Source organism: Rhinopithecus roxellana, chromosome 2, assembly GCF_007565055.1.
Source record: "Rhinopithecus roxellana isolate Shanxi Qingling chromosome 2, ASM756505v1, whole genome shotgun sequence".
Classification (NCBI taxonomy): Eukaryota; Metazoa; Chordata; class Mammalia; order Primates; family Cercopithecidae; genus Rhinopithecus; species Rhinopithecus roxellana.
This window is the reverse complement of record NC_044550.1, coordinates 194,085,102-194,373,459: the sequence shown is the minus strand read 5'-3', so window position 1 is coordinate 194,373,459 and position 288,358 is coordinate 194,085,102. Positions and strand designations below refer to the sequence as shown.

Here is a 288,358-nt window from a genome sequence, read left to right as displayed (position 1 = left end):
GATCCTTTTAAGACACCTGGAGAATGCTAAAGCAATAAATTCCAAGTGAAATAGAAGCACATCCTGATTGACAGAAACTGAATTTACCCCATAGCATATTCCTTCACTAACACTTTCCATAAACCTTGCTCAGCCAAATTCTGTCTCTTAGGATGTAATAAATAGAGTCAGAAGTTGTATAAACAATTTCAACTTCAAGTAGCCTTCCAACACTAAGATTTTGCCTTGTTTGTTCTTTTCTTATTCATCATCATCATGGTCATCAGGAACATTTCAGTATCACTCTAAATTCAGGAAATCAGAACTGAACTTGCACAAGCAGCATCAGGTTTCATGTTTTTCTGTTCCTGATATCTCTTGGAGGGTGGGAATTTAGGACTGTGGTAGAAGAATGGAAGCTGCCAGGTCTGACTTCCCAGTCCATTTGGGATTCTAGAGAAATTCTATAGATGGCTAGAAAGAGCAGATAAATGCGAAAGAAGCAGACAGAGCAGTATCTAAGAAACACTGGAACAAAAATTCCCAGTGTTACTATTTCTGGTAGCATAGGCATAGTGTTTGACCCAATCTTTTTCTGGCTTGTGTTTCCAGTAGGCATATCCTGCTCCTTATGGACCTGGGTATCCCACCTTTTTTTCCCTGGGTTATTTCTTGGTCCCTATACCTGTTACCTGATTTCCAGGATATCATCCTCCACCTGCTCATCTTGAGCACAATGCACACCTGGTCTATGCAACACAGCCTTCTCCTTCCAAGTGCCAACATCCATAAAACATTTTGCTTCCTCTCTACTCTTACTTCCTTTCTTTGTCTGATTTTTCTCAATTTTTCTTAGATTTCCAGAATCCACAAAAGCCTACTTGTTCCAAAACCACTAGGTACAGAGCCTATATTTTTTCAAAAATTATTGCTCATATATACATACACGTATAAAATACACACACACACACACACACACACACACACACACACACACACGGGAAAAACAGAAAATATGTCTATTACAATACATGAATGATCCTGACATTCTCCCAGTCTTCAGTGACCCTCGGATTGGGCCCCAGACTCAGTCTCTCTAAATACCTCATTGCTATTAGATCATCTCTCTATCAGATCTAGTTAGAAGCAACTAATATCTCTTTTACACTACTTACCATGCTACACGTTTTCCTATGTAATAATAAACTCAACTATATAAAACTGAATGTAATTAACAGGCATTTTAAGAAGGAACTCTCTAGTATGAATTACTTCCTGTTTTTATTGTTTTAAAAAAGAATAAATAGAAACCATACAATTAGGTGAGTGAACAAATTATTTTTCACAAAATACACATTAAGGTATTCACACTTTAATTTGATTATTAATCTATTATTTATGTAAAAATAAATGAAATATTGTAAGTTTGTTTTAAAATAATTATAATATTTAGAAAAATAGAAGAGATTTTATACCCATTCAATTTTCATTATTTCTACTCTATCCCTTTTTTATTATCTTTTTTTCAAAATCTGTTGCATTGTAAAAGCACTGACTGAAATAACTGAGCAAGTACATTTTATTTACTGAAAAAATGAAAACTGAAAATGTGGGACGCAAAAAAAAATACATGTAGAGATCGTTTGTATATATTTATAGAAGGGGGAAAAGAGGGAGAGAGAGGAGAAGAATAGGACACTTATTAAGCCACAAATGGAATAACTGAGTAGTCATCACAAAAAATAATTTGTAGGAAGCAGATCCAGTACAGGAAAAGTAATTTCTACATACATATAAGCACTAGAAATGCCATTTTTTTTTTTTATTTAACAGGCAAATAAATACATAAATATACCAATTTTCTTTTTAAAATACACTATTTTTAGAGCAATTTTCTTAGGTTCACAACAAAATTGAGTAGAAAGTTCAGAGATTTCTCAAATACCCCTAGCCCTTAAACATGGAGAACATTTCTCATGCACTAGATGGTATATTTGTTACAGTCACTGGATCTATAATCATTATTACCCCAAGTCCATAGTTTACATTAGGGTTCACTCAATATTGTACATTCTATGGTATTTATTTATTTATTTATTTATTTATTTATTTAGACAGAGTCTTTCTCTGTTGCCCAGGCTGGGGTGCAGTGGTGCGATCTTGACTCACTGCAACCTCCGCCCACTGGTTCAAGAGATTCTCCTGCCTTAGCGTCCCAAGTAGCTGGGATTACAGGCTGGCACCATCATGCCTGGCTAATTTTTGTATTTTTAGTCGAGACGGGATTTTGCCATGTTGGCCAGCCTGGTCTCGAACTCCTGACCTCATGTGATCTGCCTGCCTTGGCCTCCCAAAGTGCTGGGATTACAGGCGTGAGCCACTGCTCCCACCCATTCTATGTTTTTTAACAAACGTATGATGATCATGTGTCCAACATCATAGTATCATACCGAATATGTTCATTGTCCTACAAATCCTCTGCACACTACCTATTCATCCTTCCCTCCCTCCAAACCCTGGGAACCACTGATCATTTTACTGTTTCCATAGTTGTGCCTTTTCCATTATGTCGTATAGTTGGAATCATACAGTATGTAACCATTTTATAGACTTAGTGCCATTGAGTTTCCATCATGTCTTTTCATGGCTTGATAGCTCATTTCTCTTTAGCACTGAATACTATTTCATTGTCTGCATCAACTACAGTTTACTTATCCATTTACCTACTGAAGGAAATCTTGGTGCTTCAAAATACGGGAAATTATGAATAAAACTGCTATAAGCACTATGTGCAGGTTTTTGTATAGACATCTGTCTTCAACTCATTTAAGTAAATACCAAGAAGTATAATTGCTGGAATGTAAGGCAACACGTTTAGTTTTAAAATAAACTGCCAAACGATCTTTTAAAGTGGCTATTCCATTCTACATTTCCACCAAAAATGAATGAACTCCCATTGCTCCACATCCTCACCAGCATTTGATGTTATCAGTGTTTTGGATTTTGACCATTTTAATAGTTGTATAGTAGTATCTCTTTTATAACAAAATTATTTTAATTTAAAATTTCCTGATGGCATATTGTATTAGTCTTGTACTAGGTCTGCCATAACAAGGTTACATAGACTGGGTGGCTTAAACAACAGACATTTATTTTCTTACAGTCTGAAGGCTGAAAGTCCATGATTAAGATGCCAGTAGAGATGAGTTTTGGTAATCCTCCTGTTTTCTCACTTGCAGACAGCTGCCTTCTCATTGCGTCCCCACATGAGCTTTTCTCTGTGTACATTGGTTTTCTTATTAGAAAACCAGTTTTATCAGATTAGAGCCTCATTCTTATGATCTCATTTAACTTAATTATCTCCTAAAGGCACTGGTCCTAAAGATCCTTTCTCCAAATGCAGTAACATCAGAAGTTAGGATTTCGACATATGAATTTTCGGGGGAAACCATTCGGTCCATAGCACATATGATGTGGATCATCTTTTCATATGCTTATTTGCCATCTTTGTATCTTCTTTGATGAGTGTACTGTTTAGCTCTTTTGCCCATTTTTAAATGAAGTTGCTTATTTTCTTATTGTTAAGTTTTAAAAAGTTCTTCATACATTTTGTATGACAGTCCTGTATTATATATGGCTTTTGCAAATATTTTCTGCCAGGCTGAGGTTTGTCTTACAATTATCTTCAATCATGATTTTTAGAGTTCAGTTTATCCTCGTTTTCCCTTTTATTTTCTAAGTTTTTCCCCTCATTTTATTCCTGCTCCACCTGGTAACCATCAGGGGCAACCTATTATATATTGATATCATTCCATATTCTACTTTAATCTTTTATAATCACACACATCTGTATAGACTATTTTGTCATTATTTTTACATAAATAAAAACATATTATACACATTTACTGCACCTTGTTTTACTCACTCAATATAAATCATGAAAATCACCAAGTTGTCAGATTAAATGTTCTTCTTTTTTGTTGCTTGTGTAAAATGTCATGATGTGAATTAGCCGTAATTTATCCAAGCCTCACAATATTGATGAATTTTTTTACGTAGTTTTATAGAGCAACTCTGAAGAATACTTCAAGAAACAATACTGTACATGTTTCCCTGTCTTCATATAATTATTTTTATACAAAAATTAATTTATGTGTGTGTATATGGTGTGTGCATGTGCCTGTGTGTATGTGAAAAGATGCAAGTTGGATTCTGCAGAAAAAAATATTAAATATCCTTAATAATATGGGCTAAATATAAATGGTAAGTTTTACTTGAAAAATTGTTGAGTGATTCCTCTTGAGACTGAATTTGTATACTAAATTGTAGGCAAATCAATTTTGAGTTATTTATTAAGTAAAATAAAGTACCTTGAGCAAAATATTGGATTTTAAATTTAGTTTATATATATATATATAAATTTGTCTCAAAATTATCATGTTTTAAAGTTTCAAAAATACACCAAAATCATAATAAATGCCTTTTCCATGTCTCTACTCTTTCTTTTGAATCTATTTAAAGGCTGTGAGTTTTAGTAGTGGCTAAAGAATTCCACCGATTGGAAAACCTTAGTAAATTTAAGTGATAATTGATATGTATGTAAGTGATGATCAAATAGAAATAGACACATGTACATGTCATGGATCATGATCATTAAAATCTATTCCTTTTTTATATATATCTCAGCTGTCTGATAAGTCTAATATATATACAACTTCACAAACCATAGGGCAGTGTGCCATAGAATATTTTGCCAAGGTTTACATTAATAGAAACAAAATGCTGCGCCTGAGCTCAAGGAATATGAGAATCTTGGAGATAATACAAAGTAAGGAAAGTAATGAACATCAGAAGACCTAGACAGTGATAGAAAAAAATGTGAATTCTAAGAGAACAAGAGAAAGAAACCATAATGAAACTCTAAGTCAAATGACCTGTGAAAATGATGCATACTTTGCATATACTTAACAAATATTATTTGCTTATAATCCTTTTTGTAGAATTGCCTTGAAACATAGCTATACTCAACTTGAGTTTATATTTTAGAGAGTAGAACATCCCATTCATGCTGAGTATGGTTTTTCGTGGGAAACAAAAGAGCTCCTCCACTTCCATTTCAAGCAGTAGCTTTGTCAGTTTACCATATGTGCACTATAGATACTATCATTATTTTCTAGGCAGACAATGAAGAGAACATGATTGAGAAGCAGTAGGGAGAGTCACTGATGGTGACACCATGTGTTACATTACAAAAGTCTTTTTTAGGTCACTTTATTGTAAATGTAAAATCAAAGTGGTTCTCTCAAGTATATATTCTTCTTTTAATAACTGCATTTTCCAAGTATAATGTTATTTAGAAGTTAAAACAACACTTTTTTATTTTATTTTATTTTATTTTTGAGACGGAATTTTGCTCTTGTTGTCTAGGCTGGAGTGCAATGACATGATCTTGGCTCACTGCAACCTCCGCCTCCCGGGTTCAAGCGATTCTCCTGCCTCAGCCTCCTCAGTAGCTGGGATTACAGGCATGAGCCACTGCACCTGGCTAAAATAATACTTTCTAATAAGCTATATGAAGCATCATTGTGCCCTTATAAGTCCCAGAGGCATACATCATATTATCATCAATACATCTCAGATTTTATTATAAAATAAAAGAGCACAGCTCTTTATAAGGCTGGAGATTTTATTTCCCAGTTCTATCACTTGGTGTTAAGATTTCTACTGATTAAAGCTCAAAGTATTAATGTTTCTAAGAATAAAGGAATTTTCCATGAATTTCACAGTTACTACTACGACATGTTAAGCATGGTTTAATTAATCTAGAATAGAATGTCTCCAAAGCAATTAAACTAGATATGTCATACTCAATTAATTTCTCTCATTTATTCATAAGAATAATAAATTAGTTTCACAAAGATATGTAGTAATTTAAGTCAATGCAGAAGCATATTAAAAGAATCTGGTTCTCTTAAATGAAATTGAAAACTTGTTAAAGATGCAAGGCCTTTGATAAGTCATGTGAGATTACTTATACTGTCCGTTTGAAAACAGAATATGGACTGTATTTACTTCATTAAGAAAAAAATGCTATGAACTAATTCACCAATACTGTAAATGTTTGGCATCTGTGCTCAGTATAATCTAATAGAATGTAGTAAATCCGGAAGCTGAGATGGTAACAAAGAACGAAAAAATGCTGTATTGATTTATAGGGAAAAGTGTGTTCTTTTACAATGAAATAAAAGCACCTGTTACCAGAAGAGAATATAAATGCCAAAGGCAATAGTTCTGTTCATAAAGTTTTCTGCTTAGAACTGTAGAAGTCAGCTCAATAAATCAAAACTGTATACAATGAAAGAAAAGCCAAAGCTAGTTTTACTGTGAAAAGTGTTTTAAAGGCTCACTAGACCATCAATTCTGTCACAATGTTAAAAAACAAAACAAAAACGAAAACTAAAATATGGTTTATGGCCTGATTGGCCTCTTCTTCCAGAACAAATTTTAAATTGGATTCAAACACCATCTACATATAATATCTTACTGATGTTGGCATTTGGCGTAAAAATTTTCTGATTGCTACTCAAATGTTCACTACATGCCTCTTTTCTTTATGTGTTAATTTTTTTCTTCTTCTCTACACTGTTTCTTTTATTTATTTACTTACTTTTTAATTTTGATAGGTACATAATGGTATATATATTTGTGAGGTACATGAGATATTTTGATACAGGCATACAATATGTAATAATCCCATCAGGGTAATGACATATCCATTACCTCAAGCATTTATCCCTGTGTTACAAACAATTCAATTTTAAAAAAAACTTTTAGTTATTTTTAAATGTACAATTAAATTATTATTGACTATAGTCATATGCTTTCAAATACTATTAAATAGATCTTATTCATTCATTCTAACCACCTTTTGTACCCATTAACCCCCCTCGCTGCCCTTCCCAGCCTCTAGTAATCCTCCTACCCTCTCTCTCTATGAGTTCAATTGTTCTAAATTTTAAACTCACACAAATAAGTGAGAAATATGAACTTAGTCTTTCTGGACTTATTTCTGCTGACTTAATGACCTCCACTTCCATCCATGTTGTTGCGGATGACAGGATCTCATTCTTTTTATGGCTGAATAATATTCCACTGTATATATACACCACATTTCTTCATCCATTCATCTGTTGATAGACACTTAGGTTGCTTCTAAATCTTGGCTATTGTGAATAGTGCAGCAATAGACATGGGAGTGCAGGTATCTCTTTGATATCCTGATTTCCTTTCTTTTGGGTATATACGAAGCAGTGGGATTACTGGATCATATGGTACCACTATTTTTAGTTTTTGAGAAACATCCAAAGCATTCTCCATAGTGGTTGTACTAATTTACATTCCCATCAACATGCACTGTTACTTTCTACTAAATGTTTATTGAGTGTCAACTATGAGTGTGATACTATGATGATAGGTCTTGGAGGAAAGCAAACATGGTTGTTTCTCAAGAAGTTCAGGCTGGTTATAAGAATTTATTATTAATGATTTAATTGAAATGAAAATATTACAACTGGCCGGGCGCGGTGGCTCAAGCCTGTAATCCCAGCACTTTGGGAGGCCGAGACGGGCGGATCACGAGGTCAGGAGATCGAGACCATCCTGGCTAACACGGTGAAACCCCGTCTCTACTAAAAATACAAAAACTAGCCGGGCGAGGTGGCGGGCGCCTGTAGTCCCAGCTACTCGGGAGGCTGAGGCAGGAGAATGGCGTGAACCCGGGAGGCGGAGCTTGCAGTGAGCTGAGATCCGGCCACTGCACTCCAGCCCCGGCGACAGAGTGAGACTCTGCCTCAAAAAAAAAAAAAAAAAAAAAAAAGAAAATATTACAACTGGACTGTTATGATCATAGATAATACCAATATTATTATGAATAATTATGTTATATATTTCTTAATTATTTAGAGGTTGCATTTATACTTTAATTACAGTTTTTTATTTTAAAAAACAGTAAATTCTTAGTTTTTGTTTTGAATAAACTTTCAGAAATTTTGTGAAATAAATACATATTTCCATGTATCTATAAAGGTGATCAGTTGGGATGGAACAAGATAGGGGAACAGAAGACTCCACAGATCATCCCTCCATAAAGGACATCAATTTAACAACTATCTTTACAAATGCACCTCATAAAACCCAAAATTCGTAGTACCTGGTTTTAACTTTTTACCACAAAAGAGGCACTGAAGAGGTCAGAGGATCAATCTTGAATCAACAACAGTCTTGAATTCCCCATTCCCCAGCAACAGTGGCATGGAGAGAAGAGTGTTTTTTGTTTTTGTTTTTGTTTTTTTGTTCTAGGGAGAGGGAGACTACAATTGTCAGCCATTGAACTCTGCCAACCTCTTATAGCGAAAAACAAAACGGGACCAAACTCAGCTAACATCCAACCACAGAGGGAACATCTAAACCAACCCTAGCCAGAAGGGAATTGCCAATCCCAAAGGTATGAACTTGAGTTCCCACAAGCCTTGCCATTGTTGGCTAAAGTGCTCTGGACCCAAACTAAACTTGAAAAGCAGTCTAGGCTACAAAAACTGCAACTCCTAGGTGAGCCCCAGTGCTGAATTGGGCCAAGAGCCAGTGGACTAGGGGAGCCTATAACCTACTGAGACACCAGCCAGGGCAGCTAAGAGAGTGCCGGCACCATCCCCCACCCAACCCCAGACTGCACAGCTCACTTCTCTGAAAGAGATCCCTTACCTATGCTTGAGGAGAGAAGAAGGGAGAATGGGGAGGACTTTGTCTTACATCTTGGATACAAGCTCAGCCACAGCAGGATAGGGCACCAGAAGAGTTTGAGGCCCTCTTTCCGGGCCCTAGCTCCTAGATGACATTTCTAGACACATCCTGAGCTAGAAAGGAACCCGCTGCCTTGAAGGGAAGAAGTCAACCCTATTAGGATTTATTACCTCCTAACTGAATAGCCTTTGCACCCTGAATAAGCAGCAGTAATGCCCAGGTACTACCTCAAGGGTCCTGGGTGTGACTCTGAAACTTGCTGGCTTCAGGTAAGACTCACTACATTCTCAGCTGTCTTGGCTATGGGATAACATATCTTCTGCTTAAGAACAGTGGAGGGAAAGTAAGGGGGACTTTGTCTTGCACCTTAGGTACCAGTTCAGACCATTCCAGGACTTGGATCTTGGACAGCATTTCTACACCTTCCCTGAACCAGAGGGGAGCTTACTTCTCTGAAGGGTGAGTCCAAGGCCAGGCAGAATTTACTACATGCTGACTGAAGAGCCCTTGGGACTTAAGAGAACATCAGTGGTAGTCTGGCAGTACTCCTCATGAGACTATGGAGGCAGTGGACACAGAAGGAGGCTCCTCTGCACTAGAGATCCAGGCTATGCCTCCTTCTCCTTCATATCCTTTGCAATACAGTCCTTTGTGACCACCTACAAACAACCTCCCCACTGACCTTTTCTACAGCTGCTTGTGCAAGACTTTCAGTAGAACTCATAAACAGTTCCAGGATGCTGTTAAGACATCTGCCCAGCTTGCCTAGCTAAGCTTGCCTAGCCGAGCAGGCAAAACATTTCCAGGAAACGGTTGAAACACCTGCAACCCTACTCAGTTTCCCCCACCCCAATCTAGCCCTTTGCCCTATAAAACCCCACAGCAGCCTATAAGCGGGTTGCCTCCTCTGTTTACAGTGGAGCAGCCCGGCAGTTTAATACAAACTTTCTTGCCTGACTTTGGGGTCTACTCGTTCCTTCTCTCCGCTAACCTTACACTCTGCCTTTGGAAAGGAGAGGAAAAAGGGGGAAGGACTACATCTGGTCATTTCAGTATCAGCTCAACTGCAGTACCATAGAACACCAGGTAGACTTCTAAGGTTTTTAACTCCAGTCCCTGGCTCCTGGATGGCAATCTGGGTCTGCCTGGGGCATGGGGAATTCACTGCCTTAAAAGGAAGGACACAGGCCTGGTTGGCTTGCCACCTGCAGACTGTAGAGCCATGGGGCCTTGAGCAAACATAGGTAATAGCCAGGAAGTGGTTATATCAGGCCTTGGGTGACACCCAGTGTTGTGCTGGCTTCAGGTCTGACCCAGCACAGTCCTAGTAATGGTGGCCATGAGGATGCTTGTGTCACTCTACTCCCAACTCCATCCAATGGATGTATGATACACATTCTTTCCCTCAGCAAGTAAATCATTCTCAAAGACAGACCATATTTTGGGTCTGAAAGCAAGCCTTAAAACATTCCAAGTAACTAAAATAATATCAAGCATATTCTCTGACCACAATGGAAGAAAACTAGAAATTAATAACAAGAGGAATTCGTAAAATTATACACATACATGTAAATCAAACAATATGCTCCTGAATGACCAGTGAGTCAATAAAGAGGAAATCGAAAAATTTATTAAAATAAATGATAATGGAAAGAACATATCAAACCTTATGGGATACAGCAAAAACAGTCCGAAGAGGGGAGTTTATAGCTATAAGCATTTACATCAAAAAAAGAAGAGAAACTTCAAATAAACAACAATGCATTTTTTTTAAATTATACTTTAAGTTCTAGGGCCTAACATTAAGTGTCTAATCCATCTTGAATTAATTTTCGTATAAGGTGTAAGGAAGGGACCCAGTTTCAGCTTTGTACATATGGCTAGTCAGTTTTCCCAGCACCATTAATTAAATAAGGAATCCTTTCCCCATTTCTTGTTTTTGTCAGGTTTGTCAAAGATCAGATGGTTGTAGATGTGCAGTATTGATGCAAAAATCCTCAATAAAATACTGGCAAACCAAATTCAGCAGTATATCAAAAAGCTTATCCACCATAATCAAGTTGGCTTAATCCCTGGGATGCAAGGCTGCTTCAACATATGCAAATCAATGAACGTAATCCACCATAAACAGAAACAAAGACAAAAACCACATGATTATCTCAATAGATGCAGAAAAGGCCTTTGCCAAAATTCAACAGCCTTCGTGCTAAAAACTCTCAATAAACTAGATATTGATGGGACATATCTCAAAATAATAGGAGCTATTTATGACAAACTTACAGCCAATATCATACTGAATGGGCAAAAACTGGAAGCATTCCCCTTAAAAACTGGCACAAGACAGGGATGCCCTCTCTCACCACTCCTATTCAACATAGTGTTGGAAGTTCTGGCCAGGGCAATCAGGCAGGAGAAAGAAATAAATGGTATTCAATTAGGAAAAGAGGAAGTCAAATTGTCCCTGTTTGCAGATGATTTGTCCCAGGATACAAAATCAACATGCAAAAATCACAAGCATTCCTACACACCAATAATAGACCAACAGAGAGCCAAATCATGAGTGAACTCCCATTCACAATTGCTTCAAAGAGAGTAAAATACCTAGGAATCCAACTTATAAGGGATGTGAAGGACCTTTTCAAGGAGAACTAAAAACCACTGCTCAACAAAATAAAACAGGACACAAATGGAAGAACATTCCATGCTCATGGATAGGAAGAATCAATATCGTGAAAATGGCCATACTGTCCAAGACAATTTATAGATTCAATGCCATCCCCATCAAGCTACAAATGACTTTCTTCATAGAATTGGAAAAAAAACTACTTTAAAATTCATATGGAACCAAATAAAGCACGCATTGCTAAGACAATCCTAAGCCAAAAGAACAAAGCTGGAGGCATCACGCTACCTGACTTCAAGCTATACTACAAGGCTACAATAACAAAAACAGCATGGTACTGGTACCAAAACAGAGATATAGACCAATGGAACAATGCATCTTAAAAAACTAGAATGGCAAGAGAAACCAAACACATTTTTTTTTTTTTTTTTTTTTTTTTTTTTTTTTGAGATAGAGGCTCACTCTGTTGCCCAAGCTGGAATGCAGTGGTCCAATTATGGCTCAGTGCAGCCTTGATATCCTAGTCTCAAGTGGGCCTCAGCCTCCCAAGTAGCTGGGACAACAGGTGTGTTCAAACATGTCTAGCTTGCTTTTTGTTTGTTTGTTTGTTTTTGCTTTTTTTTTTTTTTTGTTAGAAACAGGGTCTTCCTCTGTTGGCCAGGCTGGTCTCAAATTCCTCAGCTCAAATGATACTCCAGTATTGGCCTTCCAAAGTGCTGTGGTTACAGGTGTGAGATACTGCACCCAGCCCAAATCAAAATTTAGTAGAAGCAAAGAAATAATAAAGATCAGAGCAGAAATAAATGAAATTGAAAAGAAGAAAATAATATAAAAGATAAATCAGACCAAAGTTGTTTTCTTTTTTTTTAAGTTAAACAAAATTGAAAAATCTTTACCCAAACTATGGAAAAAAAGAGAAGATCCAAATAAATAAAATCAAAGATGAAAAAGGAGACATTACAATCGATACTGCAGAAATTCAAAGGATCATTAGTGGCTACTATGAGCAACTGTATGCCAAAAATTGAAAGATATATAATAAATGAACAAATTTTGAGACACAGAAAAGCTTACAATATTGAAACAGGAAGAAATCCAAAACCTGAACAGAACAATAACAAATAACCATATCAAAGTCATAATAAATAAAATGTTTCCCAGTAAAGAAAAGCAGGGGCCACATGGCTTTGCTGTTGAATTCTACCAAATTTTCAACAAAGAACTAATACCAACGAATCATAGTTAAGTTATTCTGAGAAACAGAACAAGAGGGAATGCTTCAAAATTCATTTTACAAGGCCAGTATTAACCTGATACCAAAACCAGACAAATACACGAAAAAAAATAAAAATAAAAAATAAAAAAAAAGTACATGCCAATACCTTGGATGAATATTGATGTAAAAATCTTAAACAAAATACTAGCAAACTGAATTCAGCAAGACATTGAAAAGGTCATTAATCATGACCAAGTAGGATTCATCCCAGGAATGCAAGGATGGTTCACTATATGCAAATCAATCAATGTGATACATCATATCAACAGAATGAAGGACAAAAACCATATGATCGTTTCAATTGATGCTGAAAAAGTACTTGACAAAATTCAACATCTCTTCATGAAAAAAAAAAAAACTCAAAAAATTTGGTATAAAAGAAACATATCTCAACATAATAAAAGCCATATGTGAGAGACCTATAGCTAGTATCATACTGAATAAGGAAAAACTGCAAGCCTTTCCTCTAAGATCTGGAACACAACAAGGATGCCCAGTTTCACCACTGTTATTCAACACAGTACTGGAAATCCTTGCTAGAGCAATCAGAAAAGAGAAAGAAATAGAAGGCATCCAAATTGAAAAGGAAGAAATCAAATTATCCTTGTTTGCAGATGATATGTCTTTACATTTGGAAAAACCTAATGACTCTATACAAAAACTGTTAGAACTGATAAATTCAGTAAAGTCACAGACTACAAAATCAACATCCAAAAATCAGTAGTATTTCTGTATGCTAACAATGAATTATCTGAAAAAGAAATAAAAATGTAATCCCATTTACAATAGCAACAAATAAAATTAAATATCTAGGAATTAACTTTACCAAAGAAGTGAAAGAACTCTGTGATGAAAACAATGAAACACTGATGAAATAAATTGAAGAGAACATCGAAAATTTGAAAAAGATTCCATGTTCATGTATTGGAAGAATCAATATTGTTAAAATGTCTATACTACCCAAAGCAACTTGCAGATTCAATGCGATCCCTGTCAGAATACCAATGACATTTTTCACAGAAATAGAAAAAACAATTCTTAAGTTTATATGGAATCACACACACACACACACACACACGCACACACACACACACACAAACTCACTCCAGCATAACCAAAGCTATCTTAATCAAAAATAGTAAAACTGGAAGAATCACATTATCTGACTTCAAATTATACTACAGAGTGATTGTAACCAAATCAATATGACACTGGCATAAAAACAGACTTATTGGCCAGGTGCAGTGGGCTCACACCTGTAATCTCAGCACTTTGGGAGGCTGAGGCGAGTGGATCACAAGGTCAGGAGTTCGAGACCAGCCTGGCCAACATGGTAAAACACTGTCTCTACTAAAAACACAAAAATTAGCTGGGCCTGGTGGCACGCGCCTGTAATCCCAGCTATGCAGGAGGCTGAGGCAAGAGAATCACTTGAACCCGGGAGGCAGAGGTTGCAGTGAGCCAAGATCATGCCACTGCCCTCCAGCCTGGGCAACAGAGAGAGACTCCGTCTCAAGAACAGCAGACATATTCACCAATGGAACAGAATACAGAACCCAGAAACAAATCCACACACCTGCAACGAACTCATTTTCAACAAAGGTGCCAAGACCATACCCTGGGGAAAAATGTCTTCAATAAATGGTGCTGGGAGAGCTGGATATCCATATGCAGAATGATAAAACTAGACCCCTGTCTTTCTATATAAACAAAAATCAAGAACAAAGACTTAAAACTGACACTTTAAACTATGAAACTACTAACATAAAACACTGTGGAAACACTTCAGGGCATTGGTTTAGGCAAAAATTTCTTGGAGTAATACCCCATAAGCACAGGGAACCAAAGCAAACATATACAAATTGGATTACATCAAGTTGAAAAGTTTCTGCAAAGGATACAATTAACAAACTGAAGAGACAACCTACAGCAAGGAATGGTTGGTTTCACTAATGAGGACAACAATTTATTTTTTAAACCAGGTTTCCAGCTTACCTCGGATGGTGTGGTCTTTGAGTGAATATACATATTTGGCTCTCGAAGATTATTTCATTCTACAGCTGCGTCTGTTAGGGTAGCACCAGCTTGTGTATTACTAGATATCCATTCCTACTCCCACACCTGCCTCAGAGTGCATTGTATCTCCCATCTTCTTTCACCTCCAGATAAATCTTCTCAGAACTAGAGTAACAGTAATCAACTTTCCTTTTGGCTAAAACACCTTCTTTCTGGTAGCGGAGGACTCAACCACGAATTCTAAAATTACCATTCGAATTCCTCTTGGGTGACCTGTAGTTTTCATGTAGATAGGACCCTTATCGCCAGTATTTCAAGAAATCTTTTTTTGTTCTGCAGACACTCGATTTTCTTTAGAAAAATAAATGAATAGAAAGAGAAAAGAAAGAAGGAAAGAAAAAGGAGGAAAAAGGGAAGGAAAGAAGACAGGAAGGGAGAAAGGAAACGAGTGAGGGAGGAAGAGAGGAACGAACGAAGGAAAGAAGGGAGGGAGGAAGGAAGTTTAATTGCCCAACATATTCTCCCTCTCAGCTGTCTAGACAGAGCTGATTTATTAAGAAGGGAATTGCAGGCCGGACGCGGTGGCTCACGCCTATAATCCCAGCACTTTGGGAGGCCGAGATGGGGGAATCACGAGGTCAGAATATCGAGACCATTCTGGCTAACACGGTGAAACCCCATCTCTACTAAAACTACAAAAACAAAACTAGCCAGGCGAGGTGGCAGGCGCCTGTAGTCCCAGCTACTCAGGAGGCTGAGGCAGGAGAATGGCGTGAACTCAGGAGGCGGAGCTTGCAGTGAGCTGAGATCTCGCCACTGCACTCCAGCTTGGGTGACAGAGCAAGACTCCTTCTCAAAAAAAAAAAAAAAAAAAAAGAAAGAAAAGAAAAAAGGAATTGCAATAGAAAAAGAGTTTAATTCACACACAGCCAGCTGTATGGAGGTCAGAGTTTTATTATTACTCCACTCAGTCTCCACCAAAATTTGGGAATTGTGTTTTTTCAGAATAATGTGGTGGGTAGTGGGTCAGGAAGTGGGGAGTGCTGATTAGTCAGGTTGGAGATGAAATTATAGGGGTTCAGAGTGGGTTTTCCTTGCTGTATTCTGTTCCTGGTGGGATCACAGAATTGGTTGAGCCAGATTGCCCTTCAGGTAGTGTCAGCTGATGCTCCCAAACACAGGATCTGCAAGATATCTCGAACACTGGTCTCAGGTTTTACAGCAGTGATGTTATCCCCAGGAGCAGTTGGGGGGAGGTTCAGAATCCTGCAGCCTCCAACTGCCTGACTTCAAACCATAATTTCTAATCTTGCAGCTAATTTGTTAGTCTTAAAAAGGCAAACTAGTCTCCAGCCAAGAAGGGGATTTGTTTCGGGAAAGGGCTGTTATCAATTTTGTTTGTTGAACTGTAAACTAAGTTCCTCCCAAAACTAATTTGGCCTATGCCCAGAAATGAACAAGAACAGTTTGTAGATTAAAAGCAAGATGGAGTTGGTTAGGTCAGATTTCTTTCACTGTCATACTTTTGTTTCAATTTTTTGCAAAGGTAGTTTAAAGAAGGAGGAGGGAAGGAGGGAAAGAAGGAAAGAAGGAAGGAAGGAAGGAAGGAAGGAAGGAAGGAAGGAAGGAAGGAAGGAAGGAAGGAAGGAAGGAAGGAGGGAGGGAGGGAGGGAGGGAGGGAGGGAGGGAGGGATGGAGGGAGGGAAGGAGGGAAGAAAAGAGGGAAGAAAAGAAGGAAGGAAAGGGGGGGAAGGAGGGAGGGAAGGAGGGAAGGAAGGAAGGAAGGAATGGAGGAAGGAAGGAAGGGATGGAAGGAGGGAGGGAGGGGAAAAGAAAGAAAAAAACTTTAAAGCTTTCAGAACAAAAAATTAGACTAGTACAGGTGCTTTTGCTGTGTACACCAAGCCATATATTGAGTAAATTAATAAATAATATACATATTCTACATAGATCAATTGTTTCTATATTAAAAATAATTATGAATAGTAACAATTACTTTTAAAAAAATAGTCTAAACTCTCTGTCTCTTAAAATTTGCAGTAACCTACAGTTCTAAGCTCCTGGAGAACATTTAAATTAGTGTTGTGTGCAGTAATTACCTGGCACCCAGTACATGCTTAATACATAATTTTTATGGTATTTTAAAACTAAAGGAATCATTCCATTGTGGCTGCCACAAAATTTGAGAAAATTAAGTGGTTTGATATCATTATACCAAAGAAAATTAATCTAGCAGCAAAATCACAGAAAGAACTTGATTTCAAGAAATAAACTTTTTAGACAGTAAAAGTATTCTAATCTCAGAAACATTAGAGTCATGTTAATTAGCAACTATTAATTCAATTTAACTCTTTTCTACAATATTGCTATTATTGGTTTCCATCTGGCCTAATTAATAAAAATTCTTCTTTCACTGGTTCTGATCATCAGCCAAATTTCATTTTCCCCAATCTGGCTTGGTTAAGAAATGATCTTAGTCCATCTGCAATAGCCTTGCTTTTATAATAAGCCAGAAACACAATGACTGCTGATTATATAAAGCTATATTCCAACACATCTATTGAATCTCTATTTTACCATTCAGAAGGTGTGAAAGAGGCTGAAACTTTTCAAGATGTTTTTTCTAGTAAAAATATTTCTACACAAAACAAATATAATTTTAGAGTTTTAAAATACAAAGCGTGCTCTTTGGAAGTTGCCAATAATTTTGGAACAGAAATTGTTAATTAAACATAGAAGCTATAAATAATCGACGTCCAAGTACAATCAAATAAGTAAATTGTGTCTGTAAGATTGTAAAGGCAAGGTCATTTTTATACGAGGACATATAACTCTCATTTTATATGTATGCTATGATTTAAATGTCTCCTCTAAAATTCATGTTAAAATTTAATTGCCATTCTAATAGTATTAAGAGGTAAATCTTCAAGAGGTGATTAGGTAATGAGGGCTCTACCCTCATGAATGAATTAATGCTGTTATTGCAGGTATGTGCTCCTCATTGCAGGAGTGGGTTAAGTATAAAAAGAAGAGTTTGCCCTCCCCTTCTGTCTCTCTGTCATCCTCTCTTTGCTCTTCCATCATCGTCATGGGATGACACAACAAGCAGGCCCTCACCAGATGCTAGCCCTTTGAGCTTGGACTTCCCAGCCTTCAGAACCATGAGACAACACATTTATGTTCATTATAAATGACCTGGTCAATGGTATTCTGTTACAGCTGCACAAAATGAACAAATACAGAAAATTGTCACAAAGGAAGTGGGAAAGTACTGTAACAAATACCTGAAAATGTGGAAGTGGCTATGAAACTTGGTAATGAGTGGAAGCTAAAAGAATTTGGAGGAGCAGGCTAGAAAAAGCCTACATTGCTATTAATGGAGTGTTAAGGATGATTCTGATGAGGGCTCAGAAGAAAACTGTAGGAAAAGTCTGAAACTTCTTAGGGATCACTTAAGTTGCTATCATCAAAATATTGGTAGAAATATAAATGTTAGACTGGGCACAGTGTTTCACCCCTGTAATCTCAGCAGTTTAGGAGGCTGAGGCAGGAGGTGTCTTTGAGGCCAGGAGTTCAAGTCCAATCTGGGCAACACAGTGAGTTTCTGTCTCTACAAATTTAAAAGGAAAAGATTAGCTCAGTATTGTGGCACATACCTGTAGTCCTACTATTCAGGAGGCTGAGGCAGGAGGATCACTTGAGTCCAGGAGTTTGAGGTTAGAGTGAGCTATGATTGCACCACTGCACTCCATCCTGAGTGACACAGTGAGACCCTGTCTCTAAAAAATTATATATATATATAAATAAAATTTGGTAATATGATATATAATTTTATATAATATAGTATATAAATATATATTTATTTATTTTATTTATTCATCTACATATATACATATATAGAGATGATAAAAACAATTCTGATGAAATCTTAGAAGGAAATGAGTAACAAGGTATTGGAAAATCTAGTAAAAGTCATCCTTTTTTTATAAAGTGGCAAAGAATTTAACCGAACTGTGTTCATGCCTGAGGGCTTTATAGAAGACAGAATTTAAGAATGATAAACTAGAGTTTCTGGCAGAAGACATATCTAAGTAGCAAAGCAGTCAGTGTGCTGTATGACTTATTTTAACTGTATATAGTAACAGGCAAGAAGAAAGAAGAAATTTCAAAACAGAATTTACAATTAATGGGGAAGCAAAATGTAAAAATTTGGAACTTCCCCAGCCTGGCCATCTGATATGGTTTGGCTGTATCCTCATCCAAATCTCATCTCGAATTATAGTTCCCATGATCCCCATGTGTCATGAGAGGGACGCGGTGGGAGGTAATTGAATCACGGGAGTGTTTACCTTCATGCTATTTGTGTGATCGTGAGTGAGTTCTCATGAGATCTGAGGATTTTATAAGGAGCATTTCCCCATTTTGCTTGGCACTTCTCCTTCTTGCTACCAGGTGAAGAAGGACATGTTTGCTCCCCCTTCTGCCATGATTGTAAGTTTCCTGCGGCCTCCCTAGTCATGCTGAACTGTGTGTCAATTAAATCTCTTTCCTTTATAAATTACCCAGTCTCAGGTATATCGTTATTAGTAGCGTGAGAATGGACTAATACACCATCTAAGAAATAAAAATCCCTGTTTGGGAGAAAATACCAAGGGTGTGATCAAGCAACCCTTTCATAAGGGAATTAGTATAGATAGAATAAAGCCAGATGCTAGTCATCAAAACTATGCGATAATTACCCTGAACACATTTTAGAGATTTTTAAAGTTCCCCTCTCATCACAAGCCCAGAGCTGTAGGAAACAGAATAGTTTCAGGGGAAGGCAGAACAGTTTTCAGGGATTCCCAGAGCCACCTCACAACTCTGCTGTCTGCATTCTGGTGCAGTGTACCTCAACGTCCCAGACAAAGCTCAAACCAACACAGATGCAGATCAATCTGTTGCTCCAGAGGGTGCAAAGGATAAGCTTTGGTGACGTGCACATAGTGCTAATTATGCAGGTGCACAGAAGGCAAGAACTATGTGGCATGGCTTCCTCCACCTAGATTTCAAAGGATGCTCCAAAACCTTAGTGGTCCAGGCAGAGACTTTTTGCAAGGGCAGAGTGACCACAGAAAGCCCCAACTAGGGTAATACCCAAAGGAACTACAGGGTTGGGGCCACTACAGAGAGCCCTGATTATGACAATGTCCAAGAACTCTGAGATTGCAGCTGCAACAGAGACCTTACAACTTTAGAGCTACTCATGTGCAACATCAGCATGGAAAAGCTACAGGAACATGACTCCAACTCTAGAACTGCTGCATGGGCTGACAATAGCAAAGCCATAGGCATGGGGCTATCCAAGGTCATGGGATCCCAACCCCGGCCCCAGTGTGTCCAGGACGCAGGAAATGGAGTCAAGAAAAGTTACTCTGGAGACTTAAGGTTTGATATTGTTTACCCTCTTGTGTTTTAGACCTATTTGTGGCCTATTTCCTCCTTTTCCTTGTCTATTACTCCCTTTTGGAATAGGAATACCTGTCCTATGCCTGTCCCATCATTGTATTTTGCAAGTAGATAACTTGTTTTAGTTTCACAGACTCACAGCAGGAGAGGGATTTGCTTCAGGATGAATTGTGCCTTGAGTCTCATCCATATCTGCTTTAGACGAAACTTTGGACTTGACTAGTCTTTTTGAGTTGATGCTAGAACTAGTTAATATTTTGGGGGGCTATTGGAATGGGATAACTGAATTTGTATGAAAAGGACTTTCATTTTTAGGATCTACGGACAGAATGCTGTGGTTTGAATGTCACCTCCCAAGCTTATGTTGAAGTTTAATTTCCACCATGACAGCATTAAGAGATGGGCGTTTATATGTGTATTCATTCATGGTCTGGCCATGAGGGCTTTGCTGTTATGAATGGATTAACGCAGTTATCACAGAAGTGGATTCCTTAGGCCAAGCACTGTGGCTGATGCCTGTAATCCTAGCACTTTGGTAGCCTGATGCAGGTAGATCACCTGAGGTCAGGATTTCAAGACCAGATTGGCCAAGATGGCGAAACCACCATCTTTACTAAAATTATGAAAATTGGCCAGGCACAGTGGTGGGCACCTATAATCCCAGCTACTTGGGAGACTGAGGCAGGAGAATCACTTGCACCCAGAGCGAGGAGGTTGCAGTGAGCCAAGGTCGCACCACCTCACTCCAGCCTGGGCAACAGAGAGAAATTTTGTCTCAAAAAACAAACAAAGAAGTGGATTCCTAATAAAAGGATGAGTTTGACCTGCTTTTGCCTCTCTCACCTTCTCTTTTCCCTTTGCCTTTGTCGTGGAATGACACAGCAAGAAGGCTCTCACCATATGCCCATCACTTGATCTTGGACTTCCCAGCCTCCAGACCATGAGCTAATACATTTCTGTTCATTATCAATTTCCCAGTCTGTGGTATTGTGTTACAGTAGTACAAAGTGGACTAAGATAACATTTCACAGCAATTTATATTATTTATAGAGTTTTTAATAATATGGTTTTATTCAGACTGTGACAGGTTCCCATTATAGTGACTTAATACCTGATAGAAAATATATGTTGATTCAGTTACAAATCTCTTTGAAAATAATTGCTCATATCTGAATACTCCTATACTCTTATAGCTAGGCTGACTACACTGAGGAATGCCCTCTTACAAAGAGGTTAACTATGCTGAGAATTGTTACCTGTTGTCCTAGTGTAAAAATAACGCCTTATTTGACTATCAAGTCTTAGTTATGATAATGATTTATATAATCCCTTTACTTTTAGTAATTATTGTCATTGTCATTGTATTTCCCCAATATAGTCTAGAACAACGAAATCCTAAATAAAGATTATAATTATAAATAGAGTGACTCATGCCTATAATCCCAGCATTTTGGGAGGCCAAGACAGGAGAATAACTTGAGTTCCATCGCAACCTGGGCAACATAGCAAGACCTGATCTCCATAAAATTAGCTGGGTACGGTGGCATGTGCCTGCATGCCAACCCAGATGATAGACTGAGACCTTATTGCTAAACATAAATAAATAATGATTAAACAAATAAATATATATTTATAAATACAACCTAATTTTTATGAATTCAATAATTTTCACTGTTAACTAAATTAATGAACAGAATCCAAAGCTATTTCTTTTTTTTCTTTTCTTTTTTTTTTTTTTTGAGACAGAGTCTGGCTCTGCCGCCCAGGCTGGAGTGCAGTGGCCGGATCTCAGCTCACTGCAAGCCCCGCCTCCTGGGTTTACACCATTCTCCTGCCTCAGCCTCCCAAGTAGCTGGGACTACAGGCGCCCGCCTCGTCACCCGGCTAGTTTTTTGTAGTTTTTAGTAGAGACGGGGTTTCACCGTATTAGCCAAGATGGTCTCGATCTCCTGACCTCGTGATCCGCCTGTCTCAGCCTCCCAAAGTGCTGGGATTACAGGCTTGAGCCACCGCGCCCGGCCAAAGCTATTTCAAAAAATTTAAAAAAAACCTTTATTAATTTAACATCTATTTGTTTATAATTCAAACAATTGGCATTTGTCTTATTCATGAACAAGTTTTAGAAAAGATTTTCCTTCATGACTAAAGACAGAAAGAAACTCATTTCTGAAAAATCACTAATAATATAGTTTTATATAAAATAGAATCATGGAGAAGGTAAATTTGTATGCTCTTTGAATGACAGTAATGGATGAAAAATTTATTTAATCACTTTTTTATATCTACATATCATCTATCTGTCTGTCTCTATCATCTGTTTATTTATTTGTAATAGGATTAAAGTCGTAGGCTATGGATTTCTCTTCTTATTTCTGACATCTTTTCACACATGCCACTACCTCAGAAAAGCCATTCTAACCATCTTATCTAAAAGAATTTCTTCTCTGCCCTACAATTCCTCTATCTCCCTTACTAAATTATATTTTCATAATAATCATCTCTGATATAATTCTTTATTTACCTCCTTAGTATTTACCTTAGTATTTACTGGCAAAATAATTCAGTGCTAAGAAAGCAGGAAATTGCTCTAGTTTATTTATCATAATATTTGAGTATCTGTACTGTAAATGATTCATTCTCAATAAACATTCTTGCATGTATGGAAGATGAAAATAATTTATTCTAAGAAACTTACCATCTTGCTTTATTTTTCTTTTCTTTCACTCTTCCTTTTCCTCTTTTCGTCCTTCTCAATCTTGTCAGTATTATCACTGTATGCTCATGAACTAGCAGCAAGAAAAATGTTCTTATATTGAGTAGCAGATTTTACTAGTATTTTATAATTTCTAGCTAGTCAAAGTAAAAATACTGGCTTTCCCATTTGGCTTAATTTACTGACTAACAGAAAGCAGATACAATAACATAATAACATTTTGCTAATATGAAAAATGTGAGTTTTCCCTACTATCTATTGGTGTGGAAGTACAAAAGAAAGATGAGATCTGTTATAGAATATACATAAACTAAATTTTATTTTGCAGAACATAATGTAACATGTGACTTCCAAAAGTTTCTACAAATGCATTAAAGGTAAATGCAGTCTACTCCAATATTTATTCAGACTATTAAATGGTACATGGATATATACTATGTAATGTATAATACCTTATGGATATCTACATGTCCACTGTTTTAATTTTCCACACCTCTTATGCTCCTGTCAAACAGTATCTGAATACATCGGGGAGACATATCTATTTTACTTTGTATGTTCGAGATGAATTAGGCCATCAAATCTACAATATATCTTATATATATTCTGGCTCCTTCCCACTTGATGAAAATATCCGTTGTAAAATTATTAGCTTTGCCTCTTTTTGGTGTCAAATGATGAATATGTAGCTACTTATATCAAAGGATAAATATACACTGTAAACTCTTACTTCCCCTACACCCACTCACCCTCTCTGAAACATATTTCTATCATAATCTCCCTGCTATGGTTTGAATGTGGTTCCCAAAGGTCATGTGTTGGAAACGTAATCTCCAATGTAATAGTGTTGAGAGGTGGGAGCTTTAAGAGGTAATTGAACCATGAGGGTTCTGCCCTCATGAATAGAGTAATGCCATTATTGTTAGAGAGGATTAGTTATCACAGTAATAGAATCCTGATAAAAGGATGAGTTTGCCCCACTTTCTTTCCCTTCTTTCTCTCTCTTGTCCTTCTGCTTTCTGCCATGGGATGAAACAGCAAAAAGGCTCTCATTAGATATGGGTCCTTCAATTTTGGACTTCCCAGCCTCTATAGCCTTGAAAAATAATATTTTTGTTCACTATAAATTACCCAGTCTTGGATATTCTGTTACAGCAACATAAAATGAACTAAGATACTTCCCCGGTTGCTGGTGCCAAAAACATTGGAGTAATATTGATTTCTGTTTTTTCCTTACACATCACATCCAATCTGTCATCAAATCCAGTTGGCTTTACTACTAAAATTTGTCAAAACTCTGATAGCTTCTCACTACCTCTACTCCTACCAATGTGGCCCAAGCCACTGTCATCTATTGACTAATAATTGCAATATGACCAGTCTCCTTATTTCCACTGTCACCACAGGTTGTTCTTAAAGAGTAGCTAGAGTGATTGTTTTAAAATGTATGTAAATTTACACTGCTCTTCTGGTTAAAATCCTCTAATGGCTTCCCACCTCACTCCAGCATAGAAGCTAATACCCTTACAGATGCCTACAAGAGGCTTGCACCATCTGCTCCTCTGATATATTTCTGACTTCAGTTATCACCACTTCCCCTCATGATCTCTCTAATCTCTGGGCACGTTAAGTCTCCTACTGTTCCTCCAATAGGCCAATAATTTATTATCTAAGAGATTTTGCTTTTTTCTCTGCCTAAAATGATTTGCCCCAGTTACCATGGTGACCTTCTTATCTCCTGAAAGTATATAGTCAAATGTACCATTACTGCAGATGTCTTTCTTGTTAGATTGAAAGCTCCACTCCTCAATCATCACTTTTTCTTACAAAATTTTAGTAACACATGCACACACCCATACACAATAATGTAAACTGTCTGTTTCCTACCACTGGTGTTTAAGTTCCACGGTTGAAGGAAGACTTTGATTTGTTTATTGCTGTATCCCCAGTTTTAGAACAATTCATGGTACATACCACATAACCAATAAATATTTACTGAGTATTTGGTTAGAACTCATGCCCATTAGTCAGTATTAGCTCCATCTTAATTAATAGTAATATTAGTCAATATTAGCCACATCTTAATTCTGGACAGAATAAATTCTAGTTCTGAGGTTCTATTGTGATTCTTTTGGGCTTCTGCTGTGCTTCTGTGTACCTTTTTGACATGATCATTTCAAGCTGGTAGCTCTATCTCCTAGCCCCCTTGTAAACTCACAAGCCCAGCTATTACCCCAGGGCATATGTGGCCTTTGAACTTTTCTGAGTCACTCAAGAGTGTGTGTGTATTAGGAAATAATCATATGTACTGCATCTGCCTGATTATGTAGAGCTGTCAATTTTACCCAAATTTTGATTTATCTGTTAATAAACAGAGAATCATGTAAAGCAGATACCTCGTAGATTCCCAAATGAGAAACTCTACTTTGCTTTTTGCTTTCCCTTTAAACTTTCTCAGTCCAACTCTAAAATTCCAGCCCGAGAATGAAGAACACAGAAGTTTCATTCTTCTGTTCACATAGGTATCCCCCTTTTACTCCTGTTTCCATTTTCTGTCCTTTTTTTCTTCACATTGTTCCCTGGGACTTGAAGTTGGAGATTTCCACATTATTTCATGTTCATATCAAAACCTGAGTTCTCTCTTCCACTACCATAGAGTGGAATTCTATCACAGTTTTTGCTATGTTAAAGTAACAGGCAAGCAATATTGAAAAACTATTATTTTCTCAAAGAAACTGGGAAACTCTCATTTTGATGAAAATTTTCCTTTATATGGAAATCCAAAGCTGATTATTGATTTCCATCTCCTCCTCTCCCCAGGTGAGACCTACGCAAATAAAATGCTTAGATCAGATTTGATGGTCAGCTGCCACTAAGGAATATGAAATAAGGAATATATATGTCTGTGTGTGTGTGTAATAGGATTGGCAGCCAACAACAGTAAGAGTTTATCTGAGAACAAATCTCAGATGATGACTCCAAAACTACAATCAGAATGAAAAGTTTCAATTTCAATTCTTTATAACTGAGAACAAACCTAAATTTATTGAGTGTCCCTTCCATTTCAGTAAATTTTAGACATGGCATAACATGTTTAATGTAATTTTTTCACTATCATAAAGAATAAGATCCCTCAAATTTTTATATTGTTTTCACTATTCTTGTTGCAACTTCTTGCACATACAATCATATTCTGCTTCTACTGTCTCTTAACAATTGACATACTTCTACTTTCACCTTCAGCAGATGAGAAAAAAAATTACACAATTCCCTTAATATTCTCTACCTGCCTTCTCAAACTTACTGTCTTTATTTATCCTCTTCTTGTTCTTCCTCAGCGGGGAAGAAATTGCCTTCTTTCTCAAGTCAACTTTCGCAGTGGAGCTGTGGATCTGATCTCCTTAGCTTTTCTAGTACTTAGACCATTTTCCGTCTTGAATCTTTCTTTTCTTTTTACCATATCTTCCCTGATCTTTGACTAGACTACTTTGCCATGGCATCTTTCCTCTTTCTCTAAATATTTACTGACGTCCATGTCTAAAGACCTGTCTAGATTGCTGACTGTGCTCTGTCAACCATCCAATCACTTCGTAGACTCTCATGCTAGTATTTCTGCTCCATCTTCTTATGGGGCACATGCACTCCAATGAATTCATTCTTCAAAGTTGTTGTGTAACAAAATCACTCAGAGAACTAATAAAGAACCTGGTCCCATACTCTTTAAAGTGGATAGGGCTGAGGCCTCTCTATTGGTATAAGTCACCTGGAGGGTTTTGAGACATATCAAAAGTTGGGAATTGCTGTTCTACTGGTTTCTAAGATCACTTCTTAGTTGCCAGGAGTATGTAATTTTTTGAGCATTTCACTCTCCTCAAACTCTCTTTCTCTCCTTGAGTTGTATAATGAAGTGCTCTCCTGGTTTGGACACCACTTGAGCAGTCTTAACTCTGGTAGACTCTCAGGCTATGTTTGTTGAAATAAACTGCATAACCTATGTCCTTATCAAAAAAAAAAAAAAAAAAAAATCTGGTCTTTAGCCTGCTTTTGTTCAAATTTCATTTTTTTTAAAATTGCCTAATTTTATTACTTTTTCAGAATAACAATATAGATTTTGCTTTTCAGTTCTACAAGCAAGTTATTTGAAATAAAAATCTTAATACTAATGCATTTTTTCCCTACCAGGCTGTGTTCATATTGGCATTTAGAAACTTAAATGATGACATATTTGCTTAAGAAAAAAATTGGTTTGTTACAATGTTATAATTCTTTATCACTACTTTGCTGGTAACTAGATGGAAAATGAAGAACGTGGCTCTGATTCACAAATTACATTTCTAATTTAAGGGCATATTCAATCACTGAAACACAGTTTTAGAACTAATGTTCAAATTTCTGAAGATATTGAAATATTTGATAGAAAATTGGGTTGGGGGGTGCTATGGCTCTGTACCCCCTCAAAGCATCCTAATTGAAACCAAAGTCTAATGAAGCTAATAAAAATTTGGTAGATTGACAGTCGGTTCCAAGAATATGTTTGTTGGCAACTTACCAAAATTAATCTGCTCCATATGTATAAATATCTTATAAGGGTATTCTTCTCTTAAAATCATGTTATTTTAGCTTTCATACCTACCTTTGGATCCAAGTACTCTTATAAGATCATCTTCCCTGCAATTGCTGGTGATAATCCACACATGGATTTGCATGGGTGTGCACAGCTGTGTATGCATCATGGGCCTCCTACAAATGCAAGTGCACACCTATCTATTCACACACACATACCCCCATAAAGATAACATGCATATAAACGTAAATATAACAAAGTTATATCAGGGTAGTGTTAAGCTGAGATATTTAAGCTTACTTAAATCAGGAGATTCAGAAATTGGGTCCTCACAGCAAAGTGAAACCAGCACTGGTATTATGTGCTATGACAGGGTTTTTCCATTACATAGTCAGATAACCCCGTAAATGTGACATAAATATTTGGCAGATCTTCACTTTGTAAACATACATTACTGTGTCATATTATATAAATGGCTTCTATAATGTGGGTAACACTAAAAATGAAAGTTCTTAGTTTTCTAAATTATGCATAAATATTTTACATATGAGACATAGCATTAATCTGAAAGCATAACAATATGAAAGATTGCCTTTTATAAGACAATGTTTGGTTTAACAATGTATTGGTAATGTCAACAAAAGGAACAAATGTTAAAAGAGTACTTAATAATCATAAGTGATAAATGAAGCATACATTTGGTAAATATAAAGTAAACAATAACATCTCTTTGTTCATAAAAAATGTTTTGTTTTTAGTTTATAGTCTCATGAAAAATTACATACTTAGAATACAATAGACTCAGGGAAGAGCCTGAAAAAAAATGAATGCAGAGTCTTAGACATAGACATTTAAACTTATTTTTTTGTGTATAATAATGTCTATTTAAAATAAATTTGACATTAATGATATTTTATTGTTGCTTCTTATTTTTTAATGATAAAAATATAAATACCCACCAAAAATATAAAATACACATGGAACATAACTATTTGAACATCTTGCAGATTGTCATCAAATTGTTTAAGAAAAAACTTCAGTGAAATGCCATTATTTTCATTTTTGGCTGTTTATAATCTTTAAACAAAATCAAAGTATAGAAAATTGCTCTTAAATTTTTAAGCCCTAATTTTAATTGATTAAATATAATACTAATTTTATATCAAATAATATATAATATTGAGTATGGATTCATGTGAAATGAAAGATGACTTTCTATTAAGTCATACAATCTCATACTATGAGCAATTTAGTCTCTAAACAATTCATTGACTTTGTAAATGGTCATTTTGATAGTGACAGGAGGCAGTCAAATGCCTAGGCAGATAGGAGAATGTCCCTGGCAAAATCCCACCTTCAAGCCAAAAAACAGCCTGAAGTCTGAAAAACTGAACTGCTGGTCCCAGATCAAACCAGCTACTCAGAGTGAAAACTTCTATTCCTGTCTGCCTGCCCTTTCCCAATTGATTCTTTCTGAATAATACCTTTTAAACAATTGAATGTTTCCTTTTCCAATACTACTTACAGGCTGCCCGTCCCAATTGTGAGCCCATAAAAACCCTGGAATCAGCCACATTGGGGGGAATTTCCCACCTTTAGTATGAGATCCCCCTGTGCCCCCTCTCTGAGGGAAGCTGTTTCGTCACTCAATAAAACTCCCCACCCTGTTCACTCTTTGATTGTCAGCATATTCTCATTCTTCTTGGGCACTGGACAAGAGCCCACAACTCACTGAGTGCAGGTATCCAGAATGGCAGTCACACTGGTCTTTTGCCCTCACTGGGAAAGGGGCCAGGGGCCGACTGAGCTGCAAACATGCCACAGTCCATCAGGCTGTGGAAGGCAGAATTAAAAGAGGTAATTAGCTCATTAATACCCCCCTAGGGCTCTGAGGTTGTGGGCACTCTTGCCTGGGTGCCACCGTGTTCCCCTCAAGGTGACATGCCTGGTCTGGCCATGGGCCCCACATGGAGATTGTTCCTGTTTTGGTACCTACAGTGGCTGGAAGGATCCTACACTTGCTAGCTCACATTCTCCTTCCCACAGGGGCAGAATACGTTGGCCCGAGAAGATGGCACACCCAGGCAACGCATTGGTCAAAGGGGCTGAGAGACAATTGCTGTGTCATTTTGGAGTTGCTTTTGTGCCAGGGGCTGTGCTAGTCCAGGAGATTCTACAATTACTTAAACAATATGAACACTTCTCTAAGAATTTTCTATCCAACTGTCACTCAAAACATAACTGTATGTAATTGAAGATGCACACGTTTTCTATTATTTATAATAGAATATATAATAATAGCTAATATTTATTGACAGTTTATGTAGCGAGAATCACATTAAGGATTTGATAGCCATTAATTTGCTTATTCTTCACACTGATACAGTGGGATAGATAATAGTATTCACATATTATAGAGGAGGAAGCTGAAGAATAGACCTAATGTAGCATGCTTAAGGTCACAAAAATTATCCAGTGTTAATTTTTATGCAATACATAAAAAATAAAAATCTGTGGATAGGTAAACCACAAAATAATACTAATATTAATAGTCTAATAATCAAAATATAGATTGTATACTAGTGGAAGCTTTTTGACTATTAAAGAATTCACCAAAATTGATGATAAGACAATCTTTAAACTATCATTTGATAAAGACACTCTTCTACTTTGGGCTTCTAAAATAAACTACCATAGAATGGGTGGCTCTTAACAACAGAAATTTATTTCTCACAGTTCTGGAAGCCGTGAGGTCTCACTCTTCTACCAGGTGAGGACTGTGAAAGGAAAATAAATCTTGGATCCCCCCAATTTATCTAAAACTTGGGGCCCTAAAGCTAAGCTAAAGGGAAAAGTCAATTTGAGAACTGCTTGGGCAAGTTCTCAGCATGACTTTTCCCATTCTATTCCAAGCCATCCCTCTGCTCACTGAAAAAAAATGCATATCTTCTTGCCTCATTTGGAAAGGCTAATCAGAAGCTCAAAAGAATGCAACAATTTTTCTCTTATCTACCTATGACCCAGAAGCCCCTTCCCCACTTTGAGTTGTCCCACATTTGCTTCGAGTTGTCCTGCCTTCCTGGACCAAAACAATGTTCATTTTACATATACTGACTGATATCTCCTGTCTCCCTAAAATGTATAAAATCAAGCTGTGCTCAGACCACCTTGGGCACATGTCTTCAGGACCTCCTGAGGCTGTGTCACAGATGCATGTCTATAATTTTGGGAAAATTAACTTTCTAAATTGACCGAGACCTGTCTCAGATATTTGGGGTTCACAGGATACAGTGAAAAGATGACTATCCATAAACAGGGAAGCAGACCCTCACGAGAAAACAAATCTTCTGGCACCCAATCTTTAGAATTGTGAGAAATGGATTTCTGTTGTTTGCAAACCACCCAGTTTATGGTAGTTTGTTATAGCATCCCAAACAAACTGCAACTGTGTCTTTAACAGATAATGATATTTTAAAGATCATCTTACACATCAAAATTAAAACTGGCCTCTCAGTATCATTTAACAGCTATTCTGTCTTTATTTATCTAAAATTATCCTAAAAATAACTTTGGACAGTCATATTTTTGAATTAAGATGTCAAAAAGGCCTATTTTGCCATGGTATATGTATTAGTTTGTTCTCACACTGCAATGAAGAAATACCCAAGAGTGGATAATTTATAAAGGAAAGAGGTTTAATTGTTTCATAGTTCTGCATGGCTGGGGAGGCCTGAGGAAACATATAATCATGGAGGAAGGCAAAGGAGAAGCAGGCGCCTTCTTCACAAGGCAGCAGGAGAGAGTGACTGCAAGCAGTGGAGATGCCAGATGCTTATAAAACCATCGTATCTCATGAGACTCACTCAGTATCATGAAAACAGCATGGTAGAAACCACCCGCATGATCTAGTACTTTACCTGGTTCTGCCCTTGACATGTGGGGATTATGGAGATTATAGGGATTACAATTCAAGATGAGATTTTGGGTGGGGACACAGCCAAACCATGTCAGTATATCTTCAAAATCTATTCTTATTCTTTTGTTGTTGTTGTTGTTATCAACCTCATTTGTCCTGGAAAATTTTCACATTCTGCATGTGTCTAAATGTGTTCTCATGTCATTTAATGTGTTCTTCCATCTTCTTTATTTCTGGCACACTGATAGCCCTTATATTTTGACCATAGTTGTGTCTTTTTGTTGTTGGCAAGGGTATTCGAAAGATGGTGCTGTGTACTTCCTGATTATATTTCTATCAGGCAGAAGATAACTTCTGTCTGAATCACTTCAAATCACTTTTCAAGGTCTAGTTCTTATCTTACCTCTCTAGGACACATGACTGAATTTCTCCACTACTCCTCTGAACACACATGGACCCTAATCAATATTTCTTTCTACCAATTAAAATTGTGTGTGTCTTTGTGTGTGTGCATTCTGCTGTCCTTGACTATAAATGTTTCCACCCTAGGGACCATGCTTTTACCGTATTTGTATCTTCAATGTCTGGTAATGGACATTACATACCACAAGGCCTGATACGTTTGGGATGAAAAATTGTTTTAAATATTAGGTTACATACATATAATACTTAACAGAGTTATGTAGCCCAACCAATACTTCCTGAGTACAGGTTATACCTCTGTGCTCAGGAAGCTCCAGTCACAGCAGTCTCCTGATAGATCTCTACAGCTTTAGCAGTTTTTCTATTACTCTTGTAACAAATCACCACACGCTTAGTGGATTAAAACACTATGCACTTATTATTACACATTCTCCATGCATTAGGAGCCCAGGCACGGTTTTGCTGGATCTTCTGTTCAGATCTCACAGGCTTAAGTCAGAATGTCCATCAGATGTGCAAACCTCATCTGAAGCTATTGGTCCTTTTCCAAGTTCACTGGTTGTTGGAAGAATTGGTTTGTGTGTGTGTGTGTGCGTGTGTGTGCGTGTGCAGTGGTAGGAACAGTTTTCCTCCTTATTTTCATCTTCGTCGTGGGCAAGGAGTCATTCTCAGCTTTCAGAGGCCTTTCCCTGTTTAACAACAGTTCAGAAGTTGCCTGTTTGCTTTCTTCCTCAAGGCCAGCAAAACTCATCCCTCTGACTTCTTCCACTAGCCACAGAAAACTCTGCTTTTAAAGGACTCAACAGATGATGTTAAGCCCACCCAGATGATTTCTGCATTTTAAGACGAAATGGCTTGGAACTTTCATTAAATCTGAAAAATCCCTTCCCAGCAGTACCCAGGAATAGACAGGTGACAGAAAGTCTTGGCTGTGGGCCACCTTAGATTTCTGCCTACTGCAAGCTTGTCAAACAAAACCTTTTCCTGGAGGCCCCTTTGTCAATTTGTGGCATTCCCTTGAAGCCTTATCCAAGCTCCTCTCATGCTTGATTCTCTCCCTTTCCTCAAGTCCCAGTAGAAATATCAGTTCTTCTGAAGGGTGTTCTTTACCTTATTCAAGTAGCTACCTGCAACCTTATGCCTTATTTTCCCATCACAACATGGTATTGCCTCCATAACATTAATCGTAACATCTATTTTTTCAAATAATTTGCTTGTTTATTGCTTCTCCCTCTTCAGAATATAGAATCTGTGAGACCAAGAAACTTTCATGCCTTATAATAAGTGTCAAACCCAGGTGGGTGCGTGACACCTAGGTGGTTAGGAAATATTTTTTATTGAATGAATACTAGCCTCTGTGTGTGTATATATATATATATGTGTGTGTGTGTGTGTGTATATATATATGTATATATGTATGTAATTCACATTCTAAAGATAATCAGTTGCTACTCACAACACAAAACCTCTATGTAAGTGGAATTGCAAAAGCCTTAAAACTGAATTTCTGATTATTTTATCTTGAAAGGACCAACCTTGGGTACCAACTTTTAACCATAAACTTCAAAAAATAATATGATAAAAAAGAGAAAAGTACTATGCAGTATATATCTTTTCAATACACCACCACACATGTTAATCTCTTCCAGCCAAAAACATGCTCACATACTTCTTAGACTTTCTTTTGCTTGGAAAAGATGACACATTAAGAAAGAGCACTGGTTATAGGATGAAGTGGGAAATTAGAGAAGGAAATCATATTTTTCAAAGCTGGAGACATTAACATTTTCATTTGCAGTCAGGAGCTGGGATTTTCATGCCCCCATTATCTTATTCTTTAGAAATGATTTGCATTTGCATTTAGCAGTGTGGCGTATTAAAACCAAGCACCCTTCCCAGTCCCATTTACTTTTTTTCATCTTCCAACCAAAGAAGTGGACAAATTAAGGGATTAGTTTTTGGTGGGATATTATTATGCACTGTTTTATTTGCTTTCTTCCTTAAGCCTAAGTGACTTGCTACTCTTCACAATGAATGCTAAAGCTTACTTTGCTTTATGACATTTTACATGTTTTTAACAAATTATATCTTCAACATAACTTTAACGCTGGGGAATAAAGGGAATATGTTTCTGGCACTTTTATTCTTTGCTCTTCATCATAAGATCTCTGAAGCTTGCAAGTCTTTTGTTTAGTCTTCCTTTTATCAGGATATCTGAAAGGCAGTGGTGTTAGTTAAAGCAGTTTCTTTGTATTAATCTCCAACCCACCCGCACTGTTAAGGCTTCCTGTGGGGCTCTGGCAACCCAGTTTTCCTTCTTAGACAACTTCTCCATCTCCTTCTGGCAGTGGGAGGTCCAGTAGCTTAGGAAACTGAACTGTGTGCTTTTCCTCTTTTACTGCTATGAATAAACAGCAATGTTTATAATGACTCCATCTAATGGGGTATTTTCTCTCATTTCCTTCTTTTTTTTAATTTATAAGAATGTCCTGAACTATTAAGCATTCTGAAGTTTTATTCTATGCTAGACATTTTACATAACATTTCATTTACTCCACACAACAATCCTGTGAAGTAGGTTTTGTTGCTACATTTTTTTTTTAATTTTAGAAAATAAGACTAATATAAACTTGCCCTATATTTTATAGATGATAAGTAGAAAGACCAGAATTTACATCTAAATCTGCCTAACATCTGAGCCCAGAATCTTGATTGAAACCCTCAGACGCAACTCAGTGTCTGTCCTCAGGATCTGAATTGTTCACTTGGCACTTACTATCTACTAACCTATGTATATTATTATCTTTTTGTATGGTTTCTCCAAGGGGGCTCAAAACAACTCTAAGAAAATCCTGCGTTAACTCCGTAGGGTCTCACATCTGAAAGAAGTGCTAAACAAATGTTTCTTGACAGATGGTTTAGGTGTGACCCCTCTTGGCCTAGGTGGATTTCAGTTTTTTATTATGATAAAACATATATAATATAAAATTGACCATCTTAATCGTTTTAAGTGTACAGTAGTGTTCACTATATGCAAGTTGTTGTGCAACAGATCTCTAGAACTTTTTCATCTTGTGAAACTGAAACTCTCTATTTAATAAATTCCTTTTTCCTCTCCCCTTCACCCCTAGCAGCCACTGTTCTATTATGTTCTAAGAGTTTGACTGCTTTGGATACCTCATATAAGTTGAATCATGAAGCATTTGTCTTTTTGTGAATGGTTTGTTTCAGTAAGCATAATATCCTTAAGGTGTATGCCTTCGTGTTCAACCTGTGTGTTTCCTTAATATCCAAAGTTAATCCTTTGTAGAAAACATATAGTTGTATCTTGGTTTTATGTTCATTCAGCCACTGACTCTGTGTCTTTTGATTGGGGAGTATAATTTACATTTAAAGTAATTACTGATATGGAAGGACTTACTATTGCTATGTTGTTAATTGTTTATTTTATGTCTTATAGTTTGTCCATCTTTTTTTCCTTTTGTTTCCTTTGCCTATTATTGAATTTTTGGTAGTAATATGCAGTGATTTCTTTCTCTCTCTTTTTTTTTTTTTTTTTTTTTTTTTTTTGTGAGACAGAGTCTCGATCGTCCAGGCTAGAGTGCAGTGGTGCCATCTCGGCTCACTGCAAGCTCCACCTCCCGGGTTCACGCCATTCTCCTGCCTGCCTCAGCCTCCCGTGTAGCTGGGACTACAGGCGCCTGCCACCACGTCCAGCTAATTTTTGTATTTTTAGTAGAGATGGGGTTTCATCGTGTTAGCCAGGATGGTCTTGATCTCCTGACCTCGTGATCCGCCCATCTTGGCCTCCCAAAGTGCTGGGATTACAGGCGTGAGCCACCGCGCCCGGCTCTTTCTCATTTTCTTTTGTGTATAACCTATAGGTATTTTCTTCATGTTTACAATGAAGATTACAGAAAATCTAATACTTATAACAATCTATTTTAAACAGATAATTTCTATTACATAGAAAAACTCTATTCCTTTACATCCTGTCTTCCCCATATTTTATTATCAATATTATAAATTAAATGTTTTTAGATTTGATGTCTATTAAGCTAGTTTTACAGTTAGAGTTTTTATTTATCTTTTAAATTCTGTCCCCAAATTAAAAGCTATTTATGCATCATAATTATAGCACTACAGAATTCTGTATTTGTTTATGTATTTACCTTACCAGAGAGCTTTCTGTTTTCAAATACTTTTGGGTTGCTCTGTGGCATCCTTTCACTACACTTTGGAATACTTCCTTTGGCACTTCTTCTAATATAAGTCTAGTGCCAATGAACTCTATCAGGTTTAGTTTATTTAGAAAAGTCTTCATTCCTCTTTCATGTTTGGATCTTTATTCCTCTTTCATTTTTGAAGAATAGTTATGCTAGCTATAGTACTCTTAGTTGACAGGTAATTTTTCCTTTCAGTACTTGGAAAATAACATCCGCTTACTTCTGCTCTACAATGTTTCTGCTGAGAAATTTGCTGATAATCTAATGAGAGATTCCTTGTATATGAAAAGTTGCTTTTATCTTGTGTCTTTCATCTTCTGTTTTTGAGTTCTGACAGTGCAATTATGTCTTGGTATATGCCTCTTTGGGTTCATTCTACCGGAGTCCTTTGAGCTTCTTGAGTTTGGACATTTTTTCCTTCAGATTTTGAAAGTTTTCAGCCATTACCTGTTCAAATAAGCTCTCTGACCCTTTCTTTTCTCTTCTCGTTCTGAGACTCCCATAATACATATGCTTTCCACTTGATGGAGTTCCATAAGTCCCCCAGGCTTTCTTCACTTTTCTTCATTACTTTTTGTCTTTGTTTCTCTGATTTAATAATTGCAAATTTCCTGTCTTCAAGTTCACTGATTGATTTTCCTGTTTGATCAAGTCTTCTGTTAACCCTGCTGGTGAAATTTTAACCCATAATTTCTATTTGGTTCTTTTTTATACTTTTCATATCTTTGTTGATATTCCCATTTTGTTCATGCATCATTTTCCTTGTTTCATTTGTTTTTCTGTGTTCTTTTGTAGTGCACTGAGTTTCTCTAACATAATTATTTTGAATTCTTTTTCAGAGAATTAAGAGAACTTCATTTTTAGGGTCTTATCTGGAGATATATGTTTTCTTTAATTGGACTTTTTTTTTCTATATCTTCATATGCTTTATTATTTTTTGGGGGGGATTTGTGCATTTGAAAAAGCAGCCACTTCTTCCAACCTTTAAGAACTATCTTTATACAGGGAAAGACCTACATCAATCAGTCCAGCTGCAGATTCTGAAGACCTCTCAAACATTTTCTGGGAATGCATCTTCTCTTGGTTTGTTTATGTAATTTCCCATTTATAAAGGTTTGCCAGTTTCTTCTTCTTTTTTTATTTTTCTTTCTTTCTTTCTTTCTTTACTTTTTTTTTTTTCTTTTTTTTTTTTTCTTTTTGGAGATGGAGTCTCTCACTCTTTTTGCCCAGGCTGGAGTGCAATGGTGCAACTTGGCTCACTGAAAACTCCGTCTCCTAGGCCAGCTTCTTTTTAAATAGCCCATACTTTCATGCTCTCTCTGGTGTCTGTCTACAGTGCCACAGGTTTTCTGGTGCTGCAACAACCCTCCTAGCTCTCCTTTGTTCTCAGACATTCCTAGGTATCTAAAGTACGCTGCTTCCTAGTTAGCACTTCAAGTCAGGAAAGACAGAAACCAGACTCTTTAAAGTTCCCTCAAAAGCTGAACCATTGGACATATATTTCACTCTTCTCTCTCTTTCTCCCAGGGAAAAGCTCCTAGTTAAGAGTTTTCTCCTAATTGGGCCAGCATGTGCTGGCTTGGGAAAGGAGCAACAATTCGTGAAATGAAATGGCTTTTCTTACACATTTTAATGCAACTCCTCTTGGCAGTATGGCTGTTCCTGACTTTGTCTGAAGTACTGTGACTTCTTGACAAGTTTCTGAAGTTCTCATAAAGGCTTTTTAGACTTCATATTGTTTAGTAGTAAGGGTCTCTGTGGGAAAACAAAGTCTAAAACTTTTTATTCCACCATTTTGCTGAAGTCCGTCTTCTATTCATTTATTTATATCTGTGTTATTATCAAAACCTCAAACCCAAATTTCTTTCACACCTCTTTTTAATATTACTTTTTTCTGTAATTCCTGATCTCTTCCAAAAATGAAACGTTTAAATTTACTGTTTGATTTATATAATTTTCTCTGAGTTTGTTGCTAACTTTAATTCTCTTCCTTCAATGAAACCAAGTGTTCCAAAAGAATAAATCTGATCAGTGTAAACCAGGAAATATCAAAACTTTAGGTTAAATTTTTGCAGATTTATTATTTTTATTATTTTCTTTTTATTTTTTTGAGATGGAGTTTCGCTTTTATTGCCCAGGCTGGAGTGCTATGGCGCCATCTCGGCTCACTGCAACCTCAGCCTCCTGGGTTTAAACGATTCTCCCGCCTCAGTCTCCGGAGTAGCTGTGATTACAGGCATGCGCCACCACGCCCGGCTAATTTTTTTGTATTTTTTTTAGTAGAGACGGGGTTTCTCCATGTTGGTCGCGCTGGTCTTGAACTCCCGACCTCAGATGATCAGCCCTCCTCAGCCTTCCAAAGTGCTGGGATTAGAGGCGTGAGCCACCGCACCCAGTCTGCAGATTTTTTTTTTTTTTTTTTTAACGAACTTATAGCTGTCTTTCAACATCTCTGAAGTTTCATTGTTTTCATTAAGAAGAAATATACACATTCCAGATGTAGCATGCATATTTTAAATTATGTGCTAATAGTTTTGATAAAATGATCATAATATAGCTGTTTGTTGATGTTCATTTCAAATGACATCTTCTAATGAAATGGCTATTTAAGGGGAAAATATAAGAAAAGCCACATGTTCTTTAAGTGTTTCCTAATCATTCAATCATGATGAGTTTGATTGAAGATAAAAATAAGAGCAATTATCCTCAGCGAAGTGAGTAATTTAGAATTTAATGCTCCAATACTCCCAGTTTTTGAAAAATTAACCACGAAAAACTTAAACTTGGCACTGGTTTCTTACCTCTCAACTCACAAGATGTAAAGTAACATTTTGATGAAGATCATTTTATAGCATACCTAGTGGTTAATTAATTAGCTTTCCATGTTGGCTGTAGCAATTGCTTTATTCAGCTCATATAAATAATAACACTCTTTCTATATTCTCAGGCTTGGGCTAGATCTATAAACTGGTGCATGAGCCAAAACAAATATAATTAATATAGAGATGATAAATCATTCAAGTAAAAAAATTATAAAATGGACAAACAGAATCTTCATAAAAATTAACCAACATTTATGCCTTTATTGAACTACAGTAGAATATTGCATAGATAATATTCTTATAAGACTGTAGGCACTTTATAAATGTTTTACAGTTATAGATTGATTAATCAAACAAAACAATTCCATAAAATAGATTCTGTAATTATCACTATTTCTCAAAGACTAAAACTGAGGTATAGAGAAGTTAAATAACTTGTCTAAAGTTAAAAAAAGTCATATCCTTAGAAATTAAAAATATAGAATTTGATTCCAAACACCAAAGTTAACCATGATCTTCTGTACACTGAGTACAGATTATATGCACTCCACCCCCACCTCCATGCACACCCTTACATACACAGAGGCACATACAATTATTTCTCATTATTCATGGGGGTATGCTCCAGGGTCTCCCATGAATACAAAAATAATAAATTTAAATTGACATAAAATTACATAACAATTGCATATAATTTACGCAGATTCTTCTGTATGCTTTAAATAATCTCGAGATTATTTACAATACCTAATACAATATAAATGCGATATCTGTAGGTATTATATTGTTAGGAAATGATGACAAGAAAAAAGTTTGTAGATGTGCAGTACAGATGCAATTTTTTTCTAATATTTCTGATCTATGGTTGGTTTAATCTATAGATGTGGAAGCCATGGATAGAGAGAGCTGATTGTTTAGTTATTCCTACTAATATATTTCTGGAATTATGTACATGTATTTTTATCTTCTCAATAATACTATATGTATTATATACATTTCCATTTTATAATCCTAGTGCTTTCTGATTCCAAAGCAGGGCTTTATCTTTGATGCCTTCTCTGAACTAAATTTTGTTCCTTCCAAAATTCATGTATTGGACCCCTAGTCCTTGGTGAGACTGTATTTGGAGAGAAGGCCTATAAGAAGGTGATAGAGATTAAATAAGGTCATAAGCATGGGCCTCTAATTCAATAGGACTTGTGGCCTTATGGGAAGAGGAAGATACAACAAAGCTTTCTCTCTACTAAGTGAGGACATGTGAGAAGGCAACCTTCTGCAAGTTAGAATGAGCACCTTCACCAGAAACCAAATTAGCCAGCACCTAATCTTGGACTTCTGCACCTGCAGAACTGTGGGAAATAAATTTCTGTTGTTTAAACCAATCAGTCTGTGGTATTTGTTACAGCAGCCCAAGTAGACTAATGTAGTGCCATTACTTCATTCTCGACTAAACACTAAGACTCTGTCTGTCTGTTTCTTAATAAAAACTATACAGGACTCTACCTAGTGGATTTCAAAAACTCTAATGCCAAAGTGTGATGGTTTATAGTAATTCTAATCCACTCTGTATCAGTTTGCTGTGGCTGCTGTAACAAATTACCATAAACTTTATGTTTTAAAACAACAGAAATGTATCCTCCCACAATACTGAAGCACAGAGGGCCAAACTGAAGGTGGTGGCAGGCCACATTCACTACCGAGGCTCTAGGGAAATATCCTTTTCTTGCCTTTTTCATCTTCTGGTGGCTGTCAATATTCTTTGCCTTGTGTCTCCCATCTAATCTTCAGGGCCAGAATCTTCAACTGTCTGGTGTGTGTGTGCGTTTTTTTTTTTTTTTTTTTTTTTTTTTTTTTTTTTTTTTTTTTTTTCACATCACCTATCCCTCTGTGTGTAGTAAAATCTCTCTGTCTCCTTCTTAGAAGGATGCAAGTAATTTCTTTTAAGGCCCAGCCAGATAATACAGAAGAATCTCCTCATCTCAAGATCCTTCATTTAATCACATCTGCCAAGGTTTGGCTTTGTCGTTATTATTGACATATAAGGAAACATTCACAAGTTCCAAGGATTAGAAATATGATATCCTTTGGAGGGAGACGCATATATTTCAGTCCACCACATACTATAATTCAAAATTATTAATATTTTATCCATTTTTACCACATTCTTTGGACTCCAGAAAAGGAGAAATTCTCCTTCCTTGCCAGACTAATTGCAACACCTGTAGTGGGGATCCCATTTCTTGTGCTTTTATTTCATAACCTTTTCCTATCAATTATGCCCTTACTCTTTATTTTGCATTAGTCTCTCCTTTTATATGGACTCCTTTCCTACAGACTAAAAGAATGTATAAATATACCTTCGCTACTTTTGTTTTAATGCTATCAAAAACAAAAGCAAAAACCTTTCAGTCTTCATTCAAATTTTCTTTCCATAAATATTCTGCTCCATTTCTCTTTTCTTTCATTCCCAAATTTCTTGATTACATCAACATTTATAATTCTTCAGTAAGATATCTCTGATGCCTCCCAGTTGCTCTTAGAATGAAAGTTCAGGCTGTTTATCATGACATTAAAGATTGGTTCAATTGTAATTTCTATGTGTGATTCTGGTTTCTTCTCATGATGTGCTACTGTGACCTAATTCTCCCCAAAATGCATGTGATGGATCAAATAGGAGCAGTGATTCCTTTATAATATCCTTCCATTTAATATAAGGAGGCTGGATGATTACTTTGCCAATATGATGAAGTCACCTTCTACCAGTGTCCAGGATAAGGCCTTAACAGAACAGACTGGCAGCATCCAAATCTGTCTCTGCTAACTCTCACCAGGAGCCCTTATCTACCATGTGAGGAGGCTGGGTATCCTGACTATGCTTGGATGCCATGCAGTGTTGCTACAGTTAATAGTCCAAGCTTAGTCCATCCTTCCCATCGTCTTTGACAAGGTTTTAGATATAAAAGTGAAAGTGGTACCACACATAACCTTTTAACTAGTCAAAAGTAAACAGGTTTTAAGAGATTACTTTGTTAATCTCTTTTAAAATCAAGCACTTATAAGAATCTTAAAGACATTATTTTACAGAAGACTCACACAGTTTTTTGTTTTGTTTTGTTTTGTTTTACAATAGAGAGAAGAGCTATCCAATCAAATAACCGAATAATATTAATGAAACCTGTAAAATTTTTATGGTAACTATGTCACTCACAAACAACAACTTAGAATAAAAGGACCACAGACAGCACGAAATAAAAAAGACCTTATAGCCACCTAGTCTTCTAAACAACCATAGGAGGGCCGTGTAGTTACAAACATGGGCCAAAACAATGATTCAAAGGACAAAACCCATGAACTAGAGCTAAAAGTCACAGCGTACATTTCCAGGAAGCAGGACTCAGCTTTAATCATGAAATTGGTGACATCTTCCAGACTGGGTTTCAAAGTTTCTATGAAACAGCGACTATTATGTGCCTATGCATTTCTTTTATGAATGGGAATGGCTATTGTGGTTACACTGCCTCTGTCTTATTGTTCTATATTGTTTTTTTGTTATGTTTTTTTTTTTTTCCCCTGGAGCAGGAATCAGCAGGCAACTTATCAATTTAGTTCACACATTTATAGGATGAGAGAGAGAGACCATGCTCAAAAAATGATATCTAAGGAGCATCATGACACCTACATCTAATTTGAATTATAAGATTCAGGAATCTGAGTTAATGCTGTATTGGCAGAAATCTTTAAAGATCTGAGAATAGAATTAATATATTTATCAAGGGAAGAAATGATAAAGGGGTAAATTCAGCAAGGTAATATAACAATTATAAATATATATACACTCAACACTGGAGCACCCAGATATATAAAGCAAATATTATTAGAGAAAAAGAGAAAGATACACCCCAAATGCAATAATAGCTGAAGATTTTCACACTGTACTTTCATCATTGGACAAATCTTCCAGACAGAAAGTCAACAAAGAAACATCAGACTTAATCTTTCTTCTTATAGCCTTTGTCTTGAAATCTATTTTGTCTGAAATAAGTACAGCTACTCCTGCTGTTTTTTCATTTCCATTGGCTTGGAATATTTTTTTTCACCACTTTATTTTCAGAATAGCCAAAACTATCCTAAGCAAAAAGAACAAAATTAGAGGAATCACATTACTAGACTTTAAATTATACTACAGAGCTATAGTAACCAAAATGGTATAGTACTGACATACAAACAGACACATAGATCGGGGAAACAGAATAGCAAACCCAGAGATAAACCAATACCTCTACAGTGAACTCATTTTCAACAAAGTTGCCAAGACCATACATTGAGAAAAGGGCAGTCTCTTCAATAAATGGTGCTGGGAAAACTGGATATCCATATGCAGAAGAATGAAACTAAACCTGTATCTCTGACCATATACAAAAATTAAATATCAAAATGAATTAAAGGCTTAAACTTATGACTTCAAACTATGAAACTACAAAAGGAAACTTTGGGAAAACTTCAGGACATTGGAATGGGCAAAGATATATTGAATAACACCCCATAGCACAAACAACCAAAGCAAAAATGGACAAATGGAATCACATCAAGTTAAAAAGCTTCTACACAGCAAAGGATACAATCAACAAAGTGAAGAGACAACCCACAGCATGGGAGAAAATATTTACAAACTATCCATCTGACAAGGGATTAATAACCAAAATATATAAGGAGCTCAAACAGCTCTATAGGAAAAATTTAATAACCCAATTTAAAACTGGACAAAAGATCTGAATAGACGTTTCTCCAAAGAAGACATACAAATGACAAATAGGAATATGAAAAAGTGCCCAACATCAATGATAGTCAGATAAATGCACATCAAAACTATAGTAAGTAGTCATCTCACTCCAGTTAAAATGGCTGATAACCAAAAGTCAGGCAATAACAAATGCTGGTGAGAATGTGAAGAAAAGGGAACCTTTGTATACTATTGGTGGGAATGTTAATTAGTACAACAACTATGGAGGATGGTTTGGAGGCTCCTCGAAAAACTGAAAATAGAGCTACCATACAATCCAGAAATCCCGCTCCTAAGTATATACTCAAAAGAATGAAATTCACTATGTTGAAAAGATATCTGTACTCTCATGTTTGTTGCAACACTATTCACAATAGATAATATTTGGAAGTGATCTAAGTCTCCATCAGAAGATGAATAGATAAATAAAGTGTGGTATATATACACAATGGAGTACTATTAAGCCATAAAGAAGAATAAGACCCTGTCATTTTCAACAATATGGATGAAACTGGAGGTCATTATGTTAAGTGAAATAAGCCAGGCACAGAAAGACAAACTTTGCATCTTCTCGCTTATTTGTGGGAGCTAAAAATTAAAACAATTGAACTCATGGAGACAGAGAATAGAAGGATGGTTACCAGAGGCTGGGAACGGTAGTGGGGGGGTGGGGGTAGAGGGTGGAGATGACTAATGGGGGGGTAGAGGGTGGAGATGACTAATGGTTACACAAAATAGTTAAAAAGAATGAATAAGTATTTGATAGCACAAGTGTGACCATATTAAAAATAATATAATTATATATTTTAAAATAAATGTGTATAATTGGATTGTTGGCAACACAAAGTATAAATGCTTGAGGTAGTGGATACCTCATTTTCCCTGATGTGATTATTACACATGTATGCCTGTATCAAAATGTCTCATGTAACCCATAAATACATACACCTACTATGTATCCACAACTTAAAAATTTTTTAAATATATTAATTAGCTACATTCTTTATTTAAATTCCTTAAAATATATTAAAAAGTTAAATTAAAAAAGTAAAATTCTATGCCAGGTGTTGGGGCTCATGCCTGTAGTCCTAGCACTTTGGGAGGCAGAGGTAGGTGGATGACTTGAGTCCAGGAGTTTGAGACCAGCCTGGGCAACATGAAGAAACCCTGTCTCTACAAAAAAAATACAAAAATTAGCCAGACATGGTGGTGCGTGTCTGTAGTCCCAGCTACTCAGGAGACTGAGGAGATGGAAGGAGCCCTTAAGCCTGGGAAGCAGAGGTTGCAGTGAGCCAAGGTCTTACCACCACACGCCAGTCTGGGTGACAGAGCGGGACCTTATTTCAAAAAATGAATGAATGAATGAACGAATAAATAAATAAATAAATACATAAATACAAACAAAATTTTAGATACTAGGTTGTATAACTTATTTCCCCACATAAAATAATACTTTGATGCTTCTCTATATACAGAAAGATTGAAAACAAATATGTCTTTTATTGCTGTGGGTAGATACAAGTCAAATAGATAAAAGTATCAGTTGAGAAACTTACCTTAAAATAAATTCACTTAAATTATCCAAAAATATTTCACCAATGTCCCAAAACATTTAAAATCATACCAAACAATTTATAAATTATTTTAATATAGATTTTTAAAGCCATACTACTATCAGTTTTGAGATTAAAAACCATTAAGATATTAACACTAATTCTTAGCAGAGAATTATTTCTATCTTGTCATTACTTCTGGCTGAATACATTTCACTTCTTTAGAGCTAATTACATCTCCTATTTCATATGCTTTGAGGTTGTCAGCACAATTTTATGTGGAAGACAGAGAAAGGAAATTTCAAGCATGAGGAAATATATTTATATTTAACATTAGAGTAATATTTGTCAGTTCAGTCTGTAGTTCCATTTATGTACCAACAGTTTTCATGAAAGAAACAAACTAATTTGAAATATTATTTCTCTTTTAAAGCCATTTGTAAGTAGCATATATATGGGAAAATCACAGTGCTGTTAGGATAACTTCAAAGGAGAGACCAAATTTGCTTAATCTCTTTATTACCTTAAGGTGCTCTCTTAGTTAGCTTGGGTTACTACAAAAATCCCATAAACAGTGGCTTAAACAGCAAATATTTATTTCTCATAATTGTAGAGGCTGAGAAGTCCCTGATAAAGGTATCAGCGGATTTGGTTCTTAATGGTGGCCCTCTTCTTGGTATGCGGTTTCATTAGTTTTATTCTTCTGTTTATGGATATCCGGTTTCCCAGCACTATCCTCAATGTATGTTCTTGGTGACTTCCTCAAAATGGCTTGGCTTAAATGTGTAGATTTATTTCTGAGTTTCTTGTTCTATTCCATTGGTCTATTTGTCTGTTTTTATGTCAGTATCATGTTATTTTCGTTACTATAGCTGTGCAGTCTAGTTTGAAGTACGGTGGTGTGATGCTGTCAGTTTTTTTTGTTTGTTTGTTTGTGTTTTGATTTTCTCAAGATTGACTTGACTGCCCTAGGTCTTTTGTCATTACATATGAATTCTATGATTTCTTTTTCTGTTTCTGTGAAGAAGTTCACTGACATTTTGATAGGGATTGCATTGGATCTGTACATCACTTTGGATAATATAAACATTTCAACACCATTAACATTTTTAGTCTATAAACATTAGATGTCCTTTAATTTTGTGTGCCTTCTTCAATTTCTGTCATCAGTGTTTTATAGTTTTCATTGTAGAGGTCTTTCACTTCTTTGCTTAAATTTGTTCCTAGGGATTTTTTTTTTTTTTTTTTTTTTGTTAGCTGTTGTAAATGAAATTGCTTTCTTGAGTTCTTTTACAGATTGTTTACTATTGTCATATAGAATTGATACCGATTTTTGTATGTTGATTTTGTATCCTGCAATGTTCTTGAATTTATTGATCAGTTCTAAAAGTTTCTTGGGGGGAGATTTTCTAAATATAAGACCATGTCATTTGCAAACAAGTACAATTTGACTTCTTTCTTTTCAATTTGTATGTCTTTTATTTCTGTCTTATTTCTGTCTCTTGCCTAATTGCTTTCTTTAGGTTTTCTAGTACTATAAATGAAAGTAAAAAGAGGTGAAAATGAGCATCCTTGTCTTATTTCAGATCTTAGGGAAAAGACTTTCAATTTTCCCTCATCAGTATGATATTAGCTGTGGGTTTGTCATATGTGGTGTTTGTTGATTGAGGTATGCTCTTTTTAAACCCAGTTTGTTGAGAGTTTTCATCAAAAAGGGATGTTAAGGCCGGGCGCGGTGGCTCAAGCCTGTAATCCCAGCACTTTGGGAGGCCGTGACGGGAGGATCACGATGTCAGGAGATCGAGACCATCCTGCCTAACAGGTGAAACCCCGTCTCTACTAAAAAATACAAAAAACTAGCCGGGTGAGGTGGCGGGCGCCTGTAGTCCCAGCTACTCGGGAGGCTGAGGCAGGAGAATGGCGTAAACCCGGGAGGCGGAGCTTGCAGTGAGCTGAGATCCGGTCACTGCACTCCAGCCTGGGCGACGAGCGAGACTCTGTCTCAACAACAACAACAACAACAACAACAACAACAACAACAACAACAAAAGGATGTTAAATTGTATTGAGTGCTTTTTCTGCATCTACTGAAATGGTCATAGGGTTTTCATCCTTGAATCTGCCAATATAACACCATGATTTTTGATTTGCATATGTTGAGACAGCCTTGACTCACTGGGCTGAAATTCATTTGATCATGTAAAATGATCTTTTTAATGTGTTACTGGGTTTGGTTTGCATTTATTCTGCTGAAGATTTTTGCATCTGTAGGATTCTTTACGACTTTATAAGAAGAGCAGATAATATAAGTGACAAAATGTACTTTCTGGAATAATAATTTAATTTTCCATAAATATATAAATACAATTACTATATCTCAACTCTAAAAGAATTGATACATTCCTAAGACATCTATGGGTAAAATTATTTTCTCTGTCCACATTTGTTCCTAATTCTCTCATTTTCTTGGTCATATTCTGTTAAAACTTTTAATTACAATAGCCTTGGTTCATATAGGTCAGAAAAAGTTATTTTTCATGTTACAACGTCAATACAAATTGCATTACATTGCAACTTTGCACTAAAAATGCCAAGCATGCTTTTATTATTATCTAGAAATACTATTCCTAATAATTCTTGTTGCTACCACCTCTTTGTCTTTCTCTGTATATTTCTGAGTCTATGAGAGTACAGAAATAGGTTTACTGTAAGGATTATTCTGATTGGAAGAGCGGTTTCCAAACTGTACCAGACTATAAAAGGAGACTTGTTGCTCCTTGAGTAATAGTCTCAAATCTCCTTTCTTCTGATCAAGATAATGAAGCCTATGGACAATGACTTGAATGAAATCTTAGAGGAAACTGGATAATACACATAATAAATTCAAAGATGAAATTATATATCATGTAGTGGGTGCCAAGACATAGAAAAGTAAAGGGTATTTTTATGACATTCTGTATTTTTTAAAATGTTGCTTGAATAGGAAGATGACATTTTTATATGTAGATCGTTTCTAACATCTTCTTTGGTTTTAAAAAAAGGATAATATGCATGTAGTCTCTGCTTTGAAAATATCTCAACTTTTACATATTCTTCCTAAAAATGTGTAGAACTGTGGCTCCAAGCCCAGTGTCTCAAGCAAAACAAACAAACAAAAAGAAATAAAACCTAATTTAATTATTAATAGTTATTAAATATTGATGCCATTTCAGGGTATCAGTTTGATAAATTATCTAGGATGTCTTTTCCTGAAACAAAATTCAAGATGCACAAAACAGAGTCATTGCATACAGAGAATGTTCATTTGTTTCCTAAGAAAATTGTTAGGGGTTAGGATTTAAATCATAAGTGTATAAATCTTTACCTACTTGGATGTTTCAGTTAAAAAGATTGTCAGATTTTATCAAATTTTAAAATGCAAGTGTCCTTAATTATATACTGAGAGATAATATAGTTGGAAATAGCTTATTTTCCACAGTATAATCTTGAATCAGCAAGGCCTTGATTACTTACTCAGTAGGATGCCTTTGAATTGGTTAAATCAAATAACTGTCATGTTGGACAATGCTTGGAGTACTAATGAAGTAGATGGAAGTGGGAAAAATGCCAAAATAGACTTTTGAAAAGGGAAAAAGATGACCATGAAATTGTGTATCATTCAGTTTAGGTGTAAACATCCATCTGTCCCTATTATGTTATAACAGTTTATTATTCAAATGCATGCTGTGAAAGAAGAATACCAAACTGATAAGTAGTTAGTTTAATTTTTAACTAACATCGAAGATTAAAAGATAAACATTTTAGTCTTGTACAAGTCATCTGTATTTGATTAAACTAAAAAATTAAAGTGAAGAAACTTACAAGAATAAGCTCTTGTTAAACTTTCTCACTTGTAATAAAGAATCACCAGTGTGCCAAACAAATGTTTATTTTACATTTAATTACTTGCTACCAGTAATAAATAACAATTAAAATTTCAAAATATTTTGGACATTATAAAATGTTTACATGCATATAATATTGAAAGACATGAATATTTATATTATTCAAAAGGATGATAACTTCTTGATGTCAAGAGAAGCCATTTCTAAATTGCTAGTGAATTTAGCAATTTAGTTTCTTAAAATTAAATTAATGGCTTTGATTCATCAGTCTATTCTGGATAGCATTAATCATTTTATTTTTTACTTTTTAAATTTACATTGAAATTTAACAAAATTTTCTGCAAGATCTATGAGTTTCTGTTATTGTTAGACTTATGATTATATGTCCTTAATTAAAAAGACACTGACCTTTCTAATCCCCTGTAATTAAAAATATCTCAAGATTTCAGTAACTCTGTGTTCAAAATATTAAGCATCTCTGTTCTTTGTTTTTGCATGTAATCTAATCATTCTTGATGTTTTTGTCAATTCTTTTGTAATAGTTCTCAAAAATGTTTACTTTTTAACCATTGTCATAATCACTAGTTCACGGCCATGTCACCAGACACTTGTGCAATTGCTAAAATTCTAATAGGCTCTACTTTCCTGAAGTGCCCTCTTCTTCCAATACAAATTACATAATCCTAAGAGATTAAAACCTTAAAAATTCCTAACAACTCTCTGTTATCTAGAAGGTCAAGTCCATAGCTTTTAGTTTCATATTAAAACTATTCTTCAAACTAGTCTTAGTTTCAGCTACTAAATTTATTTTAAATTTCTTTTCTGAACAAATCATCTATTCTTAGACTTTATCTGACCTGCATATCCATCCTCTACAGTTGCATAATCTTAGTGTATTTATTCAATTTGGTATATGTATTCAATTATTATTTATAGCTATCCGTATTGGTATAAATGTATGCAATTCTAATTTATATTGACTTTTTAGATTGTAATACACTTTCAACCAATTATTGATCTTGGGATAGTATGGAACTAATGTGGACTCATGTATGTGTATATTATTGCCATAGAATTAGGGCACAGAAATATATATATGCAGGTATTCAACTTCAATACACAACTGGAATTTGGAGTCATGTGACATAAAGCATAAGAAATTTAGATACATGCATTAGTGAATTAAAAAAAGATGGGGAAATAAGAACAGAGAGATAAGAAGGCATCGGTTAATAAAAAAAGTTTCGTCTTATGATAAGAAATTTGATCCTTATTCTAAAGAACATGACGAACAACTTGCATTTAATAAGCTGAACAACATAATCTCAGTTTACATCAGTTATTACATACAAATAGAAGAAATGCCATCATTATCATGAGAAGATAATTGGACTAAATAAAAAGCAAAATCCAACTATGGTAAGTGCTTTTTATGTCATACATAAAAATACAGAGAAAGGCTTAAAATTAAACAATAGAAAAAGACATAGCATGAAAATATTAAAAGGAAAGCAATCTAGTTTAGATATATTAACATGAGATCAAATAGACTGTCAGCCTATTTTATACAATTTATTCTAGAAATAAAAAAATACTTCATATTTTAAAAAAGTCAACAGGGAGATACAAAAATTCTGAATTTCTATGCACCTAAATCCATGACTTCAAAACATATAAAACAAAGTCTGAAAGACCTAAAAGGAAAAAGAGACAATTTCACATTAGCCAATTTTGAGCTCCATCAGTGATCGATTAAAAAAAGCTGAAAAATGTATTAAGAACACAGTATATTTGAACAACATGATTGCAAATTTAAATTAATGGATATAGAAAGAACTCCAATTTCCCAAATTGTGAAAAGTACATTATTTTCAAGCACACAGAACATAAACAAATAATAACCATGTCTTACACCTGAAGTTTGTTTCAATAAACTTCAAAAAATTAAAATAATATAGAAGATTTAATCTGATCATAATATAATGAAACAAGATGAATATACAAATATAACTACAGAAAATCATATGTTCTTAAATGAGACAATATATTTCTAAATAACTCAGAGATCAGAGAAGAAATCACAATCAGTATTAGAAACTATTCACAAACAAATGATTATTAGTGCTTAAATGTTACATATCAACATTTTTTGACATACTTAAAGGCAATTATGGCCTTAGTCACGTATATTGGTAATGAAGAAACACTAAAATTCAATTAGAAATTTAGAACAAAGCAAATAAACAGCAATGACAATCCAAAATAAGAGTAAAAGAAAAAAGATAATGAAAACAAGAACAGAACATGGTGAAATAGAAAACAATCATGGGATAAAAGGATCAACACAGGCAAAAATGATTTGATGAAAGGATTTTAAAGACAATAAAATATTGGTAAAATTATTAGAAGAATAAAAGAAAAAGGTATAATTAAGCAATATCAGTAACAAATAGGAGAGAATACTAAAAATCAACCAGATAATAAAATAACAATATAATAGCAAATATTATATTATTATATTATTATATCATTATATCACGGATGTATATATTATATATAATAAATAATAATATGATAATAGTATGGTTAATCTTATGCAGGTTAATTTCCAAATTTAGATGAAACTGAATGATTCTGAAATCAAAATCCATACTGACAACCAATATTGACAAATTGAAAATGAAAATATGAACAGTTCCATTGACATAAAAGCATTATTAATATATTTTCACAAAGAAAACCCTATGCTTAGGTTATTTGACCAGCAATTGCACCTGAAATATTTAAAAAGAAATAATGGATTTTCCCACAGATTTCAACAGTAAACAAAAAAAGAGAGAATGCTCTCAAGTCACTTTTTAAAGTTAGCCCTTGACACCAAAACCTGAAAGATATTATAAAAAATAATGCTTACACATCAACCTGTTCATTAATTACATGCAAACATTTAAAAATATACAATGAATCAAATACAATACACATTAAAAAATGATACTGAGACAGGAGAATTCCCTGACCCCCTCGTGAGGGGAGAGGGTGGTTCGTTTTGATCAGTTCGAACCTCTTGTTGCAGCAGGCGCACCCCACGAGTGGGCGGGTGAAGGAGTCCAGCGAATGCCTTTAGGCTCCGGCAGGAATGAACCCTGTAGCAGCCAGTGGCAGTGTCTAGCGGTTGTCCGCAACCTCTGGAGCTCCAGAGGGCATGTGTTACAAACAATGCAGTTGCGTCCGCAGATAGCTTAACTGTTAACCAGCTCAGTGGAGAGTCAGGGTGACATACACCCTGACCTTTTAGTACCTGGGTTCTTGTCTGACATCCAGGAACAATCAGGTCACAGGGACCTGAAGGATGGTGAATGCGGAGATTTTATTGAGTGTGGAAGTGGTTCTCAGTGGGATGGGATGCTGGAAAGCTGATGGAGTGGGAAGATAATCTTACCCTGGAGTTTGGAAATGACCGAACTCCTCTCCCACGGTTCAGCTGCTTCTTCGACTTTCAGATCCTTTTCTTCTCTCCTTCTCTGCCACACCACTCTGCCGCGATTCTGCTCTTGGAGCCTGGGGTTTGGGTTTCTTATGCACACAGCATAGTGAGTAGGGCAGGCCAGAGTGGTCTTGGAAAAGGAAACATTTGGGCAGAAAAACGGGAATGCCTGTTCTCATTTAGAGCCATAGCTCCAAGCTTGAGGGTGGAACCCTCACCAGGGACCCCATCATCTTCTATCTTCTGTCCATACCAGTACTTTTGTTTGTTTGTTTTTACTATTTTGTGTTTGTTCTAGAATTACAAGTTTATTTTAATATTTAAAATGTCAATTGATGAAATGTACTCCATTAACATGACAAAAAATCACACAATAGAAGATACAGAAAAAGGACTTGATAAATTCAACAAATGCTCATGCTAAAGAAAAAAACATATTACAGACAAATATTACACAGGAGCTTCCTTATGATAAAGTGTGTCCATAGCATTCTATGAGCATAGTATTTAATGGTGAAAACTTTCCCTTTGAGAGTAGGAAAAAAAAAATGGATGTCTACTACTATACCTCCCTGCTTTTTACAGATGTAACAGATGTTATTGCCAGCACAGCATAGCAAGAAAAAGAAATACAAGTTATATAATTGAAATACCTAAGTAAATGTATCATTATTGGAAGATTTTACAAGCATGTACCTTAAAAATTCAAATTCAAAGGTTTACAAATACATTACTGGAATTAAGATATTGTTTGTAAAATGTGGTCAGAGTTCAATATAAAGTGTCTGCTTTATTTATAAATATAAAATTTGAATAATTAAATGGCTATCAATCTATATATATAGCAACAATAGTTCTAAAATATTTCAAATAAGTATAACTTGATATTATGAAATATGTGGAAGACCTTTATGACCTCTATGCAAAGGAATAAAAAGTTATTAGTAGAAATGTTTAAAGCCTAAGTGAGTGGATTTTAAACATCTTCATGTTTTAAAAGACTAAACAGTGCAAAGGCGATTCTGTCCCCAATGGTTATATAACCAATGCAATCCCAATCAAAACTTGGTAGTTGATCTAAAGTTAGTATATAGCAAAGCACTTAGGATAACCAAGAAAATATTGAAAAACCAAAACAAATTGGAAAGCCTTATTCTAATTAATTTTAAAACCTATTATGAAGTTGCATTAAGCATTAAGTCATTTACTATAATATAAGAAAGGATTCCCTATTTACTAAATGGTGCTGGGAAAACTGGCTAGCCGTATGTAGAAAGCTGAAACTGCATCCCTTCCTTACACCTTATACAAAAATTAATTCAAGATGGATTAAAGACTTAAATGTAAGACCTAAAACCATAAAAACCCTAGAAGAAAACCTAGGCAATACCATTCAGGACATAGGCATGGGCAAGGACTTTATGACTAAAACACCAAAAGAAATGACAACAAAAGCCAAAATAGACAAATGGGATCTAATTAAACTAAAGAGTTTCTGCACAGCAAAAACAACTACCACCAGAGTGAACAGACACCGTACAGAATGGGAGAAAATTTTTGCAATCTATCCATCTGACAAAAGGCTAATATCCAGAATTACCAAGAACTCAAACAAATTTACAAGAACAAAACATACAAGCCCATCAAAAAGTGGGCAAAGAATATGAACAGACACTTCTCAAAAGAAGACATTTATGCAGCCAATAGAAACATGAAAAAAAATGCTCATCATCACTGGTCATCAGAGAAATGCAAATCAAAACCACAATGAGATAGCATCTCACACCAGTTAGAATGGCGATCATTAAAAAGTCAGGAAACAACAGATGCTGGAGAGGATGTGGAGAAATAGGAATGCTTTTACACTGTTGGTGGGAGTGTAAATTAGTTCAACCATTGTGGAAGACAGAGTTGATGGGTGCAGCAAACCAACATGGCACAGGTATACCTATGTATCAAACCTGCACGTTTACACATGTACCCTAGAACTTAAAGTGTGTATATATATATATATATATATATGAATATGAATCCAACAATATAGATAGAAATAGACTGCCCAGGCACAGATGCAAAAATATAAAGACAGGATGCATAATGAATTTGGCAATGAACAGCAGTGGGGAAAAGATCATCTTTTCAATAAGTGATGCTGGGACAATTGGAAATTCATGCAGAAGAAACTTGACCATAAAAATCAATTTGGGGCAAATTATGGATCTAATTGTAATATAAATAATAATACAGTTTTTGGAATATGCTATACAAGAATGTCTTCATGCTATTAGAGTAGGGGAGAATGTTCAAAACAGTTTCTATGCAATTTTTGCAATTACTTTTAATGGCAAAAACTGCAATTACTTTTACACCAACCTAACATAAAGGAACTGACTGATAGATTGCACTCAAAATTTTACATTTCTGTTCGTTAAAAGAGTATAAAGAGAATAAAAAGACAAGCTAAGGTGAAGGATAAGGCATTTGTCACATATACGACAAACAAATAGCTTATAATTTATAAAGAACTCTTATGAATAAGAAAAAGATGATCTCATAGAAAGTGAACAAGATATTTGGATAGGCACTGGGTTTATGCAATTGGCGGCATGAAGGGAAATTTTGTGTTCTATCTGTGTTGGCATGAAGGGAAATTATGTGATCTGTCAGTGTTGACTTCTTGACCTGGGTAGTTGCAATTCTGCAGATGTTTACTTTTTGAAAAAATTCATCTGTACAAAATCTTCACAATTTCGATGTGCAAATTTTTCTGTACTTTATTTCTTATAATTATTAAATGCTTTAAAAGCAAGATTATTTCACTTATAGTAATAACAGAATTGTTGAGGAGATTCTTCAATGTGGAGATAAAAACCAGCAATTGAGGGTAAATTTCAGTAATTTCCAAGAAGAAGTGAGGGCCTGAACAAAGAGAGAGCCAGTAGAAACAGGAAGAAAGGAAACCATTTCAGAGATAGTATGTAGTTATAAACATGGCTTGACGATTAAAGTGAGGAGATAAAGGTAGAGGAAAGAATTTATTTGGAATGACTCACAGATCTTGAGTGTATTGCTGGAAAATTATTCATTTGATGGAAATATTAATGAATAGGTTATATTTATGTTCTGCTAAGAATACCGAGAGAGAACTGGAGAAGCAGATACAAATTCAGTAATTCTACATTTTATTTGCAAACTGTTGAAACTGAACTTAAGGCTTATGTCATTAGACTCGAATTCTTAACCCAGAAATACCAGATAGCCTGAACTGGAGTATACTAAAGGAATGGTACCATTATTGTAGAAAGACATTAACATTTCAGCTTGCAACGTGGGTCTTATCAATAATCAAGTTTCTTTACAGTGCAAATAAAATGAGATCACAAAAAAGAGTAAAAATGATTCTTCTTGGAAGCAGTTGAATTTAATTAGCTCTTTATAAGCAGTGTAATAATTGGTGGCATTCAAATTGCTGACAGCTTCACTTCTCACTTCTTTATTTACTCCCTTCTTTTTCCCCCTCACTTCTTTTAAAGGAAGATCAAAGCCTGTATAGCTGAGTGAATGCTAATTGTGCATACATTTATTTGAAAAGTTTTAAGGCCTTGAAAATCTGCACGTAAAATTTTTTATTCTCAAATGTCTGCCTGTAAGTGTATTTGACACTATTAGCAGGAATTATCTCTGCTTTTATTCCCCCTGTCCTTTTTAAAAGGAAACAAGTCTGATTGTGGAAATGTTGATTAAAATGAGAGTTACATAACCTTTTTGATCCTCCACAAAATAGGTACTTTGAACCACAGACTTGCCATAGAGTTAATGAGTCTCTTCCTCATGCATATGTACTTTACTCCACATTGTATGCTGCATAAGGAGGGGCCTGAGCCCACCACACAAGCTTGGGAAAACGATTAAACTCTCTTGTTGGTGAATATATAACTCTGACAGGTGGGAGGTGTTGCTGTTGTAGTTTGTAAAGAAAGAATGGAATATTTTCCACTGAAAAAAATTTTCCCAGATTCTTACATGAACGAAATGCCTTTACACTCTTCTCAAAATAATAAGAATTACCCATGGCAACTTTGCAAAAGTAGTTCAGAGTTTTATCAGAAAATAGAAACTGATAACTAATTGTGCTTAGAGGAATTAATTTTCTGAAGCATTGGCAGAAACTTACAATGTTTGCTTCTTGGACTTCACTCTCTGGACATACATTATAGTGGGATATTTAGTGTTGCTGAATGTTATGCTTAAGTCAAATTTCAAGGGTTAATATATACACTTCAACACTTTGCCTGAGAAAGAGAAAGTTTTAAGTTAATAGTTGTTCTTATTATTTTTGTTGAAGGAGAGAAAGAAAAAGAGGAAGGAAGGGAAAGTAGAAGAAATACAATATCTATAGCACTCAGTGATTCAGAAAAGCTGCATTAATTTTTTTTCTGGTAACATCTCACATTACTGTCTTAGAGTAAAGAATGGCTGCATGGAATTAAATGATAATTTACTAATTAGAAAACATGCAAACAAAAGTTAGTATAGCCAAACTAAACAAGAGAACTAGAAAAAAAAAATTAAAAAACTGCCTTAAAATATCTGGCTCTTGTTTTATCTATTGTAAGAAGATATACTGCACAGTTTATAAGTCTATACAACAGAATATTAAAAAACAAAGCATTTCAACTAAGTTTCCAAAACATTAAACTCCAGCTTCTCCTTAATTTTAAAATAAAGTTCAATAAAATACTTATGCAGTGTGTGCCAAGGGTGGGGGTTAACTCCTTTCTGGCCTTGACTCTTACCCCTTTCACCTGTTTAGGTGATAAAATTGAGGAGGTAGGAATGTTGGAATTTGGAGGAATTCTTTAGAGTGGGTTTACGGTGCATACTGGAAACTCATCCACCACAAATACACACAGAAAGCCAGTAGAGACCAGGAGATTTTCCTTTAAAAGACATATAGAATGTTTACTACTTTATAGTACGAAACACATTGACATAAAAGAAGAACATTACGAATTGAGACTGTTTGGGGGATTAACATCACCAAAGAGTATTTTATTACATGAGAGCATTCAGGAAAATTTCTTGATTGCATGCCCCAACGTAAGCAAGAACTATTCTAATAGACAATGGCCATGCTGGGGCAATCATTAAAGAAGAAAATATAATTTCTAATTATACCCAATGATTCCCACTTATGCAGTATACTGGTTATAATGTATTTCAAGGACCAAAATTTGCTTTCTGATTAAACTTGCAGAAGCATATGTTCAAATCTTCAGGCCTATATTCTGGCAAAACTAAATCTAACTCAGGAATTTAAACAGGAGTGCCTTGTCCTCAATTCTATTCTTGTTGAATAACTTTTATTATTTAATATATGAATAATCACTATGGGTCACTATGGTAACAAGTAAGTGTTTTGGCAGTGATTGGAGAGGCTCAGATGACTGAAAGGATGATAAGAATTATTCTTTTTTTAAAAAAATTCCAGGCCCCCTGCCAATATTTTTAAAAAACATCTCTCTCAAACCTTATGATTTTATTTAACTGCAAAACATTGAAAAGGAAGCACTCCCCTTGGTGGGGAAGGCCACTTTGTAATGCAGATGCTTCTGGAGTATTTTATAATATGTTGGCAATGAATTAATGTTAAGAGGTTATTATTCTTTTTAAAACTTAGATTGAGGACTGATTAATAAAAAGTGTAATAACCAATTCTTATTAAGCACTTACTATGTGCCAAACTCTGAGCTCAGCTCCTCACATGGATTATCTCATTTAGCCCTTACAACTACCACATACTGTAGGCACCCTTGAAATTCTCATCCTGCTTACTTAATAGGAATACTAGAATGCAAAAAGTTATGTAAATTTCTCAAAGTTACACACATTGAAATTTTATTTAATCTGACAGCAAATCCCATGTTCTTAATAATTTTGTTGTATTACGTCCTTCACTTTTCCACATTCCAAACATCAGCTGTTTGGAACACCCAGAAATGCTAATAAAATAAACACACACTTGTTGTATGAGTTTGAGTACACATTGTGTGTTTTTGTAGGGTGCGTGTGTGTGTGTTTCCATAAATCTTAAAGCATTCTACATATCTAATATAATCTTTCCATTACGACTCTATAGGATCACATTTCTTCTTTACGAGTTTACCTAATGAAAAAGTAGCCACTTCAAACACCTGTCTCTTAAACATGGACATTGTTCCTCTTACATAAAATGATAATTATTATAAAGATACCCCATTTAGTAAGATCACATCTCAGCTTGTGCTGTGTCAGAAGACACTGGGTGCCTTCTTAAACTTCTTTTTTTTTTTTTCTTGCTGTTGCTGCATTCCTACTTCTGGCCTCCAGAGTTCAGTCAAGAATGGCTGCAGAATAGGTGTGTTGTCTATATGTAGAAGCCCAAGGCTACACTAAATTTGCTGCATCTGCTATTTGCTTGGGTTCCATCTTTCCTTCGGAGTCCAAACTACAGCAAGTCTCATTTTACTGGCCTTGGCTTTATTATGCTTTGCAGATATCGCACTTTTTACAAATTGAAAGTTTGTGGCAACCCTATGTCTAGTAAGTCTGTCAGCACTATTTTTCCAAAAGCATGTGCTCATTTTGTGTCCCTGTGTCACACTTTGGTAATTCTCACTGATGGTTCAGCCCTGTGTCTCCAACTAAATCTCATGTCTAATTGTAATCTCCACATGTCAGGAGAGGGACCTAGTGAGAGGTGATTGGATCATGGGGGCAGATTTTCCCCAGGCTGTTCTTGTGATAGTGAGTTCTCAAGGGATCTGATGGTTTAAAAGTGTGGCACTTCCCGCCTCGCTTACTCTCTCTCTTGTTGCTGTGGTAAGAAGTACTTGCTTCCTCTTTGCCTTCTCCCATGATTGTAAGTTTCCTGAGGCCTCCCAGTCATGCTTCCTGTTAAGCCTGCAAAACTGTGAGTTAATTAAACCCCTTTTCTTCATAAATTACCCAGTCTCAGGTAGTTCTTCATAGCAGTTTGAAAAAGGACTAATACACTCATAATATCTCAAATATTATTATATCTGTCATAGTGATCTGTGATCAGTGGTCTTTGATGTTAATATAGTAACTCCTTTAATTAATGTGTTAATATGGTAACTGTCACCATGAACCACACCCAAATAAGATGGCAAACTTAACTGAGGAATGTTGTGTGTGTTCTGACTACCCTGGACTGACCATTCTGCATCTCTCTCTGTCTATTCTCTGGCCTCTCTATTCCCTAAGACATAACACTATTGAAATTAGGCCAATTAATAATTTCGCAATGACCTCTAAGTGTTCAAATGAAAGGAAGAGCCGAATATCTCTCTTTAAATAAAAAGCTAGAAAAGATTAAGTTTAGTGAGGAAGGCATGTCAAAAGCCATGATAGGATGAAAACTAGACCTCTTGTGCCAAACAGTTAGCCAAGTTCTGAATATAAAGGTAGCATTCCCAAAGAAAAGTAAAAGTGCTACTCCAGTGAATATGCAAGTGATAAGAAAGCAACACAGCCTTATTGCAGACTGAGAAAGTTTTAGTGATTTGGATAAAAGACCAAATTGGGCATAACATTCTCTTAAACCAAAGCCTAACTCAGAGCAAAAAGTTTGAAGCTAGTAGAGCCTGGTTGATGAGGTTTAAGAAAAAGCCATCTTAATGACATAAAAGTGCAAGGTGAAGAAGAAAGTGCTGTTATAGAAGCTGTAGCATCTATAAGTTATTTAGAACATCTAGATAAGGTAATTGTTAAATGTGGCTACATTAAACAGCAGATTTTTAACACAGAAAAAACAGACTTGGAAGAGGAAGCCATCTAGGACTTCCATAGCTAGAAAGGAGAAATCAATGCCTGAGTTCAGTGCCTTAAAGGACAGGCTGACTCTCTTGTTAGGGACTAATGCAGCTGGTGACATGAAGTTGAAACCAACGTTCATGTATCATTTCAAAAATCTTAGAAGAAGGCCAAATTTACTGTGCCTGTGCTCTACAAATGGAACAACAAAGACTGCATGAAAGCACAATTGTTTGTAGTGTGGTTTACTGAATATTTTAAGCCCACTGTTGAGACCTACTGGCAGAAAAAAAAAGAAGATTCCTTTCAAAATATTATTATAGGCAATGTGCCTAGACACTCAAGAGCTCTGAAAAAGTTGTAAAAGAAGACAAACGTTGTTTCCATGCCTGGTAACACAACCTCCAGTCTGCAGCTCATGGATCAATGAGTAATTCTGACACTCAAGCTGTTTTATTTAAGAAGCACATTTTGTAAAGCTCTAATTCCCATAGATAGTAATACCTCTGATGGGCCGGGCGCGGTGGCTCAAGCCTGTAATCCCAGCACTTTGGGAGGCCGAGACGGGCGGATCACGAGGTCAGGAGATCAAGACCATGCTGGCTAACACCGTGAAACCCCATCTCTACTAAAAAATACAAAAAACTAGCCGGGCGAGGTGGCGGGCGCCTGTAGTCCCAGCTACTCGGGAGGCTGAGGCAGGAGAATGGCATAAACCCGGGAGGCGGAGCTTGCAGTGAGCTGAGATCTGGCCACTGCACTCCAGCCTGGGTGACAGAGCAAGACTCCGTCTCAAAAAAAAAAAAAAAAGTAATACCTCTGATGAATGTGGACAAATTAAATTAAAAACCTTCTGGAAAGGATTGATCATTCTAGATTCTATGAAAAACATACATGATTCATGAGAGGAGGGCAAAATGCCAACATTAAAAGGAGTTTGGAAGAAGTTTATTCCAACCCTGATGGATTATTTTGAGGAGTTCAAGACTTCAGGGGTGGAAGTAACTGCAGATGTGGTGGAAATAGCAAGAGAACTAGAATTACAAGTGGAACATGATGATACTGGATTGCTGTAATTTCATTATAAAACTTGAATAGATTTTTTTCTTTGCTCATCTTATGGATGAGCATCTTATGAAAGAATTTCTACTGTGCATAAAATGCTATCTATCAAACAGCATCAAATGCTACAGAGAAATCTTCCATGAAAGGAAGAGTCAATTGATGTGAGAAACTTCATTGCCTTATTTTTAAATTTTTCACAGCCACTCCAACTTCAGGAATCATCACCCTGATTAGTCAGCAGCCACCCACGTGGAGGCAAGATCCTTCACGGGCAAAAATATTATGATTCATTGAAGGCTCAGATGATTATTAGTATTTTATAGCAATAAAGTATTTTTAAACTAAGATATGCAAATTAATTTTTCTTACACATAATGTTTTTGCACAATAGGCTACACTATAGTGTACATATAACTTTTATATGCACTGGGGAGTCAAAAAGTTTCTGTTATTTTATTGTGGTGCTCTGGAACTGAGCCTACAATATCTCTGAGGTATGCCTGCATATAAGTTGGTGAAACTGCACCTTCTCTTGGCTAACCTAATAATTGAATCTACAACATGAGGCTTCCCTTTCATGCAGGTCTCTCACTATCTTCTGTGCCACCTTGGCACGAATTAGATAAAGGCCACCCTTCCTGTGGAAGAAAAATCCCTACATCAGAATATGACCTGAAGAGGGGAGCTTAGGTTAGATTTCATTATCAGGTTTGTGTCATTGTACAGTAAACATCTTGGACAAAACTTTGTAATAGTCCTTATTCCTTTTCAGAGTTCTAGAGTACAAAGCAGCTACAAAATTAAGAGTCTCAGGTCTCATATGCTTTCTATTCCTGGTTAACAACAATATTCATCCATAATAATCCATAGTTAGAAGAGCCTTAAGAAGAAAATTATGAAACCAGACTGGTTTATGGAAATAGTTGAAAAAAGAAACATCTGCATTTTACTTTTTTGTATTCCCTCTGTCCATTACTAGAAAATAAATTCCACAGAATCTTTTATTCTTTCTCTAGCGTAATGGTTCTCAACTTTGGTTGAATATTGGAATTACCTGGAGAACCTAGAAAACTCTTATTAATCATCAGGCTCTATCCCAGACCAGTGAGATCAGAAACTAAGAGGACAAAACCTAAGCATCTGTATTTTTTAAGTGCTTCAGGTAATAGCTATGAGCAAAGCTGAGAACCACTGAAGATTTGAATCATTGGGAGGTGGTGTAAGAATAAAACTGTGCGATCTTCTTCCTTTCCTGGATCACATCTCACCATAATGAGCTTGTGTGACTCAAGTTATTTATTTATAACATAACAGATCAATCTTATCGTTTCAAAAAGTTTAACTATAGAATTTAACTCAAGTTATTTAAGTCCCTCTCTTTAAGGTTTTCAAATGGCTAAATGCACAATGTTGGTAATCAATTATAAAATGTATGATAGATAGTATATTTCTTTTTCCTAGAAAGTTCTTTCTGAACAGCAGCAAGTGAACATTACCTGGGTATGAAAGAACAGGTTTCCATAACATAAATGTTACTGAATAAATCATTAGATCTCAATTAGCCTTTTTAAAACAATTAACTATAATAATTACCAAAAGGAAAAAAGAAAGTTTTACAACCTACAGTTTCCTTCAAGAAATAACTATTTAATAATTCATAAACAATCAATATGGAGAAAATATAATGGTATGGATAGCAATGTCATTACTAGGCTACAGCACTACCATAGTGTATCAGTAAACCACAGTTAACAGAACAAATATTTTTGGCTGTGGATGGGTAGGCTCTCCTAACACAAATTAATCTCCTTAATGGATTTTCCTTACCTTCATGAAAAATACATTATGGGCTCTTAAGTCACACTCAACACACTGTTAGGGTTTTTTATGATGTGGAATTGGCACAAAGATGATTTTTCTTTCACACTGTGGGTAAAAAAACAATGAGCTGGGTGGTTTGGAACCAGACAATTTAATCACTAGGTAAAGACTGATTACCCAGAGAAGCTACATATTCTTAAGCACCGTCTTTCTGTAAGAGATTCTTAAATTTTCTTGAGAGGTAGAAAAAAGAAATTGCATTGTGGGGCTTAATATTTGTGAAATTTTCAAAGTGTCAAAAAACGGTTCCAGTGGGCCTCCTTATTAATTGCTTTGATTTTCTTAAAAGCCAACCAAAGGGAAATTGTCCTGACACACTTGAAAATGCCTCTGCTCATGCCCAAACTTTTTCCTGTCTTTCAATGCAGTGAGGGTAACTTGGAATGCAAACAAAAGTTGACTGTGGCCAGAAAGGCACAGCACACTTCCAACATTATAATTGTTTTGAAGCATCATTATATCTAAGCATTATTTTTAACCATGTGCTTATTTCATCATATAGATTTTTAATGTGGATGAACATTCATCTAGGACTGAATACCCAATATAATTATGTCATATGCGTTAAGTAACTACATTAATGCTGCTTCAGGTACATCAAGATAGGTGAAGGAATTTCCATTGCTGTGCCCTTTAATGAGTTTAATTAGACACTGCAAGCCATTAGAGTCTGTTAAGAATTTTTAGAGGGCAGCTGTGTGGCATTCATGATACCATCCACAGTTTTATGGTAGAACACGCCTTGCCTTTTTTTTTTTTTCCCACTTTCCTCAGTTTCAGTTGTGTCAAATTGTTTTGAAGCCACTGAGTTTTTATTTTTTTTTAAACAGAGGTCAACAATCAGCCTTCAGATGGTTCAAATTAGTCAACATAGATCAGAGCTGAACCCCTGCCCTACAAGTGAACATAACTTCTCCTGTGAGAAATCACCTGGCACCGGGCTACAAGGTGAGAGAATCGTTACAGCTGCAAGGAGAGCATTGCTCTTTGAAACTGCAGGAATCACACTGAGTTTGCAGCACAGGATCTTTCAGTAAATATTGCTACTACCTACTGGTGCTCTTTCTTAGCAGTTGGATTTAGGACATTGATAATCATCTCAGGGATTTACTGTATCCCAGAATTTTAGGCAAAATGTTTTCTAAATAAATCACATGAAGAAAATGTATGACCTAGATGTTTAGGATTGTCAACCTGTAACTTATGTGATGATTATATTTCATCATAAAACCAAGTGCAGAAGAGTTAGATGGGCATTTCAAAATTTTATGAGAATTTAACTAAGTAAAGGAATTGAGACAATCATATTCAAATTCAAGAGGCAATTCAAATTATGGCCGAGAACCACTGCTGTGACTATTGTGTCTTAGAGTAATTTATATTAGCTATATAATGCTGGAACTATTTTTTTCAATTAACTGTAACTGTCTGCAGCAACCTATGAATTTTCAGTTTATCATGAACTCTAAACTCATGAAAAATCTAACATGTACTACTACCTTATTTTCCCAAACTTCACAGTTAGTAACTTTTTTAGTATAGAGGTTAAAAGTCAATGCTCCTTTTTACAGTACACTTAGTAAAATATTTTATCTCCCAAACACCAGTTTAATCATTGCCTATTTCACTTTCCAAACACTTTCATTCCCAAATGAATACATCAAAATCTAGAAAACAAATAAGCCTTTTTACACTTTGCTTCATTCTAATCTAATGTTAATAAAACAATAAATTATATCAAAAATTAGGTCATGTAAATCTCTTTCTTAAATTTAAACAGAACCAACAAACAAACATTTCCAGGATTCTTCATTTTATTAGTAAAAATCCAATTCTTAATGCAAGAGCCTGAACAAGCTAGAACTGATGTCTGCCTCACTCATGAAGCTCTGCCAGTGTTCACTTTTCAATCACAGATCACTGGCCATTGTAGTAGTTTGAATAATGGTCCCCAAATAAGTCCATATCCAAATCCCAGGGACCTGTGAGTATACTACCTTACATGTGAAAGGGACTTTGCAGATGTGATTAAGTTAAGCATCTTGAGATAGGAAAATATTCTGGATTATCCAATTGGACCTAATATAAAAACATTTAGCATTCTAAGAGAGATGGAGGAGTATTAGAGTCAGAGAGAAATATAAACATGGAAGCAGAGATCAGAGAGAAGGTTTGATCTCTCCTGACTTTGAAAATGGATTAAGGCGCCTTGAGCCCAGGATTACAGGTGGTTTCTAGGAGCTGGAAAAGGCAGGGAGATAGATTCTCCCCTAAAGCCTTCAGAAGGAATGCAGGCCTTCTGACACCGTGATTTTAGCTCAGTAAAACAGATTTTGGACTTATGACCTGCAGAAATGTAAAATAATAAAGTTGTGTCATTTTAAGCCCCTAAATTCATTGTAAACTGTTAAAGCAGCAATAGGAAATGTAGATAGACACATTGCTGTCTTTCATTTGCTGGCATACACAAACCTCCTCCATAACTCAGAGATTTGCTGTGTCTCCACAATGGAAGATGTGTGAAGGAGAGTCTCTAGGTCTTCTTCCCTCTGGTCTTCTGGATAAATGAAGCACCGAATAAATATTTGTTGAATAAGTGAATGATCAGATTAGAATCTGGGAAGGTGAACGTATTTACTTGGGGAAAGGTTTAGGAGTATGACTTTTGTTGTTTTACTTAGGATTGTTAATGTATAAGCAAGATACTAGGAAGTACCCACAGTATATGATTCTTGGAGGTTTTTCCAGCTTTATCTCTTTGCTCTGTTTTTACACAGAATGCCCTTTACTGAAGGAATATAGAAAGGAAGTGATGAAAGCAAAAGGATATAAATCATTCGCTTTATTAGTAAGTGCTAATTAAGTCATGGATTACTTCAAACATGACCAACCCACCCATGCTACTAACCATGTTATCATCAACTGCTGAACTCTCAGGGGATTTGAGTGATTATTATACTACCAGATATACATTTGATGAGGGAAAATATTTGATATGGTTTGGCTGTGTCCCTACCCAAATCTCATCTTGAATTATAGTTTCCATAATCTTCACATGCCATGGGAGGGACCTGGTGGGAGGTAATTGAATCATGGGGGTGGTTACCCTCATGCTGTTCTCTTGAGAGTGAATGAGTTCTCATGTGATCTGGTTGTTTTTGAAGGGCGTTCCCCCTTTGCTCAGCACTTCTGTCTCCAGCTGCCACTTGGAGAAGGACATGTTTGATTCCCCTTCTGCCGTGAATGTAAGTTTCCTGAGGCCTTCCCAGTCATGCAGAAGTGTGAGTCAGTTAAACCTCTTTTCTTTATAAATTACCCAATCTTGGGGATTTTTTCATAGCACTGTGAGAACAGACTAACACAATATTACAAGGAGGAATTGTTTAATACTTTTGGAAGTGTTACAAATTGATCTTAGTGGGGCGTTTTTTGACCAACTGAACAACTTGTGCCAAGGGTCTTCTCTTGTATTTACTTCTACAACAGTCAATTAGATTAATTATATCTGATCCAATCACTTCCTATTCTTCAATTAGTTTCAGCAAACAATATTACTGCCTGTCTTATTACTTTTTTATTCAAAATTGTTCGTAGCAACCTTGCTGGCAGGTACAAAGACGGTAATGAATTTGAGCTTGTCTTACTTTGCAGAACACGTGTTAACATATCCAAATATGAGCACCATATAAAAATGCACATGATGCTTTTCTGGGCAAAACATTAGAAAGAGCCAGGCTTTTGGATGTTGCTTTTTTTAAAAAAAAAAAATAACTTGACATCTAATTTTCATTTGTTGTTACTTTTTAAACTATGATTTTATAGATTCATTTGGTTATTTTTAAAATGTGGGCTATATTTGTTCAAATAAAATATTTCAATATTTAAGTATATTTCAGCGATGTATAAATATAGTGAAGTCACTTTTTTTGTTTAATGAGTGAAACATATGCCTGGTTTAAATGTGTAAGATATTTTTTCTTCTGCAATAATGTATGAAAAATATTTCATTTCTTGAAAGGATTGCTTTTATATTGACTTGAGTTTTTACAAAAAAATCTGTTTTTGTCTAGCTTTAAAATCTTTTGTATTTCTTAAAGTGAGACCATTTCTTATTAATAAAGTAAAAGTTAGGAATCATTTTCTCTAGATTATTTAGGAAAACTGCTATGAAATATAAAATTCCAGAATCTCTTTTTACTTGATGTAGTTTTGCAAAGAAAACAATATTACCAAAACTTCCCACCGAAAAACAAAATGCTATGTCTTTAGATATATTCTATCAAGAAATCATGGGGACTTATATTGATTTCTTGATAAGGGAAAATTAATATAAGTCAAAAATAAACAAGCAACAAGAAAATCTTAAATCCAGACTTGTCTAACCAAGCAGGGTAATGAAAAAGGAAAATGAGTAAATGTTTTCTTTGAATAGCTTAATGTGAGTCACAGGAAAACAAAGACCTATTTTACTATTAAAAGTACTCATCCACAAAAAATTGAAATGGAAAAACTTCTGCTGAGCAGGCTAGGAATGGATATCCCCTAGGACCTAATACACTTAATGGGTTTTTAGTTCTGTTCTAAATGTTTTTGTTTTCAATTCTCAATCAGTGTTGTGCAAAACGTCAGGTTTTCTTCAACTTTCTTTTCTTCCTCCTTGGAAACTCTTGCCCTTTGTCAATTGTTTAGAGGCAGAAAAGATTACAGTTCCGTACAAGAAGTCCAGGTTAGTTGAAGATACTAGAATTCAAACCCTGCAAAGATTATACCAAATGTATATGTATGCATTTTTAAACTACCTAGTTTGCTCCCAACCTGTAAAATTTCAACAGACTCAAATTGCATCTGTGTCTTGGAAATAAAATAGGTGATTAACTAGCCATTAAAGTAGGAGAAGCAAAAGATCAGCTGACATAAGGATTAAATTGCCTTTTACCCCAAGAACTACACTTTTTAAAAACCTAGTTAGAGAATGATTAATCACGAAGTGACTCTTCTGGAGAAATTTTGTTCTGAGTCTTTTAGTTTTGATAACTTAATGTCTCTGACTTTTTAAATAACACAATAAATTAGCTAACTTATATTATATTTATATAAACTTATATAAATATATATTATAGATTTATATTTATGTATAATATACTTATATTTTGTATATAAATATATATTTATAGTTATAATATATAATATATATCATATATTAATAAATATATGTTTATAAATATACATATTTATATAAATATAGCAAATTTATATTTGCTATCAGATTATCTGGTGCATTGCTGATTGCTCTGCCTTTCAGTGAGAATCACTGGGGAAATTTATATCTCACCAAAAGAAAATTCTGTAATTTTGATTCTGTTATTGATTATAAAACTGAGCAATATGAGAAACAGGAGAAAACTCAAAAGTCTACAAGGGACCGTCAGTCACTTGGTTTGTCTGAATTAATTGTTATCTTCAGACAACCAGTTTGTGTTGTTCTAGCCTGAGTTTACTTACTAAATTTAGAAGTAGTCTCAAGCATTATTACTGCATATACAACATAGACAGCTAATTACCCTCTGTTGAATATTTTAATATGTTCCTCTATAATACATTTTTTAATGATAGAGAATAAATTAAATTTGTATTACAGGAAGAATGAGAATCTACACAATGGTGCTTCTTAATTGTTGCCAGAGGAAACCTAACAAAAACTCATGGATTCAATGGGAGTATTAATAAGCCAATCAACAGATGGCTAATTGTACCACTGAAAAATGCAAATAAATTAATTCTCACTTGCTCTCATCTATTGGGAGATAAAAGTAGAATTATTACTTTCTATATCAATATATTTATATAATTTATATGCCAACATATTTTAGTTAAATAATCTGAAGTAATAAAAGAGTATAAAGGATTATTCTAAAATTGTGATACTACAAAACATCTCCATTCTGATACAGTTCTAATAACATCTTTCATTATTAAACTTGAAATTCAGAGCTAATTAAATCTTTGCTTCATTAGCTTATTTGCAACAATGAAGTTACAATAGACATGCTATAGTAACAAATCATTCCAAGATCTCAATGGCTAAACAAGGAAGGTTTCTTTGTCACTTGTGTTCATGCCCATTGCAGCTCTGCTCCACATCCTCATCATTCCAATACCCCATTGGAAGGGGGAAGCCTCTACTAAAGTTGTTCTGATGGCAAAGAGAAAGTAATGATGGAGGATCTAGAGGATGCTCTGAAAATATTTGCTCAGAAGTGTCACATATTACTTCCATACACATTTAACTGGCTAAAGAAATTCACATGGCCAAACTTGATGCCAGTGAGATAAGAAGTAACATTTCCCTACAGGAATAGTTTGTGCAAGAAAGTATAGCAAAAATTTGTATTATAATGTGGTCAATTCCATAAGCGTTTTTCTAAAACCAGTTTATAAAACGTTTCCCCCAGTCCTGAAACAAATTTCATAAGAAGCTCAGAAAAATTTTGAGTAAGCATGGCAAAAAAATTAGAAAATATTATAGTAGGTTATGAAAAAATACTGTTAAATATTTATGACCCTTAATCTGGCTTAAAGTCATAAGAAACTGACATTATCATTCTAATGCTTTCCATAAGATTGAGTGTAAGAATAGATGTTTTTGTTAAACTATTACTCTGCTAGCAGCTCTGGTCTAATACTTATATGGCTACATTTAGAAGAGTGTAATGAGCATCAGTTCACTTCCTATTCTGATTTTTTTTCCTCAGTCACATTGATAAGTACATGGATAAATTATATAAATAAGTATATTTAATTTTGTATAAATGAATGAAAAATTTTAGAAATGGGGAAATGGAATAGCTGCCCCAATATTGCACATAAATAGGTAGTAATAAGAAATGTTTATATTAAACCCATGTCTTAATTCTAGGATGGACTCCTTTAGAATCATTGGCAATATTTTAAGAGCATCTCACTGTTTACTAAATATAAATATCAAAGCAATGTTAGCACGAAAAAGACGTTGCTCCAACTATGAAGTCATCCATAGAGGCTGCAAATTTGTCACTCAACACAATGAATACTAGGAACGAAACTCCAAAATCGAGAACTGGGACTGGCAACCGGCTATTGCTAAAGTTAGGACATGGCTTCAGGAGCTCATTCCCAGTGCCTGAGGGAAATGTTTTTGAGTCTTTAAACTCAGAAGAAGGAGAGTAAAATTTATGTGTGTTTTAACTGACATGTCATATGTAACAATGTTTAATACTTGAGTAAATCTTCATCTCTGTATCATATCCTATCTCTATCTGCTTTATTTCTTGTTTGAGGATACTAGACCCTAATGATCCATAGTCCCTAGCCAAAAAGAGAGAGAAAAATACAATAATTACACTTCAAAATATATTCTTCCTTTTGTATTGTGGGACCAAAAATCCAAAATAGGAAAATAGAATGTATTACTTTGAAGCAAATTCTAATTTGATGTCTTAAATTATTGTCTTTTCAACTAAGAAATAATTTAAATAGCCTTCAGACAGATTTGGAAGACAGAATCTACACGTGCAGGAATTGAGTGCTGAAAATAAGGCACTTGTGACTTAATCTTAACTCTATTTGTATTTTGCTTTACTGGCTACATATGTGCTTTCATGTATTCTATATAACTATGTCTGTCAATCATTAGGAGGATTGAAGACACAGTAATTCAGAAAACTGAACAACTTACTGTAGTGGCAAAGAACTTTTTAAAGGAAGATGAGAATAAGACAGAAATTCAAGGTGAGGGTTACTCTAACCCTAACCAAGAGAGCACACCTTCAGCCTCCCGAGTCCACACACAGAACACACACACACACACACACAGAACACCCTCCCCTCATACACAGAACACACACCCACACAGAACACACACAGAATAGACACAGACACAGAACACACACACAGAACACACCCACACAGAACACATACACACACACCCACACAACAGAGAAGTTTCAACAGTAGAAGCGCTGACATTTTTTGTTAATGTGTTTTCGATGTTGTGTATCAAATGTCATTTGAACCAAGTGTTCTCTTTGTTCTTTCCTGTCAGTGGGCTTTTCAGGTGTAGTTATAATTATTTTGAAATGTCAGTGGACTAAACTATGCTCAGTAGGAAATAAGAATAAAAGAAATAAACACACTAATTCCACATGCAATCAAATAATGAAAGGAGAATTGTAGTATGATATTTTATTATCATTATAAGAATTAATAGACGATAAATGCTTCTTTGTATCAAAAAAATTTCAGCTTCCACTGATGTTAGTATAAGTTGATGACTTTTTAGATTATCGGATATTGGGCACAAGAAAGTTTAGGATTTTATAACAATACAGTTCTCTAAATAAGCTATGCTGTGTAATAAACTGACCCCTTTTTAAGCATTCTATTATTCACAATGAAAATAGATAAGCAATAATAATATATGCACATTATTCCCCTAAACAGGAGCAATCATTCTCCCAGAGACCATATGATGATTTATAAACCTGGCACATGATAAAGATAATAAATTGACTGCTCTAGAAACCATTGTGTTAACTGAACCACCTTGTCATTTCTGCCTGAAGTGCAACTTTTCTAGCTGCAAATGGCAAGGGAAAATAATCAATATAAGATAAATCTTAGCTTTAAAAAGGTAAAACAATGCAAATGCAATGTCTTTCTGAAAAGAATATACTTTGAAATAGAAATACTTGAAAATTTGAATTCATTACCTCAATTCCAGTGAACAATATGTCTCAGGTACTCATATTATACTCTAAATATAAATTCCTGAGCTTGTCCATTTAGAACCTTATATATGAACTGTCTTTGACACTCATATGATATCAGAAAGGGCTTTCAAATTCATTTGCCTCTTCTCTGGAGTAAAGTTCTTATACTGTTATACCAAGGGTATTAAGGGATTAGTTTGGTATCTTTCCAATTCATTTGGCTAGAGGCCAAATCAGATTCTACTAGTCTGAAAATAGAATTCCTCGCCACAGGATTAAAATCATTACAGGTGCTTACTAAATGTTTCAAGAAAAATGATCAGCTTCATCCTCCTCATTGCTAATGGAGCTGATTATGTGGAAGGCACATTATGTTTTAAGAACTTCATGTAAATCAGTCAAACTAATCTTCATACCACCGTATGAGGTAGATATTATCATCATCGTTATATCCATGAAGGAATAGCAAATAGAATGTAATGACACAAGCATATTGATTCAGAATCCACACTCTAAATAAAGAGAAGTGGAGGATAAGAGCCAGATATAGAAGACATGTTGTGGGAAGACATAGCAAAGATATAACATGGTATACACTGTAGGCAAAAGTTAAAGGACCTAGTAAACAAGAGAAAACCATGACAACTTTAAAGTTATTGATATACTTAGTAGAAAAGTTGACTGAACTCAGAGACCAGAGTTTAAATTCCAGTTCTACTCTTCATTTGTTATATAACTTTGAACAAGACCCTAAACTTCTTCATATGTAAATCATATAGTAAAATTATTACTTCTTATAATTGTGAGACTTAAACAAAACCAACTAATTGAGTTAAGTAGAATAATGTACATAAGACGCTTAGCATGGTCTGAGTATTTTCTCTGTACGCTGCTTTCTGATGTCTCATATGGTTTGGTTGTGTACTCACTCAATTCTCACCTTGAATTGTAGCTCCCATAATTCCCACGTGTTGTGGAGGGAACCCAGTGGGAGGTAATTGAATCATGAGGGTGTGTCTTTCCTGTATTATTCTCATGATAGTGAATAAGTCTCACGAGATCTGATGGTTTTATAAAGGGGAGTTCCCCTGCACATGCTCTCTCCTGCTTACCAGAATGTCCCTTTGCCCTTCCCTTGTCTTCCGCCATGATTGTGAGGCCTCCCTAGCCATGTGGAACTGTAAGTCCATTAAACCTCTTTCCTTTATAAATTACCAAGTCCCAGGTATGTCTTTATTAGCCTCATGAGAATGAACTCATACAATGTCATATTTTCTTTATAGCTTCTTTAATATTGGTTCCAAATTTTCAATAACATGCACTACTGTCAGATTAACATTCCATTATTTTGTGTATAATCATTCCTGGCTCAATATCCCTTAAATGCCTGCAGTTTAACATCAAAGATATTACCTTGGCATTCCACCTTTTTCACATTTTATTGTGATATAGCAGAAAGAACCCTGCATGTAGGGTTAGTGGGTATATTTAAAGGGAAACATTAAGAACTTCACCAGCTATTCACTGTTAATTTGTGACTTTGAGTAAGTCTCTTTTAGTTTATGTTTTCCTTTCTGTAAAATGTGTTAATTACTTTTTGTGATCAAATTCACCGATGCAATATAATGTTCAAATTAGATAACTCACTTGAAAACTCTTTGAAAGCTGAAGAAGAGATATACAAGTGTTAGGTAGTAATGGAAAAAGAATGAGCTTTGATATCTAGCACAAACCCAATTTAAATTCTGCCCTTGGCCCTTACCAGCCTTGTGGAAGTCACTGACTCTTTGATTCTCAGTATTTATAACTAGAATTGGGAAGAATAATATTTACTTTCAAAAATTAAAATCTTTCTGCTGAATATTGATCCTTTGGTTTTTGATGGAAGTTTATCTTATCTATAAATCTATAGATTGCCCCTAGGACTTGGACATTGTTTTATATTAATGTCATTTTCATATATTTCTCCATGCCTAACACCAGCCAACATACAATATTTGCAACACAAACAAGGAAAAATAGTGAAGATTAGTGATTATTATTCCTTACGCTTTTAGTCCTCACCTTCTCTGATTCAATTAGGTTTCTGAATATAAAGGTAACAAATTTATTGGAGTCTAAGAATAAAAATGAAAGGGAGATTCTCTTATAGTCCATGACGATTTCATTATGAAACTACAGAGAATGAAACTGTGTTTATCATGATACGATTTCATTGCATTCAATGTGTGTAGAGAATGGATGACAGGGAGGGTTAGGCAGCTGTCATAAGAGGGGAAGAAACAGGTTAGCTGCCAGCAGTGAGGGCAAGCATCAAACATTAGCTCAGCTTTAGACTGCAGAGAAGTATAAAGAGCTGACAAGACAGCTTCACTTGAAGCAGGAAGACATTAGTTCTCCACTTTGAACCAAAGAATGTGTAATGATGCGGAATGCAAAAGACAGGGTCACAAATAATGATAATAATGACAGTAGTACGACAGGCTCAAAGAGTAATGGCTAAGAATTACATATCAAAGAAACAGCTTAAAGTGAATTGTATGAGTTATTTGTCCAGATTTTAGCTACCATGTTGGTATGTCTATTGCAATTGTTAAGAGATAATGTATTTCAACTACGGAAACAAATTAAATTACAAATGCCAATTGACAATTAAATATAATTTCATAGGTATGTTTTAACTTCACACATCTATAAAATGTTATAATAGAAACCGAGTGTTAGATACTAATTTCTTATTTAGATGGGGAATTTGATAGTGTTGTAGATTACACAAATTAAATGCTTCATGAATATTCATTGAGTGCATCAAAGAAAGATGCTTGCAGTAAGAGTTCCTGGTGCTCATACTTCAAAACAGATATACATAAATAACCTTGATTTATGCCTGTTACATATTTTGTGAGTATAATGCCACAAGTCTCTCTTAACAAACCTTATATCTGTGTAGATTTTTGTTAAATGTGACTTGAAGCAACTAAAAATGTAGTTGAGATTCAATGGTCTGTTTTGTAAAGAACATTCATCATAGTTAAGAATAAGATCCACATGCCTCATCACGTTTGAATGCTGTGTGTGTGTTTCAAACGTTACTTCTCCTCTGTCCTCATTTTCAGCAGCTCTCTCATTTGCTCACCATGTTTCAAACACCTTGACCCCTTTTAGTTTTGGAAGATAGTGACTCTTCTCACTGTGGTGGCTTTGCTCATTCCCTTCCCTTTGTGAAAGAGCATCTTTGTGAAAGATGCTCTTTCCCAGCTCTCTACCTGGCCAATTCCTCTTCTAAATCTCAGCTTCAATACTCACTCTGCAGAGGGGACTTCTTTAACCATATTTATCAGTAACTTCCTCCTTTTTCTTCCCTTGTGCCAAATCCCAGAATCACAATGCATCCTTTTAGAACTAAGACAACACTTAATATACTAAATGCAAATTCATTTTGTCTTTGTTTTAAGAATATTAGAATATTTTTACAACTTTCAATACCATCAAATTGTCAATAATACTCAAGAAGCTTTGATTTAAAAGATAATGTCATCATATGCTTTGTTTACATGTGTATATTTGCCTATATGTGATATCAAATAGTTGCCATCATAGGATATGAATCTAAACGGTTAAATATACTGTTAACTTTATTTTCTTTTATTAACTAATCTTGTCTAAATACTGATATTCTAAAAAAAAGAATTTTAAGGGAAAGTTAAAGAGGTCATCTTAATAAAATTTGAAATTCTTTTTTTTTTTTTGGTACTGGTCTCTGAAATTGCCCCCCCAACTCTCAATTATTCCAGAAGTTGAAAACTTTACTAGGACATGTTGTGAAAGCCAAAATTTTTAGCATTTTCAAAAAGTCCTCCATGTTTGATATTACAGGCAAAATGCTTCCTTTCTTCAGGCAGCCATGGATACCCCATTCACTATTTTGTGCGTTGTCTTTGTTATATAGTATTATTAATAAAACTATTACAGTTTTTGACTTTGTTATTGGAATTTGCTACTTATTAAACAAAATTTAAGGATGGTATTACCATGAAATAAAGCTAAGTTATCTGATTAATACTATCAAAAAATGTAACAATGGATTGCTATTCTAAAATGTATTTAGCAGAATTTAATATCTAAATGTTCATTTAATTTGGTTTAGACATTAATGATGATAATAATATGTATATTATGATAACATAAGATTCTATTTCCAATTATCTCGTGATAATTATGGAGTCCATAAAGTATTTTTGCCAACTACTCAATGCAGCACCTTTCATTTGTTTGTTTGTTTGTTTTTGAGATGGAGTTTTGCTCTTGTTGCCCAGGCTAGAGTATGATGGTGCAATCTTGGCTTACTGCAACCTCCACCTCCCAGGTTCAAGCGATTCTCCTGCCTCAGTCTCCTGAGTAGCTGGGATTACAGGTGTGTGCCACCATGACTGTCCAATTTTTTGTATTTTTAGTACAAACAGGGATTCACCATGTTAGCCAGGCTGGTCTCGAACTCCTGATCTCAGGTGATCCACCTGCCTCAGCCTCCCAAAGTGCTGGGGTTACAGGCATGAGCCACCTTACCTGGCCTCAATGCAGCACCTTTTAGGAGTTGTGTAATTTGGTTAAATGAAAGTCTTAAGATGTAATATGAAATTATGTTGAATACTATAGAGGAAATTTACAACAAAACTCAGATACATAGAGATATTTTATTCAGTTTCAGAAGAATAATCAGAAAAATATATGGTTAGAAAAACAAAAATTTCAGAAAAACATGTCATTTTGTTGTGTCTTTTTTTTTCCTTCACAGTTTCGAATGTCTCCTTTCCACAAAATATAATCACAAATGAGTCCTATAAGAATTTGAATGAGGGCTAGGAAATTAAAGTGGAAAATTAAAAGCATTGGAATTGGAAGGCAAAGGAACTCTGAGGATAGCTAGACAACTGTCAGAAGTAATTATTCAGTAATTTTACCCAAACTAAGCTTCAGCTCTGTTTACTGCAAACTCAGCAGAACATGATCAATCTGGATAACCTCATACTCTTTTTACTAGAGATGACAACAATTTTGTGAAAAAGTGTATTTCCAAAACCAACTGAACCAGCTTCAAAGTAAGGAGTACATGGTCGAACAAACCTGATAGTAGTCAGTTCACGGTAATAGCTTTAAATACAAGAATTTTAATTGTCTTACATAATTATACAATGCAGGAACTGCTGAAAAATATTAGTAAAATGCCCAAAATGTTCTTTAAATCACACCAAACCTATTATTTTGTTTCTTTTGAAAATTTAGTAGATTACCAAAGCTTGGGAAGTAATTGATTGTTCAGAAGACTGCGTGTGGAGCACACATTCATATGAATACCTCAGACAAATTTAAATGATTCTTTGAAGACAGAGCTATACAAATCTTAAAGTACTTTGGAAAAGGGAAAGTCTAGTCACCAAAAACTGCAAACTTCTTGAAGGCAAGAGTCATCTCTCACTTATCTAAATCTCTATGGTGCTTGGCACAAAGCTCTGGTGTTGAGCAAATTTAAAGAGTGGATGCAATACCAAGACTTACAGGCTAACTTATAAGGTTTTTTTTTTTTTTTTTTTTTTTTTTTTTTTTTTTTTTATCATGTAATGTTCGACAAGTATCTGTTTAAAAATGACTATTAAATGTTTAATAGCCAGGAATTGTACTCTAATTAGAATAGAAAACTATGAATCATAAATAATTGTGCTTTAAAATCTATTGAGCATTTCTTTATTCTGTCCTTGATCTGAAGCTGCATAAGATAATTTCAAATAACAATATACCAACCTATTCTGTCCTATAATAATGAAAAGCAAAACTGTCTTCTTTCTTAGAACACTATCTAATGCTTGCTGTCGATAAAGCTTAAAAGAAAAACAAAATATTTTTTAGGTTCACTCCCAAGATCTATGTATCAGTCTTTGCATCATGTGCTACAGTAGGCTTTTTGCCTGGATTAGATAACATATTTTTAAGACATCGTTTTCTGTTAAATAGTATATGATTGTCAATCAAAGTTTCTTGTTGATGATTCTGCCAAAGGAAAACAGGACAATTCTCTTTTCACTTTTTTTATCCAAAGCCATTTCTCAAATTCATCAGTTTTCCATAAAGAGTCATCTGGCATTCTGCGTAGCATTACGCCAGATTCATTATATGATATCTTTCTATTTTCTCAGACTCATAGCTATAAAAGAATTTACACATTTTTGGCATAGGTTATGCTGCTCTTTGTCTCAATCATACCATTTCTCTAAAAAGGTATTTTCTTAGAATGCTTTAATTTTTTACTTAAAAATCAAGGATCAACAACTGTTTTCAGCAACATTCTGGCCCAGAACTGTGTAAATAGAGTAGGGGAAGGATGGTTTGAGTGAGAAGACTGCTCTGGCAAAACAGAATCTTATTTTGATCAGCATTTGTACCACATGAAATATGTTTTCAATTTGAAATGGGGAACTCAGTGACATTGCCAAAGAACTTTGTACATTGTAGGTAATTTTATTTGGGCTAGAATGGTACATAGATTAAAATCTCAACTTTTTGCCAGAATACCATGATGACTGTCTTTTGTATTTTGCAACCTGATTTGGGAGTTTGGCAAACTGATTCATAAACTAATAAAGTTAGAAGTATTCAAATAGACCACCTGAAAATCATCTGCCTTTAGGAAGTGTGTTTTAAAACATTCTGTGTTTCTTTCCATTTCAACAGATATGGAGAGTCTCTCACAAATATGTCTATTTTGAATATATCATCACTATATGAAGATTTGATGAATCTGTCATTAATTCAACATATTCCTTTCATAAATATGAACAGTCTTTATATTATATATAGATGTCATTACACATTTTCAGAATTGTGTGAATCATGACACAACTATGGGTTCAACATATGCACATTATACAGTGAATAAAAAGACTTCCCCAAGCCTTTTCATGGTCAATGCCAAAAATATGTATTTATATATTAATTCTATTTCAGCACACTTCACTTGGATACTTACTGAAATTCTAGCATACTTTGAAAAGTGCATCAGTGATGCAAAGATTTAGGTAACTATACTCATGATAAACAGCAACAACAAAATAACCTCATTAATAGCTATATGGGCAACCCTTAGTTGCCTTGATTATACATGGATCTTAACCGTCAGGGCAAAATGAATGCATGTCCACCTTCTTAGGATTTACTTTGTATTGGGAGAGTTACTTCAACAGTAATTCTATTTCTAGGCCAGTTTTGAAATATTCTTTACATACATTTATCTTTAAGCTTTTTGTGGGGCAGTCTTTGCTAATATGTTGACAATTATGTAGCCTAATTGATTCTCTTGCTGTTCCTCTAACATGAACTGTTCAAATCTAAGCTTCTCCGTGTCACTCTCTCTGCCTGAGAAAGTGTCACACATATGTCCAAGGCTCACTCACCTGCCTCATTCAGCTCTCTGCTCAAATGTTTCCTCCCCAGAAAGGTCTTTCTGATTATCTGATTCAAACTAGCATACACATTCTGAAGTCAACCTCTTACCCTTAGCCTGTTTTAGTTGGCTTGATAGCACTTGCCTCCACTAGATACTACGCTACATAATTACTACTATATTTATTTATCTCCTCTACTAGAATGTAAGTTCCATTAATACAAGTGTTATGCCTGTTTTTCACTACTTTATTCCATGACCTAGAGGAGTACTTGACATATAAAGGGCATGAATTATGTCTGTGATCAAATTTAATCCAAGACACTAAATTTCTTTGTATATTAATATATTTCTCGGCCGGGAGCGGTGGCTCAAGCCTGTAATCCCAGCACTTTGGGAGGCCGAGACGGGCGGATCACGAGGTCAGGAGATCGAGACCATCCTGGCTAACACGGTGAAACCCCGTCTCTACTAAAAAATATACCAAAAAAAAAAAAAAAAAAAAAAAAAAAAAAACTAGCCGGGCGAGGTGGCGGGCGCCTGTAGTCCCAGCTACTCGGGAGGCTGAGGCAGGAGAATGGCGTGAACCCGGGAGGCGGAGCTTGCAGTGAGCTGAGATCCGGCCACCGCACTCCAGCCCAGGCGACAGAGCGAGACTCCGTCTCAAAAAAATAAATAAATAAATAAATAAATAAATAAAAAATAAAAAATACATATTTCTCTGTTAAAGATTATTCTATTTCATGGCCAGGCGCGGTGGCTCACGCCTGTAATTAATCCCAGCACTTTGGGAGGCCGAGGTGGGTGCATCACGAGGTCAGGAGATCAAGACCATCCTGGCTAACAAGGTGAAAACCCGTCTCTACTAAAACTACAAAAAACATTAACTGGGCGTGGTGGCGGGCACCTGTAATCCCAGGTACTTGGAGACTGAGGCAGGGAAATGGCGTGAACCCAGGAGGCGGGCTTGCAGTGAGCCGAGATGGCGCCATTGCACTCCAACCTGGGTGACACAGCAAGACTCCGTCTCAAAAAAAAAAAAAAAAAAAAAAAAAAAAGATTATTCTACTTCACGGCCTTTAGGTCAGAATATATTTATTTGCAATGATTATCAGAGATGCATAGGTTTGCTTAGGATTCAATCCTTGATATGTATTTGTAGGTACCAAAACTGTATGCACCCAAATTTATTAGATCCTACTTTCTTTTCCCTCATTAAGAATAAATTAAAAAATATAGAATTCATGTGTAACACTGACATATAACACTTGGACTGAAAAACCCATAAAACTGCTCGCTGGCTCAGTAGTAATAGACATGTAAATTATTAATAATATGGCATTTCATTTAAAATATTTTAAGGGACATATACTAGATTAATCAAAGTCTTTAAAGTTTTACTTCACACTGAATGGCCTAATAATGTGTAAAGTGTATTTTATTTCTAGGTTTATTTTCCTAAGTGAAGGTAATTTCAATCATCTTGAAATGTTAGTCCTTTAAAATGGCATCTATGACATAGCATAGAAAAAGAATAGTTGCATTGCTGTATTATTTATCCACAATTTAAAAAATATTTTCACTTTTCACAGTTGTCTTTTACCATAATATTAAATTTTAGTAAAATAAAAATGCATTTGCTTGACAATAGTGATTTGTTCTGAGATGGAATGCCTGGAAGTAATAATCACTTGGTGATATATTCTATTTCACTTATAAATAACATATCTATACAGGACATGACTTTCAATAGTGTAAGCCAATTCTATTTCTCATCAGCCTTGGTATTGGTAAGTATTTTGTTAGCAACATGCAATGGGGAGTGGTATTCCAGGATCTTCTGATACTCCATTTTCTTTTCATTTTTTTCTTTTTTTTCCTTTTTAGAGTAAAGTGAAAGCAAGTTTATTTGATAAGAAAAAAAAAATGCTATCCACTGGCAGAGCAGCTTCCATTTTCTTGAAGTGATTTTAATTTATCTTAAGCTATCGATAATATCAACTAATTTAGAAAAATCTAGAGATGACATTGAAAGCAATAATAATGTGCTCCTTAGAACTCAGTAAGCAAAGTAGTCCTGTGTCATGCTGCCACACCTTGTTCACATGGGTGATCACATGCAGTTATGACAGCATAACTGCAAGAGTATTTGCAATATGCACCTGAAAGAAAGTAATATTTTCCCCACAACACGGATGCAGAAGAGCCTAAAAAAGTCTGTTCTGCAGTCTCTGTCTCTAATAAAAACCCTGTCTCTAATAAAAATACAGTCTATGCAACCCTACCCTCAAAATCTGAGAGGCTGAAGAAAGAAGCTGACATATCCAGTTGCTCAGAAAGAATTATTCAATGGGGACTTATGAACAGAAGCCACGCTTGTGCCTCAGGCAATGGAGAGACAAAATGGCGGATCTCTGCACCATTAACCCCCAGTCCAGGCATTATATATCATAGGAAAGAAACGTGTAGGACAATTGAAGTTGACCCCTCATGGAAATGCAAGACTGCTATGTGAATCTGCCTCAGGTCAGGATTTACAGTTAGTACAAGCTCTTACACAAGGAATTATAGATAAACTGGAAATATTAGAGGCATTCCCAGGACCGGAGTTAATCAGAAGCGGACATGGAAGATGAGCATCCAAGATGGAGTTGCTCTGGCCTCTACAGAGTAGAGCAACTGTATTCCAGGAAATCCAATACAACTTGACAGGGGATGGATTAAAATTCTCAGGTCATAATTTTATGTGTGAACATGCAAGTAACTACCAAGCATTCATTTGTGGGGATTGCTAATCTGTTAATTTGCCTATAATCCCTCCTCCCCATAGTACACCATATGTCACTTCAATATTTCGATAAATTAAATATTACTGTCCATTTTAAAGTGAGACCTTCATTTCATAGATTTCTGATTTATTTTAATATAAATATTGGCCTTGCTTCAGTAGAACAGATTTCCAAGAAGAACCAAAGACTAGAAATTGTCCTATGAGAATTCTATCAAGTTCCTAAACTGGGATTGATTAGTCAAGGGAATAGTAATTCTCTATCTCACAAAGAATTCTTAGAGAATAAGAGTAATCTTGGCACCAAGTTCCTCCCCCTTTACTCTTAGCTATAATCATGTTTATCATCTTACATTTAGCTCTGTTCTAAATTATAGAGTTTATATTCTTGAGGACATTGAGATGCTTCAGAGTTTTCTTTTTTTTTAACTGTATTCTGTTTTAAGTTACACAAAGCAATGAACATGTTTCCATTTTGGAGAATAAATTTATAAAATTCATAGAGAAATACTAAAACATGTTGGCTCATCACAGGTGACAAAAAAAGAGAAGATCAGATCATTATCTTACATTCAGTGTTTCAACCTAAAGGAATATCATGATTTAGATTAAACTCACATTATACTTCCTAATCTGAAACCAAAAAATAATAATGTCAACATTATTAAATAACAAAATAATTCTGGCATATACCTCAATCTGTGGGTGTTAATATACATATTGTTAAAATTCCTATTCAATATGGTACAGTCAGTATTAAAGGATAGTATTCTCAATGAATATTAGGTTTGGGGCAGATATTTAATTAAATATGTTCTGAGATTGTGAGGTAATTTTTAAAAGTCCTGTTATTTAAGATGTAACTATGACTCCTGAAAACAGAGGTTTGTCTTGGCTAAGACAGCATGTACAGTTTCTTTAGAATTATGTAGCAGAGTAATCAATAAATTAAAGACACATATGTAGAGTGGAGCTTTCGCTATCATTCTTTCTACCCACCCTTGGACTTACAGAATTTTGGGCTGGGTCCTTGGAGAAAATCAGACCCAGACATTTTTCCATAATTAGCTTTAATTCATTGCTGCTTCTACGGCTATAAGACTGATCTAAAGCTGGTCTTCAGTGAACACATTCTACTGGGAATTTCCAAACATTTATTGCCAGAATGCTTAAACCAGCTTTATAACAAAGTCAGTCCCCTAAGATCAACCTAGTCTAGACTCATTATACTCCAGGGAAACCTAAGAACTCTGACATGTAGGAATGCACTAAAGTGACTTTAAAATACCTGTTCTGGCAATGATCCATATTCACATTTTTTAAAAAGAAAATGATGTTGCTCATATACAGTTCAAGTAGCCATACCCTATTGACAAGTAGAGACTATTCTCAATTGGGCATACAAGGAATATAGAAAGATAAAAATTAATATTACACTATGAATACAAAATATTTTAAATAAATATTTTAATTCTATTGTTGACATTTACAAGTAGAAAGCATACAGTATGTTACAAATATCAAAATGTGAAAAATATGAATGTTACATAAGTAACAAATATAAAAAAAGTATTTTCTTACCTTCCCTGAAAGTAAGAAAACTATTCAGCATAGGAAAATATCAGTATCAAAAACACAGTTTAGGTGTAAAAAAAGTTTTTACACAGTATTAAAAAAATGATCTACAAAATGACAGAAAGTAAGTGTTGAAATCTCATTTCATATAAATTATAAAAACTGGGTACTTAGAGTAAATGTTATCTGGTTGGAAAATAAGTCCAATCATAGGCTTTCCTTAGGTCAATTCTTTAAAATATTAAAAGCATAGAAAATTTTTTTCAATAAATAACGTTTAAGAGTGTCCTAAGTGCTGCTGAGAACGTCATTCGCATAGCAAGGTGGCAGTGTTCTGGGGACAACATGCAATCATTCTGTTCCTAATGGAAGCCTCATGAAAGTCAGGAGACCATAATCACTTGCTCAAGGATCCAGAAGTTTTAGACAATTCTATAAGAAAGCATTAAAGTGCTGAACAAAATGACTTAATTTTAGTACCCACTGTCATGTAAAACTTACTCTAACACTCAGACATTTCTGAGCAACATCAAATACGGAAACTATCATTCTGAAAAGTGTTAATATACTTAATCTTTCATTCCATGATAGAAGGGCTCCTTTCTACACTTTACAAGGATTGGTTTAACATCAAGAATCTTGCAATGCAAAACATAATTATAATAATACAATGGAAACAATACACATACGCCACTGGGAAAGCACAAGTTCTTTTCTGCAATGGTAAAGATATCAAATTTTAAAAATCACAAAGCAAACACTGGTAAATAAGAAAAATTTTCCAAATGCTGCATGCCACATAACTAGTTACAAAACACAATGCATGCAGGGAAATAAATTCAACCACACATGTTTAAATTAAGAGTTGTTGTGAGTCTGTTTCAGCAGCATTGTGGTTATTATTTTTAAAGTTTTCCCTCCACCATTAGTCCATACTGGCCTGTTTTTCAAATGTGATCCAACCTAGTCGGCAAGTTTACAATGGTTTGAGCATTTCTTGTTTTTGTATTTTTATAGTGCCAGTACATAAACTTCACACATACTGTTCTGCTTCCCCATCTTTGGGGACTGGCTTAGTTGTCCCAGCTTTGCCTTCTTCATTTGCTGCTGCTTTTTCTGGAAGAGATGCCAAATCTTTAAAAACATCTACATAATGGCCAAAGCCAGGGCCCCAGTTCAAAAGGTTGTCCCAGTTGAAAGTCCCTGCTTGCTGCCCTAGCTTCATGGGCAGTGTGTTGTCAGCAGCGCCTGGTGCCGCTGCCTGGGTGCCCACAGGTCCTCCCTCGGCCCTGCGGCCGTGGTACCTTCGAGGCTTAAGTCTGGCTCCGTAATTATCTTCATCATCTGCATCAGATTCATTGACTTGAGATAATTTGGGCATCCTGGAAGTATATACCATTGGCTTCTCCCTGTCATATTCCATTTCTGAGCAAGTGAAAGATTCATGGGAGTCACTATCAGAAGAGGATTCTGGAGCTGGAATGCCATCGGCTGGATTCCTTGTTCTAGACAGTGGTCTTCTGCAGTCCTCCTCTGAAGAAGACCTCCCATGGTCTGCACTGCAGATACTTGGGTTTCTAGGGCGAGGTGTGTTGAGCCTCTCCACTTCCTCAATAGAGAGTCCAACTGGAGGAGAAGATTCCAGAGGAATCTGCCCAATTGGCTGCTTTAGGCGACTCCCTGGTCTAGAACCATGTGATGCCATGGCCTGAGGACTCTTGCTTCTCCTTCCCAGCCTTGTGGCATAGTTGAAAATGCCAGGTTGGCAGGTGTCACCATGCATTTCCAAAGTATTACCATCCCTTACGGGAAGATGCAATTCCCTTGCTGGGCTGTTTCTATAGAACGTAGAAGATTTGGAGAAAGGGGCTGGACTGTGTCGAGACAGAGGGTTGGGAGTTGGGCATGCTGAGTGGCTTAGGGAGCTGGTTCTCAAACCTTGACCATATGAAGGCTGGTAAGTCAAACTGCTTGCTCCTAAGGGCATGGGGGATTGCCTTGCAAAGCCTAGGGGACTGTGCCTCTGGATTGAAAATTTTGGTGTGTGGCTGCGGAACTGCTTGTAGTGTTGGATGATGTCAGCATCCGAAGGGGCAATGCTGCTGGCATTGTCAATGTCATAGTGCTCTATCTCCTGCTCTGGAGATGCCAAAGGGGCACTGGGGATGGTTTCTGAGTTGTGAGGAATATCAGTTTCATCATAGATAAGGTAGGGGTTTTCCCTTTCAATGATATCTGGTTTTGGGTTCCCTTCAGGCTGCTTCCTCACAGTCATGTCATCCCCGTAGGGAGGGATATTGTCGGGGTCATCAAAAGCAACATTCTCACTTCCCTTTTTCTTCTTCTCCTTCGGTTTCTTCTCCTCTTTGGGATTTTTGGCCTTCTTCCCCCTGCACTGGTTACACAGGATCAGGCTCAGGACCAGGAGGGCCAAGACGGTTGCGCAGCTGCCCACGATGGCAGGCACAGCCCACAAAGGCAGAGAGATCTCTTCAGGGCCCTGACTCAGAACACAGACATGCCCCGCAGGACTTCCAGCTTTGCACACCTTCCCCTGAGGACAGAGGACGCCAAGACAGGCCACCACCATTTCACAGGTCCTTCCTGTGTGCGAGTCTGGGCAGCTACAGGTGAAGCCAGAGTGTAGGCCTGGCTCGCAGCTGCCACCATTCTGGCATGGGTGGGAGGCACAGTCCCCAGGAGGGACACACCTGTAGGCATACCACTGATTAATGCACAGCAAATCACCCCAGCAGGGGTTGCTGGCACAAATGTTCGGGCCACGGCAGCCAATCTTCACCGAGGGATCTGTTTTTGAGATGGAGGCCAAGCTATGCTTCCCGCTGAAAGGAAGACTTTCTCCACCATACCACATAGAAGCAATGCAGCCATCAAAACCTGCTGGGAGAATAAGCAGCAGTAAGGCTTTTTACAAAAAAAAAAAAAAAAAAAAAAAAAAAAAAAAAAAAAAAAAAAAAAATGCTTATACTACACTGCTGACATCTTGTAAAGAGAAGCTTCACAATCACTTCATACGAATATAGAACCTCAGTCTCAGTCATCGTCCAGCTGAAAGGTAATTAAGCTGTGCATCTTATAACAAGGGACGTAAGATTACCATGACCAAACACGGGGCAGATCGCTTGAATCACACTCATTCTGAAGATTTATGAATGACTTGGGCAGGCTGAATTTTCTTTTACTTACTCATTTGTTTATTTATCAATTCCCTTCCTTTTTACATTCCATATACCAAAAATTGCATACATACAAATAAAATGTATGTTTTAAAATTTGTAAAGAACATGAAATAGGCCAATGATTTCAACTACTAAATCATGCATTCCCATTGAAGGTGATAATGCACCAAAGGTGTGAAACATAGGTTCTTGGGGAACAAAAGAAAAAAAATCTTAGCTATTACAATGGTCTGTGGGCCTCGAAAGGGAAGATAAAAACATAACTCTGGTGTTAACATTTTATGACTTGGGGATGGCAAAGTTTAGACTATATTAAGTGTCTCCTTAGGGGAATGATAAAGATAAAATACAAAGTTAAGAAACACTTCATTACACTTGAGTGTGCTAGCACTGCTGATATTTCTATCTCAGGGCCCAACAATCTATTTTGACTCTACCAAAAAAGCATAATTTCCATTGGCTTGTTTTCTCACAACATTCTATAATCAACATATACGAAAGACTTATGACCTGGACTTTAACTTTTATGCCTTAAATCTATTACTCTCACATGCATTTTTCCCTCTTATTTAATGCATCGTTCTACCATAGTGATATTCTCATTCTTGATATGTTTTACCATGTACTTTTGTGACATCTTTTCCTTTTGTTCCTATACTCCTGATTTTCTTCCTATTACTTTGTCTCCTTTTCTGACTTATTCTCCTCTACCTATAACCAGTAACTCTTAGGGTTACTCAAGATGAGGTCCTAGGCTTTCTTTTCACTCTACACCCTCATGTTAGATGATCACATCCATGTCCAGTACTTAAGTTACCTGCTTGATACTGACCACTCTTAAACACATATTTCCAGCTAAAGTCTATTTCTGATTTCCAGCCCATCCATCCAAAGGATTTTCTCAAAGATGTTTCACACCCAGAATGTCCCAAAACAAATCTAATATTTCTCAGAGATATGCTGCTTTCACAGAGTTCTGCAGTTTCCTCTCTTGCTGACCTACTCTTCTTTGAGTTGAGAGGTAGAAACCTCCTTGAATTTTACGATAATCACTAACAATTTGGTTGATTATACTTCCCAGAGTACTTCTTGCTTATCCATTTCTTTCTAACTCCTCAGTCACCACACTAGTAGGAGTTCACAAGACATCTTGCCCAGATCCCACCTCATTTCTGTTTTTTTTTTTTTTTGAGGCGGAGTCTCGCTCTGTCGCCGGGACTGGAGTGCAGTGGCCGGATCTCAGCTCACTGCAAGTTCCGCCTCCCGGGTTTACGCCATTCTCCTGCCTCAGCCTCCGAGGAGCTGGGACTACAGGTGCCTGCCACCTCGCCTGGCTAGTTTTTGTATTTTTTTTAGTAGAGACGGGGTTTCACCGTGTTAGCCAGGATGGTCTCGATCTCTTGACCTCGTGATCCGCCCGTCTCGGCCTCCCAAAGTGCTGGGATTACAGGCTTGAGCCACCGCGCCCGGCCGATCCCACCTCATTTCTATAGATCCACTCGTGCCCTCCTCCAATTCATTCTCCATGTTGTAGCCTGAATGATCTGTAATATTACTGCATATCTAACTTGATCCTACTGTGATTCAAGTTTTCAATAACTTTTCATTGCTCTGTAAATAAGACCAAAACTGCAACATGGTCAGGAAGTTGCTTCATTCTCCAACTTCATCATTTACCTATGACATTAGCCCCCAGTGTGCTGTGTTCTATAACTTTGACTTAAACTATTTAAAAAAAATTCCTATCAACATAAATTAGCCTTTCATACACTTCTATCCTCCTCATCACTCAGATTTATGTATAAATGTCAATTCCACAGCAAAATTCCCCTTCCTTTCTGTTTTTTCACTGTATTTTAGAATTCTACATTCTTCATTTGTATTATTTATCACACATTAGAATGATGCAGTTATTTGTGTAAGAATCTGATTAATGTTTGTCTCCATTAATGGACTATGAAGAGAGTGGCTGTGAATGAATAAATAAATGAACAAATGTATACAAAATGCTTGGTGGACAAGCAAAGCATCAACACACTATGGACTGAATTACAACCTTGGTAAGAACGATGCAAGCTGCTCGTTCTTCATCATTAGCTTCATCAAGCAAAGCATCAACACACTATGGACTGAATTACAACCTTGGTAAGAACGATGCAAGCTGCTCGTTCTAGATTTTAGCTACTCATGCCACAAGAAAAAAACAATTACTTTTTGAAGAACAATTTTACTTCCCTTATGACTCTACTTAACAGAGGCATTTACCTGTTTGGGCGTCTCGATGTGCTTGATTGGGTGGAATTCCTCCAAGTGATATAGTAAGCACATCAAGGCCACCGAAGTCCTGAGTAGGGTGGATAATATCTCTGTTATATATTCTGTCGACAGACAATACTGTGGCTGTTCCATTTTTCCCAATTAGAAAAGTGTGCCAGTGGCCGTCTGCAACATACACTTCAGGAATATTTCTCTCCACTTTCCCAGCGATTCCTGCATCAGATGTAAAATGTACTTTGCCATTCTCAATCTGTAAAACATATTATAAATAATATGCAATTAAAATATGGTATGCTTAAATCAAAATCATTAATAAAACTAAACTTAATTTTTTTGACCAATCTACAGCAGATAGAATAGCTGAAGAATCTGGTTGTATTAGAATGTACTTACACACCTTGTCTCTACAATTTTAGGCAACATACACTTTTATATTTAATAGTTTCAATGGTTTTCAAAGTATTCTTGTATGTATACCTAATTTCTCAAAACACAATGAATTATTTTCCAGAACACAATAGAAATAATAAAGGGGTAAATGCCCATTTTAAGATAACTACATTATACCTTTTTAAATTATTTGTATTCCAGTGACAACCCGCCATTGGAGTGTGTTATGCTGGTTAGTTTAGTAAAAGGCCCATAGTACTAAGAAACTGTGAAAACCACTTGCAAAAAGGAAAAGCAATGCTCAGCTAAAAAGGAAGCATAGTTGAAAAATAAAGATGAAAATAATTGTTTTACCTCTCATCTTTTACACACAAATTTTAGGAAAAAATGATGTCTATTGTTTATATCATTTATTGAGATCAAAAACTATGATGAACAAAGAGTGAATTCTTAATGAGGTGTCTAGGCAAGCCTTCACTTTGGCTGTCTTTTACAATTTATCTAAGGGATATTTGGTTTATTTTATTTTGTCCAGGAGAACATTGGGTAACAGGGTGCTCCCACTCCAGTTTCCAGCTACTGAGTTTCCAGTATCCTGAGCAGAGCATTTTAGAAAATGAGATAATTTATGAGGCAAGATGAACATTTGGTTCAGGGAGCATATCCCATTACCACTGCCAGACAGAGCTGGTGTGTTGGCAGGGGGATGCAGTGGCACTGTTCCTCAAATAACGGGAATGAAAAGATGGATCAGTTTATTTTGTCACTCAGATCAAATGCTATTTCTACATGCAACAAACACATCTGGTAAAACTAAAAATCAGTTCATTTGTACTTTACGGAAAAGATGTCTAACACATTTACATATGTTATTCATATAGTAATACTTTATTAAAGCAATTTTTCCAGATAATAATATATTTCAGAACCAAACTAAAAAAAAACAAAAAAAAAACACAGAAAATTCTAGCTAAATGACAATAACATTTCATCAAATGGGCAACATCTCATGACACAGAGTAAAAACAGCAACCCTCTTTGGTTATAGCTAGAGTCCTTTTTGAAAAAAAAAAAAAAAATAGGAAAAGCCTCCTCCCAGCTCTTTCTTCCTAATTGATTTCATCATGTCATCCTTTTATTCAATACATTTTTGATGAAAGAGAACTTGGAATATACCACAAATTGGGGTGGATAAGAATTTAAGTTCCCATTATAACATTCTTAATGTTTTCCTTCTCCCTGGCAGTACTGTACTTAACACTTATATAATTCCTCACTTTTAAAACATCATGCTAATCTTTGCTTTGTTTTATTTATTCATAAACAGTCAATGATGAACCACAGGAGCTGAAAAATTATTATCACCTAGTGACCCAAGAGCCACTGTAATGTCATAGCACAACAAATTACTTATTGTGGGGATACAGGTGTAAGCAAGCCTACTGTGCTGCCAGTTGTATAAAAGTATATCACATGCAGTTATGTATAATACACAACACTTGATAATGATAATAAATGACTACATTAGTGGTTTATGCATTTACTACACAAAACAAAAGAACTGATTTAGAGTAGAAATAAAGTCCATCACATTACTGTTATTACAGAACATCAAATATGGAGCTATAAGGTATGCCATGAATGAAGAGAGATTTGTGAAATGAGTTAAATATTGGCCTACAAAGTTTTAAACAAGTATGCTTTCTTTTTGCCTTTCTCTCTGAAACTTTCTCTTCTTATTTTTTTTTTCTGAATAGACCCAATCGATTCTACATATTCTTCTCTCTGCTCTCATTGCTACTGCTACCCATACCTGACACTGACACCCTGTCTCTCTTCTACCCACATGCAATCCCATGTACCCAACAGCCTTGCTCATTTTTCACAAAATGTCCCCATCTTCTGTCTGCGCGCGCGTGTGTGTGTGTGTGTGTGTGTGTATAGAGAGAGAGAGACAGAATGATAGAAAAGACAATGAGAGAGAGAGAGAAAGAGAGAGAGAGAATGCAAACCATAAGAAAGAGTTAAAGAAAGGGTCAGAAAAGGAGCCAAAAAAAAAAAAAAAAGGAAAAAGAAACCCTGGCGTGTTGGTGACCAATAAGCTAACTGACAAGTAAAAGTCCATCCTAACTAGCTTCCTAGTCTATATAAGCACTTGATATTCCTATCATCCAAATAATTTGCCTGCTTACAACAGTCACTTTCTTTCAGTTTAGATATTCTTAATTCACTGCTGTTATTTTTTCTTACCTATTCTCTTTACCTACCAAGCCCCTTAATCTTTGAAAAGCTGCTTTTCAAAATTTTCATACAAAAGTATGCATTTTGGTCTGTATTATCCTTTTTTTTTTTTTTTTTTTAAATTAATTAGCACTTACTTTCCTTTCAGGAAAAAAAAAATTAAGTTATTGCTACCAATGTAACAAAATCTGGAGTTGTATGCTGCTGTCCTGTTGGAAATAGAATTTATGTTGACAAAAATGGATCCTGACATTGAGCTTTTTTCTTAGTGAAGAAAAAAATTTGTCTCTGATTTTTTTCAACCACATTGTATTTTGACTAAATTCCTTGGCTTAAAGTGTACGCTAGTACAGAACTATTTCATATGTCATTTAAATGGCATGAAGACTTGGAAGCAGCTTAACAGATAACACACAGACCTCAATGTCAAAGCCTCTCAAAACACATAAAACACGATTCTTATAGAAGATGAAGACCTGTTTCTTTCTTTGCTTCTTTACTTTGTTTACTTCAAATACTATTTTCTTTTTTTTTTTTATTTTTTATTATACTTTAAGTTCTAGGGTACATGTGCATAACGTGCAGGTTTGTTACATATGTATATTTGTGCCATGTTGGTGTGCTGCACCCATCAACTCGTCAGCACCCATCAATTCATCATTTATATCATGTATAACTCCCCAATGCAATCCCTCCCCCCTCCCCCCTCCCCATGATAGGCCCCGGTGTGTGATGTTCCCCTTCCCGAGTCCAAGTGATCTCATTGTTCAGTTCCCACCTATGAGTGAGAACATGCGGTGTTTGGTTTTCTCTTCTTGTGATAGTTTGCTAAGAATGATGGTTTTCAGCTGCATCCATGTCCCTACAAAGGACGCAAACTCATCCTTTTTTATGGCTGCATAGTATTCCATGGTGTATATGTGCCACATTTTCTTAATCCAGTCTGTCACAGATGGACATTTGGGTTGATTCCAAGTCTTTGCTATTGTGAATAGTGCCGCAATAAACATACGTGTGCATGTGTCTTTGTAGTAGAATAATTTATAATCCTTTGGGTATATACCCAGTAGTGGGATGGCTGGGTCATATGGTACATCTAGTTCTAGATCCTTGAGGAATTGCCATACTGCTTTCCATAATGGTTGAACTAGTTTACAATCCCACCAACAGTGCAAAAGTGTTCCTATTTCTCCACATCCTCTCCAACAACTGTTGTTTCCTGATTTTTAAATGATTGCCATTCTAACTGGTATGAGATGGTATCTCATTGTAGTTTTGATTTGCATTTCTCTGATGGCGAGTGATGATGAGCATTTTTTCATGTGTCTGTTGGCTGTATGAATGTCTTCTTTTGAGAAATGTCTGTTCATATCCTTTCCCCACTTTTTGATGGGGTTGTTTGTTTTTTTCTTGTATATTTGTTTGAGTTCTTTGTAGATTCTGGATATTAGCCCTTTGTCAGATGAGTAGATTGAAAAAATTTTCTCCCATTCTGTAGGTTGCCTGTTCACTCTGATGGTAGTTTCTTTTGCTGTGCAGAAGCTCTTTAGTTTAATTAGATCCCATTTGTCAATTTTGGCTTTTGCTGCCGTTGCTTTTGGTGTTTTAGACATGAAGTCCTTGCCCATGCCTATGTCCTGAATGGTACTACCTAGATTTTCTTCTAGGGTTTTTATGGTATTAGGTCTAACATTTAAGTCTCTAATCCATCTTGAATTAATCTTTGTATAAGGAGTAAGGAAAGGATCCAGTTTCAGCTTTCTACTTATGGCGAGCCAATTTTCCCAGCACCATTTATTAAATAGGGAATCCTTTCCCCATTTCTTGTTTCTCTCAGGTTTGTCAAAGATCAGATGGCTGTAGATGTGTGGTATTATTTCTGAGGACTCTGTTCTGTTCCACTGGTCTATAGCTCTGTTTTGGTACCAGTACCATGGTGTTTTGGTTACTGTAGCCTTGTAGTATAGTTTGAAGTCAGGTAGCGTGACGCCTCGAGCTTTGTCCTTTTGACTTAGGATTGTCTTGGCAATGCGGGCCCTTTTTTGGTTCCATATGAACTTTAAAGCAGTTTTTTCCAATTCTGTGAAGAAACTCATTGGTAGCTTGATGGGGATGGCATTGAATCTATAAATAACCTTGGGCAGTATGGCCATTTTCACGATATTGATTCTTCCTATCCATGAGCATGGTATGTTCTTCCATTTGTTTGTGTCCTCTTTGATTTCACTGAGCAGTGGTTTGTAGTTCTCCTTGAAGAGGTCCTTTACATCCCTTGTAAGCTGGATTCCTAGGTATTTTATTCTCTTTGAAGCAATTGTGAATGGAAGTTCATTCCTGACTTGGCTCTCTGCTTGTCTGTTATTGGTGTATAAGAATGCTTGTGATTTTTGCACATTAATTTTGTATCCTGAGACTTTGCTGAAGTTGCTTATCAGCTTAAGGAGATTTTGGGCTGAGACGATGGGGTTTTCTAAATATACAATCATGTCATCTGCAAACAGGGACAATTTGACTTCTTCTTTTCCTAACTGAATACCCTTGATTTCTTTCTCTTGCCTGATTGCCCTAGCCAGGACTTCTAACTCTATGTTGAATAGGAGTGGTGAGAGAGGGCATCCCTGTCTTGTACCAGTTTTCAAAGGGAATTTTTCCAGTTTTTGCCCATTCAGTATGATATTAGCTGTGGGTTTGTCATAAATAGCTCTTATTATTTTGAGGTACGTTCCATCAATACCGAATTTATTGAGCGTTTTTAGCATGAAGGGCTGTTGAATTTTGTCAAAACCTTTTCTGCATCTATTGAGATAATCATGTGGTTCTTGACTTTGGTTCTGTTTATATGCTGGATTATGTTTATTGATTTGCATATGGTGAACCAGCCTTGCATCCCAGGGATGAAGCCCACTTGATCATGGTGGATAAGCTTTTTGATGTGCTGCTGAATCTGGTTTGCCAGTATTTTATTGAGGATTTTTGCATCGATGTTCATCAGGGATATTGGTCTAAAATTCTCTTTTTTTGTTGTGTCTCTGCCAGGCTTTGGTATCAGGATGATGTTGGCCTCATAAAATGAGTTGGGGAGGATTCCCTCTTTTTCTATTGATTCAATAGTTTCAGAAGGAATGGTACCAGCTCCTCCTTGTACCTCTGGTAGAATTCAGCTGTGAATCCATCTGGTCCTGGACTTTTTTTGGTGGGTAGGCTATTAATTGTTGCCTCAATTTCAGAGCCTGCTATTGGTCTATTCAGGAATTCAACTTCTTCCTGGTTTAGTCTTGGGAGAGTGTAAGTGTCCAGGAAATTATCCATTTCTTCTAGATTTTCTAGTTGATTTGCATAGAGGTGTTTATAGTATTCTCTGATGGTAGTTTGTATTTCTGTGGGGTCGGTGGTGATATCTCCTTTATCATTTTTTATTGCATCTATTTGATTCCTCTCTCTTTTCTTCTTTATTAGTCTTGCTAGCGGTCTGTCAATTTTGTTGATCTTTTCAAAAAACAAACTCCTGGATTCATTGATTTTTTGGAGGGTTTTTTGTGTCTCTATCTCCTTCAGTTCTGCTCTGATCTTAGTTATTTCTTGCCTTCTGCTAGCTTTTGAATGTGTTTGCTCTTGCCTCTCTAGTTCTTTTAATTGTGATGTTAGAGTGTCAATTTTAGATCTTTCCTGCTTTCTCTTGTGGGCATTTAGTGCTATAAATTTCCCTCTACACACTGCTTTAAATGTGTCCCAGAGATTCTGGTATGTTGTATCTTTTTTCTCATTGATTTCAAAGCACATCTTTATTTCTGCCTTCATTTCATTATGTACCCAGTAGTTATTCAGGAGCAGGTTGTTCAGTTTCCATGTAGTTGAGTGGTTTTGATTGAGTTTCTTAGTCCTGAGTTCTAGTTTGATTGCACTGTGGTCTGAGAGACAGTTTGTTATAATTTCTGTTCTTGTACATTTGCTGAAGAGTGCTTTACTTCCAATTATGTGGTCAATTTTGGAATAAGTGCGATGTGGTGCTGAAAAGAATGTATATTCTGTTGATTTGGGGTGGAGAGTTCTATAGATGTCTATTAGGTCCACTTGGTGCAGAGATGAGTGCAATTCCTGGATATCCTTGTTAACTTTCTGTCTCTTGATCTGTCTAATGTTGACAGTGGAGTGTTGAAGTCTCCCATTATTATTGTATGGGAGTCTAAGTCTCTTTGTAAGTCTCTAAGGACTTGCTTTATGAATCTAGGTGCTCCTGTATTGGGTGCATATATATTTAGGATAGTTAGCTCTTCCTGTTGAATTGATCTCTTTACCATTATGTAATGGCCTTCTTTGTCTCTTTTGATCTTTGATGGTTTAAAGTCTATTTTATCAGAGACTAGGATTGCAACCCCTGCTTTTTTTTGTTCTCCATTTGCTTGGTAGATCTTCCTCCATCCCTTTATTTTGAGCCTATGTATCTCTCTGCATGTGAGATGGGTCTCCTGAATACAGAAGACTGATGGGTCTTGACTCTTTATCCAGTTTGCCAGTCTGTGTCTTTTAATTGGAGCATTTAGTCCATTTACATTTAAGGTTAATATTGTTATGTGTGAACTTGATCCTGCCATTATGATATTAACTGGTTATTTTGCTCGTTAGTTGATGCAGGTTCTTCCTAGCCTCGATGGTCTTTACATTTTGGCATGTTTTTGCAATGGCTGGTACTGGTTGTTCCTTTCCATGTTTAGGGCTTCCTTCAGGGTCTCTTGTAAGGCAGGCCTGGTGGTGACAAAATCTCTAAGCATTTGCTTATCTGTAAAGGATTTTATTTCTCCTTCACTTATGAAACTTAGTTTGGCTGGATATGAAATTCTGGGTTGAAAATTCTTTTCTTTAAGAACGTTGAATATTGGCCCCCACTCTCTTCTGGCTTGTAGAGTTTCTGCCGAGAGATCTGCTGTTAGTCTGATGGGCTTCCCTTTGTGGGTAACCCGACCTTTCTCTCTGGCTGCCCTTAAGATTTTTTCCTTCATTTCAACTTTGGTGAATCTGGCAATTATGTGTCTTGGAGTTGCTCTTCTGGAGGAGTATCTTTGTGGCGTTCTCTGTATTTCCTGAATTTGAATGTTGTCCTGCCCTACTAGGTTGGGGAAGTTCTCCTGGATGACATCCTGAAGAGTGTTTTCCAACTTGGTTCCATTTTCCCCCTCACTTTCAGGCACCCCAATCAGACGTAGATTTGGTCTTTTTACATAATCCCATACTTCTTGCAGGCTTTGTTCATTTCTTTTTCTTCTTTTTTCTTTTGGTTTCTCTTCTCGCTTCATTTCATTCATTTGATCCTCAATCGCTAATACTCTTTCTTCCAGTTGATCGAGTCGGTTACTGAAGCTTGTGCATTTGTCACGTATTTCTCGTGTCATGGTTTTCATCTCTGTCATTTTGTTTATGACCTTCTCTGCATTAATTAGTCTAGCTGTCAATTCTTCCACTCTTTTTTCAAGATTTTTAGTTTCTTTGCACTGGGTACGTTATTCCTCCTTTAGCTCTGAGAAGTTTGATGGACTGAAGCCTTCTTCTCTCATCTCGTCAAAGTCATTCTCTGACCAGCTTCGATCCGTTGCTGGCGATGGGCTGCGCTCCTTTGCAGGGGCAGATGTGCTCTTATTTTTTGAATTTCCAGCTTTTCTGCCCTGCTTTTTCCCCATCTTTGTGGTTTTATCTGTCTCTGGTCTTTGATGATGGTGACATACTGATGGGGTTTTGGTATAGGTGTCCTTCCTGTTTGATAGTTTTCCTTCTGACAGTCAGGACCCTCAGCTATAGGTCTGTTGGAGATTGCTTGAGGCCCACTCCAGACCCTGTTTGCCTGGGTATCAGCAGCAGAGGTTGCAGAAGATAGAATATTGCTGAACATCGAATGTACCTGTCTGATTCTTACTTTGGAAGCTTCCTCTCAGGGGTGTACTCCACCCTGTGAGTTGTGGGGTGTCAGACTGCCCCTAGTATGGGGTGTCTCCCAGTGAGGCTACTCAGGGGTCAGTGACCCACTTGAGCAGGCAGTCTGTCCATTCTCAGATCTCAACCTCCGTGTTGGGAGATCCACTGCTCTCTTCAAAGCTGTCAGACAAAGTCATTCGTGTCTGCTCAGGCCTCTGCTGCTTCCCCTGTTGTTTTTTTAGCTGAGCCCTGTCCCCAGAGGTGGAGTCTATAGAGACAGGCAGGTTTCCTTGAGCTGCTGTGAGCTCCACCCAGTTGGAGCTTCCCAGCGGCTTTGTTTACCTACTTAAGCCTCAGCAATGGCGGGCGCCCCTCCCCCAGCCTCACTGCTGCCTTGTGATGGCAGCAGACTGCTGTGTTAACAATGAGGGAGGCTCCGTGGGCGTGGGACCCTCCCGGCCAGGTGAGGGATATATTCTTCTGGTGTGCCCGTTAGCTTAGAGCGCGGTATTGGGGTGGGAGTTCCCCGATTTTCCAGGTGTTGTGTGTCTCAGTTCCCCTGGCTAGGAAAAGGGATACCCTTCCCCCTTGCGCTTCCAGGTGAGGCGATGCCTCGCCTTGCTTCAGCTCTTGCTGGTCAGGCTGCAGCAACTGACCAGCACCGATTGTCCGGCACTCCCTAGTGAGATGACCCCAGTACCTCAGTTGAAGATGCAGAAATCACCGGTCTTCTGTGTCGCTCGTGCTGGGAGTTGGAGACTGGAGCTGTTCCTATTCGGCCATCTCAAATACTATTTTCAATGAAAATTATAAGTACCAAATAATAATATAATACAATGGCTTATGTGTTCTCTTTTACAGTTGTTTTATTAACTCTGGAACTGGGTCCTTTGTTTCACAGAGGTACAGTTAAAACCTGAAGATGTTCTCTTGTAGGGGATAAGGGTAGACTGTCTGCCCCTTGGCACTAATCTCTGGGGCCACATAGCTCTTTGCTGTGAGGGGCTGCTGTTTAGCAACATCCCTGGCCTCTACCGCTAGGCGCCAGCAGTACTCTCCCACCTCCTAACTGTGACACTTGAAAAGATCTCCAGATATTGCCAAATGTCCCCTGGGGGTAAAAGTTTTCCCAGTTGGAATGACTAGACTAGAGGAATTATCATTTGAGAAGGTAAGAAATATTGGTTTTCATGCCACTTATTAAATAGATTTATATGCAACATAATCACGGTTGGCTTGCACAGAGAAACATTTTAAGGATGAAAGAGGCTGAAGTTTAGAAGTGAACATCTATTTTTATTTTTAGTATTATATGTGAATTAAACCTAATCATTTTCTGAACATATTGCTCTTTTTCTTTGTGAACTATCCCTGAAGTAATTATCAAATATTGACTAATAGATGAAAATAATTCAAGAAATCTAGATTTATAATCTTAAGAATTTACTAAAATTTATATAAAAAATTATCAGTAGAATGATACAAAGTAATACTAATGGAAGGCAGTCAATATAACTAAACTAAAGAAACTGTTGGTGTAGGAGATGATTTATTTGTGGGAAAGAAAGCAGAATATAGATTTAAAAATTCAGAAAGCTAAGAGTCGATGCAAAAATGGATACCTATTGAAATTATTCATCTGTATGTAAGTTTAGTATCTTATTTACAGATAAGAAAAAACAAATTATGTAAAAGCCTAATGATAAATCAATCCATTGTTCTCATGAAGTATAATTTTTAAATTATTTAAAAATTATTTGGAAAGGTTAAGTAAAATTATAATAAATTCCAAATATACTTTACTTCACAGGGTTTATATAGATAGAGAATTGATTATATGCTCCAGAAATCATATAATTTCAAAATGTTTTTCTTTATTCTAATCCTGTCAATTGACATATACATATCAGTATTTGAAATAATTGTTGGAGAAAAATATTTTTGTATTTCAAAGACACATTACATTTTTGGTTTGCTTTGCTTAAAAGTAAGAAAAAAAGTGATATAAATTCTTACCAGAAAAATAGATTGCAACTTATTCTTTGTGTGCTGGCCTACCTGGCAGGGTTCTCTACTCTAAAGCACCACAAAAGTGTGTAGAAACCAAACCATTCAGATCTTTGTTACTCTGGCCAATGCCTGGGGAATAGTTAAGATAGATGACATTGGAATAGTGCCCAGCATCAGTCGGAACTCTAATGGGTTGTAAAGAAAAGGACAGAAATTATGGGAGGAGTGATTTAAACCACTACACGGCAGGCTGTCTAATCAAATGAAGTCACCATTAGCTTTTATCTCACCTTCACAGTAGTGTAATTGCTGCTTTCTTGGATATGGATTAAAATGCCATTCTCGCTTCTGGTCCTAAATTTTACCTCCAGACTGTTCACACCAAAAGGCTCCAACATGGCACCTCGTATGCTTTGCCTTAACAAATATTCCCGCTTCTCATTCTGACTCATGTGGTAGTCTAAGCGCCCTTTGCCTTCTAATGATAAGGCAGTGTCAGGAGTAAGAGCTGAAAGCCAAAGGAAAAAAGGGAAAATGAATGTATTCATTTGGCATTTCTTGGAGAGTTTTCTATAGTGACAAAAAATATAAAAAGGACAATGAAAATATTAAGTTTTGGGAATTACTGTCCCCCAACTCTACTCTTTAAAAAATAGTCATTTATGAATTGTTATATAAGTTGATTTCAAATGTTTAAATCCATTTCAGAAGCATGAAATGTAAAATACTTTATGACAGTCATTAACCATTTAGGAAATATTTACTAAATTATTTGCCACATTATATAAATCATGAATATCTAAAGACATAGCCACTTGTTGGAAATATGTACCTGAAAAATTTGTTTGTAATCATTTTCACTGTGTTTCCAAAATATATGTTTGCATGACTAAAATTATTTGTAATCTTTAGTCTCTAGTATGCTATGAATTTGGACAAAGAAGTGTACAATCAAATATCTGCATCTGTAACTAACTATATTTTCAGTAATCATCACATGTAATTTTTCATCATGTATAATCAGTATGTATATTATAATTTATCATAACCTGAAAAAATCCACACTCCAGAAATATGGAAGTTTAAGTTATAGAAACAAATAATATAGCTAAAGAAAGAATATGAAGAAAATGAGCTCAAATGTATTTCAGTCCTGAAAAATACACTTTAAAACGATACATTTTTTAGTATGTGAGTTATATCATGATTTAAGAAAAAGCGCCTCAGGCATTTATCTAGCCAATGACTCATATTTCAGATATAATTAGGCTCCTACTTATTAAATATTTATTACATTAAAAATCACGTGACAATATGTTTTCTATGTTTTCAATATCTCTAATATAATTCCACACAATTACACTTTCTGCTAAGACCTTTTAGATTATATTATATCCTCAATTTTATTATGCATTTCTATTCATTTTCATAATATAATTGAATCAAATGACTTCTTAAATGTAGTCAGATATCTGCAACGGATTTAAGTAGTAACCACTTGTTTGAAAATGAAGAATTTTAAGAAAAGAGGAGCCATTATGGTTAGTTAGTGAAATGTGCAGCTCAAAATTACAGAGCACCAATTTCTAATGATGATGTGAACGTCATTCATGTCTAAATAATAACATTAGGGTTTAAAAGACAACAGACGAAAGGATTTTAAAATGCAATATCCAAAACTAATTCTACCACTTGTACATTGAAATGAAAGTATCAACATTAATTTTAACATATGATGCCTTTGTATGATGTTTTGAGCTCAGTGTTGAGTGATTTAGTGTGTATACCTTTTTATGCACAAAAATTGACCAGAAAAATATCCCCCAAATGCAGATAATATGAAAAAAAAGCCGAAATATAACCTTTGATCTTTTAGATTGCCTAGCATTCTTACAGATAAAACAAACAAAAATAAGTGAATAAAATACTTTTAAAATGGAAGCTAGACATTTAGTAAATAATTCTTTAAAAGGATATCATTCTTCTTCAGGTTACAAAAATATTTTTTAAATGTCACTGTATTTTACCAATTATTGTCCATTTAATATTTTTAATATTTAGAATGAAAGCATAATTTTTAATCCAATTACATACTTGGGTGCATATATTTTACTTTTCATAGTTATTATAATTTCCAGGGGAAGATGGAAGACCTTACATACATTTTTCACAGTATTTCCCAGTGAGTCCCTCTTTGCAATGACACTGCTGCCATGACCAATAATCCATACATGTGCCACCATGTTGGCATGGGCTGCGAGTACAAGCGCCTTCCAGTCTAGGGCATCTAAAATAAATCATAATGAGAACCATAAATCACATAAAAGATGAGGAGAAGTTTGCTTAAACTCGATAAAATTTGTATTAACTTATTTAATTTTAAGCACTCCATTATTTGAAGCTCAAGTTACAACTACATTTGGAGAAACTAATCAAACTAGAAGTTTTCCTAAAAAACATAGTCTGCCTCACACTAAAGAAGATTCAAGAAAAATTATGTCTTACATAATAATGAGAAAGATGTGACAATTTCTTCTTTAAATTAATTCTTACTTGAATAAAATATCTTGGTCAAATAAACACTTTGTTAATACATATTATCCAGGGACCACATATTTTTTGACACCTGTCTACCAGGCTACTCATGCAACTAATGTTTATTGAATGCCTACCATACGTCAAGTACTGTTCTAAGCATGGAAGTAAAGTAATGAAAAAAATAACCATGCACTCAGGAAGTACTTATTTTTTTTCTTGTGGAAGAGGCAGAAAATAAAGAAAAAAATAGCTACCGAGAAAATCAAGGTGAGAAAGGGTATAGTGAGTTTGCAGGTTTGCTGAATCTTTAGATTAGGCAGTGAATTAATCTTAATCTTTAAGATTAATTCTTAAGACCTAAATAAAATAAGGGAATGAAGTATATCTGGTAGAATATCATTTCAGCTAGAGGAAACAGCCAGTGAGAAAGCCCTGAAGTGAAAGCGTACTGCCATGTTTGAGAAACACTGAGGTCCAACATGATTGGAGCTCGGGGGACAAGAAGAAGAAGAGTAGTTAGATATGGTCAGGAAGTTAAGGGAGATGGCATATCACAAAAATGTTGTCAGTCAGTGTCAGGATTTTGGCTTTGAAGCTGGGTTAGATGGGGAGCTATTGAAGCACTCTTAGCCAAAAAGTGAAAAAGTTAACTGACTTGTGTTTTAAAAACCATTCTGGGCCGGGTGCAGTGGCTCACGCCTGTAATCCCAGCACTTTGGGAGGCCGAGGCCAGTGGATCATGAGGTCAGGAATTCAAGACCAGCCTGGTCAACATGATGAAACTCCCGTCTCTACTAAAAATACAAAAATTTGTCATGCGTGGTGGCAGGCACCTGTAATCCCAGCTACTTGGGAGGGTGAGGCAGATAATTGCTTGAACCCGGGAGGCGGAGGTTGCAGTGAGCCGAGATCCCGCCATTGCACTCCAGCCTGGGCGACAGAGCAAGACTCCGTCTCAAAAAACAAACAAACAAATAGAAAGGTCATTCTGGCCATAAGGTCTAACAGAAAGAGAGGAGTTAAAGGTAAGTCCAAAAGTTTTGTTTCAGTAGGTTTTCACCTAAAAAGATGTTCACAAAATATCTCTAAATGAAAAAAAAAAAAAATGATATTTAAAAATGTGTGTGAACATGGAGAGAGATACAAAAGGATGCACACCAAAGTATTAACAATGGTGGCAATCTCAATCCTTTGTTTTTCTGCACTGTTTGATTAATAATAATAATGAACCAACGTGACTTTGTAACAAAACAGTAACAACATGTAGGAAAAGAAAGGCAAATGGCAAATGTTATTAAAATATTTAAGTTACAAACGTTAGAAAGTATTCCTAGCTTTGCCAGTAATAGTTTTATTTCTAGTAATCTCATCCAAAAAATAATGTGAGCAAAGTTTTTTTGTGAAAATGTGTTAATCACAGGGTAATTGGTATATTACTAAAATTGGAAACAACTAAAGTGTAAAGCAATAGTTAAAATATAGCACATTCACATTATGGGATACTAAGCAGTCACAAACATGACAATAACCTAGGAGTACTTGTCTGTGGGTGGTTAGATTATAGGTTAATTTTATTTTCTTCCTTGTATTTTTTTCAGAATTTTTCCGACTTTAATAATGAACAAAAGTAATTTTAAAATAAAATATGTAATTTCTACCATTCCTAAGTTATTGCTAGAAACCTAATTAATAATCAAATAAAAAAGTCTTACAGTTCATAATTAATCAAGTTATTACCTGTTTTTAAAGCTGTATCAAATTTTTAGGAATATGTATGCCTATAAGTAAAACTATTTCAGGTGAAATAAAGTTCTATGTGCCCATGATGGCTAACGTCTATATATCTCTATATGCTGGAACCCTTTTTTATATAATTTACCAACTTAACTCATTTAATCTTCACAACTCTCTGTAAGAGGATAAAACATATACATGCACACATGCATATATATATATATATATATAATATATATGTATAAGAGTCTAGAAAAATATTAATTTTCTAATTAAATATCATACTTGGTGCCAAAATTTCAAAGGTGCAAATAAATATTTAAAATTCAAAACAATGTAAATCATTTGGTATTTTTAGAGTTTTGAGAATAATAATTTCATCTTTTGATGCTCACTGAAGCATACTTTTTTTGCATTCTTTTTCTTTAAAACAGTAAGAAATAAAATTGCCATACTGATCTAGGATGCCTTGTGCTGCCAAAGCTTGGCTGGGTTCCAGAGGCCTTCCATTGACTGCAAACTCCATTATACATCCAACAAAATCATGGCTTTCCACATGTCCTCTCCTCTGAAGGATTGGTTCTAGCGATCTGATACCTCCAACTGTGACTCTATTTGGCTGAACATCAAGAGTCCTAAATAAAAAAATGGAAGATATAAATATTAGTGCCAAAAGATTACATTTTTAGTATAATGTTTAGTTCGAAAAACAGTGAATATAGCTTTTTTTGACATTTATTATAGTGTGATAAATTTCAATGGAAAACATGTAGAAGAGTTTCCTATAAACACACAGAGTTGTTAGGCTTCTAAGTTATGAAAAATAATAAAATTTATGGAAATTATGTTTTCAGTTAGTCAAATTAGATGTATATTATCACAATACTGAGTCAGTAAGAAGGCGCATACTCTCAGAGGGAAGATAAAATGCTGTAGAATTAGTGCCAACTGTAATATTTACATTATATTGCTCCTTCCCTGAAGAGATGATAAAGGATATCAGTAAGGTGATCAATGCAAGGGATGCCAATAAGTTGACGGAGGCAATGAATGATGCGTCATTATCCATGTCTATTTATTTTTCTCTGTTTAGCATTTTTTCCTATTAAAATCACTTACTTTCTGGTAGATTACTGCTGTATTCAGCTTTAAGTGCTATGGAAAAATATCTGTTAATAATTTTCACATAAACTTTTAGAAATGCATTTGAAAGAACTGGGGTCTTTATCCTACATGTTTTTCAGAATGAAGGTCATATGCGGTTATTTCATGAATCTTTCCAAAGACTACTGGCTGTATTTAGTTTCCTTTTCACCAATTTTATACTTATTTCTACCACTTCATTTCACACATTTTAACACACTTTGCACAGTAGTTATTGACTATTTTATATTATGAAGATTTGGAGAGGGAAATAAAATATCTTAAGCTTTATGTACTACTTAGCATCTTATAATTATTTTTAGGTATACAATTTATTTTTAAAAAATTAAGTAATAATGAAAATTAAAGTAATCATATTCCTTACCAGTCATCTGAAACTGCCACATTACTGACAGTACAATATCCTGGCTCTTGGTTCTCAGAACAGGAGTCCACAGTTAAGGAGGCTGCCTATGAAGCAAGAGAAAGAAACGTTCAACTTTGGGTTCGACCGTTCGTTCCTATTAGCCTTTCCAGTCAACACTACTCATGACTTGTTTCTATGTGAACATGACTTGGAAACTGTGATAACATCTTGATTTAATGTGTAAATCACATAATTATAATATTGAATCATGGGCACATGTTTCTTTGATATCTCAAACTAATTATGACTATTTATACCTGTAAGAGGTAAAAGGGTACCTTTAAAAATCCTCTCCTGCTCCCCTGTTTTAAAGGTAAAAAAAGATAAACATGTCATTAATCTTCTTTAGAATAATACACAATAGGTCTGAAACATCTTCCTGTAGATTGCAATCTTAAGAAATGTGTTTAGCCAGGCGAGGTGGCGGGCGCCTGTAGTCCCAGCTACCCGGGAGGCTGAGACAGGAGAATGGCGTGAAGCCGGGAGGCGGAGCTTGCAGTGAGCTGAGATCTGGCCACAGCACTCCAGCCTGGGTGACAGAGCAAGGCTCCGTCTCAAAAAAAAAAAAAAAAAGAAATGTGTGTATTGTACTGTCAAACTATGTTAACAAAAGAAAAGACACTTAATTTTTGATTTTCAAAAGTCTTATTCTCATACGATTTCAGCCATATTTACAAAAGGATTATGAAAATACAGTATAAATACTATTATAGCAATCTATGAAAATTTAAATATTCAGATTAAAGTTTGAAATACGTTAAATCAAGTAAGTGCTCTTCTCATTTTTGTTAAGAATAATTATTTATAAATAACATTATAACATATTTCTGTATAATCAGGATGTATTACTATAGATCACTTTACAGTAAAAAATCCCCAATAGTATTTAAATAATGACTAAGTAGTCATTTTTACATTCTAAGGGATACATATTCCCTTGAGACAAAATCCTGTTTAGTAGAACATATGAATACTCCTTTTGATTGATAAACAAAGTCATCAATTTATGGTTAAAAGGCCTAAGAATATGGTAACCATAGAAGTCAGAGTCCTATATAATTAGTACCAGCAACTGAGGATGGCTGCAGTGCAGTCTAAGACCCAAGTTGTATATCCATATTATTGTGTAATCTGCAATGCTATTGTGATGCACCTCCTTTGTTCCCCAAACTTCATTAAAATTTGACAAATGAGAAACTTTGCACATTTTAGTTGCTGAAATTATAAGAAGGATGGAGTAGATCACGGGAATAACAATAATTCATTATCTGAATGGACAGGAGGTTTAAAGATTTCTCCCAGTGCAGACAATAAAGCATTATTCTAAATTTATGAATGCCACAGATGGGGTTAATCCAAATTTGTTACATATATAGAAGATAAATATAAATACAATGCAACTATCTATTTATCAGGATGCTTATCATTTCAGGTTAATAAGAGCAAAGCAAATGTAGAAAACAGTGCAGGAAGATTAAGCAAGTTGACTAATAACATGACAAACTTAAATGCAAAGTTTTGGATATCAAATTTTCTGTATTAAAAAATCAGGGCACTTTCATTAGGAATGAAAATGATTAATTTCCTTAATATCCCACTTTTACCAATATTGCTTATGATTGTTAGGCAGTATCTATAAAATATATATTTAAATAGGAGACTTGCAAAAATTTATCTGAAGTATCTCACATTTTAAAAATAAAGACTGAGGTGAATGTATAGTCAATTTATTAATTGTTTATCAAATATTACTGGCTAACATATTCTTAAATGTTTCTAAGAGTTAGTTATTATAAGCTCTGTACAATAAACTCTTGTGAGCCACATGGATATTTTTGCCTTTTTTTTCAAGTAAATTATAATGAATACAAACATTTGTAGGAAAAATTTATACTTCCAATTCTCTGGCAAGACATTCATGCCCTATTTAGCTAATTCTTTTGAAAGTTATGATTATTTCCAGTTATCTGTAAATTAGGGTGACACCCAATCTCAAAAGCAGTATTAGCTTTTTATAATTCAAGTTCTGCGGCTTAGGTGACTATTTGATTGAACACATGTCTCTACATATATTATGCAAGTATCCTTGTAGAGATCCCTAAAAGTATCATAAACTAGAAGGTACCACATGGATATTTATAAATGCCTCAACTAGAAAAATAACCTTGGATAACATAATTGTATTTTAGTCATTGTTAATATTTCATGTATGTCTAAAAGCTTGCTGATACAACTCAAAGAAAGAATAATGGAGGAGATGTTTTATTTTAATAGTAAGCTTATCCAATTTCATCTTCAGAGTTAAATTCTCTTTTGCTGTTGAATTTTTATAGCTTTACCACTATAAATTAAAATGTTTTACCCCAACTATGCAATGATTTAAAGCTTAGAGGTTAATGATTTTGCCAGTTTCCAACCAAAATTATTTTGAAATGTAGAAAATGACAATTTCAGAATCCAGTAGGGGCCTTATTTTGGATGTTTTCTGAAACAGGAAGACATTTTTCCTATGATTCAAGTAATAATGACAGAGTTTTTTTTCACATATGGTATTATTAAAATTGATGACTGTGGTCACAATAATACAAATGAACTGCATCCTTCAAAGTACCTCCTTCACTTACCTCTTGCTCCCATGTCCTTGTTTGATAGAATCAAATGCTCATGAAGTTTAATGTGACCTTGGAGGTCATCAGGTAAAATTGTTTATTTTACATTATAGTATACTTGACAACATATCAGAAATATGGTTATCTTCCATATGTGTGGAAAATGGGGGTGAGGTGATGTCTACTATTACTCATCAGCTTTAGGATATTATTATGGCTAACGTGAGCCCAATCTATATATATCAATCTCCAAATGTTTTTCTGATTCTTTAAGGCCCAATATTTCTGGTTACATCAATCATCAGGAATACTGGAATTGATTAACTCTATATTCTTCCAGAGGTCTTCCTCTGAGCATACAGTTTGATACTATGCTGATTTTTAAAATCTCAAGCAAAAATCAGTGCAATGATCTATTACTAATCAGAAAATATATTTTATCCAATATTGGTTTGTTATACCTCTACTAATGTTCATTAAAGTCAGGCGGATTTTTAGGCACTACTCATAATTTAAACTTCATTGAGACCAAGATCAAGTCAAATACTCCATTATTTTATTTCAAAAGGTTATATGTGGGATGAGTCGATGATAATTCGGAGTGACTAACACCTGTTTAAGCACCTAATTCACAGAAATAAAATTTTAATTATGATTCATATTAACCTTTACAATAATACGGAAATGTGGGCATAGTAGAATTAAAATATAAAATATAACATTATGTCTTTACACCATTTTCAGACTGTTGGGGGTAATTTTATTAAGTAAACATTGTATAAATTAAATACATTAGAAAAATGTTCCAGCTGGAAATATTAACACTAAGTTCAAAAGGAAATGGAGAAAACAATATATAACTAAAATGACTGATAAAAACCATATACTACATTTGTTGTATTCTCACGCACATTTCAAGTAACATACATTTAATAACCTGGTAGGACCCTGAATGCAGTTTGATGGATGTGGCGATATCCATGAATGACATGTCTGAGCAGCTACCCTTGAGCATGATGACACAATCACTCGGTTATATTTAAAGCTAATCATTATTCTTTTCCCCCTCATAATTAAAAATAGTTCTGTATTTAAAAACTTGCTTAAATTTCCTTTAATGTTGTAGTAAATTAGAGTGGAGGAGAGAAAAGTCATTGTACCTGATGCCAATTCAAAATAAACATGGATTTATAAAATATTCCTGAGAGCAAATGACAAACTTTGTTCTTTGATAATAGATTGCCTGTTATGTGTATTGGTCAAAAATAATTAATATTATAAGGTAGTTTCTGTCTTATGCCCTTATGAAACTGGTAATTATAGATTGCACAAATTTTAGCCTTTAAAATTAACTATGGGCCAGAGGGAAAAAAATAGCAAAAACTTGGTTAAAAACGTTTTAAATATTACTTCTGAATATTGCTTATATGCATTCAGCAATATAACATATTCCACGCATTTAGTGGCAAAAATTAATCTGTAGTCACACAAATGTATGATTCATAGACTCAGTCTAAGGACTATATAAGTTACCATATATTTTAAAGATTGACATGAAATCAGAAATAAATTTATAATCACTTAGATACCAAGTTTTTCATTTAAAAATGATTTAAGGGCACTTATTTTGTTTTGGCTAGGCTTTCTTTTTAGCAGACAATTTAACATTTTACACAAGTCCTTTATCTAGGGTGAATTATAAATCTTACCAGTAACTACACTTTTTTGTTGTTGTTTGCTTATTTTTGAGACAGAGTCTTGCTTTGTCACCCAGGCCTGAGTGGAGTGGCGCGATCTAGGCTCACTGCAAGCTCTGCCTCCTGGGTTCATGCCATTCTCCTGCCTCAGCATCCCCAGCAGCTGGGACTACAGCTGCACACTGCCACGCCTGGCTAATTTTTTTTTTTTTTTTTTTTTTTTTGTATTTTTAGTAGAGATGGAGTTTCACTGTTAGCCAGGATGCTCTTGATCTCCTAACCTCATGATCCGCCTGCCTCGGCCTCCCAAAGTGCTGGGATTACAGGCGTGAGCCACCACGCCTGGCCACCAGTAACTACACTTTTAAAGGCTCAAAGCTAAAGTGTAAAAATGCTTTAAGACAGATTTGTTAGCATTTTCTTATAAAAAAAATAAATCCTTGATAGCCATTAGAGATGGGGGAAATATGGAGAGATCGTTGTGAAGATAAAGAATAAAAAATAAATAAGCTGTTCCATTTTATTACACTATGTCAAATATTTTCAAACATTAATAAAGAAAAGATGTGATGCATTTTCCTTTATAAAAAAAATTGTTTAATAAACACAAGTCCTAAATAGATATGTCATTCTTGTAACATGAAAGCCACATAATAAAATCAATATAATCTGTAAATACATGCATGCCTCCTTGTATTCCTCTTCACTTTATTGCACTTTGCAGATTTGTTTTTTGCAAATTGATGGTTTCTGGTAATCCTGCATCCAGCAAGTCTATCAGCACCATTTCTCCAACAGCATGTGCTTACTTTGTGACTGTGAGTCACATTTTAATAATTCTCACAATGTTTCAAATATTTCATTATTATTTTATGTGATATGGTGATCTGTGATGAGTGAAGTGTCCTTGGATGTTACTATTATAATTATTTTGGGGCAACATGAACCGTGCCATATATGATGGCAAACTTAATTGATAAATGTTGTTTATGTTCTAGTTGCTCCAGCAATTATCTGTCCCTGGTCTCTCTACCTATCCTCAGGCTTCCCTGTACCCTGAGATAAAACACTATGAAAATTATGCCAACGAATAATCCTACAATGGCCTCTAAGTGCTCAAGTGAAAGGAAGAGTTGCATGTCTCTCACTTTATATCAAAATGCAAAAATGAATAAGCTTAGTGAGGAAGGCATGTAGAAAGCCAAGATAGGCCAAAAGCAAGGCTTCTTCTGCCAAATAATTAGCCGAGCTGTAAATGCAAAGTAAAAGTTCTTGAAGGAAATTAAAAGTGCTACTCCAGTGAATACACAAATGATAAGAAAGCAAGATAGCCTTATTGCTGATATGGGAAAGTTGTAGTAGTCTGGATAGAAGATCAAACCTGTTACAACATTCCCTTAAGCCAACATCTAACCTAGAAAAAGGCACACTAACTCCTTTCCAATGCATGAAGGCTGAGGGAGGTAAGGAAACTACAGCAGAAAAGTTGGAATGCAGCAGAGGTTGGCTCATGAGGTTTAAGGAAAGAAGTCATCTCTGTAATGTAAAAATACAAAGCAAAGCAGTGAACATTGATATAGAAGCTGCAGCAAGTTATCCAGAAGATCTAGCTAAGGTCATTGATGAAGGGGCTACACTAAAGAACAGACTTTCAATGTAAAAAAAAAATCAGCCTTTTATTAAAAGATGTCATCTAGGATTTTCATAGCTAGAGAAAAGAAGTGAATGCCTAGGTTAAAAGCTTCAAAGGATAGGCTGACACATCAGGAGCGAATATAGCTGGTGTCTTGACATTGAAACCAGCGCTCCTTTTCCATTCTGAAAAGCCTAGGGTCTTTAAGAATTATGCCAAATCTACTGCACCTGTGCTCCATCAGTAACCAGAAATGCCTGGATGACAGTGCATCTGTCTACAGCATGGTTTATTGAATATTTTTAAGCCCACTGTTGAGATCTACTGCTCAGGAAAAAAAATTCCTTTCAAAATATTACTGCTCACTGATAATGCACCTGGTCACCCAAGAGCTCTGACAATGACGTACAAGGAGATTAATGTTGTTTTCATGCTTGCTAACACAGCATCCAGACTGCAGCCCATGTATCAAAGAGTCACTTTGAGTTTCAAGTCCTATTATTTAAGAAATAAATTTCATAATGCTATAGTTGCCACAGATGATGATTCCTCTGATGGGTCTGGGCAAAGTAAATTAAAAACCTTCTGGAAAGGAGTCACCATACTAGATGCCATGAAGAACATTCATGATTCATGGAAGGAGGTCAAAATATCAAATATTAAAAGGAGTTTGGAAGAAGTTGATTTTTGACTCTCGTGGATGAGTTTGAGGGCTTCCAGACTTCAGTGGAGGAAGTAATTGCCAATGTGGTAGAAACAGCAAGAGAACTAGAATTTGAAGTGAAGCCCGAAGATGTGATTGAGCTGCTACAATCTTGCAAAACTAACATGAAAGGATGAGAAGCTGCTTCTTAGGGATAATCAAAGGAAGTGGTTTATTAAGACAGAACTTACTCTAGGTGAAGATGCTGTGAACATTGTTGAAATGACAACAGAGGATTTAGAATATTCCTTAGGCTTAATTAATACATTAGCATCAAGGTTTGAGAGAAGCTTGACTTCAAGTTTGAAACAATTTCCTCTGTGGGTATAATGGTATCAATCAAATAGCCTCAAATGCTACAGAGAAATCTTTCATGAAAAATGAGTTAATGTTACAAAGTTTATCGTTGTTTTACTTTAAGAAATTTCCACAGCCCCCACCACAAATCTTCAGCCACTACTACTTGGCTCAGTCAGGAACCACCAATATCAAGGCAAGACCCTCTACCAGCAAAAAGACTATGACTAGCTATGACTATTGCTAGCATTGTTTAACAATAAAGTGTTTTTGATTAAGGTATGTAGATTTTGCAGAAAAGTCTCCTCTGTTCTTTAATTGTTTCTTCAGTCAAGGCAGAAATACTTAGGAAAGAAAGGTAGTTAGTTTAAGTATAGGCCTGATATGGCCTTAAAAACATACAAAAAATATCAATGAAATTTTTACGCACTAGGCTATTTTCTCAATTGTTCTCTTTTTTATTGTTTTTGAACAGAGTTGTCATGAGCAAAAGAAAAAATGTTACGTCTAAGTTGTTCATAACTAAAGTGTTCATTTAATGAATAAACCCAATTTAACATGATTTGCACCCCAGTTCATAATCCAGTTGGATATACAACAACAATAAAATGGAGTTTATGTAGGATGAAATATCTTACCATTCCTGCTCTCCGGGCGATCACAGTGTGAAAATGTCCATCTGACACCTTCTTCATGGTGGTGAGTTTATATGTACCACTGCCTAAATTATAAGAGAATCTTAGTCTTTCTTCGGCAATTTCAAGGGCCAAAAACTCAGCCCGGTCGCCTGTCTGGTTGTCATAGTTGTAAAGCAATAAGGCATGACTTTTAATAGTGGCAAATTTGACATAAATATAGTTGTTATTGGGGTCCAAGCTTGGAAATTCCATGTATGACAACTCCTCAAATCCATAACTATTCAACTCGCAGTGTTTTCCAAAGACACCTGTTGGAGGGAAAATTGACAAACTGGCATAAAATTTCAGGGACATTTTAATATATATTTTGATTAAAAGATTTTTGAATTATAAAATGAGATATGTTTTAACAACTTTTTTGTTACTTACCAAAAAATTTCATCTAAACTAAAATTGAAATAGAGTTAATAATCTTTATGAATGAATGATCTTTAAAATATGGCAGAAATGATTAACTGATATAATTATTTTTCATTGTCTAAGTCTAATTAGGGAACGTATCTAAGTATGCTTTGTTTCTAAAATTTAAAGGTTTAATGGAATGGAGTGTGTCTGAAGAGATTTCTTTCCCAGAAACATTTCAAAATTTGTTGATTTTTATTTTTATAATTTTTTTTTTTTTTATTTTTGGGGGTCCAAGTTTTGCTCTTGTTGCCCAGACTAGAGTGCCTGCTCACTGCAACCTCTGCCTCCTGGGTTCAAGCGATTCTCCTGCCTCAGCCTCCCGAGAAGCTAGGATTATAGGTGCCCAGAACCACACCTGGCTAATTTTGTATTTTTAGTAGAGACGAGATTTCACCTTGTTGGTCAGGCTGGTCTTGAACTCCTGACCTCAGGTGATCCGCCCGCCTCAGCCTCCCAAAGTGCTGGCATTACAGGCATGAGCCACCATACCCGGCCCAAATTTGTTGACCTTTTAGAAGTTCTATTATGCTACAATTTTCAGCCAACATACTTCCTTCATAATATACAGTTCTTAAAAACTATTTCAACTCAATTGAAGATGGTAAATGCATTTGTTTTGATTTTTAAAAGTCAGTACCTATATTCATGTTATTTTCAAGGCCACAAAATCAGGCAAGTGAAATCATTGGTTTAGGAAAGGAAATAACTGTCTTTAAGTTTTTATCTCTTTCTTGTTTTATGCCCTCTGTGGGTATGATTTATAGCAGGCTACTTTAAAATAGCTGTCTTCTTTTTTTTTGAAAGTCAGCATTTCCACTTGTTTGTGCTGGTTCTTTTTCAAACTTGAAAAATGAGTTTTATTGATGTTACAATGCTATGCCAAAATTCTTTTCCCACAAATATTAGTAGACTGTGGCAAATGATTGGAAAATTAACCCACGCCAATACCTCATAATTCTTATTAACTTGCAAAGGCTTCATTTCTTAATTTTGGCTTTATATGTCCTGTAAATGCATAAAATTTAGAGGGAGGGAACTGTTCAGCTAGAAGGAACCAATGCCATTATTTTATAGAGTATTTAAAACTTGCCTAAGGTCACAGAACCAAGAGAAACAGCCAAAATTTGAGGCCAGATCTATTGATTGTCTAGTTGTTTTGACTACCACATTTTATATCAGAACATTTTAAAAATTAAAACAGCCTAGGGGCTGCCATAAAAGTTTGTGTTATTTATCTTTTCCTTTTCTGTCCAGGCTGAAATAATATTTATTATAAATGAGTAGAAATTATACATAATTTTGACCAGGCATGGTGGCTCATGCCTGTAATCCCAGCACTTTGGGAGGCCGAGGTGGGCGGATCACGAGGTCAGGAGATCAAGACCATCCTGGCTAACATGGGTGAAACACCGTCACTCCTAAAAATACAAAAAAAATTAGCTGGCGTGGTGGCCTGCAGTCCCAGCTACTTGGGAGGCTGAGGCAGGAGAATGGCATGAACCCGGGAGGCGGAGCTTGCAGTGAGCGGAGATCATGCCACTGCACTCCAGTCTGGGTGACAGAGCGAGACTCCATCTCAAAAAAAAAAAAAAAGAAATTATACATGATTTTTAATTTTTAATCTTTAACTGAAGTTGAAGGCAAAGGAATTATAGAAATGATATTTATTGATATATATGATATGTCATATATATGGTATACATAGATAATATATTTTATACATAGTATAATCTTGTACATTATATATTTATTATATCTATCCTGTAGAATTTGCATTTGTATTTTATACATTTCTGTGGCATCTATATTTAATATTTATAATTTCTATATATTAATAATTAATATATAAATATGTTATCAATGCAGAAAGAGTAAGTGAAGTTAAAGGAAAAAGAAAGCATATAAATGAAATAAAAATACTACTGAAAAAATTTGTATTATGTGTTCACTTAGGTCTCTTCTGAATAAACTTTAATAAATCTATAACAATATGCTGAATATTCAAATGTAAATGTATGTAGAAAGTACATAGATACTTACATTTTAATTCAAATTGATAGCGTGTTTTCAAACATGAAAATATTTCTTTATGGAATTTGGGAACAAAAATCATTTTTGTTTTTAATTCTATCTCTTTAGTTTCAAATTACATAGTGTGTTTCAGTGACCTTTGTTTTCTTTTCTAAGTGCTGAAAATGTCTAAGTTTAGATAATGATTTTTTGTCTTTGCCACTGGAAAGAATAGGGAGAGAAATTTGCACTGCAGGCTATGTGTGATTTGTGTCTATTTTAATTTACATTGTGCTATTCCTCTTTCCCTGGCGATCTCTAGCAGAGTGACAAGAAGGTACATTTAGCCCCCCAAATAGCTCCACTTAATAGGCAACGCCAGTTGTACCACTACACTGCAGCTGCGACTTGTTTTCATTGTGTATCAATTTTCTTAAATCCTCAAATTTGCAATTGTCATGTAAAGGAATCCCTAAAAATATGAACATTTTCGGTTCAGTCACTTGAAAATCATTTCCAGTTTACACTCTAACCCCCTTATCTTTTATATCAAAATGTTAAGTTAAACCATGAAACTTGACTACGGTTATATGTAGAAAGCAGCACCACTTAAAATTATAAGACACCATTGAAAGAAAGAAAAAGTTTTTGGAGATCTAAAGGTGTGGTTATTTTGACCTTGATATACCTTTCATTACTTCACGGGCATTGTTAGTGAGAATTTCAAAGACATTTTATAAAAAGGGGTGATGTGAATGTCAGACTGGACTGAAAATAAAAATTTGTGTTCTAGTCGCTACATTGTCTTGGGGTAGTTTTGTTTCAACTTCATTTTTTGACTTTGGGCAAATCACTCAATTTCTGGGCCTCAAAACCATTGATAAATTACATTCCCTCAAATTAGGTATTTTTCTATTCTGTTTGTCTTTATCATTCTATTGATGTTGGCTTAGTAAAAACAGGTAGTCATGAAATTGTTTGGAAATTAAAACTATCTAGTAAATTATACAGGATATTAGGAACTGCATATGTCCTTCAAATTCTACTATCTACTATAGATTGAGCTTTACTTTTCAGGTCCATATAGCACAGTTACATGCCCAAAGGAAGACTAGAAAAATATACTTGCCCTTTCTTGCTTAAGAAAAGAGACAGAGTCATCTGGAGATGGATTCTATGTTGTGGTGTAAAGTAGCCTTTAAAAAAATGGAATAATCACAAACTTATGAAACAAACCAAGCTAATACAAATGCTTCCTCTGAATCTCATGGTTTTTGGCTGGCACAGTAATGGGTAACAGTCGGATAAGACCTGGATGCAATCTTTTAGTTCATTCCACTAGGGTGAATAAGTATGTATGTTTACACAAAAGTTCTTTTTAACAATTTTTCTTACTCAAAAGAACAGATGAGTTTGAAATTTTATTAGTCAGGTAGTATCAGCTATAAAAAGCCATTATGAAAACTTCATGTATAGTTACTAAGTCCTTCTAATAAAAGTGGCTGAATCAATGTAAAAAACAAAATTAAAAACTAATGTAAAAAACAAAAATAAAAAATGAAACAACATTCACAAAAGTGAAACAAACAAAAAACCTTACTTTGACTACTCTTAAAGATTTGAAATAGACAGTGATGTCAAAGAGTGCTTAAAGATTTTTTTTTTTTTTTTTTATTTCATAAGTTCTCAGCTAAAAAGAAGACATCCATAAATCTTTGAGGGGAAATGTCCTACAGAAACAACATTAATTCGATTATCTTGAGTTGACTCTTTTTCTAGTAATGATCAATGCAATGCATTCAATGGGATTTCCATAACTTTTACAAATGTTAAACATTTAAGATTTTGTTGTAATAAAACTTTCCATGTAAAACAATAGTTTCTTTGTCATGCTCATAATAAAACAAAATTGCTAAATTGTGTGCAAAAATGAACTTATATTTTATATCAACAAATAAGTTTTACTCACCAAATGGACAATGACAATAATAAGAATCCACACCACTTTGGCAGGAACCACCATTAAAGCAGGGGTTGCATTCACAGTAATTGACTGAAGATTCACACATTTTCCCTAAAATATATCAAATTCATTTTTTAAAATCTCATACATAAATATATTAACATCGTTACAGCATTACCATATGTAAAAATCTTTCCTAAGGCATATCATGGAGAAAAGAAATATAAAAACATTTTACTTGACATAGGAAATTAGAATAATATCTTAGAATTTAAAATCTTGTTCAGTTGACCTATTGTAAAATGTGCATTATAATATTTAAGAAATAATTTACATAGTCATCTTGGAAGAAAATACCGTTTGCAGAGAAATGACATGACAAACATATTTAAATACTTTCACTGAATTTATTTTCTTTGTCAATGTCCCTTCATTTTTTATATTTTATAGATGGAGAGTTGAAACTTATACTATTCTTTACACTGCAGAGATTTTCTTGACTTAGGTATTTCAAAGATAAAAATTTAGCCTATTTATCAAACTACACTCCTACTACCAAGAAATATCACTTAAATTACACATATCTGTTGTAAAGCAGAATAAGAAAACACATCATATTTTAAAATGTTTTTGAAAATTTATTCTTGACTACAGATTATGTATACTTTTTCTTTTGTCTGAAGCGGTAATACTTAAGCAGCATATTTTTCAGTTTATAAAGACTTTTCTCATACATGATCTTGTTAAATTGAATCAACTAATATTGACTGAGTGCTTATTATGGGCCAGACATGATAATGGAGGGGGATATGGCAGTGAAGAAAACAAACAAGTGTTTTCAGACTGTGGTTCCATTTCAGTAGGGAGTATTAATCCATACAAAAGAAATATTTACATTTCAAAAGTGAAGAATAAAAGCCCCTTGGTAGCTTACATATTGTCTGTGAAACTGTAAAACTATGACACAGACCAATTCAGGCCTTCTGCTCCCATATCCAGGTTTCAGAAAACTATGGTAATTGATCATGTGGTGTATACAAGTTGGGGTATAAGTCCCACTTGTTTTTGTTATGTTATTTGTTTTTACCTAAACCTAAGCATGTTCTAATACCACTATAACTTTAAAGTATTATAATTATTTACTATATTCGTTAGGATCTAATTTTCAAATTTCATAATGCAGTGAGATGTTACAGAATTCTTAGTTAATTTCTTTTCATTGAGAGTAGGATTGTAAGTACTGTAGCATTTGTTTCTGGAAGCTAGTCTCTACTTCCCAGCCCCATTTCACTAATGCATTTATTAGATAGCTCAGGAAATGATATGCATTCTATATGCACAACTAGACCTACTGCTGAGCACAGATAATTCATTTCATCATACTAACTTTGCTTAAAACACGTCAAAATTTTGTTTAACTTGGTTCTGTTTTTGTGGCTTGATTATGGAGCCACACTTATTCTGGTCTGAAATTATAAGTGTGAGTCAGATCTCATGATGCTAACTAAGCCCATTTCTGTACATCATAGAATCATAAACACAACATTTTTTCCCTTATAAATAAATTGGGAACCTCCTTATGAGGCAAAACACTGAGCTAACAATTTCAGAATACCTTTCTATTGTTAAAGCAACGGCATGAAAATAAATAAGCTACAAATTTATGGGCACAGAAATCAGGTTTTAAGTATTGTAGCGGTGTACTACATTTGAGAAACAGGCAGGCAAACTTTAAATAGTGTTGAATTTCTCACCAGAGAGTAGCTGTTTCATAGAACTCTTTTCTATTTTGTTTTTCAACTGATTATGTGACGGCCATTTTCGTGATGTAGATTTTTTTTTTTTTTTTTTCTCACAGCACAGTGTTCCCCAGTTGCAAATACATAAGAACTATTGGCCATATTTTTGATTAGTTGTCATCAAGAAAGTAATATTCTACTCTTTCCATTTTGTTTTCACTGTAAAAGCATACATAATTTTCACTTGTGCTTTTTGACCAGGTACAGTTTTACTTTCTTTTATTCCTTTCTTTATCCAAAAAATTATTTCAGAGTTGTGTTAAAAGTAACATGTACAAAATACATAGACTTATATACGTATTTATAAGTGTGTTCAATATAGCCTTCTTATCATGAAAACATGTTAGTGGTTTACAAAATTGCCACCTTCACTTCTTAAAGACTGGAAATGAGGAACAAATAAGATGTAACAAATTTAGAGGGCACTGCCATGTATACTTACTCAAATACTTGGACATACGTGCTCTCTGAGAAAAATGTATGAGTATAAATCCCAAGTCATTGTTCCTATAAAGCTATTATATCTTTTTTGAATTTCATTTATAAACATTACCTTTATAAATCTTGATTTAAATAGCAACAAATGAAATTTATGTGTTGTTCTTTTTGTGTATGATTTATATGAATCAATTATCTTATTTACACTGTATAAAATATTTTTTTTTAATTTTTTTATTTTTTGAGACGGAGTCTCGCGCTATCGCCCAGGCTGGAGTGCAGTGGCACGATCTCGGCTCACTGCAAGCTCCACCTCCCGGGTTTACGCCATTCTCCTGCCTCAGCCTCCCGAGTAGCTGGGACTACAGGCGCCCGCCATCTCGCCCGGCTAGATTTTTGTATTTTTTAGTAGAGACGGGGTTTCACCGTGTAGACCAGGATGGTCTCGATCTCCTGACCTCGTGATCCACCCGTCTCGGCCTCCCAAAGTGCTGGGATTACAGGCTTGAGCCACCACGCCCGGCCTGTTAAATATTTTAACATAGACATCTGAGTTTAATTTAAATATAAAATACAGGCTATTGCAGTTACTCCAGAGTGAGGAGAGGAAATATATCCTAACATAAATAAGACTTATTCATTTATTAAAACAAACAGTGATTACAAAGTGGCAGAAGATATTACAAACCAATAAAATACTAGTTTTGAGAACGAATTCCTATAAAACTTAAATTCTCAATAGAATCTGATTCTTCAAGTATACACAAATATAAATGGAAATTGTTAAGAAAAAACAAATTCAATCTTGCATTCATTATTTCGGTTTAAAAATAAAGTTGTTTCCTTTTTACTTTTTCTTAGTGGATAATTGCATATAATTAATAATGGCTATTCCTCAAGAGCTAAAAGCAGAACTACCATTTGACCCAGCAATCCCATTACTGGGTATATACACAGAGGAATATAAATCATTCTACCATAAAGACACATACAAATGAATGTGCAATGCAGCACTATTCACAATAGCAAAGACAAGGAATTAACCTAAATGCTGATAAATGACAGATTGGATAAAGAAAATATGGTACCTACACACCATGGAATACTATGCAGCCATAAAAAAGAACAAGATCATGTCTTTTGTGGGAACATGGATGGAGCTAGAGGCTATTATCCTCATCAAACTAACATAGGAAGAGAAAACCAAATACCACCTGTTCTCACTTGTAAATGGGAGCTAAATGATGAAAACACATGGACACAGAGAAGGAAATAACAGACACTGGGGTCTACTTAAGGGTTGAGGGTGGGAGAAGGGAGAGAAACAGAAAAGATAACTATTTGGTATTGGGCTTAATTCCTGGTTGATGAAATAATCGGTACAACGAACCCTGTGACGTGAGTTTACCTATGTACCAAACCTTCACATGTACCCAGAACCTAAAATATAAGTTAAAAAAAAATGAATAAAATGACTTTGTTAGTGCTTACATAAAGAAATTTGTTGTTGAGTTTGAAAAAAGTAGTCTTATTTGTTGGTGGTAGAGTATGTAAATTATTTACTATTTAAAAATTTAGTTTGAGTTCTCCATTTAAAGAGTAAAAATTTTTTACAATTCATGAACTCAGAGGTTGCCATACTAGATACTTAAATTCAAAGACATAGTAGGAAAACATGTTTACATTTAAATTATTATTTAAAATACCTGTGTCTTGTGTGTGAGAAAAGGATGCCATAATTTTACTTAGAATCAAAAGAAAGCTTCTAAATGCATATTTCTCAAGTTGGAAAGTTTATGCTGTTTTACCCAATTAGAAATCAACAAAATTCTGAATTGTTTTGTGCAAGTCTATCTACTTAAATTGTAGTGTTAATGGCATAATGAGTATCAGAGAATACAGTAGTTTAAATTACTCTAACATGCTCTTGGTACAATAATCTGATGTGTTGAAGCACTGTGAAACAAAATCTTGGATCATTAACTTAATTAATGCTGCAAGTCAATTAACAATACTTGCCAAACGCCTTCAGGCTTGGAAGTATGCTGATAGGACTTGCACAAAGACAGGCATTTATGCCTCTTGAACTCAAGAGGCCTCCTTCTACTAAGATATGTTTACTGCCATAGCAGCTGTTTAGAAGAATAAATTGATCTCATTGCTTTGACATCCATCAATTAATTGTGTTGCCATACACTATTTATCATAACTAGAAAGAGATGTGCTTGAAGAAGTGTAAATTCTTAGCACATGGAAAGTGGGAATAGTTTAAGGTGAAAATAAATGCACAATAGGAATCTATGGTATCCACAGACTTTCCTAAACTTACAAGAGAAATTTTGTGTCTATTTTCATGTTCAGGGCAGAAGATGTGATGATGTGTTGAACGTAAACTGAATCTATTTTAATCACCTATGGTCTTTTCAACAAGAATGTATATTCAAGTTTCACTTGTCCAATAGTACATTTTAATGTTGGATTATGTGAAATAGAGCTAAATTTATTCTCAATTGTTAAATTGGACCACCCCATGAAGATATGATGATTTTTGATACTCTGTGATTCATGTAGCCTTTAACTGAATATCTAAGATTATATATACATACTAGACTACCATAAATATTATTTTTAAATCGCCTGTATTTCTACACAGAGGAGACGGAAGAATATGTGCGACTCTAAAAGTCCATTTTAGGTCTAAATTGATTATGTTATTAATAAAGAAATTCTATAATAAATATATGCTGTTCATGCTAGACATTTATCTTATAAATTTTCCAAATGATTTTAGCAAAAAGGAGCTGTCTTTTGCACAGTATGCAAATGTTTCCCATTATTGTTAAGGAGCTATGAAGATAGTCTATCTAAGTATCCTGTTCAATAGCCTTATGGTTTTTTTACATTGAAACAAAAGCAAAAATACCATGTTTTAATAAGGACTGCCAGTAAGAAAAGCAACAACCAAAAAAAGTTTTTACCTGTGTATTGTAAAACAAGCACAAATACAACCTCAATGAGACTACAAATGATTACATATGATTACACACATAATGTTCATAAGCTTACAAATATATGTTTATTTTCTACAGAAATAAGAAGCATTTAAGCTACTTCTTAGAAGCATAAATTTTTAATGCTTGTATAAGTTAATGTATCACCTAACATAAACTGCCTAATTCTGCTTTCAGGAATCAAATCAAATCAAAATAATTGCACTCTTTGTTCTCTCTTACATGACCCACTCTTCTTTATCTCAAAGAAAATTTAATTTCATATATTTACTAAATTTCTTTTGTATTCTATGGTTTTCCAGTCACATGATCATCAATAACACTAATACATGACCGTAGTAATTTTAAAAGAATCACTTTTGGTTACTCCTTCCATCTTTATGAAAGCAAATGTTTGGCAAGTTTCTCAGTCAAATTACTGTGCATAGTCTGTATATAACTTTGTATGTCTGAAAAAAGTTACTCTTTATACTGTCAAATGACATTAAAGTGATGAATAAACAAACCTAATCTTTCCTGAAATATCAGGACTTAATTGAGAACATAAGAAAACTTCTCCATATGGTAATAAACCCCTGGCATTATTCCAAATACTACACCTAAAATGCATCCAGATGTGTGAAAGTGAATGGAAAAGGTTAAAGAGACTATGAACTAATTATGTTATAAGATGGCCAGATTTATAAATAAGCTGTATGAAAATGCTGCATTTTATAACACCATCCATTCCCATGAAGGATTTAATGCCAGGAATGTGATGCAAACAGCACAAACCTGGGAGCAGGAGACAAATGTTGATGTGGTTACCATTACCGTGCTTTCTAATTAGTGTTCTATTAAGTGCAAGACATTTTCATTTGTACAGGAAAATAAATACTACATGTGTGGTTATTAGGCTAAAGTTTTCCTCTAGGAACCCCTAGACTTCTGAGGCAGGAATAATGGTTTTCATTCACTGAGGCATACTGACAATTGATGTAATTTTTGGTATTATTACATTTTGTGAAAATTTAGAAATTAATTTTTCACATGGTCTATACTATAATAAACTTTATCCATCTTTTCTAATATTTTATGTTACAGTTAAAGCTCCATATGGTGATATTAATGTAAAAATTATAAGAAAATTTTCTTAATAATGAAACATATGAAGTGATTATAACTGAATATGTTACTTATTTTTTCAATTTTCTTTTGGTTCTTTTTCCAGTAACTAAGGAAAATAGATCAGAAATACATGTTATACGAACAAATTCATTCCCTCTAAATCACTCATTCATTGAAAAATATAGTTGTTTTATATTTATTATGTGCATGGTTACAAACTTGAAAATAAACTTTAAGAATATTTCAGAAATAAACTGGTGACAGTATGATAATAACTATATCCCTTCATATTTTTTGTTCCATGATTTTCATTTTCATACTTGCATCCTTTTAAGTTGTTCTCTACCTAAAATCTCCATTCAGCTAACATTTAATCATACCCTGGGGGATTCTGGGGATAAAGTCTCTTAGTTTGCATCAACTCATATGCCACTTACTCTTCTAATCCTTAACACAATTTCTAAATCCACATAAAATATGCAGTGGGGTGTGTGCGTGTGTGTGTGTGTGAGAGAGAGAGACAGAGAGAGAAAAACTGGGTATGGGTAGTGGCTGAGGATCATTTTAAGCAGAAAGTTCAGAAAATTGTGCAGCTCTGTTTTGTAATTCCACAGACTCTGAAACGCATTGATAAAATGCAGGTGAAAGTTCACAAAAATAGACTATGAAAAAATACAGTAATTTAAAATAATTCTGATGGTCAAAAGTTATATACAGACCATGAAGAAGTGAAGCTTTACTAAGGCACTAGACTTTAATTCATGTTAACTGAAGTAAAATCTAGCTATTATGAGTATTTTTTTTAAAAAAAAATCATTCTATGAGGCACACATATAGTTATGTGTAAATTTTGTCTTATGGCTTATTAGCTCTGACTAGGTTAGATATTAAGATGTTTTGGTATATTAGCTCTGTCTTCCTGAGCCAGGCTCTCTGGCAGAGACGAGGTAAAAAGAATAACTCAGAACGATCCTTCAGAGATTATCTCCACAAAAAAAATTAACAAACTATAGAAATTTAAGCAATACATTTCTAATTTAAAGTGTGGATTAACATTTGCCACTCACTATGTTTTTTTCATACTGTTTCCTGAAAAATATAAAAAGGAAATAAAACTCTCAGACATTAATTATCTGCCAGTTTTACTGGATAATTAGTTCATCCAGAATTTGAAACTTGATTTAAAAAAATGTAAGATTCATCTTAATCATTCAATTTTATGTTTGTTTATATCATTCCTGATCAGTTGGATTATCTCCTACTATGCAAATAGAGACTGAAGTGAACTCTGAGGAGAAGTATGTAACGTTAATATATAACTTCAAACAACCTTCCCTAGAAAGAGTTTATGATACAGACTTTGGCAGCCCTGGCCCTGGAGTCCCCAGATTGTAGGCTCAATTTCCTATAATGTAAAGTAGGCATAATAATAACACCTTCCTAAGCCACCTATCATCTGCTGATATTCAGCATCGTTCCCATCTCTCCATATTGCAAGGGCTGGAAGTCTGAAAACTACCTTTTCCAGACTCCCTTTCAGCAGGGTTCAGGTTTATATTCTGCCAGCAAAAAAGACTGGGGTGATATCTGAATGGTGAAAGCAAAGCAGGAACCATTCTCCTCAGGTCACTTGGTGCAGCACTGCAGGTGGGCAAGAGGATCAGCAGTGGTGTCTTGCAATGCCTGTCATATCTTTAGTGCTGCTCCCATTGGTGAATGTTCCTGACCTGTATTCTTAGCCAGGTTGAAGATTTTGTAAGATGTTTCCTTGTAGCAAATACTTTCCTGCCTCAAAGTCTGAGGGTAGTTTCAATTTCTGATCAGTCTCAGACAATATACTGTCTTATTGGCTTTCTGTAAGGATTAAGTATTAAAAGAAAAATGGACAAAACATTCTTAAATAATATCACCATAGAACTCACCATAACACTCTACAGCAAGGGCAAATCACAGTGCAATGTGTGTGACATGCATATAAAGAGCAGAGGCTCTGGAGTCAAGTTTCTAGTAAAAAACTAGTTAGAACACTTTCTGTGCCACGGCTGGAGGCAAGTTGTCTGGTCTCTTTTAATGACTCAAAGACTTAATTTTTTGGTCTTCAAAATTGGAATAATAACAGTAACATCCATCTTACAGAGTTGTGAGAACTAAATGCAATAATGTCTATAATGCAAGGAGCTTTAAAAGTGCTTTACATAACTACTTGATAAATGTTATTAACATTTTATGATGAAAGAAATGCATTTTTAAAAGTTTCAACTATCATGTTTAGAAAAGTATGCTATGTATATTTAAATGAAATGAAACAAAGAAATAAACAAACCAGAGAGAAGTAATGTACCCATCATTTATGCTAAAATCAGCTAAATGGTGCCTTTGTTCACAGCAGTAGTACTTTCCGTGTTTCTTATCGATACCTAATAAATTTGCACTTTCTTCATTCTAGGACTAAATGTAAACTCACTCTAAACCTAAATGTGAATAAACGCATTACACTAATATAGGACATAAAAACTCTCATTGTTGAATTACCAGCCAATAAAGTAATTTTGGGGATGGGTAAGAAAGAGTGAGGGAAGTGTTCTAGAAATCCTGACCTCAACATGTATATAGCTCTATTATTCATGATCTTAGGATATAACTCTCATAAGACTCACAGTTAACTTCTGCTACACAGGTTTCATGTCTTTTTAAAAATTCTGTGGTACTCCTCTATTACTACCACTATACTAATACTATTATTAATACTGCTAATTAGACCGCAATTACTGAATACTGCACAGTGTACCACGTGGGTTTCGTTTGTTTTGAGACGGAGTCTCGCTGTTGTCAGCCTGGGCTGGAGTACAATGGCGCAACCTCAGCTTACTGCAACTTCCACCTCCCGGGTTCCAGCAATTCTCCTGCCTCAGCTTCCCGAGTGGCTGAGATTACAGGTGTCCACCACCATGCTCAGCTAATTTTTGTGTTTTTAGTAGAGATGGGTTTCTCCATGTTGGACAAGCTGGTCTCTAACTCCTGATTTCAGGTGATCCATTCACCTCCGCCTCCCAAAGTCCTGAGATTACAGGCATAAGCCACTGCACCTGGCCTGTACTAGGTGTTTTACAAACATTGTATTTACTCATTACAAAAACCCTAAAAGATAAGTAATTATGATTATTACCATTTTACAGATAGAGAAATGAAGAATCAGTTAAGGGTAGGTGACTTCCCAAAAGCTATAGCTAAATAAGATCCTATGAAATCTATTGCTTTTTCTATTACATATGCTTTCTGCTGCTTTTTCTTCATTTACATTTTGAAGTCATTTCATTAGAAGGCAAAGACTGCATGTTCTGTTTCAACATTTTCAAACTTGTTCTATGTTTTCCTCAAGTGATTCAGTTCTCCAAATATAAAACCATCAGTATACACATAATGGGCACTTTTAAAAATATAATATACAAATGCATTTGCTTAAAATATTATTCTGTAATACATCTACAAAAGCTAAAGCAATCTATCTTGATTCTACCTAAACTACTAGTACTGTAAATTATGTGTATAAATACTGCTGCAGAGCAACTCAATGTAATCTGCATGCTTTACAAATGTAGAGTGTGCAAGTTATAAGGTAGAATTTTGCTCTCCTCAAATTTATCAATAGCATAACATTTACTCACATTTGAAGGAACATCAACCACTGATCAACTAATAGATAGGTTGATAGATAATAATGATATGGAGATGGAGTATAAATAGGTAGGGATATACGTATATATGGACATCATATCCCACTAGGGTGCCAAAGACTAGTTCAAAAATTTTTCTGCTATATGTTTAATGCTGCTTTCTAGTCTGTCAAGATAAGCTGTGGCTCAGTTGTGTTCTAGCTTTCTTGAGAAATAAGCCTATTGTGTTTTCTACCCAACCATTAGAAATACATCAGTTTTTGTTGTTGTTGCTGTTGTTTTTTTTAGACGGAGTGTTGCTCTGTTGCCAGACTGGAGTGCAGTGGTGTGATCTCAGCTCCCTGCAATCTCCGCGTCCTGGGCTTAAGTGATTCTTCTGCCTCAGCCTCCTGAGTAGCTGGGTCTACAGGCGCACACCACCATACTCAGCTATTTTTTGTATTTTTAGTAGAGATGGGGTTTCACATGTTGGCCAGGATGGTCTCGATCTCTCGACCTCGTGATCCGCCCACCTTGGCCTCCTAAAGTGCTGGGATTACAGGCATGAGTCACCTTGCCTGGCCCCATAACACACCATTGTAATCTAAATCTGAAAACTTGATTCTTGCTCTTCTCGTGATGTGGATCACATTTCAATAATAATGATGACTATGATTTTAAAATATCATAAAAAGGATGATGATAAAGAATCAACAATAATCACTGTTAACAATTATTTAACACATAAAATGGTCCAAATCTTAGGCTTTGTATATATTATATCCTTTAATATCTAGAATACTCTTTTGAGAAGATATTATTCTCTTTTTTTGCTCCTGTAAGAGACTCTATGAGACTAAGCGCTTAAGCTCTGGATTTAACTGTATAGACTTGAATAGCGACGTTACAGCAAAGTAATTGAATCACTTGAGAAAACTTAATTACTTACTCTCTAATTCAACTTCCTTGCCTATAGAAACTGGAAAATATTCCTACCTCATAAGTTTTCTTGTAGGAAGTAAACAAAATAAATACATAAAAAGTGCTTAGAACAGTATTTGACCAACAGTAAATGTTTAAAAACATTTGTTACAATTATGCTCATTTATATGGAAATCATTGGAAAATGATAAAATTATTTCCTTTCTATTATACTTGACATGGCTAAAGTCTTAGTGAGAAAAGTACAAACATTGTCATACCTGTGTATCCAGTTTTGCAAACACAGTTGAAGCTTCCTGGAAAATTCTGGCAGACAGCACCATTCTTGCAAGGACTCTGCAGGCACTCATTGATATCTCTCTCACAGGCCCTACCAGTAAAGCCATCTGGGCAGCTGCATGAAAATCCTCCCACTAAATTGTGACAGGTTCCACCATTGTGGCAAGGTGATGGAAGACATTCATCTATATCTATTTCACACCAGCTTCCCGCATATCCTGGCAGACACTTGCATAAGAAAGGCTGCAGAGGTTCATTTGCCATGATGATGACTGGAAGACTCTCACGGCTTTTTAATACAGAGCTCACAGCCAATCTTCTTAGACAGCTCCCTCCATTCTGGCATGGGCCATGCACACAGGAGTCATGATCCACAGATTCCACCTTTACTCCACTCTGCCGGAATAGGATCTCTTTGATGCTTTCAAAGAAGGTTGCTACGCCACTGGGATTCACATACTGATTATGATTTCGCTTCACAGCTGCCAAAAGAAACGTTCTATTGTTCTCTTCATATGCACTGTACAGTTGCACAGCAGTCCCTAAGCCCGTCAGCTGTGAGCTGGCAATGCGTAAAAAATGAAGGTAGTGGTTGGTCAAGAAGTCCTTTACGGTTGGTATGCCGAGACGAAGTAAGATGCTATTATCCACTGTGGCATTGGAAAATCCAGCAAAGAAAACTCTGATGTTGCTCGTGACTGTGCTGTGAACTCCATCATTGCTAAGGACGGTCAGATCAAACGTACCATCTGTGGACCTTGGCTGGGAATTCAGATCACAAGTACCCCCTGGAATACTGAAGAGGCTGGTAACTCCTGAAGTAAGGGAGCAGTGGAAGCTGTCTAACACATCTGGATCCTGTGGCTTCACAGAGCCTAAAATCCCACCAGGAAACAAGTTGCCATAATAATTAACAAATATCTCCACCGTCCGAGACTGTGAAGGATTGTCATTTTGGTCTATAACTGTGATATGCACAGTTCCTGTGGAAGACATTTGAGGAACACCAGAATCCTTGGTAACTACAGACAGATAGAAGTCTGCAATCTGCTCTCTGTCAATCTCTCTGGTTGTGCTCAGAACTCCAACAGTGCTCAGACTGAAATAATTGGTGGAAGGACCTGTGCTCAGCAAGTAATAAGTAAAGGGACCTTGATTTGGAGGGAGATCAGGGTCAGTGGACTGAAGGGTCATCACCAACGTGCCCGGCCGTTTGTTTTCCATGACTTCTCCTTCACTCACAGTCAGTAAGGGCCCGTTATCATTTATATCTTCCAGGGTGACTAATAAAGAGGCACTACCTGTAGCTGAGGGGGTCCCTGAATCAACAGCCAAAACTGAGAGGTTATAGATGGGAAGGGTTTCTCGATCTAATTCTGCAGTAACGGTGATCTGTCCTGTCTGTGGATTAATAGAAAAGGCACCATTTTCATTCCCTGATCCGATGAAGTAAGAAAACCTGCTCCAGCTGGGGATGGAGTCTGAGTCAAAGGCACTGACAAAGGTCACATGAGTTCCTATTGGGACCCCTTCACTGATCTGCACACTGTAGATGTTTAGAGTAAAAACAGGTGGGTCATTTGCATCAAGCACGGTGACATTTACAGTGACCTCATCTATATCTGCACCTCTAATGCTGCCAAAGTTCTTGGCCAATACCTTCAAAGACACCCTTTCTTCTTTTTCTCGATCAAGAATTCCAGAAACATAAATCTGTCCAGTCTTCTTATTAATCTGGAAACCCTTCTTTCGACTATTGCCAAAAATCAAATAATGTACCTCCCCATCAGTGCCCAAATCACGGTCGCTAGCAAACACTTCTCCAACAATAGTACCTTTAGGAGCTGCTTCTGAGATTTCAAAATAGTAAAGTTTGGAAACAAAACGGGGCACATATTCATTTGTCCCTTTTAATTGTACATTAACAGTGGCAAAGCTACACCTTTCCTCATCGGGGACATTGAAGGCTTTCACAGTAAGATGGTAGCTCTGCTTGGTTTCAAAATCCAAGAAGCCTTGAGTGGTTATGACTCCTGTGTTAGGGTCAATGACAAAGAGGTCACTGTCAGATGACTGTACAGTATACGCAATCACAGCATTTGTTCCAGAGTCAGCATCTGTTGCATTTAGGTGGATAACTGTTGTTCCACTTGGGGCATTTTCCAAAACAGTAGGGAAATAGTCATCAGAGAGGAATACTGGAGAATTATCATTCACGTCAATCACATTTATGGTCACACTGCAGTAACCAGTTCTTGCAACCCATCCTCCATCTATAGCACTAATTGTCATTTCATGTTTCTGGCATAGCTCATAATCAAGAGCTTTGGCTAGTGTTAATATACCTGTAGAGGAATTGATTGCAAAAATGCCTTCTTCATTTCCTGAAGAAATGCTGTACTTTATCAAGCCATTCATCGCTGCGTCTCTGTCTCTTGCAGAAACAGTTCTGACAATGGACCCAACGCTATGGCTCTCAGGGATAGTTGCACTCATGTGGCTTTGAGAGAATTCAGGCGTATGGTAGTTTTCCTCAGTGACAGTTATTTCAACAGTTGCTTGGGAAGAAAGTGGAGGGTTTCCCTTATCCTTTGCAGTGACCGTGATATAAAAGTTTTGGTTCAAGTCAGAAATCAGGGAGGATGCTACTGAAATCCACCCCGTATCATTGTCCAACTTAAATTTTCCTAAATGGTTATCATTAGAAATGAAATACTCCACTTCTGAATTCAGTCCAAAATCTTTGTCATCAATTGCTGTAACTTTGATTAACTTCGTACCAACCTTAACATTTTTGGTGACTGGAGTGAAATATTTACTTTTAAGAAATTGAGGTGCATTGTCGTTACTGTCCACTATGTTGATGGTAACTGTTGTCTCACTAATTAAGGAAGGATTACCTCGATCTGAAGATGTCACTATAAAACTATGCCTGTTGATATTCACATTACTGAAGCCAGTGACATTTTGATATTTTAAGATCTGTTTATTGAAAATCTCTCCAGTGGTGGCATTAATCCTGAAATATTCTGATTGAGATTTTATAAAGTAAAACACTTGTCCGTTTGATCCCTCATCAGGATCTGTGGCAAATACCTGAGTTACTTTGGAACCAATCTCATTAAGTTCAGGGCAATCTAAATAATAGGAAGGTCTGCTAAACCTTGGAGCATTGTCATTGACGTCTGTCACAAATATTGTGACGTCTGTACTTACAGTCCACCCAGAATCATGTGCAGAAACTCGAATTCTGTAACGGTCTGTATCTTCCCTATTTAAAGGTCTGCTTATGACAATATCCCCTGTGCTGGGATTAATTGCAAATGGAAGACTTGTGTCCATTATAGAATATCTACTAATTGCATTAATCCCAATGTCTTCATCAGAAGTTGTGACACGAGTAACTGTGTATCCTAAGGGGGAATTTTCAGGAACATGGGCACTAAATATCTGAGAAAACCTAGGGGCATTATCATTTTCATCTAAAATGTTAATCATGACTTTTACTGAAGTACTCTGAGAAGGGGACCCTTTGTCTGAAGATTTTATGGTTAGAACATAATGAGATACTTTTTCCCTGTCCAAAGGTCTAACGCTTCTAATTTCACCAGTAGCATGATTGATACTGAAACTATTTTCCATGTTGCCATTAACAATTTCATAATCTAACTGTCCATTGGGTCCACTGTCCTTGTCCACTGCTGAAACAGTAAGTATTTTTCGAGGGGAAAGGTTTTCCAATATTTCAGATACAAATGGGTCTTCCTTAAAAACTGGGGCATTATCATTGACATCTAATACTGTTATATCGAGTTTCTCATAAGAGGAGAAAGGAGGGAAACCACTGTCTCTGGCCTCTATCCACACCACATATTTTTGTATCTTTTCAAAATCCAGCGGTTGACTAATAGACACCTGCCCTGTTAATTGATCAATCTGGAAAGTATTGCCAAGATTCCCACTTGCAATATAATATGACATAGGTTCTCCTCTCAAAGAGGATCCTGTGATGGTGGTGACAAGAGAGCTGACTGGTTGGTTTTCAGGAAACATGAATGTCTGTTCTTTGGCTCTGACTTTAGGGAAATCTGCCTTATTCACGAATCTAACAGTCACTGTTGTAGAATCTGTCTTTGGAAATGAGCCACCATCTTTTACATGCACAGAAAATGTCACTTCTGAAGCTCCGTTTAGTGGTCCGGCGGCCATAATGGCTCCCCTCAGTGGGTCAATGTGAAATTTTTCAGAATTTCTACCCGAAAGAGAATAATGCAGTTCAGAATTTGGTCCAATATCAGCATCTGTGACTGTAACCGCAAAGACAAAGGAACCTATAAAAGAGAGAGTGTGCAGTTATAATCATGTGGAATTTAAATAAAATATTTGGTAGCAGATTGCTGCTTGATGTGACCTTATTTTCTCATGATTACTGGGGAGAACAGTATCTCCTATATTTTCTCAGAAGTTCACAAGTCAAATCTGCTTTATGATTGTCTTCAGAGACTAACCTGCCATTTTCTAACTAAAATTTACAGTCTGTTGGATTTAATACTTTTCAGTATGCTTTTGAGAGAAGCATAGGGAAAATAACTTGTTAATCATGCAAAAATCATAGTTTCTAGGAGAAAAATCTGCACATAAAACAACATTCCAAGAAACATAATATGCGAGCTCTGCAAAGCACTATGCCTCTACCCAATGCAAAGATACCATTGCCCTAGTATGTCTTAAAATATCTTCCAATCACTTTATATGTAATTGTGTCAACAAAAATCATATGTTCATTACCATTGATTCCTTATCCCCACTGTTTTATGACAAAATTCCTTTATATGTGAACTATCAACAGACGAAGAAAAAGTATGTATGTGTATGTGTGTGTATATACATACACAGATATATATATATATATATAAGCCAATTAAAATAATTGTAAAGTAGTAAGAAATAAGAATTGAGGGATAATGGACTCATTTTGGACTCCGAAAGTTAGTGCTTACACTGAGTGCCAATGAAACAGATTGTAGTAAAAATATGCAGAAAAGCTGCCATAAGGACATATTTTCAATCTACTCATTCAGAAACCATTCCCAAACGTGACTCTCACCCCTACAGAAGAAACGGTAACAAAAGTAAAATATCCTTTATTTTAAAAAGGCCAGTGATTCTGATTAATTATAATAAGTTTAATGAGGAAAAGATGCTTAAGCATACCTCATTTTACATAGGAAATTCTATCTTGCACCACCACACATTGGATGTAATTAGAACCATGCCTGCCAACATCACTTCATCTGAAGACCTTTAGCAGGTATTTGTCACTTCGATATTGACATTTCCTTTTGATAGAAAGTTGGCACATACATTTATGAATCTTATATTTTAGATTGGTATCATTTTCAGATTAATAGAAGATCAAAGATCACTGAAAGGAGGATCTGTTTACTCAATCTGTTAATTTTTTTCTAATCAAAATATTTCCAAGCAAGGAAGATTAAATCAACAATGAGCTATATTTCTATATTTTCCTCTTTGAACACTCATTTTAAAAATTAAAAATGGCAGATTTGTGCAGTACTTAAGAGAGTATGCCTTTCTTAGCAAATGCCAAACTAAATTTAAAGAGATACAGAAAGATAAAAGCATATTGTCAATATGAAAATGATTCATAAATGGATCCATAAACTTACTAACAGAACAATTTTCATTTGTAGAACCTGGGATAAAATAAATATTAACAAGAAGTATCAATTTATTAAACTTTTTGAAAAGGCATCTATGAAAAACTGAAGTAAAATATTCATTTTCCACTGACAACTATATTTGAATGCCTATTATCTCCCAGATCACGTTTCAGGTAGTGGGGTATGGCATGCAAAATGGAGACAATGCCCCTCCTCTTAGGAAACTTGCACATAATTTTTCCTCGGGCCATAAATATCATTAACTATGATGTAATATATATGTTAATTATTTCTAATATTCAAGTAATATTAAGAAATAGTAATATATAACAACTATAAAACTTTATACACAATTAGTCTGGCAAGAAAGGGTTAATTTTCAAGTTTCAAGCATTTTTTTCATTTCCACTAGACAAAACCTGAATTTTAGAGGATTTGCAAAATTAGCCTATATCAGAAATATGTATGTAAAATACCATAACTATTTTTATAGAAATGTCTGATACATAGTTTGCTTATATCCATGTGGCCTCAGAGTTTGGTTGATTACCTGGAAGAGTAGGAGATGGGATGTGAGTGACATATGGGTGATGCTGAAATCTTGGTGGATTGTCATTGACATCAGTCACAGTGACAAGCACACTGGTGGAACTGGAAAGAGGCTCTGGGTGTCCCGCATCACTGCAGACTACCACCAAAGTATAATTATCTTTTGTTTCCCTATCTAACAATGCACTTGTGATGATTTGTCCTGTGGATGGGTTGATCGTGAACTGAGAGTTTCCACCGATGATCCTATAACTAAAGAAGAAAGCAGAAATAGGGATAGGTCATATAGTTTTAATATTGTAACTTCTATTTACTATAATTAAAAAACTGAGGTAGAAATGCAAGAAAACATTACAAGAAAGATCATACAACAATGTTGGAAAGAATATAACTAGATCTAGCTAATAAATATTTCAAATTTCCTGTGAACATCACATTGACAATGTTTATTGTGAGATGTCCAGTGATGTCAAGGAAGTCTTCAGAAGGTTTGTAGGACTCTTAAGTTGTGCAAGGCCACCGAACAAACCCATAAGGCTTTAAATAAATGAGCCAAAAAGCATAAATCAGGGGACTTGCTTTAATATTGTGGTTAGTGGCCAGGATTACAAATGAATATCTTTTAAATGAAACTAAAAATTATTTTTCTGCTGTATACCATAATAAACCAGAGAAGATCAGTTGAAAATTGTATTCTTTTAAGGCAAAACCTGTATTTGACATGTATCTGCTTCTCAGAACAATGCAAGGACTGATTATTTATACAAAGACCTTTCTAGTGATTCATTCTGTCTTTGTCATTCCTCATATGGTTTTGTTGCTTTCTTGTCAGGAGAGGTATGACATCTTCATGGATGTTTTGATGCTAACCAGATAGGTTAACAGGCAGGAGTTTCCACTGAGAAAAGCTTCCCTCTCCTTTCTGAAGAGTAAAGTTGTCTGCATATACTCCTGATTTTGTGTATAAGGTGGGGTTCCAGAAATCAGCCAGGAAAGAAGTAGCTAAGCTTCAAGGTTCAGAAATTGGCTATGATCCATAATTTTTAAAGTTGAACAATAGCATGGAAATAGATATCTTTAAAAGTTTTCTTCTTTTATACCAACAAAGAAATACCCTTGTTGGAGTTGACTGCATGTTTCTACAGTTTGCTTTGTGTCTATATAAACATAGCAACAGCATATACCTAATATAAACTGCAGGGGAAAAAAGTCTATATTGCAGCCAGTAATATGTTCAATCCTCCTATTATGCTCACAGTTTAAAACAAATATTTCAGCACTTTTTATCCCACTTTACTGAAATAATCAACTGTTGAGGAACTTATATTTAAAAATATTAGAAGTCTTATAAAATGATAGCAAAACAGGGAAAGAATAGAGAAGTAGTTTGGTTGAGAAATGGCTTCAGTATTGATAAAGTACTTTGCATCACTCAGATTTTTAATACGTTTGGCAAATCACATGACAAAATCAGGCATATGTGAAAATAGCATTAACTATAGTTATTGGACCAGAAGTGACTATTAAGTATAATTATTGCCCTTTACAGTAGATAATATCTATCCTCTTTATCAGAATATAAATATCAAGTTTTAAACATGAATTCTAAAAACTTGAAAATTCAGGACTCAAAAAATAATCAAAAGACCTTATCATTTTACGAAGTGTAGAAAACCGAATTTGAGAATTGTGTAATCTTATTTTTGGAACCTTGTTGCTATCAGTGGATGTAGAAGTAATCAAATAATTTAATAGGAAAAAAAGAGTAAGCCATACTGCCATAAACTTTTTTAGTTTTATAATGGCAAGGATCAAGGTTCAATCAAATATTTATTCCTATAAATATTCACATATACAAATAAAATGAGATTGATAAAAAAAGTAAATTTTCATCTGGATTTTTTATATATGTCAAGACTATTGTGTATTATTAAACATAATGCATTGACAGGCAAATGGTGTGGCCTTTAGTACAGTTTCACTAAATGATTCATTCAAAATGACTTGCTATGATTTAAATGTTCCCTTCAAAACTCACCTTGAAATTAGTCATTGTAACAGAATTGTAACACTGTTAAGAAGTAGGGCCTTTAAGAGGTGATTACACCATCAGGGTTCCATCATTATGAGTGAATTAATGCCATTATCACCGAAGTGAGATTTAGTTGTTGAGGGAATGGGCTTCTGATAAAAGAATGAGTTCAGCTTTATTTCCTCTTTCTGTCTCACATGATTGCTCATCATGTGATGCCTTCTGCCCTTCTGCCATGAAATAACAGACAGGAAGCACTCACCAAATGCAGGCCCCATGCCCTTAGACTTCCCAGCCTCCAGAAATGTGAGTCAAATAAACTTCTATTCTTTATAAATTACCCAGTCTGTGACTATAGCAGCAGAACACAGACAAAGAAACCTATGTTAAGAATTCTGATTTTCCTATTTTATGCTATTGAACATGCTATTGCCCGTATGATTGTCTATTTTAAAGTAGGTAATATATTTAGTACTTTTTTACAATGAATGAGTAAATTGTCATTAATATCTAATTAATTTTTTCTAGACTTCACTAGATTCTAAAGCATATAAAAGTATATTTTAAATATGAGATGTTCTATATAACACCAGTCGGATGCAAATTTATACTTCAAAGTCCTTATAAAACCCAAGAAACACAAGAAGCTCTGTACCTAGATTGACAGTTAAGATAATATGTCTAGATTTTTGCCACATCTCTTACTTGAGGTTTGGTTCTATTCTCATCCCCTCTGATGACCTCTATTGCTTTTCTGGCCTGCATTAATTTTTGTAAAGTTAAAATCTTTATTAGATTGTGTCTTGTGGTATCTTCTTAACAGTTAGACAATTATGCTGTTATTTAAATATTTCCAGGAACTTACTGATTTCTTAGTGCATATCAAGCACACTATGTGGTAATTTATATATGCTCTTATTTAAATCCCAAAACAATCCTTACAGTTTATTCTTAGTTTTGACTGTTTAGGAATAAGGAATCTGAATCTAACAGAGAATAAGGTAGTTGCACAAAGAAACATACAATCCATAAATAGCAGATCTAGAATTTGAATTTCTGTCTTTAAGACTTCAACATGCACTTTTTCCATTATACCGCAGTAGAAGGAAGGTAAAACTCAACTGAGGGAATGTAGTGAAGATGAGAAATGTACCAATTGCTAAGGCCAACATGGACTCTCAGTCAAGTTGTGTCAAATAGAATTTGTTCACATTTAGTTCAATGAAAATCAATAAACATGTTAATTTATTTTCTAATTTGAGAATACATTAATATTTTAAATTATTTGAATAAACAGAGACCACTGTGATCTGAACCCTAAATCAACTATAGCTTTTGTAAAGTTAAAATATCCCCATTTGATTTTTTTGAACTTCTTTGCCTCTTCCTGAGCTCTACTAGGGTTATAGGCATTATACTGTCTACTGGGAGAACATGATCTTTAGTAACAGTTAAGAGACAGATGCTAGGAAGAAACTGCATCAACTAACAAGCAAAATAACCAGCTAACATCATAATGACAGGATCAAGTTCACGCATAAGAATATTAACCTTAAATGTAAATGGGCTAACTGGTCCAATTAAAAGACACAGACTGGAAAATTGGATAAAGAGTCAAGACTCATCAGTTTGCTGTATTCAGGAGACCCATCTCAAATGCAGAGACACACATAGGCTCAAAATAAAGGGATGGAAGAAGATCTAACAAGAAAATGGAAAACAAAAAAAAAAAGGCAGGGGTTGCAATCCTAGTATCTGATCAAAGAGACTTTAAACCAACAAAGATCAAAAGAGACAAAGAAGGTCATTACATAATGGTAAAGGGATCAATTCAACAGGAAGAGTTAACTATCCTAAATATATATGCACCCCATACAGGAGCACCCAGATTCATAAAGCAAGTCATTAGAGACTTACAAAGAGATTTAGATTCCTACACAATAATAATGGGAGACTTTAACACCCCACTGTCAACATTAGACAGATCAACGAGACAGAAAGTTAACAAGGATATCCAGGAATTGAACTCAACTCTGCACCAAGTGGACCTAACAGACATCTACAGAACTCTCCACCCCAAATCAACAGAATACACATTCTTCTCGCACCACATCACACTTATTCCAAAATTGACCACATAGTTGAAGGAAAGCATTCCTCAGCATATGTAAAAGAACAGAAATTATAACAAACTGTCTCTCAGACCACAGTGCAATCAAACTAGAACTCAGGACTAAGAAATTCAATCAAAACTGCTCAACTACATGGAAACTGAACAACCTGCTCCTGAATGACTACTGAGTACATAACTAAATGAAGGCAGAAATAAAGATGTTCTTTGAAACCAATGAGAACAAAGATACAACATACCAGAATCTCTGGGACACATTTAAAGCAGTGTGTAGAGGGAAATTTATAGCACTAAATGCCCACAAGAGAAAGCAGGAAAGATCTAAAATTGACACCCTAACATCACAGTTAAAAGAACTAGAGAAGCAAGAGCAAGCACATTCAAAAGCTAGCAGAAGGCAAGAAATAACTAAGATCAGAGCAGAACTGAAGGAGATAGAGACACAAAAACCCTTCAAAAAATCAATGTATTCAGGAGCTGGTTTTTGAAAAGATCAACAAAATTGATGGACCACTAGCAAGACTAATAAAGAAGAAAAGACAGAAGAATCAAATAGACGCAATAAAAAATGATAAAGGGGATATCACCACCACTGACCCCATAGAAATACAAACTACCATCAGAGAATACTATAAACTCCTCTACACAAATAAACTAGAAAACCTCGAAGAAATGGAAAAATTCCTGGAAAAAAATACTCTCACAAGACTAAACCAGGAAGTAGTTGAATTCCTGAATAGACCAATAGCAGGCTCTGAAATTGAGGCATAATTAATACCCTGTCAACCAAAAAAATGTCCAGGACCAGATGAATTCACAGGTGAATTCTATCAGTAGTTCAAGGAGGAGCTGGTACCATTCCTTCTGAAACTATTCCAATCAACAGAAAAAGAGAGAATCCTCCCTAACTCATTTTATGAAGCCAACATTATCCTGATACCAAAGTCTGTCAGAGACACAACAAAAAAAGAGAATTTTAGACCAATATCCCTGATGAACATCGATGCAAAAATCCTCAATAAAATACTGGCAAACCGAATCCAGCAGCACATCAAAAAGCTTATCCACCATGATCAAGTGGGCTTCATCCCTGGGATGCAAGGATGGTTCAACATATGAAAATCAATAAATGTAATCCAGCATATAAACAGAACCAAAGACAAAAACCACATGATTATCTCAATAGATGCAGAAAAGGCCTTTGACAAAATTCAATAGCTCTTCATGCTAAAAACTCTCAATAAATTTGGTATTGATGGACCATATCTCAAAATAATAAGAGCTATTTATGACAAATGCACAGCCAATATCATACTGAATGGGCAAAAACTGAAAGCATTCCCCTTGAAAACTGGCACAAGACAGGGATGTCCTCTCTCACCACTCCTATTCAACACAGTGTTGGAAGTTCTGGCCAGGGCAATCAGGCAGGAGAAAGAAAGAAAAGGTATTCAATCAGGAAAAGAAGAAATCAAATTGTCCTTGTTTGCAGATTACATGATTGTATATTTAGAAAACCCCATCATCTCAGCCCCAAATCTCCTTAAGTTGATAAGCAACTTCAGCAAAGTCTCAGCATACAAAATCAATGTGCAAAAATCACAAGCATTCTTATGCACCAATAACAGACAAACAGAGAGCCAAATCATGAATGAACTCCCATTCAGAACTGCTTCAAAGAGAATAAAATACCTAGGAATCCAACTTACAAAGGATGTGAAGGATCTCTTCAAGGAGAACTACAAACCACTGCTCAGTGAAATTAAAAGAGAACACAAACAAATGGAAGAACATACCATGCTCATGGATAGGAAGAATCAATATCGTGAATATGGCCATACTGCCCAAGGTAATTTATAGAGTCAATGCCAACCCCATTAGGCTACCAATGACTTTCTTCACAGAAATGGAAAAAAACTACTTTAAAGTTCATATGGAAACAAAAGAGATCCTGCATTGCCAAGACAATCCTAAGTCAAAAGAACAAAACTGGAGGCATCACGCTACCTGACTTCAAACTATGCTACAAGGCTACAGTAACCAAAACAGTATGGTACAGAGATATAGACCAATGGAACAGAACAGAGTCCTCAGAAATAATACCACACATCTACAACCATCTGATCTTTGACAATCCTGACAAAAACAAGAAATGGGGAAAGGATTCCCTATTTAATAAATGGTGCTGGGAAAGCTGGCTAGCCATATGTAGAAAGCTGAAACTGGGTTCCTTCCTTACTCCTTATACAAAAATTAATACAAGATGGATTAGAGACTTAAATAGTTAGACCTAAAACCATAAAAAACCCTAGAAGAAAACCTAGGCAATACCATTCAGGACATAGGCATGGGCAAGGACTTCATGTCTAAAACACTAAAAGCAATGGCAACAAAAGCCAAAATTGAACAATAGGATCTAATTAAACTAAAGAGCTTCTGCACAGCAAAAGAAACTACCGTCAGAGTGAGCAGGCAACCTACAGAATGGGAGACAATTTTTGCTATCTACTCATCTGACAAAGGGCTAATATCTTGAACCTACAAAGAACTCAAACAAATTTACAAGAAAAAAACAAACAACCTTATCAAAAAGTAGGCAAAGGATATGAACAGACACTTCTCAAAAGAACACATTTATGCAGCCAACAGACACATGAAAAAATGCTCATTATCACCAGCCATCAGAGAAATGCAAATCGAAACCACAATGAGATACCATCTCACACCAGTTAGAATGGCAATCATTAAAAAGTCAGGAAACAACAGATGCTGGAGAGGATGTGGAGAAATAGGAACACTTTTATGCTGTTGATGGGACTGTAATCTAGTTCAACCATTGTGGAAGACAGTGTGGCAATTCCTCAAGGATCTAGAACTAGAAATACCATTTGCCCCAGCCATCCCATTACTGGGTATATACTCAAAGGATTATAAATCATGCTGCTATAAAGACACATGCACACCTATGTTTACCGTGGCACTATTCACAATAGCAAAGACTTGGAATCAACCCAAATGTCCAACAATGACAGACTGGATTAAGAAAATGTAGCACATATACATCATGGAATACTATGCAGCGATACAAAAGGATGAGTTTGTGTCCTTTGTAGGGACATGGATGCAGCTGGAAACCATAATTCTCAGCAAATTATCGCAATAACAGAAAACCAAGCACCGCATGTTCTCGCTCATAGGTGGGAATTGAACATTGAGAACACTTGGACACAGGAAGGGGAACATCACACACTAGGGCCTATTGTGGGGTCGGGGGATGGGGGAGGGATAGCATTAGGAGATATACCTAATGTAAATGACGAGTTAATGGATGCAGCACACCAACATGGCACATGTATACATATGTAACAAACCTGCACATTGTGCACCTGTACCCTAGAACACAAAGTATAATAATTAAAAAAAAAAAAAGAAAGAAAAGAGACTGGACTTTAGAACATAGTTCACTTGGACATAAATTTAAACCCCATTAATAACACTTAAATTCACAAAAATTTCTTAACATTTTTAAGCCTTCTTTATCTGTAAAATGGAGATCACATTTTACTATTTTTATTTGGTAGTTTTGAGTATTAAAAATATTTTTTATAAAGAGCACTTGGCATTGTAATTGATAAACGGTGAGCCTTCAAAAGTCTAAGTTTACCAACATAATAGGACCTATGTAATATATATGTATAATGTAATAGTCTATTATATACAATCTATCCAAATCTATCTATATATAGGTTTAGTATCCATTATCCAAAATTCTTGGAACGAGTTGTGTTTTGGATTTCTCTGGATCTTAGAATATTTGCATATACATAATGAGGTATCTAGGGGATGGGTCTCAAGTCTGAACACAAAATTCATTTATGTTTCATATATACCTCATATAGATAGCCAGAAGATAATTTTATCTAATATTTTTGATAATTGCTTGAAACAAGGATTGTGAACATTGAAACATCAGAAAGCAAAGGTATCAGGTGTGGAATTTTCCACCTGTGGCATCATGTTGATGCTCAAAAAGTTTAGGATTTTGGTGCATTTTAGATTTTGGGTTTTCAGATTAGGGATGCTCAACCTATATTTAGATAGTTAAATGGATAAGGGGACTAAAAAAACCAAAACAGAGACACGGTTAAGTAGGTAAAAAAAAAAAAAAAAAAATCCTGGTTTAAGTTCATACCCTTTACAACAGAAAGATACAAAAAAAGAGTAACTACAAAACAGTAAAGTGCTATGAAACAGTAAAGAGGTGTCAGTGTAGGTATTCAGAGGACAGAACACTCTTGACTGGAATGATTAAAATAAAAGCCTTCTCAGAGAAGGCTAAATTTAACATAAGTTGTAAAGGGGCTACCAATCTTTCAATAGTGTTCAAAAAGGCAGAAAAAAAGAAGGTCTAGGCTAGTAGTCAGCAAACCTTTTATATAATGGGCCAGATAGTAAATATATTCAGCTTTACAGGTCACATATTCTCTGTTGCAATACTCAGCTTACCATCATATGGCAAGAGCAGCCATAGACAATAGGTACATGAATGGGCATGGCTGTGTTCCAATAACACTTTATTTACAAAAACAGGCACTTGGCCCAATTTGGCCTGCAGGTAGCAGTTTGCCAAGCTCTGGTCAAAGATATCAAATAAATTGAACAAACCTATAAGGCTTGGGAAAGCACAGATCCTCATCCCGTGAGCAGAAAATGATCCAGCAATGCTGAATTTTTGGCCATATGTTGCAGAGTTTTGCAGAATTAGCTTGGGAAGATGCTGGGGCCATTTATGGGGTGACTAGAATTTGAAGACCTGGAGTTATACCATAGGCAAAATGTAATTGAAAGATTTTGAGGAAGTATAATTGTTAAAGCAGAGCCAAGAGATGCTCATGTTGAGGCATACTTCTGCCATTGCCCTTTAATTCACTGACTCAGGCTTTGCTTTGCACAAAGTATTTCCCATAATGCTGAGAGAGAAATCATTATGAAATATAAACTAGTCATGTTTTTATGCTTGCTGCTTAAAACATTTCCATTGTTTCTCTCGTTAGATGCAGAAAGAAATTTTGAATTTTTTATACGATATACAAAGTCCACTCCTAAACCACACTAACCATATGGAAATACTTTCTTTCTCTAATGCCATGCTTTTGCATAGCTCTTTGCCTTAGCACCTGATACTGTTTTTGCCTAGAATATCTTTCATTACTTTATTTCTCCATAAACTACTTTTCTGTCTTTCTAAAACTTATTAATTATTTGAAGCTTCTACTGATTTTCTCAAGTGTCACTGAAGTATCATCGACTATACCATTCTTTCCACCTATTCTGTGCTTAAACTATACTTGTTATATGGTACTATACTTAAGAAATTACAAAACTATCTCTTCTATTAAATTGTACTTCTTATGGGCCTTAGAGTGTCAAACTCCTTAGAGTTTAACAAAGTTTTTGATGTATAGTCAGGACTTCATAATTTTACAGGATAGTGTACTACACAGATTGGAAGGATTAGAAACTAGCGTCGTGGAATTGAGTTAATTTTTATTATAATAGTACAGGCATGATGTAAGTATGGACTGAACTAGGATCTTGGCAGAAGGGATGCACTGAAAAGAATGAGTGCCAGACGCATTAGGAAAGAAGAAACATGAGAATTCGTCCACTGATTGAGTATAAGAAAGAAGATGACCCTTAGCCGCAAGGTGTGGTAAAAAACAAACCAAGGCAATATTATTAAGACAAAGCAGAAAACCAAAATGAGAAACAGGAAAAGTAAGGAATTTTAGGTACACTGTGTTTATGATGCTAACAGAACCTCCAGTGTAATATGTCTATCAGCCAGTTATAAATATGGGTGGAAAGTTTTGGAGTGGAATCAGAATTGATAGCACAGATTTGGAGGTTTTGTTCACGGAATTGATGCTTGCATTAATGGAATAAATCTCTCTCTCTCTCTCTCTCTCTCTCTCTCTCTCTCTCTCTCTCTCTCTCTCACACACACACACACACACACACACACACACACACACACACACACGAAAGTACTGAGAAAATAATGCAGTAAGAATTACTCAAATTACTTTCCAGGGAGAGAAAAAGGAGAAACAGAAGACAAACTGTGTGTGATCAGAGATGCAGGATGATAAAAAATAATGTTTATATAGACATTGAGGAGGAAAAAAATGCCAAAAAGAAAAGATGGTCTGGCCTATAGCATGAACAATGAAAAAAGTAAAGGAGAATAAGGACTTAGAAAAGTCACTGAACTTGAGAAATTTCAGTAGTCTTCTGACAGGGCCTTTTTTCAGTAAAGCAATGAAGGAAAAAAAACAGACTAAAGATTTTTGGGAATAAATGACCAGAGAAAATAGGCTGTGAAGCTAACCTTTCAAGAATGTTGTAGTAAAAATAGAATGAGTATAAGCAGCTATTCTAGAGAATATTAAAATCATTCAATGCATTTATTTGAGGGTCAACCACTGTTATATACCAGATATTGTAAAAGAAAGACTATATTAGGAGTAAAAAAGATGATATGAGAAGAATAAAAGGAAAAAAAAAAAAAACCTTGAATTAATTTAATGACTTCTATGTCCTAATAATTATGCCAGAGATATTTATGGATATTAACTGATTCCATACATACTGTTTGATACATAGTAGGTGGTTAGTAAAGTTTGTCCACAAACTGTAAAGTATAAATTTTTAAGTTCATTTTTATTGATGCAGAAACTAAGCCTTTGAGGCATTAAAATGACTTTCCTAGACAATGGCAGGCAAATAAAAGAACCAGAATTCAACACCAGATATTTGGAGCATTTCTGTAGCTATGCTAACTTAGGTAAATGAGCATTTATATAGATATCTACATGGTTCAAGGAAGAGAGATAACTTGAAGACACATGAGAAAAATGAGTAACTTTTGAATTAAAGAGTTGGAGGAAATTGAATGGGAAGAGATTAATAACATATATTAAGGAATTTTCCTGGCCAGGGAGCGGTGGCTCACGTCTGTAATCCCAGCACTTTGGGAGGCCAAGGCGGGCGGATCACAAGGTCAGGAGATCGAGACCATTCTAGCTAACACGGTCAAACCCTGTCTCTACTAAAAAATACAAAAAACTAGCCAGGCGTGGTGGTGGATACCTGTAGTCCCAGCTACTGGGGAGGCTGAGGCAGGAGAACGGCGTGAACCCGAAAGGCGGAGGTTGCAGTGAGCTGAGATCGCTCCATGGCACTCCAGCCTGGACAGAGCAAGAGTCCATCTCGAAAGAGAGAAAGAGAGAGAGAGAGAGAGAGAGACAGAAAGAAAGAAAGAAAGAAAGAAAGAAAGAGAGAGAGAGAGAGAGAGAAAGAAAGAGAGAGAGAAAGAAAGAAAGAAAGAAAGAAGAAAGAAAGAAAGAAAGAAAGAAAAGAAAAGAAAAGAAAAGAAAAGAAAAGAAAAGAAAAGAAAAGAAAAGAAAGAAATTTTCCTTAGAATGTTGACTTTGTCAGTGGCGTACGTGACTTTCTCCAGGGTTGTGATATAGAAGAATTAGAAGTGAAGCTTGAGTAGAGATTTAGTCCACTTGGGAGAAAAGAGGATACTTAGCTGTAAAAGCTCAGCTCTGGAATAGATATGTGGAAGGCAAAGACATAATCTGGATAGGCTGATTTTCTAGAAAGGAAAATGCTAAAGGTGTAGTAAAATGTATAACTTGAAGTAAGTATACCATTTGTAGAAATACAAAGTTTGATGAAACAGGCAGAAGTAAAAAAGAAACATCTGTTGGCTGGATGCTATATGCAAAATCATGCTAGATCATTGGAAAAAAGTAACTTATAAGACACATAAAAGTTTATGTTCCTGGAGATCCCATCAGTTGTTCAGTAAATAACCTAACCGTGTAAAATTTAAATGGGAGATGAATAATTAAAACAATAGCTCTTTTAACCTGAAGAAAGATTAGATTTTCTTCAGGATACTATGAATAGCAAGGAGTTATTAACACCAACCATAAAATACATTATATTCCAATAAGATTTTATCAAACCAGAGTAAATAAAGTAAATGATATCATATCATGATCTGCATAGGTGTTTGAGTGGAAAACTTAGATGATTCTGATTTCTCTCTTTCATTTGATCTCACGTCCAATTTCAAAGGCATGACCCAAATCTATTTGCTCAATTTTCATTTTTCCACATAAGTATAAAGTTACTCTACTTGGATAACTATATTCATTAGTGCCTAAATGGTACACTGGTTTCTCTCCATAAATCCTCTCTCATCAGATTCTATGCAAATGTAGACCAGTTTATGTGTCTCTTCTGTTTAAAACTCCTCAGTAGTTTCCCACCTAAAGGTAAATTGGAAAACCCCAATTCTGTATCATGGCTTAGAAGTCCTTACATGGCCTATGATTTAGCCCCATCCTACCTCTCTAACTCCTTTCTCACTCTGGTCCAGACATGCTGACCTTCTTAGATAACACAACGTGCTTAATTCCATCCCACAGCTCAGTCCTTTCAGCTTAAAGGTAATTCCTTAGAGAGACCAAGTATTATGGTCTGAATGTGTTTCTTAAAATGTGTGTGTTGAAATCATTCCAAAATGATTTTGTTGAAAGAAAATTGGTAGCAAACAACAAAATAAGACATCAATCAAATCATTACCATATCAGTATATCTGTTACCCATAGCTGATAATTCTTAATGCCTCAAATTTTATCTTCTGCTCCATTACTTTGATAGCCCTCTAAGCAACTCTAATTTACCTAATACCAGCCTATAGAAAGTGGAGGAGTGGTATAAAATATTTATGTGTGTGAGTTTTTCTCTAGAATATTTGGAAATCTTCATTTCTTATAGTTTCGAATAGATACGGAAGAAGGGGACAAGCTAGGTCAGTAAAATGTTACAACTCAATTTCTTTCACATCCTCTCTGAACAAGTTATCATATTTATGTTCTCTATTTTAAGAGGATTTAAGCAAAGTAAAATACATTTACTAAATGAAGAGTACACAAATATTCTTATTAAGGCTAGCAGTGGAATAAAAATGGTCAAAATTCTTTGACATTTCTCCAATCAATGAGTGATGCATGTTTTTCCTCACAGTGAATCTGGGCTGGTCATCACTGCTTTGACCAACAGAGTATTAGAGAGGTGCTGCTATGGCACATCTGGGTCTGACCTTCGAGAGTTCTGGGAGTTTTCACTGGTGGCTCTTGGAGTTGAGAACCACCATGTAAAAAGTCCAACTACTTTGCTAAAGAACCACATCAGGAAGTTCTGAGACTACTCGAGGACAGAGGGGGCCTAGATGATCTGAAACCTTCCAACCAACCCTGCCAAGGCAGCAGGCATGCAAAGTCATCCTGAGCCCTCCAGATCATCCAGTTATCACGTAAATACTGTGAAGTGCCATCAGTCAACCTCATGAGACAGAAGAAGCACCTAGTGTAGTCCCAAACTACAAAACCATGAGATATGATAAAAATATAAATTAAATAAAAATTAAATAAAATCTTAGAGTACTAAGTAGAATGTTTACTGTTTGAATCCTCATTTTATGAATTGTGAGCTACCAGCAATAGATAACAATAACAGGATATGTGTTAATGTAATGTTCATTTAATTAAACATTATATTCATGTCGTTCAAAAATCAATGTTTAATGAGAAAATAGCCAAACTTTACAAAAGAAAACGTACTGACCTTACAACTGCATTTGTTGAAGCATCAGCATCTGAGGCATTTACCAATAAAACATCTGTTCCAGTTGGTGCATCCTCAGGAATTGTTGTGAAATATGCTTTACTGGCAAATGTGGGGACATTGTCATTGACATCATCTACTATGACGTTGACTGTTCCAGTTCCAGTCAGGGCAGGGGATCCTAAAAAGAAAAGAAAATCGAATCTCAATGTTTATAAACAAAAAATAACAAATTTAATGATAATTAGCTGTAGACAGAATTACTAAAGAGAATTCAGGAAACATCAAAGTAAAATTTCTGAACACATAAGTAAGCATTTTAAATTTTGTTACAAGAAAAATATTTTCATTTGTGAACTAGAATTTCAACTCTTTCCTAGTAACTCTGCACGAAAAGTATATGTCATGCTCTTATTCTATTTTAAAGGTGCTGATTCGACAATGTAGAACACAACAATATCATTTAAATACCACAAAAGAGGCACTGCTGGTAATTTCTCTGAAATTACATTTGAATAGCTCAAAGCCAGATTTGAAGAATACCCACAGGCATGGAAGAGCTGGCCAACTAACAAGGCAATGTTAAAAACTGGACTCTCAGCTGTAACTATCATTGTTACTATCGCAAATTCAAGAGTTTCTGAGGTATTTAAATCCCTTTCCCATACTAATCAACACCTGTCAGTGGGAGGAAAAAAAGCTTCAAGTTATATCTCAAAAAGTGTTATCTTCCACGTGCTAGAATAGTTTTATAATGATGAGCTAACTCAGAATCATTTGTGCTGCTTCTATTTAAAATTCAGTGTAATGTGAAATGATTCATTTTTATTTCCTGTTCCAGCTGTTATCAATATACCGTGAAAACCCGACATTTGCCAAACACTTAGGTCACACTATCTGTACTACACAGAGTTAGAGACTCATTTTGTGGTGAAGGCTAGATGCCATATTGCTTGGAATTCTGTGCATTGTCCCCATAACTGAAAGGCAAATTATCTGCCACTGATTGTGTTTTCAAAACCGTTTTTCAAACTGAAACTCTTCTAAATAGAAACAACGAAGGTCCATTTAACTGCATTTATGTAAAATAGAATAAAGCCCCAGACACTCTCCTTTTCTGCCTAAGATACTACTTTACCTTCAATAAAGTGATTTCCCTTAATATGATATTTAAATCCTACTTAACTTCACCATTCGATATTCTGTAAATAAAACCATTCATTCATTTATTTGTAAAATGTTTATGGAATGCCCTCATTATCACAGAATGGTATTGAGATTCACAACCTTACAATATTATTTTCTAATAATCATGTGATTTGCTGGTGTTTCCTTTACCACTATTCAATCGTTTTTCTATGTTCTTAGATTGTAATTACTCATGGCCTAGTACCAATGAGCTTTTATGCTCAGATGTATGTATAGGAACCAAAATCAACAGATGGAAAAATTATGGAATGAAATGGTTTTGGAGATCTGTTATTTTTGTGAATTCTAGGTTAGATGAAAGAATGTGTATACCCGGTTGAGCAGACACAATAAAGAACCATGATACCTCCCAGAAAATGATGCAATTAAATTTAGACTGCACACTGATTATTGTTGCCATATATATATATAAAGATATTTTATATTAAGTATTTCATTTAAAGTAACATTCAAATAGTCAGAAAAATTTGACGTTTAAGAAATATCTAAAAAATTAATGTAAAATTTATGACTGCAGAAATCTTACCTATTAGTGTTTGATTTTGCATTAAAGGGAAAAATAGCCCTCAATCTGTTGGTAATATACATAATGAACTATAAACTTAAAAAAAATTAAATGCCTTTTTAGTACTTGCTTACTGTAAGCAATGGTAAAATTATGCAACAAATATTTCACACACACAACAAAATAGATATGAATATAGGATACAATAAACACATCAAATAAGACTGTAAAAATTCCGTGCAACATATTAAAAGAAATATCAATAACAGTAAATACTTGTTTAGTCCTTAGATATGCATGCACTGGTTTAAGAAGTTTACATAAACTGTCTAATCCCCATAAATCAGCATTGCTGTCATCTCCATTTGGTATATAAGTAAGCTCAAGTTTAGAAAGTTTAAGTAGCTTTTTCAAGGCCACAGATCTAGTGAGGAATGTCACTGAGATGTGACCCGGGTAAAGCAGCCCTGGAGTCTTTACCACTGGCAAGAAGCTGGATGGTACTGCCAGTAGGGGGAACAGTGCTGCTCCCTGTGCTGCTTTGGGGGTCTGGACAAGCAGTGCTGTCACTGAGCCTAGAAGAGCACCAGGCAGGAGGTGGAGAGAAGGCCCAACAGGGAAGACCTTCACTACTGGCCAGATTAAGTTTGTGGGACATTTGAGCACAATAATCTTGGCATAGATTTGAAATTTCTCACAAGCAATATATTCAGGTTAAAATAAATATTTTGGAGTGTATTGTTGAGTACCAATGTTTGGCTTAAATTTCTTGAATGTGTGTTTCACTATATATAATTTTATGAAATGGAAGTTAGTGTTCTGAATAATGTTAGTAGAGTTCCCACCAGTTGCATAAACAAACAAACAAACAAACAAAAAATTACTGAGGGAATATGTGTGCATTTGTGTGAGCAAAAGGGGATGCCATGGAAGAGAGAAAGACACCGAAAGAGGGGATATATTAATCAAGGTTCCAGAGAGGCAAAGGATGGGAGGAGATGCAGGGTTCTTTAATCTCTTTTACTGATACTTCACTCTACTCACTAAAAATCAGTCTTCATCTGTGAAATGAGAATAATAATAGACTCTATCCCAAAGGGGTATTGAGAAGAATGTAATGTGCTTAGGACACTACCTAGTACATAAATTATATTCCATGTTTCTCATTGTTCTTCTTGTACTTATTTTAGAGACTAAAGAACCCATAGAAATTGAAATATGAAAAGTCTATTTTTTATTATATAGTTTTCTGTATTACAGCTCTCAGGATTCCACCCCTTCCCCTTTCAATTCAGTCTTATATTATTCAGGAAAATATTTTGAATCATAATTCATCTCAATGATTCACATGTGGTAAAAATACATGAGACATTTAGCTCTCTAAAAATTCACAGTTTTATGGAAGACACAGTAAATTGGACATTTTTAAATGTGATATTTTAAGACTTACAGTGAGATTTCAAGAAAGATCTGAATATTTCTGATATACACATTGTGCTGTAATTAACAATTAGAAAATAAGTAACTGCCAGTCAGTCTTTATATTAATATTTGGTATTCTTAAGTGTCTGGTGATACACATATGGAAAACCACATTAAATTATGACTGATGCATTTGGACAAGAATATGTGATTTCTTTCTTTGTCTGTAAACCATATATTATTGTAAATACATTTTCTGAGTTAGAAAGCAAATGCTGGGGGCAGTAAAAAATGAGCCCTGTTTATTACAGCAAGTTCAATCTCACTGTGTTCATACCAAAGAATATCATCTTATTTTTCCAGATGATTTTCAAAGCACGTAAGTGACAACAGACAATTCTGGCTTGAAGATCATTTGTTGATCCTCAAGATTAGCGAATGATTCTCAAAATTGGCAAACGATCCTTAAGCCAAGATCAGCCCCGTAGGTGATTCTACATCTACATGAGTCTGTTTTCGAGCCAAGAACCTTCTCCAGAATCCCCTTTTTCTCCCTTTATAATCAGCCACAACCCACTTCATAAGCTCTTGGAGTTCTCTTCTTATTTATTTATTTTTTCCCACCTCAAGAAAAGTGAAGTACAATTTCTGCAACTATCTCAACTTTCTTGTTGCCCCAGGAAATGTGCACACAAGTCTTGTTAGTTTTCAAATTTTTTTCCATAGGAAACCTTACAGAAATTTTGTTCTACATTTCTAAGTCTTTTATTGAGATTTAACTAACCTGAACTTTGAATCCTGCCTCCAATGTGTTTGACTATTATTCTTGTGAATGGCGCTTACTAACTCTCCAACCTACTCCAACCTCTTGCTCGTTGACTGATAGCATAACCTCCACATCAGCTTTATGCAGATAAATGAAATCAAGGGAGAAAAATGGAATGTTCCTTAATTTCAAGTGAATCTTATTTTCATTGCATTTGTGCCAGATGAGTGACACAAACTCCCTAGTCTTTGGCGACCACAGATCTTGGCACTTCTTTTATGTGCTAATTGAATGAAGATGCTGTGGTTTTGTTGTTGCTTTTCTGTGTCTGTGTGTTTGCTTTTTTTTTTTTTTTTTTTTTTTTTTAACTTTTTTTCCTTTTGACTGTGTGGAGAGATCCTCTGGAGTGTTACTGTTTCCCACCATGTAGTGGACACATCCTATTTGAAGTGCTGCACAATGTTTACTATAACTTTATCTTTCATTCAAATCTTTCTACTGCCTCTGGGCTGTCAGATCCAACTGCCTATTTCTTTGTCTGCTCTTGCAAGTTACTGAAGAGCCTCAACATTAGTGTGTCAAAAACTGAAATCAGAGTCATTATCTGTAAACCTTGCTCATATATTTATATCTAAATTGAAATATAGGTACATATATACAAATACATGTGTTGTACATATTTTATTGAACACATTTGATACCAGATCTATACATATTTTATACATGTATTGCTCATTTAATGCACAGATGCCACAAAGTAGGTATTCTTGTTTAATTTTGTTAGCCAACTTAAGACCCAAAGAACTTAACCAATTTCCATTTAGCCACAATAGACAGAAAGCCAGTTCTGAATTCTTAAAAAAAAAATCTTTTCTAAGTTAATTAAGCTCAGATAAAACTATGCTACTCTTATTGCAGATGTTTCACTCTATATTATTACAATTATCAACATACTCCACTCACGTCCTATTAAGTTGTAAGTTAATTGAAAACAGGAATAATTATGTTTAATTAATTTTTATATTAACCCATAATGCATACCATTAGGTCTTGTGCTCTGTCTGTATTAACCTTTTCTCTCATTTTCTATATGAAAATGTGGTCTAGTGATTACATGAATGCAAGTTCCAATAATTGAACACTTCTAGAAATATACAATCTAGGACTACAGTCTTATAGTCTGGGACTTAGCCTAAGGCTGGGGTCAGAGAACAAGACAAGACTACAGACAAAGGTCAAAGTTTTACAGATAGTGTACTACTTAGAAACAGAAGGTCCCAATTAACCATGAATCCCATGAGAAGAATCAGAATACTAGGGCCAATGTTGAGCTCAAATAGATCTGATAATGATGAATTATATAGGTAGTGGCATAGAAGGGCAAAATTGTTCAATTCCATCTGGGATTGATTTATGAAAACCAGACACAATCACAAAGAGGCAGGATATAATGACACAGGCTCCTGATAGAGGACAGTGAGCCAATAAAAGGGGTAAAATATACAAATAAAAATTAAAACTCAAGGTTTCAGAAACTTGTAATTGTAGAGGTTAGGAAGACGCAGTGGAGATTTGAATTAGAAGTCAGAACTCCAGTTAAAAGTCAAAAGCCTAATTACAATTAGTAGTCAGATGAAAATAATTTCAAATTTAAATTTGTAAAGTTATATGTAGTGTGTGTACATATGTATGCATATATGTATTCATATATATACATAAATATAAGATAAACATGGATAAAGTGATAAAAATCTTCTTCAGTTTTTAGAGAAAATAGCCAAAAAAGAAAACCCACATTCTGAATGGCGTATCCTAAAGTTTACACAAACCAAATTGTGCACATGCACACACTCATGGGGAGAGAGACAGAGAGAGACTGTACACAGTTAATCTTCCAATTGCTCATGATACCACAGTTAACCCTGGGTCTTGTGTGAGTCACATTTTATACTCTTAAATATGAAAAACTATTAAACTAATAACTAGCATTGCCTTTAAGACTGGTAGCTTAATCAGCTCAAATATACTAAATGAAGTACAAGAAAATTTAAAATAAGACTTTTTATTTGAGATGGAATTTCACTCTTGTTGCCCAGGCTGAAGTGCAGTGGTGTGATCTCAGCTCACTGCAACCTACTCCTCCCGGGTTCAAGCGATTCTACTGGCTCAGCCTTCCAAGTAGCTGGGATTATAGGCACGTGCCACCACACCTGAGTAATTTTTGTGTTTTTAGTAGAGACAGAGTTTCACCTTGTTGGTCAGGCTAGTCTCGAACTCCTGACCTCAAGTGATCTCCTGCCTCAGCCTCCAAAAGTGCTGAGATTACAGGTGTGAGCCACTGCACCCTGGCCTAAAACTTAAAATAGATTTAAAAAAGAAAAAAGTTTTAGGTAACTGCTCTATCAGAAAATACACAGATAATAAGTGTAATGAATGAGTTTAAATGATTGAAGTTCAAATGTCAGGAAGATTATATTTTTTATGTTAGCACCTATAAATTAAAAATACTTCTCTAAAACATCAAAAGCTATTCAGGGCCGGGCGCGGTGGCTCAAGCCTGTAATCCCAGCACTTTGGGAGGCCGAGACGGGCGGATCACGAGGTCAGGAGATCGAGACCATCCTTGCGAACACGGTGAAACCCCGTCTCTACTAAAAATACAAAAAAACTAGCCGGGCGAGGTGGCGGGCGCCTGTAGTCCCAGCTACTCGGGAGGCTGAGGCAGGAGAATGGCGTAAACCCGGGAGGCGGAGCTTGCAGTGAGCTGAGATCCGGCCACTGCACTCCAGCCCGGGCGACAGAGCGAGACTCCGCCTCAAAAAAAAAAAAAAAAAAAAGCTATTCAGCAGAAGTAGAATTTCTACTTTACTTAACTCTGTCGCTTTGCAACAAAGCCATTTTTTTCTTGACATCAAATATTTGGTGAATGGGTCCCCTGACTAGGGGTGTGTTTGTTGTAATAAAGTATTAGCTTCTTTTTTTCCCATGAAATAAACTCATTTTTCTCACAGTAAGTAAGCCATCCACTAAAAAATGTACTGAAATTCAGCCAACCTATATTAGCATTGAAGATTATGTGGTTAGATTTAAATTTGAACAATAATAAAAAAATACACAAAACAAAAAGTATGTAACATTTTAAATATTACCAACAGCTCTGTATTTTACAAATTCTATTTTATAAAATAACGCATTGCTGCTAATTAGTTCTCTATATATGCTTATATAAATTAGATATATACACACTTAAATATCACTTGATTTTTTTCATTATTTTTGCATAGGAATCTATCGAAAACACTGTATTTCCTTAAGATAAATTACATAATAAAAAAAGGCATGAAGTAAAACTAAAATAATGAATTTAGTAAAGTCATGACAATGTCACTGAAAAATTACACAACAAAGTGAATATAATTAATCATTAAACCATGCACTTAAAAGAATTGTTAAAATGAGAAATGTAATGATAATCATATCTTATCACAATTTTTAAAAATTATAAAATAAAAAATAATAATAACCAAATATTTTATGCCTACAAAAAGCACATTATGAGGAATTACTATTTGGAGGACATTAAAGAAACCCAAAATTCTCAACACAGTTATTGAAACTCTGAAACACTAGAGGCTACCACCTAATTTTAAACTCAACCTACCTCTGCCTGCCTCCTGAGTGAAAATATCAAATTATGTATTTAAGAATACTTATCAAAATAAGTTTAAAAAGAATTGTTTTAAAAATATAAAATTAGAAAACTTCTTTGAAAATAATAAAATCCTCGTAATGAAATCAGGTTGGTTTTGATTTTACATAATCTTTATCACACACTTTATATAAATTTTATCATAAATATTAAACATAGTTTATTGCCATTTCAAAGTTTAATTTACTTTGTATACTCAGATTTATAGTTTACATGGAGTAATTGAATAATAGATTGAAATTATTTTATCAAATTTCAATTCTATGGAACCTGATGGCAAGTTTAGCTCTTATTCAATAGAATTTTGGAAATTAAATGTTTTTGGAGTTTTATCTTAAGAAAACACAAATAAAATTCTATGTAGAAATTTTTTTTTCTGACTAAAGAATAGCTGATTTAAAAGAATGCTATTTAAATAAATGATTTAGAATAATACTTAGATCACTAACAAACTTTATATAAAGTCTGCTACAGGTAAGAGGAATTAAAACAATAACCAATTATTAACTTTGGAAACAAGATTCCCATCTATAACAAATATGCCAGTGGAAATAATAAAAGCTGCCCTAGACTCAAAAATAAAATTAAGTCAAATGCATTTCATGTCCGGTAATTGAAGGCAACTCTAGCACGATTTGATTTACAGAATTATTGGGCCCTTAAAAGTTTTCAAGCAATTTTCATTATTAAAAATGTTCATCATAACAGACAAGGCAAACTTTTCTATCATACATTCCCACAAATAATATTGACAAAATGTGATCTTTCTGGAATATTTAAAAACAATTATCTTCAGATGTGAAATGTAATATTACACAGTTCTGACCTCTCTTTTGATTACAGAGCCATTTATAATGCAATGACCAGCTTCAAGTAAATAATGTGACAGACAACATTAATTCAAAATATTATCAGGTGCTCACCAATAAAATAAAGCATGATGATCAGTCCTTTTAGCTTTTGGCATTAACTTTGCAAAAGCAGCATGTTTCCCTCCATTAAAAAGCAAATTTCAATCCCTGTACAAGAATGAAATTTATTCCCTTTCAGTTGAATGATAAATACCCTTAATTAGAAATGCTAATAACTGAACTGTTCCCTGAAGACCTACTATGCTGACATATAAATACTTCATAACTAAACTTTTGTGCCAAATCTAGAGCCAGAATCTCTATATCCCTTTAGTATAACAGACTGTGAATTATCTGTAAAGGACAAGGGATAACATATTTAATTTGTGCACAGATTAATCTCCTACCCCCAAATTCAATGCAAACATACAGCCCAACTGACTGCATTGTCTATGGAGGTATGTGTATATCATATGTATTGTATATTCATAGTATAATATCTAAGATTTGTTTGCACTTTATACTTAATAAAATGCTTGGATACACTTTTTTTATTTATGGAGGGGAATAATGCTGTGATTTCTAATTTATGAATATTATGACTTTACCAGGTATTTTACTTACAGAGAAACACAAGATTTTTGCTTCCTAAAACAGTGTTCTCTTTAATATAAAAATAAATTTTAATCTAAAGAGAAGAAATTCATATAAACATAGTCTATATAAAACAGAATATGGTAGACAGGCTGACATTTGGGAATTGGTAAATAATTGTTAAGTAATCACCCCTGTGAAGCGAATTGGCCTCAAATCCTGCAGTCATTGAGAAACAGCTGAATAGGCACTACAAGTTGTTTATCTTTTATAACACAAATTTTTGTTGGTTGTTTTATAAATCCATAAAATTGAGATACTAGTGCCTAACTTTCAGGGCTATTGTGAGATTAAATGAGATAATATAGTACATATTCTGGAACTTACAAGCACTAAGTGTGCATATAATGAATATCATCTAATGTTTATGACTTCCTGCAATACATCTCTACTTGAATGTCTTCTCTGAGAACTAAACTTTTATATTTAACTTTCTACTTGACATCTCAATTAGTTATATTATTTCAAATCTAGTATGTCCAGAAACTAAGTCTTGCTAATTTGCCCTAAAATCTTTTTTCTCACCATCTCCAAATTGCTCACCCCAATATTCTAGTATTTGGGCCTGATTCATACCTTTTTGTAGCTTCTTATGCTTCCAATACTATCATCAAGTCCAAAGATTCAACTTTCCAAATGGGTAAAATATGTAACTACTTAACACTCTCTAGACAGTTAATCTGCTTTATTTAACTGCATCATGTTTCATAACATTTCTAATCTATATATTATATTGTTTAATTTCTACTGTCTATTTTTGTGATTGTAATGTAAGCTGTATAAAGACAGAGACATCTTCACCAGCATATCTTCAGGACCTAGAATAATATCTGGAGTAGAGTGCTCCATAAACATTTTGTGAGAAAGCAATGTTAAGAGACTTCTTGTTTTAGACATAAAGTCTTTGCCCATGCCTATGTCCTGAATGGTATTGCCTAGGTTTTCTTCTAGGGTTTTTATGGTTTTAGGTCTAACATTTAAGTCTCTAATCCATCTTGAATTAATTTTCGTATAAGGTGTAAGGAAGGGATCCAGTTTCAGCTTTCCACTTACGGTTAGCCAGTTTTCCCAGCACCAATTATTAAATAAGGAATCCTTTCCCCATTTCTTGTTTTTGTCAGGTTTGTCAAAGATCAGATGGTTGTAGGTGTGTGGTATTATTTCTGAGGGTTATGTTCTGTTCCATTGGTCTATATCTCTGTTTTGGTACCAGTACCATGCTGTTTTGGTTACTGTAGCCTTGTAGTATTGTTTGAAGTCAGGTAGCATGATGCCTCCAGCTTTGTTCTTTTGGTTTAGGACTGTCTTGGCAACGTGGGCTCTTTTTTGGTTCCATGTGAACTTTAAAGTAGTTTTTTCCATTTCTGTGAAGAAAGTCATTGGTAACTTAATGGGGTTGGCATTGAATCCATAAATTACCTTGGGCAGTATAGCCCTTTTCAAGATATTGATTCTTCCTATCCATGAGCATGAAATGTTCTTCCATTTGTTTGTGTCCTCTTTTATTTCGTTGAGCAGTGGTTTGTAGTTCTCCTTGAAAAGGTCCTTCACATCCCTTGTAAGTTGGATTCCTAGGTATTTTATTCCCTGTGAAGCAATTGTGAATGGGAGTTCACTCATGATTTAGCTCTCTGCCTGTTATTGATATATAAGAATGCTAGTGATTTTTGCACATTGATTTTGTATCCTGAGACTTTGCTGAAGTTGCTTATCAGCTTAAGGAGATTTTGGGCTGAAATGATGGGGTTTTCTAAATATACAATCATGTCATCTGCAAACAGGGACAATCTGACTTCCTCTTTTCCTAATTGAATACCCTTTATTTCTTTCTCCTGCCTGATTGCCCTGGCCAGAATTTCCAACACTATGTTGAACAGGAGTGATGAGAGAGGGCATCCCTGTCTTGTGCCAGTTTTCAAGGGGAATGGTTATAGTTTTTGCCTATTCAGTATGATATTGGCTGTGATTTTATCATAAATAGCTCTTATTATTTTGAGATATGGTTCATCAATACCGAATTTATTGAGAGTTTTTAGCACGAAGGGCTGTTGAATTTTGTCAAAGGCCTTTTCTGCATCTATTGAGATAATCATGTGGTTTTTGTCTTTGGTTCTGTTTATATGCTGGATTACGTTTACTGATTTTCGTATGTTGAACCAGCCTTGCATCCCAGGGATGAAGCCCACTTGATCATGGTGGATAAGCTTTTTGATGTGCTGCTGGATTCGGTTTGCCAGTATTTTACCGAAGATTTTTGGATCGATGTTCATCAGGAATATTGGTCTAAAATTATCTTTTTTGTGTGTCTCTGCCAGGCTTTGGTATCAGGATGATGTTGGCCTCATAGAATGAATTAGGGAGGATTCTCTCTTTTTCTATTGATTGGAATAATTTCAAAAGAAATGGTAGTAGCTCCTCCTTGTATCTCTGGTAGAATTTGCCTGTGAATCTGTATAGTCTTGGACTTTTTTTGGTTGGTAGGCTATTAATTATTGCCTCAGTTTCAGAGCCTGTTATTGGTACACCAAAAGCAATGGCAACAAAAGCCAAAATTGACAAATGGGATCTAATTAAACTAAAGAACTTCTGCACAGCAAAAGCGACTACCATCAGAGTGAACAAGCAACCCACAGAATGGGAGAAAATGTTTGTAATCTACTCATCTGACAAAGGGCTAATATCCAGAACGTACAAGGAACTCAAACAAATTTACAAGGAAAAAAAACAAACAACCCCATGAAAAAGTAGGCAAAGGATATGAACAGACACTTCTCAAAAGAACACATTTATGCAGCCAACAGACACATGAAAAAATGCTCATCATCACCAGCCATCAGAGAAATGCAAATCAAAACCACAATGAGATAACATCTCACACCAGTTAGAATAGCAATCAATAAAAAGTCAGGAAACAACAGGTGTTGGAGAGGATGTGGAGAAATAGGAACATTTTTACACTGTTGGTAGAACTGTAAACTAGTTCAATCATTGTGGAAGACAGTGCGGCGATTCTTCAAGGATCTAGAAGAAGAAATACCATTTTACCCAGCCATCCCATTACTGGGTATATACCCAAAGGATTATAAATCATGCTGCTATAAAGACACATGCACACATATGTTTATTGCAGCACTATTCACAACAGCAAAGACTTGGAACCAACCCAAATGTCCATCAATGACAGACTGGATTAAGAAAATGTGGCACATATACTCCATGGAATACTATGCAGCCATAAAAAAGATGAGTTCATGTCCTTTGTAGGGACATGGATGCAGCTGGAAATCATCATTCTCAGCAAACTATCGCTAGCACAGAAAACCAAACACCATATGTTCTCACTCATAGGTGGGAATTGAACAATGAGAACACTGGGACACAGGAAAGGGAACATCACACATGGGGGCCTGTTGTGGGATTGGGGGACTGGGGAGGGATAGTATTTGGAGATATAATGTAAATGATGAGTTAATGGGTGCAGGACACCAACATGACACATGTATATATATGTAACAAACCTGCACATTGTGCACTTGTACCATAGAACATAAAGTATAATAAAAAAATAAAAATAAATAAATAAAAGACCGTCCATGTTAGATTAATAATATATTAAAAAATCCTGTCCCATATATATATAACTATAAATAAATTTATTTTAGATGTATCAAAAAAAAGTTAGAATTGTTAAATATCAATAAGCCCATAGAAGTGTAATAGTCTCACTGACTGTGTTAATCTGTTCTCACCCTGCTATAACGACATACCTGGTACTGGGCAATTTATAAAGGAAAGATGCTTAATTAACTCACAATTACGCAGAGCTGGGGAGGCCTCAAGAAACTTACAATCATGGCAGAAGCAGAAGCAAATATGTCCTTATTCACAAGGCAGCAGGAGAGAGAAGAATGAGATGTGCAGAGTGAAGTGGGGTGAAGCGCTCATAAAACCATCACATCTCCTGAGAACTCACTCACTATTAGGAGAACAGCATGGAAGTAACTGCCCCCATGATTTAATTATCTCCCACTAGGTCCCTCTCAGGACATGTGGGGATTAAGGGAACTACAATTCAAGATGACATTGGGGTGGGCACACAGTCAAACCATATCATTCTGTCCCTGGCCCCTCTCAAATCTCATGTCCTCACATTTCAAAACACAACCATTCCTTCCCAAGAGTCTCCGAAAGTCTTAACTTATCTCAGCATTAACTCAAAAGTCCAAGTCCAAAGTCTCATCTGAGAAAAGGTACATCCCTTACACCTATGAGTCTGTAAAATCAAAAGCAAAATAGTTACTTCATAGATATAAAGGGGGGCAGGCATTGGGTAAATATATCCATTCCAAATGGGAAAAAATGGCAAAAACAAAGGGGCTACAGGCCCCCAAAAGTCTAAAATTCAGTAGAACAGATAAAGCTTAAAGCTCCAATTGATCTCCTTTGACTCCATGTCTCACATCCTGGGTACGCTGATGCAAGATGTGGGCTCCCATGGTCTTGGGCAGCTCTGTGCCTGTGGCTTTGCAGGGTACAGCCCCACTCCCAGCTGCCTTCATGGGCTGATGGTGAGTGCCTGCAGTTTTTCCAGCTGCATGGCCTTCTTCTCACAGCTCCATGAGGCAATGCCCCAGTGGGGACTCTGTGTGGGGGCTCCAATCTGACATTTCCCTTTCACACTGCTCTAGCAGAGGTTCTCCATGAAGGCTCTGCCCTTGAATAAAACTTCTGCCTGGACATCCAGGTGTTTCCATACATACTCTGAAATTTAGGCAGAGGTTTCCAAATCTCACTTCTTGACCTCTGTGCACCTGCAGGCTCAACACCATGTGGAAACTTCCAAGGCCTGGGGTTTGTACCCTCTGAAGCAACAGCATGAGCTGAACCTTGGCCCCTTTTAGCCACAGCTAGAGTGACTGGGATGCGAGGTAACACCTCCCTAGGTTGTACACAGCAGTGGTGCCCTAGGGCCACCCAAGGAAACCATTTTTTTCCTCCGAGGCCTCCTGGCCTGTGATGGGAGAGGCTGTCAAGAAGGTCTCTGACATGCCTTGGAGACATTTTCCCCGCTGTCTTCGTGATTATCATTTGGCTCCTGGTTACTTATTCAAATTTCTGCAGTGGGCTTGAATTTCTCCCCCAGAAAATGGATTTTTCTCTTATATTGCAATGTCAGGCTGCAAATTTTCCAAACTTTTATGCTCTGCTTCATCTTAAATGCTTTGTCATTTAGAAATTTCTTCTGCCAGTTACTTTAAATCATCTCTCTCAAATTCAAAGTTCCACAGATCTCTAGGGCAGGGGCAAAATGCCACCAGTCTCTTTGCGTAGCAAGGGTGACCTTTGCTCTAGTTTCCAAGAAGTTCCTCATCTCCATCTGTGACCACATCAGACTGGACTTCATTTTCCATACCACCTCAGCATTTCGGTCAAAGTCGTTCAAAAAGTCTGTAGGAAGTTCCAAACTTTCCAACATTTTTCTCTCTTATTCTGAGCCCTCCAAACTGTTCCCATCTCTGCCGGTTACCCAGTTCCAAAGTCACTTCCACATTTTTGGGTATTTCTACAGCAGTGCGCTACTCCACGATATCAGTAATCTGTATTAGTCTGCTTTCATGCTGCTAATAAAGACATACCCAAGACTGGGTAATTTACAAAGGAAAGAGGATTAATTGACCCACAGTTCGGCATGGCTGAGAAGGCCTCAGGAAACTTACAATCACAGCAGAGGGGGAAGCAATCACATCTTTCTTCACATGGCAACAGGAGAGAGAAGTGCTGACCAAAGGGAGAAAGCCCCTTATAAAACCATTAGATCTCGTAAGAACTCACTCACTATCAAGAGAACAGCATGGAGGTAACTGCCCCCATGATTCAATAACTTCCCACCAGGTTCCTCCCATGACATATAGGGATTATGGGAATCACAATTCAAGATGAGATTTGGTGGGGACACAGGCAAACCATATCGTTAACTGTAATAAGAACTTATTTATAAATTGCATTAAATTAGCATCATAGTTTGATTTTAATTAATGCAAAATGATAATTGGCAGTGATAATTAAAAATATTATCATCTTCTAGGCATAAAGCCTAACAAATTCTATCTTCTTTATTTAACAATTAAATTTAAACAATGTCTAAATTTAAGCTTATTTTCAAAATACCAATAATTAAAATTACTGATTCCACTTAATTTGGCTTCACTTAAAAATGTTTTCAAACTTTTATTTATTTAGGGAAAGAAAAATAGCAGTTGAATGTTTCATTTATTAAAGTGAAATGAATAAAGTATAAAAAAAGATGCTTAAAATTGCATTTTTATAAGTTTATGTCATAGAGAGAGTTAGAATATGTTTTAAGGAATATCCTGATTTCCTTAAAAATATTTAATACATATGATATGGATGAGCAAGAATTTAGTTGAAAGCCAGAAATTCTAAATATTATACTTGACTTTGCCACTACCTGGGTCTGCAAGTTCTGGCACACTGCTTATCTAACCCAGGCTTCAATTTTCTTATCTAGAAAATAAAGGAAGTGGACTGGCATCTCCAAGAAACCTCCTGGCCAAAAAAAATCATCACTTAATGTCAGATTTCTCTAACTTAGAATTTTTTCATATGTAGCTTTGTTTAAAAACTCTTCCAAAATATACACTGAATACAACTGCAGCACCCCAAAACTGTCATATCAGTTTGTTTTACTGCTTTCTTGCACACTAATTCAGTTCCCTGAAAGAGTAGTGGCAGATATTAATGCCTCACAGCATTTAAATTTATTTTTGAGGGCATAATCTCATCTTGAGTTAAAAAAATTCTAAAAGGTCTGGACAAATTACTTGAATAAACATATATCTATTGGAATAATTTATGTGAACACCAAAATTTCCATAATAAAATTTAAAACAAGCAAATTTTTCATATTAAGTTGATGTGAAATAATGGGCCCTTATATTTAAGCTATGTGAAACTAACTGCCACTTGTGCTTAGAGGGTGCTTAGATATTCGGGAGATATGAAAGATTCACAATTGTTTGCTGTGGGAAGCCCAGGTACAAAAGAGTTGTCGAATGACAAAACTATTCAAGCCAGGCGCAGTGGCTCACGCCTAGCACTTTAAGAGGACAAGGCAGATGGATTGCCTGTGCTCAGGAGTTCGAGACCAGCCTGGGCAACATGGTGAAACCCTGTCTCTACTAAAACACAGAAAAATTAGCCAGGCATGGCGGTGTGTCCCAGTTACTTGGGAGGCTGAGGCAGGAGAATTGCTTGAATCCAGGAGGTGGAGGTTGCAGTGAGCCAAGATCACGCCACTACACACCAGCCTGGGCAACAGAGCGAGACTCCGTCTCCAAAACAAACAAACAAAAAGAACAAAAACTATTCAAAAGCATGTAGTTTCTGCTCATGCAGGTTTTGAATTAAATCTTATGAGCCAGACTAAGAAAAAGTGGATAGTAAAGCAGAGAGTAGCAATAAGACCTGTCTAGAAACATCTAATAGATAACAGAATTGAATCAGAGCCAGAAGGTTCAGGGGAAAGTCATGAGAATATAGTTCAAGCAGTATTTTAAGCACTTGAAACTGAATTAAACCCACAAAATGCTTCACTGGGTCCTTACATATGACTGCAATTTGTCACATCACACTAAACACCACAAAGCCTTAAACACTTGTGCTGATTTTCAAAACAGGTCAATTTGAATGACCACAGCCAATGTAGCAAAAACTTCTGGAATTTCAGCCATGAGTTAAAAATGATTTGCACTTTTTTCTTTTGGAAGATTCTTTTTAAAAATCTGCAAACAATGAATATATAACAACAAACTTAATATGAGTATGTTAAATAAATATAAATAACAGTTACATATTAAAATAATAGTTTGTCTTTCAAATGATAACTATCATTATTCAACAAATATAACTTACTCATTCAACAAATATTTATTAAGCACCTATTATGTTGCAGGTCCTTTTCCAAGTGTTTCTGAGAATCCCATTTTGAATAAGGCTTAGGAATTTCACTTTCTCTGGAAATCTGATAGAGATGGATAAGGTAAACAAACTCTCTATACTCATATATTTTATGTAGAAGAATTCAATTTTAGATAGGAATTTGTGTTAAGAAATCACAAAGAGGTAAGTTGATAGAGTGATACTGGGGAGAGGGCAACGGCAAACATAACACTGCTGGTCAGATAAGTCCTCTCTGAGAAGTTGACATTTTATCTAAAATAATGAAAAAATGACCATGACATAAATGTCCCTCTCCCCGACCAAACCAAATCAAACAGCTGGCTGTAGAGTAGAAAATTCCAGGCAGAGAGAACAAGTTCAAAAGGCCAACATGGCAGAAAGGTTGGCATTGTTAAGGAAGCCTAATTGATTGGTTGGCATTGGCAATATGCAGTAAACGTTTAGCAACTGCTTTCAAGAAATAGACCAACTAGATTCAAAGCATTTACTGATTTCCATGGTGTAAATACTTCCACACTGGCCAATTGCAATCTAACAAGGTGATGATACTAAATGCAGAACTGAGAGGAGACAAAGGGTGAGCTGGGGCCAGTGCATGGCACTGGCTCAAAATAAAGGTGGCAGCTGGTGGTGGTGGAGGGGTTCAGATAAATTGACAGAGACCAGGTTATTTAATCCCATGTAGTCAATGGTAAGACATTTAAATTTTATTCTTAGAAATCATTGCAGGGTCTCTACACAAGAGATGGGGTATGATGATCTAATTTATAGTTTTAAATGTTCATGTGTTGCCTGTTGGAAAATACACCATGCAGGAGAAAAGATAGGCAGTTAGCAAGCTATCATACTACCCCTAGCTTAGACTAAGGAGGTAGTATCAGAGGTAAAGAAAAGTGGATACATTCAGGACAATTTTGGACATTTTTGAAGCTGAGTCTACTTGTTAATGAATTTGTTGGATATGGTGTACAGAGGAAGAGGAATGAAGAATAATAACAAGGCTTCCCTTCAGCAATTGTGAAATGCTCTACAGAGCAATTTGTTTAAGGTAGGGAGGTGAATAGAAGTCAAAAGTGTTACTTTGGCCTTACTAAGCTTGAAATGTCTAGCAAACATGCTGACTGACATTAATAGCTAAAATAAGCAATTCTTTTTATCTATTTGATCAACAAACTTTCATATAGATAGTAGTATTTCCAATCATAGATACAAACATGAAAGAATAGGAAAGTTGTCGGAGGTCATATAGCTGGGAATGTCAGAGGTAGGATGTGAACTGGGATTTAACTATAAAGTCTATGTATTTAACTCTAGGATATATTTCCATTTCTATCTGAATTCATTTTTTAAAGTATACTCTTCTAGTTTCCCTGATAATTTCCTGCTACTTACTCCATTTAAAACATTATTTTATTTATTGCACATATGAGAAAATAGTAAGGCAAACTCTTGTAAGAAAGGCTACTTAGGAATAGAATGCCTAACCCATAGGAATGACATTACTGCTTTAGAGCAAATTCTCCTTTAAACCATGTGGCAGTACCTGTATTACTATACAGGTGGATGCGTTAGCCTCCTATGAGTTTCTACTTGGTAAAGTAAATCTTTCTAGAAGAAATAACAATAAGTAATGCATAATGAAGGCTGAACATCCATACTTTCAGTTATACCTAAGCAACATATCATCAGTAATGGAATTGTAGTCTGTTTAGCAATTTACTTATCTACAGGAAAAATGAGATATAATTATTATACTCTCTTCCGGTTTTGTAATTTAGTAATGTAACTTTTAGCACCACACACATGATAGTGTGGTTGTAGCTTATTGGAGTAGTAGACAAGAGTAGTTAGAGTTTCCAGATGTGCTACTTTGTAACCATGCAGTCAGTAAATAAAAATATGATGATAGTTTAAATGGTAATGTTTTCTCCCTCCCACACTGAAAGATTTAGTGGTTTGCATGATTAAAAAGCTGCCACTGCAATCCGTGCCATACTGATGAAATTGACCTATCTCTGGGCAAAGGTAATAGTTCAAAAAAATGCAAAGGAAAGGTGACTTGTGAGATAAAGAATTAAACTCTCAAATTTTTTTAAAAAAACACTTTGATATTTTCCATGTCCTTAGAACACTACAGATTCGAGAAAAACATTGCATCTGGGATCTAATAGCTGCCATATTTTTCTGAAATTTCTCATGTCATCTACGAGTTTGACTTTTGAATCAAAACAGTGAATATGTATTTTAAGTCCTCTGTCAAAGATCTCATTCTTGGAAAATAAGATTAAACTGTAGATTCTAAAACTGGATGTCTAAAACTCACATTCTCCTGAAAAAAGTGGTTATTCATATCAAGAGTATCCAAGGGAATTAATTTCAAGGTCACCCAGTTCAACTTTCCTTACAACTTCTGTTTTTTGTATCACACATAACAAGTGAACTTCAGACATCTAATTGAGTATTTATCCACCAGTGGCCTCAGAAATGTCAGTCTATTTCAGAGCAACTTGAAAAACAGTGCTCATAGAGAGCTGTGCTTTGAAACAAGGTTTAATTAATGCTTTCATTTTTAGAGCTGCCAAAACACCATGACTTGGGATACTAATGTCACTGAAACTCATTTGTTCCTCCCATCATGGTCTTCAGCATCATTTTTAAAGCTTTGAGTGACAGGCTTCCACATATCCTAATGTTACTGATAATCTGATTAATCACCCTCCATAACTTAGGATCCTCCATTACTCTATTGGGCAGAATCTTCACACATCTGATCTGCATATTTCTTAATTAATAGAAATTAAGGTTAGACTTCTGTTACTTACCCTTCTACTAATAATTCCAAGTCCTGGTTTCCCCCTGATCCCAATTTTCCAGGCTGATGGCATCAGGAACTTGTAGTTTGGCTCCCTGGAACCAGGACTTGGTTCTTGAGCAGCCTGCACATTTAGATCAATGCTTCACTGAACACTGAGCCACCTTCTAGTGAAAGCTCCTCCTAACAGACTGACTCACCCATGTCTATCAGAAGAGAAGAAGTGGTTGGAACCATCTAAATGTTTCCAAAGCTAAAGTACTTTAAATGACTCCTGGCTCAGGAAGTAGAGCATAAGGTCATATCCAGAGGTACTCAATCGGCTTATAGGGCAAGAATTCATTCTGTTTTATGGGAATAGGGCTTAGGTGGTGATGACCTTTAGCCCTTGCCACTTATATATAAATGTCATAAAGTTAATTATGTGCCATCAATAATATAGAGGCAATCAGAATTTCGAGCATTAGTAAAAGTGAACAAATATTTCATTTAATGGCAAACAGAAAATACTTCATAATCATACTATGAAGAAATTATTATTATTTAATTAATTTATTTATTTTGAGACAAGTTTAGTTCTTGTTGCCCAGGCTGGAGAACAGTGGCACGATCTTGGCTCACTGCAACTTCCGCCTCCTGGGTTCAAGTGATTCTCCTGCCTCAGTCTCCTGAGTAACTGGGATTACAGGCATACACCACCATGTCCAGCTAATGTTTGTATTTTTAGTAGTGATGGGGTTTCACCATGTTGGTCAGGCTGGTCTTAAACTCCTGACCTCAGGTAATCCATTCACCTCGGCCTCCCAAAGTGCTGGGGTTACAGGCGTGAGCCACCGTGCCTGGCCTAGAAATTATTTACAAATGAACAAGGTTGTAATGGACTTACCTCCATCTGTAGCTGTAATCATTAAGACAAACTGCTCTTTTGTTTCCCTATCCAGACTCTGTGTTACTCCAAGTTCTCCACTGGCTGAGAGAGTAAAAGCGTTGTCTTCATTACCACCAAACAGAACATATGAGAGTTTGCTGTTAGATCCTTGATCATCATCTCTTGCCACCACCTAGAGAATAGTACATATCATGACGTGAGTAAAACAAACAACGCATCTCATGAAATAAAATGCCTGCATTAAAAAAAAAATGAGGTAAAACCATGTTAAGAGATTCCAAAGATATATTTTTAGATTTTCAAGTAAAAAAATGGCACACTATAGTATGTATCATCCGAGTCTATTTGTGTAAAAATATGCATAAAGCTAATGCACAGCATTTTTGGAAGGCATCATAAAAATTTTTTAAGAACAGTTTCACCTAGGTAGTTAAATATATGAAGGAAAAGAGTAGAGCAATATTTGTAACACATTTTTCAAACATTTCCATCATTTTATTTTTTACTATGTGCAGATATTATCCTTGTGGAACAAAATTCAAAAACACAAATACATAAATGTGTGAAACATGAGTATCCACAAAAGAAAGCTAGTAAAACACAATAGTTTCATCAATGAGGAAATTAAGAGGTTGTTAGGTATGATGTTTATAAACCTTTCCTTTTCAAAATTTGCTATATCTGCAATTGAGCATTGTTGGTTGAGAATGAGGAGAGAACAGGGGAAGCGTAAACACTGTGGAAGAGGGAAAGTTTTCAAATAGATGTCTTATAATTAAGACAACACTTGCTTCATTTAAATATACTGACCTGAAGAATTGTTCTGGGTAGTGTCCGTAAATTCTCAGGGACATTTACAGAATACGGAGATAGCTCAAATACAGGAACAAAGTCATTAATATCCAGTAGAACAATGCTGACCGTGGAGGTATCAGTTCTCGGTGTGCTGCCTCGATCTGCTGCCTGAACAGTTAAATGGTAGGTAGGGGTCTTTTCTCTATCCAAAGGTTTAGCGACAGTGATGGCACCTGTGACAGAGTCTATCCGAAATTCCTGATTGGTATTACCATTAACAATGCCATAGCGAACCTGTCCATTTGTGCCTTCATCTCCGTCTGCTGCAAACACTTGTATTATATCTGTTCCAGTAAGTGTGTTTTCATTAACCTCCACTTTATACAAAGCTTGTGCAAAGATGGGGTTGTTATCATTGATGTCAAGTACCATAACTATAACCTCTGTAGATGAAGAGAGAGATGGTTGACCTTTGTCTGTAGCTACCACTGTTAGAGTATAATTAGAAACCTCTTCTCTGTCCAGGTCTCCAGTGAGCCTCACTTCACCATCAATGGTCCCAATACTGAACTTGTTTCCCAAAGGGTTCAGCAGAGTGTACTCAATATAGCTGTTTGGACCACTATCTGGGTCAGATGCTTGAGCTTTGAAAACAACAGTATCAATAGGTGTATTTTCTGGAATGTATGTCAATTTAGGGGAAAGAAATGTTGGTGGGTTATCATTTATATCTAACAAAATAATGGAGACTTGAGCAGTGCTTGTGAATCTGGAGGCTGGAATCTGTGGCAGGTCATGCACCTGAACAACCAAGTTGTAGAAGGACTGACTTTCCCGATCCAAAGCTTTTAGGACTTTGAGTACACCATTCTTGTCAACAGTAAACTGCCCAAGACTATCACCTGAAGCAATGCTATAAGCCAATTGAGAGTTGATGCCTGAAATTAAAGGGAAGAAAAAAAAATATCTTAAACATATGCTGATTGCAGAACAAGCTACGGCAAAACTTTTGGCAAGTAATTTGGCATGTTTGATATACCATGCACCCAAACACACTTTAGGAAATCCTGTGAGCAAATGATTTATATACTCCTTGCTATTTACTAGGGTGTTGACATGTTAAATTACAAAAGTAAAGAGGAGAAAAATATTCCAGAGAGCAGATATTTTTCTGTATATTTCCTTGTTTCTATCACATAATTCTTGATTGTCCAACACTAACAGTGCCACACATTATACTATTAGCCAAACATTTGTAACTTCAGTAATTTAGGGAGGCTGAACCAATTTTCAAGAAAGGGTCATAAAATTTTCTGATGTATGGCATTAGTCATGAATGCTGTAAGTGTACTTTTATATTTCGTGTCAAAATCAGTAAATACTTATTAATTCCTATTAAGCATCTAGCTAAGTAATGACCTTTGAGATAATAGTTATCTTTCAAATTTTATTAAACATATTTAATGTTTCAAAAAAGTATTTTTAAAGAAATTGTTAGCAGTAAAATTATACATAAAGCTTTCCAAATATAAATGTTCATGATATTATTGGACTGTATTTAGATACTGTTGATTTTTCTTAGGATCATGTGTCATATTTTAGTTTAAAAATGGTTTCTAAATCCTCACTTCAGAAAATGATTGCAGAGATTCTTACAACAAAAATGATGTGGAGCATATACATCATCTTGTTGTTTCAGTAACTAAAGGTAAATAACAAATAAGCAGTGAAAACAGAAAGAAGTCAGTTTCTGCCCGAGTGGTGTTTTCTTCTCTGGCCTATAATGACATGTGCATTTTTGTATCTTATCCTAATGACACTGGAAAAATTACAGGATATTATGATAAAAACATACTGTACATGTAGATAATCTATCTTTACTAAAGATGTATATTCTGGGACTAGCAAATATCTACTGACTAACCTGAATTGCTTACAATTATCTTCTATATTTCTAATGTTAATTTCAACTATCCAGGTTTCTGAATTCTGCCTATGAGAAGTGATGTTCATTTTTGGCAAAAGTCGTCTAGAACAATTTAATCACCCTTTTACTCTTTTCTTAAAAGCAATTCTTTCTCATTATTCTATGAATACTTCAGTTAACTTTTGCCTTTTTTTGAACTTCATCAAGTTCTTTAAGAAGTTAAATTTAACCTGAGTATGAGATTTTTTCTACTATGTAGAACTCATTGTTTTCAAAAACACCTCAGTTACTCGTATTCTGTGACTTTACTGTTTCTAATAGCCTTCGCCTAATTTGAAACATAGGAAAAATATTTATGAATATAACTTTCAGGCAATGACTTATTAATAAAAATTTCTAGGATAAATAATGAGTAAATCATTGAAAAGGTAGTTTATTTTTCCCCCTCATTATGAGTTGTGGCTTTTAATCTTAAGACTACTCACAAGTGAACAAAGAAGAGGTTATAAAGTTCAGAATACTTAGGAGTCTGAAAATCAGGAAAAATATGAATAAATAAAGCTAATAGGTGTCAGAGGTCAATTCACCCACCGGAAAGAAACAGAATTGTAGAATCTGACTAGAACAAGGTTAACAGCCTATTTCAACCCTTGTCTTAAACTTCCACAGGCTTCACAGGATAAAAATTTCCATTATCTTCATATATATATATAGAGAGAGAGCTTTTAGGACTTTCATTACAACATAAGTATACATATATACATTATATTGTGTGTGTATATATTTACTCAAACATTATAACATATATATATTCAAGCATCCATATATACACACATACAATTTATTTTTAATTATGCATATATGTGTGTTTCTATTAATGTCTACATACATAATTACTTTTAATTACTTTTTAAGAAAATTTTCTGCATTTCCTGTGAAAAAGTTCATCAGTAAATATTGAATCCCTATTCTTTTGGGGACATGATTATTATTGAGAAATGCAGTTATGAAAACACCTGAATGAAAATAAATACCAACAAGCAGAGATATAGAATTTAATTCTAGAGAAGCATATAAAATCTTTCATATCTAAGATCAAAATACATTAAAAATACTGACATTTTACATGGCCTAACATTTCTACACAAACCAACAGGAATGGGAACAATTAAATCAAGTATCTGAACATCCTTAGTCCATCATGTATGCTTTTTCCTTGAGTAAACAGCTAAATTGCAGAGGCAAAAAGAGAATATGATCCACAAATTTTATAGCCTTGCTGTAAACAGCAGAACAGCCTCTTTTATAAATGCAAAAAGTTTGGTAGATGAATGGGTAAGCAAAGTAATAAATTTTAACTAACTAAAAGTATAACAAAAGAAAAATTTGCTTTTATGTTCAAATACATAATGACAAATATATTAACTAACAACATCAAATATAAACTGAAGATAATTATTGTTGATGAAACTAAAAAGTATAACAATTTTTTACATAAAATATTGCAATATTATAGAAGAAGTAGCTCTCATCTCAGGAACTGAAAATTAATTGCTGTAATTACAGGTCATGGAATCTGTCTACATTTACTTTACTGTAAAGAAGATAACTTTTCGTTTCTGACAAGTCTAAAAAGTGAATTTGGCCATACACACCACATCTAGAAAATACATGCAGACATAGCAAAACTCAAACTTCTCCCTGAATATTTGAAATATACTGAAAAATACTAAGCTTAGACCATTTTAATCTATTTTTATGACAAATATCTGAATGATGAGACAGTAAACACATTATTTTAATATTATTATTTTTACATTGTTTTGAATCCTAAACTTTATCCATAAGTGTTTCAATTTAAATTTAGTGGGCTTTAATGACCCAACAGACCTTTAAACTTCAAACAGCCCACTGTGAACCATTTGTGTTCAATGTTCTCCAAGTCATTTAGTTACATGATTCTTCCCGGCAGTTTTCTTGCATACGTATGGTTTTATGGTTTTGTCATACATACATACACACACTATATATAGATATGTACATATCTATGTACAGTATTTCAGTCTCATGAATAATTTAGTTCTAAGAAGCACAGCACATAAAATATATATTATAAATATATAAAAATACATATAAATACTAAAATATATTTTAAAAGTATAGGTGTATAGTTTCATGCTATAAAATGTGTACATTTACTCACAATCTATAAATGCCATCTTCTAATTTCTATAAAGAACTAATATTTGTCAACTTTTCACACAGCTGCAACACAAAGAAGTATTTTGAATAACATCCATCTTTATAAAGCAGTTTCAACAAGGTCATCGGATCACTGGAATATATGAATCTCAATGGTGTGTATTGTACACCAATACTATATAGCTACATTTATTCAGCAAAAATTCCAATTGTATTAGTAGCAAAACATTTTTATATGACTTCCCAATATTTAAAGTATAAAGAATTTATAGGATAATAAAATAACCATCAAAGCCAGAATATTTCCATGATGCTCCAATTTAAATAGTTTTCCTCAATGTAATACCATATGCATAGTAGTCTTGATGTTAACAGAGGTATCACCCTTCTTGTGAAAACAGTAAAAGATCTGATTTATTTTTATGAAATCATCATGTAAGCTAAATTTTAAACTCTGAGAGAATCTATAGAAAGATAACAGTTTGTGATATTTATTTTCATATAAAATGTCTTCATCTAAAAAGATGACAGTATTGCCTCACTGGAACCTTCTGATCAGAGATTGAGATTTATTTGTTAATTTGTTATTTTAAAAAATGTCTGACTAATATTGTCTGTGAAATATTTGACACCCTTTTGTGTAACTGAGCTGGAAAATTTTACAAACAAGCTTACCCTTGTACAGCCTTATCACTGTCCTTGAAATTCAGAAAGAATAGGAATTGTGTTGTATATTTTAGGTCAAGGTGCAGGAAATTACACTGATAAAATTATTCAAACTAAAACAATGAATAAATATTGCTTGAAACTTTTACTCAATGCAATTAAAGGAAAAATATCACAAAAACTGACTTAGAGTCAATGATCAATGGATTTCTGTGCTTACATGTGCATGGAATATTCCAGCAGGCTTTTGACAAGCAAGTTCTTTTCTTTTTATTTTTAAATTTTTGGTATCTTCCCAGTTTCCCTATATTTTAAGTTATGATGGTAAATAAAACTTATTCCAGGAAACCATACAATTCTATGAAACAATGGGTTGTCTCTAATACATAACTAATAAATCACAAAGAAACATGGTGGAAAATTCTTCACTATAGAAAAGTTGAGCACAGTCACAGGACAAACAACTTAAGAATATATGATAGGCTTTGAAAATATTCTTATCTATGGAATAGGTAAACTAACTACTAACAGAGAAGTCAATCTCCAAAATAGAGATTAATCTCAATTATATATAGATGTCTAATTGGAGCGAATTCACAGACCTGGCATGAGGTACATGAAACAGAGTGTGCAGTGTTCTTAGGCCAGGACTGGGTACATGCAAAACGCTTCACAGATGTCGGTTCTTGAGATTATTATCAACATCGTTAACATTAAAGTACTGTTACTAGCAATAGTAGTAGTAATAGTATTAGTACTAGCATTACAGCTGTATCTATTTTAGATATATCTTTGTGTTCAATTTTAACTGCACTTGAACTAGAGGAGGAAACTTCAAAATGCTCTTACTCAATGAATTCTAAAGAAAGTGTTTCCCATTTTACTTATTGAAACATATATAAAATACTGTGCTTTTTGCTTCTCATATCGTTCCAAGTGCCATTTATAGACACTATGAAAAGGAAACTAAGTATAGAATAGAATGTTAAAATAGAATAGTATTTTGAGATTTCACAAATCATCCAAGTCAAAAGAATAAGGAAATTCTAAATTGAGATAGATATGCCTGTCACTAGAGACCTATTTCCTCTTCAAAGTACTGTCCCTTGTTTTATATATTGACAAGACAATTTAGTTGCATCCAATGTAAGGGAAAACACAGTACTAATTTTCCAGACAATTCAGTTAAAGATTGCTAATCCATACAATGTTTTCTCTAATGCTGTATTATATAATGTGTGTACTTATAAAACAGGTGTTAGAAGAAAGGCCAAAGGAGTCAGCTATTAAAATAAAGTTTGCCAATTGCTTTTGCAATAAACACAAATCAAACATATCTAAAGTATACATTTAATGCAAAATTTTAACTTGATCATTTAGCATAAATTAAACAGATCTGAGACTGTCTGTGTTAAAATGAAATCTGGTTAAAATATTATTAGCTGGGCTGGGTGCGGTGGCTTACGCCTGTAATTCCAGTATTTTGGGAGGCTGAGAGAGGTGGGTCACCTGAGGTCAGGAGTTCGAGATCAGCCTGACTAAACTGGAGAAACCCTGTCTCTACTAAAAATACAAACTTAGCCAGGCGTGGTGGTGCACGCCTGTAATCCTAGCTACTTGGGAGGCTGAGGCAGGAGAATCGCTTGAACCTGGAAGGTGGAGGTTGCAGTGAGCTGAGATTGCATCATTGCACTCCAGCCTGGGCAACAAGAGCGAAACCCTGTCTCAAGAAAAAAAAAAAAAAAAAATTGTTAGCTATTTGTCAGTCCAAAATATGAAACTCTAGATTTTGCATTCGCAAGCATTTTTATTTAAGTCTTTGGTTTCATTTTTCAAGTTAAAATAATATATGTAAACTTAAATGTTTTTGTTTATCTAATAAAAATCTTCAAAAAAAGTGGCCTTATGACTTCTACATTACTAAATTGAAACACTACCCTACATTTAGGGGGAAAAATAAGATAAAGTTTATAAAACAATAAAAGGTATGTTTTTGTTATAAATAATAATTTAACTGATAAAGTACTCAATTTTTAAAATCCTCTATAGTTCAGTTATAATTCTATTCCTCAACTTTGGAACTATATTCACAAAATGCATTTTTGTGATGGCTCAACACAATAAATAAGTGTAATATAAATCTGATGACAGTTTATAGATATTTTAAAAATTATATTAAATAAAATACATACCATCATCTGCATCAGTAACATTAAACACAAGAACAGTAGATCCTACAGGTAGATTCTCCATTAAAGATGTGCTGTATGAATTCAAGCTGAAAATAGGTGGATTATCATTTACATCTAGAATATTGAAATAAACTCTGATGGTAGTAAATTGTCCCCCACCGTCTTCTGCTCGAACAGTGAGGATATAATACTGCTGTACTTCATAATCTAATACTCGAGTCAAATTAAAGACCCCAGTAATGGGATTCAGGAAAAAGATGCCATCTTCATCATCTTCATTCACAATATATGTAATTTCTCCATTCACACCAGAGTCATCATCTGTGGCTAAAACGGCTGCTACCAAAGAACCTATCAAAAGAATAATAGTATAAAATCAAGGAAGCAAGAAATATTACTAAGAGAATATATAGAAAGAGACCAAAAAATGTATTTGTACGGTAAAATATCTTAACTAGAGAACTGCTATGAAAATACAGTGAACATTACATTCTGCAGATTTGTATTTTACCATTTCCCTATTTGAATAAAGTATGTGACATATCAGATATCCCGTGGACCTCAGGTTTCAGCATAAATTTCCTGAGGAATTATTAATACATCTGATGTTACATTTCCATCTAGCAGTAACTATCCATAAATATACTGATGAATTCAACAAACATTTAAGTTAGCATATTGCTAGTGTTAGGAACTGAGGATTCCAAAAATATATAGACGTATGCCCTGATGATACCACTCTAGAACTCATGTGGTCATTGCAATAACTAAGGCAAGAAATAAGTGTGGTGGAATTTCCATAAAGGACACGCACAAGGTATCTCGAGGAGTGAAGAAAAAACTGCAGGTAGAAGGAATCCTTTATAGATGTTTAATTCCTTTGCCAAATGGAGTTTCAAAAATGTATGGCTTATCACGAATAATCATTCCAAATGTAATTCAGAATAAAATTTTAATTTTACATAAAAATTTCCAACAGTGGGAATGAAGCACACACACACACACACACACACACACACACACACACCAGAAACATGGATATTGAGTACTCAGACTAAAAAAATCACAATATAATATGTTCAAAGAAGCAAGATTATAATTAAAGATTCAGTTTCTCATAACACTTAATGGGTGTTTGCTAATACCCAAGCCCTGTGTTAGCAAACTCAATATACTTTCTAAATTATCCTTTACCTTAATTCTAACAGGAATTACTGTTTCCATTTACAGGATAAATAATTGAAACTAAGAGAAATGAATTAACTTGCCTTTGGTCACACAGCTAGTGAGTGTTAGAATCAATATTCACAGTTTTTCATGTATCTTTTTTTGCTGTTCTTTTTATACATAGCAGCAAAATCACATTAGACATTTTTAAAGCAGAAAGAGTACCAAAACTGTGGTTGACAGAAAATTAATAAACCATGTCACAAATACTTTCAGACACATAAATGGCTAACTTCATCTATCCTAAAAAATCTAGCCATTTGCTTGGAAATTTTACCAAAGAGCATTAATGAAAAGATCGAAAAATCCAGCACATATATTTTTATAACTAGTAGTATATGGTAAAAACTAATCACTGACTAAGATCAACCAAAACATAGTATGTAATTTTAGTCAATGGCGATTCTTGCAAAATACACTTAAGAGACCCATCACTTACCAGGGATTGTGTCCTCTGGAATGTCAAAAGAGTACACAGGTCTAGAAAACTTGGGTGTATGGTCATTCACATCACTGACAGTGATATTAATTCTCATGTCCGAGGACTGAAGACCATCATCAGCACGAACTAGCAATGAATATTTGGAACGGCGTTCCCTGTCCAACCTCCTGGTTGCTATCAGATCTCCGGATTCTGGGTCAATGCGAAAACTATCATCAGCTCCACTAATGATAGTGTATGTGACGAGAGCATTTGCACCCTAAAAAAAGAGACCAAGCATTTGAGCTATTGAAAGTAGAAAAGCATTGCTCCTTATATTTTCTTTTGAACACATATTTGACAAAGTAAGGTTTTTTGTCTTTAAGTTGATATGATATTATAAGATTTAAACAGGTAATGAGAGATAAACTTAACTAAGGTGGTAAAAGCTTTGTATGCCCCAAATTACAAAACATTGCTGAAAGAAATCAACACAGACATAAACAAATGGAAAGATATCCCAAGATCATGCATTGGAAGACTTAATATGTTAAAATGTCCATGTTATCTATGTAACTTACAAATTCAATGCAAATTATATCAAAATCCTAATGGCATTTTTAATAGAAATAGGTAAAGCAATTAGAAAATTCATATGAAACCACAAAGGAACCTGAATAGTCAAAACAATCTTGAGAAAGATAAACAGAGTTAGAGGTATCGTGCTTCCTGATTTTAAAATATACTACAAAGTTACAGTAATGAATAAAGTATGGCACTGGCATAAAGACACACATACAGACAAACAGAACAGAATAGAAAGTCTACAAATATATCCATGTATGACAGTCAATTGATATTCCATAAGGGTGCCAAGGATATATAATGGGGAAAGGATAGTCACTTCAACAAGTTGTGCTGGGAAAACTGGATATCCATATGCAAAAGAATGAAAACGTACATTATACACAAATATCAATTCAAAATGGATTAAAGACTTAAAATTACGACCTGAAACTATAGAACTCCTAGAAGAAGCCTGGGCAATTATTTCACATTGGACCCCCAAAACAAGCAACATAAGCAAAAGCAGACAAGTGAAAGTATATCAAACTAAAGTTTCTCTACAGTAAAGTCAAGAAAATGAAAAGGCAATTTATGAGATGTGAGAAAATATTTGCAAATTGTATATCTGAAAAAAGATCAGTTTTCAAAATATATAAATACGTCCTACAACACAATAGCTATAAGTTTGGTAATCCAATCAAAAAATGGCTATGGTCTTATATAGATGTTTCTTTAACGAATACTTAAAAATTGCCAATGAGTATATGAAAAAATACTCAATGTCACTAATCATCAGGGAAATGCAAATCAAAACCACAATGAGAAATCACCTCGCACCTACTGGAATTGCTATCATAACAAATAAACCAAAACAAGTGTTGGTGAAGATGTGGAGAAATTGGAATCCTTGTACATATTGGTGGGAATGCAAAATGATGCAGCTGTTGTGGAAAACAGTATGGAGGTCCTCAAAAAAATAACGAATAGAATCACTGTATGATCTAGCAATCCTTTTTTCACAATGGTCATGATTCGGAAGCAAACTAAATAGCCATTAACAAATGAATGAATAAAAAAAGGTAATATAGGTTTAGCATTCATAATAAAAAAAATCTAAAATCCAAATGCCCAAATTCCAAACATTTCCAAGTGCCAATATGATGTTCAAAGGAAATGCTTGTTGGAACATTTCAGATTAGGGATGCTAAATCAGCATGTATAATGCAACTTCCAAAATAAAAAAAAAAAAAGGAATTTGAGACACTTCTGGTCCCAAGTATTTCAGATAATAAATACTCAACCTGTATATACAAAAAAGGGAATATTATTCAGCTCAAAAAAGAAGGAAATCCTGCCATATGTGACTACACGGATGAGCCTTAAGGATATTATACTAGATAGTCACAGAAGAACAAACACTGCATTATATATATTTGTATATATGAAGTATCTAAAATAGTCAAACACATAGAAGCAAGGAGTAGAATGGTGGTTTCCCAGGGCAGACAGTAGGAAGAAATCAGGAGTTTATAAGCCATGGATATACATCTTCACTTATGCAAGAGGAATAATGTCTAGATCTACTGTACAACATTGTGCCTATAGTTAACAACACTGTATTGTACATTTAGAAATCTTTTAAAAGGGCAGATTTCACATTAATGTTCTTATCACAATAAAATGAAAATAAAAGCATATCAAATGAATATAATATTTTACAGTCTTTCACTATTCATGTGCTTGGCTTACTCACTGTTGAACAGTGTGTTAGAGTGGACAATTTTAATGTAGAACAAAAGAAGAAAGTCAAGTTAAAATGTGAGAGTATCGGTATATTTTTGAGAACCCCAAATGTAACACAACTTTGCCTCAATTCCACAGCCAAGGAACCCCGATATTGTTTTAATTGGAAGCAATCTTTTAAGGATATTGATATTGCAGCATGGACTAGTGCAGGCAGAGGCCAGAGAAGGCAGAGTGTGAACACAGTTTGGGCCCAAGAGATTGAGGCTTCACTTCCCCCAAGTTGGTGAAACTGTTCTGTAAAATGAAAGTCCCTGTTCTGTAAAATGAAAACAGGGGTGACTTCTTATGTACTCTCAGGTCTTTGAGCCGTGACCCTCAAAATTCTGAACTAAAGAGATGGCAGAGAGAAAAATAAAATATTCATAGTGTTTGCTAGCTGCTAAATGCCACTTTGAGCACATCAATTCCAGGGCACTAATCAATTTAATTGTTAAAGGCAAACTACCAAGGTAAGTACTATTAGAATGCCCATTTTAAAAGAAATTAAGGAATTGGAATCCTGGCCATCTCGCTCCAGAACTTACTCTGAATCACGATTAACCCAGCATAATACATGGGACAAATTAGTAAAATTTGACAGATTATTGAAAATAGAAATAATACTAATAGCTCTCTCATTTGCTCAACATTTCCATATATATTCTAACTTTTTTAACAACCCCATATTCAAAGTAAAAGAAAAAAAGAAAAAAAAAATCTTTTTAAATTTCAAGTTACTTTGGCTGGGAAATAAGAGAGTACTCTTACTGAGGACATTTCAAGAATAGGACGGGCTTTGATGCAGGATAAATATGAAGTTAAATTTTATTTGTGGTGTATTTAGGGATTAAAGGATAGCTTCATAGAAATGGTTATCTGGCAATTAGAGATTTTGGAATGAGGTTTAAGAAAAATATCTGAAGGTCATTTTATGTGGGTGTCAGTTGTATCCACAAGAGTTGTTCAGAAATTAAATTAGAAGAGATAGAGATAGGAATACCCTTATTAGGACTGAATAAGGATGGTGAAGGAATGGGAAGAAATAAGAGAAGCAAGGATCAGCAGAGGAAGAAGGAAGAGAGATATTTCTTAATTCTGTATATTACAATCAAAATACTGAGTTAAATATACCCTGTGCTGATTGAGATAGGATGCTCTGGGGCCATAGTTTTGGGGTTGAATCTGTGCTCCATTTATTAGTCATGTGGCATTGGACCACATACTTAACCTCTCCAAGCCCATGTTTCCTCATCTGTACACTGGGATGATAATATTACCTGCCAAAAATGATTGTTTTAGAGGTTAATTTAGTTAATATATATTTTAAAAACCTGGAACCAACCTTGACAAATAGTAAGCACAGGATAAGGATAGTTGTTATTTTATTCTTATTCTTACTATTTTCTTTTAAGAGAAACATGATGGCTTAAATGTATTTGATGACTTAGACGTCTGCAAATGAATAATTGGAATCAAAATATAACTAGAGTTGCTATATATCCATGGGAAACTATAGTATTGGATTTCCTATTATATATTATTATTGACCTTGACACTGAGGTATAAGTAGTGCTGGAATTGTTGACTTCAAAAATGACTCTTTAATTTAATATACTTATCTAAAACAAATATACCATTTATTGTAATTAACCTCTAAGAATGTATTTATTAAAATATTAAGACTCAGAGCTCTCAGGGAGAATATTAGGAAGAAGGTAAGTTTGGAGCATATAGGCATGTAAAGCTGACACACTGGGGCATTATGGCATCCACAGTTTCCATACATCTTTTTTCCATCATAGCTTACATACATTTTTTCCTTCATGATCAAACATATAAGGAGATGATTTCTTTTTTCCTTTTTTTTTTTTTTTTTTTTTTGATCTCGCTCTATCGCCCAGACTGGAGGGCAGTGGCGCGATCTTGGCTCACTGCAAGCGCCGCCTCCTGGGTTCACGCCATTCAAGGAGATGATATCTAACAGTCTAAAGCAAAAATATTCCCTCTATATTTAGTGTTAGTTTGTACTGCATTCTTCAGGCCAGTCTTAACATTTAGTAAAATGAATGCCTCAAAGCACATTTAAATTTAATAATGGACAGCTGAGTCTAAGACATTACCCACATTTACCTTGTATATTCAGGTGTACATTGAATATCTAACATATCCATTGTAATTTTGTGGTTTAACAAAAACATTCCATAAGAATGTGAGACTTCTAATCTGACCACACTCTATACTATTTTTTCTGTTTCACGAGGAATTCCATTATTTTAGTAAGGTGGGTGAGGTATGGAAGTAGCTACATTCAATTCTGACCCATGAAAATAGTAAGTACTTGGAAATTAAGGTAAAGCAAAGAAACAAAAACCTATTTAATGCTATTATAAAAATGGTTTGATATTTAGAAATGCCCTGTCTACAAAAGGGCTGTAATAAATAATAATATTCTTAAAATTGTAATAATTTTTCTGTAAAGAGGTAAACACACCAGACTGTGTTGATAAAAAACAATCTTTTTCATATTCAAAATCAGCTGATGTGGTGAATTCATAATACTAGTGAATGTCTGAAAATGTCTGGCCAAGAGTAATGATTTAATTAGGTCTTTTGAAAAGTCTATTTACTTAATATTCAAAATATGCCATATCAGCAACAAAACAAGAAACAAATATCATGTTCCAGCTGCAGTACAGTGGAAATAATGCTGGTAAAAAATATTCTGCTCTCCTGACGAACCACAGAGACAAAAGTACATGGAAGGAATTCTAAAAGTAAACAGCCATAAATTTCAAATACATATTAGAACCTTAAATAGTATTTTCAAAAACATGTATGGTACTACGAAGTAAAGTTTGAGTTTCCTGGCCCATTACTAGCATAATTCTGTTCATAAAAGAGAACAAGAGACAAACAGAGTCGTGTGCTTCTGAAACATGTAAATCTTGATCCAACACGTTTCAAATGGTATCTAAATTAAGTTCAACATGTAAATGTTGTTTTATAAAATTGTAATTCCTTTACCCAGGCTTTATTCTACAGTGCCCTACAAGAGTTCCTATAGCATACTAACACTTATATGTTAGGTAAAGTAATTAATGAAAAGTATGTAAATAATTTTTAGAAGTCTACACAATTGGCTGATGACCTATATAATCTTGAGTCTTACTCAAGCTAGATGAAGAAAGAAAACAGAGCCAGGATTTGAAAAGAGAGAAAATATTTTAAATATTTTCTCCAAATTCTGCTAAGAGGTAAGGAGCTGAGAACAAAGTAGAAAATAGAACAAAGGTTTATCTAAAAGCATTAATATTTATTCTAAGCAACTAAAAGCAACAACAAAAAGAAAACAGCCCAAAATTCTAAATGACATATGCAGCCATTCTACTTAACATGGAACCAAAGACATGTGAGTTCCTCATGTCAAGAGTTATAGTCAGTCAGTAGTTATTAAAACATTATTAAATTGTTTAAAGGAAAATGCATTTAAGAAGGAAAACAGCTTTGTGAGCTTTTTCTTTAAAAAACAACAGTTGTAGTTTTACTAAAATACCCCCCTTTCCTTTCATGTTGTAGGTGCACCTAGTTACTCCCTTCCATACTTTCTGCCTTTCTACACTCACACACAAACAAATCTAGTTACAAGAATGTGGTGATTTTTATGCCTTCAGGCACGGTCACACCTCATACATACTGTCAGCATCCCTCTCTACCCTTGAATTGCTAACAGCTTTTCCTCCATTTCTCTTGTTTATTCCAACGTTATAGCCTTACACTTTTCTGGCCCTAATTCCCCACTCTGTCTCATCTCAAAAGTACTTCTTATATATCCTAGCTATCATCACTTTACATTCTGTATTTTTCTTAACTAGAATGTCTAAGTGATAACACCTGCATGGTTACTTACATTTTTTAAAAAAAACTTAAAAAGCAAAGCTAAGTAGAAATAAAATAAAAATTCACGAAAACAAGTGTTGGTCTAAATACCTAGAGGTATAAGGACCTTCCTAGGCTTCCTCTAGTCTCATCATAAATGTAAATATAGCTTAAAAGATGAACTTGAAGGCAATGCAAGTGTGTGCACACATAAACACACACACGGAAGTCAGATGGAGAAAAATAAGAATGCTGGCAGTATTGCATTTATACTAATAATTTATTTGAAATGTTCTTAAAGAGAAAATATTGAGAGGGAAATAAAATTATAACAGTAACAAGAGAATAGTATTAAAAGGGTTGAATGTTGGAATCTCTGAAATAACAATTTCTTAAGAGAGCAGTATGATGATTAAAACAACTAAATTTCCAAATACAATTTTACCTATTATTCCTGTAACTCCTATTGAATAATCTCACTCTAATTAAAATATTCCATGGAGTAAATAGCCATCCCATTAGAATATCTATTATAATTAACATGATTATTACTTTATTCTTTTAAAGTTATTAGAATAAATCACTTCCAATAAACGAGTTTTATTTGCTCTGTTCCTAGAGTGAGTATAACCAACAAAATAGCCATTACAATTTCAATTATTTGATGTCAATTGTCTTATGCCAATTGCATGAGTTTTTTTGTTATTGCAGCTATTTTCAAATGAGAGTTAATGAAATTTTATGAATTGAAAAATCAAAATGTATATTATCAATGATAAACTTTAAGAGAATGAAATATTTACTGAATTATGGCTAATGATAACACATATCTATCAATAATAGAAATATTAAGTCGGACAACTCTTTCAAAGCTAGCTAAATCTAAAATAAGTGTGAACTCACATTGTAAAATTGAGTAGAATGTACTAAACATAAAACATCATACCTTTTCTAATAGCAAATTGCAATTACCTAAATGTCTATGCTTTATTTTGTTCATTTGTAATAGTTGGATTTTGGCAAACTTTATAAATGACTGAGTCATTACATTTCTGTATTGGCAGTTAAAATTATTCTATTATTTATTTATTTACATTTTTAAGGTAACAGAAATACATTTATAAAGTGCTTGTTCGTATGCCAAGAATCAAGTTTCTGATATTTCTGAGTTTAGATGAGAAGAAGAAAATTAAATTCTCTGTTCTGTGTTGGGCTTGGCTTAAGAGGAAAGAGGTAAGGAGATACTGGTGTCTGGAAAGTTATTCCTCTTTCCTAAACTCCAGAACAATAGTTAAACTCCTCACCCAGTAAGGAGAAAATAAGCTATGGAGTTTTTTCATAAGAAAAAATATAAATCACACATTACTCGTTTCCATGCCATTTGAAACATAATTACATAGCTGAACTTAATATATAAATAAAGAAAACAGTAATCTAACCTTTAAAATTCTGTAATTTTTAGTTATTTGCATTTAACAATTACAAATAAAATAAAAATCAAACCTTAGCTGCTATAAGATAGCAAAGGGGAATAATAAAGGCATAAAATAGAGACACATCTTTAGATATTTTTATTATTAAAGAAAAAAAAAATAATTTGGCTAGGAAACCTAAAGTACAGGCAGCAAGTAAGTGAGTTGTGGATTGCTGATCAGAGGAAAATTACCTCTTGATAGTAATCTCTTTTTTAACATTTTTATGTTGCATTTTAAGAATTAATGTTCTTTGGAAAGGAGCACACATGCTTAACCTTAATTATTGGGTAATAAAAGTAGTCAACATATCCTAGAAATTTGATAAATCACTGCACTACTAAGTTTCACAAATTCAGAGACACGCTCGAGCTACCTCATCAGCATCCATGGCTGTCAGTTGCATAATCTTAGAGCCATCTCCAATGTTCTCCTCTACAGTGAGATCCAGCATGTCCGTTGGAAATACTGGTGGATTGTCATTGATATCCTGAAGTGTTATTTCTACCTACAAAGAAAAAGGAAACAATGTGTGAATGACTCCCACGTGTCTGCAAAATACCAATTAAAGTGACTGCCAGGAATCCATGCAGTTAAGACTGCCGAACTGAATCAGAACCTTTGCATCTAACATCCAAACAACAGAAACTACTCCTAAGAAAAAACTGTGAAATCTTTACAGGAAAACATAAAGTCGAAATAAAAATCATCTGTCTTGTTGATAAGTAACTGATTTTAAATAGTGGCCATGCAGTTTATACTAGAAAAGGTCCACTGGTTAACTCACATTTTAATCCCAGGATTTGCACATCACTATGGAACTGCCAAGGATATAGGTTGCAAATATTAACCGCTTTGTTTAAAAGACCCTAGCCAGAGTTATTTGTTTCCTCACCTACGAAAAAATGTTTAGAAGAAAGGATTTGTGAAGTCTAAAATAATAACTTCAAACTCTGTATTTTCTCTTTTGAGTTAGGTGCTAATAGCTCAAGTTCTGATAAGAAAAGGGGAAAGACAGCTGCTAATAAAACTGAAGTCTTCCCAGTTGTATAACAAAATTAAGTCATGGAGAAAAACCCAGCCATCCATTTAGCTAGGATATAACCAGGCATGTTTTTCATAGGATAAAGTGTCATCTTTTATAGTTATGCTATAAAAACTCCATCACTGATGAGTGATGAGGATGAATCTGAAGGAAGTGGGGAGAGCAAAATAATTCTGATTTCTCCTTTCCCAGGAAGAATGGAAGCTATGGGAAAGGGAGAGGCAGTAAGTAGGACTGTCATCATTCTGTGAAAAGGAATGAATGGGAAATATAAGAGAGCTAGACAAATAAATAAATAAGCAATTGATAAAAATAGAAAACCCCAGAAAACAATATATAAAATTAAGTACTAAATAATTGTTATACCTCTAGTTCCACCTTTCAGTAGAAGAGTGGATCATAAAACAAATGGCTCAAATGAATACAGAGAATGGTGAAGACAGGCAAGTCTCAGCAGTTAGAAATCTGACACTTGTGATTTTGGCTAGCAACAATTGTGGACACCATTTCCTTTAAGGAAATACCCACAATGACTACAGCTGCAGCCTGTAAGATGCATTTCCAACTTCCTTGCAGGGATGTAAATATCATGGGTTTTAGAACCAGAGAGACCAGACTTCAAATTCCTGTCTGACACTTATTAGCTGGATGAACTCGGGCACTTAATTTATCTTAGCCTCAGTACATCCTTTTAAAATTAGTATAATAATATGTGTCCTAGAGTATTTTATGAAGACTAAACCTTGATGATATAGGTAAAGAAAATGCTTAACACAGTTTCTGGCACAGAGTGAAGTATTCTATAAAACATCAAGATCTTGGTTTTCAAGCTATTAGGACAGATCCGGAAGCTTCTTAGAGCCAGAGAAAGGCTTTGAGAAAAGATATTTTAGAAATCAGAATTCTAGTCTCACAAACAGGTTCAACTGTTACACACTGAACGTACATTGAGTTTTCATGTGGGAAGAGCTTTGAAATACACACACATACATACACATATATATATATACACATGTATATACATATATATAATTAATGTTCTTCAGGAATTACTAAATATCTTCATTTTATACACATACATTTTTGTATATATATGCAGAGTCCTTAAAACAAGAAAAACTGACAAATAAAAGGTAACTGAATGCCTCATAATTCAACTCTGAACTTTCAGATTCACAGAATTTTAAAAAATTCTAAATTGTCTTTCATCCGTAATCTTATGACTTTATTGGGAAAGCAACAAGCCACCCATGTGCGTGCTTGGAGTGTGTGTGTGTGTGTGTGTGTGTGTGTGTGTGTGTGTGTGTGTGCATGCTTGCGTGTGCGTGTGTGATTTTGTAAATGTCTTTGTGAAAAAAACGTACGTGTTTATGTAACTGTGTGTATGTAAATGTGTGCTTGTGTGTATGTGCAGGGAAGAACATTAAATTGAGAGTAAAGGAGAGTCTAGATTGACACTAATTAAATATGACCATCAAAGGCACATCAGGAAACAGAGTTACACACTAGAAACAAGTTGTGTGTACCTAAAAGATGTCTCATTGTAACTGGCGAGTCCACAAATTTAGCAAGCCAATTCTATATTTTAATAGTTTTAATAAAAATAACTAATAAACATACCTGACATTGTTTTAGGTTATATGTGTGTGTACATACATACACACCTACACACACATATATACATCTAAAAACCTCAGCAGAGCCCTATGACCTAAGAACTTATTATCTCCCATTTGAGAGATGAGTTAATGAAAGTCCAGTGGCAAAGAACTACCTAGTGTCACAGAGCTAATCGGTCAGCAAGTTTTCTTTACTGCCATGCACATCTATCACTCTCATGTGTGTGTGTTCAAAAAACATAATGAATCATGTTTTTAAAATATATGCTACAGCTATACAAATATATTTTCATAAATGTTCATTTCATTGATATCTGGAATCTGGATCACTTACATAAGAAACAACTAGCTATAGAGGGGCAGAGCAAGATGGCTGAATAGGAACAGCTCCAGTCTCCAACTCCCAGCGCGAGCGACACAGACCGGTGATTTCTGCATTTTCAACTGAGGTACTGGGGTCATCTCACTGGGGAGTGCTGAACAATTGGTGCTGGTCAGCTGCTGCAGCCCGACCAGCGAGAGCTGAAGCAGGGCAAGGCATTGCCTCACCTGGGAAGCGCAAGGGGGAAGGGAATCCCATTTCCTAGCCAGGGGAACTGAGACACACAACACCTGGAAAATCGGGTAATTCCCACCCCAATACTGCGCTTTAAGCAAACGGGCACACCAGGAGATTATACCCACACCTGGCCAGGAGGGTCCCACGGCCACGGAGCCTCCCTCATTGCTAGCAAAGCAGTCTGCGATCTAACCGCAAGGTGGCAGCGAGGCTGGGGGAGGGGCGCCCGCCATTGCTGAGGCTTAAGTAGGTAAACAAAGCCACTGGGAAGCTCGAGCTGGGTGGAGCTCACAGCAGCTCAAGGAAACCTGCCTGTCTCTGTAGACTCCACCTCTGGGGACAGGGCACAGCTAAACAACAAAAGGGGAAGGAGCAGAGGCCTGTGCGGACGAGAAAGACTGTCTGACAGCTTCGAAGAGAGCAGTGGATCTCCCCACACGGAGGTTGAGATCTGAGAACGGACAGACTGCCTGCTCAAGTGGGTCCCTGACCCCTGAGTAGCCTCACTGGGAGACATCCCCCACTAGGGGCAGTCAGACACCCCACACCTCACAGGGTGGAGTACACCCCTGAGAGGAAGCTTCCAAAGTAAGAATCAGACAGGTACACTCGCTGTTCAGCAATATTCTATCTTCTACAACCTCTGCTGCTGATACCCAGGCAAACAGGGTCTGGAGTGGACCTCAAGCAATCTCCAACAGACCTACAGCTGAGGGTCCTGACTATTAGAAGGAAAGCTATCAAACAGGAAGAACACCTATACCAAAACCCCATCAGTACGTCACCATCATCAAAGACCAGAGGCAGATAAAACCACAAAGATGGGGAAGAAGCAGGGCAGAAAAGCTGGAAATTCAAAAAATAAGAGCACATCTCCCCCTGCAAAGGAGTGCAGCTCATCGCCAGCAATGGATCAAAGCTGGTCAGAGAATGACTTTGATGAAATGAGAGAAGAAGGCTTCAGTCCATCAAACTTCTCAGAGCTAAAGGAGGAATTACGTACCCAGCGCAAAGAAACTAAAAATCTTGAAAAAAGAGTGGAAGAGTTGATAGCTAGAATAATTAATGCAGAGAAGGTCATAAATGAAATGACAGAGATGAAAACCATGACACGAGAAATACGTGACAAATCCATAAGCTTCAGTAACCGACTCGATCAACTGGAAGAAAGAGTATCAACGATTGAGGATCAAATGAGTGAAATGAAGTGAGAAGAGAAACCAAAAGAAAAAAGAAGAAAAAGAAATGAACAAAGCCTGCAAGAAGTATGGGATTATGTAAAAAGACCAAATCTACGTCTGATTGGGGTGCCTGAAAGTGAGGGGGAAAATGGAACCAAGTTGGAAAACACTCTTCAGGATATTATCCAGGAGAACTTCCCCAACTTAGTAGGGCAGGCCAACATTCAAATTCAGGAAATACAGAGAACACCACAAAGATACTCCTCGAGAAGAGCAACTCCAAGACACATAATTGCCAGATTCACCAAAGTTGAAATGAAGGAAAAAATGTTAAAGGCAGCCAGAGAGAAAGGTCGGGTTACCCACAAAGGGAAGCCCATCAGACTAACAGCAGATCTCTCGGCAGAAACTCTACAAGCCAGAAGAGAGTGGGGGCCAATATTCAACGTTCTTAAAGAAAAGAATTTTCAACCCAGAATTTCATATCCAGCCAAACTAAGTTTCATAAGTGAAGGAGAAATAAAATCCTTTACAGATAAGCAAATGCTTAGAGATTTTGTCACCACCAGGCCTGCCTTACAAGAGACCCTGAAGGAAGCCCTAAACATGGAAAGGAACAACCGGTACCAGCCATTGCAAAAACATGCCAAAATGTAAAGACCATCGAGGCTAGGAAGAAACTGCATCAACTAACGAGCAAAATAACCAGTTAATATCATAATGGCAGGAGCAAGTTCACACATAACAATATTAACCTTGAATGTAAATGGACTAAATGCTCCAATTAAAAGACACAGACTGGCAAACTGGATAAAGAGTCAAGACCCATCAGTCTGCTGTATTCAGGAGACCCATCTCACATGCAGAGACATACATAGGCTCAAAATAAAGGGATGGAGGAAGATCTACCAAGCAAATGGAGAACAAAAAAAAAGCAGGGGTTGCAATCCTAGTCTCTGATAAAATAGACTTTAAACCATCAAAGATCAAAAGAGACAAAGAAGACCATTATATAATGGTAAAGGGATCAATTCAACAGGAAGAGCTAACTATCCTAAATATATACGCACCCAATACAGGAGCACCCAGATTCATAAAGCAAGTCCTTAGAGACTTACAAAGAGACTTAGACTCCCATACAATAATAATGGGAGACTTCAACACTCCACTGTCAACTTTAGACAGATCAACGAGACAGAAAGTTGACAAGGATATCCAGGAATTGAACTCATCTCTGCACCAAGCGGACCTAATAGACATCTATAGAACTCTCCACCCCAAATCAACAGAATATACATTCTTCTCAGCACCACATCGCACTTATTCCAAAATTGACCACATAATTGGAAGTAAAGCACTCCTCAGCAAATGTAAAAGAACAGGAATTAAAACAAACTGTCTCTCAGACCACAGTGCAATCAAACTAGAACTCAGGACTAAGAAACTCAATCAAAACCGCTCAACTACATGGAAACCGAACAACCTGCTCCTGAACGACTACTGGGTACAAAACGAAATGAAGGCAGAAATAAAGATGCTCTTTGAAACCAATGGGAACAAAGATACAACATACCAGAATCTCTGGGACACATTTAAAGCAGTGTGTAGAGGGAAATTTATAGCACTAAATGCCCACAAGAGAAAGCAGGAAAGATCTAAAATTGACACTCTAACATCACAATTAAAAGAACTGTAGAAGCAAGAGCAAACACATTCAAAAGGTAGCAGAAGGCAAGAAATAACTAAGATCAGAGCAGAACTGAAGGAGATAGAGACACAAAAAACCCTCCAAAAAATCAATGAATCCAGGAGTTGGTTTTTTGAAAAAATCAACAAAATTGACAGACCGCTAGCAAGACTAATAAAGAAGAAAAGAGAGAAGAATCAAATAGATGCAATAAAAAATGATAAAGGGGATATCACCACGGACCCCACAGAAATACAAACTACCATCAGAGAATACTATAAACACCTCTATGCAAATCAACTAGAAAATCTAGAAGAAATGGATAATTTCCTGGACACTTACACTCTTCCAAGACTAAACCAGGGAGAAGTTGAATCCCTGAATAGACCAATAGCAGGCTCTGAAATTGAGGCAATAATTAATAGCCTACCAACCGAAACAAGTCCAGGACCAGATGGATTCACAGCTGAATTCTACCAGAGGTACAAGGAGGAGCTGGTACCATTCCTTGTGAAACTATTCCAATCAATCGAAAAAGAGGGAAACCTGCCTAACTCATTTTATGAGGCCAACATCATCCTGATACCAAAGCCTGGCAGAGAAAGCCTGGCAGAGACACAATAAAAAAAGAAAATTTTAGACCAATATCCCTGATGAACATCGATGCAAAAATCCTCAATAAAATACTGTCAAACCAGATTCAGCAGCACATCAAAAAGCTTATCCACCATGATCAAGTGGGCTTCATCCCTGGGATGCAAGGCTGGTTCAACATTCGCAAATCAATAAACGTAATCCAGCATATAAACAGAACCAAGACAAGAACCACATGATTGTCTCAATAGATGCAGAAAAGGCTTTTGACAAAATTCAACAGCCCTTCATGCTAAAAACGCTCAATAAATTCGGTATTGATGGAACGTACCTCAAAATAATAAGAGCTATTTATGACAAACCCACATCCAATATCATACTGAATGGGCAAAAACTGGAAAAATTCCCTTTGAAAACTGGCACAAGACAGGGATGCCCTCTCTCACCACTCCTATTCAACATTGTGTTGGACGTTCTGGCTAGGGCAATCAGGCAAGAGAAAGAAATCAAGGGTATCCAGTTAGGAAAAGAAGAAGTCAAATTGTCCGTGTTTGCAGATGACATGATTGTATATTTAGAAAACCCCATTGTCTCAGCCCAAAATCTCCTTAAGCTGATAAGCAACTTCAGCAAAGTCTCAGCATACAAAATTAATGTGCAAAAATCACAAGCATTCTTATATACCAGTAACAGACAAACAGAGAGCCAAATCATGAATGAACTTCCATTCACAATTGCTTCAAAGAGAATAAAATACCTAGGAATCCAACTTACAAGAGATGTAAAGAACCTCTTCAAGGAGAACTACAAACCACTGCTCAGTGAAATAAAAAAGGACACTAACAAATGGAAGAACATACCATGCTCATGGACAGGAAGAATCAATATCGTGAAAATGGCCATACTGCCCAAGGTTATTTATAGATTCAATGCCATCCCCATCAAGCTACCAAAGAGTTTCTTCACAGAATTGGAAAAAACTGCTTTAAAGTTCATATGGAACCAAAAAAGAGCCCGCATTGCCAAGACAATCCTAAGTCATAAGAACAAAGCTAGAGACATCACGATACCTGACTTCAAACTATACTACAAGGCTACAGTAACCAAAACAGCATGGTACTGGTACCAAAACAGAGATATAGACCAATGAAACAAACAGAGTCCTCAGAAATAATACCACACATCTACAGCCATCTGATCTTTGACAAACCTGAGAGAAACAAGAAATGGGGAAAGGATTCCCTATTTAATAAATGGTGCTGGGAAAATTGGCTAGCCGTAAGTAGAAAGCTGAAACTGGATCCTTTCCTTACTCCTTATACGAAAATTAATTCAAGATGGATTAGAGACTTAAATGTTAGATCTAATACCATAAAAACCCTAGAAGAAAACCTAGGCAATACCATTCAGGATATAGGCATGGGCAAGGACTTCATGTCTAAAACACCAAAAGCAATGGCAGCAAAAGCCGAAATTGACAAACGGGATCTAATGAAACTAAAGAGCTTCTGCACAGCAAAAGAAACTACCATCAGAGTGAACAGGCAACCTACAGAATGGGAGAAAATTTTTGCAATCTACTCATCTGACAAAGGGCTAATATCCAGAATCTACAAAGAACTCAAACAAATTTATAAGAAAAAAACAAACAACCCCATCAAAAAGTGGGGAAAGGATATGAACAGACATTTCTCAAAAGAAGACATTCATACAGCCAACAGACACATGAAAAAATGCTCATCATCACTGGCCATCAGAGAAATGCAAATCAAAACCACAATGAGATACCATCTCACACCAATTAGAATGGCAATCATTAAAAAGTCAGGAAACAACAGGTGCTGGAGAGGATGTGGAGAAATAGGAACACTTTTACACTGTTGGTGGGATTGTAAACTAGTTCAACCATTATGGAAAACAGTATGGCAATTCCTCAAGGATCTAGAACTAGATGTACCATATGACCCAGCCATCCCACTGCTGGGTATATACCCAAAGGATTATAAATCATGCTGCTATAAAGACACATGCACACGTATGTTTATTGCGGCACTATTCACAATAGCAAAGACTTGGAATCAACCCAAATGTCCATCTGTGACAGACTGGATTAAGAAAATGTGGCACATATACACCATGGAATATTATGCAGCCATAAAAAAGGATGAGTTTGCATCCTTTATAGGGACATGGATGCAGCTGGAAACCATCATTCTTAGCAAACTATCACAAGAACAGAAAACCAAACACCGCATGTTCTCACTCATAGGTGGGAACTGAACAATGAGATCACTTGGACTCAGGAAGGGGAACATCACACATTGGGGCCTATCATGGGGAGGGGGGAGGGGGGAGGGATTGCATTGGGAGTTATACCTGTTATAAATGAGGAATTGATGGGTGCTGATGAGTTGATGGGTGCAGCACACCAACATGGCACAAGTATACATATGTAACAAACCTGCACGTTATGCACATGTACCCTAGAACTTAAAGTATAATAAACAAAAACAAAAACAAAAAAAAAAGAAAAAAAAAGAAAAAACTAGCTATATGATCATGGGCAAGCTAATTAATCTTGCTCTGTCAAAATTTTTTTAAAAACTAGACTAGGTGACCACTACATAGTGCTCTAGAAGTCTTTGATCCCATATGCGCTGTGAGATTTTGGTCATTTCAGATACAGAAAAGTCTTTCTTTTTGCTTTAGTAGAGATAGCAAATTTAGTTAAATATTATTGAGTTCAAAATTACACCTTTTTGAATGAATCTATATAGACCAGTTGTATATACAGATCTAGACCATTTCATCATCATTATATTCTGATACGTGTAAAGTTTATATTTTTAGTAAGAATTCCACAGGTCATTTATTAAACAAAGCAGGCTATCCTCTTTCCCAAAATTAGTGTCATCTTGCCATTATAAAGGTGAGTAACGGCCGGGCACGGTGGCTCACGCCTGTAATCCCAACACTTTGGGAGGCCTAGGAAGGGGAATCACCTGAGGTCAGGACCAGCCTGAGTTCAACACCAGCCTGGCCAACATGGCAAAACCCCATCACTACTGAACATACAAAAATTAGCCAGGCATAGTGGCAGGCGCCTGTAGTCCCAGCTACTCAGGAGGCTGAGACAGGAGAATCGCTTGAACCCGGGAGGCAGAGGTTGCAGTGGGCCAAGATGGTGCCACTGCACTCCAGCCTCAGCTGCAGAGTGAGACTCTGTCTCACAAAAGAATAAAAAAGAAAAGTGAATAATTTCATATTCCATTCTTGAAAGTCTAGATATTTTTCCTTAATTGCCCATTCCCTTTTCTCTACTCCACAGTTCCTTAGATATAACGGAAAAGCTTTCAGCATGGCTTGGCAAAGTTCTCTCAGTAGCTTGGGGTTTTAATTATCCAGCAGAGAAGATCTGAACTCATTAGCATAGATAAGTGTTATCCTGACATTTCTTCACTGATCCAGATCCTTAGTGCCATGGTTCTATCTACCAAAAATTGCAAGATTCCGGATCCATTTACATGTGATGTGGTCACTAAATATAACATTTATTCATTGAATATTTTAGAATCTGTCACATAACAAGTATGTGTCACCTATCAAAATATACAAAAGAAAATAAGACATGTCACCATCCCTTGTAGAAAATAGGTGATGTACTTTAATAGCAATATTTACAAACGGAAGCAGTCATCCCTGGGAAAATATACTGTTGACATCTTGATTCCAGAAGTTTGTCTTCCACACTATGAATATTCTTTAAATTGCCTTACTTCTTGCCATTGGCTGTTACTATTTCCCTTGATGATTCCAAATCCTAACATGTGCTTGGTTCACTCTGAGATCTGACACCAACCATTACTATACCTTCTTTAGATTAAGGTTTGGTGTGATTTATTTTAAAATGTTATATAAAACACAGGAGTTGAACATTAGAAGTTTAGAGAAAATATCAGGAAACAATAACTACATTTTTATAATTCTTAAAACTGTTTTATGTCTATACTATTTAGATCACTTTAAATAATGTAGACAGTGGCTATTAGTGGTTTAGTTTAAAATTCCAAGATCTTAAAATAGTCTACAATATTATTTCTAAACTAAAAAAGCAAAAGTTGTAAAAATTAAAGGACAAACCGAATACCACTACACAGTTATGCTTTCAGTGTCAGCATTGCCTCTCCTACTGTTTTACATTTATCTTTGCATTTGTTTAGACTGGAGGTAAAATAATTTCTTTCAAATAAACATTTTGCAAAAACACAAATCACATTTCAAACTCAGAAGTTTCTCTTCATGAGTGGCTACATTTTGAATAAAAACAAAGCAAAATCTGGCAATAGCTTTTATAATTGAAGTTCAGAACAACTTAAGGTATCAATTCTGAAAGTTCGTAAAAACTGACCTTTAAAGATGAAAGACTCATGACCCTGTGAAGATAAGGCCCTTTCATGTTTCATGCATGCCTACCAAATGTTGACCTTTGTGCTTAGATATTTGGTCCTTTAAAAATGTGTGTGGTTTCACCTGGTACAATTAGAAGAAAGGTACTTGGTAGCTCTGTGTTTGACGTACAATAAATACCTCAGCTGCAGCTAATGGTTGAGCCACAGGTATCATCCACTGCCACTACCATTGTTACCATTTAGGTAGCTTCACAAGAATGACTTTCTTGACTGAGTCACCTGAGCCCTGAGCAGTGAAACTCTGGTAAATGAAATAATTTTATTTAGAGACAAACACATGACTGAGATTAAAGGAGCTAATAACCAACTAGTTCACAAATCGTCTGTCTTTTGGTAATTTAAAATTTCTAATTTTAAATTAGAAGTATGCCTTTAAATATTGTTACCAAATTACTTTATGCCAAAGGAATAAAATCCCTGGTATTCAGCTTACTGAAGAGTCAAATGGATATTTTAAAACTAAAAATCATTTCTGTGGGAATAGTGCATAAAATAATATAATATTTTCCCTTTCATTTTTTCTGTGATATGCAGAATATCATTTTATTTTGCTCTACATTAAGAATGATATTATACATGGGGATTAATTTTTTAAATGTTTAGGCATACAATTACATAACTAAGGAGCAATCATTACCTAACAATAGCTAATATCAAATCATTATATATTTGTGGATCTAACTATAAAACATACTATTTCTCTGATTTAAATTGATATTATAAAAGTAGAAGATTATATTCAAGTTAAAGGAAATGACTGAAATAGCAAAGTCCATCATGAGCGTATTCCCCAGTTAATAAACTGATAATTGCATGGTGCTTACCACCTCAACCACAATTCTAAACATATTATTAAACATATATCCTCTCTGCAACTTAAATCAAATGGTTCTTAATGAATGGGATGAAAAAATCTAAACATATTTTAATTCACAACCTTCCTGCAATCTACATAAAATGCTTCTCAAATAAAGAAGAAAAACAATCTTTTGTTTTCTTTTGGGAGACTGTAGCATTTGTAGTACAGTGCAAGTTCAGAAATTCATTCATTTGCAAGTCAACATATTAACACTTTTTGTAGGAATCTTAAATACCATCAAGTCCATTTCCGTTCCATTTCCGTTATTTTATAGAGAGTCAAAATTGAGGCACTAAAATGTCAAGTGATTTATCTAAGAAAAACAATGTTAGGTTTCCTACTCCAGGGCACTGATTTTTCCAGAGTTGTGGAGAGAGCCTGGGCTGTGGAGCAAGTTGAATCATGTGCTTAAGACACAATGCCTCTGATCTTTGCACAGAGAGAATGATCTTTCATATAAATACGCATTTGATGTCAACAAGAAAATAATTTCTGATGAAAATAATATTTGATGGGCTACTTTAAAAAGCATTTTATTCACTTCTTGCCTATTTTAGGTTCTTTTATATTTATATTAAGACAAAACAATCTGTGAGAGTTTGTCTTATCAATGCCACTGGAAAACTATTAGACATTCAGCAGGAAGACAATAGGTATGTATTACAAATAAAGAAACTATAGTTAAATTCTCTGTAAATATCAGTGAAAGTGATTGCTATTAAAATGTATACAAAAAGCTGTTTCTTTTTCTTAAAAGTTGCAACAAATAAATACTCATTTTCAGAATGGCTTACATCTAAATAGTTGGCAGGGTAAACAGAAAGTGCACAAACTATAAAATAGTAAGACCTGATGCATCAAGGCAAATGGTGCTTAATTTTTTGTTTTGTTTAGTGGCAAAAATAATTATTTACTTTACTGACTTTTTGGATTTGTGGAACTGACACTTCAAAATTAATTGTCTCATGTAATATTGTCACTTAAAGCACATAAATTATGACAAACTTTGCACTAAAATTAATGTTTAGACTTCACAAGGGTCATCTCTAAAGATGTTAAGAAAATTCCATCAAGATTGCTTTTAAATATAAGCAATGAACAGTTTTGTCAGAAATATTTATTTCAATAATAGTATTTTGTAGCTCTGATTTAAGTTTACATATCACAGAAATAGGTAATTGCAAATATCTTCAGGATACTGAAGATCATTTATATTCTTAAAGTAGAGACTTCTATATTCTGAGATTCCAAGAGCAATAATGTGTCCTGCTCATTCTGACAACTTATCCATGTCTAGCATGTAACTTCTCCTCCGAGATATTTCTATTTTTAAGGAAATCCACATCATTTTTACATTTTTATTAGAGTCCCATATTCAGCAAATGTAATAATAACATAGACACTCTACTGGCATATAAAGAGTGTATTAATCAAAGTTGTCGACTATCACAATGACATTTTAAAGCAATTCAATCCTATTGATTTCCTAGTTTTTGTGTGTCCCACATGCTATCATATATAATTTTTATGTTATGAAATCATATTTTATGATAAGTCAATAACTACTCATAATAATGAGTTACTATTTTTTCCTTTTTTAAAAAAACATTTCTTCTAAATAATAAAAACAGGATACATGTGCAGAATGTGTAGGTTTGCTGCATAGGTATACATGTGCCATGGTGGTTTGCTGCACTGATTGACCTACCCTCTAAGCTCCCTCCCCTCACCTCCCACCACGCCCAACAAGCCTTGGTGTGTGTTGTTCCCTTCTCTGTGTCCATGTGTTCTCATTGTTCAACTCCCACTTATGAGAGAGAACATGCAGTACATGGTTTTCTGTTCCTGCGTTAGTTTGCTGAGGATGACAGCTTCCAGCTTCACCCATTTCCCTGCAAAGGACACGATCTCATTCCTTTTTATGGCTGCATAGTATTCCATGGTGTATATGTACGACATTTTCTTTGTCTAGTCTATCATTGATGGGCATTTGGGTTGGATCCATTTCTTTGCTATTGTAAATAGAGCTGCAATAAACATACATGTGCATGTGTCTTTATAGTAGAATGATTTATATTCCTTTGGTTACATACCCAGTAATGGGATTGCTGGGTACTTCTGGTGCTAGATCCTTGAGGAATTGCCATTGTCTTCCACAATGGTCAAACTTATTTACATTCCCCCCAACAGTGTAAAAGTGTTCTTATTTCTCCACAGCCTCACCAGCGTCTATTGTTTCCTGACTTTTTAATAATCGCCATTTGGACTGGCATGAGATAGTATCTCAATGTGGTTTTGATTTGCATTTCTCTGATGATCAGTGATGTTGAGCTTTTTTTCATATGTTTGTTGGCCACGTAAATGTCTTCTTTTGAAAAGTGAATCATGACTTAAAATTTAAAAAACTTCAGGAAAAAATATTATCTTTAATATATTTTGTTCAGAATATCTCCCACTTAGGAGATTGGAATAAAAAGGTCCTACATAGTGCCCATCACTGCTTCAAAAGCTGCTACACTAAACACCATGAAAGGCACTACTAAACCTGGAAGAATAACTGAGCTAATTCAAATGTGTATTGCCCTTTATAAGTCATTATGATGTCATCTCAATAACATTTTGCTAAATGATGCCTCAGTTTATGTTGTGTAGGTACTACTGAAATTAAGCAAGGAAAAAGTGTAATCTTACACTCAAAACAATTTTTATTCACCAGAGTGAAACAAGATGCTGAAAGCCTACCATTTACTTTTCTGTATGGAATCTCAAGTGAGGAGTTGAAATTGAAAGCAAATTCACCAAATTGAAACCCACACCAATATCAGTACAACCATCACGCCTCAGCTTTCACTTCCTTTGGCCCTGAAAAGGAAAACTCCACCTTTCCTGCCTGAGATGAGTGTAGAGTGTGGAATATGAGTTTGCCCACAATGCAGTGAGAGGCTCAGTGCTGGGGGACAACTCAGTATGACTGCATCGGGGTGATGTGTGCAAAGGAACACTCTATGACCCGACCATAAACGTGAGAATCAAGTATAGAGTTAAATTTAGTCATTATAAACAACAACAACAAAAAATTCAATGCCTACTTGTACTGTAGTTGATGGGTTTAGGCTCTAAATACTTCCATTTCTTAACAACAATAGAGAGCTGTATTGTCACGAAAGGACGGTGCCAGAGTCTGCATATTTCCTTTAAGTTTGTTCTTCAGTTTTTTCCCTATTTTGGGTGACCACTGGGAATTCTACTGCCATAAGTCTGGGTGAAATGTTTCACGACATCCAGAACACTTCATCATGTAGCAGAGCCAAAATCTATTATGGTTTGCAAGTGACTCATATTTCAGTTATGAGAATGCCCTAACAAAGAATGGTTTGCATTTAAATGTTCTAAATGTCAGGAATGTAATGTTTGGACTATGTAGGTATGCAAGGCCTGATCTTACTCCATGAATGATGCTTTCAAGTATTTATTTGTTCATGATGTATAATCAACTTTGTTCAAACTTGTGGTAACTCTAATAATAGTTTACTATCTCATCTTGATGGTATTACTGAAAGCTTGAAATTGAAATGTTTAAAAAAATGGGAGAAATGAAACTTTGGAGGAAAGACCTACCATCTCATTCTGTGAAAGACTGGCCGGGGCTATGTGGAACTTATTAAGGAAAACTGATAGGACCACTACCACCTGTATGAATGAACCATAACTACTAGAAAACACAAATCTGTTGCAGGCCAAAACTTTACTTAAGTTTCAGAAATTATCATAATGTAAGTATGCATTTGGTGCATTTTATTTTTAGAACTAGAAGAAAAAAATAAATAAGCATTATATTTTACTAGAAAATGAGTATTTAAATATTATCATGCATACTAAAGGCAATTTTATTATATTGTTTCACAGGAAACATTTCAGTACAAGAAACATGATACTATGGTAATATTTGATGAAGTAACATACAATATGGGAATTGGAATACTTCTGTTTTGAAGATTATAGGCTATTAAGCATTTTTTGTCATGTAAAAGTTTATACTTTAAATGTAAATAATATTATATCTATTTAGATATCTGAGCATTCACTTCACATAAAAATATCTAAGTATTCTGGAATATTAGGGATGAAGGAAGCACATACATTTTAGATTCTCTTTAGTTTCATTTTTTAAGCAAAGTAAAATTAATCATAATGAGTTTTAAAACTGAATGGACTTCTCATATAAGCTACATGTATATAACTGTGACCAATTATATTTCTCAAACAAAAGCAATTACATTAATCTGTCACCACTAAAACTCTTCTAATAGCAGCACATGTTCCTGGGATTTTGATGCATTTCTTACTAGGAAGAAATACGTATGAATAACAGGCAGGCTTGGAGAGTAGCCAGGAGTGACAAGAATGGCTAGAAGTGTGGATAACACATAGTTAACTCCATTCTTAAAACAAAATGCTTTCCATAACTCACTAAATGTGTGGTGACATAATGAAAAGCTAGTTTTGTTGTGCTTTCAATACTGTTCAAATTAGAACCAAATAAGGATTTCTTTTAAGGCACAGGCAATCATGTGCAACCACTTCAATTTTTCCTGAAATCAATACTGCATAATTTCTGCATTTTAACAAATTCTTAAGGACGTTCAAAAGTAAATGCAGGAGAAAATATCAAGTTAAAATATGTGTGGTTGCATAAGAAACTTATGGAAATTTTTATACTACCCTTCAAAACAAACACCATGCAAAAGCATCCTGTAGTGTGTTTCAATAGATGTTAATCTCAGTGTGGTAAACACATATCAAAGGGAAATTTTAGTATAAAACAAACAAACAAAAAATGCCACTAAATTTTTTCTTCTCTTGTTTTGCCTAATGTATACTGGATACTATGAAATAAAGGCTTCCGTTAAAACTACTGAAAAATAAAGAAGTGGTTTGATTTCTATTCAAGGTACAAGCTATGGCAGACTTAATTAATGGTCCCAATACCCCTCCCCATAAACAACTCTGCAGTCCCTCCCACTAAAGGTGGGATTTCTCTCCTTGCCTTTTTGGGGCTCTTCCATAATATTTGCATTGGACAATAGGCTATTTATAAAAATAGCACAAAAAGCAGCTTAAAATACACTTATTCTTTTTAACCTCTGCCATGGTCACTAGAACAACATGTTTCTGCTAGCCCACTACTACCAGAAAGACTACAGATACTGAGTAGAGGAATCTCAGCTGAAAGGTGTTTACACTGAAGCCAAGCTTCCTAGCTGAGTCCAGCCTAGAGAAGCCCAGTTGCAGTTATCCAGCAATGCATGAGGTTAAACGTGAATTTTTGTAGGCCTTTGAGATTTTTATGGCTCTTTATTATGCAACATTATTCTGGCAATAGCTAACAGATACAACAGCCAGAACAATGAATTCATTAACTGGTTATTTTACTTTGTTTTTATCTTATAAATAATTACTGGTCTAACATGAGAGGCACAAAGAAGAGTAAAAAGCTAACGTATACTGATCTGTGGTATGCCTTGTACTGAGAGTTTTATTTCTCTGACTCTATTAACACCTTTTCATACCCTATACAGCTACCCATTCTCACTTACCATGCCATGCTGCTATCTGTCAGAAGGAGCAACTTGAAATAAGACATATTAAGTTCTTCCTCCCCCTCCAACAATCTAAAGATTAGAGGAGTGGTGGGAATACATTATCCAAGAGGAAAAATCATAGATTGGGGCGAGTTCATCAGATTGTGGTTTTTTTAAAAAAATAGAAAATTTAAACAAACAAAAACACAGAGAACACTACAAGAACACAATAATGGCACAAGTACAATAAGAAACAATGCAGCCCCCACAATAACATGGTCTCCATCTTTAGTGGTTTTCTAGAACCCACATGAGACTTGGCTATAGTTCTTTTATGGAATGACTGAAATGTCAAAATAATCCCTCTTCTTCATTTCACCTTTGCATAGTAGTCTTCACCTTTGCAGACATTTCTATTACTTGTTGCAAAAGACACAAACTTTTGACTCATAGCTATGCTATTCTATTTCATTTGGTTAATAGTCTATAACAGGGGTCTCCAACCCCTGGGCACAGACTGGTACTGGTTTGTGGCCTGTGAGGAACCAGGCCCAGAGCAAGAGGTGAGGGGCAGGCACGTGAGCATTACTGCCTGAGCTCTGCCTCCTGTTAGATCAGCTGCAGCATTAGATTCTCAAAGAAGGGTGGACCCTATTGTGAACTGTGCATGCATGCGAAGGATCTAGGTTGCGTGCTCTTTATGAGAATCTAATGCCTGATGGCCTGAGGTGGAACACTTTCATCCCAAAACCACCCTCCCACCCAGTCTGTGGAAAAATGTCTTTCACCAAATTGGCCCCTGCTGCCAAAAGTTTGGGGACCGCTGGTCTCTAATATTTATATGTCCTTATATCTTTTAAACAGCTATCTCAAGCTATAAAATTAAAGTCTCTTTCTAGAGTCTTGTGTTCTGTTTCTACTTCAAAACAACAACAAATTTAATTTCTATGAAACAGCTTTAGCCCACCAATAAATAGTAATGAATACAATTTTTATGTGATATAAAATGTAAAGTGTATGTTCTAAAAAATTCAACTTATCAATTCTATTTAGAAATCCTATCTTTATAAACTCAGGGCTGGGTGCAGTGGCTCACACCTATAATCCCAGCACTTTGGGAGGCCAAGGCAGGTGGATTACTTGAGGTCAGGAGTTTGAGACCAGCCAGGCCAACATGATGAAACTCCATCTCTATCAAAAATACAAAAATTAGCCAAGCGTGTGCCTGTAATCCCAGTTACTCAGAAAGCTGAAGTAGGAGAATCCCTTGAACCCGGGAGGCGGAGATGGCAGTGAACCAAGACAGTGCCACTGTACTCAAGACTGAGCAACAGAATGAGATTCCGCCTCAAAAACAAAACAAAACAAAACAAAACTCAGAAAGCCTGCTTCTTTTCTAAGGTTCAAACAGTGAAACATTTAGATCAGTTTCTAATATAATGTCTAGCGTACAGAAGGCATTTAATGCATGTTTATTCAATGATGTAAAAACCAGTATGTCCATTGAACTAGTACATTTTACACACACACAAATGAAGAAGTGAGTGAACCACCAACTATTACAATTACATTGAGTCATGAAAGTCCTAAGAATTATCCACTGATGACCATCAGAGTTAAAACTAATTAACAGGAGGAAATTATTTAATATGAAAAATAAAGAAATGAATGACAAAATAAATTTTCTTTAATAAGATGTTTCAGCATAAAAGGCTGTTTTATATTTTACATTGTCAAAACCATGGTACCAACATTTTTAGTGGAATAAGAGTATGACAAAATGCTGAATGAAAAGCTGAATATATTATTTTAAAATTAACTTTTGAGAAGTCTGAACAACTATGGAAATGCAGAAAGAAAATAATGTGTGAAATCAGATAAAACATCTGTACACTTATAAAAGATTTGAAGTTAGACTGCAGAGTAATGGAAAAAGCCATCAATTATAAATACTGACTACAACTTACCATCTCCATGAAATAATATGGTTTGATGATTTTTTCTAATACTCTCTCACTCTTCCTCAACTTATGGCTATATAAATATGATTATCTATAAGTTCAAAGTACCCTATGACATCAAAGGATACTTTGATTTTAGTTTTCAAATAAAGGTATGTTCTATGGAAAAACACTGGAAAAATAAAACAGATGGCACTTCATCACTCATTCTGTTTTTCCAAGATAAAGCAAGGCAATTAACTACTTGATGTTATCATTGAAACATGCCTTTAAATATGCACACTAAAATTGAATTTAAGGAATCAATATCTGAATGTTGTGTGAGGATGACCAAGAAGTTTCTAAAATTGGCAGGGCGCATTGGCTCATGCCTGTAATCCCAGCACTTTGGGAGGCGGAGGCCGGTAGATCACCTGAGGTCAGGAATTTGAGACAAGTCTGGCCAACGTGGTGAAACCTCATCTCTACTAAAAATGTGAAAAATTAGCCAGGTGTAGTGGAGGAAGCCTGTAGTTCCAGCTACTCAGGAGGCTGAGGCAGAAGAATCACTTGAACCCGGGAGGCAGAGGTCGCAGTGAGCGGAGATCATGCCATTGCACTGCAGCCTGGGCATCAAAAGCAAAACACCGTCACAAAAAAAAAAAAAAAAAAAAAAAAAGAAAAGACGTTTCTAAAATTAGTTACTCAAAGATCAAATATTGCCATTGCACTGCAGCCTGGGCATCAAAAGCAAAACTCCGTCTCAAAAAGAAAAAAAAAAAAAAAGTTTCTAAAATTAGTTATTCAAAGATCAAATATTTTCATTCCTTAGTAAAAATTATTTTGTTACTGAGCAGTGTTAAATTTACTTATTGAAAAGGCGTATCAAAAAATGCATGAATGAATCCAACAAACATTCATTGATATCTTACTAGAGCTCAGGCCCTTTGCTTGTTGCTTAGGATACAAAATACTCAGGTGTTCACATTTGCTGTCTAGTAGAAGCACAGTCACGTAAACCAAAATTACACTACATGTTGCTTTAAGTAAAAAATTACGGAGAGTCTAAAGGAAAAGCACAAGTGACAAAAGACTGGAAATTTAGACTTCATCACAATTTAAACCTTTTTTGCTTTGAAGGACATTATTAAACGAAAGAAAACCTCAAAGAATGGGAGAAAATATTTGCAAATCATATATCTGAAAGGGACTTATATCCAAAATATATAAATAATACAATTCAATAATAAAAAATAAATAACACAATTTAAAATGGGCAAAGAATTTGAATATACAATCCTCCAAAGAAAACGTGAGAACAGTTAAAAAACACATAAAAAGATGTTAAATTCATTAGTCAACTGGGATACGAAAATTAAAAATACAATAAAATGTCACACATAAAAATGGCTATATTAAAAACAACAGATAATAAGTGTCGGTGAGTATATAAACAAATTGAAACACTCATATGTTGTTGGTGAGAATATAAAATGGTGCAACCACTTTGGAAAATACTTTGGCAGTTCCTCAATATGTTAAATATAGCTATCACATGACTTGTAATTCCAGTCATAGGAATTCTACCATAGAGAAATGAAACATGTTTGCACAAAAACTTGTACACAAATGTTCAGAGCAGCATTATTTATAATATTCAAAAGGTGAAAACAACCCAAATGTCCATCAGCTGATGCATGAATACACAAAATGTGATCTATTCACACAATGGAACCATATTCAGCAGTAAAAAGAAATAAAATCACATTAGTACAGTTTTTAGTATGCCCCTTATGCTCAATGAAATATGTCAGTCTGATAGGGCAGCGACAATGATAGACTTTTTCATTCTGTTTATTCCAATAGTTTTATCACATTTTGCTGAATAAAAAGGATTTCCATGGACTTCTTTTAAAGATCATAATAGGCTTTGTTTTTTATTTATTTAAAGAGGTACCTCTTAAGAGTAGAAATGAGAAGCTGAACTGATTGAGCTTTCAGTCCCTTCTAAATCTGAGTATAGAATTTCATGATATGGTTTAACATCAGGTACCGGAAAACAATGTTTCATTGCTCTTGTCTTTATCACACTTCACAGGTATTTGCATATTGTTACAAATTAGAGGTCTGTGACATCCCTGCATCGAGCAAGTTTCTATCAGCATCATTTTTCCAGTAGCATGTGTTCCCTTTGTGTCTCTGTGTCACATTTTGGTAAGTCTTACAATATGTCAAACTTTTTCATTATTAAGGTGATCTATGATTAGTGATTACTGAGGTTACTATTTTCTTGGGAGAATTACAAGCTGTACCCATATAAGACAGTGAACTGGATGGATAAATATTGTGTGTGTTCTGAGTCCTTTACTGGCCAGCCATTCTTCCATCTCTCACCTTCTCCTAGGGTCTCCCTGTTCCTTAGAACAACAATATGGAAACAAGGCCTGAAGCACAACAACGAAATAACCCTCCAATGTCCTCTAAGTGTTCAAGTGAAAGGAGTAGCTACACATCTCTTACTGTAAATGAAAAGTATAAATAATTAATAAAATTATTAAAATTTTTAATTAATAAAAAAGTATAAATAATTTAGTGAAGTAGGTATGTTGAAAGCCAAGGTAAATCAAAAGCTAGGTCTCTTGTGCCAAATAGCTAGCCAAGTTGTAAATGCAAAGGCAATGATACTGAAGGAAATTAAAAGTGCTGCTACAGAGAACACACAAAAGATAAGAAAACAAAACAGCCTTATTGCTGACATGAAGAAAACTAACCACAACATTCCCTTAAAGCAAAGCCTAATACAGAACAAGACCCTAACTCTGCAATTCTTTGAAGGCTGAGAGAGTTGAGGAAGCTACAGAACAAAAGTTGGAAGCTAGCAGGCTTGGTTCATAAGGTTTAAGGGAAGAAGGCATCTCCATAACATCAAAGCACAAGGTGAAGCAGCAAATGCTGATGTACAAGCTGCAAGAAGTTATCCAGAAGATCTAGCAAAGATAATTGATGAAGGTGACTTCATTAAAAAACAGATTTTCAATGTAGATGAACAGCCTTCTCCTGGAAGATGCCACATGAGACATTCATAGCTATAGAGGAGAAATCAATGTCTGGTTTCGAAACTTCAAAGGACAAGGTGAGTATTTTGTCAGGAACTAGTCCAGTTGGTGACTTTAAACTGAAGCCAATGATCTTTCACCATTCGGAACATCCTGAAGCCCCTCAGAAGTATGCTATGTCTACTCTACCTGCTCCCTACCAATGGAACAACAAAGCCTGGATGACAGAAAATGTTTACAGCATGATTTACCGAATATCTTAAGCCCACTGTTGACAAGTATTGCTCAGTGAAAAAGATTCTTTTCAAAATATTATTGCTCATTGACAATCTACCTAGTCGTCCAAGAGCTCTGAAAAAGATATACAAAGAGATTCATGTTTACATGCCTGGTAACACAGCATACATTCTGAAACGTCTCAGAGGTATATCTGCGTTTAAAGATCAAAAATTCAACTAGCTACCCAAACTGATCATAGCAATATAACCACAGCCTATGGACTTAGAAAAGCATACAAGGGCAGAAAATGGTCAATAATACGTGACAACTGTATTGTTAGTTTTTTTTTTTTTTTTTTTTTTTTTTGGTCTCTTCTACTCACATACCAAGAGAGACTGACTAACTAAACTAAATTTATTGCTTTTCTCTTAATATCGTTTTATTGATGGCCTTATGTGACTGCAGTTAATACTAAGAATGCATAGCCCATCACTTGCAAATTTATTTCAGTTGCTTAGAGAAACTACTTGACTACTAACATTAGTTTTATTGAAATTGGAATGTTTCTGTAATAGGTAATTAGAAGTTAGTACTAATATGAATTCATGATATATAAATAAGGTAATATAAAGCCATGTTTATTAAAAAAGCAAATGTTTCATATAATCTTTTACTACTAATTAGGTTTTCCTGCCCTGAAATATAATAAATGATTGCATTTTAAGAATATCCAGTAAATACACAAATATTAAAATGTGTCAGTGTAGGGTATTTATGAAATCCTGTTAGTGTAGAATTGCAAGCATTTCAAATTTGTCAAACTTAATGAAGAAGACTACAGAAACATTACAGTTCTCCTGTCTAGATTAATAGAACTCGTGCAGTCTACTTACATTAATAATTGTTACCGGAAATCTATTGCTTTCCTCTATCCTCTAGTGGTTGTTTTTAGATATTCAAAACCTGTGATTGTTTTTTCAGTAAATCAGATAATAGTTTGTAATAAAAGAATAAACTACAATTTTAATAGTCTCTGTTAACTTTTAAACTAATACTAAACAGTAATTAAGGACTTTCAACATGTTTTTACTGACGGTTTTTAATATTGTATGGATTATATATGTAAAATCATTATGCAAATTTTTCATTATATTTCCCTTAAACTGCCAAAACACCTGTACATTACATTGTGTTGGTCCCTATTTTTAAAAGTATTTTCTGTAAGAACCTCAACATAGCCTTTTTATTGTGACAAAAGTGACTTGCCCTTCGTAGGTTAATATTGTTGCTTGATTGATTTAACCATATTCACAACAGCCAAAGTTTAGCTCTTTCAATTTATGTCTTTTTAGTAGGTAACTATCTGCATTCACCTAAATTCCCTAAGAGTGAACATCAGGTGTGATGGCTCACTCCTGTAATCCCAGCACTTTGGGAGGCCGAGGCAAGTGGATCACCTGAGGTTGGGAGTTCGAGACCATCCTGACCAACATGGAGAAACCCTGTCTCTACTAAAAATACAAAATTAGCTGGATGTGGTAGCATATGCCTGTAATCCCAGCTACTCAGGAGGCTGAGGCAGGAGAATTGCTTGAACTCCGGAGGTGGAGGTTGCAGTGAGCGCAGATCACAACACTGCACTCCAGCCTGGGCAACAAGAGCGAAACTCCGTCTCAAAACAAAATAAAACAAAAGAGTGAACTCCATAAACACATGGGCACAAAAGCTAGCAATGTGTGTGTATATACACACACATATATATGTGTGCGTGTGTATATATATATATTTTAGAATATACAAGGTATGAAATAAATTCAAAATTTGATTAAGAGAAAGTTAAATATCCATGTCTGGCCAGGTGTGGTGGCTCACACCTGTAATCCCAGCACTTTAGGAGGTCAAGGTGGGTGGATTACCTGAGGTCAGGAGTTCAAGACCAGCCTGGCCAACATGGTGAAACCTTATCTCTACAAAAATACAAAAATTAGCCAGACATGGTTGCGTGAGCCTGTAATCCCAGCTCCCGGGGAGGCTGATGCAAGAGAATTGCTTGAAGCCAGGAGGCCAAGGTTACAGTGAGCCGAGATTACACCACTGCACTCCAGCCTGGGCGACAGAGCAAGACTCCATCTCAAAAAATAAATAAATAAATAAAATAAAAATCAATGTATTTTTATTAAGGTTCTACACTCTATTACTTTCACTTTTTAAAAGATTGTCCTGCATGTTAATTTTTTAATTTGCTTTAACATGTCTTTAAATTATATTAATAAATTAAATTTGTTCTCATTTTTAAGTGAATTCTTTGTCAAAACAAAGACATAACAAGTTTTATGCTTCCAAGCAATTGCAAATTAAAGGAAATTGGAATGGACCAATAACCATTTACTATACTTCATTTAATCCAGGGTTTTCTGTTGAGCATTGTGTAGATACATTTCTCGTTCAGATGATGCATCACTTTTTTATACAATGAATTCTCCAAAGCAACCAATGAAGTTGCAAGTCAAGTAATTTTCATAAATGCTTGACATAAATAAAGGACAGAGTTCCCAGTTACTCAATAGCCAATGGAATTTCCCTTTAGGAAAATAATCTTCTCAGTTCAGTGTACCTCTTACATTTAATTTTTTTTTTTAATTTTCATAGTAGCAATTGAGAAAATATTCTATGTTACAAAGACAAATATTAAGTATGGAATTCATCTTAGTTTATTAGACCATATTTTGACTGTTAAATTTAGAAGTTATGCTTACATCTATTTGAGAAATTGTACTAACATTGACAAGCAGGAATGACAACAAATATTCTATAATAAAACAAATATTATCTTACTAAGAGAAAATATAGTACAAGTAATAATTGTCCATTTTGGCATATAATTTGAGATTTTCTATAATTTTCAAGTTAGTTGTATGATTATCTGTGATAAGAACACATGCTTCTTGACCATACTTAGCTCACCAAATCATATGAAATTATATCTGATTTTTACGTAAACAATGGTTGATATGTGATGTATAGTTACTTTTCTGAAAAATAACTATGCCTCCATAATTATATTTCATTAACTTATCCAATAAATATTCATATAGGAGTTACTATGTGTCTGTTATAGGTGATAAATATACAGCAATGAACAAAACCAACCACGTGCTCTGCTTTCATATACCTTACATTTTAATGAATTCTTAAAGCTATTCTTTATATTGGGCTTTTACAATGACATTTTGTTACAAACAGTTTAGATTTTAAAAGACTAGCAATTCCTAAACCCATTGGTTTATATGTTTAACTTGTTACATACATGGAATTAATAATACATCTGTTAATCGGGAGCAGGATTGGCATATTTTTATCTGGCAATAACTATGCTTATGTCTATCGAAGTTTTTAATTGTTATTTTCTAAATAGAAAGGTAATTGTGCCTTATTTTGCAGGTGGTAATAAGCAATACAACCCTGGGCATACATGCAATAGTTTTTTCAGGTTTTCTGCTTGAGCAAACTGTAATTAAAGTAAATAACAACATATAATTTATACTCAAGTGTGTATTGGAGAGAATGTGTGATAACTGAACTAAATCACTTTCACATTTAAAACTATTTTTATAACCTCTAACTTTTTTAATTTGCTAAAGTAATATTAAAAATCAATCAAAATGTTCTAATTTTGCTTTGGTTTGTGAGAGTTTGCCAAGATTTTTAAATGTTTATTATTTATTAGAACAGCTTTTAACTTTAGAAACAGACCTCTAGAAAAACAGATTTTACCTATAAAACTCCAAAATTTAAAGGTTTGGTTGCATTAATAACTTGCCTATTAAAATGTGCATGATTCTTCAGAACAAATGTAACAGCAGAATAACCACTCAAGTATGTACTCAGTTGAGTCATAAAATGATATACTTAAGATTTTCTAAAGGTTTACATTTAAGCAAATCTTAGCAAAACCAAATCTGACTTGTTTGGGGTCTAGTTTCAGAAATGATATTGATTATAAAGCAAGCAAAGCATAAATATAGAGGGGAGCAGTGGTCTAATCAGAGTTGGAAACTGTATGTGAAGATGAGTATCCCCAAAGTTTCAGTGAATGGATTTTTCTTTTTTCTTTTTTCTGATAAAGAATGCTCATTTTATTTAAGCAATTTTGTAGCTACATATGAAATATAAAAGTAAGTAGTAAAGGCTTTTTTTCCTCATTGAAAATCCTCCAGAGGAAAAAAAAAATTGTTTTTAACCCAAAACATGTTTGTGCATACACATGTTTATAAACATGATGTAAGTTTTTGATCAAATAGTTCTCTAACAAGTAGTCATTGGTAATTTGTGCTTGTAACTACCATAAAAATGTTGAAAAAAAAGGACTATGACATCCGTGTCGTTTATATGAAACCTCACATTACACTTTCTTTTAGAATTTAGAAGAAGAAAAACACACAAAAAAGTAACAACCACCTCGGGAGCCACGTTTTTACTCCCTTGTGATGAAGGGAAATTTACTATTGTGCCCATTTTGCTCTGACTGCCTGCAAATGCAAAAACAAATCTATATTTAATCGTGACATCCAAACAATTTTTTCTATTTTGTTATTTTATTGTTATTTATTTATTTACTTATTTTTGAGATAGAATTTTGCTCTTGTTGCCCAGACTGGAGCGCAATGGCACGATCTCAGCTCACCGCAACCTCCACCTCCCGGGTTCAAGTGATTCTCCTGCCTCAGCCCATTGCAGGCATTCACCACTACACCTGGCTAATTTTGTATTTTTAGTAGAGACAGTGTTTCTCCATGATGGTCAGGCTGATCTTGAACTCCCGACCTCAGGTGATCCGCCTACCTCAGCCTCCCAAAGTGCTGGGATTACAGTCATGAGTCACTGCACCCGGCCTATTTACTTATTTATTTTTAATTATACTTTAAGATCTAGGGTACACATGCACAACGTGCAGGTTTGTTACATATGTATACATGTGCCATGTTGGTTTGCTGCACCCATTAACTCGCCATTTACATTAGGTATTTCTCCTAATGCTATCCCTCCCCACTCCCCCCCAGAGGTCCCGATGTGTGATGTTCCCCATCCTGTGTCCAAGTGTTCTCATTGTTCAAATAGTTTTTTTCAAATAGCATCAACAGAGGTCCATTTTACCCCTAATTATTTCAGTGAGAACTGTTTGATTTGAATTTAAATATTGTAAAGACCTTTTCTAAAAGGAAAAATAAAATCTTGCATCACCAAGTGTCAATTTATTTGTTTTAAAACACTACTTTAAAATGTAAAAATATAAACTTGGTAAAATCTTTGTAGGTGTATAATTCTTACAAAAATAACAAACCAATACAAATTTGCAAATTAAATGCACACTCAAAAAAATTTAAATTCACAGCAATAGCTAGATATGGCTAATGTTCTCTGAAATTAAGCTCTCCATTAGAAGTGTGGGATCTGACACAGGTTCCTTTATACAGATGCCAACACTACCTGGGTTCTAGTCTTGATGCTATTAGTCAGTTACTTGAGAACTTTCATAAGCCTCAACAACTTCATATAGAAAATGGTGTTCCCAAGTGCAAAAAAAAAAAAAAAAAAAAAATTGCAGTTTTGCATAATGTCAGGTAAATATATTGTAATCGTAAGAATAGGTTTTGTTTAAACATAGTGCAGGTGACTTCAAATCTCAGTAATGACATTAAAATAAAAAGCTAATACTTGTCAAACATTAAATGAATTGTTAAGAAAATCTTGTAATTGGTTAAAAGCAGAAATTAATTCCCTCAAACGCATTTATGGATGACATCGAAAGTCATGAATGCCTTTTCAGCCAAGTTATGAAAGACGTGTTTGTGATAAAGACAACTACTGAACTAGGGCAAAGAGCAGAAAGTTTAATTACTCTTAGTGCAGTGATGTCTAACTAGTTACAAATTAGAATCAACTGATATAATTTTCAAAATACATATTTCCAGGCCAAAGCCCCAGAAACCTCATTAACCAGGGTATCCAAGCAGTTTGCCAAGGCCTGGGCAACAATGTAAAGAATGACTATTCAGTGACATGATGATAAGCACTCCAAGCCAGTGCTCACTGGAGGCACAGGTGAAACGATAGAAAATAAAAGCTTCATGACTTTTTGTCTTTCTCTTTGTATTAACTGCCTCAGCCAAACATATACATGAGAAATCATTTAGCTGCTTTACCAAACGTGTTATGACATTAAATTTTAAGATAAATAAGGTTGCCAGTGAAAATGTTCTTGTTATTCTTACTTACAATTTAGAGTCACCATGAGAGAACCTAAAATAATGATTAAACTCTCCTTTCTTTGGTTTTATGAGTTGCTAAATCAGTAAGGCCTATAGGAAAATTTCACACTTTGTCACTAAATGTTATGATGCTGTCTTTTCTCAAGTGATAATCTGTTTTTTAAATAAATAAAATGAAAACTCCAGAGTGTTAATTCATCTTGTTCTGAAGATGCCAAGATGTGCCAATGAATTTAAGTCATACATAAAGTTATTCAAGTTACATAAGGGGCAATATCATATTTGGCAACTTACTTGATGCTAACAAGCCTACATTGTTTTTCTATGTGTTAATATTATAGCTAATATTAGAAATAAATGTGTTGTTTTAATCATTTACTTGTATCCTTCTGGAATCTTTACCTGACCATATCTGAATACTTAATTATTCCGAATGTTACAATTATTTCATCTGAGTTTAGCTAGAATTATCTGGTCTCTTTTGCTATATCCTTGTATTCATTAAGTGGAGAATTCAGCAAATACTGATGCAATCCTACCACTGCACACTTCACTGGGCTAGATTCTCTTGAATAAGCAAAATGATTCAATAAGTGTCAATCTGAACAGCTCTGTGAATATACTAAGAACCACTGCATTGCATCCTTTGTGGCATGTGAATTACATTTTTCAAAAGTTCTTTAAAAATAAGTAAAGGTCGTTTTGCAAGTAATGTCTGTAGGACAAGGAAGTGAATCCTGTTCGCATAACTTATTTGTATTGAAGCCATGATGGCTTCTTATTGATAGTACCTCTCTTTCTTTCTTTTTCCAAATAATACTTATAATAATCTCTTATGGAATATTTCCAAGCTTATCAACTTACACTAATACACTGATGCTTCATCATTTTGAAAATAGGGGCATTTGCTTGTCACCAAATTTCTGGAGTGTTGCAACTTCAAGGATATCCAAATGTGATTATGGGTTTACATTCTGTCCTTACACTCAGTTTCCCTTTACAATTAGGGATGTAGAAGAAACATTTGGAGAAGACTGAAGCCATCAATCTCTGAAAGATTCACAGACCACCAAGTGATAACACAGACCACCAAGTGACAAAGAACTTTAGAAATGGCAGACTGTTGAGCTCATTTCATGTGATGCCTTTGAATAAAAAATCCCATGCCAAAGAGCTAAGTTGGTATCTCTGATTTAAAGGTTAGTAGAGACCTGTGACTGGAACTGAGATTTTCCCTAACATTTCACCCTTTAACAAATATGTCATTTATCCTAGTTTATTTAAATAGGAAATAGTTTGAAATCATATATACATAGTCCTCATTATTTTCTAATACATATATTTTCTTCATCTAGATGTTTGAAATTGCATATTAAACAAGGGTTGTTTCTTGCCCTTAATTATTTTTTAAAGGAAGGCATGAATGCTATAGCCCTAATGATGGGTGTTAATTCTGGGCTTTTTCATGTTCACCTGTATGACCCTGGAAAATTGTTTTGCCTCCCTATGCCCTGTTTCTTCAATCAAGTAATCTCTAATCAAAGTACCTCAGTCATAGGGTTTTTAATGATATTGAAATGAGATAAAAGTGTGTGAGGCACATGGAATAGTAGGCAGCACAGTGTTTGACAAAATAGAACTGATATTGGTATTAGTATTACTTAACGGTACACTTAAATTTCATTTGTTACCAACATAACACAAATATTCAATAAACACACATAAACATAGGTTACGGTTTTAGAAACAAAGCTTCATTTACTAGAAGGAGCATTTATTAGGTACCTAATAATAAATGTCAAACTTTTTAAAACAATCTGTCCTATGTTCTGATCTCTACATTTCCTTTAGATATAATTTGTCTCTTTAGATAAAATTTGTCTCTGTTAGAGTAGTTAAGATAAAAACGGGGGGTTGTTCCAAGCTGAATAGGAACAGCTCCAGGCTACAGCTCCCAGCGTGAGACACAGAAGACAGGTGATTTCTGCATTTCCAACTGAGGTACTGGGTTCATCTCACTGGGGTGTGTCAGAAAGTGGGTGCAGGACAGTGGGTGCAGCTCACCAAGTGAAAGCTGAAGCAGGGTGAGGCATCGCCTCACCCAGGAAGCAAAAGGGGTAAGGGAATTCCCTTTCCTAGCCAAGGGAAACTGTGACACACAGCACCTGGAAAATCAGGTCACTCCTACCCTAATACTGCACTTTTCCAAGGGTCTTAGCAAATGGCACACCAGAAGATTATATCCAGCACCTGGCTCAGAGGGTCCCATGCCATGGGGCCTCCCTCATTGCTAGCACAGCAGTCTGAGATCTAACTGCAAGGCAGCAGGTAGGCTGGGGGAGGGGCGCTCCCCATTGCTGAGGCTTAAGTAGGTAAACAAAGTGGCCAGGAAGCTCAAACTGGGTGGAGCCTACTACAGCTTAAGGAGGCTTGCCTGCCTCTGTAGACTCCACCTCTCGGGGCAGGGCATAGCTGAACAAAAGGTAGCAGAAACTTCTGTAGACTTAAACATCCCTGTCTGACAGCTTTGAAGAGAGTAGTGGTTCTCCCAGCATGGAGTTTGAGATCTGAGAATGGACGGACTGCCTCCTTAAGTGGGTCTCTGAACCTTGAGTAGCCTAACTCGGGGGCACTCCCCAGTAGGGGCAGACTGATACTTCACATGGTGGGGTACCCCTCTGAGATGAAGCTTCCAGAGGAATGATCAGGCAGCAACATTTGCTGTTCAGCAATATTCACTCTTCTGCAGCCTCCACTGCTGATACTCAGGCAAACAGGGTCTGGAGTGGACCTCCAGCAAACTCCAACAGACCTGCAGCTGAGGCTCCTGACTGTTAGAAAGAAAACTAACAAACAGGAAGGATATCCATACCAAAACCCAATCTGTACGTCACCATCATCAAAGACCAAAGGTAGATACAAATAAAACCACAAAGATGGGGAAAACAACAAAGCCAAAAAGCTAAAAATTCTAAAAATCAGAGCTCTTCTCCCCCTTCAAAGGAACGCAGCTCCTCACCAGCAATGGAACAAAGCTGGAGGGAGAGTGACTTTGAAGAGTTGAGAGAAGAAGGCTTCAGACAATCAAACTTCTCCGAGCTAAAGGAGGAAGTTTGAACCCATTGCAAAGAAGCTAAAAATCTTGAAAAAAGATTACACAAATGGCTACTTGAATAACCAATGTAGAGAAGTCCTTAAATGACATGATAGAGCTGAAAACCATGGCACGAGAACTACGTGACAAATGCACAAGCTTCAGTAACCGATTAGATCAACTGGAAGAAAAAGTATCAGTGATGGAAAATCAAATGAATGAAATGAAGTGAGAAGAGTAGTTTAGAGAAAAAAGAGTAGAAACAAATGAAAAAGTCTCCAGGAAATATGGGACTATGTGAAAACTCCAAATCTACATTTGATTGGTATACCTGAAAGTGACGTGAAGAATGGAACCAAGCTGAAAAACACTCTGCAGGATATTATTCAGAACTTCCCCAACCTAGCAAGGCAGACCAACATTCAAATTCAGGAAATACAGAGAATGCCACAAAGATACTCCTCGAGAAGAGCAACTCCAAGACACATAATTGTCAGATTCACTGAAGTTGAATTGAAGGAAAAAATTTTAAGGACAGCCAGACAGAAAGGTCTGGTTACCCACAAAGGGAAGCCCATCAGACTAACAGCGGATCTCTCGGCATAAATTATACGAGCCAGAAGAGAGTGAGGGTCAATATTCAACATTCATAAAGAAAAGATTTTTCAACCCAGAATTTCACATCCAGCCAAACTAAGCTTCATAAGTGAAGGAGAAATAAAATCCTTAACAGAAAAGAAAATGCTTAGAGATTTTGTCACCACCAGGCATGCCCTACAAGAGCTCCTGAAGGAAGCACTAAACATGGAAAGGAGCAAACGGTACCAGCCACTGCAAAAGACATGCCAAAATGTAAAGACCATTGATGCTAGGAAGAAACTGCATCAACTAACGAGCAAAATAACCAGCTAACATCATAATGATGCGATCAAATTCACACATAACAATATTAACCTTAAATTTAAATGGGCTAAATGCTCAAATTAAAAGACACAGACTGGAAACGTGGATAAAGAGTCAAGACTCTTTACCAGTGTGCTGTATTCAGGAGACCCATCTCACATGCAGAGACACACATAGGCTCAAAATAAAGGGATGGAGGAAGGTCTACCAAGAACATGGAAAACAAAAAAAGCCAGGGGTTACAATCCTAGTCTCTGATAAAACAGACTTTAAACCATCAAAGATCAAAAGAGACAAAGATGGCCATTACATAATGGTAAAGCGATCAATTCAACAAGAAGAGCTAACTATCCTAAATACATATGCAACTAATACAGGAGCAACCAGATTCATAAAGCAAGTCCTTAGAGACTTGCAAAGAGACGTAGACTCCCACCCCACTGTCAACATTAGACAGATCAACGAGACAGAAAGTTAACAAGGATATCCAGGAATTGAACTCAGCTCTGCACCAAGTGGACCTAATAGACATCTACAGAAGTCTCCACCCCAAATCAACAGAATATACATTCTTCTCAGCACCATATCGCACTTATTCTAAAATTGACCACATAGTTGGAAGTAAAGCACTCCTCAGCAAATGTAAAAAACAGAAATTAAAACAAACTGTCTCTCAGACCACACTGAAATCAAACTAGAACTCAGGATTAAGAAACTCAATCAAAACCGCTCAACTACATGGAAACTGAACAACCTGCTCCTGAATGACTACTAGGTACATAACGAAATGAAGGCAGAAATAAAGATGTTCTTTGAAACCAATGAGAACAAAGATACAGCATACCAGAATCTCTGGGACACATTTAAAGCAGTGAGTAGAGGGAAATTTATAGCACTAAATGCCCACAAAAGAAAGTTGGAAAGATCTAAAATTGACACCCTAACACCACAATTAAAAGAACTAGAGAAGCAAGAGCAAATACATTCAAAAGCTAGTGGAAGGCAAGAAATAACTAAGATCAGAGCAGAACTGCAGGAGATAGAGACACAACAAAACCCTCAAAGAATCAATGAATCCAGGAGCTGGTTTCTTGAAAAGATCAACAAAATTCATAGACCACTAGCAAGACTAATAAAGAAGAGAAAAGAACCAAATAGATGCAATAAAAAATGATAAAGGGGATATCACCACCGATCCCACAGAAATACAAACTACCATCAGAGAATACTATAAACACCTCTACGCAAATAAACTAGAAAACCTAGAAGAAATGGATAAATTCCTGGACACATACACTCTCCCAAGACTAAACCAGGAAGAAGTAAAATCCCTGAATAGACCAGTAACAGGCTATGAAATTGAGGCAATAATTAATAGCCTACCAACCAAAAAAAGTCCAGGACCAGATGGATTCACAGCCGAATTCTACCAGAGGTACAAGGCAGAGCAGGTACCATTCCTTCTGAAACTATTCCAATCAATAAAAAAAGAGGGAATCCTCCCTTCCTCATTTTATGATGCCAACATCATCCTGATACCAAAGCCTGACAGAGACACAACAAAAAAAAAAGAGGATTTTAGACCAATATCCCTGATGAACATTGATGCAAAAATCCTCAATAAAATACTGGCAAACCAAATCCAGCAGCGCATCAAAGAGCTTATCCACCATGATCAAGTGGGCTTCATCCCTGGGATGCAAGGCTGGTTCAACATACACAAATCAATAAACGTAATCCAGCATATAGAAAGAATCAAAGACAAAAACCACATGATTATCTCAATAGATGCAGAAAAGGCCTTTGACAAAATTCAACAGTCCTTCATGCTAAAACTCTCAATAAATTCGGTATTGATGGAATGTATCTGAATAAGAGCTATTTATGACAAATCCACAGCCATTATCATACTGAATGGACAAAAACTGGAGGCATTCCCTTTGAAAACTGGCACAAGACAGGGATGCCCTCTCTCACCACTCCTATTCAACATAGTGTTGGAAGTTCTGGCTAGGGCAATGAGGCAGAAGAAAGAAATAAAGGGTATTCAATTAGGAAAAGAGAAAGTCAAATTGTCCCTGTTTGCAGATGACATGCTTGTATATTTAGAAAACCCCATCCTCTCAGCCCAAAATCTCCTTAAGCTGATAAGCAACTTCAGCAAAATCTCAGGATACAAAATCAATCTACGAAAATCACAAGCATTCTTATACACCAATAACAGACAAACACAGAGGCAAATCATGAGTGAACTACCATTCTCAATTGCTTCAAATAGAAAAAAATACCTAGGAATCCAACTAATAAGGGATGTGAAGGATCTCTTCAAGGAGAACTACAAACCAATGCTCAATGAAATAAAAGAGGACACAAATAAATGGAAGAACATTCCATGCTCATGGATAGGAAGAATCAATATCATGAAAATGGCCATACTGTCCATGGTAATTTATAGATTCAATGCCATCCCCATTAAGCTACCAATGACTTTCTTCACAGAATTGGAATAAACTACTTTAAAGTTCACATGGAACCAAAAAAGAGCCCACATTGCCAAGACAGTCCTAAGCCAAAAGAACAAAGCTGGAGGCATCAGGCTACCTGACTTCAAACTATACTATAAAGCTACAGTAACCAAAACAGCATGGTACTGGTACCAAAACAGAGATGTAGACCAATGGAACAGAACAGAGTCCTCAGAAATAATATCACACATCTACAACCATCTGATCTTTGACAAACGTGACAAAAACAAGAAATGGGGAAAGGATTCCCTATTTAATAAATGATGCTGGGAAAACTGGCTAGCCATATGTAGAAAGCTGAAACTGGATCCCTTCCTTACACCTTATACGGAAATTAATTCAAGATGGATTAGAGACTTAATGTTAGACCTAAACCATAAAATCCCCAGAAGAAAACCTAGGCAATACCATTCAGGATATAGGCATGGGCAAGGACTTCAAGTCTAAAACACCAAAAGCAATGGCAACAAAAGCCAAAATTGACAAATCGGATCTAATTAAACTAAAGAGCTTCTGCACAGCAAAAGAAACTACCATCAGAGTGAACAGGCAACCTATAGAATGGGAGAAAATTTTTGCAATCTACTCATCAGACAAATGGCTAATATCCAGACCCTACAAAGAACTCACACAAATTTACAAGAAAAAAACAAACAACCCCATCAAGAAGTGGGTGAAGGATATGAATAGACACTTCTCAAAAGAACAGAAAACCAAACACTGCATGTTCTCACTCATAGGTGGGAAGTGAACAATGAGAACACTTGGACACAGGAAGGGGAACATCACACACTGGGGCCTGTTGTGGGACTGGGGGAGGGGGAAGGATAGCATTAGGAGATATAATGTAAATGATGAGTTAATGGGTGCAGCACACCAACATGGCACATGTATACATATGTAACAAACCTGCACGTTGTGCACATGTACCCTAGAACTTAAAGTATAACAATAAAAAAAGATAAAAACAACATAAAAACGAAAGTATAGGAAAGAATATTCCTCATGCTAACTTGATGTGAAGCTGCATCATGGCAATTCTGATTTGAACGATTCACTGAATTATTGTTAGACTGAAAATAAATTTAAAAAATAGATTTAAATCAAATCATCCTCTAACTTTTACATACATTTTAAAACACATTTCAACTTTGTAATTTCATAGAAAGAAAGGAGTTCAATGATTCATATTAAATGATTACTGGTGGTCATTTCTGTTTTGTTATTTTGTGTATGTTCTGAATTTTGTTATAATACAAAAGTAATGTTTTATTTAAAGAATGGCAAAGTTATTTTTATTTTAAATATTTTAAATAGCAAATTTGTCAGGCTTAGATTTTTTTAAAAAACATTAAACTACATAAAACATCCATGGGATCATAGACCGTTAGCATTAAATTCTAAATTAAAAACATGGGTTTTTCACTTGCTATTGCATAGGATATTGATCAAGACAACTTTTCTTAACTTCTATTTCCATGTCTACAGTGATGAATATTATATTTTCTTTCTCACTGGACCATTGTAAGTCTAGAAGCATATATCAAAACACTTTGAAATCAGTTCAATAGTATTGTGTAAAGGAAATGTGATTTGCATTCTTATAAATATTCCATATTCAGCATTCACAACATAACAAATCATGAATTGTTGTGCCACATATGTAAAAAGAGAACTGTTTGAGAAGACCCTCCCTGTTTTTCAAGCCAGCTTCCCCATTCACCAGTAATATGTTCTAAGTACCTCAAATTCATCAAATGTAGTTAATAGTTCCTATCACACTACCTCAGGTAGTTCCAAAGATTAACATGTTTTCATTTAAAAGAATCTTTTAGGGTGATTTGTACTTGCAAGGCATGATTTCACTATTTTGTTGTTGTTGTTGTTATTAGTGTCATTACTATTGATATCACTTTTGTGAATCCATCTTTTTTTTTTTTTTTTTGGAAACAGTGTCCCCTCTGTGTCATCCAGGCTGGAGTGCAGTGGCACAAGCATAACTCACTGCATTCTGAGTCTCCTGGGCTCAAGCGATCCTCCCACCTCAGCCTCCTCATGAGCTGGAACTGCATGTGTGCACCACCACACCTGGATAATTTTCCTTTTTGTTTTTCTTTCTTTTTCTTTGGTGGAGACGAGGTCTCACTATATTGCCCAGGATGGTTTTGAACTCCTGAGCACATGGGATCCTCCCACATCTGCCCCCCAAAGTGTTGGGATTACAGATATGAGCCACTGTGCCCAGCCTTGATTTAACATTTTTTAAAAGAAGACTTACTTACTGTCTTCCATTTCATTCTTCTTTTATTCAAAAAATATTCAGTAAATGCCTACCAAGTGCCAGGCTCTGTCCTAGGCACTGCAGACACACTAGCCAACAATGAATATGTGATTCCCACCTGATGGAGTAGAGTAGTTGAACAACTGGTGTTTATGATGCCCCTTTCTCAGGAAGGCATTCCTTAAATGACTCCATCTAAAGAATATACCCCATATACTGCTATCATTCTCCATTACATCACTTTGTTCAGTTTTATTCATAAAAACTCTATCTGTAATTATCCAATTTATGTATTTTTATATATATATTTATATACTAATTAAGATATTATTTAGTATATTCAATCTCTCCCCACAATTGATACTCCAATGAAACAGCCACTTTGTATCTTATCCCCTCCTATATTCACAGTCCCTGGGACAAAGTCTAAAAATTACTAGTGTCTTCTCCACTATTTGCTTAATAAATTAACTGTGAGGTCAACAATTTACATATTATTACTTACAGCATTTATAGCAGACGGCATGAAATCAAGTCAGTTTCTCAGCTGGATGGACTCTAGGAAGATACCCTATGCCTCAATCCCTGGCCACCCTTCACAGCCACTCTCCTGGGGAATTTCATGGCTCTCTCCAACTTACCCACTGTTGATTTTTGGAAGAAATTCTCTAAAAAGGCATACACAGTATAATATTATTTGTATAATTAATTATTCATATATTTAATGTTGTTTGTATAATTATTTGCAGAATTAATATATATCCACGTGATCCAATATTTATGTTACATATTTGACATGTCTAAATTTTTAAGTTCCTGTAAAATAACTCAGCGGCCTATCAGTAGACATTTAAACTTCTTTTTTTTTTTTTTTTTTTTGAGATGGAGTTTCACTCTCATTGCCCAGGCTGAAGTGCAATGGCGTGATCTTGGCTCACTGCAACCTCTGCCTCCCAGATTTAAGCGATTCTCCTGCCTCAGCCTCCCAAGTAGCTGGGATTACAGGCATGCACCACCATGCCGGGCTAATTTTTTTTCTGTAGTTTTAGTTGAGACAAAGTTTTGCCATGTTGGCCAGGCTGGTTTTGAACTCCTGACCTCAGGTGATCAGCCTGCCTCGGCCTTCCAAAGTGCTGGGATTACAGGCGTGAGCCACTGCGCCCAGCCTAACATTTAAACTTCTGATTAATAAAGGGAACTGTGATGATTTCTATAAAATTTTGACATCAGAGAGACGACACTGCCCCCACCCCCAATACCACCATTGAAACTTTAATTCTGCTGAGTAATCAGGTTTGCCTCACACAATTTGAATATTACCAATATTGTGAATACTGTCTGTATATGTGATTTATAGGTTTGGTTTTCATTTATTTTTTAGTGACTGTTCATATTAATCCAACTGCAATCCTCTTTCATCAAGAAACACTTTTCAAATGACTGAATATGTGTGCTTCCTATGGCTGTAAAGCAGAGCTGCTTCTATTCTCCAACAGTATCTCATGAGTCCTTGTGTATGCCATGCACTGTGTAAGGAAGTGGGCATAATCCCTCACATTGTTAGGTGCTGTACAGTTTAATAAGCAGTTTGTCGTATGTATCACAATCTCACATTCATTCTGGAAATTTGGAACTGCCTCTACTTTGTAGGATTCCTGTCAGAATACAATGAGAAATGTATAAAAACCCTTCATCAGCATGAAACATACAAGTGCTTAATAGCTATTAGCTATAACAATGATATGAAACATATTTTCATCCCTATTTTACAAAGAGTCAGAAAGAAGTAACGTTTGTACCTAGTTGTGGCAGAACAAAGCTGAGTTTGATTATTTCCAAATTGAGTATGAACTCTATCACCCTATACCTGCCTTTACAACAAACATGTAATATTAAAACCCAATACACCCAACAGAAAAAGGAGAAAGGAACCCAAGTGCCCATTTTTGATAAACAAAATGTAGTACATACATATAATGGAATATTATTCAGTCTTAAAAAAAAAGGAAATTCTGACATTTACTACAACTCGGATCTACCTGGAGGACATCATGCTAAGTAAAATAAGCCAGACACAGAAAGACAAATATGTATGATTCCATTTATATAAGTTACCAAAAGTAGTCAACTTCATGGGAACAGAAAGCACAACAGTGGTGGCCCGGAGCTTGGGAATTGGAGGAAATGGAAAGTTAGTGTTTAACGGGTAGAGAGTTTCAGTTTGGGAAACAAAAATATTCTGGAGATTGATGGTGACAGTTGCAGAGCAATTCGAAATTACTCAATGACCTGGAATTATACACTTAAAAATGATTAAAATGGCAACTTATGTGTTATGCACATTTTACCAGAATTTTTAAAAACCTCAATGACATGGCCACACTTTAGCCATTTTCGTTAAACAACAGAATGAATGAATCAATACAGATGGTAATCTCCCAAATTGTTGCAGGAAAGCTAGGCATTTTTCCTCTTGGCTATTTCTTTTGTTTGTTTGTTTGTTTGTCTATTTGTTTTGTGAGATGGAGTCTCACTGTATCGCCCAGGCAGGATGGAGTGCAATGATGCAATCTCAGCTCACTGCAACCTCCACCTCCCGGGTTAAAGTGATTCTCCTGCCTCAGCCTCCTGAGTAGTTGGTATTACATGCACGTGCCATTTCTCATTGAAGACAGTTGTTTCCTCTTCTTTAAAACTCCACGTTGATAAGATTTAACACATTCAATTCAGGTTAGAGGTCTGTTGATTTTATGTTATTTACCTAAAACTGCATCTCACTTATGCCCTCCAACCACAGAATATGTATATCAAGTATCTGATGGGTATTTATTTTAATGGAAAAGCAAAACACTGATATGGATTTGTCTGACATAAGGTGACGTACATATCATGCATGAAAAATACAATTCAAGCTACATAATATGACTCTCCCTTGGCATATTCATTCTTAAAGTATTCTAAGATTGTTTAGTGCCAAACACAATATTTTTCTTTTGTCAGTTCTCCAAAGTGAAACTTGACCACTGAAGTCTAAAAGGGTGTACAGCAACAAAGCACAAATAGATGAGACTTTAAATTCATTCAAGTAACATTTGAGGCCACGAAAGCATGGAGAACATGATTGCCTTAAAAAGTACAGTTTCCAGAAATTCTCATAAGAATTCCTCAGCAGGCATATGGCTAGAAGCCAACTTTCTCTTTCTCTTTCTCAAAAAAAAAAAAAAATCAAATGGTTTTGGATATTTTCCTATCTTGACATTTTAGAGACATCTAAGGCATTGCCAGATGTCATGTGTGCATGTGGTATTTTTTTTTTAATCATACTTTAAAACAATCTTAATTTGCATTCAGTTTTGAGTTTCAGAATCAGGAAAGTCTCCAATTTGATAGAAAGGGTTAACATTTTTTATCCAATATGATTATATATATATATATATATATATCCTAACTAGAGAAATATCACAGACTTCCTGGCTTCCCTCCAAAGACTTTACCAGTCAGGCGTATTGGCTCAGTTCCCACTCTACTCTAAAATGTCTTTTGAGTTTGCTTTTCTTTGTCTTTTTCATATTCTAACAGCATAAACTGTTTACCACTAATGCTATGGAGCTTCCCTCCAGTGAGTCAGATTAAAAACACGGTTATTTAATAATCACTAAGTCATACTGGAAAAAATGACTTTTTCAATCATATGCTTTATTTCCATAAACCCACACTACTCTCTACAAATCTGGATTTGCACTTGAATGTATTCAAGCTCTTCTGCCACAGTGAAAGGCCATTTCAAGAACCTCTGTATTCTTTGCCAACATTTTTGTCTATAAATACTTAGCACTTCATATGGCTCCAGAAAAATAATTTCCAAACTAGTAACAAATACTAAAGTGCCTATTTAGAAAGTCTTATAAAACCTTAAAAGGAAGGGGGAAAAACTGAACTGGCAGATTTAGAGAGTTCCACACCATCAGGTAGGAAATTGCCTTTTCCCTTTTTGTTCATAATCTCTACCTACCTGAGTCAGAGTAGAACTTCCACACATGCATTCACCATTTTCCCTGATTAAAACTATGGCAAGGTAGTTGGGAAAAGTTACCAAAGCCAATGTTTGCATATACCATCTTGTAGTAGTTTCTTATACGCTAGTCAAGGAAAGGTGAATTTTGGAGATGTCTGATTAAAAAGGGCAATGGTCACCCTAAAGTTCCCCTACAAGGAACGTTTTTCATTTGAACGATCTCTCATGGAAAGTGACCGACTTTGAACAACTGAATAACTTCACTTTCTATGATATATGGTTGAAAAAACTAGTTACAGAGTATGTTCTTTTTCCCCCAACCTGATATTTAAACTATGTGTATTTCCATATTGACTCCTATGCATTTTTCATATATTCCACAGTTCTTGGCACATTAATAAGTGCTTAAAACATACGCAGTCCTTTACTTTCCTGGATTAGTGTACAGATTCTGGAACCAGAATACTTGGGTTCAAGTCTATTTCTGACAGTTACAAACTGTGTGACCTTGAAAAACACCCTTTATAAACTTTGTGCTCTTCATTTCCTCACCTGTAACATGTGATGTTTCATAGAATGTTTATAAATATTAAATGATTTAATATATGTATAGTGTGTAGAAAATTGTCTGGCAAATGCTATTTCCAGCTCTACCAAGAATTGCTTCCAGTAAATTTTACCTCGAAGAATTATAATTGGTAGATGAGACTTTGTGGAGCAGTGTGGTAAAATAAATTGATATCATTTGATGCATGTTTGTGATATTAAAATTAAAAGGGAAACTTCTGGTTTATTTACATTCTAACTAAACTAAAGAAAAACTTCTGAATGGCAAAGGAAACTATCAACAGAGTAAACAAACATCCTGCAGAATGCAAAAAAAAAAAATTTGCAGACTATGCATCTGACAAAGTTCTAATATCCATCACCTACAAGGAACTTAAACACATTTACACTTAAAAATAACAAACACCATTAAAAAGTAGGCAAACGACATGAATAGACACTTAAAAAAAAAAAAAAAGACATACATATGGCCAACAAGCATATGACAAAAAGCTCAATATCACTGATCATCAGAGAAATGCAAGTCAAAACCACAATGAGATACCATCTCATACAAGCAGAAAGGCTATTATTAAAAAGTCAAAAAAATAACAGATGCTGGCAAGGTTGTAGAGAAAAATAACATGTGTGCACTGTAGGTAGGACTGTAAATTAGCTCAACCATTATGAAAGATAGCGTGGCAATTCCTCCAAGACCTAAAACAGAAATGCCATTCAACCCAGCAATCCCATTACTGGATATATACCCAAAGGAATATGCATCAGTCTATTATAAAGACACACATGTTATGTTCATTGTAACACTATTCACAAAGGCAAAGACGTGGAATCAACCCAAATGCCCATCAATGGTAGACTGGATTAAAAAATACATATATGGTAGATACACACCATGGAAAACTATGCAGCTATAAAAAGAACAAGATCATGTCCTTTGCAGGAACATGGATGGAGCTGGAGGCCATTATCCTTAGCCAAATAACCTGGGAACAGAAAACCAAATATTCCATGTTCTCACTAGTAAGTGGGAGCTAAATGATGAGAACATATAAGCACATAGAAGGGAACAACACATACTGGGGTCTATTAAAAGGCAGAGGATGGGAGGAGGGAGAGGATCAGGAAAAATAACTAATGAGTACTAGCCTTAATTAATACCTGGGTGATGAAATAATCTGTACAACAAACTCCCATGATAGAAGTTTACCTATATCAGCAGTCCCCAACCTTTTTGGCACCAGGGCCCGGTTCCATGGAAGACAATTGTTCCACAGAGCGGGGTGGGGCGGGCACTGGATTCTCATAAGGAGCACGCTATCTAGATCTCTCACATGGTCACTTCACAGTAGGGTTCATGCTCCCACCAGAATCCAAAGCAGGGGCTGATCTGACAGATGGCAGAGCTCAGGTGCTAATGCTCACTAGCGGGCCGCCCACCTCCTGCTGTGCATCCCAGTACTTAACAGACCACAGCCCCATACTGGTCAGTGGCCCCGGGGTTGGGGACTCCTGACCTATATGACGAACCTGTACATTTACCCCTGAACTTAAAATAAAAGTTAAATCTATAAAGGGGGAAAATTCTAATTTAGTTATATTCAAGGCATTTCTAATGTTTCCCATACTAAATTTAGTCAAATATTCATTTTCTATTACTTTCTCATATATTTTACTTCTTAAATATACTTTCTTCTTTCCCTATAGCTAATAATCTTGTTTAAACAACAGTCACAACTCTCCAGCTTACTACAATAGTCTATGAATCTCCTGGCAACCAGTCTTGCTATCCTCGAGTATATAATAGCTCTCTCGTCAGAAATAACAAGAACCTAATTAGACTATTGGAAAGAGAAATGATGGTATGAATAGGAAAGACAATAGAGAGTAAAACTGATAAGACTTGACCATTTATTTACATATAGGAAGAAAGAAAAAAAGAGAAAGAGAAGTCAAGGAATAAAGTTGAGGTTTTCAGCTTGAATGATGAGAAGAGAGTCCACTTTCTTTTGGACGACATATACAAGCTCATGGCTACTTTCATGGATATCACACTCCAAATACAAATTTTAATCTAGAGTACTCTGTTGTGCTCCAGGTCACATATCTATCTTCCTGCTGGATATTCCCATTGGTATCTCAGAATGACCTCACATTTAACAGGCCCTGAACTAATTTTTTGTTTTCTTGTTATGACTCCTCATCCAGTTTTCCCTAACTCATTATCTGCTTAGTTGCTCAAGGCAGAAACTGAGCCATCATCTTTGACTCTTCCATCATATTCCACATCTATATTAAATTCATCATCAAGAAATACCAGGACCACATCTTCAACACATCTCCACTCAATGCATGTAACTCCAACTCCACCACCAACTGTTAGTCCAGGGCTCCAGGTTCTCCCTGCTCAACTTCTAAGTCCGCAATGCCCCCAACCTCTGTTTTATTTGCATGTAGTCGGGAAGCTTTTAATGAAACTCAAATAAGAATATAATCAGTAATTTGATAAAAACTCTCTATGGCTTTTCATTTTGGTATGAGAAATACGAAACTTTTAGTGTTATTTTGGGTGCTCTTCACTCACACCCCGGCTGCCCTTCCAGGGTGTCCTCTCATTTTCCTTTCAGCACACCATGCACCAGCTCAGGAAACCTCACTTCCTTCAGTTATACAGAGCCCTATGCTTTTCCAGCTCGTGGTATTTATGCATGCCATGCTTTCTGCTCAGAACACTGACTCCTGACCACTGAAGCTTGCCTAGTTAATTCAAGTGATCCTTCGTATCGCAGTTTAAATATCACTTTCAGAAAGACTCCTTTAGTGACTACCTGGTAACTCACAGTCTAGTTTGGGTTCCCTTGTAATATATTCTGAAAGTCCCCTATTTTTTCTCCTTATCATATGCTTATCATAATTTACTGAAATATCTTATTAATAACTGGCTTTCTTAATAGACAGGGTGAAGTTGAAATTCACTGGGGGCTAAATTTCCAGGTAGAAATTTCCCGCACATAAACAGACTGTGATGCTGAAGAAGAGACAGAAGTAAAGAGAGATCAACATAAATGTGACAGATGATGCTATGAGATTACTCAAGAATCACTATAGAGAGAAAGAAGTCCAAGAAAAGGTCTTTGGAAAAAAACTACATTTAATTTGTAGCAAGAAGGATGATGAAAGAGGGGAAGCTAGAGTGAGGGCACACATGGGGTAGGGAGAAGAGAGAGAGAGAGAGAGAGACAGAGAAGGAATAGGAACATCCACAAAAGTAAGCAAAAAATAAGCAAGTTTTAAGAACATCCATCAGTCCATCAACGATGGACAACTGTTTCTGCTCACTTTTGCATCCTTGAAATCTAGAATGATTGTAATGCATAGCAGACTCTAAACAAATATTTGTTAAATTAATGGCCAGTGTTAAAAGTTTTCCAGGAACTATCAAGAGGGGAACATATAAATGAAATATTAAGTAAGCCTTTCTGCAAACTAAACAGTGATGAGATAATAAGTAGTGAATATAATAATCCATAATCGTTGCAATTCCAAAATCAAATCCAGTTTTTAAAAAATAAGCTATAGGCCAGGCACGGTGGCTCACACCTGCAATCCCAGTACTTTGAGAGGCCAAGGCGGGAGGATCACGACGTCAGCAGATCAAGCCCATCCTGGCCAACATGGTGAAATCCTGTCTCTACTAAAATACAAAAAATTAGCCGGGAGTGGTGGCACACGGCTGTCATCCCAGCTACTTGGGAAGCCGAGGCAGGGGAATGGCTTGAACCCAGAAGGCGGAGGTTTCAGTGAGCTGAGATGACGCCACAGCATTCCAGCCTGGCAATAGAGCAGGATTCTGTCTCAAAATATATATAATAAACTATATTGATATAGAATTGAAAAAATTGAAAAAAATTAAACTAAGTAACACGGTATGATTTAATCTAAAATTAATTTCAGGATTCCATTCCCAGTACCTCACTCTAAAGGAGCAAATCAGAAGGAATTATAGCTGAATACAAATATTAAAAAGTAGCTACATATATACTTCTATTTGCTTCTCTCAAACTAAGAAATTATACACACACACACACACACACACACACACATACATATAAGCACCCAATTTCATTAACATATTGCTAAGGACACCCACATATATGTACATAGTTTGCCTTGCATACAATTTTTATTGTTGTGAAAACTGATTTGATAATTTCAGTCTTTTAAAGTTTTTAACTACTACAAAAATTTCTTCTTGCTTTACTAAAATTTTTTTTTCAAACGAGCTCTAAAAGGTTCACAACATTTATATAAACCATCCAACTAATGCCAAGCTGGGAAAAGATGATCTTCCCTTTAGTTTGGTTTTGGTGTTTCTTTTATTTTTCGACTAGTCAAGTGCAGTAGTGGGGAGGTGGGGAAGTAAAATAATGAGTTCTATCTGTAATTGGCTATGACCAATCAGTTGAGATAACTCATTACCCTCAGACCAGCTATCTTCCTTTTTGACATAATCATACTAGCTGGATTTCCTCACATAGCTTTTGAATATTGTATGTTTAATAGAAATTCTCCTATATTTTTTATTCTCTTATTTGACAAAGTTCTCTATTCAAAGAAGAATATACAGTGCAATACATTTTCCTCTATCAAAAGTAATTTTGGGTATTTTACTAATATTTAAAATTCATATGATATTCAGCCACGTAAAAAAGGCCAAAGAGTTTAAATGTAAATCTGTATATCTCCAGACCAGATCCTAAACTGAATGATTCTTCTAACCAATTCTTCATTTGTAGCTTTTGGGAATCTTTATCCCTGTATCAGAAGAGAAGAATTATTTCTCTTCTAATATCATACCACCGAACCTCTGAAAATATTACCTAGTCATCATGACATTGCCACCTATAATTTCAACTAATATCTTTCAATGTATACCTGATGTCCGGCTAGGTTCTCAGAATGTTCTCTTTCACTGGACAGAACACGATGCTTGCGCTCAATCTATTTACAGTCTTGCCCTCTTGAAAAGAAATATATAGTCTGCATATCCTTAAAAAATTGAGAAAGGAAAAATATGTTTCTATGTAAACACACATATACACTTTTAATCAAGAATCATGATAATATAAGGGTAAATATAATGAAATAACAATGGAAGGAAACAGCGTATTATCACCACATCATGAATTTGAAGAGTCGCACAGTAGTCAAGAACATCTAGTGAGAGAGGGGACTGAAATGCAATTGAGTATAATCAAACTTCAAATGTCTTTCAATGAGAGGTCTGATCCAGAGTCTACCCATGGTTAGTAAGGAAAATAATAGAATCTGGAACTCAAAATAAATGAGGCAACATTTTACACAAGTAGTTGAGATAGAAGTTCAATAGTTATTTTGTCCCATTGCTTGTGGGAATCTCTGTGCTTCATGGGTAACTGGAGTTCATTCTAGTGAGGCTGGGATTTGCACATGAGAACAAATAGAGCTCGTGACTGACGTAAGAAAGACATAGAATGACAAGCGGGTCAGAACGGTTGCAGGTAATAAAATGACCACTTTTCTATAAGGACAATCTTGCCTCCCCACATCTCCTTTATTCTATTTCCTGAAACAGAGAAAATAACTCTTTCTCCATGTGGCTTCTGTGGCATATAATAACTCACAGTATGCAAAATCACTCTTTTTTTTTTTTTTTTTTTTTTTTTGAGACGGAGTCTCGCTCTGTGGCCCAGGCTGGAGTGGTGTAGTGGCTGGATCTCAGCTCACTGCAAGCTCCGCCTCCCGGGTTCCCGCCATTCTCCTGCCTCAGCCTCCCGAGTAGCTGGGACTACAGGCGCCGCCACCTTGCCCGGCTAGTTTTTTGTATTTTTTTAGTAGAGACGGGGTTTCACCGTGTTAGCCAGGATGATCTTGATCTCCTGACCTCGTGATCCGCCCGTCTCAGCCTCCCAAAGTGCTGGGATTACAGGCTTGAGCCACCGCACCCGGCCTTAAAATCACAATTTTAATATGAATTGTTCAGTTGCCTATCCTCCCTGTTAGGGCATATGTATTTTTATATCATCCAGCACAGTCTCAATCAAAGTTGCAGAGTTTGAATGAACATTTATCAGATCACCTCTCAGTATTTACCGCGTCACACCATCTTTTTAAACAAAGACAATGACTTTCTATTTCCCAAACCTCTCATGAGCCTATAGGCCTCTACCCCATCACTAACCATTGACTATGTCACATGCCATCTCACTCCCTGTGCCTTCCAGATTAACAATTTGATGGATCTAATTCTTTTTATTCCCCTTGTACCTTGTTACTGCTTTCACTGTCATGTCATACCGAACTATTTCATAGGTGTAACTGCTCCAGATGCTTAGTTAATAATAGACTGAAATCCCAAAGAACAGAGATATATTTTTATTATTTTTGAATTCCCTCCAACACTTATCACAGGAGAGAACAGAGATCTAATACATATTCATTGCAGCTAATTGAATTGAACTTTGCCCACTGGGGAAAAATGTAATATTTAGTCATACAGTAGCTAGCAATTTGACACTAAATTTAATAAAAAGTATTTGAAACAATACACATTAGTGCACTCAAATCCGTAAATATTTATCCCAGAATTTGTGAAATTAAGCAAGACCATATTTTATACATTTGCAAATTTTAGCAAACTAAACTTTTAATGAAGTAAAGATGGCTATGCCTCTAACAGTATATCTGCAATCCATCCTCCTCCCCTAAAGACATGTTAAATTTTATGAGTATAGTCAGGGGGATGACTACAATTAAGTGCATATATATTATTGTTCAATACAAATAGTATAGGTTTATTGTAATTATCACTTTGCTGGTCAGCCTCTTCTTCTAGACAGTGAGTTCCTTGAGAACAGTAACTGTTTACTCAGGTCCTTGGACATAATACGTTTGATTAAATAGTTCCTGAATTAGTGAGTTATGTGAGAAATAATGACTTCACAGTGGGACTTTACCGAGGGAGCTATAATAAGAACAGCTAATCTGTGATCTATGTGCCAAACTCCCTGCTAAGAACTTTATATTCATGACATAATTGTGTCCTCCTTACAAGCCTGTGTGAGAAACGTGATGAAAATGTTTTGAAAATGAAGAAATGAAAACTTAATGAAGTTAACTGACTTGGTAAGGTCACAAAGCCAGTAAATTGGGAAAGTGGAATATGAATCCAGACATGATGACTCCAGATCTCTTAGCCATTTAGGAAAGAGAGAAAGAGGCGATGATTCCTGGAGTAGTGGAAGTGCTGGTGTTAGCAATGCGTAAAGGAGGAAATATTGAGAAGGGGCATGAGAGCTTTTAGAATGTCAGAGACCTGATTAATGAGAAAGAACAAAAGATAAGCTGGATTAGACTAGAGAAACAAGGAAAGCCAATGGCAGGAGGGAGGGGAAGAGTTTAGGACACTTGAATTTAGGTTGTTTCATCCTGAGGCATAATCCATCTAGGGAATCTGGGTGAGTGGAATCCAGTGGAGAGTAAATAAGTAGTGTTTTCAGAGTTAAGAGTAAGCACTGTAATCTTTGGAACTACTTCTCCCTCCCAGAGATCTGGGCCAGAGCCTGTGAGTAAAAGAAATTTAAACAGGCAAGAAATAAAAACAAAATGAAACAACCTCCCTCCCCACAAACACACAGGCAAAAACATATGGACATTTGTTCCCTGAATGCTGGTATCACATAGTTTGAATTTATGTGAAAGTACGGTTTTCTTCTGAAATTAAGTTACTCTCCACTATTTCAGTTTTCTCTTTGAAGTGTCTCTTTTCTTTTGGTTATGATACTCATACCAACATGAAAGTATGTTTTTGATTTAAAAGGATAATCGGAAGACAATAGGATTATAGATAATGATCTCATAGTTACATTTTTAAGACTGATAAATCTTACCCTGCCTTTTAGTCCATTTATTAACAGTATGATAAGTCACAGCGAATTAAATTATTTGCATTTGAACATATAAGCAGTATGTTCTCTAAAATATCCCACTTAATGAATATGCATGAACTCAATATATTTGGAGGTAAAGTGGCCTTCAGTATACATTGCCAGTTTAGTATTTTAATACAAATAACTCAATTATTAGGAAAACAATAACATCCATTAAAATCAAGATATTTAACCACCTAATTCCAGAGTAAGAAGATTTTTTGCATTTAGCCTTAAGATGTGGGGTGAATTATCTCTGTGTGACTACGACTCACTTTCCTCATTAGAAAAATGGGGAAACTAGTAGTATCTATGTGGTAGAACAATTGGGGGCATTAAATGTGCTCCTATGTGATGATGTGCCAGAGTAGAACCTGGCTAATTCTATAGAGATTTATGCTGCTGCTTCTATCATTTGTTGAAAATTTGTCCACCAAGTCTGATCATAAAGTTGATATGGGCAAATCAATGGCAATGGCAATGATTACTCACGCATGATTAAATACTTTCTAAATAAAACAATGATAAGGTAATCATGTTTAGCATAACAAACTTGTTTGTATGATTTCTAATACCTACAATATAAGTTCTAATAAAAGTAAAATGTAAGTGGTTTTACTTTCCACTTCTAGCTGCCTTTCCTTCTACTAGCTATAATTTTTAGCTCCTCAAACCCATAACCCCACACCAAATCTTCACGAACATAGACAACATGGGTGTAGATAAGGGGTCCTCAAACCCTGGGCCACAGACCATTACCTGATAGTAAATCTGCCTGATAGGAACCGGGCCGCCCAGCAGGAGGTGAGCGGTGAGAGAGGGAGCAAAGCTTCATCTCTATAGCCGCTTCCCATCTTCCCATCACTCACATTACCACCTGAGCTCGGCCTCCTGTCAGATCAGCCACAGCATTAGATTCTCATAAGGCACAAACCCTATTGTGAAGTGTGCATGTGAGGGATCTAAGTTGCACGCTCCTTATGAGAATCCAATGGTGATGATCTGTCACTATGCCCCTTCGTACCCAGATGGGAACATCTATTTTTGCAGGAAAACAAGCTCAGGACTCCCACTAATTCTACATTATGATGAGTTGTATAACTATTTCATTAGATATTGCAAGGTAATAATAATAGAAATAAAGTGCACAATAAATGTCATGCACTTGAATTATCCGGAAACTATCCCCACACCCGGGTCCATGGAAAAATTGTCTTCCATGAAACCGGTCCCTGGTGCCAAAAAGGTTGGGGGACTGCTGATGAAGATGGTAAATGAAACTCATTTCTCCTAACATAACAGGTACATTTGTCCATAGTAAGTAAGGTTTCAGTTATTCAAAACATTGAAACATAAATTAAACACAATATTTCTAAAGAAAAAAAGGCCATTTTCATTTCTTTTTTTCCTGTATACTCACTCATAATCACACTGGAGTTCCCCCGCCCAAGCTGGCTTACTTAAAAGAATTCTGGTCTGGCTTACTTAAAAGAACCATACTCTACTGACTCCAAAGGAAACTAATACCGAGGGACAAAAGGGAACAATCTTACAGCTCTGTGAAGTAGTTAGCTTTTCCTTTCATAAGCAAAAGGGAAGGGATGTATGGCCCAGTTACTTCATTAATCTGTTGGAATTGACAATGTCAAGACGTTTACTGAGGCTGTTTACCACAACAAACGAGAGTATCCATGGTAAATGACAACCCCCTAGGAGGAAGGTCTGAGCCCTTTGTAAAGACCCTTGATTCAAACATATTCACAGAGCACATGCCAGCAGTGTTCAACAATGTATATGCTGAGTTGTTACTCTCTAAGCCTAAATTGTAATGAGGAGATAAAATATTTTGTTTCTCTTTAGTGAAAGCAGTAAAATCCATAAGAATGAGCAGTTAAAATAACATCTCTTGTCTTTGTATGAAAATCTAATGTTAACAAATACAGCTGAAATGGCAAATGTATCTCATTTACTTAATGCTAATGACCATATTAGTAAAATCAATTTAATTAAAATTCCATTTGATTCCTTTGTTTTGTTACTATTAAAGGACCAGAATAATCTACTTATTACCCGGGTTAAGGTATAAATCTATCCCAAATCTTATCTTTAGGTCTTTTTGCTCTACAAGAATCTGTATCAATTTAAGTGAGAAAATGACAAATTCTATTATCAATCAACAGATTGTACATTTGCCCAAATTCATGAAAAAACTGGAATAACTCATTCAGGCATATTTTATTCAGTAAAATTGTATTTATCATTTTACTCTATTATTTCTCATAACCCCCTAAAAGGTTTCAATGTTTCTTTTTGTTTACAAGTACTCAGAAACACAGACAGTTGAACACACTGATGGATCAATTTCTTCCACATGAATATCATTTTATACATATGGAATACATTATATGCTATGTTCACTTTTATTCATTCAGCATTATTACTAGTTGCTTTGTATAAAAGCACACAATGGGAAGTGTTGGGGGAGCTATACTGAGATAATAAAATAGAAGGCATGCAAAGACATAGTTACACACTCAGGGGACTTAATTTTTACATTTTTAGATTCGTGAATGTTCAAAAAAGAACTACTGGAGATTTAATGCAATGTGCAATATCCCGCCATCAACTTATAATCTATATCTATTGATATACAGATGTCTATGATTTCTATTAAATTATCTGCTATATTATGATATCTCATTATATTTATTATAATATATAATGTGTATCAATTATATGTAGATATATTGATATTAATATCTGTCTATATGATGTTCACTGGATGTGCATTGTAAAGACTGTTGTAACATATTCTGTAACTCAACTATATTCTACTTATATTAGTCTTGTCACCTGTAATGTTGTCACTTTTTAAAATAACTCATATATGGGGCACTTTGAAATACCTAAACATGGCTTGTAACCTATAAATGATAAAAAAAAAAAATCACCCTATATCTACGAATTTAGAGAAGAATATTATTTCTATAATGATCTGCATATGTAGAAAATGTTTTATATTTCTTTAGCTAGTCAAACAAACAAAACTTCAAATTTAATTTGTAAATAACAGTGTTACATATTAGTTCATATATCTGTATAAAATAAATATTGACCACACATGCAATAAATCCATAAAGAGCATTTCTCTACATTTACTTTCAAGACAAATTACCTAGGAGTGTAAAGATGTCATTAGTTTTATCATACATCCAACTTTAAGACATGTCAAGGTACACAAATGTATGGCTCTTAGGCAACTTTGCTCTTCTCAAGCAGAGGAATGCAGCCAGGGTGTACTATTATTGTTAGACTACAAAGATAAGACCACCCTGAGTGGCTCATGTGAACACTGCCAGAGCTGCTTGTTTCCTCTTTGATATCATTCAAAATGATGCATGCAGATGAGGTTGCTTTTACCAGCCTCCCATTCAGGGTCTGGTTAGGCCACTGAGGAAAATACTTGTGATACACTGCCGACAGAAAACAAAACATGAGCCATACAGCAGAGCTGCTACTCATAGGATATTACTATAGGTCAACCAAGGGGTGCAACCGTGATAGAAAAAAATCCTCTAACGTAAGAATATCCAGGGAAGGAAGAGACAATATGGCGTCTGGCCCTGTAGAAAGACAATCTGTTAAAAAACTGCAAATCAGCTTTGTCATCATCATTATCATCATCATCATCATCGTCATCATCATCATCATCATTGCCATATATTTTTCTCTTCCACCAAGCAACCCCTTCTCCAATTCAATTGAGTCCACTGATTATTGGAGAAAAAAAAAAAAAAATTGACCTACCATTTCTACATCACCAGAAACAAATGAGATAAAGCTGTGAAATATTTTCCCTGTATCATAAAAGGTATGTGTGCCATGTTTAAATTACATTCTCTAATCTTTACAAAACTCCAAACATAGGTGTTTCTTCATTCACAGATAAGAAAGCGTAATTTAATAAAAATCAAGTAACTTGATCAAGGGCATAAAGCTAGTAAAAACAGCTGAGACTCAAACCAAGTTTGTAATATTATTTCCATCAAATCAGTAGAACTCCAGGATCCAATTTTTCTTTCCATTTACCTACATGCATTTGGAATTATATCTGGAACACATTCTATAATGAGATGGATCAAAAGAATTTGTATTTTTGGTACATTAAAATATGTGGAGGATATTCAAATTTTCTGTTATAACTAGCCAACTCTCATATCCACCTTAGAAACTAATTTTACTTTAGAGATATAAATATGTTTTAGGGTAATACAAATTATTACATGAATGTATAAATCAGTTTCTTGGAAAGAAATATTTATTTTAAAATTCATTTAATTTTCTATCCAGTGTCAATACCTCATTTGAAGGTTCTCTAAAATTAAATTGGCTAAAAATATTAATTTTTGATGATATGCAGGGAATTATTTGGAAAAAGTAAAGTACTAACATTTTAATAAGTAGAGGCTATACTAAATTTCTTTACATTCATATCTAAATTTGAAAAACTAGGTGGATAATGGGAAAAACTCTCATAATATAAAGGTGCAGTTGAAGCTAAGCTAGTAGGACTTCCTCCCATATTTCTGAATCTTAAAATTCAGAAAGTCTCAGAAACCATACTAGGAGTACTGCTTTGAACAGTTCCTTTGAGGTCCACTATTTGATCCAGGACTCTGATCAAGTTAAAAACTAAACTTTAGATTTATTTTCCTTCTTACCCAACTGTTCCAACCATTTTTTTTTTTCAATAAACTCTGAAAGGCTTGTTCACTATTCTCCCATCTACCAATATTACCTTCATTCTTCCATTTCCACACACATTTTCCTGTTGAACTGAGGCTTGATACTAATTTCTCAGCTTCACCATTCGACCCTCTACACTGTGGTTTCATTTCTTTCCCTAAACTAGTTTCTTGGAATTCAGAAAAGCACACCCTATCACTGTTTAAATTGGCCTGGGACTCTCTTTTCTTACCGGATATACACTGTAATTGTACATCAGAGTGAGAATTTGTTCAATATTCCATCAGCAAAGAAATGAAACCAATTCATTTATGAGTAAGCACAATAAAAAGAGTCAATGTGTAAAATTTTCTAAGTTGACTATATCCATATATAATACCAAAGTATCTTATTCTTTTCTATATTTGAATCAAAAACCTACCCAAAAGCAAATAAACTACATGTTGAGTGTTACCAAAAGACTTTATTAATAAAAATCCCTTATATTAAAATTTTATATTAATTTAACACCAGTGAACTGATTAGGGAAAATGATAAGTTATTTGCCCATTTATCACCTATGAAAATCTGGGGTAAAAATCTTATAAAATAATCTTAGTAATAGCAGTTTACAAAATTTTTCCAAAATATTATAAAATGCAATACAATTTCCCACCTTTGTCTTTGATATATGGACTTCAACTGCTATGTCCTTTAAGAAAGCATATTTCCAGCATTTTTTATTCTATGAATTACACTCACTTTTGAAAGATTTGTTGAATAACAGCATAAATATCTACTAGTGATTAAAGCATAATTTTTTGATTACAGAATAATTTAAAGAAAGGATGATAGATTATTGAAAATTTCTGGGACCTTTAGGTTGATTCTATAATTATGGCTTTGCAAATTCTCAAACTTCGCAGTTCAACCAAAACGTATTTTACTTAGTCTTCATTTGGAATTTTTCAGTCACCAAATATTTTACTCTAACGATTAATTTGTAACAAACGTTCACTTTTAATAAAGTAAATATGTATGCATAGAAGTCATATTATAGAAACCACAGATCTCCCTTGTAACACAATACCAAAACTGATAGTTTCTACTTAAAATAAATATATAATACAAATATGTATGTATAGTTTATCAATGTAACCATGAGCTCTGCTACAGCACTGTTTTACTCTAATGACAAGTATTAATTTCTGTTTTTAAAGATAATATCAAGCTCTAAGCCAACTAAAAGATTGACAAAGAATACTAAACGTATTATGAAAAGGACTTACTTTAAAACATATTTATCTCATTTCTGAGCCAATATCAATTTGGGGCACAGTACAATTTTAAACTAAAGAGAAAATAATAAAAACGTCATTTATATTATATTCTAAAACAATATAAAAACGGGCAAGCCAATAGTGGACAGATGTTGAGATGATGCCTAACAGGCAATGAATGGTTTCTTTCTTTGTGATGAAGTAATGTTTTGGTGAAACTTCTGTAAACTATCACCACTAAATGCTGACTGGTTTTCATTTTCAAATTATTATAAAGCTGACTGAATGAAGAAGTCATTCTGACTGAGGGCCAAACTTTCTATAGAACTGAATATTTCTTGAAAAATAAGATATGATTTGGGTGATATAAAGTCTTTATTAGTATTAACAATGTTTCCTTTGCGTCTTTCTAAAATTTACAATCCTCTAAAATTTCACAAAGATTTGACAACACCTTCAAATTAGAGTGAAATAATATTTTAAGATTTCCATATAGAAGAGGACTAACCAGGAATTAAAAACACATTCATCAAGGCCCTATTATGTACAAGGCATTCTGCTGAGGAAACAGCAATATGGAAATAAATCATTTTTTTTAAATACATCACTGCATCCAACAGAATTCAGTGTCATCTTATGGCTTATACAGTTGACTCTGGCATTTTTTCATTTAAAGCCAAGGTTGCAATATGCTGAAGAAGCAGAGGAAAGCCCCAGTTTCATTGCAGAAAAGGGCAATGTATGCGTGTTAGCCTCACAAAGAAGACTGGCAGCTCTCAGAAAGGAAAGTACTGCACATATGGGGAAGCAATCTGAAGAACTAGTCTTTGAAATTAGGGACCCCCATTTTTTAAATGTCCCCACTGTGATGTACACAAATGAAGTGCAGAAAATACTGATCGATAGGCTAAAAAGGAAACAATGGAAAAATAAGTTTTTACTTAATAGAGTAACAGTCAAGCACAGGAGATGTATTTCCCACGTGTTGGTGGCCTGCATGCTAGTGCATTTTCAAACAAAACATTTGGTGATTACCTATTCTGTGTAAACATTTTTTGAGAACAATAAATTATTATATTAAAAATAACTAATGTTACAAGGAAAAAATCATTTAAAACTGGAGCTACAATGGTTGAAATCATTTAAAACTGGAGCTACATTTTAAACTTGGAGCTACACTGGTTGAAATGGCGAAGAGGGTGAGAGGTACTAGTGACAAAGTTTCCCCTGGCCCTTGAGGTTTCTTCAAGTCTAGTTTGAAAATCACAGTACCAGGTGACCACAAAATATTTCCAGAATATTTTAATTACCACTCATGTAATTACTTAGAGCTACACAGTATTTAAGCACATAACTTTAATGCATGATAGTCTTCATAAGTACAATTCTATAAGCTAGACAGATAATGAAAATTAAATTAGTATATACCTTAAACAACCTAAATCCCTTTTAAAAAAAAGTATTTGTTGGGGGAAATAAAAGTTATACTACAATAAATCAAAGGACATAATATATCTACTGTTTATTGAAATTCCACTATAAAATACTTCCACAGGTAGCGTCAACCTTTCTGAAATTAGTTGAATTTCTGCCTTAAATTCTGTGCCTACTTGGTATTCCTCAAAACCAAGTTTATTCTGAGTTGGAAGTGTCTAGAATTTAGTAATAAATGGCAAAATTCTGAAGAATCCATCCTTCTTAGGATGAATATTTCTGGTAGGAAGAGTTCTTAATACAAAAGTTTAATCACTGGTTATAATCAGGAGGAAATGCGCACAAACATTTCTGACTTTCAGTAGCAAGTTTTGAAAAATCAAAGCAAAATGCTGCCTTTTTATTCATTATGCATTTATTTCCTCACTTCATATGCAGTTTGGTTCTATATATTAACAAAACTAAGCTATCATGAAACAGCTATAAAGCTTATGGTATCAACAAGAACTCTTGCATGTACAACGGAACTGAATTTATTCTGAAGACAGAGAGAAATGCACAGACTCATAGTTTTGCAGACAGGTTGACACAAATAATGTGACTAGAAAAAAATAGTTTCTTAATGAGACAGCAGAGGATAACAAAAGAACATGCATCACATGGTTCATGGTTTTCAAAAATGTGAAATTCTGTTTTGCTAGTTGATTTATGACTAACAATTCTGGAACTAAAAGCACATTTACCAAATCCACATGAAAATGAAATTTATGACACTTTCTAAAGTAGTTACTGTATCAGTGATGGCCTGTATCAGTAATTGTTCTATTGTTTTATCTGTACATTTAATTTCAAATTGGTGGCACCAAACTTATCTTTATATATTTTAATCCTAAAATTAGAAAATTATATGATCAATTGCATTTGAATGTAAGTTAATTAAATAAAGTAATATTGGATTAAAAAAAGTTTTATTCCAATCTAACCAATCAATCACATCATGCAGCCACTAAGTGCAGGTTCTGTTGGTTATCTAATGATGAAAAGCATGGAATCAGAAATTTTCTACTGAGAAACCTCAGTCATCATACCCATACCTCTAATTCAATAATAATAATAATAATAATAATAATAATAATTTATGTGTCATTTTCGTTCCAAACTGTCAGAATGGGAAATATGGTGAACCTCCCTGCCTTAAGGGTCACGCATTCTTCTTTAAATTTAAAGGACTGTCTGACTGGAGAAGATGAATACATACTCAGAAATCTTTCTGCTTAGTGTCCATCCCTAGTAACATTTAATGGCTTACTGTAGAGAATGAGGAGGGAGTACTTTCAAGGAAATCAGCAGGAGCTCTGTAAACTTGCTCTGTTTTCCTATGGATGACCGCCAGTACCCATTTTTCCAAACTTGTAAGGATCCAAGCCTTCCTGGAGGCCAGCTCTGGGGACAAAGGTGCTTCTCCAAAGCTTGTTATAGATAGGAACATTCGGACTGAATGAGAAACTCAGTAAACAAAAGCAAAATCTACCAACTCTGAAGCACTGACTATACAACACATACTTCCTTCCTAGTCTTTCACTCCTTACAAAGACCAAACTGGATTCTTTCTGTTGTATACAAGAAATGAAGTCATTGAAATTGATTAAAAAAAAAAAAAATCAGCATTAAGGAACACAGCTTTGAAAAGATTAAGTGAAGTAGGATGAAGTTTTGATTTTTATACTTGGAAAGATGAAATGACAGCAAATTGTAAGGCCAACCCAAAATCTATGGTTTCTCATTTTCTTTGAATTGATATGTCCTAAGAAGAAAAAAAAAAAGCCTTCAAATATCTCATCTCATTGATAGAAAGAAAGAAAACACTGACTGTAACTAGAAATAAACACCAACCAAGTTACTTTGGCATCTAACTGGCTCTAAAGTGCATGAATTGCTGTACTTTAAATCAAAATTTACCATTTCTTTGTATTCCTTCAAGAACTGTCCTACATAAGAGAAATCATAATATAAATTATTCATTCATTATGTGAAAGGTACATTTTTATGAAATGCCAAATAATCAAACTCCATTGTATAGAAATTTACTGATCCAAATTTCATTGAAATTAATAGATCCATACATAAAAAACTGACCACAGTTACAAATTAAATATAATGTAGTAAGTAATTATAAATTCAATATATGTGTCAAGATTTTGCATTGAGTTTAGGGCCCAATTGAAGCACTTGGAATTGTTTTTCAGGATTTTAATCAGTTTTTATTGTCCTTCACCTTTGTAAAAAATAACAGTTGTTTGTTTTTATTTCTGAAATGAGCCTTTGTGCATCTTTATATAACATGAACCTAGTTTATGTGATGGTATGAATGTCAAGTAAAATGACAATATTTGAAATGAATTCATTATTATAGTCCAAATATACTATTGGTATATTTAAAAGTAGGCATACATATTGAATCATGCATGTCATATACTTCATATGAAATTTCACTTGTGCTATTTGGATGCTTATGACACCATAAATCTCTCTAGGAATGAACATTAGAATGCGAGAATTTCAGGTGCATGGTGCTTTTCCAAAGCTTGTTATAGATAGGGCCATTTAGGGTGAATGAGAAATACAGTAAACAAAAGCAAAAACTACCAACTCTGATTTAATATTCCATCTCTGTCATTTGTGGAAAGGTATGATATCCATTCATAAACTCATTTGAAACTCTTTTAAACTTACACTTTCAACCCATTTATCCTCATTTGATACTGATGTAATTTCAACCCATAACACACGTGTTAATATAGTATACATAATAGAATGCTGAATATTGTATTACTTTTCCTAAATATATTTCTCTCAACTACAAGTGTTAGCCATTGTTTTAATATACTGGAAAATTCAAAACAAATGCAGTTTCAGTAATAATTTACAACATTGAATAAACTTCAACAAAAATGTCTGTTATATTTTCTTCCATAGACTTAAGAGTCCTAATTTTCATATTTTTAGTATACTCTTCTAAACCTTTCTGGGTAATTTTACACCTTTTTCAGAATCTTTCCTGATTGTAGTAACCAAAACTAAATACAACATTCCCAATGCATAGATTCATTATTTCTTATATGACAATTTATTTTAGTTTCTAATCTTACTGATTTGTTTGGACTTTTGAAAAATAACTTCTATTTTCAGGAAATTAACTATAGATAACTCTTAGACTTCTCCAGCCTTAGCATCATAAAATATGTCTGCAGTTTTCTTTAAGATGAGATAACTATAATATAAATTATCCTAAATTTAATTTCATAATAAACTCAGCGCATCCTTTTAGGAAAAAGATGTTGGCTTCGATCACAAGTAAACATCATAGAATTATCAACATTATTATGGATACTATCCGTGCAGACAACCTTTATGGCTGTCTTGGATAATTGCTCCAAGTCTGAATATTTACTTAGATAATCTGAACATATTTTCCAGAATCATTAATTCGTGTATTCATACTACAAAAAGAAGAACTACTCTTGTTTACTATCTTGAGTGGTTGTACCCAAAGTGGAGAAAAATTAGTTTTCTCCACTCTAATCCTGGGTATTGGTTACTTTCTCAATGAAGCATTAAGTATTGATTGCTCTCTAGGTATCAGGCATCAGGATCCGCACTGGGGATACACTGATGAGCAGGACACATGAGATTAGAAAGGATCCTTCAACTTTCTGAAGTGTACACCGTAGATAAAAAACATCATCGTTCTTCATATGGCAGATGAGGGCAGCCTACAATTTTATTGTGTTCTCTGAACTCTAAAGTTGTATATTAATTGGGCATTTTATATATCAAATATGTTCCAATTTATGTGATAAACATTATTTCCTTAATATTGCTTGGTATAGAAACCACTATGTTAGGTGTTTTGGTACATTAACTAATTAGGACACACAGTAACTAAACAAAGTAAATATTAACATCATTGTTTTATGTATAAAGAAATAGAGGTTCGGCCTGGCGAGGTGGTTCACCCTGTAACTCAGCACTTTGGGAGGCCGAGGCGGGAGGATCACGAGGTCAGCAGATCGAGACCATCCTGGCTAACACAGTGAAACCCCGTCTCTGCTAAAAATACAAAAAAATTAGCCGGGTGTGGTGGCGGGTGCCTGTAGTCCCAGCTACTCGGGAGGCTGAGGCAGGAGAATGGCGTAAACCCAGGAGGGGGAGCTTGCAGCGAGCCAAGATCGCGCTGCTGCACTCCAGCCTGGGCGACAGAGCGAGACTCCGTCTCAAAAAAGAAAAAAGAAAAAGAAAAAAAAAAAAAAAAAAAAGAAAGAAAGAAATAGAGGTTCAGAAATATTGTGCAACCTTTACAACGTCATGAGCTAGTTCAGGGACTGGGACTGACTGATGTGAAATTTGAACTCTGGGCCTTCTGATCCGAAACCTCACGATTTTTTTCTAGTTCATTTAAATTGTGTCTGGAGTTTTTCAAGTCCAGACATCCCAAATAATAGATGAAGAGGGTGTTAAGCATCAGTATGATTATTACGATAAACTGCTAACTCTTAACAATTGATAAATCCAGTGAAAGTGGCTAAGTGAAATACCAATATATCCAAATCCAAAAGTCAATTAATTTTCAGGCATCTAACTCAGAGGTCCTATTATAAAGTCTTGGATCTTTTAAAATTTTAGAAAGTATGTACTAAAATCATCTTAGTATTTTATGTAATCTGTATTAACTTTTAAAAATAAATGTATTTTTTATTGTAGTCTGATGCAAAATGTATTCAAATCCCAATGGAAATATAACACAGTGAGCATACTTACAAATTGTAATTTATTAGTAATTTTTATTTATGATTTACATTTATGCTTTATATTTTAAATATAATATTCAAATTATATATCAAATATATATTCAAAAGTACAAATCAAGTTTTCTTTTTAAAACAAATGTTTTTGGTTAAGTATTAGCAGTCATCTCTTCAAATGTCAATAAACTGAAGAGGTACTGGAGAAAGAAGGGCAGTTCTAGAAAACTATTTTTCCACTGGATGTACTGTTGACATTTATTTTTACTTCTAAAAATATCTGTAAATGTGACTATACAGATTTTTCTTATCTTCTTTCTTTTGTTAGTACCATTAATTGATTGGTCTTTTTATCTATATGTGCATATTTCTCTATATAAAATAGGTAAATAGGTTATATGATTGAAATACATAGACATAATGTATGCTTTATATATATATATATACAATGATAATATATAATTAATATCATATGATTGGTAATATATATCTATGGTTTGGAAAAAATGCCTATTAGTATTAGTATTCTTATATATGCCTTGCCTAGTACTGAGCCTACCTCTCATGCTCATGCTTTCATATGGCATTTGCAATTAATAGCTCCCACCTGATTTCTTTCAAGAAGTGTAAATGCTCCCAGTCCTAGAGTCACTGAATTTTATATCTTAAATATTTCTGTTACCACAGTATAGCCCTTATTTAAAGAAAAGGGTAACACTTTCATGAGGCTCTAAAGAGGAAAAGTCAGTCAGCTTCAAGACACAAGGGCTACTGTTCCTATTCACAGCTTTGTTTTAAATCTTCCCTTGTTTTTCCTCAACAAACCATGGCACAATGCTGCTGCATGTTCCCCTCCCAAATTGAGGCTGTCAATACCAGGTTGTTTGGCCTCTGAATATGCGAGCAGGCCAGAGTCAGTCTTCCCATGAAAATTAAGTCAATGACCTGCCTCCTTGAATTCTTGTGAACCAAAAGACAACCATAATTTTTCATCCTTTCCATTCTCACGTGTTGTAAATGTTCACTCAAGTCACAGTGCAATACAAAATGCATTAATTCCTCCAAAGTGGGTTCACCGTACATGATTTAATTATAGCCATTGAATATACTTTTTCTTTACTTTTTCAAAAAAAATATAATTCAAGGCTCTAGCTCTAAGAAATTTATGATTCAATAGTTTGCATTACCCTTATTGTCTAATCATGTAGAAGAAAATGAAGTTTTCTGCTCATTGGTTTGTCAAATAAAAGTATAGCCATAAAAGTTTTAATCTGCAATTTTTTTCTCAAAGAATCAAGTTTAGTCAAGTAACAACTTCTCTATTTCCCAAAGCTTACTGTACCCCAATTTGAAAAACAAAAAGAAGGAAAACACTGCTACTGCTTTTATTTTTAATCCCTCACATTTTGCAGTCCCTCTTGAAGTCAGATACACAAAATTACACACAGCTTTCCAAGATTTGCATTTAAAAGATTGTGTACAAGCTTCAATACAGGTTGCTCTACCGTGACCATAGAAACATCAGAAAAGTTGGAAAATTCAGTCCACTGAACTTCAAATGACTTTATTAAAGTGTCACTAATCAGAGTTAAAAGACACAAGGTTTTAGTGTTTGGGCTAACAAAGTGAATAATTCTCAAAGTCTAATGACCTACTAAGAGCACTACTTAAAATTATAAAAAAAAAAAAAAAAGAGGGGGAGAAGTTGTTGAAAGCAAATTAAATACAAAAACCTTCACTGCCTTCTCCAAAAGATTGATCTCATACAGATAACAACAGCTCAACTCAACTGTGACACTGAATACACTGCTCTTTGGCTAGGCAACTGGGAAAAATCTACCTGGTTAACATTTATAGCACTATATGTATATATGTGATTAAAATATAGACAACTAGATCATTTTAAGAGTAAATCTGTATTCCATTTATAACTAATAAGGTAAGTTATATAAACCGCAACCTTCAAAACTCTAAGGGCATTCTAATTGAATTAGAAGCCGAAAGAAAATTTCAACATGCAAAGCAATTCAAAGTGTATAAATAATGCATGCCAGAGTAGTAATTTGAAAGATGAAAATCCTTAAATGCTACTAAAAGTAATCATTAATATTAACTATATTTAAATGGTAGTAATAACAACATCAACAAAATTGCAGGAAAAAAGGAAAATAATATGTATTTTTGTCACCACTTTGCGTGTGTGTGTGTGTGTGTGTGTGTGTGTGTGTTTTCCAATACTTCTTTAGAAGTCTTTAGTCATTCCTCTTTGGCCTTCAGCAAAAGTTAACAAAGAAAGAAACTTGAAGCGCACTAGTGTCATTTCAAACAAGAGTCCCCAAATCAAAAACATAAAAGAGGCAATCTTAGCACCTTAATTGTCCAACATTTTTCCTTTGCAGAGAATATTTTCACTGTTCTGTTCCCATATGAAAAATTACATTGCAGTGATTAAGTTGGAGGATGATCTGCTCCATTCACTTTTCCTCCAGGAAGCACCTGGATATTCATCCGTTCACCAATTTTAAACAACTGTTAACCATCTACAATGTGTAAATGGAAGCATCAGCTACTATGGGAATTTAAATAAAGGATGATCTTTGGTTCTACTAGCAGTTTGAACTATGACCAAATTACACATGGACCTTCTAAATTAGGTAAAAGAAATAATCTGCAAAAAACAATCACTACAGTACCAAAGAAAGCAAAACTCATCCATTCACAAATTCATTTCAGTGTATTCATTCTCTTAGCATTTATTGATTATTGCCACATTCCAGGCACCACTGTAAGACATGGAGGACCCAGGGAAGAGTGAGAAATACACCAGGCACAAAGAAATCATAGTCATGGTGGTGGGAGGTGGTGGAGGGGACAGTTAGAAATGCAAGTAATTGATCAATGGGCTAAGCATTACAATTGCAGTGTGAATAAAAATGGTGGAACTTAGAAGAGACTAACTCTACCTAGAAGGCAACTAAAGATTTTTTTCATCAGGGTGTTCTGGACCAAAACAGTGAACGATGAGAAGGAACTTTCCACAAAGGAAAGCAGAATAATGCCCATTGGCATCACAGACAGTATTTGGTTTTGAAAACATCTCATTTTCTCTATTTTTATTTATACTTAGCAATTCCTGTAAATCTAAGATCAAACTTCTTTTCAGAACCCAAAGAAACAAGAGTGGTGATTAAGTATTCCAACATGGGGAATTGGTGTTTAAGGTATGCTGAAGAATTTTCTGGTTGATAAAACCTCTGGCTATAATGGATAATCTCCATATTAGTAAACTCAAAAGTAAAAGTCAATTAACATAACATGAGGCCTCCTAGACTGTGTTCATGCTGTTTGATTACTATGAAATTGGAACAATTCACCTAATAAATTTGCTTCTCAATTTTTCAAGGTAGTTGGGAAATCCATACACTACAGAAAAGGGGAATCAAGAGTATAATATAGTAGAACATATTAAAAGAATAAATGTATAAAGGAGATAACATTACTCGAAATCCATATGCAATATCTCTGGAAATATGCTTTGGAAAAATTATAGCATTGCTCAACATTCATGAGCAACTTTTTGCATTCTAGTAATTGAGTTATGAGATGTTCCCACAACTTCAAAAATGTAAATTACTTAACCTAGCAGTAAAGTCTCTCTCCTAATACACTCCTCCTGGCTCAATTCCTCTAACTCATATCACATACCAAATCTTTATCAAATCATCTGTTAGAGCACAACATGATCCAGAGACCAATTCATTACTGTTCTTCACCCTCCTTTTGCACAGGCCTGGATTAAATATGCTTTTGGAAATATCTGATGCTCTATCTATTTTTATTTATATGTAGCAATTTATGTAAATCTAAGATCAAATTTTTTTTCAGAAAACCATTTCAAATTAACCTACCTAATAATATGCTTAACTAATTTACTTTGTATCCTCATTCACAATTTCTACCGTATTTATTTTATTCTGTAGTGTAGCTTCTCAAATTTTCTCTCAGAGCTGAGTCAATATGTATTTTTAACTTATATTCTTGAGTAGTAAAGTTCTTCACATAGTAGGTAGTCAATACTTGAACTCAGAGTTTTAAAAATATGTTTAAAAGTCTAAGATAAATGAAATTATTAAGTGCTATTAAAACAATATATTAAGAGATGAAATTTAAGTTTCTTCCTTTTTTATTCTTCTTACCAAATGTAGTTGTAAATCATATGGAAATTCTTGACTGATTTAGAGGCCAAAACAGATTAAGTGACTGGTAACATGCACAGGAGGTGAAATGGGAAGAGCCCATGGGCTTGGTGCTATGGATTCCAGCCCTGGATGCTGCCCCAAGAACTATGGATTCCAGCCCTGGATGCTGCCCCAAGAACTGAAGCTGCTTAATTCATCATTGTTTCTAAAATAGCAGAGATATGGTTTAATGTAACTAGGTTAATACACTGACTTGCTTCTGGAAATACCATCTGCCCTGTCTGAAGAACAATAAGCTATCATCATGGACAAGAGCAGATTCAGAGAATTCAATAGCATACCTCAGTTTTCATGGGAAAAACTATGGAGGCTTTATAAAAAACACTATTTTGGAAACCAAAATATATGAATATGAATATGATTTTAAAAGAGCAAATGATTGATTACTTAAAACTTACACAGCTTCTAAATTAAATTATATTAAATTGGGCAGAACTTTTGCTAGTTATTAAAACAATTATACAACTAATATTAGCCAATAGAGTTAATTATAACCCAATTTATAATTTCAAAATTATAATGCATGGATTTATTTGCATTAGAATATTTACTCAAAAGAACTGTACACTAGATGGAATATTTCTCTAAAAACCTGATTTAATGCAATAACTAAGAAAGAAAAGTAGCAGTGAAAATGAATGAACCAAAATTTTAACCCTGGATTTTTATATCTCATTTTAATATTTTTAGCTATGAAATAATACAAAGTTGTGTTTCATTCTTGGACATCTTGTTACTGTAACAAAAAATAAAATTCAAATGTATATGATGACATCTACAAAAATTTTAAGTTAATAGTTAAGTTTATAATGTGCTGAGTGTTCTAATGTAAATATATCTAAATTTAAATTGTATTTTAAACATGAAATATGAGTGCATAAGGCAAACTTTAGCTGAAGCTTTAATCAGTTTAAGTTTGCCATATACTATTAAAAAGTTATTGCTCTCACCTTCTTTCTAAATGTATAATAAATGTAAAAATAAGTAAATAAAAACTATCCTGTTAAAGGTAATTGCTGAAAAGTCAATGAAGGGATTCTGAACAAAACCAGTATCAATTTCATATTTTATACCACAAAAGCTTTCTAATTTCTTGAACTATGCTTTGAAATTATCTGAGCTTGATAAGAATTTTACTTTCAAAAATGTCTTTACACTACTTCATATTGATAAGACAAGATCTGTTTGATGCTTTAAATTTATCAATACCAATCACCATGCTGAAATTTTAGAAATTTATAGATCAAAAGTTAAAATTATTTTATAGTACTCTTTAATATGTTTGATAAAAATCACATATATAGTATTGGGATAATCATAAACTTACACATTTATCATTCAACCAACATTCAATAATGCCAAGCTCATTTTTTACTTTGAGAAAATTTATATTTTATAATATTTGGTGTTATTTAAAATGAAATACTTTAAACTATTTCCTGTCACCTTTCTTCACAGGTCCTCAAAGATTAATTTTTCTTAACTGTATGTATACACTTTATAAAATGAAGAAATGCAAGGACATTTAGGAAATCATTAATCTTTTGTATATGATGAAAATCCACAGATAGTCTCAATAAATCTATGTTTTTGGAAGACACAAAAGAATTATTGTTTAATTCAAAATCCTTTATTTAAAATGCCAATGTCTTTATATTATGCAGAAGTGCTCCAGATGGCTAGGCACATATTTCGATTACGCTAAATTACTATTTTTCTCTTGTTTTCTTCTTCTGTAACATATAGAATGTTACATTTATAGCTACTAATTGTATCTTGATTAGTGCAGGTAAAAATATTCTTATTTGTAAATGTAAATGATTTTTAGATAAGGAAGAACATGCATGAATTAAAAGACACTGTACACTATATAAGTCAGAACTTTAAAAAGATATTCAGCATATGATGAATCCTAAAAGTTAAAAAATAAAAAATTCTATTTTTCATTAATCATTTTTATTACAAATGGACATTACTATACCCCTCATCATTTCACTACTACTATACCCCTCATCATTTCACTACTAAGAAGACTTCAGAAATAAGAAATACTTGGGGTCTCTATACTAACAGTAATTCTAGAGTTAATAGAAGTATAATGTAAAAACTAATAAATCTCTAATATTTGTATGAATCCCCATATAACCACTGCCTCAGGCCACCTCTTTTAAAAACACCTCATGCATTCTGTTCTAAGCAAAATATCCTTATTTTAGTTCATTTTAAATATGCTTTCCTAAGGATAGCTCATAGAGCCATTCCCTATTCTTGAAACACTACAGAGTTCTTTCACATTTTTCATTTTTTTCTTGCATGTCTTTCAGAACTATTGCTTTTCCTACAAAGATTTAATCAGTTAAAGTTTGCCTTGTACTAACAAAAACTATTGATCTCATCTTCTTTCTAAATGTATAATAAATGTAAAAATAAATAAAAACTATTCTGTTAAAGATAATTACTGAAAAGTCAGTGAAGGGATTCTAAAGCTACATAACAACACACAACATATTTACACAAACTGAATACATAGGACAGTGTACATTTTTACTTGTTATACTGTATTATCTCAATGATTGCTTGCAATATAGCTTGTCAACTAATGCCAGAATCTTGCAATGTGTTTGAGTAGCGACCACATTAGAAAAGATAACTATCCTTTAGTGTTCCATGTATTGATAATCCTACTACTACTACTGTTATTGTGCTGTTACTAAATACTATTACTGCTAATACTACTACTGCTGCTGCTACTAATATTGCCACCACAACTGCTACACTACTACTACTTCAGAGAACTAGTGAAACTGGAAAACTCTAGAGAAGAGCTTCTAAATTTGCAAATGTGTAATTAAATTCTTATATATGACCTCATCTATTAAAAAGAGTTGTTTCTTACAATGTGCTCTAGGGGACATTTGCATCAGAATCCCTTGAGGGACTTGTTAAAATATGTTTCAAGAACTTTCATGAAATCTTCTGAAAAGTAATCTGCATCTTAAATAAATACCCACCTAAGAGATTCTCATGTACATTAAGTTCTGAGAATTAATCAAACTAAAATATATCAGCATATAAAATTAAATATTTTTTTGAATTTAAAATTTTGCTTATATTGAATATCCACAAAATAGAAACAGTAAAAGCCCTTGAAAAAATATGTTGATGGTTCATTTTCTGAAATTCATGTATTTTCTGTCAGCAATTTTAAAGAATGTTTTCTATATTCATTTGATTAAAATCCTGCTTCTATATTCAAACTATTTTTATTCATGATTCATTTCAAAAAGGACTTAAAGTAATATTTTTTAAACTGTCTATGTCATATACACATATAAAATTATTCAATTATACAATTAACTATGCCATTATATTATAGATGTACAATAAAATATTACTTTTTAAAAAAATTTCCAAACTGATATCGTTATCAGAAACTACTATTAAACTCTTATATGTGACCAGGTCAGGATGTGCTATTGCTAAGGATGAATTTTGCTTAGGCTGAAATCTTGACTCTAGGTCTTCCTAATTGTATGATCCAAAGGGAGTTAATCTTCCCTGAGCCTCAGTTTTCTCATCTGTGAAATGGTAATAACAACGATAAACATTTCATAGTATTGTTTTGAGGTTTGAATAAAATGCCATAAATAGCCATTTGTTTTAAATAAATGTTAGTTTTTGTTGTTTTAGAGGTAGTTGCTGTTAATGTTCCATAATTATTAATAATGATGCTATTATTGTTTAATAACTATTACCATAGAAATAATGTTGGAGGCTGGGCTCCGTGGTTCACTCCTGTAATCCCAGCACTTTGGGAGGCCGAGGCAGGCGGATCACGAGGTCAGAAGATCGAGACCATCCTGGCTAAAATGGTGAAACCCCGTCTTTAATAAAAATACAAAAAAATTAGCCAGGCATGGTGGCATGAGCCTGTAATCCCAGTTACTCGGGAGGCTGAGGCAAGAGAATCGCTTGAACCCGGGAGGCCGAGGTTGCAGTGATCCAAGATTGTGCCACTGTACTCCAGCCTGGGTGGCAGGGTGAGACTTTGCCTCAAAAAAACAGGAGATAATGTTGGAGAGAGATGAATAATTATATTTCCTGACCAGGATGTAAAAATGTGTCATCAAATACAAACATGCATTGGGGCATCTTAGGGCAAAGGAAGCTCTTAAGGACAGAGATGGTAACGGCACAGAATGGACCTGTATTCAAACAGGAAGGAAAGGGAAAGCACATTAGGACTGATAAGCAGCCTCAGACCAAGGTACACTAGAGTATCCCTTGGATGAGGCCCAAGGCGCACACGCTTTAAATCAAACACTATTTAATTTCTTAGGAATGTAATTTTTCATATTAAGCATTTTAAAAACAGAAGAATAAATGTGGGTATAATTTGCTTGATATTTTTTCTGCATGTAGATTAAGAAAAGATTTCATGTCCAAATAGTTTAAAATATGCAGAAAAGCCTTATGAAATACAAACTCCAAAAGCTCAGACAGGATAAGTAATCTCAATTGTGTTGAGATTACAGAAACCAGTTACTGTAATCAGTTGGCGAAACTTTTTCATCACAGCTATCTTTTAGATTTTCTGATAATAGTTTATGTGATGTTTGTCTTCCTATTAGATTGTTAGTCTCTTGAGAGCATGGATAAAAGCTATAAATAAAAGCTATCCTGTTAAAAGTAACTGCTTACCATTGAACCATGCATATTTGAACTATGTGTATCTGACCTGAACTATGCATATTTGAATCCCCAGTAAGAAACACTGTGTCTTGCATATTGAATACTGGAATGATAGTTAAGGATGGGAAGGTAGTACAAAGGCCAACAAATTATCCACAATAAAAAATAAGAACAAGGTCCTAATTAATACTTATCCCTTCTAATTCTGAAATCCTTAGTTATTGTCTAAATGACAATGTGCAGAACCAAGATCTTAGCAATGTAAATATATACATCCAGGCAAATGGCAGAGAAAAAGGTTAATGTCCCTTCTGTTTCCACGTCCATCTTGCATTTCAGAACAAAACCAGAAATCCTAAGGAGGTTTAATTCTCTACTGAAACACCCCAAGAAAACTTTCAAACTTATCTTCATCTAAGAGCAGGGATGAAAAGATGAGGTGTCATTTACATAGTTATGTCCTGGCAATCTTGTCTGATCAATGACAAAACCAGCATCTATGCAAATGAAGAAAATGAGAGAGAAGTGAGTGGATACTTATTTTGGTGAGTATCATGGGTGCATTTTTAAAGTCTGTTTCTCAAAGCTGCTGTTAAATAGATTTCACAAAAGAGGCAACTGATACTGTGATACTCTTGGGGAAGACAGGTTCCCCAAATCATGATTATACCCAAGTGTGTTTCAATCAAAAGTCCTTACTCTTCCCATGTATTACATAGACTCTCTAAAATAATTTTATTTTTCTTCGCAAGTTCCCTTGATTTGAATTCAACAGTCTTTTTATGCTCACCCACTCTTGTAAGGAAAATGTTATAGGTAATAACAGTAATCCTTAAAGCAACCGCCATATAATTATATCTGGCTGTGTTTATATATGTGTTTTAACATATAATGTAGTTACAGTATTGGTTCCATCTTACCCTTTCTTCTACCACTAAATTTATATTAATTATTAGTTATTAACTTGTAGTTAAATATCTATATTTTCCTTCTGTCAGGGTCATTATTAAAAGCAAATGTTGATTCATTTGTTTTTAAGTGTTTAATTAGGAGGCAAGTTTAGGTATATCAGTGACAGAAATGTTCCTTTCAAAGTTAGTTTAATATCTCATTTAATTCAGTTAATTATAAGTTCAACCCTTAAAAAATAAATGTTCTGTGTTTTCTAAGTATGCTTTTCCTTTTAATGTGATTAATTAATGGTTAATTTGATTCATTGATATACTTTGGAGTATAGTTATTACCTCCTTCAAAAAATACTGTTTGCTTATATTTTCTAGTTTAAAAATTCACTATAATCCAAACAAAAAAGAAAGATTTAATTATGATATAGACCAGCATTCAAATACTTTGTATTTATATTTATGGCTTTTGCTTTTAATCTCCTTTCTATGAAATTAACAGGCTATGATTTATAACAATTAAAGACCAGTGAAGTGCACTGGAAAGAACTAAAGCCTTGGAACCAAATGATCTCAAATGGCGCTCTATCACAAAACAATATACTGACAATTTCATGATCCTTGATACTCCATCTACAAAATGGAAATACCATTACTTACCTTTAGAATTGTTGAGATAATTAAATGATATATTTGTAATGCATATGTTAATTAGTATATGACATTTAAGTTGAAAATCAACAATGAGTTCCTGCCTAGTTCTGCCTAATTTTATTTGTTTTCATAGTCATAGTACAATTAAATTTGTTCTAACATATTGCCTCAACATCAGAATAAACACATTGAAAGAGTGGTACCTTGTTTCATTTCCTCTATTAAAATACAACTAAGACCACTTACTCAAAAAAGCACAACCAGAATGGACAGTTTTCAAAGTAATTTTTCTAGCTCCAGAAATAGAGCTCACAAAATGACATTGCTTACAATGATCAGACATTGAACACTTAAAAATTTATCTTTACCAAGTGTTTCAAATATGATATTAAAATGAAAGGTCTTTTAGAGCCAAACTATGTTCTGAAGTCTCACTTCTGGAATAGTCATTACAATTCACTTACCCTATCTTTTAACAAAGGTTACATTTTTATTAGTTTCCCTAGGCAGGTGGATTATATTTAGAATATAACTTCAGTATCTGACACTTATCAAAAGATAGTGTATAAATTAGAAAATGCTACTCTAACTTTGCATTGTAATAAAATTTTAAAATTCTGTGATTTACTTAAAATAAATATATGCAAAATCAATGTTTAAAAAATTACATCTGTTTCCCTTTGTTAGCTAATAACCCTTCTGTTCTCAGTTATGTCTTGCAGCTCACTAGTCACTCATTTAAAAATTGTTTTTATACCTGATACAGTATAATGAAAAAAATTACCATAGAGTTATTTTTAATGCACTTCCTTAATAATTTCCTTAAAACCAAGAAACAGATTTTGTAAGATTGGTTTTGATTTCCATCTATGTGGTATCATTAAAAATGTCATCACAATTTTTGTATGAACAGTGGCTATTTACATGACCAGGAGTGTTTACATTTTTTTATCATTGCCTTCTGGACCACACAAAGAGTAAATAACTGAATGTAGCATCAACAAAAGGAAATAAATATTTTAGGAAAATATGCAGTGCTATTTGTACTGCACATTTTCCTCACAACACTTATTAAGGGATTGGAATTCTTTTTAACAGATACAGGTACTGTGGTTCAGGGAAGTTTGGCTTCTGCCTGAAGGTCACACAGCATGAAAAGGTTAAGGCAGTATTTGAATAAAACTATTCTGACTTTCAAATATATATTTATTTTAATATTTCACCATGCAGTACAGAGATGTACTCAATATTAAGAATAATAAATAGAACTCCTCCAGAAAGAAAAATGAAATACACATGAAATCCTTTAATGAAGGTTAAAAAACTGACTTTAGGAAACATTGAAGTTATAAAAAATGTAAATTACAGTTTTGTTTCTTCAAATGTTTCCTCTGTGTATTATAAATTATATTATTAACTAATAGAATACATTTATTGAGGCCATTTTTTCCCAAATAGTATTGGAGGTATAAGATAGAGGCAAGCTAAGAAGTAAATGGATAATGTGATATATTTAAATTTTAGACATATATAATAAACAGCACTCCGAGAAAATCACCTCTACTCCTATGTTAATACTGCTCAATCACAACACCACCCCAACCCCCATCATCAACATCTACCACCACCATTTTTTTTCCAACAAAAATGGATTCTATTAATATATTTTCTCTTGGTTGCTGAGCAACAAAAATTATTCATGTAAGTATAAACACACTGAAAAAGAGAAAACTGCTGAGAGGAAAATACAATTAATAGACACCTCTATCAGCTACAGCCATCTGTGTTCAGTTTGACCCATGTTTTTGGCAAGCTTCTATTGTCCCTCCCATCCAAAGCCGTCTTGTCCTACAGAGAAAATTCTACTCCCACTTTCTTCATTTTCCAGCAAGACAGGGTCAACTGGTGTTCTAAATCTTCCAGGCTCTGGAATTAGAACACTAAAGATTCATTATTTGTAACTAATTACAATCTCAATAGATAAATACGTTCCCTATTTTATTACGTGAAGTAATAAAATATTAAGCTGGCGTTGCAACACAGGCTGTTCTGTTCCACATAGCAATACTATACACAAATTAGTATTTTATTGTTTTTAGTGGAAAATTTAAAGTACTATCTTAAAAAAAAGAGACTATGGGTTAACTTTTATGCAATTAAAGGATTACCATACAGCTACTAGTGAGGAAAATTCTAGGACCATATAATATAATCAATTCAAGTAACATTTAATAACTCTGAATCACGTTTCAAATTTGCCATTAGATAGACATAATCACAATTGGTGTTGGTATTAAAGTAATACATGAAATACATGTCTTGTGTTAAGCAAATCTTCTGAAACTGTCAAACATCTCAAAATTGTTATAAATTTGAAATTAACATGACAATATAATTGAATACATTTTATTCTTTTTTAATTTGAAGATAGGAGATACCTAAAAGTTTAAATGCTATTAGCACCTGATAGGAAGCAATTTCTTAGAATTGTGCAAAGGATTTAGAAGCAGTGTCATGTAAGAGATATGTTATAGCTGTTGGTGGTTCCAGGATCTTTGTAAATGGAGATTTAGGGAAAACAATATGGATGGGATGGGGACAGGTACATGAGGAGAGGTGAGGGGGCATGTGGGAAAGAGCAAGAATCTGGGTCCAAAGGCTTCATCTTGAAGCTTCATTTGCATAACAAAAAAATTCTTGTTTTTTTTTTAAATTCTATGTTTTTAGGGGATGCGTTTGGGAGGATGCTGATGGAGATGTGAAGATCATGAGCAAGCTGTAGCCTCCTTTTCTCACTCCATATACTGGAGTCAACACTGAGTATAGGTTGACTATACTCAGTAAGAAAGAAATTCTAATCTGGGACTCCTCTGCCAACTAAGTGTGTTATATAACTGGGCCACATAAATCTTATTGTTTTAGTTTATCATTTGAAAATGAGGTATCAAATGACTGTCCTAGAGTTAAAAACCTGAGACTCCCATTCCAATTCTAGAGCTCTGACCTTTACTTGGTATTGATTCCTCACCTTCCTAGCCTTAGGATATTAGTGACTCCACCAGAGGAAAAGTTAGGGTGTATGTGATAGCTATTCTTTTATATTTTTAATATTTGAAAATACATGACATTTTAAAATAGCATCAATGTTTTCAATGGCAAATTTTGTTATCTCACAGGATGATTGTTTCTATTTCTTGAAAAATGGAAACAATCTAAGACACAGATTACTAGAAATGTATGCTAAGTATTTTAATCACTGCAGCCTACCTTAAAATGAAGTCTCCTCAAGGATTAAGCTAAAGTTTTACAGAAAACCTCTCTGGTTAGATTTTCCCTGTGATGTGCTACAGATATATTAATGTGAAAACCCCAATAGGGATATTCTTGCTGTGATTATAAAATATTAATCCACTTCATGAAATAAAGCTAAACAAAAGGACTTACCAATGGGGAATCTCTTTTGATCCATAAATAAATAATCTGCCAGAACTGCACTTTTACAATTTGCCACAAATCCGCACTAAAAGACGTCACATTAAAATGATGTTGAAAATCTGTCACTGAACTAGTGAAGATGCCATTAAGAAAATCATCACTTTAAAATAGGTCTGTTTTTGAGCATCTGTAGGACAAATTCTATTAAGTTCCTTGGGTTTAGAAAATATGTATTACCTTTGTTTACTCTCTGTGTGTTTGTTTAGTATAAGAGCACAATGACATATATCTGATCTTGCTTCTCTGCTTGACTTGGCCTTTAGAAAGCTAAACATAAACTCAATGAGTTACCTAAATTACATATATCTGTATGCTAATCTTATATATTTCAGGATTATTTTTAGTAATACTTATTTTTACTGGAGATTCATTTACTGTTGTATCTCTTTGTTGTACATATACTTTTGCAAACTGCTTCAAATCTATTGTAGAATGAAGTCAATGTATAAATAAAAATAATGAGTAAGTGTTTTGACTAAAGAACAAAGATTTATATACTACAAAACACTACACCGAGCAGAAGGAAGCCCATCTTCTTTGTGTATTTGCTTATTTTGAAAATTTTATGAAGTAAAAAAAACACTTTTCTGTCCAGTAAAATGTTAGAATCATTAATTATAAAACCTTCAGTTAAAAAGTTACCAGAATTTACATGTTTTTTTCAAAAGCAGTTTTGAAAGAAAGATAGTTTTCCCTTTTTTGGACTGGACAAGTCAAGTTGACCTCAGTTAAGAAAACTGCATTAAGTCATGGACAAAAACCGATTTCTAAACAGGCTCACAAATAACACAATTCCATGACAGTCATTATTTTACTACCATCACTAAAACTTGAGAGATGAATATCCCTCATCTAAATGAGAGATAAGGCTTCAAAATGAATAAAACACTGAATATTCAAATATTCTAACTTGCTTGGTTCCTGAGCAACTAAGCCTTTCAAAAAGTTTCAGAATTCATAAATAACTTCACTTAAGGGGTTATAACTATTACTAAATTATGTCAACAACAATACAATAGTGGACGAAAAATAGCATTAACACCAGACTGGGCAGTATTGTTGAATGTCAGGCATGTTGACCAAAGTTGTATAAACCTGGGTGTTAGTCTAGATTTGTGACCACACAGAAATAATGAAATTCTTTGTGCCTGTTCCTTAAAATGAACATAAAAATGCTTGACTTCCTTACAGACTTGTTGAGTAAATTAAGAAAGGAAAAAAAAATTGGAACTCTAAAATACTTTAGAAACAGTTAATTTTTTTAAAATGTCAATAGTCTTGTGTAGATCTATATTTATTTTTGGGAAAAAGGGGAAGAGCACTAATAAATTTTATTGAGTGCCATTGTTTTTCTCACAAGAAGTTGTGAAGTAGGCACTATCATTACCATTTTACAAATGAGGAAACAAGATTCTGAGGGTAGCCGTGACAACATCTGAATCAAGCTTCTCTTAAATCAAAAGCATGCATTCTTTCAACTAAACTTAAGGCATGAGGGATTATTCAGCAGTATTTTCTTTGCTGCATGTTAAAATCAAGTTTACTGATACTATTGATGCAAAATGTTGAACAAGGCTGGTAAATTAGAAAAAAGGAATGGCAGTAATTAAAGTGATCGATATTAAAAGTAGTAATGTTTTCAAAGTTTCCATGTATTCACCTTTTTGCTGATGAACAACATGGTTTACAATAACTTAAGATCTGATCTCTAAAGCAAAATTAGGTAAGTTTGAAGGAAATGAGAAGACCTGAGATAGTGTAGCATACGTTGTGATATATAGTTTCTAGAATATTCTACTTTACCAAAACATCTACAGCATGAGTGGTCCCACTTTCCTTCACAGACACCATAAATGTTTCTGAAGTTTGGGCTACAGGCTCTTAGCCAATCAAGTCATGTAGCCACTGTCTTTTTATCAAGGAAAATCAGTCTTTTCCAATCAGTTAACTTCACTAATTTCAGAAGAGGCTCTAAAGTCTTGGCTTAAGAGATGAAAAATGACTCCCATACTTCAGCATGCATCACTGGTTGAGCTCCTGGAGCTTAAGCAACATATTTGCAGCATTATCAACAGTAAATCCTTAGTTTATCAATGATTTACTGAGCATCTGACTAGAGCCAGCCACACTGTAGGTGCTATGCGTATAGCAGAAACAGATGAAAACCTTTCCCCTCATGGAACATATATTCTAAAGGGAAGGCACACCATAAACAGAATAAAGAAGTAACATATGTGTTATGTCGGGTGATGATAAGAAATAAGCAGAAACAAAAAGAAGGAAAGAGAAAAACGAAGATTGGAGAGAAGAAGGACTTTGCAAGGTGACTCTGAGAAATGATGTGGGGAATGTGAGGAAGGGAGCAGTCCAGGCCAAAGCTGCCACAAAGACCCCAAGGAGGGGTGCCTGAGGCTTGGGCCTGGAGCTCTGATGGTTGCTGAACAAGTTCAGGCAAGGAGAGTCAGGAAAAGAGATGTCCAAACAGTAACTAATAAGAGCAGCAAACTAGAGTCTTCAGGGTCATTGTAAGAATTTGACTTTTACTACAAGTGAAATGGGAAGTTTTTGAGCAAATGAAATGATCTAAAAGATCACTCTCACTCTGGCTGCTAGACTAAACTGAAGGGGACAAGGACAGAGGCTGAGATGCCAGTTCATTCATTCATTCACTCAGTCATTCAACAGAAACTTATATTGTGTCTACTATGTTTGTTCCAAGTAATGTTCTAGACTCTTGAGATATGTTAGGCAACATAGCAGACAAATATATCTGCCCTTGTAGAAATTCATTCCCGTGGGAAGAAGACAGATCAAATAATAATCAACATTATAAATCAACAAATTATATCACTCACACCCACCCCTATACATATATAGTGTTCATATTTTATATAAAGGAATGACATTGGTTGAGCTCCACAGTGAAATAGATTAAAAAGAGAAAAAAAATAAACAACTAGTTCCAGGGGCATTCCAACATTTAACAAGTGGGACATAAGTAGAAATTGGTGAAGGAGGCTGATAAGCCTTATGAGAGAGGAAGATGAAGAAATGACACAAGGCAATGGAAATCAAGCAGCGTGAGGGGATGGTTACAATAATCAGTTATTAAAGGAAGATTAAGCTTAATTTACAATGTGAGATAGAAAAAAACACTTGAAGAATGGGAGGTTGTTGTCCAGGTTGATGTCTGGAGAAAGGGTGTTCTATGCAGAAGCAAGAGCCAAGGCAAAAGCCCGAAGGCTGGTGTGTGCCCAGCAAGTTCCTAGAATAAAAGGAAACCAGTGTAGGTAAAGCCAAGTAAAAGAAGAGAACAGCAGGAACATTGTCAGAGATCAATAAGATGTCTTCAATAAGCCAAGGGAAGAATGATGGTGTCTTAGACCAAGTTAGTAACAGTGAGCATGATGAGAAATTATCATGAAATGATCATATTGAAATGAAATATTTTGAAGACAGAGCCAACAAGATCAACTGACAGGTTATATGTAGGGTGAGAAAGAAAGTTAGGAGTCAAAGATAACTCTAAGATTTTTGACCTGAGCAATCAGAAGCTTAGAACTGCCATCAACTGAAAAGAAGATGGCTGAAGATGGAATAGGTTTTTATTGGGGAGATTATAAGCAGCTTAGATTTAAATATGTCAATTTAAAATAACAATTAGGAAGTTAATCAATGAATAAGTAATTGGTTATATGAATATAGGGTTCAGAAAAAACATGTGGGCTGGAGACAAACTTTTGGAGTCATCAGTGTATATTGTCATTTAATGCTATGAGATGGATACCTTCAAGGGAATAAGTATAGAGTACAAAGAGAAAAATTGCACGAACTGATTTTAGGGATGTTCCAGCACTTAGAGTTTGAGGACATGGTGAAATGCTTGTGAAGGGTCCTGAGAAGTGATTGTTCCAAGAAATAAAAAAGGGTAAAAAGTAACAGAATATGATGACGTGGAAGCCAACTGAATAAAGCATTTAATGGAAGTAAAATCCACTAGGTCAAATATTCTTTAGATTAGATACAATGAGCACTGAGAAAGGCCATTGGATCCAGCAATGTGTCCATCATAGTGACCTCAGTAAGAGCAATTTCATTGGAGTGGCAGGGGCCAAGTCTGATGGCAATAGATTTAAGAGATCATGAGAAGAAAAAATGGAGGTACAGGCAACTCTTTTGAAAAGTTTTGCTGAAAAGGGAAGAAAATACGTGAAAAACTGAAATAATGGAAATATATTCTTGCCTTGGGTTTTAGAAAGCAAAATGAAGAAATAACAGATTATAGGTCAATAAAGATTATAAAGGTTAATAGGGACCTAAACAAAGATTGATAGCGACCTAAAGTAATCCTACTACTGGTTCATCACCAAAATTTCATTTTACCTTATATTTTTTCAATCATTAACATGAAAAAGTATAGAAATACGAAAACAACTTTTTACATGGTGAGAATTATGTCTACAAATGTACAGAAACAATCATTCTTATAAGTAGCATTAGTTAGTATTGTGTTGGAACTAAATGCACAGACTTTAGAGGCAGACTGCTGGGTTTAAATCCTGCTTCCACCATAAACCAGTTCTATAAGCAACCTCCATGAGCCTCAGTATTCTCATTTGTCAAATGATGATATGTTGCATCTACCTCCAGAATCATGGCAAAGGCAAGACAGCATCTGACAAGACTGTTTACCAGTGTCTAACAATAATATAAGCGCTTTATATGGTGTTAGAATCTATGAATGATAAAAAGCCTTAGAGAAATGTCAAATAATCATCATCAAAAATGCCATTTGCTCCCACCTGCCAGTAGCAAAGCATGTTTCTACATGTCTTTCAACATTTCTTCCAAACCTTAAAATTCTTTGATTTTTACTCATTGATTGTTTCTTAAAAATACATACATGTCTGGAAACTGAAGAACACTGTGGTCCTATAATCAATTTTTAATTACCACATATAAATTATCTGCCAATTAGATTGTTTCCTCTTCATGACTTTATTGTCCAATTTTGTCTCAGGATATTAACAGCAAGGAAAAGCCAACAGTCTTTGTATAATGGGGGTATAATTACATGTGTGTATTTTATACAGAATGTTTGTTTCATAGAATATTTTCACTTGTCTGCATTCCCTATACTCTCCTTCTCAGTCAGCATACTATTAAAAGGGCTACTCTTGTCACTGATTACATAAAGCTTGAAATCATTACAAAATATTTACCATATTCGATATTGGATACTTTATACTCCTCTTGACCCATATCACCTGCCAGTTACTCTTTTTCCTATTTCCATTCATGAGTGCCTAATTCAGAATACCACCTACTTTCATGGGTATTATAAAGAGCTGGGCCTAGATTTATTAATTCTTGAAATACAGAACCTACCTCAGGGCCTATGCAGTTTGCTACAGTCACTAATGCAACAGTCCCTCACAACTAATGAGGTTCTTAGGCAGTTTTTCACTCTAATGATGACAAAGTGCAAACTGCAGACTGCAATGAAAAATTGATTCTGTAGAATTCTAAGTAAATAACTATTTTTCAAAACTATTCCTAGAGCAGATTTCTCAAAATCGAATAAAACAAAAAAGAATTAAAATCATTAGGGTTTTAATAAAGACAAAAAAGTAATAAATAGTAAATTCATTGGAAGATGAGTTATGTCTACAGAAATCTAGCAGCAGGAGTAAATCAAGCATCCTGAAGATATATATAAAATATGCAGCATGAACATAATTGGCCATCAATAATCCTGTTTGTCACACACATTTGTACCTATCTTAAAAATTTATAAAGCCCTTTCGTTCACAGCATTTTGTTCAATACATTTAAAAACATACCAATAGGAAAGAAACAAAATCAGAAAATTCATCCCAGGCTGTTTTTTAAAGAAACACTCTTGACATCAAACACATAGGAAGCAGGAAAAGGTTTTCCTATTTAAAATAATCTTCACACTCTATCCACTCCAACCCCATCATTATTCCAAAGAAGATGATTTATCACCTACAAATTCAAAAATAGATTCTCCACCTTCTTAAACTGCAGTGACTGCTTCCAAAGTGAATAGTGCTGTAGGTTAGAAGAGACACCTCATCAACCTTTGCTCTCCATTTGGCTTCAGCTCCCTTCTCTCCAATTCTCATCTTCTTCCCTCCTCTAGAAACCCTTGGAAGTCTTCTTAATTCAGTTCAGGCTCCTTGCTACCACCACTAACTCACCCCTAGGGATGTAACTGATCTGCTGAGGGCCTTAGCTGTGGTAGGCAAAAATTGTTTCCCTTTATTTTACGCAATACATCACAATACTTATTAATTTTTGTGATATAAAGTCTAGTTCTGTCACCCAGCCTGCAGTGCAATGGCATGATCTCAGCTCACTGCAGCCTCTGCTCCCAGGTTTCAAGTGATTCTCATATCTCAGCCTCCCAAGTAGCTGGGACTACAGGCGTGTGCCACCATGCCTGACAAATTTTTGCATTTTTAGTAGAGATGGGGTTTCACCATGTTTCCCAGGCTGGTCTCGAACACTTGGCCTCAAGGAATCGTCTGCCTTGGCCTCCCATTTAAGGTGTGAGCCACTTTGCCTGGCCTTAAATGCTTTTTAAACAACAAATCAGAGAGTGAAAACAAAGTTATTACAAAGCATACATACATCATCATAGCTATAGGGCAAAGAGCTTTTCTTTTAACCAAAACCACAGACTGATCTGGCTTGATAGAAGAGTATTTATGAGCATGCATTCTGAAGTTATTCAAGTCTGGATATGGTTTTCTTTCTATGTATATAAACTTAAGAAACGTATTTAACTTATCTGAGACTCAGTTTCCATAGCTACAAAATGCAAATGATATTAGTATTGTATGGGTTAAATAAAATCCCTAAAAATGCACTTATCACTATGCATTTATCATTATGCCCAAACATAGCAATATTCAACAAATTTTATGATAATAATAGTTATTATATACCCAGCTCTCTTTCCTGTATTCTGCTTATGAGGTTCAATACACAAGATACACAGACATTTAATCTAAGGTGCACTAACTGTGATTCAAAACCCTGTGAAAGAAAATCATTTCTAATGTTTGTATCCAAAACTGACCTCACAAATGTCTCCATCATTTCTCTTGGAAATCTTAATAGTTTCTTGTGAAAATAAATTAATTTATTATCGGATTGCTAAAACTCATTTGTAATCATTAATGAATCATAGTCCATTTACCTAATATTCCAAACATACTTTTAATATATTATTTCAAGTGGTTCTTTTTTTGCTGATTGTTTACTGAATTGTCAAAATCTCACTATCCACACCAATGGTTCTCTCACTGTGGAGCATGCATGGACCTCCATGCAAACCAGAGACCCATTTAAGGAGCCCTGGAAAATCAAAACTGTTTTCATGATAACGCAAACCATCCTCTGCCTTTGTTCACTGTGTTGGCATTTATGCTAGACGTGCAAAAGCAATGGTGGGTAAAACTGGTGGTACTTTAGCACAAGTCAAAGCAGTAGATCCAAAGTATTTTAGCAGTAATTGTGTTCTTTGCCACCACATACTCAAGGTAAAACAAACAAACAAAACAATTTCATTTAAAAAAGTAAAGAAATTTTCTTGAGAAAACAGAAAACGTATTAATTTTATCAAATCTGGACTTAACTTTGATGTCTTTTTAATATCCTGTGTGACACAGAGCAGTTATGTGCACAAAGACCCATTACTCTGTACCTACGTATTGTGGTTTTCTCAAAGAAATGCATGTGTTTAATTGAGTTGTAAGCTGAACTAGCCACTTGATTTGTGGAATACCATTTTTACTTGAAAGAACAACTGTTTCTTTTTAAATATTTGAGTATGCATAATCTTTTCTTTTTATCATGAACAAAGGAAGCCTTACACTTCCAGGAAAACAACAATATATGTTACTGATAGTGAAATTTTGAGCTTTCAAGTAAAAATTCAAATTTGGAAAATTTCTAACCATCACCAACAGGTTGAGAGTCATATATTAAAGATTTTTATGATAAATTCCTTATCAGTTACACCAACAATTTTGAAATGATCAATGCCTGATATTTCTAAATCAGGAATAGGTAAAAAAATTCATGATGAATGCAAGATCAATGTATTTTTTTTGTAACAGAGCTGATAGGGTTTCATATTCCACACTGCAAGTAAGTCTTAAGAAACTGCCACTGTGGACTTCTGGTGTAGTAGACAAACTATTTCTCTATTATCCAATTCAAAATATCTGTGTAAGGATGGATTCTGTTTGTATATGTTAGCCAAAAAAACAACATATTGCAATATATTGCCCAAGAATATTTGAGAATCCAGCTGTATTCTATTGAGCTAGCTATTAAAGCGACTTGTAAAGATGAAAAACAATGCCACTCTTTAATTTTTTAGTTTGAAAAAAATAAACTTTTTAAAAATAAAATAAAAATGTTATATGTTTAAAATATAATGTAGTTTTAAAATGAATTAACAAATATTTTTGATTTCTTCAGTTTTACTGTTAAAAATGGTAAATGTCAATAGATAAGACATGCTTACACAAAGTCTCCAGGGGTGTCCTTGGCAATTCTTAAGAGCATAAAGGGGTCGTGAGAGTAGCAAGTTTGAGAACTATGGCCTGGTGACTACCTGAAAGTATAAGATTGCTTCCTTCCATTTAAACACTAAGCTCCATGTCAGAACACCCACCTATATTCCTCTTTCCTTGTTGAGTTTCCTGACAGTTATCAATTCATTTGTAGAGAAGAGATAATCATGATGTTCTGACCTGAGTTCAATTAATGAGCAGCATCAGATTTAATAGCTCCCTTCATTTCCTCAGCTTTTCTCTGGTGATTTATTCCTAAGTTACAAAGACATATGTTCTGATCTTAAGTCTTCTACCATCTCATTCAGCAAACATGTATGGAGCACCCACTATACCTCAGGTAATATACCAGGGTCTGAAATAACAAAGACCAATAAAACAAAGCTCATGATCAACATGAGGTCCAACCAAGTTCCTAAGTTCCTATGTAATACACATTAAAAGATAAATGCTTACTGAAGTACATATATCTATTTTTTGGTGAACCTAGAAAAATGGCACAAACTTTACATGACCTCTTCTAACATAATCAAGACTATCTAAGCTCTTCTGAGAACATAAAGAGATAAAATAAAACAATAATTAATCCTGTGTCTGTAACCCAAACACTCTTTCAATGACATAACTACCAATGCCAAATCTTTGGATATGACAAGTAGGGTAAGTAAAGGTGTATAACTGGACCAATCTTTGGAATGAACAATATCAGAGTCACAGTCATTAGCCTCTTACCCCAAATGTCAGAGCTAGGAAAGGAATGCAGATGAAATTGTTTCTCTTTTACCCGCTGATTCTCTGCCTGCCCATGGAATGTGATCAGCATGATTCTGCCAGAAACCTGAGTAAGCAACCCAGACTCTTATCAGTGTACATGAATAATTTTTTAAAATGCATTGGACAAAGTCCAATTAAACAAACAATTTAAAAATTACCTTTGATAACAAGAGGAAACGTATAACTTATTTTTGCAGAATCACAGTAAATTAATCGTTTGAGCAGAAGGAAAAAAGCACTTTATTGTATATACTTGAAAAATCCAACCAATAATAATGTGAAATTCTAGCTCACAACCACTGCTTTCAATATTCTTTGGAGAAACACATTTGCTTTTCATTTTCAAAGTGGTTGAATCTTGAGCACTCAAATTTGATTTACAATTTCAGCACTTAAGTTCACAGAAGATATGCTGACTTTTTCTAATTAAAAAAATCATATTGAATTCTCCCCAGATTTTTAAATGACTAGACTACAGTAAATATAAATAACTTTTCATATTGGTGTTACCTGACTTATAAAAAGTAATAAACAGTTCATCCCCTATTAATAACAAAATTACTTATAAATATTTTTAATTTTCTTGCCTATGGCAGAGGCAGCACTATTTAATACTTTTATGCTGAGCCAATCTTTGCATAGCTAATAGGTAAATAAAAAAGATACGATAAATCTAATGATTAAACTGAACATTTATTCTCATTCTCCATAGTATTCTAATAAAATGTACTACAGTGAACCAAACAAGAGCATCTAATAATGTAATCTGTTTTACAGTTTAACAAATTCATCTAAAGTCTGGAATGACTTAATTGCCTGCCTTCAAATCAATATTTTGGTTTTCAAACTAATCAAATATATTCATCTAAGAATTAATTCCAGAGAAGAAAGTTAAAGACACGATTGTGGGTTTAGGAGATGGATAACTTCAAATCAAAATTCAATTACATATAAATCATGGCCTGAGTTAAACCAAATAGCTCAACATATAAGCCCTATACTAAACTTTTTAAAAAATAATTAGGTCAAAGAAGATATTTGGCTTAGAAATCCTTTCAGTGCTATGTAAGATGAAACTGAATTCCCCTTAGAATTATATCTCTAATTAATACGGTCCTCTAAGCCATAAATATTCTTCCCCATCCATAGATAGACATAACCAACTATTATGAAAAAAAATCACAGAGGATACAAAACTATATAATAATAATAATAAATTATCATTTAAAATAAAGAAAATCCCCACCTCCTCCCCCAAAAAAGAAAAGCAGCAAGAAAACAAGCACATGAGCCTCAATTTCACTAGCATGTTGTGTTTGGGTCACTGCCAAGTATCACAAACCACATTTGATGTTTGTGTTTTTGGCTGAGTGACACTAGAATGTCTTTGAGGGGCCTGGGGAGGGAAAGAATGAACTTAGAAACACCAAACAAGAGTTTTCTGGAGTATAGCTATATCATTTCTAGTTGATCATCAAAATAACATTGAAAGTAGTTCAATTAAAAAGCAAATCAATGATACAAGGAGGTAGTAGCCTAAAATATACTCCAGGGAAGGCTAAGTTTGGAATTCTTTTGGCTTGCGCTATCAAACACTAATTTCTTACCAACCAACATACAGAACAACATGTATCTATCCCATGGCATTGAACTCAGTATTGTCAAGAAACAGCCCCAGTCTCTGATTATTCACAGCACACTGCATGCCTTAGTTTAAGAGGGAAAAGGAAGGATTATCCTAAGTCAGAAGACAGTGTCTAAAATGTTAAGGCAGATGAAATCAGGAATCTTCCAAAACTTGGCTCAGCACATTAAAATTAGTCACTGTCTATAAAGAAACTGCCAAGACTGCTGAGGATGTGAAAGTTAATACTGTCCTGGTGTACACTGTCAGCCCATCCTCCCTGGCCACTCTTCCTGAAGAGCTATGGTACAATGCTGATTCCTACCAAAGCTCTTCATTTTGGAATAGGTCTTCTTAATTCTGAAAGTGCCCATCTTCTAGTAGACCTACTTACTGAGTGTTATTTAGATTACCTCAGCAATTTAGCTTAGATAAATGAATTTTTTTCCACTTTGAAATGACTAAATATTTCTCCTTAGCCTTATACATTTGATTGCTATAAAGTAAAATATATAGGGAAAAGAAAGTTTATTATTTAGTTGCAACCAAGATTAAAACTAGAGTTTATGTAATTCTCTGTTAGTCTTTGTGACAGAACATTTTTAGTTGTTCCTGTTCATAAATTTAACAATAAACAATGAAGGTAAACAATTATAGAGAGTAAATAGAAAATGATCTTTCTACAAAGCACATCAACAAATAATAAATGACTACAAAATCATTACCTCTGCTCTCTGTGTTCTGGGAAAAGCAGTTGATTTTTCTATGGCATAAACATCCACCAGATAAAGACATGCTCCTTGCTCCCGGTCCAGAATGGCTGCAGTCTGAATTATACCAGTATGTCGTCCAATAGTAAAGAGGCGTCCAACAGTTTTTTCTTCACAACGAACTGAAACAATGTAATACTCCACTGGGGCCTCAGATCCTCTGGGGCTAGCTGCTTCTATTGATATCACATTTGTGCCAATGGGTTCTCCTTCCTTCAAAATAGTTATATATTTGGGTTGAGTAAAAACAGGTCCATCAAGGCCCTGAAGAATGATGGTCAATTCAGTGGTTGATTTCCTCCTTTCAGGCCCAAGGTCTGTTGCTGAAACTATGAGATTGTAGATCAACTGTGAAGGCACCAGCGCTGAAGCCACTCTCAAGTCTCCACTATAACGATCAACAATGAAGGTGTCTGTGTCCCCATTGATGATCTCATACTCTACTTCTCCATTAGCACCTTCATCTGGGTCAGCAGCCATAATTGTTGTCAGAACAGAACCAATCACAGCTGATGGGTCTGCAGCAAGGGCGTTTTGTGATATAAACATTGGGACATTGTCATTGAGGTCTGTAACCAAAATGGTCACGTTCTTCAAAGCATACCGTCTAGTTTCTATTGGCACAGCTTGATCATTGGCTTTTACAGTTAACTCAAAGAGATTAGCAAATTCCCGATCTATTTCAGCATTAGTATATATAGTCCCTTTGACTTCATCTATGGTAAAATGGTTGCCTCTTGGCATCTGTTGAATGATTGTGTAGGATAGTTGCCCATTAATGTCTGCATCAGGGTCATGTGCAGTCACTGAAATCACAGATGTACCAATGGGAATGTTCTCAACAATAGATTTGAAAATATCTCCAGGAGGAAAGCTAGGAGGGTTGTCATTAAAGTCCCTCACGTGAATAACCACTGACATTGTAGATGAACGAGGAGGTCTTCCTTGGTCTTTTGCTGTTATATTTAATTTATACAAAGACTGTGTTTCAAAGTCCAATTTTTTGGCAAGAAAAATACTCCCAGTGTTTGGGCTAATGCTAAAAGTTCCATGGTTGTTAGTCCCAGTAATACTGTAATATAAATCAGCATTGTCACCTGAATCGGAATCAGTTGCAGTAACGGAGGACACGAGTTCACCAATTCTCATGTTTTCCAAAACATCAACAAAGAGTGTTGATTTAGGGAATGAAGGGCTATTGTCATTTTCATCTAAAATATCAATATTTAAAGTACATGTTGAATTGAGGGGGATTGTCCCTGAATCCACTGCTTGAATTACAAGGGAATAGGCAGGTGTTGCTTCATAGTCTAATTTGCCAATTAGTGCTACCTGACCAGAAGTAAGGTCTATAGCAAACTGTCTTTCTTCATTTCCTTTTATTATAGAATAGTGAATAAGTCCATTATTACCTTCATCAACATCTGAGGCAGATACTCTTAAAACTTGTGTCAGATTGGCTGCTGACTCTGATATTGTAGCTTGGTAAAAGTCTTTTAAAAATTTGGGAGCATTATCATTTATATCCTTCATGTAAACATGTACAGTGGCCTGATCCTTGAGAGGCTGAGGGAGCCCCTGATCTGTTGCTATGACTGTAAAGCTAAACACCGCAGTCCCTCTCCGCCTCATAAGAGACTCCCTGTCAAACTGATAAGTATTTGTAATTTCCCCACTGATAGCATGCAACTCAAAATCTGGCTGCACCATTTCAAAAGAATACCTTACTTCTCCATTTGGCCCAAAGTCTTTATCTACAGCACTTACTTTGCCCACAAATGACCCAGCCCTTTGCTCTTCTTCAAAGTAAAATGTGTAATTGGTACTGTTAAAGAGAGGTCTGTTATCATTTACATCTTCCAAAATTACAGTAACATTCACAGTAGCACTAAGGGGTTCCACTGCTCTGTCAGAAGCAACAACCACTAAAACATATTTATCTTGAAGTTCACGGTCAAGTTCACTTTTTATATACAATTGACCATCTGGGAATATGCCAAAAGCATCCCCTGTATTTCCTTCAGCAATGGTGTATGCAATTTCACCATTTGCTCCTGAATCCTTATCAGAAGCTTGTACTTTAAAAAATCGAGAATTCACAGGTTCTGACTCAGAAAGGGTGACCTCATAAGAAAGTTGGTCAAACACTGGTGAATTGTCATTTACATCATGGACATAAACTGTTAGGATGACACTAGAGGAGAGCTGTGGGACACCCATATCAGATGCCAAGATTTCTATTTGGTAGGAGCCAGCCTGAACATCCAGAGGCCCAAGCAGACTAATAGTGCCATTCTTTTCATTGATAGCAAATAGATTCTTGGGGTTTTGCTTCAGACTATAGAGTACCATGCCATTGACACCTTCATCAGGGTCCACAGCTTTGGCCTGGAAAATGCTGTGACCTGCCTGCCAATTCTCCACCACATTTACACTCTCTATTGCCTGAAGGAAATGGGGAGAGTTGTCATTCAAATCCTTAACTGTTATGTTAACCATAGTGTCTCCAGTCACTGTGCCCCCACTGGCAACTACCTTCAGCTGATAAAACGATTGCTCTTCTCTATCAATCACATTTGCCGTGATAAGCTGCCCAGTGACCTGGTTGATAGCAAACATACCTTTCTGATCCCCAGTAGTAATGAGATAACTGATGTTGGAATTGAGATCCATGGTGGATGCAGACACACTACCCACATGATATCCCAGCGCCACGTTCTCAAAAACCACAAAGCTGTAGGCAACCTGACTGAATACAGGTGGGTTGTCTTGAGTGTCCAATACAGTGATGGTTACTATCGCCTGGTTGGGAGATTGTAAATTGCCACCATCAGTAGCTACTATTTGCAACTGATAAGCTGTTTTTTCTTCTCTGTCTAGGGCCATTCTTGTAGAAATAACCCCACTCTGAGCATTGACCTGAAACCGAGACCTGTCCCCAGCAGATATACTATATTTGACAGTACCATTGGTTCCCAAGTCTGGGTCAGTGGCAGACACAGTGGTGATGTAGCTACCTCCAGGCTCATTCTCCTTAATATGAGCAAAGTATTGGACCGGGTAGAACACAGGGCTGTTATCATTTATATCCAGAAGACTCACATTTATGCGAGTCATCGATGACTGAGGAGGAGAGCCCAGATCTGTGGCCAGAACCAACAGGGAGTAGAAGGCTTGCTCTTCTCTGTCCAAGGAGGAAATAGTACTCAACCTCCCAGACACAGGATCCAGACGGAAGGACCTCCGGTCAGTCTCTGCCTCTTGTAAGGAGAAGCGCACTGTTCCGTTGTCACCTAGGTCCCCGTCAGTTGCCCTGAGCAGCAGCAGTTCTGTCCCTGTTGGGGCATTCTCAACCACAGACACTTCATACCCTTCTGGCTGGCTAAATACTGGCTTTTCATCATTCACGTCTAGGAGAGTTACTACGAGCTGGGCATAGGACACCTTGGGGTGAACTCCCTGGTCCCGGGCACTTATATTCAGTACAATCTGGGAAGCAAGTTCACGGTCCAGGCCCCCAACGGCCCCAGTGGTCACGAGGCCACTATGTTCACTGATATGGAACCATCCCAGTCCATTGCCAGAGACGATGCTGTAACGTAGATTAGCATTGAGACCAGAGTCTCCATCAGTGGCAGATATCCCACTCACATAGCTTCCCGGAGGCGCCTCCTCACTCAGGTTCACTCTGTACACTTGCTGTGAAAAGACAGGAGGATGGTCATTGATGTCATTAACAAAAATCACCAGGCTTGCCACAGAAGAGCGCGCCTGGACTGCTGCGCCAGGGGGCGCCCCATAGTTATCAGAGACGGAAACTGTGAGGTTGTAGGAAGGGATGCGCTCCCGGTCCAAGGCGCTGGCCACCTTGATTAGGCTCAGGTTCGGCACTTTGCTGCTTTGTACTTCAAAGTGGCGCTGCTCATTGCCCCCGAGAATTTGCACAGAGATGTTCCCGTTGGCCGCGGAAGAATCTGCGTCGGTCACGGTGAGCAGAGCCACCACGGTGCCCACTTGAGCGTTCTCATCTACCGAGGCATAGCGCGAGGTTGCAGGGAAGTAGCGGAACTTCACTACCGGGTCATTGTCATTCACGTCCAGCAGCTGAATCAGCGCCTCGGCGCGCCCCGTGAGGGAAGGCACGCCTCTGTCCATCGCCTGCACCGTAAGCGAGTACTGGCGCCGGGCTTCGAAGTCCAGGGGCTCCCGTACCGTGATAAGCCCCGTCTCAGGGTCCACTTGGAAGGGGGTCCCCTCGTCCTGTAGGCGATAGCGGATGTCCGCGTTGGTGCCCTCGTCCGCGTCCGCCGCCGCCACCTGGAGGACACTGGAGCCCACAACCGCGTCCTCAGGCACCCCCGCCTGGTAGTGAGAACTGCCAAAAACCGGGGGGTTGTCATTAATGTCTTGCACAGTCACGTTTACCTGAAGGTAGCCCCGCCGCTTAGGCTCACCCTTGTCCTCCACCTCAACCAGGAGCTGGTACTGCGGCGTGACCTCGCGGTCCAGCCCGCCCTTGGACACCAGATGCAGGAACGCTCCCTCGCCGCTCGGGTTCAGGGTGATGTCCAGACGGAAGCGGCCCGCCTCGTTGCCGCGGATGATGCGGTAGGAGCGGTGGTCCACACCGTTTGAGCCGATGTCCGAGTCGGTGGCGGTATCTAAGATGACTTGGCGCCCGCTGCTACTGTCTTCCTTGAAAGTGACCACGATAGAGGGGTCCGGGAAAACGGGGGCGTTGTCATTAAGGTCCCGCACCAGCACTCGCACTTCGGTGGGGTAGGTGGGCGCGCTGGAAAGGACCACCAGGTTGATCACGTCGCTGGGCAGGCTCTCGCGGTCGATGGTGGACGTGGTGTACAGGGCTCCGGTGCTACTGTTTATGGCAAACAGGGCGTGGCTTTCGCTGAGCCTGTAGGTGAAGCCGGGGCGCGTCTGGATGGTGCCTACCAGAGTGCCTGGAGGTTGCTCTTCCAGCACTTGGAACACCTGGCGCTGCTCGGCCCCGTGGACCCAGGCCTGCCCCGGAAGCAATGACAGTAGCCAAAATACTCGAAGGAGCTGAGATACTGATAGAGTGTGCAACGGGAGCCACGGGCGGCCAGTAGCCCTGTCTGGTGCTAAGTCCATGGTCCTGGCTCCCTAAAACGATGTGATAAAGAGAAGGAAGGGTGAAGCAAACGCAATGATATTTACAGGGATTAAGGAGCGCCAGCAAAGATTCAGCCGACGGCTTGGTCTGAGACCTCTGCTATTTCAAAGGACCTCCAATCCAGCAAAAGCAAGTAGCATCAGCAAAAGACTCTAGGTAGCCAGTTGGACGCGGAGTGCAAGAGAGATGCTGTGGCGAAAAGCGGCAAGGCATTCCGCGGGACACTCCCGTGAGCTGAGTTCCCAGAAAAGTTTCTCAAGCTTCTTATATATTCCCCCTTTACTTTGTTTTTGAATCCAGATAGTCTGAGCGTTTTCACCCAGGTGGATGAGAGTTGGGAGAAGTTGCCTGTATCTAAGGTATATGAGGAATCATTGCAAAGAACGGTCTTCAGAAACTTTATAACTTACCCGCAGCAAAGAACGTGAAGAGGGAGGAACAAACGTCCAAGCACAACTGCGCACCGGGGAAGGGTTGGTGGGGAACCGGGAGAATCGAATTCCTTTCCCAAAAGCTGGAGGCAATGTAATTCTTGGAGTCCCCACTCCTCAAAAACCACGCTGCAACACCCCTCCAATAGGGCTCCGGCAGTGGCCGCTGAGGCCCAGGCGGCGGCGTCTGCGCGCAGGCAGTTCGGGAACTGCGTTCCAAGCGCTAGCGTTCGCGCTCTGGCTCCCGTACCCGGGAGCGCTCAGCTCTGCCCCTTCCCCTCCAGCAGCCGCCGCCGCCGCCGCCGCCCCTGTTGCGGCTTCAAGCCAGTGGTCCGGCACAAACAACAGCCTGGGCTGCTCGGCATTTTTCACCTCTGCCGGGGCGCCTGCCGACCCATTATTTGTACATCCAAGTCGAAAGCAGTTCCCCCTTTCTTCTTGGCCTCGCAGGGGCCGAGCAGAAACAGCGTGCGGTCCCGGAGTCGCCCTCCCCTCACCATGCCAGGGGGGTCGTTCTCCGGCGGCCCCAGTCGGAAGCCCACTCTAGCGCGCCTCGCCCCTGCCCTCGCTATCTCTGCTTTTATTGTCCCGTGTCAGTTTCACTTTGTAATCCACAAGGCTTTTTGTTTGGGGCGGGGGGTGGTTGGTGCCTCCCTCTCCTTCACCGTTGGCAGTGGAGGCGGCGAAGTAGGCGCTGGACTGTAGTGACGCCCTCCGCAGCTCCGGACGGCGCCTGTCAGCGCTCTCTCTCTCGCCGGCCCGGGCCGAAGGTTGGACCGCAGTGGAGCTAACGCTCCGCGAGCCCCTTTCCACCTCCCGCCTGGTCCCTCACACTCTCCCCGCCCCTTCCCAGTCGCACAGGCATGCTCACACACACACGTACACACACACACACACACAGCGCGTCGCCCAAACACAAACAGAGGGGGAGGGAAGACCAGGAGCTGGAGCAGCACTCAGAAACTTTGCTCGCCACTCATTGATCCCCGCACTTTAGTTCGCCCGGACTCCCCCTAGCTCCCGGTCCTGTCACCTTCTGCCCCTCCCTCGTCCCAGCCCCATTGGACCAGAGCTGAAGCAGCCCCGCCCGGCACTCCTACCGCGAGCGCCCTCCGCCTTGCCTGGCCTCCGACTGGCTTCTCGGGATGCTAATCACTTCAGCCTCCCGGAGGGCTGTAGGCGGTCTGGTATGGGAGCACAGCGAGGCGGAGGCGCTAAGAAGGGGGGTGATTTTTTTTTCTTTTCTTTCTTTTTTTTTTTTCCTTTTCGGCCAAATCTTGGCCGGCGTCAGAGCAATAACAGCAAAAGGCTGCCGCAGAATAGATGGGGGTGGGGTCAGGTTTGCAGATAAATAACTTTAGTGGCAGGGTCTGGGGGAAGACCGTTAGGTTGTTATGCTAGTAATAACTCAGGGGTAAGGGGGTCGAGAGAAATAAAAGAAAAGCGGGGGGTGAGGGTCTGTTAAAGCGGGGAGGAAGGATTAAGCAAAGCCTGTCTGGGAATGCACAGTGCAGATTTGCTTTAACCATTTCCTGCCCCTTCTCTCTTTATGCAAGGCAGAGAGCTGCCATACAATGTGATCCCACAGCACAGAATCCAAACCAAATCCTCCCCTTTCCTCCTCTTTCTACACAGTGGGCTCCCTGCTGTCTAGAGTGAGCTAAACTCTAAATCTCCACTCACTTGCCCCTCTCCCCCACCTTCCAAGTGACTAGGGGCAGGAGGCCTGGGTACCAACTACCAAAGGCACTTTGGACTTCCTCCTATAGGAAAGGCCAGGGGAACTCAGTGTTCTGTTTTCTTTCCCAACTGGATTCCAGGTGCCAGTAGCCCAAACCTTAGGGTTTCAACAACAGTAATAATGGCAGCCCTTTGAAAAGAGGGAGGTATTTTCCTGTTGCAAAGTTAGTTGGGAATTTTGATCCCTGATGGAGTATTTCCACGTCCACATTTTTTTAGTCAAAGGAATTCTAATAAAGTTTTATTTTGCTTTTCAGTCTGGGAGAAATAGATACCAGAAAGTAGAAATAAATAAATAATATTTAAGCTTAAGTTTTTAAAAATACCCACATGCCACTTAATGCACTCAGATCAACTCACCCACTATTCACTGCAGCTAATTTTTGTGGTGGCATGCATCGTTTCTTTAAAAGAAGAAAAACGTTACTAGGAATCAGATCGATATTTTTCCCCTTTAAGGGAACCAACTTAGAAAATAAGAATTCAAGCCAAACAATGCAAATACAGGGCATATGTCACACATTTCTGCCGCAAGGATCCCCCCAAACCTAAACTTTCTGTGCCCAGAGAGGGTTCAGTCATGAGTAAATACTGCCCTCTGCTGTTCTATGGCAGTCTTACATCTTTAGTCTCCTGGTTTCTTGCTTAAAATTAAATGCAGAGACTAAAAGGATCTGGTTACAAGGCTAATTCCTCCTTCTTGCCTAGGGATAGCAGCAGAGAAAATGATCTTTAAGAATCTCCTAGTGCCTTTCTTATTTAGAGTAAAAAAAGAAAATCAAGAGTAGTAGGACAGACAACAAATTCAAGTCTTGATGCAGGCAGCCTGTAATTCAAAACTGATTTATGGAAACATGATTTCTAAAACTATCTCCAATTCCTCTGTTTAGGTTAAAAAACTAACTTCTACATCCTCTACTATAATGTAATGATTTAATTGGAAACAGTCAAAAAAGTTAATTTTAACCATTTATGTATTTTAAGACGTGAAAACATTAGACTCTAGACTTTTTAGAGACATTTTAAGCCTTTTTCTCAAAAATCCTGTTTTTCTTAAGTTACAGTCTAACACCATTATTTTTGGTATAATTTAGCCAAAAAATATTTGTAGATGAACTAAAGTGACAACTAAATTTTACACAGTTTTACAAATCATGACTATGTGTGATTTTAAGAGAATATCACTGTTTTGTTTTATTTTGTTTACTAATGCACTATTATTCAAGTATTTATAGAGAAATAAACAGAAAGGAATTATGCAGATACTTGTTGTAGGAGATCATGGACTTTTGTTGGTTTACTTTTTTTTTTTTTTTTTTGCCTGTCAGATAATCTTCAGATTTAGTGTCAATAGTATTACATTTTCATTATACATGAGTGAATTTAATTTGGAGAACAGGTGAAAATCATTCATTCTGTGAAATGGGAAGTATTCAATCAGTGCAACATGTATACATTTTACTTTTACAAAATGAGACATGGAAAAATAAAGTAATACAGAAAATATCTCTGGAGAAAGAGTACATAAAACATTTTTTGGACAATTTCAAAAGAGGGTTATCAAAAATTAGCCAATAGTGTGGTTATTTGAACAAGTAGAGACTTTGCCCATGATGACTACTTTAAAGTAACATATTCATTTATAGATAAAACCTATACATAAATGTACAATCTACGTATAGATAGCTACACAATTTAAGGTAAAATATAGAGCATGGTTTTAATAAAAAGACAAAGGTATTTTGTTGTTATTTTTCTCCTTTGCATTTCATGCATGCTAAGTACATGAAAGAAAGTAAACACATATAGAGATCATTGTATGCATGAAATATGCAAAAAAAGCATATGTATACATTACTAGGTAGATATTATAATGGAACACATTAATAAACAGTTACGATAAGAATCATTTCTCATTGTACATTTTCTTTAATTAATTGCCTTTCAAAAAAACAGCAAGTTAAGTTTATTTGTGCTTTTCTACCAAAGGCTTGTATGAAAAGTGTTGTTTAGTCAAAGCTTTTCATACAGTTTCTAAAGGGGAAGATATTCCCTGATGTTAATAGACTTTGGAGGACATACTTTTATGTCCGAATATAAAAGAAACCAGAGAATATCTCATTTGAACCTTAGAACGTACGTTAAAACAAATAACTTTGTACCAATTTGTTATGATCTATACACATTTGCAATCATTATTTAATTAAATATATGAAATTATGTTTTAGTCATGTTTTAGACTCCAGGTGACAAAGACTAGGTTAATTAGATTCCTCAATTCCTAAGCCATTAACAACATTATTCCAGAAAAGGGTATTCTCTCAACTTCCTGCTTTCCTCCCCTCTTCTCCTTTCTTCACCTCTTCTCTTCCCTTCCTTTTCTATCTCTTGTACTCCTTTCCCTTCCTCTCCCTTTTCTCCCTTTCTTCCCCTCATCTCCTCTTCTTTCCTGTCTCCCTTTCATTTTTTTCTCTTTCTTTCCAATTCCTTCTTCTTTACACTCTTCTCCCCCCTTCCCTCCTCTAGGCTCTTCTGTCCTCCCTTCCACTCTTCTCCCCTCACTTTCCCCTTAATTTACACCTTATACTATATTTTACACTGAACTCTCGTTTGCTCACTTTACTCTACCTTCCTGTACTCCACTGTACTCCCTTATTGTTCTTCACTCTCATTACCTCATCCCCAGAGGCAAACATTCTGAGTGAAATGTGTATCTTTTTGTTTCTATGTGTTTTTACAAAATGTGTATTATGTAGTTATCTTGTATTTTTGGAACAAATTTTATTGCATTATATCGTGTATATAGCTCATCCTATTTCTTATCTTTTTCACCAAGCACTACATTTTTAAGATTTATACATATTGCTATGTGTATATCTGAACTGTTGTTTCTGACTTTTGCAGTTTACTTTAATGTGTATAACCATTAATTTCAAAATATCCATTTACACAGTTATAGACATCCTGTTTTCCTCCAAACCCTTGTCATCACAGTAAGTCTGCACTGAACATCCTTGCAACTGTCCCCATATGGAAAGGAGTAGAAATATCTTTCAGATATATAGTGTAAAAGGAAAAACACTTTACTCAGTATCTGAAACAAATAGCTGAACGGACTGCTTGCTAAACAAGAGGGAGTTGTGTTTGTAGGACTGTCTTTCTGAGCAAAACAGAGAACTCATCTTATTTAGATTTGGGGAAACATGGAGTTAATAGATGACAAACTTTCAGAAGTAGGAGGGGTTAGAGATTGGTTCACTTTTGTAGAGTGCGGTTTTTGCAGATTGACGGAATTTCAGAAGTTTGGTTATTGATGTAAGTTCAATGTTGATTTGGAATGGTTCTAAAACTGGTTTTTAAGTACAAGTGAATAGGATTTTTGTCTTCTTCATCTGTTTTCATTATTTCATTATTTCTCTCTTTTATTTCTTTGATCTAGCTGTTATTTTCCAATTTCTTGTGATAAATGTTTAATTCAGTATTTTATTTTCTTATTTCCTGATAAGTATCTTGAAAGCTATAAATATTCCTCAAAATACTACATTAACCTAGTCCCACAAAGTATTACACATTCACTTTTAAATATTTATGTTTGGGGCAGGGTGTGGTGGCTCACGCCTGTAATCCCAGTGCTTTGGGAGGCCGAGGCAGGTGGATCACGAGGTCAGGAGATTGACACTATACTGGCTAACACGGCAAAACTTCGTCTCTACTAAAAGTACAAAAAATTAGCAGGTCCTGATGGCGGGTGCCTGTAGTCCCAGTTACTCAGGAGGCTGAGGCAGGAGAATGGCATGAATCTGGGAGGCGGAGCTTGCAGTGAGCCGAGATCGCACCACTGCACTCCAACCTGGGCGACAGAGCCAGACTCCGTCTCAAAAAACAAACAAACAAACAAACAAAAACAAAACCCAAAACGAACAAAAAGTTTATGTTTTGGTTTTCTCTGGAGCACAAGATTATATATTAATATATGATTACAGTTCAAAATATGTGTAGTCTAAGCGCCCTCTCCTTCAGCAAAACCTGCTGCCTTTCACCACCTTCCCTGATACGTAGAATCTACATCCCTTTGTTACTAATTATTTATTGTGTTATATTAAGAGTAGATAATCTGTGATAGAAAGAAGTCTCCAAATTCTCTGCTCTCATGGTTTTTTTTAATCCACTCCAATCAGAATTGTACCCAAAGCACTACACCAAAATTTTTCTGATCAGTCACAGCTGATTACGTCCTTCTCCTTGATTCACTTTTCCTCATTTGCTCTCCAGGACATCCTCCTACGTCATGGACCACTACTTTTCAGTCTGAGGCGTTTTAATGTCATGCCTTAGAGCTAAAGAGAGGAATTACCCTCTTCTCTTTTCCATGCCCACTCAGTCCCATGGTCACCTTATTCTGTCTCAAGACTTCCAATAAGTTGAGAAAACTCAGAAAAAAATATTAATTATGTGGTTCTTGGGTGCAATATTCCATCCATATCCATTAGATTGTTTGTTAATTATGCTATTCCAATCTTATGTATCATTACTGATTTTCTGTTAGCTTCATATATTGATGACTAAAAAAGGTATGTCCAAGCTGCATTTATGATTGCAGTTTTAATTCTCCTTATAGGCTTATGTAACTATTCTTGCTTTATGTTGTAAGGCAATTATATATGTACACACACACATATGTATAATTACCTTACAATGTAAAGGAAGAATAGCTATATATAAGTATGTATATATATGTATGTGTATATATACACACATGTATATATAAAGTCATTCCTTATATTATACATTATAATGTATAATTATAATTACATTGTAATGTATGGTTTTAATTACATTGTAATCATAATATATGATTATAATTACATTATACATTGTAAGGCAATTACATATATTGTAAGGCTTATATATACATACAGTCATATATATGTGTGTGTGTGTGTATATATATATCTTTATGAATTTCCTTCAGAATGGCAGGTGTTGTTAGGAATATTTTATTGTACCTTTGTTCTCAAAATATTTTTTTCCTTTAAGAATACAGTTCTAAATTCAAAATAATGTTAGACTTATTTAGACAGAATTTTTTGGCCATGTGCCATTCTTGTGCACATACATAAAAAGGAAACATAAAGCTTAGTTGGGTATTTCTAATACTACACATAGATAGTTCAATTCATATTAATTTTTTGGTTCAAATCATTACTATCCACATTTATTAGCACAGCTTTTTTTTAAATGGAAATTTGGCTTTTTTTTTTTTTTTTTTTTTTTTTTTTGAGACGGAGTCTCTCTCTGTTGCCAAGGCTGGAGTGCAGAGGCCAGATCTCAGCTCACTGCAAGCTCCGCCTCCTGGGTTTACGCCATTCTCCTGCCTCAACCTCCCGAATAGCTGGGACTACAGGCACCCACCACCATGCCCGGCTAATTTTTTTGGATTTTTAATAGAGATGGGGTTTCACCGTGTTTGCCAGGATGGTCTGGATTTCCTGACCTCGTGATCCGCCCGCCTTGGCCTCCCAAAGTGCTGGGATTACAGGCGTGAGCCTGTTTAGAAATCGTTTTTTGTCCATGACTTAATGCAGTTTTCTTTTTTTTTTTTTTCTTGAGACAGAGTCCCGCTCTGTCACCCAGGC

At 35.4% G+C, this 288,358-nt stretch overlaps 1 protein-coding gene across 3 annotated transcripts; it reads right to left on the bottom strand.

The window, feature by feature from the left end:
- Positions 1-83,687: 83,687 nt before the first annotated feature.
- On the bottom strand, positions 83,688-280,790 carry FAT4 (FAT atypical cadherin 4). 3 transcript variants are annotated; one of them, XM_010356398.2, is made up of 17 exons: positions 275,355-280,790; positions 187,325-187,456; positions 179,267-179,528; positions 177,601-177,951; positions 170,629-171,551; positions 169,816-169,990; positions 149,022-149,202; positions 135,155-135,405; positions 128,902-133,251; positions 117,698-117,802; positions 113,254-113,561; positions 105,635-105,720; positions 104,562-104,741; positions 101,997-102,121; positions 100,125-100,342; positions 89,278-89,539; positions 83,688-86,713 (listed from the first exon to the last, which is right to left on the bottom strand). In XM_010356398.2, exons 1-17 carry the CDS (start codon positions 280,527-280,529, stop codon positions 84,846-84,848), a joined length of 14,952 nt encoding a protein of 4,983 aa, XP_010354700.2. In that variant the 5' UTR covers positions 280,530-280,790; the 3' UTR covers positions 83,688-84,845. The 3 variants fall into 3 exon arrangements, with proteins under 3 accessions (XP_010354700.2, XP_010354701.2, XP_010354702.2); XM_010356399.2 differs by having other exon boundaries at positions 83,688-86,710; XM_010356400.2 differs by having other exon boundaries at positions 135,155-135,399.
- Between the last annotated feature and the right edge of the window lie 7,568 nt (positions 280,791-288,358).

Bases quoted from the DNA above. Each gene is read 5' to 3' on its own strand.
- FAT4 (XM_010356398.2), bottom strand. From the start codon at position 280,529: ATGGACTTAGCACCAGACAGGGCTACTGGCCGCCCGTGGCTCCCGTTG. The intron at 171,552-177,600 runs GTATGTATTTTA...CTTTAATTTCAG, and splicing joins TGTTACTGATGCAGATGATG to GCATCAACTCTCAATTGGCT. The intron at 149,203-169,815 runs GTAAGTCCATTA...TTTTCTTTTTAG, and splicing joins GATTACAGCTACAGATGGAG to GATCCCCTGCCCTGACTGGA.